Below are 253,893 nucleotides of genomic sequence, written 5' to 3'. Positions count from 1 at the left end.
CTGACCCAGACCCCTAGTACAGGGTGCTGTGGTCATCTTTGCCTGTGCTTCATGATCTGCGTATGAGCTTTCCCTTAGGAAAGGGCACCCAGAGCCAGCCCTCCAGGCTGCTCTTCTGTGGTGGAAGCCACATCCTTCCACCTTTTTGGACAACTGGCTGAGATATGGGAGGCTTTCATGGCCTGGAGAGTTGACAGTGCCAGGAGAAACTGGAGTGGTGGGTGATCCCCAGGCAGGGCAGACATGGTCTATGCTGCTTCTGTGCTCTCCCAGCAACTGCTCCCTGCAGCTTTTCCACTTGTGCTCCCTTTTGAAATGTGGTGCCCCAGTCTTGGGCTGTGCAGGGATGGTGCTGTGCTGAGTGAGGGCCAAGGCAGGGCAACATGGGGGATCCACAATTGGCTGCTCTGATGAGACCAGTCCTCTCAGGGCCATGCTTTATCCAGGGGGATGACCTGCACTCCTGGCAGTCACAGCCTAGGAAGCATCCTGATTGATTGTTGTGAATGCTGTGTAACATGGAATCGTCCAGAGCTCCTGAGCCCATTAATCTCTCTGCCATGGTCCCCAGGGAGATGAAACATTTCCTCCTAGTGCCCTGCTACTCGAGTCTGCCCCAGCAGGCTGCTCTGCACAGACCTCGCTGGATCCAGAACAGCTCCAGGCCATGGGCCCTCTTATCAGGCTCCATCTCCTGTCACTTTCAGGACCACTTCATTATCCTTTTATTAGCCCTCTTCTCCTGCTTATCGTTATTAATAATCACACTGGATCAGCTGGAGTGCTGACAGCTGCCCCTTGTCTATTCTTTCTGTCTATTTTAATCCTGCCTTCTTATCTGAAATAAACCTGATCCTTTTTCTTTTAATTAAAGAAATTTGGTGAGCCAGCCCCTCCTCCATGCAGAGATAGGACTGATCACACCAGTGATACGGAGGGAGCAGGAAAAGGGGCAGATTACTGGGTGACAGTGTTTTCCACAGCCCAAAGATATGGGATATCAGAGTAGAGGCTGGAAGAGATTAAGGCACATGTGTTGTGAGAAGAAACACAGCACTGGGTCACTGTGAGGTACTTGTTTTGGGGTGTCTGGTCCAGGGTAGTGATGCAGGGCTGTGTGACTACACTGCACCAGTGTGAGACAAAGAAGGGAGGTCTGCTCGCCTCTCTCTGCTTAACATGGGTGACAATAGCAATGCCAGGCTCAGAGCCGGTGTGAGTGGCCTGTGTGAGTGGCCAGGGCTGCTGGGATTGCTGCAGTTCCTACAGGCACTAGAGGAGTTTGTTTCTCAGTGCTTTATAGTGCTGCCAGTAGATGCAAGTGCTGGTCTTCACAGTGATGCTCCTGCTTTGTGCTCCCACAGGCATTGCTTCCTGGGGCCACAGATCTCGGTCTGGTCTCTTAAAAATGCCTCGCTGGGCAGTTTGCTTGAGCTGAAATATTTGTGTTGTCTGTAGGGACAGGTCACTCAAGGAAGGGCTGTGCAAATAGGCTGGGAGAAAATCGTTGTGCTAATTCACACTTTTATGAACCCATAAACTCAAATCTGCATTCTTGGCAATCTGCAAAGTGACTGGAGTGTGGGCTGAAATGCTTAGAAAGTGTTAATCAGGGGTCCGTAACAAAGCAGAATGCTCTGAAGTGCAGCAGCAGGAGCTTGGCCATAAGCAGCAGGAGTATTCAACCTTAGCGCTAAAAAGGCCAATTCTTTGGCTCCCAAATGCTTCATTTCAGATGCACAAGTTGCAGGTTGACTGAATGCGTATGTACCCTCTGCTACAGAATATGGCAACTGGCTCAGATTTGTAGGGCTGTTTCACCCGAGAGGCTGCAGGCCCAGGAACGGTATAGGGCAGAACTTCCTGATGCTCAAGTGAGAGTGTAGCTCTGAAATCCTGTCAAGCAGAGCCATGCTGGCGTCTGTCCCTGTGCTTCTGTTGCTTGTGAGTAGTGTAACTGACTGGGATGAACGTTAACCTGCAGTTCAGATGTTGGTGATGAAGCTGCCACAGTTACAAACCCATGTATGTGGCTTCACAGATCCTTGAAAAATATGTGATTCTCTAGCAATCACAGGCAAGAATTCTGTATGGTGACATTTATGCTTCCATGTAAAATGTCCTGCTGCTTACAGAGTATTTCTTCATCATTACTTAATGTTGAATAAAATGTTTCAAAGATAAGAAAATGCAGGATTCACTTGCCTAAACCGACATATTAGTAACTGATCAGCTTTTATTATCTGACCCTGCTCCTTCAGCAAAAATCATTCCTCTTTTGGACCCAAGTAAGGAAAATTCTCAGGATGGTTTTTGGCCCTGAAATGATGAGGGATGCTGGTTTTGGTGTTGTGGGACATTTTGAATCAGCCAAAGTTGATGGACTTGCTGTCCACGTAACAGGCTGAAGTCTTGCTCTGATCATTACCCTGATCAGCAGAACTACTCACGAAGCCAGGAAAATGCCTTGGGAAATTGCCAAAGAATTTGATCCAAGTCAAGCAACCTTCTCAGTGCCTGGAGTTGCAAAGCCAAAATGGAGCTAAGCTTGTGGCTCACCGTGGCCTGCGAGATTTTATGTACAGATACATCTGTATACAGGTTGTACGCTTGGTAAATCCACCTCACAAATAAATGGGCAGTAATAGTTCATGCTATGGTAGCTGTACCTGAGCTGGCTCACAGCTATTCCAGATAGCAAACCCCATCTAACCCAGAGGGATAAGAAGTAGCCTGCACTTGCCCTGCTTAGTGCTGTAAAACCTTTTCTTTAGGATCTGAGCTAGCTCCTTTAAAGCCTCTCTAGTATTGCCTCTCTGTATTGCTCTGTGCCCCACAGAGATACTAACTTCATGGCTTTCAAATGCATAGTCCCCAAGACTTAAGATCCTGTGTGTCTCTGCATAAAGGGGATTGGATGCTCCTCATCTCATACACAGGGACCAGAAATGTAGGCTGATAATTCAAGTTCTTCAGGGTCCCACAGGGAGACTGTGACACAGCTAGGAACCGAATCCAGCCCCTCTGAGCATCCATCCGGTTTATAACCACATTACTTCACTAGCTGAAATTATGCACAAGGTCAATATATTTGTTTATTTTGATTTTCAGCCAAAAGCTAGTTCCAGGCTACAGATCTCCTTCCAGATTTTAATAAACACTAAGTAAATCTTCATAGTCTCTGTACAAAACATCTTTTGTAGGAACAGCAAAGCACACTGCCCACCAGGTAGTATGCCTGCTAAGATAGGAAACTGTAATCATGTCCTGCAAAAACTGCTTTCTACCATAAGGCTGCTCCACTTGTCCCAGAAATAGCCAGGGAAAGGGATGAGTTGTGAATGTGCCCAACTATTTTCCAGTGCAAACTCTGGAAGTCTGAAACCAATAGGGCTCTTCAGCCTGCTGATGTCTCTCTCTACAGAGAGAATTCTTTTGCTGAGTTCAGCAGCAGATGACCTCAAAGTAGGGATGAAAAATCTCCATGCTGAGAGATGCACAGGCCATTCAGAAAGGCTTTGGTGAGTCACACTACCAGACTGCCTTAAGATTAAGTAAGCAAATGCGGTGGAGTTTTTTGTTCAGTTGTTTGGATGGTTTCTTAAGTCACATGGTGGTCAAGAGCCTTTAACAAAATTGTGGGGCCTACCTGTTCAGGGTCTCTAGGCTCTTGTCAGAGGGTATCCCAGCTCCAACATAGTTCTTAATCAAGTGGGGTTGGTTGTGGCACTGTCAGTAACAGCTTCTTGTGATATAAAGCATACAGACAGAGAGCTCTGTAAGATGCCTATGACTTGCATGACAAGCAACTGAATATAGAGTTTGGAGAATATTGTTCAGTAAAGGCAGTATCACGTTACACAAATGTACCTGGAATACTTGTGTGGTCTAAAACACCCATCCTTAACTTAGATAAATGGGTTTTTTGTTTACATAAAGTGGATATATATCTGTGTCATACTGGATAAAGGACTTTCCTTGTGTGGAGGTGTCTCTGTGCCATATAGAGCATACCTATATCTCACCAGCTGAGCAGGCTCTGTCTTGTTGGGCCCAGGGATCTGTTTGTCTATCAGTATAACATGCACACTCACCAGTGATGGCTGGGGTTGGAAGTATTTATGGCAATTAAAATGTTTTGCCTGGAAGCTGTTTTGGGGCTTTTTTGAAGTGAGGATTTTCAGACTTCAAGGTGTTAACAGCCCCTCTAAACGGTTTTGTTTTTTAATTGCAGCAAATGACTGTGGAACCATTAAACATTCGCCTCTCTGCAGTTGTTTCTAAGCCCTTTCAGTCCTCCTTCTATTTATTCTGTTTAATTCAGTCAGGTAGCTTCAGGGCAGTGAAGATCAATACTTTACTTTGATAGAAAAGAGTCAGGTTTGAAACATAGAGATAAAACTGACACATTTTGTATAAATTTAATTAAAAATGCACCTTTAGTGGCTTGTTGCAAGCACAAAGCCAGCCCTCCATCTAGCTATCACTCTGTCTCCCTCTCTGTCTTTCTCTTCCCTTTCTTGTTCCTAACAGGAAGATCTCTGAATCTGCCTCACCAACAAAGCACCTCGTTTTATGATTTTTGTCTTGAAAGTTTAGCACTGAGGGAGCAGGATAGAAGGGATGTGAAATTCTAAAGAGACCTTCTGCTCTCTCCCTCGTCCCAGTCCTTTTGGTGGTGGTGGCTGGGGGGACAGGGAAGGAGTCAGCTCCCCCGTGGAGGAAGGAGGGGGAAGAGGCAAAAAAAATTTTTTTTTTTTAAACCCAGCAGATTGGACACCCTGGGGCACTTTCTATTTGGATCTGTTGCTTTTCTCCATTCACACCCCCCCTCTTGCTTTGTTAAACTGAGAATTATTTTTCTGACTACATGTGCATCCCTGATCCCACTAGGACAGTGCTGGCCACAAGGCAGCGTCTTTATTCTCTCTTTCCTCCCCTGCTCCCCCTCATTTCTTCCCTCTCCCTCTCTCCCTAACCCTGCTGCCAGTGGGCATATTTGTCTTGTGTTTTATAATCTGGCCCCTTTCACCCCCTTCCCTTGCATCTCTCTCTCTCCCTCTCAATCCTGTTTGGCTCGGTTCATTTTTCACTTGAGTGCCTTTCCTCTCAGACTCCCCTCTGCTCCAGCCTCCCTCTGCTCAACACCAATAAAACACGCACAACACAGGTAAAACAAGGTGCCAGGGCTCAGTGTGACAAACGACTCACACACCACTCAATAACCATGGCTGTAAATTGCCCTCTTCTCACCCTCTGCCACCTTCTGGGGACAGCAGCTTGGCCGGGCCCTTGCAAAATGAGCTGTCCTGATACAGGGTGGGATCAGGAAGTCCAGAGGGAGTTGGACACCTGCCAGGACTGGGGCAGAGACCTTTCCACCACTGTCTTTTGGGGTTATGGGATTTAGTTTCTCTGATTCTCTCCCCCTGGGGCCATGCAGCCCAAGGGGCCCCAGGGACTTTTTGGAAAATGAGTGTTGTGCCACGAGGGGGTGCAAACCACCTGCCTGACCTACACACCGCCTATGTAAGTCATATTTTGTGGCGAAGAGTTTCAAGACTTGTTCTACCCATACAAGCTTTGGTAGGGTTTTAAAGGGGAAGGATGATTCCCTCTGTTCCCGGGCTCACAGCTCTGTCTGAGCACCATGTCACGTCTGAGAGCAGGGCCTCCATGGCTGGTGTTCCTGTGTCTGCACCAGCCCAGCTTAAGCACCTCAGACACCTACTCCCTGCTGCTGATCCACGGCACAGTCTCCCCTGGTACACAGCATCCAGCCCAGCTCACATTGCACATTGTGTTGCTGCCGTGCTTGGGCTTGGTGCTGTGCACTTGTGTTTGAGCAAACTTACAGGAGAGAGCAGTAAACCACTACCTGGGAAAAATAAACCACCTGTCAAGGAACAGGCGAGAGCAAAGTGGGTAACAAAATAAATGTGGACGGCACTTCTCACCAGCCATCAGCACCTGCAATTGGCTTCTGCTTGTGTCTATGGAAGTGGCATTTAAGAGCCCGTGGAAAATGCTTGGAACGTTATGGATGCTGTGGAGAAAGGGAGCGAGGGGACACAAAGCAGGTGTCATTCAGGGAGGCTGGACAGAAAGAAATGAAAGGGTCTAGAAGATGAGAGTAAGCTGAAGGCTTATGCACAGGCAAGGTGAGCTTGTGGAGAAGGCTGAAGGACAAAGAGGCACAGCTGCATATACTGAAGAAGCAGCAGCAAAAATTAACCTGGATGATGGGGCAAAGGAGAGGTGGTGTCTGCCTGTCTCTCCATAGGCTCGGGTGGTGTGGGGGCATAGGTGTGGCTGTCTGTGGGTCAGCATGCAAGCAGTGCCCAGCTTGAGGCAGAGCAGGGGCTTTCAGATTCAGCTGCAGGGAGAGACATGCAGCTGCTTCACAGAAATGTACTCTTTGAATTCCATTGTGTCTGACTTTAGCTGTCAAACTGCAGTTGCTGTCAATTTTGCTTGAGAATCAGAAGACTTTGTACAGGTGGTGCGGAGTTGTTCAACAAGATGCAGAGTGGGGCCCATACCCAATGCATTTCAGGTGCCAACCCCTCTTGTCTTAGGTAATTGCCAGCTCTGGCAGATGTGTGTGTTTCCTGTTACTGGTTTAATTTGGCTTTGGGATTCCTCACCACCTCTACCTGAGTTAATTTGTGGCAGTAATATATGAAGAAATTCTAGCCTCGTACTTGCACGAGGCTGCATTTCAGCTGTGAGTGAAGAGTTTATTTTGTAATTTTTTTGCTAGTGCTTTAACTTGTCAGTGTCAAAGGAAAATACTCATCTTTGCATCACCCTGTGCCCCAGCCTGTACTGGCATCTCTGCTCTGCAGCTCATGCTGCTCAGTTTTATCAGCAGTAAAAGCAAAGAGTTTCCTTGCTGAGCTGAAGCACGAGGGGTTAACTGTGTCAGTTTGTCTCCATAATATCGGCTGGAACACCAGTTAAAGTCCTCTTGAGTGATTCGTGGAGGTGAGTGCTGAGGGTTGGTTTCTCAGGGAGTGCGCCGGGAAGGAGTGTGCCACACAGTGCGCGTCTGCAGACAGACAACTCCCGCGTCTGCTGCCTTTAATCACGGCAAATGAAAGTTTCTAAACAGCAGAAGATGCCAGGCTTTGTGTTCTGCCACTGGAGCTGCCTCTGCACTGCCGTCAGTGCTGGTAATTGCAGACAGAAGCTGCTTTGTGTTAAAATGGCATCAGTAATTGAAACGGAATTCAGAATCAGGACCCTGCAGGCACCGCTCCGTGAAAGAAGAAATAAAGATCGTTTGGGTCACATCTTTTGTAATTTGCGTTTAATAATCGTACCAGGAGGTACATACAAAGGGAGAGGAGAGATGAGACACAGCCCACTCCCCCTCCTCACTCTGTCTTGCAGCCTTCCCACGGAATGGGGGAGCCTGGTGGGAACCCCCCACCCTCCCTACCCGGGCTGGGTGGTGGGAGGGCTGCCGGCTCCCTCCCACCGTGACTCGGGGCTGCTTGTGAGGCCAAGCCAGTACTGCTCGCTGGCAGCCAGGAGAGAACAGCTCCTTGGGTTTGTGTTAAACTGGATGCTCAAGTTCTGCTCTTATGGTTAGGCTGAGGATTTATGTGCCCAGGTGCTAGCTCTTGCTCAGTGGGTCTGGCTCAGCCCTGAGTGTCGGAGGGCACTCCACTGGTTTGCAGTTTCTGAGTTTCCCATTGAAATTGGATCGTTTTGGTGTCCTTCAATAGGCTTCTGCAGTTATTCCTATTCAAGTAAATGCAAGCTGTAGGATATGGCTCATGCTGAAATGCCCCAAACTTCTCCCACCAAAGCACAACAAGGCCTTCTCTGTTCTGCTTGTGGAATGGAATGTTGCTTGTGCTCCCCAACACAAATTTCAGCCAGGCTGTGCCTGAGAAGGCACAAGCTGGTGGGCACCAGCACCCTGCCAGGAGCCTGCCCTTGTTCAAAAAGCCCCAGTACTAGAGCCTGTGCCCTGGTAAATTCACTAGTGTGGATGCAGCCTTGTGGTTTCCTTCTTGACCTGTTTGGTGGGTGACTTTTGATCTCGGGATATTGGAGTTACCAAGGAAAAGCCATTTAGCAACAAAAAATGTTGTAGAGATGCTCAGGAGACAGCTGCAGTACAAGACACAAAGATTCTGTCAATGACTGTGAGGAAATGAGGGTGCATGATGAGTGCAGTAACTTCTGCTCTTTTTGGCTTCACGCTGTACTTACCTGATGCTTGTTTGGCCCTGGAAGAAGAGGGATGCCGTCTCTTTCCTGCATATTAAAGTGTACAACAGTGCTTGCACTGCAGTCAGAGTTGCCTGTTAGTGCAGGACAGTGGGTTGGATGGTGCTTTACCCTAGATTTCAAGTCCATTATAGGGAACAAACTCAGCTTTGCTTACCTTTGGTGGTATCCTGCTAATCTCAGTGGAAAGAGATTACTGCCAGGGTTTTTTCATACAGTGTGCGTTTTCTCTACCATTAGGCTTGAATCAGGGACAGGCTTCATTGTCACCTGTGAGGATACAAAGTAGACATCTTCGATGTCCAGCAGTTCCCCTATCTCTGTATTGGTGCTGTAACCTCATGGTTTCCCTTCACACAAACTTTGCATTTCTTCCTTAAGCTGCTCCTGGCAGCTCACCATTTCACAGTTCTTGCCTGTGGCCAGGAAGGGCATCATCTGTCAGCTACATCTGGAGCTGCCATCCTGCCTTCTCCCAGGGAGCCCAAGGGGTTCTTATCAGAGGGCCAGAGCAGCAGTTGTGACAGAAGAAATTTAGGTTGGGGAGAGGTACCTTGACTTCTAGTTTTAATTGCAAGGAAGAATCTTGTTAAATTTTATCCTGTTTTTTGTTTAGCCTACAGAAGGCTAAACGTGACTTGGCATCCCCCTGCTCAAATGTTGTCAGTAAGTACCCAGAAGTAAATAGCCAGACATCTGAAATCAGATGAGGGAGAGCATCTAACAGAGGTAAAGAGTTCCTCATCTTAGTGGAGAGTGTCCAAGCTCTGTGTAACTATATGCAGACACCCAAACTTTCCTTTCTGCCTGAGAAACTAAGGCTGTACTTGCCTTTGGGTGCAGCAGCAGAGCTGCTGGGGATGTCCCTAATTGGCGGAGGCAATCCATAAAAGGAAGTGTGGATGCTTTGGCCTTTTCTTTCCCAGCCGTCCTCTCACTTCATACATGATGAGGATCTAGCAAGCATCACCACATTAATCCTGTTCCTTGCCAGCACTTCAGGAAATGCCAGTGTCACAGCCCTGCAAAGGTACCCAGGTGAGCTGCACTGCTTGCATATGCATGGCCTTCTGGCTGGGCATGTATGTCCTACAGTGTCATCAGCCATGGTGAGGTGCGGTGGCAATACTCTCCTACTACTCTCTTTTCTCCTTGGTCCAGTCCCAAATCCTCAGGTCCAGTTTTGGCATCTCCACACTCTTTCTCGGTAGAGCACTAGAGATCTTAGGTGGGTGGTCACATGTTAGGTGATAGAAGACAGATATTGAAGAAGAAATGAGCCCTTCAGGCCTTGCGTACTTTAGTAATGCTCTAAGGGGCAGTTTTCATGGACATGCTCTTTGGGACTCTGACAGCTGTGTCTCCTTTATGTTGTTCTGTTAGAGCTTTTTTTGTGTGTTGTAGAAGATGTCTTTAGGAGGAGGTCACAAAACTCTCAAAACCATTTTTCCTGTACATCTTTCTCATCCACCCCTTCCATCACTACCCATCCCCTCACAGGGATTTCATTTGCTCTTCCCACGCGCTCACCTGGGAGCCCCATACACCCACACTTACACACACTGGCACAGATGCACCACATACTTATTTTCTGTGTTCCCCGACCTTCCTTTCCTCCTCCCATCTGTTTGTTGAATAATTCCTGGCTAAGTAACTTTCTCTGGGCAGCCCCTGGGCTGGGACACAGGGACTTGCCCCCTCTCCCCCCTGGCTGTCCAGGGGGCCTTTGAACATGTGTTTCTGGGAGGCAGACACCAGCTGGCTGGGTGACATTTGCATAGTCAGCTAAAAGCCCATGAGCTGAGCTGGGAATGTCTGGAGGAGCCCATGGCAGGATGGAGGGATGAGGGAAGCGCTGGTCAGCCCGAGGTCAGCTGGAACAGATTTCTCAACAAACAGACAGATGGTGAAAGGAGATGAGTGGTGGGGGGAGCATGCAAAGGCTCCTACATCAAATATATAAATCACTAAATGCAGTATAAGTGACCAACGTGCCTATGGGCATGGCAGCCACTGTGCTGCCTCCTTCCAATTCCATGGGGTGGATGCATGGGGCAAGCATAGGCTCTCATTGCTCTTGGTACCAGGAAGGGGAACAGGGTGGACCATGGAACAGGCACGGGGCAGGGAGAGGCATGGGGCTCTATGGGGTCCCCATGCTGTGAAGCAGCAGCAGGAGCTGGAGGCTCCACACAGCCTCCTGCAGTGAGCCAAAGCAGTCCCATTACTGGAGCTCCATCCAGGTGCCAGCAGGGCTGCCATGACTGTGAGGACTGACCCCCAGTTTGTCTGGCCACACTGAGCTCACAAAGCATCACCCAGCTCAGCAAGTTTGGGACTGGGGGTTGTGCAGTCCCAAGCACAGGGCACCCTCATGCTACAGACCCCCCATCCCTGTTATTCCTGCCTGCTGTTTGCCCCACTTCTCCCCCTACTCCAGCTAATTTCATTGGACCGATAATAATAAAGCAATCTGTATGGTTTTCCTCCTACAAGGACATGTCTTTGCTGTTCCAAAGTAACAGCAAAACATATTTACGAGCCCCTGTGCTGCCTTTGCCCTCTCTGCTGATCACTGTTCCCGGCTGCCTGCCTGTTTTCATGCTCTCTTCTGTCTGCACAGCCCATTCCTCAGGACAGAAAATACACTTTATTTTTTCATCCTGCAGCACCTTTTGGAGTGCTGGAGAGAAAAGCACTCCCTTAGTGTGGGAATTTCTCAAGCAGAGAGAACTGACTTTTGTCCCCAGTGCTCAGAACAGCCACAATTGAATACGTCAGGAAAAAAAGGCCAAGACATGCTATAATGGACAATTAGGTAATTAGGGGCTAAGCCACCCAGAGGTTACTGTTTTCCTCCTTCTGAGGTGTTTAGCAGTTGCCACGTGTCCTTGACCAGGAAGGTTCACAAATTACATGTTGTCTTTAAAATGCCAGGTATACATACATACATACATACATACATACATACATACATACATTCTTCCAGAGGAATGGAAATGCATTTGGTTGTTTTTTTGGTTTTTTTTAGTAATGCTGTTGCCTAGATGGTCCTCTCCGGAGGGATGTAAACACATGTTGCCCATCATGAGTGCAGGCAGACAGATGTTGCAGGAATGTGTAAGGAAGGCTGTCACTAAGGGCCAGCTAGAGCAGGGAAATTGCATGTAAACTCCTTGTGTGTATGATCCCATCCCATGTAAAGGGAGTCTGTGTGGTAAGCAAAACTGACAGGGTCCTGATGGCACCAATAAGCCTAGTTAAGGTCTCACCTGGGGCCCACACCCAGATCCATTTAAGCTCAGCCTGGGCCACTCATCACCTTCCTGAGCTGTGCTGTAGTTCTACCTCTCTCTAGCCCCATCTCTGGCTTCATCTCCTGACCTCAGGCCTATGCTGCAGCACTGTCTTCAGCCTCAGCTCTTGCTGCTCCTGATGGGACTCCCTGGATGAACCCTGGGCGTGCTTCATTACTTTGCCATGCTGGGGCTGGGTTTGTCCCTGCAACCAGCACTCAGCTTTGCCTCTGAGCACATTCTCCAGTGCTGCAGGACCATGCCTTGATCAGTGAGGACACTGTCTGGGCTGGGATCATCCTTGGCTGTGATCCCATGCCAGAACTTCATTGCAACTTTTACCTTGTCCTGGCTTAGCTTCATCAGCAGCCTCTTCATGATAATGAATTTTTTTTTTTTTGGAAGTCCGGGTAATGGTGTCTCTTTTCTCACAATTTTATTGAGAGATTTCTAGTAGGCTACAGATGGCTGGTTTTCTTTTTGGAAAAGCATTTCTGACTTGTCCTCAGTTTCCATTCCTTTTTGATCTTCCAGTCTGAGTTTGTTCCCTGTAGCCTGGAGATGCTGATGGGCAGAAGTCACTTACAGTCTAGGCTGTTGTGGTATAATGCTTTGCACTCTGAGCAGTAAACACAGAAATCCCCCCTGACTGTTCAGATCCTGCCTTCAGCTTCCCCAGTTAACTGCAGAGCTTTTTAATGTAAGGACACTCATCAGGAAGAAATGGATCTTACCTTTCAACAATGCTGCCTGAATATCTAACATATTGAGTGCTTTTATTAACCCATAGTTTATTAAATAATTGACTTCTCCAAAGTACCAGTTAGTCTTAACTCATCCCAGCTCCCTTTGCATTTGATCTAATTGTCTCTGTTCTGATATACTGGAAATGAGCAAGAGAGATGTCCTTCGCAGTCAGGAAGTGTCATGCATGCCTGCTACAAGAAAGAGATAGTAATTTTTATTAGAGCTCACTATATATGAAGCAAAAGGAAATGTACTATCATATTTTTTTCTCAAAAAGTCTTGAATTTGGTCCTCAGGGCCTTATTTATCACTTGGAAATATTCACATGCCTGCTGGGATTTCATCAAAACACAAATCCCCAAAGTTTCCTGAATTCTCACAGGGGAGGCTCTTCTGTCTCAGGCATAAGCTAATCTGTTGGTCTGTGCTTCATGTTTGTCCTCTAAACAGGGAAGAGAAATGTTCCGTGAAATGTCCCATGCAGCTGTCAGAAAGCTGCATTTGTGTTGTGTCGGGAAGCGTGGTGGGACACAGCAGGGCAGAGGAGGGGTCACCACCCAGGCTCTTCTCACCTGCCTCTTGTTTGGGTCAGATGTGCTCCTCAGTCTCAATGCACCTCTGGGTTCTGCTGCACTGAGTATCTGAATTACCACCAATCAAGTATGCAGGGGAAGTGGGCTTGTGCCAGCTCTCTCTGCATACACATGTGCACACATACCTGCACACCCTATCACAAACCATGCCAGCTCCCGGAAATCTGATTGTTTGTGTACCTCTGAACTAAAATGTGTGCTTCCCACTCTATGGGCAGCTCCTGCCAAATGCCCAGCTCATGTTTTGTTTTATGAATCCCTTGCTTCTATGAGGCTTTATTATTATTATTATTCTTTGAGCTAAAATGGATCCATAACCTTGTGGGACAAGGACATTGGCCTGGCTGGCAGTGTACATGCTTTCTCGTGCTGGTGCTCTCCCTCCCCTCCACAATTACTCTTCATGCAGGACAGAAAATAAAACATTCCAGCAAAATATGACTGCCCCTCTCTCAACAGGAGGTCACCAAGGCTTGGGCTAGCACAAGAAAAAGAAAGCCCAGGGAAAGTGCTGCTGCTTTTTGATTTATGTGCTGGCTGGCCAAAAGGAGAGACTGCTGAGCGAAAGGAAGGTACTACAGGAGCTGCTAATTGAGTAATCACAGCTCAGAGCTGCAGAGAAGGTAGCAGGAGCAGGCAAGAGAGGCCTTCTCTCCTGGCTGGCAGGAGCCTTTGATTTCTTTTCTTGCCATGGGTTTGAGAGCAACAGGACAGGTCTATGTATCTGTTTTTTGACATTACATAAAACAATCTCTGTGCCTCTGCCATAGCCAAGTCTGCCCCTGCATTTGCTTCTTCTCCTCATGTTGCCCTTCAAGCCTTTTTCCTACTTTAAAAGTTTTACGCACTAGTTGTATGTCTGAGTAAACAAACACTTTTCTTGGCTCTATGTCCAGCCCTTGGTACAAAGAGTTAGGAAGTTGAACAGCTTGCCTTCTTTCTGTGCTGGGCATGGGATGCTCATCATGAGCATGCCCTTATGCACACTCCATCATTCTTTCTGTTCACATCTGGACACTGGGGTTTTGAGGCTGAATTCAGCAAGAGCCAAAACCACTCCTTCTTCCTGCAGCTGAGTGCAAGATGCTGCAATTGCCAGGGTTGTGCAAGGGGGATATGACATCTCCTGGTATGGCTGGGATCAGACAGGGACCTGCTGTTCCTTGCTCCTGCCTCTCTCCAGACTGAGCTGGCAGCGCTGAACTCCCTGCCTGAATGTGAATTTCAGGCACATGTTCCACATTGCCACCGAGCTGAACATCATTTTCCAGCACTGGCAATAATCCTCTCCCCACATGCTGAATCATATGGCTGATTGCAAGACCATGCTGAAGATCAGACAGCTGCAACTGGAGAGCCAGGGTGTGGGCAAGACCTGAGCCCATGCCACTTGCCTCTGTCTGTTTTTCTGAACTCCTCCAATCTGGCATAATCATTACCCCGAATCTGAATACCACCCCTCCACCTCCTCCACGGATGAGCAGATATTCTTGTGATAAGCCCGTGTTTTTCTCCCACTCAGGAGGAAGGCTATTACTGTACTAGTCAGAGCAATCGAGACATTTGTTTCTGGCTGTGAGGGATGCTCAGAGGGGGAGGACAGGCAGAGTCCCTCCAGCATCACTAGAGGTCTCTCTTTATCTGTATGTGCTTGTCTGCAGGCCAACGGGAGAAAAATACACTTGCTCAGAATAATTTCTTTATTTGCCTCTTGACATGTCACAGCCCCGTAGAGCATGCAAGCCCATGGAAGTCATAGGGCTCAGTTCTCCTTGGTTCAGTTTCTCTGGAGAGTGTCTCTGTCTGGGATCAGTCTCCTGCTGATCAGCTCTTCCAAGCTCTCATCTTCTCCCAGCACCCTTCTCAGCACTCCAGGGCTCTTCAGCTGGGTGACATTTGCCCTCAGCCCTCAGTGCACCTAGGCTCAAGAAGTGATTCATCTGAGCTTTCTAGGATCTAGTGAAGAGCTGGTTCTCTGCTGATTCTTCATCCTCTGAACAGGCTGTCGGCAGAGTCCCAGCTTGCCCTTCTGTGCCCATGCCTCTGCAACTTCTGTGTGCTTGATGGGTGCTGCAAAGTCCTCCAGCATCGCAGCAAAAAGCACCACCAGCAAAATATTGATGTTTGGCGTTGACAGCAATGGAAGGAGAGAAATGATGCGACTGGTGCTAAGATTTTTGGATGATTGGTTGTCTGCTTTCCCAGGTCTCACTTCATCGGAGCACTGGTGAACCACATCCTCAAGCAAAATTTTGCTTTGCAGGCTCTCCGGAGCACAAGGCATGCTCAAGGAGCTGGAGTATCCACATTTACGAGAAACACTTTGCTCTGAACACTGTGTTTCTGTTTGGTGACAGAGCTGTTTGGTGACAGGCCATGAGCCACAGAGTGGAGACTTCAGAAATCAGCACTTCCCTTTGATGTGGGGGCCTGGGCCCAGCAAAGTGGTGAATGAAGCTTCAACTGCTTTCTCAACATAGGAAGGAAAGTTTGCTTCTATACTGTGATTTCTTTTCCATATGTAGTGTTATGCAGCAGCCATCAATACGGTGCAGGCAGTGCCACAGCATCAGGACCCCTCCAGCAGTTCTGCAGGGTGATTTTGTCAAGGGTAGGATTTACACAGCGTGTAACCAGACTCCTAGCAGCCAGTAGCTGGCCTGGCCTTGCAGGCACTGAACATGCCAAAAGCAGCCTTGGGAGTGGACAAGTAGACTTCATGTGGCTTCCATCTCAACCCTGCATGTTGAGCTTGCACGTCCCCTGAATCAAATTACTAGTAGCAGGAGTGAAGGATGTGCTGCAACTTTCCCTAGCTCTGCCCAGCTCTTATGCTCAGCTTCTTGTGCAAGGTTCTCCTTTATTTTCTTCTTTCTTTTTACTCTTTTATTTTTAAGGTGAGAAATGGATGAAATGCTTGTGCTTAAGTAAGACACTGACAGGATGAGGTAGACTGCAAAGCCAGGCTGTCCTTCAGAGCTCTGTCAGTGATCCCGCAGTCTCCTCTGAGCTGCTCCCTGCTGGTTTAGCCCTCTTCACTGACACAGGCTTGCAGCTCTGAGAGCCTAAACTAGCAGCACCCACTTCTTCATGGTGAGGTCCTGCCTACTGCTTCTCCTGGCTGCACGTAAATTGATTATTTTTATTCTACCCCTTGGGCAAATTTGCTGAATTGCCCACTGCTACCTTTGCGTCTTGCTGTGGGCTCTTCTGTGAGGAGATGGAGTTAGGTGTTCTGAATGCTGGAGTCCTGTGAGTGTGCGGGCTCTTTGAAGCTTGATGGTGACAGGGATGCAGAAACCTGCCTTAATGCACTGAAGAGGCAGAGAAATGATGCAATAGCTGAGCACTGCTCCTCTGTGCTTGCTCTGGAAGGGTGAGATGCAGTGGACCAGATTTGGTCTTGCTGGGTCTCTGCAGCACAGAGAATTACTCTGTGTTGGCAGCAGAGTGGATGTTGTGATGTGCTACTGTCATTTGTCTTTCTGATAGATTTTTCCCTTGGATAATCTCTGTTTGAGAGAGCTCAAAAGGAGGAAAATGCATCCCAGGGCAGCTTTTCTTCTGCATACATGTAGCCTCACTCAGGTCCACATTGAGCACATTTGCAGAAACAGCCAGCTTAATAAAAGCTAAAAAGATAAACTAGATCTGCAAAGGAGGGGTGTGCTTTGGTTTCCCAGGCAAGAATGCTTGCACAGAGACCACTGTGTAATAGCCAGTCCAAACATATCTCCAAAAGAACCTCTGGCAAAACATCACATCAGATGGTATCCTTCACTGTCTTTTGGATTCCAAACTTGGTGTTTGGCTACAGTCTGCACAGTGAAAGAGAGTCTGTGCTTGGGATACAGAGATCATCTGAATTTGTTGCTTGGGAAATGGACAGCTTCCCAAAGTGGAAGAAACCAGTACATTAACTGAGATCCAAAACCCAGAAAAGGTGGACACGAGGGATGTGCCACATCAGTTCTTTTTAATGTGTTGCACTGGTATATAAAACCTGAATACATTTATCCTGTGACCTCTCATCCACCAGGGAACTGGAAAAATTGAGCAAATATATTGTGAGCTGAGGAAAGAGAGGATTCTCACCCACTTGCCTTTCTTTACCTATTTTCAGTGCAGTGTGGTTTATGCACAGGTGTATTAATATACCTGTTATGCATGAGAGAAGCAGAAAGAGTGACACCAGCTGCTGCTGCTGGTTTCAGTGGGATTTAGGAAGCCTAAAATCCTGGCTGCGGATACATTTAACCCTGCTCTCCTGTGTCCTTGCATCTCAGCAATTACTGTACATGTTTGCAGGCATGCAGGCAATTATCTGCCTGCATTTCTCTGTGTGCTCATGTGTTGGTAGCATCTCCATACACTTGAGTCTCTGCCTTGGGGTACAGTACAGTGTTGTAACCAGGAATGTCCTGGAGCCGAAGCTGCTGTAGTAATTACAGCAGATAAACTGCTCTGCTTGAGGGTTGCTGTCCACACCAGTCTGCAAGGCAGGCAGCCTGGCTTCACCACTGAAGTCTATTCATTTTAATAAGAGGGACACCCTGTGTTATTAAGAAGAGTGTTTATTACTGTCGCAGCATGCTGACAGCAGCTTCCATCATCGTTAAAAGGCAGATGGGGGGGAGGAGGGTAGGGAGTGGTGTGCTCCTGTCTCAAAGGGTAGGACCCAGCTGGTGAGGAAGCTGGGGGCTTCAGGGCTTTCCCCTCAGCCCAAAAGGAGGTTACCAGTGGAGAAGAAACTTTCAGGGTGGATGGAGAGGGGAGTGTGGGGCCCTGTTCAGTCTCATCCTCAGGTCCCAGCCTAAATAAAGTCAATTCTGTGTGAGAGAGGACCTTACCTGCCTTGTGCTGTGCAGGGACTGGGAGGCTGCAGGCAGTGGTGGAAAAACTGAGGAGGGCAGCAGCACTGGTACTTGGTGGGAGAGGAGGGTATAGGATATGTGTAGGATGCTGATGTGGCTGCTTGGTCCAGGAGAAAGGTCTCAGCACCTCTCTTCAGCCTCTCATTTAGTGGTGGCAGCAGCACTGAGCTGTATGGTTTGTACAGCCCTGTCCAGGGTCCCTCACCTGGGACATGTGCGAGGACATCTTAGTGTACAGAAGCAGGCTCTGACTCAGGGAATGGCACAAACAAACCTTCACCCATCTCTGGACACACCTCTTATTTTAGCAATTGTCTTATAAATGAGATATCTGGCATAATGCTGGAGTTTGTAGGTCTCAGGGAAGGGTAGGAGGAGTTGGTCAAGAGGTGGTGCTTATGCACAGAGCCAGCATTAGCAGATGGCTTTGTTGATGTTTTCATTGTGCAAATGAGACCTGCAGTTTAGAGGAGCCACTGCCAGTGCAGGGCAGGGGCTGTGGCACAAGGGTAAAAGGTCTGCACACTGCCTTCTGACTCTGCCCCCAGTGCTTTCACATTTCTGAGCACCTAAGACATAGTACTTCCCAGAAATAGATGTTTATGGAGCCAAATCCCTCCTCGTTACTGGGATTCACCTTTCTTGAGTTCAGTCAGAAACAAATGCACCCAAAGCTGGAAAGGGACTTCATTACTGTGTTTCATGATGCACAAGGGAAAGTCATCAAAGTTTTTGGCTTTCAGATGAAGAGCTATAATTTCAGATGCCACTTTCATTTTTCAAACCAAAGAAAGAAAATGTACTTAAAATTTCCCTGTCTTCCTCCACGTGTTTCCCTCTCCCTAATTTCTTCTCCACTATATTTAAAACTGCCCCCAGTTCTTCTCTCTGGGCCTTCTCATTTCTACTCGTCATTTCTGCTCCTTCTGGGTTAAAGTTCATGGCTTCTCCTCTTTGAAGATTACGTACTAGAGGAGCTACTGCACTACTACAGACATGGGTAGTGACTGTCATAGAATGGAGTTGGTCATTCAGATGGATCTTTCTGGTGCCCTTTCTCCGCTCCTCCACCTTTCATAGCAGGTATTAGTGGAAGAACACACTCCCTCCTGTGCTCTGTATAAATGGTCTCTGCAGTTCCAAGAGGAGCAATTCTGTCCCAGCAGAGGTATGATGGCGGACCATTCCTTAGTGGAAACTCCAGATGTCCGCTAACTTTATAATGGAAGCAGCTGACTGATGTACCAGTGATTTCATCCTACCAAGCAACAGGTGAGTGCAGGAGTAAGTGGAAAAGAAATATATGGCAGGGCAGTCTGCAGGTGAGCAGAGGGCTGGTGGGAAGCTTGGAGGAATGTGCCAGTTAGGGAGAAGCTTGTGTCCTGGGCCAGTGGTGGGTGCTCTGATGTGCAAATCCTGCTGCAGCTGTGCTCAGTAGGGACAGAGGGGGTCCTTGTTCTGTGTGACTTAGTGCTTTGCTGACTGTGGAAGCTTTTGCTGGTCAGACGCCTCTGGTGGCTGGGGATAGCTCTGGCTGCTCCCCTGGCCCTCGCCCACCTCGTTGAGGCTCTCCAGCCATGTGTGACATTAAGGCTTCTCTAGGTCTCGGCAGGTTTCGCAAGGTTGATTGGGACCAGCGCGTGTCACTCTCGGCCACTTCCTCATCACCATAACTCTGGGCTGAATAACAAGAGGCCGAGAATCTGCTAACGCAGGCCCCGGCAGAGTGCCCCATCACTCTCTTTTATTCGTACTGGAGATTTATGCTGCCTATCTCCCTTCCCTTTGTCCACCAGCCGGGCGCTATAAGTCATGTCCCTGGGCTGACAGGTCACGTGTCCCGTGCCGCTGCCCTGTCATAGTGACTGATGCCAGGGGGTGATTAAAAGAGAGGAGGGGTGAGAGGTCAGCAGCAGGCAGCATGATGTGAGCGGGGGGATGTAATTATCACTCCTGTGACATACTGCTGGGGGCTTTCATGGATCGTCACCCGGGCTGGAGGTGGGGAGGGCGGTGCTGGAGCAAGGAGGGGGAGTGGATGGACGCAAGGCAAGAGTGGGCAGTAGGGTTATGGGTGGCAGGGGCTTTCTGGTTTTGAGAAAAACCAGAAAGTATAAAGCCCTGGCTGTTTCCCAAACTGAAAACTTGTGCCCTGCAGAAAGACGGAAAGGGTATTTGGAAAGCTGCCAGGATGAGGAAGCAGTCCTCTGTTTGGAGAGGCTTTTGGCCATTTAAAAATGTTCTAAATTCCCTCCACTGCTGCATCCCAACACACCATAGACCACAGTGGCTTCAGACATTCAGTGCCTTCAGACATTCAAAAATCAGATGCATGTGTGCTCTTCTGGGTATGATTTGATGGAGAAACTGGCAGCCTTGGTAACCCAGTGCCCTGTGCTGGCAATGCTCATTTCCTTCTGCAACTCCCCTGTCTGGAGTCTTTTGTGGACAAGATGAGGCTGCCTGGGTAAATAGTCTCCTAGATACACCATGCAGTCTACATCTTTCAATGTCCCCTTGGAGCCCCAAGGTAGAGATGAGGTCTTCAGCAGAGCAAAAAATGAGGAAAAGTAGATGAAGACAGACTCGAAGGTACATATCCCTGCCTGGAAAAGAGGAGTTTGAATGGAACAGGTGAACAGCTATCACAAAGCCATATAAATGAGACAATTTAGATTCTGACAATGAGAGGATTAGGAATGCTGGCTGGCAGATGGAGGCTGGAGAGGCTATGATGATGTTGAGAATTATCTCAGCAGTAAGCACAGTCCCAAGCATGGACTCCAAGGCTGGTGGGCTTTGGGGCAAAAAGTGAGAAGTTCACTGTTCTCTAGTCTGACTGAGGTAATTTCAGGATATTAAAATTTTGCCATGGATTCTATTTTTGCCTTTGAAGGTTCCATTGCTTAAACTTGAATTTCTAGTTTGGTCTTGTAACTGGGAACCACTTCATCAAGGTATTTCCTAGGCTAGGACTTAGATACTCCCAACTTCCAAGAGTATACATGAGGCCACTTCCATTTCCCATGGTTTCAGTGACTCAAATTGTCTTGGTGAGCTACAGAATTGCATGGGTATCTCTCACTCTAAGCCAGCCGGAAGTTTAGCATTAACCACTTGGACAGTGCCTGGGAAGATGGTGAAGAACATATAGTAATGTGCTGTCACACCCTCAGAACTGAGAGATGCAGGAATGCCTCTGCAGAGTAGGCAAGTGTGGTTCATCTAGGTCAATAGCCATCAAAAGGTCAAAAGGAGCTGTCAGCTGTGAGTCCCAGCAAGATTCGTGAGACTGGCAGATGTGCCCCATCACTAAGGTCTTCCCCTAAACTTGTGTGGTTGGATGATGGTGATGTGGACAGCTGTATCTGGTGCCATTTTGAGCCTTTGACTAGTACAGGGAATGACATCTCTTCATACTCAGGGGTGAATATGTACATCAGCACTGCTCTAGTTGTCTCTCAGAGGCAGAGCTGGAACTTCTTGGTGAAATTCCATTGGCCAGAAATAAGTTATGTTTAGAGAAAAAATATCATTGAATAAGCTAGGGTAAATATTATTCATGCAGTCTGAATTAAAAGATAAGTGTATTCTAAACACTGTCATTCTCACCAGCTCTGGACAGAATTACTGTCACACCTCATTGAAGCTCAGAATTTAATTTATCATTAAATTACCTAAACTGAGAAAGAAACTGAGAAAGAAACTCAGCAATAATTGCAGCAGGTAATTTTCAGGCTCCAAATTGCCAGGAATCTTTGCCTTTCATGCAGAGAAATGAACATTTCCTGAATTTCTTCTGACACATTCCTTCAGATTCTCAGCACCATCATGGTACATGTATACTGTCTCTTTTCTTCTCTGCTTTGTTTTGTCATAGCAATGCTGGGAGGCATAGACAGGACTTAGTTAATTCCTCATATTATTATCATTCATGCGCTAGTGTGGCTCCACTGTAGGATATCAGATAGGTGTTGATTTCTGGAAAGGACTATGGTTATGGGTAGTTTCTGTCACATTAGCAGAGTGTTGTCAATATATTTTCAGATTCAGAGAAAATACAGAAGGAAGGAATGCTAAACATTAATTTAATCCAGCCAAAATATACTTACATGATTCCTTCCAAATGCTTCTCTAAATTGATCTTTAAGAAAAATTACACATACTTCCTAAACAAATTATTTCTAGACCTTACTACATATACAACTAAAAAAAGTTCTTTGAGCTTTCTAAATTGCCCTTGATGCAGTTTCAGACTACAATTTCTCCTACTTTCCGAAGACCCTGCCTCTTCAAAGCAAGCCTGCTATGGACTTGAAGATTGCCATAAGGTCTCCTCCAGTTTTTTTCCTCTAGACTAAAAAAACCTAGTTACAGCCTTTTTCCTGCAGGCCAGGCATTCTAGATCTCTGATAATTCCTTTTTAACTTCTCTGTGGCCTTCTGGCTTGTCTGCTTTTCTTCTTGAACTTCAGTGTCCAGTGAGGAACAAGGAAGGGCCAAGAAATCCAACACAGACCTTAGTAACACTAAGGAGAGCACAACAGTTAGAGGAAAATATTATACCTTAGTGGAAATCAGCTCAGAAGATAATGCAAATTAGAAGGGCAGGAACTGGGAACTGAAAAGGATGAACCTAACAAATACAGTGTCCACTGAGTCATTTCCTATTTGATGATGCTGGAACAGTTGCCTTTTTTAGTGTGACTTAAAGAAATCTTGTCACTTAAAGTACTAGGGACTGAAACTGAATGGGCTTGGGAAATGAGAGACCAAGAATGATAGAGTAGAAAGTTACTTGGTTTAAAAAAAGCTGTGTGAATACATCCAAGACCTTTTGCAACTCTTTAATAAAAAGTGGGATTCCTTGTGTTCCTTTTTTAAAAGAGTTCTAGGTTGTGGCATTGGCAGGAAATGTTTGATGAACTTAAAGTTTTAAATCAAGGAGGAGTTCCAGGTGTGAAATCTGAGTATTTGTGTTGGAAACCTGGGTTGAAGGGTTGATCTAGGTTATTACAGCATATGGACTAGAAAGACCTCTTCCACACCAGACAAGTCAGTTGTAATCTTGCACACCAACTGCAAAATCCCTCTTTTATTTAGTATTCAAGTTCAGATTCATTCCTCAAAAACATTTGGTGAATTTCAAACAGCAAATACACTGGAGAGAATTCATCTGGAACAAACAAGCCACCAGTGGAGAAATGGGCTAAATTTGGCAAATAGAGTATTTGCTGGATATTACTCACTTCGCTTTACAGGGGACTGGAAAGGACATGCCAAAACAGCTGTTCCTAGTCTTTGCACAAAAGATGTTTCCTTGAAGAAGGCATTAGGAGTCTCTTATTCTGGAGCAGAAAAGACAGGTGAAAAGGAAAATCTACTGACAATGAGCTTTGGCAATAGTGATGGGAGGCAAAAGGATGTGGTGGTTAACAGAGGGACTGGATGATGATGGGCAGGGAGAATGAGAGCCACAGTTAGGAGTGGGAGACACCAGAGGGGTGGGAAGCATGGGGGAGGAGGTGAGGAAGTGAGCCAGGAGAAGACAGCGTGACTGTGTCTGATCTACACTGACGAGTACCAATGTTAACTGTCACCTCTCATCTCCAAACTAAATCACGCCTGGAATTGGAGGCAGCAAGGAGCTGATAGAGTCAGCCTTAGAGAGCCGACAAGTCAATCAGAGCGGAGATGCGTGGAGAGACACCAGCTTTGTAGGGCTCGGTGCCTTCATTCATCGCAGGATTTACACCTGTCAGGCTCCCGCGGGGGGAGCGCGCTGGGACTCACTTTGGCACCACTTAAAATGGGACAACAGACACGTTACTGCAATCACCCTCTGCTTTCCTGTCCTCTGGAGGGTGTGTTTTATATTACAGGGAGCTCAGCTGCCTTTGTGAGTTGAATTTGTAGCTGAACACACCTCTTGCTATGCAGGAAAGGAGGTGCCTGCATTTCAGCATCTAGAAGGCTATTCCCAGTGCAAACTTGAAATGCCCCAGACCAAAGAGGAAAGGAGGGCTTTGCAGGGCAGGAGGAGAGGATGGGGTAACTGTTCACTAACCAAAATGCTTCAGGAGCTATGTAAGTTGTGCAAACCTATCTCATCACCTGAGTCTGACATGATATCTATTAGAAGAGGTCAACAGAGGCCAGAACAAGAGATCAGCCTTCCTGTCTTCTTCCTGGCTCTTCTCAAATACCTGCAGTGCTCCATAAAGACTCTCCTCTCCTTTCAAAAGAGTGCCCAGATCAGAACTCTTCCCTGCTGGCTAAATCCTGGGTACCAAAGCTTGTGATACAGGCTTTGAGCTGCCTGATCTCTTAATCCAGCTGTGTGTATTCATTTGAAACTGAAAGCAGCTCCTTTTTGTCGTCTGCTTCTCAGCATTAACTTCTCTTTGATGTAATTCTTGCTTCCGATGCTCTCTCCCTTCATGGGGAAGATTAGTGTGAAATTGGCCTGCTTCTCCAGAGACTGCAGTGTTAAGCCTTCAACACTTGGTCCTTATTGGAAATCCTTAACCCACATCGAGAAGAGGGGGAGGGAAGGAAGTGAAAGAGTTCCAGATTTGACTCTGCCAGAGCTCTGTTCCCTTCAATGTTTTGGGAGTGGGGAGAAAGGATGTTGAAGGAGGTAGGGATGTTCTCTAAGTGATCCATAGTTTTGCAAGCAGGGACTAAGATGCTATCCTAGCTGCTAGGCATATATCCTCTTAGGTTAAGAAGTGAGGATGGCAATGTAGGGATATCCAGAGGGAGCTGTGAGCATGCAAACTGTATGCCCAGGTTGGTCAGAGTGACACGTTTTGGGAGTTAAGCCACAAAATTGATCATTGCTAATCTGCTTTGAGGAAGTACACCTGGAGATGGATTTCCTATGCCCACGTGATGGGGATGGAGTGTAGGAGAGCGAATTTCTCTCTTCTTGGACAGATGTGGCTGCAGGGTTGCCTAATACTTCATCTGGAGTTTTTTCCTCATGAGGAGACTGATGGGCTCAGTGGGGAGAGACTTCACTGAGCTCCAGTACTGCATTTCCTGAGTATCCACGCCTTAGACAAGTTGCTTGTTGAGGGTCGCCCTTCCCCACAGTGAAAGGACAAGATTCCTTGCTCTTCCTTCCACCCTGCTTCTTGCTCCTGCCTCCCCCCATAAGTCTGCTCTCTGCTTGTCTTCCATCATCCCACCATTACATGAATTTTTACTTCACCAACCACTTCCATCAGCCCTTGGACCTGTGCCTGCTCCTTCCTCCTCCATCAGTCTCTTCTGCACCCACTGTTTTTCCTGGTGGCTCTTCCCTACTCCTCACTCTCAGGTCCTCACATTTGCTGCATTCCAGCTCCACCATCCCCTCCTGCTTGGTCCTGCTCCATTGCCCTCCCCACAAACACATGGTGCCATTATCTAAGGAAGGGCCTTGAGCACCCCCCTTGGTTTAGCCTTGTGCTTGCTCTTGCTTGGTCACCCCCCTCCCCTACCTAGGTCTGCAAATCACTCCTTCCCATGTCAGCCAGCAAATTGGTTTATCCTCCCCCCATCCCAGCTTTCATTACCTTGCTGAAATGAAGCGATATCTCCTCGGCGGAGGCTTCCCGTCGCTGCAGCCAGTACCCAAATCATGAGAGCTGGCATAATAAATGAAGACAAAGTGCCGGCGGCCCGGGCCATCTCTCCCACTGCGCCACTAGCCGCTGCCAGCTTCATTATTCGCTTAAGTTGCCGGAGAAAATTACTTAACCCTGACCCGTGTATTAGGGCCCTGTATTAATGCTGCGACAGGCGTCTCTTACAGCAAAGAACAATTTATTAGAGCCGAAACAGGCTGCTTTTCTCTGTCATTTTTCCAATCTGAGCTTTGAACACACATCATTAAACTTGTCTGACTCTCTCCCCTTCTCCATCATTCCTTTTTTATTTTTTTAAACAGAAAGTGCTGTAGAGAATAGAGATTGTTCTGAACTCACTGAGTGCCTCAGACTTTGCCCCCTCCTCTCTCCTGTTATGCTCTTTCCTCCGAACGCAGTCCATTTCTCCATCTCTCTCTGTCTAATTCACTCTTACTCTTCTCTCTTTGTAGTCACTTTTCTGTGTTTCAAACTCTTCCTGAAATTCTCGCATATTCTCTGCTTGCTTACCTGTTCCTCTTTGTATGGGTGTCATACTCTTTCACTCCATAACTTCGGCTAATCTCACTTCTTTCTCTGAGCCAAACTGGAAGAAATATGCTAGAAAGTGCGTGTTCCCAGTGTCAGAATAGTGTCTGTCCCACTTTGCCCTGCTGCAGGGTTTCCTGGGATAGCAGAGATCATCAGAGCATGGAGTTGGCCTATGAACTCACTTTCAGTATGAAAATGTATTCCACCCACAACCCCTTCTCTCCAAGGGCTGCATCTAACTACTACGACTGCTCTACATTACCCAGCAGTCCCTAAGCAGTTGTGAGCACCAGGAAGGGTTTCAGAGGACTGGCTGTGTGTATAGGAGGGAGCTTTCTTCTTATGTGCTGAAATATTTCCAAATACTTTGGTGGCATTCAGTTATGCTCTCTTCTTTAAAGCTGACTCCAGTAATTAAATTGACAGTGCAGAGCCTTCAGCTGGGATGGAGTTTGCTGGAGGCTAACCATGCAATCTCTTCCCTTCTCTATTTTCTGATGGGCTACAGAGACAGAGAGAGACAGACAGACAGAGAGGCAGGATGAGAAGCAGCCATACAAGCTCTTCCTCAGACCTCATTGCTGAAGGCTTGCAAAGCTGGTGGCAAAATACTGTCTAGGGAAGAAAATAGCTTGTAGCAGAGGGTTTTTCAAATACCTGATAATTTTTTCTTTGGGATGCACTTGAAGAGAATCTAGGCAACGTGAGTGCAGAATGATAGCTCAGACTGGGTGTCCAAAGCTGGAGGCTACCAATTTATAGCAGTCACAGTGGAGTCTCAGCTGTTTAAGGCTTGGTGAGAGGGCATTTGTGTTCAACTGCCAGGACTGAGTGCTTAGCCCCTGGGTCAGACTGCCTATTGTGCTGTTGTAGTTCATCTCCAGAACCCCTCTGGCCAGATTAGCTGAGGGGCTGACGTGAAGCCTTATTATCAATTTTAACAGTCCAGAGCTACCTATTAATAAAGAGAAAGATTCTATATGAATTAGTTGACTGATGATACTAGAAATTTTAGGCTAAGTCTTCGGCATAGTTAGAAGAAGACAACATAAGTAACCCAGAATTTCAACACACTATTTATGAGAAACATTCTTCTCCATTTCCATTTTTTTCGTGATTTGCACAAGAAAACAGCAAGAAATGGACACTTTGTTAAAAAAGGCTAAATATACAGAATTTCACAAATCATTCTGGCTTCAAAGATTTCTAACTCTGGTTCTGGATTTCTAACTCTACTCTTAATTGTCAAGGATTTGCTCATTGCCAACAATTTTCTCATAGGAATAAGTGAATGAAGAGAGGTTGCTAAAGATTGAATGGATCTTGGTGACCACCATTCCCTCCAGCTAGCTTTCCAAGAGACCATATATTCCTGGATATGCCCTCTATTTGTCAGCAATGAAACTTGATGCTAAATGGGAGGCCTTGCCTTGTGTGGAGGGTCTGCTTCCTTCTGCTTCTGTCTGGATCTCCCTGAAGAGCTGGAGATTACTAGAACTCAACACATGGTCATGCATAGATGGGATTAAGCTAAGAAGGGGTAGGAGATCTGCCTCGTTTGGGAGCTGGGAGAGATTATTTGTGCTACTCTATGCAGAACCTTATACCCTGTGACAGCACTTCTGTCTGTTTTCATGGTCTCCTGTATGATCTAGATGAGAAATATTTCTGGTTTTACATTAGTTTATTGTGACTGTTATGCTGGATTGAGTTTCCTGCAGCCTATAGAGTGGGACAATCTGCCCCTCATCCCAAACCTAGAGGAATGGCTTTTGTCAGAGGAAGAGGAGAGTTCAGACCACATAGTTTTTTTCAATCTGCAGCTGCTTAGTCAACACTTTGACTTCTCTCTTGCAGCTTTTCTCTCCAATATGGACCTTGCCAAAGATCCCTTTGTCATCTCAAAACCAGATTTTTGACAGTCTCAAGTACATTATTTGCAATAGATTAACAACCAAAAAAAATCATAATAACTAAAGCATTAACTGATATTAACTATGAGACTAATAGGTTATGTTACTCTAATTTAGCAGAAACATTATTACCTTCCTGTCTACTCAAAATTTGTCTGGGATGCCAAAGTTTTATATTGAAAAGGGAATGAAAATAAAGTGATGGGGTTTTTTCACAGAATCGTTCACATGCAAGATGGGAGTTCAACCTTTTATCCTAGTCCCAACCCCTAGTGTTTATGTGGGCTGGATGAATTTTCAAGGCTGCTTACCTTCACAAAGAGGGAGAAAGTTATTTCTAGCAATGTCAGGAATCAAGGGGATTCTGTAGCTATTTGTCAGGGGAGTGATTGTGAGCTGAAGGACAGCAAATTCATGAAGACATAAACATGGTACATGAGATAGCTTGGGGGCTGCTGGGCTGTATCACAGCAGTGATACCTCTAAAATAGAGGAAATATCTCAGGAAACACACACAGAAAGGGTGGTACAAAAGCTGGATCACAGTACAGTCTGGGGTAGTTTTCCTCGCCTTGTACATAATTTCTGTGAGTGTGTCGGTCAGAGGTCCTAGTTTTTAGCTACCTGTTGAGGGATGAGCTAGTGAGAGACACTCTGAATAGCCACGCATGACCTCCTGATGTAGCTGGGAGGGAGGGAGCCAACACTTGTGCATCTTCTTCTTTGGCCATCAGGGAAAGGCATTTAGGACAAGCTGTCAGCTGGGCCATTAGGAGCTGAACAGCTCCAGTGGGCTTCTGTTTAGAGTGTGCAGGCTCTGCCACCACGTAAAGCATCTCTTCAGCCACTAAAACTGCTGATCTGTGGAAGTTCTTCATTGCTTTTTCCACAGATGTGAGTAGGGGGTCACTGGGGCTGACATGGAGAAGAGGGGTGGAGGGGATGGCAGTGAGGGTGAAAGGGGATGGTTGGTTGGTGCAGCTACCCTTCAGTTGGGAGTCCCTCCCGAATTCCCTGCCACTCTCCTGCTTAGCCTGATAGCTCCTCCAAGTTCTCTAATCACCTTCTTACTGTAATGAGCCTCTCATCTCACTGATGAAAATCAGGGTATTTGGTTATGAAAGGGACACTGTTAATAACACGATCTCTCTCTTCCCCACTCCATCCCCCACTCCCCCCATCAACCCCCCTTCCAGTTCTCCACACAATTCTCTCAATTAACGATAGGCAGAAATTAATTTTTCCCCTGGACTGAAACAATTGCTTGACGGAGGATTGCCAGCTCGGCTCCAGATAGGGACCTTTCCCAGCAGAGCCCACAGAAAGGAGGAGAGACCGAGGCGATAAGCAGGGCCCTATCAGCAGCCACAGGACACAGTAATACAAATGTTATCCTTAGAAATGTATTTAAAGAGGATATGTTTATAATTCGAAGGGGATTGTCAGGACTGCTCCCCTCCCCCTCCCCACAGATCCATGCTGCTGCATTCTTCCTTACCATTAAGTGCTCTCAACCCTCCAAAAGGCTTGACAATATCAGCACCCCAGGCTCCCCCAGCCACAGTATGAGATAGGAGGAGGGGGTGCCTGGGTGTCACACTGGGAATGGCTGTGGAATGGCACAGCACCCAGCAGGCAAAAGCTAGGAAAGACAGCCAGCAGGATCTTCCCTGACTGTGGACTCATGGCTGACACCCACCATGGTGGCAGGCATCAGCTCCTTTGTATCTCCTGGTACACCTGTTTATGGCCTTTCTTCACATGCTTAACAATGTTTCTTAGTACATTACAGTTAGTTAGCAAATTATTCACAGGTTCTTTCCTCAATCAGCTATACATGTCTGCATTCTCTGCTTCATTCTTTAACAAAGTTAGTTATCTCGCTTGTTTAGGGGCACAGCTGTAGCTTATTAAGGTCTAGGTTGCCTGCAGCCTTTTCCTATTCTCTACATTCTGCAGGGGCAGGGGTTTGCAGCAGTTCTACTTGTGTCTTGAGCAACAAGACACAAGGAGTCAACAAATCTGCTGTGCTGAAAGAAAGCAGTGGTAGAGGAATGAACAACTACATGGAGATAGGGGAGCAAAGCCCTAGTTGCAGGCTGGTCTAGAGGGCAGGGAGAGGTTAAGAAGTGCAACCAGCCTGCAACTAGATCATAGCCTGGGGCAGGGATCTAGTCCCTCTTGCACATGACTCAGAAAATGCTGTCCTCTTGGTTGCTTTCTAAAGCTACACATTGATGGATCCCATATGTGAAATAACTCAATTTAAAAATAAGCCATCTGGCCCAGCCCAACCCACAAATGCTGGCCAACAACTGTGCTACCGGCTGAAATGCCCAGCCCAGTTCACACACCCATCAAGCAGAGCACCTTCACCTTCCCCTCAAATAAGGGATGACAATGCACTCAATAAGGCCTTCTGGCAACCCCTGCATGCCCACTTCATGCAGACTTGTGACATGGCCCACAGCTCTGTATAAGACCTGCTGCTCTTCTTTTTGCCAGTTGATCTTGCTGCAACAAACAGACAGATAATCACAAGATGCAAGGACAACAGGAGAGGAACAAGAGAGTCCGTAGAGGACTTTCAGGAAGCAAAACCTGCAATCATTATAACTGCAAAAGACATAATTCCAGCCTCCTCGAGGCTTTACCTGCCTTTGTGGGTTATCCCTACACTTGGCTGTGCTGGGTTGCTTTGAGGCCTATAGATTTTGAAATACTGTTATAGGGCAAGCTAGCACTCAGTTCCTGCCCAAACACATTAACATCCACAATAATCCAGCCCTCACCAGCATCACTGGTACCTCTGCCTGCTCTCTGCTGCCATGGCAAATGTACTTCTTTTCTGGACATCAAAGCATCCTGAAGGGATTTAGTCAGGTCCCTGCAGCTGGCTGGTAGACTGCTAAGTGCACCTCTGAGTGTCTCTGAGGCCACTGTTTCTACACCAGCAATGGCAGGTAGGCACCCCAGTAAGAACCTAGATCATTCCAGTCCTACAGAAGTCCTTGATCAACTGGCAATTAAAGCAAAATTACAAGATAAGACATGCTAGATAAGAGATAAGTAGCTTCATGACCAGGCTTTCTGTTGCAAGATTAAGGGGAATCCTGTAATTTATTTAGTGGTTCTTTAGTTCCTGCCTTGCTTGCCCTCTGTTTCTCTTTTTATTTAGTTCTTGCTTTGAAGTTACAGCATTAACATCCTTCTTGCTGTCCTTTCCATGGAAGAATCCAAGTAAAGCTGATTATCTTTTATTAATTTCTTTCTGGAGGAACTCTGCATCTTGGCATCTTGTCTGTCACCTGTCACAGTAATAATCACATTTGTTTTATGTTGCCTCACACCTATATTTAGTGTACTCTTCACAGCAATGAGGAGTTTGACTTGGCCAAATCAGCAGGAGTGGCACCTTGTCACAAGTCCCAACACTGAATCCTGCACATGGTAATTGCTCAGCCAACTGCTAGCAGTGGTGGAGTCGCCATGAATCCTCACCGAGGTAGGATCTGCATCACTATTCAGTGCTCAGCACACAATACTGGAAGGAGGGTTCATATATATGAGGTTCCACAAACTTTCTGGCTCCCCTCACTTCAGCTCACTCTGTCTCCATTTTGTCCATCCACTGTCACATGTGTGAAGGCAGGCACGAGTCCCAGAAGGTCCAGAGCATCTAATGGGGCAGAGAGGGTGGAGGAGGATTTGGTAGACCCTGCTGGCCAGTACAGGGGAGCAGTGTTAGACCAGAGAAGGTCTGATTCAGTGAGTCTAAAAAAAAGATACAAAATCAATCTGTTGCTGTACAGTGTGAAAACCTCTTTCTTTTGCTTGGTGCAAGTGAAGTCTTTTGGACTCAAGTAGAGACGCTGTGGGAAAACAATAAAACCTTAAATCCAGATCACATTTAATGGGACTAGGCTGACTCACTGCAAGATTAAAATACAACTTTTACAGGCAAGCCAGCCCCACCTTCTCTATTACTTCATGTTCATAGCTAGAAAGTTCTTTTAGACATCTCCGTGTAGTGTATTTGGGACACTGGAAATCAAGCTCAGGTCTGTCACAGGACGTTGAAATACAGGTCATCCCTAATCATTGGGACTATCAGGAATCTTAAAGTCCACATTAAATGGATACCAAAGATGCTGGCAGCAGATTACTCAGAGGAACATAAATATAGGCCTGACTTTCATTGCACGCTCAAAGACATTTGGGAACCAGAGCGTATTAGGGAAACAGCACCTGATGCTTGTAGAACAGTAACCAGAAATAAAGTGACCCTGTCTGTCTCACAGCTTCTGGCAAGAGTCCTGATGTTGGGCTAAAAGCAAGAGCTTTGACTGTGGAGAAAAAAGCATTTACTGCCATGGTCTGTGAAAGAATGCAGACTGCATATTTGCCCTGCAAATGACACCAAAGAAGGGAAAACACCAAAATTCCTTTTTTTTTTTTCCCTACTGTCTCCACTCCTGCCCTGACTCCCTCAGTAGCTTGGTTTCTCCACCCCTTCCCAGTGCTGCCAAACAACAGCCTCAGATCAGCATACAGTGATATTGATGGTGTCGGGGTAACCTCTGTCACAGGAGCATGTGGTGACTCATTCTTCCAGGCCCATGGGGATCACTAATTTGAACTATTACTGGCTTTTTTGGCAACACCCACGGAATGACATGGGAATGTGAAGCTAGGATGGGACCCACTCTGTAAGGGAAGGACACAGAGCTGTCTCTGCAATCAACTGATTTGCTTGAGTTTCTGCATTGAAGTTCCTGGGTTCTCTACATGTCATTTGTTCCCTTCTCTCACTGTTGCCAAACTGATAACCTTCACTGAGGTTGTAAAGCCACCTATCCTGGTGACAGTGGCATTCCTCCCTTTATTCATCACATTTGGTAGTACTAAAATATTCTTAATTGGTAGTGGCATTCCCAGTTACTCAAAAAGGGCTACCATGAGATCCATCACTAAAGCTATCACTGGATCAGTTGCATGGCCTTTACTAGCAGTGGTTCCTGTGAACCCAGTGGTACGAAACGCTGGGAAAAGAAGCTGAGCTCTGTAAGTGTGTTTGGATTGTCCTCCCTAGCTATGTTCTTGGAGCTGGTATTCACTGATTGTTGCCTCACACATATAGCCAGAGCCTCCATAACAGCCTCCTCCTTGACATTTTCACCCAGCTTTTGTCACTGGGCAGTCCATGCTGAGTCAGCCTGGCATTGGTCACCTCACACAAATGTCCACGTTGGTGGACTGGCACCTCCAGGTGGAAGCAATCCAAGGCAGACTGTAACAGCTCCCAGGAAGAGGTTCCTAGGAGGGTCTTGACATGTGTAGAGCACCCCAGATGCCATTTCTGTCACTTTCAGGTGCTGTTTAAGCTTGGACTCGGGAAACTGGGCTTTGAAGGCATCTGAGGGAGTGTTCTTCCATGACAAGTAGACACAGCCAGTTAGTCACACCAAGACACTGGTCAGTGTTTGGCAGATGCACAGAGAAGGTCTCTCCCTCTGGCCAGTGTACACCTGTTTTGGGTAAGGACTGGATCTCTGAGAGAGGGTACATCCCACCACCTCCACACAGCTGGACCAAACCAACAGCCCAAGATTTTCCAGTGGGCAGCTCGCAACTTGACAGCCAAAGTCTTTAGAAAATCCTTCCGGGTGGTGGGGTGGGAGGGAAGCATGGCAGTACAGCCTTGTCCACCGTGCACTTCTCTCTCCCTCCCTCCCTCCCTCCTTTTCAGCCCTGTCCTTTCTCAATACCCAGGAAAGATTAACTCCTCTTCGCACACCAGAGAAAGTTATTATCATTAATGAAGAATTAAAAGAGAGTGATTAATAAAGGGCCCTTATCTGGCCATGAGGAGGAGGCTGGACAATGGAAAGAAGATGGAGAAAATGAAAAACAATAAATATGAAGCGTAAAAGGAGGCGAGCACTGCTCCCACTTGTTAGATCGCAGCTGCATCTCCTGAGGGGGGAAGGCTCCAAATTGCTAATTACTGCCTCTGAAAAGACCTCGCTCTGATATGTTTTCTGCTGAAAGGTTCCCATTAATGAAGCAGCGATGATGCCGTTTCCCTTTGACTTGCCTTCAATTCCCTCCCTGAGCTTCCTCCCAAGCCGGGAACAATGAGGCCCTGGGAGCTGGCGGCTCCCACAGGCCTCTCGGAGACTAGGCCGGGGGCAGCCGAGTGAGGGGAGCCGAGCCGGCTGTGAAATATGGAGGGGGGAGATAAGGCAAAGACAGAGGAAAGAGGCTCACTCCCAGGAGCCCAGGGAAAATTTGCAGTTATTATGAAGGAGATGAGACAGATTAAAAGCCCTTGTGTTCTGTGCTGCCCTTTTATTTAGTGGCTTCATCTCTGAGATGAAAGAAGTTGGAAATGACTTTCTCCGCATTTTGCTGCAAGAAGCTTCACGGCACATATTTTGACTTTATTCCTCCCTTTGTCTCTTGTCCCCTTTCTGTCTCTCTTTTTCCTTTTAACCCCTGGAAGGTTTCGCTGAGAAATGCCACGGGACTAGGCAGAGCATTTGCTGGGGTAGAGCAATGACCCTGCTGCTCTCCCCTTCCTACTGGGCTGTATGGCTCCCGCTGCCCGCTGGGGAGGGAGCTGGGCCAAGGCACTGCTGTGACAAGTGGAGAGCATCCAGCCAAGCTTCCTCTCCTGCTTGCCTCGGAAACATCCCTCACCACTAACTCACCCTCTCCTGTCTCCAGGCCCAGCAACAGTTCAGCACAGGTGACCGCAGCCTCTGGGCAGGAAAAAACCCCATCCTTACAAAGCCCAGTGACAGATAACAATCCATCTGGGATAAGAGTGCTGAACATTTTGTATCCCTGGAGCATCTAATGAGCAAAACTAGTGCTGAGAAGATGGGCCAGTTCCCATTCAGGCAACCTACAAAGTGCACAGAGAGTAAACAATTTGCCAGGGATGTGGGATAAAGTTGAGTGCAGGCAAGGATTCAAAATTTACTGTTGCTGACCCATGTCCAGGTGAACCTTGTAAGACTGGACAGAAAACTACTACCATAAACTGCTCAAAAACAGATTATCCCAACTGTCTCATTGTATTTCTTGAACTTGTATTCCAAATTTTCTGATTTTTCCCTATACACATCAGTGCTCCTTTACGGCACCCTTTTAGTTCTTGGGACTCTTGCAATTGCAAGAGAACTTTCATCCTGTCTCTTGCTTTTGCATTATCTCTCTCAGAAAAAAACCAGCCCGCATGCCAGGATGTTGTCTTTACTGAGGCCAAATGCTGACAACATCTGCTGAAATTTGGGTTTGAGTGTTGAATATGGAAAAAAATAAGGGACAGGTAAAGTACAATATATACCAGTTGCCAAAACATTTTGTTGACCTACAGAAACAGCAGAGAACTAGCTAGGAAATGAGGGGAAAATAAGAGAAATTAGAGTGGGCATCTGCTGCCATCTCCCCAGGACATCTGAACACAGGATTTCTTGTACACAATTGTTTGTCTGGTTTGTTATCCTGCCTGGAATGGCAGCCAGTATCGAGTGCTTGAAATGAAGAGGTAAGAAGCTCTGAAGTGGATGTTTACAGAATAACCTTCCCATCAGGGGAGTTTCTCTCTAACCCAGACATTTTGTAGCTGTTTTATATCCTGAAGCATGAAAAAGGATTGCAGCGGTGAAACAGGATTAGATTTTAGGAGGGATTTGCTCTCAGATCTGAGAGTAAAAAGAAAACCCCTGTATTGGAAATAGGAAACTGGCAGGGAAAACAAAATGCTGCCAGCAAATAAGGTGAGTTACTTCCCCAGAAAGAGTTAAAAAGACAAAAGGACAGATTTTTACAGGCAAATTGGTGCACATAAAGTAACTTCAATCAAGTCAGCTATTGGTAATGGGATAAAAAATATCTATTTAATGACTGCTTTTCTTCTTTTAATATTTCTTTTCTAAGGAAATAATAGAGAACTAAAAGGAAATGAAAATGTTAACGTGACAGCTCAGACTGACATAAAGGACAGGTAGATAAACATCATGTAGGAAGTTCAGCAAAGCTAAATGAAGCTTGTCCTATTGGGGTGTAAGAATCAATGGCAAACTCAAAGATTCAGTTATTTTTGAAGTATCTTGACAAACTAGGGAGGGTGCCAGAGGACTGAGGAAAAGCAAACACAGTGCCAGTCTTTCGCGGGTGGAAGCAGGGAGAAGGCAGTGATCTTGGCAAATATCATCCTTTTAGGGTAACTTCTCTTCCTGGAAATGTGATGGAATAAATGCAAGTGGGTGAAAAAAAAGGTAAAAGTACAAAGGATAAGAGATCTATGAGCAATAAGCAGCATACATTTGTAGAGAATAAATCACATCGAAATAAATCTGATCATTATCTTTCTCTTAATTAAATTTACAAAATTAGTGAAGAGAATACCTCAAACATAATATATATATGGACTTTGGCAAAACTTTTCATACGCTGCATCGTAAAATATTACTTGAAAAACAAACCAGTATTGGCTTGAATGTGAGTGCAGCTACCTTGGTTAAAAAAACCCCAAATACCCTTCTGAAAAAAAAAAGAAACCCAAAAAACCAAACCAAACCCAAACAAAAAAAACACCCTCACCCTGCTCCCAAAACCAAACCAAAAAAACAACCAACGAAAAGAAAACCCCGAACAAAAAACCCCAAAACCCCAAACCCAACCGACAACAAAACAAACACCCCCCCCCACCAAAACAAACAAACAAACAAACAAACAAACAAACCGATTAAAAAAAACCACTCAAAACCCCCGGAAGAAACATCATGGAAGTTGAGAAATAGAACGGAATATTAAGCAAGACTGGATGGTGGCAGGTTCACACATCGCTTTGACAGCTGCTGGTCAGGTGTAAAATGGCATGATAGGAAAAGAGATGCAAGCCTTAAGGAGAGGGGAGCAGCACTGTGAGGTTTAATTTAGGATATACACAATTAGCGTGGCAGCAACGAAATGGAGGAGTTTGGGTACCGAATTTATTTGTTGTCCATTCAAAATAAAATACGATAACCAAGCAACTAAAGGTTACGTATATACCAAGGGCTGCCCCGCCGGCAGGTGAGGGATTTGCACTGGCTGCACTGGCGACAGCAGCCCCAGCGCAAACCCCCCGAGGGGCAGGCAGCGCCGCGGCACTCGCAGGCGGGCGGGGCGCGGGGCTGGCCCGGCCGGGCTGCCGGCGCTCGGCGGCGCGGAGCCACGCCCGCAGGCGGGGCGGGCGGAGGAAGTGGCCCGGGGAGGCCGGAAGCGGCGCTGACGAGGGCTGGCGGAGCGGGGCGCTGGCCGGTGAGCGGGGTCGTGGGGAGGCCCGGCGGGAGGCGGCGCGGCCGGGGCGGTGAGGAGAGGTTCTCCCGGGTTTTCCCGTTGAAGCTCGGGGGTGTCGGGCAGAAATAGCGGCGTCTCCCCAGAGGAGGGAGTCGGTGCGGCCGGGTCGCTGAGGACTAATGGAGGCGGCCTGCGGCAGTGGGTAGTTCAGCGGGATGGAGGTGCGGATGTTTCTGAGCCCGGTGGGGAGAAAAATCCCACACCCGCAAGGCACGGGAAGGAAGAGGCGGGTTGCGAGGTGAGGGATTTAGCCAGGGCTTTGGAATTGGCACGTTGACGACCCTGAGGTGTAGGGGTGGTGTTTTTCGGCAGTAGAAGCTGGGGTTTGGTCTCATACACCCTGTTCTAAGGAGCACAGGGTCCCGCATGTTTTGCTGCTGAAGTGATGCTGGCTTGCAGACTATCTGTTTTACTCCCACCTTTGCTGCTTGTATACTTTTTTTGAAGAGTCAATCTGTCAAGCAGGCTAACCCTTCTCTGTGGCTTACTGATGCCTGGTAGCAAAAACTAGTTGCAGGCTTCCATACCCTTCGGGATGTGTAATTGAGCATGCTGCTAAAGCACAAAAGATGCAACCTTAAGGCCTTTTCAGACACAGAGCACTCGACCCAACTGCTGCAGTAGAGAGATCTGTGCCACCATGGCTAGAAGAGGGATTTAACCCTTGCAAAAAGAAGTGAGTGTTAACCCAGAAAGTGACAGTTGTCCTGTATTGGGACCTTCCAGGCAACTCCGAAGTAAGTGTCTAACTTGGTTAATGTTGCAAAGGCTATAGCGTACTACAGTCCAGTCCAGTTGGTAGCAGTATTTATATCTGGTGCTAATTGTTGTCATTTTTAGCAGGTGCTGCCAATGGATGAGCTGGTGCATGACTTGGCCTCAGCTTTAGAGCAGACTTCAGAGCAAAACAAACTGGATGAGCTATGGGAAGAGATGGCCCTAAGTCCACGGCAGCAGCGGCGTCAGCTTCGCAAGAGACGGGGTCGTAAACGACGCTCAGACTTCACACATCAGGCAGAGCATGCCTGCTGCTACAGTGAGGCCTCGGAGTCGAGCTTGGACGAAGCGGTCAAGGATTGCCGTGAGGTGCTGACAGCTAATTTCAGTGACTCTGATGACATGGCAATGGTCAAACGACACCCAGCTCTTAGTGCCACCCTGAGGAGCAAACAACACTTGTGGCATGAGTCAGACTCCTTTACAGAGAATGCACCCTGTCGACCTCTCAGACGCCGTCGGAAAGTCAAACGTGTGACATCAGAGGTGGCTGCCAGTCTCCAGCAAAAGCTCAGGGTGTCAGAGTGGAACTACGAGAGGGGCTGCAGGTTCAAGTCAGCCAAAAAACAGCGTCTTTCACGCTGGAAAGAAAACGCCCCTTGGACATCATCCAGTCATGGCCTTTGCGAGTCAGGAGAGAACAGGCCCTTCCTCAGCAAAGGGGGAAGGAAGGAGCGGATGGAGTGTGAAGCTGATGATCAGAAACAGGGCTCAGATGAAAACATGTCGGAATGGTGAGATCTCGGTTTCTTCCCTGTGCTAGTCAGATGGCCAGCTTGCTTGCAAATGCTGTGCCTTGCTTTTTGAAGTTCTTAAAATTATTCAGTGCTGTTCTCTTTTGGAAGAGGAGAAATATCTCAGCTGCTTCTAAACTGTAGATTTTTTCCAAGTCTTTTCTGTCAGTACTGTATGATGACCAGAACTCTTCCTTGAAATGCTGGCAAGCTGGTAGGTTTCTGGCTCCTTACACAAGGAGTCTTCTGAAGTGTCTGTGGCCTTGCAGCTATGAAGTGGCATGCTTTTGGCCTATGGTTTGGAGAGTAAACCCACAGTTACCACTTGTGTTGCGTGATTGATATGAACTAATCTCAGTTTCTTGTTTTCAGCATTTACTGTAAGTAGTAGTAGATGACAGATCAGATCTCCCATCATTACTGCTAGCCCTCTGTGCAGGTACTGTGTGAACCTCAGTCTAAGTACCTTGCTTGCAGTTCTACATCTCTGCTCTTGACCTGATCCTGAAAGCCTAGCTATGGGGGGGGGAATGTGGTGAGACGATGAAGAAGTTGAGGTGAACTTATGTTACTAGCAGGATAAGCCTGTGCAAACAGCAGAGTGATATCTTTGTCCAGTTTTGAAGAACTTTGATGAATTTGTGGCAGAATCACATACAAAGGATTAAAATGAGATATTTAAATGTCATGGTCTGAATTTGTTTTGCCCTTGGGAATTTTTTCCCCCAGCTGTGACTTTTATTCTCTCTGTTGAAGGTTTGGGAAACTGCTTCTCTTCAAAGAGATTTTTCAGGTTAGAAAAGAGGCAACTGCTAAGAATCAAATGGAGGAGATTTCTTAATGAATGCCATACAGAGAACAAATGTGATTGCTTATTTTCTAATTATCATTGTGTAAGAACAGCAGACATTAAGGAGACATTTAAAACTAACAAAAAGTATTCTTTTTCATGAAACATGAGTTTTGGAACTCCTCTGCAGGACATTTTAGAAGTCAAAATTTGAGTATGTTCAAAAGGGAGGTGTGGACCATAGGTTCATCAGGGGCTGTTAAACATTACCATCCAGATGAAAGATCTGGCTCAGGAAGTCCTTAAACTGCTGACTGCTAAAAGCTAGAGGAATATAGAGAGGAGTCTGCATTTGTCGTGTTCTCATGTTCTTTTCTCAAGCATTCACTGTAATAGTCACTGTCAGACAGAGGGTAGTGGGTTTGGAAAGTCTGTTTGATACGATATTATTGTTCATAGATAGATGTTCATTTAAGTGTTGTGACAGTCTAGCTCCTGCAGTTTGTCAGAGTAAGCATGTGGCACTTCATTATTATGGCCTTGTGGATAGTAGGTGGAAGTGCAAACTTCTCAATGGTATTTTCTGGGATACTGTGAAAAGCTCAAGTTCTAGTACATCTTCACTGTCCTGGTCCAGGGAATCACTGTTGCATTTTCACTCGGTCGGTTATGATTTGTAGCATGTAACTGTTACAGGGTTGTCGCTTTTTGCTTTTAAGAGTGGCTGTTGTTGCTGAAGAGTGGGTGTGAAGTGGGGCTTTAAAAGAAACATGTGGATAGAAACTTTTTGTTACTCGTTGTCAAAGCAGTTTTCTTTTCGGAGCTGTTTGCTCGTAGTCCAGGAAAAGAAGTGTACTACGTAGCTCCTGAACGTTGCATGTTGGTGGTGATGGGCTGAGAGGTACCCTTACTAGATGTGGCAGTGATGGACAGTGTTCCTTGAGCTGCTTTTTTTTCCACTAGTCAGAGTCTGTTCTATCATGTCAAACTTGAACTTAAACCAGCAGGCTTCCATCCAGCCTTTATTTGTGCCAGCCTTGGAGAGAGTAAATAAAGAGCTGTGTCCAGACTGTTACTTGAGGACCATGCTGGGAGATGGCTTTGTTCTGTCTCAGTTGTCCCTTGCTCTCAAACTAATTATTGTGCAAGTGTATGCATCAAATGACACTTACCATCTGCTGCCAAATCCTTGGGATTCTCTCTGGAAAGCTAGTGCTTGGAATATTTGACCTCTCCAACACCACATGTGTGATCTGTGCTATGACTCACTAGGGAGAGCCACAGTTGGAGGGAGGAATACACACAACCTTCTTCACTGCAGAGTATCCCTCACGGCTGTGAAGGATCATGCTTTGGTCTCTGCTGCTCTAAATATAACACTGCTGCTGGCTGCAGAGTGAAACTGGCTGTGCTTGCCTCACTCCCACTGTGCTCTAGCTGTTTTTCCTGGTACAGTAAGAGAAGTACTTTCCACAGATGTATGACGAGGGCATATTCTGAGGAAGGGAGAAGAAAATTGTTTGCCTTAGGAGAGTGAATGGTGTGGTTGTCGTCACAGGCCGATGGGAAGAAAGGTGACTGATGCTGCTTTTGGGACTTAGAAGCTATCTGGTGATCAGGTGATTTACAAAACTTTCATACTGAACTGGTTCCACTACTGTTCGCTCCTCTAGGAGTAGGGAATGTCAAAAAATTAGATGGGTTTTCAGGCAAGCTAAGTTGTATATTCAGCATGGATTTTTTTTTTTTTTTTTTTTTTACCTTTTACCTGCCCTCCACTGACACTTGCTTTAGTTTGTTATGCAGGAAAAAGTCTGTAAAGCTGAAATAGCCAGTATTTTCTCTGCTTTCTAGAAGGCTTCTTATCCTAAGTCAGGTCAAAAACCTACTGTATTCAGTTGATAAACTCCCAGTCGCTGAGAAAGTCTTGGATATGGATTCTTAATGAGGAGATAGTTTTTTTTTATAGTGAGACTATGCCCAGTCTTTTCCTGGAGGAAGATGAGCTGCAGTATCGTGATTCAAAGTGTGCATGAAATGAAATCTTTGAAATTGTTTGCCAAACTTGGCAAAAGGTGAACACAAATTGAGAGAAGGATGGATGTGCAGGAACACAATGAGGAAATGATGATGGTTTTGAATTGGGTAATGACATGACCCAATGCCTGATCTATAAATAATTGTGGAAACAGCAGAGGAAACAAGTGGTTTCAGTTTAAGCAGTTATTTGTATATTTGTAGAAAGGTGACAATGAATGTTAAGACTGTTAGAAGTAACATGCCTTTCTGTCCCTGAATGTTCTGAGATTCCCTGCAGCCATAATAAAACAAGGGCAAATTATATGTTGAGTGCTGAAGTTCTTTCTCTTGTTGGTCTAAGCTGAGTACTTCCAGAATGGTCTGGGTTTGGTTTGAGGACAGAACAAAGCATAGTACTAGAGCTGTCTGAAAAATGACTTTGAATGGTGTGTTTACTTGTGAAAGATATGCAGTTGGTCTCATCTGTTTTCAAGTACCAAAAGTCTTAATGTGACTTTTTCAAACTGGGGATTCTACTGACCCACCAATACCATGAGATTTCGCTGGTTTAATGCTGATGTGTTTGTTGTGGTTTAACCCAGAGGGGCAGCTCAGCTCCACACAGCCGCCTGCTCACTCCCCCGCAGCGGGATGAGGGAGGAAAATGGAAGAGTAAAAGTGAGAGAACTCTCTTCTTGAGGTAAATTTGGTTTAATAGATAAAGCAAAAGCTATGTGTTCAAGCAAAGCAAAACAAGGAATTCACCACTTCTTATCAGCCAGCAGGTGTTCAACCATCTCCAGGAATGCAGAACTCCATCATTTGTAACATTATTTGGGAAGACAAACACCATAATTCCAAATGTCCCTGGCTTCATTCTTCTTTATCCCAGCTTTTATTGCTAAGCATGACATTATATGATGTAGGATATCGCTGTGGTCAGTCAGGGTCAGCTATCCAGTTGTGTACCTTCCCAGCTTCTTGTGCATCCCCAGCCTGCTGACTGGCAGGGCAGTGTGAGAAACAGAGGCAGACCTGGCACTGTGAGTGCTGCTCAGCAATAACTAAAACTGTCTGTGTTAACAGCACTGGTTACAAATCCAAAACATAGGACCATAGTGCTACTATGAGAAAAATTTAACTCTATGCCAGCCAAAACCAGTAAGAAATATTCTGACCTGAGAATGTGACCATCACTCATCCTGAGTGTGCAGTTAAGTTGCCTTACCCTTTGGAAGGGAGCTGCTTTGATGATAGCCTGCAGTGGCACTTGTGAGTCTGGCTAAGCTGATGAATTGGAGGCCAGTCTCCCTATAAAAAAAAATAAATAAAATTCCTCTCTCTTGGAAGGCAAGTGACAAAGACAGAGTGTTCAGCTTCCCCTCCTTCTCCAGCCCAGCCTGACCTTCTGCAGCCCCTTGGTGCCTCTTGTTTTCTTATTTTTATAGAAAATCAATATCCCTCCTGACACAAACAATAGCTCAGGCAAAAGAATAAATGGGGGAAACCTGAGATCTCTGTCCATCACCTCTCACTTTAACTTCCCCAAACTATTTAATTATAAGCGCGCTTTGCTCCAGGTGTTTGCGACAGTGAAATTGCTAAATGAGGACCATTTTAACCAAAGATTGGGTGATCAATAACACTCTATAGCAGTAGCTTGTTGGATCAATAGCATTCATTATTTCATGGTTAAGGTAAGTAGCCTCCTTTGCAAGTGGAGGTCATTAATCAGTGCTTACTGGACCTGCAGAAGGGCCTGCACAGGAGTCTAGTTCGTGTTCAGCCCTGAAGTGTAAAAGGAGTGGTGAAGAGGGTAAGATCCCTAAAAGTTTGTTCCAGTAAAGCACTGGCAGTGATGCTTATCTATGAGGAACTAAAGACCTCTCAGTGCAACAGGATGCTTAAAGTACTGTTAAAATTAAATTTTGTCAGTGCTTTTTCCTTTCTCGGGCGTCTTTCCCAAGGGTGCTAAAACCCTTATGAAGTCTTCACATCTGCAACTTGTGAGGATTGTTAATCTGAGCTATCAAAAGGGAATGCAGGCACGCTAAGAGATTGGCCCAGGGTCATGCAGTGAGTTGGTAGGAGAGCTAGGGGTGAATTGCTGTGGTGTATATGTGGGAGGGTGAATGGATGGCCAAGCTTTGTAATGGATTAATTTGGAATTTGACATTAACTTACATGCTGAAATGTGAGAATGATGTACAGATTGTTCATCCTTTAAGTATAAATGGCCTTTATATAATGATGAAAATGCAGAGTTTTAGATATCCAGCATGATGAGTTGACTTGGCTGTACTTTAGAGTGCATTGTCTAAGAGCAATAATACGCTCACAAAATAGGGTTTTATTCTGTGCCTGCAATTCTTTGGAGCGACATATTTTGTGGTCCCTCATCATTCAGCCTTTTAATTCAGGGGGCTTCGAGCTGATATTGATTTCTAATATGATCCAATTTCCCTGGAAAAGAGGAATCCAGAGATATGTTCAAGCAGCCTTCCCTGATTGGAGACTGATTCTAGTGCTGACGTACGCCTGATTGGCATCTAACGTCTTAGTGCTGAGAGGGTTGGCCATAAGTAGTTTGTGCTTGTCCTGGTATCTCTCAGCTAAATCGGAGCAGGTTTTGCCTGAAGTGTCCAAGGAATGATTTAATGTCAGCACTAAAGCTTTCAGATGCTTGGGACTGACATGAGCTTGTACTTCTGCTACAAATACTCATCCAATTTTGCAGTCAATTAATGGCTTTCTACACATTAATTTCTAGATTTATTCTTTTGTTCAAGAATTAAATCTCCCCTAAATGCTTCAGCAAATGCAAAGCATGCTATAACAAGGTTGCATTCAGCAGCAGCAAGTCATGTTGTGCTAAGGTACTTAGCTGGGGATTGTAAATGTTGCAGCTGCGCAGCACTCCAGATAAAATAAAAGTTGCTCTTTGGGGGGGAGGGTGTGTCTTTGTGTGACAGTGCAACATTTTTGAGGAAAAGGAATATGAAGTAGAAACCTTCAGAGGGTTTTCAGTAGTTGTTATGTGACCTAAGGACAGTTTTTAACTGCGCTTAATTTCTTGGTGAGTATTCCAGACAATGTTATAGTTAGGTTATTAATTCTAGTACCTGAGGCAAATGCCATTTTATTAATTATGTCTTGATAACTTAGAACTAAACTAAATACAGGATTCTACTCATTTTCAAGCAATGCAGCATTGATAGGTTTTAACAGGAAGCAGTTACATTCTGTCCTAGAACGAGTCATGTATCTGAAATGCAGTTTTTGTGAGACATGTAAAGCATTTTGGTCTTGGAGAAGCTAGTAAAATGTAGTAGAGTGGGTTTTGTTTTGTGCCTGCTGCAATTGTAACCATGTTTTTTTTTTTTTTAATTTGTTTTTGTTCCAGTGAAACCAGCAGTGTATGCAGCAGCAGTGATACTGGCCTGTTTACCAATGATGAAGGCCGCCAAGGTAAAAAGTGTCCTGTGATTTTCCTCACGTGCTGCTGGGGAGTTTTTCTTACTTTCTTTACAAATGCATAGAAAGATCTATGTTTGAAGAGAGACAGAGAGGGAATTATGTGAGAAAAATCAGTGGCAGGGAGAGGCTAGAAATTAAGAAATGAGAGGAGGGTTACAAGTGTATGATTTTCATAACACTACACTACACTTTTCCTTCTGAAATACTTTGCATATCTGATCCATAATATTTGCAACATAATTGTGGGAAGGCACAGACATAGAAGAGAAGTTTGAGAGCTCTTTGTAAGGAAGAAGCACAGCTTATGATTTGTTTCTATAGGTGTTTCAAGTATTGTCTACATACCATTAGTGCCTGAATCTGTTAGTTGTTTTCTCTATTGGTAGGAAGAGAAAATGGGAAAAAAAATTTTCTTAGTACTGACAAGTCACCTGATAGACTGTGCTAAGAAGATGATGGTAATACATGATAGGTTTTATTTCTTTAAATATGTGCTCCTCCCTTGCAGTGCATTAGCTGAACTTGGGATTTTCAATGTCTGTTGTAGAAATGGTTTCTTAGGAGTTTTGAGTGTGAAGTGCATCTGGTTTTATTTATCAGTGACAGCACAGTGTCCATTTGACGGGGGATGTGGCAGAAGTAAGTGTGAAATAGGTTGTAGTAGGCACATAGGCATTGAGGACTATTATATTTGGAGCATGTGGAACGTGATCCTAGAGACCTGCAATTTTGTGCACTCTGATTCTGTCACATTTCACAAGCTAAGATTTGGATGAGCTCTCTACTGGGAATATATGAGTGCTAAAGGAAGTAGCACTGGTAGCTCAATAGGAAATGCTGCTTCCACTAGCTTATTATAGGCCCAGGTACCTGTGTGAGGCAACACAATGATAGCATTTGAGGCTGTAGGATCTATCTGTTGTGGTCTTAGGTGAGAATAATATTTTTCTTAAGAGTAGGGATTTCAAATATCAGTTTTGACCTTTGCTGGAAAATAACTGTTTCCAGTCCCTGGTTCTTCAAAAGCAGCACAAAGGTAGAATCTTTTGCTCTCTCTTTTTACTGATGAATGTTTGGGGGGAGCTGAAATTGGTGAGCACTTGTATCTCATCTGACAAAGCAGAGTGGTGACTGAAGTGTTTTACTTCATCACCCGAGACAAGATTGATGGAGTCTGGGTAGTGTGTATATATATACATGTCTATATGCTTGCCCTATATACTTGCCCTGATTTTATATCCTGTTTTAGGCAGTAATTTTTGGCTGCTACTAGAAGTAGGATGCTCAATATACAGGAACATGTAGAAATATGACTTAGGTAAATTAATAAAATCCAATTACAGCCTTCCCTGCCTAGGTATTAGAAGAGGTTTGACATCCTCGTCATCAGGTCTGTCTCTGTTCAAACAGTTTATACTATGATAGCTTTCTGGCCAAGATATTTTAGCTTACAGTTATGTTTAAAGGGTTAAAAATATTGTTGCACTTTCAGGCTAAATAAAACATATCTCATTTTCATTTTTTTTTTTTTTGACAAATTCTAGTCATAAAGTGAATAAAAAACATCTGCTCTCCATGTCAGTGAGACAGAGAGAACACAAATTTTTTTTTTGCCACAGATCCTCATCCTAGAAATAGTTTTCCAGCACAATTCCAAACTGAATAATGGGAAATTTAAGCTGTCAACGTTCATAAATAAATAATGAGGTTACCTCATGTAATATTTCTGCTGTTGCTAGTTAAATAAATTGTCTTTGCAATTGCACATACCAGCACACTTCTGTGAGCAGAGAATGATCCTAATTTGTAATTTGATTGTAAGGTGGAGTTTTTTTGGTTTTATACTTGCTATGCTCATTGGGATCTCTCACAGTGAAAATTACTGCAGCATTAGTATATGATTCTGATCATTAAAGTTTGTCTTGAGAAAACAGTGATTAGAGGTATGACAGGGCACTCTGCTCCTAGACCCAAATGTGTAGCAATAGTTTTGCACAAATTATGATTTTTTAGAAGAACTATCCAACATTACTTAGTTTAACTGGAGATGGGATATTTTTATTTTGAGATATAACTGGTAGGTCAACTTGATACATGACAGAAAGAAAAAACAGTGTCAGAGCTTTGAGGTCAAGTGTTCTGGCTGTCCTACCTGTTGCTGGTTGGAATTGGTTTTGTGAGTTGCTCTTTCTGTTATGTGTACGATTGCAACATTCTCACTAGGATGAGATTTTTTTTCTTTCTTGTACTCTTTTTCCTTTTTCTTTTTTTCATGGCAAGATGTGTGGGTAGGCATAATGGACTTTGGTCAGGAATAGTGTAACTCAGAGAGGAGAGGAGAGTAAGTGGGGGTGCTTGAGTTGAGACTTAACAGTAGGCAAATGAGAATTTTCCCTAAGGTAGGTATGTTAGTTTTTTAAGGCAAGATGAAGTACCTTGCAATTACATGGGGCTGTTTGTGAGTTGGGCTACTGAAAAGCTATATGTGTCAGGTTCTTTGCCCTTCTTCTGCTTGTTTTTCATACTCTGCTCATGTGCTACTGCTCTCAGGGAACTTTTGGCTAGACAGATGTACTATGAACAGTGTCTGATGCAATTCAGTTTTGGACTGCATTAACTACAGTGACCCAGCTTCATGGAGACTTTGGTCGTTACTGATGCATTCTAAGAAATTTTGATTGAGAGCAACTCTCAGCATGGTTAGTACTTAGAGTGGCCATTTCTCATAGTTACGTGTTTTCCTCTTAGTTGCTGTCTTAGGAGACCAGGGGTCTTTCTCATCATCGTTTGCTTACTCTGTGAGCCTTGTCTTGTGAAGTGAGCCTCCTACTTGTGAAGTCTCTCCTGTGACAGCTTATAACAAGTGCCAACTGATTGGCCTTTACCAGTGTTGCAGTAATTACTTCAGAGAAAGAGTTCTGCATAAGACATCACGCAACATTGAACTAAGGTTGATGAGATGCAGTAGCAACAGAGTGCTAAACCTGCCCTAGGCAGGTCTATAAAGAGGCTTTGTTCTATAGGGAAATTCTGTAGGCTGATGAGTTGGATAGTTTAAAGCATTTAGCGAGGCTCCATAGTTACTGAGGTTCATTGAAACAGAATACAAATATAAGGCTCTTCAAGAAGGAATTCCTAATGAGACTTCAGCTGTTTCACATTCAGAAATGCCTACTTGTGTTTTGAGGGACTGTTACAGGGCAAACTGATGCTATTTGTGACTAATTCCATCCTATTTCTTTAGGAGATGATGAGCAAAGTGATTGGTTTTATGAAGGAGAATGTGTTCCAGGATTCACTGTCCCCAACCTTCTTCCCAAGTGGGGAGCTGATCACCGATCTGAAGTGGAGAGGATTGACTCAGGCCTGGACAAGCTCTCAGTTTCCACCTTTCTTTTGCCCTCACGGCCAGCTCAGAGAGGTGAGGTCTATTAGGAATGCCATGTGTTTGAGAACTTTTGATGGCAAGAGTAGATTCTGTTCATAGGTGTTGCATTTAAGCTGGTATTGGTGATCTGTCTTCTTTTTTTTTTTTTTTTTAAGATCCAGTTAAGAAAAAGCTGTACTATTGGAGAGTTTTATGAAATGTTCATACCACCTGCTTGCACTCCTGAGTCTTCCTTTTTTAAAAAATAAGGATTTTATTTGATTTGTGAATAAAGTGACATATCTACATCTTTGAAATTGAAAAACAAGAGACACAGAATCTGATTTAATTACTGAACTAAGGGGTTTTCTTGGTGGCTTTGTCAGGAAGAATCTTATGTGTTTATTGCTCAGTTTTTCTGCATTTGGTTTTCAGGATTTCATGCTCGTCTGAATCGCCTTCCAGGAGCTGCTGCCCGTTGTCTCCGTAAAGGTCGGAGGAGGCTGGTTGGCAAGGTATGCCCTTTTGAAAGATGGCAGTTTTATATTTCCAATTCTGATCAGTCCTGAAGTACTATTGTAAGATATGTAAATTGTTTTCTGCAGAAAGTGGTCCTGTATATTTTTTGTTTCATGTATTGTTTGATTTGTTTAACTGCTTTGAGTGTCAGAAGGTGATTGAGTGACTAAGTGGATTTTAAGGCACATTTGGAATGGCAAAGACAGTTGATCAGCACTAAAGGCAGTATGAAAGGAAGCCTGAAGAAGAATGACAGGTAGCATAAATATCAAGAAGATTTAGACAGAATGTAGGGGAAAATGATGATGCCATGAGACTTCTGCATGCTCATCTGAGGCTGCAAAGGCAGAGAGGTGGCTCAAAGGTGAAGGAAGGCCAAATTTTAGATAGAGAAGCAGACTGATATGAATGGCAGCAGAGGAAGGTGGTTTTAGCAGTTACATTTTTAGAGGGAAGACAGGAGAATAAAAAGGTATATGCAATAAATGCAGACAAAGCTACCTAAAGCCATTGACTAGTTTTATTACATGTAGGGCAAACAACAAAGTATCAGTCCTATTTCCAACAGAACAAACAATTCTTTGCAGATGTCTGTCTGAAAGAGAGTGATATACCTGGTTGGGTTTATCATGGAGTGTTGAGTGCTGCTGTTTGTTGAAAAAGATGATTTTGGGAAGGAAGGTGTTGGTTGTGTTGGTTGTGATGTTCTCTGAGCTTTTGAAAACATTGGCTTAAGTTCTGAGCTGACTGGTTGTAGTCTGCTAACAAAGTGTGTTAGAGGGGCCTGAAGTCTGGAGGAGTGCGACAGCTGCCTTCTGTTCAGTCATACTTGAAAGATTCTTGTTTGCCCCTTCTTTCTTCCACTCACCTTGCTTAATTGTAACTGGCATTCAAAATATGAATTCTCAGCTGGCAGGAAACTGACTTTAGGTAGGGTTCCTCAGGCCACCTGCGAGTAACTGGGCCTGGCGGCACAGCTCTAATGATCCACATGAGAAGGATAATATTTACTTGTTTAATTCATCTTCATCACCTTAAAGGGATCTTTGTCATTTGCAGCGGAGGTCACTGCTTCCCCTTCCCCATCTCTCTCAAAATTGTAATCATAAATAATGAGTTTCATTCAGAGCTCCCCGCCAGCGAGCTGCTAATTACCAAAAGTATGGCTTGTAATTTACACAGTAATAAACTGTAACTTTAAACATTATGGCACTTTAAGTTAACAATTTTCCTGCTGTAACAAATAGTCCTCTTTCACCCCTGCTGCTACAGCTGCCCCCAAACTTTGAGTGTGTTTTGCCTGTGTATCTGGCACAAACATACCTTACCTGTAAAAGACTTTTACCCTCATCTTCAGCCCCTTCCTGCAAAGTCTGCTTCTTTCTTGGAGGGAGCTGCTATGCAGATATGAACAGCTGGTGCTTCAGGCTGTGTGTATGTGTGTGCCAGCATCGAGCACATACATAGCGCAGCATCTTGCAGGAAGTAACATCCTCCCAGAGCAAGTAGTTTCTCCTAGAACCTACTTTTTCTTTAGTTGCTGGAGGTCCTGCTGCTGAATTGCTGCTTTGAGAAAGGGCAAAAGCGTCATGCTTTTGCTCCTTATTTTATTCACTGGTGGTTGGTGAATCCTTACTGTTAGTGGAACAGTGTAGTGTCCTATCTCTCAGCCTGTTTCTGGCCCAACTGATCCCAGTAATGTGGAGAGAAGCACTTCCCAGCCATCTTCCCTGCTTTCATGCATCTTCGTGCTGCATACTTTGTATTAGTCCAGTCCCTGGTGTGCCCCCTGCAAGCAAATATCACTAAAAATAAAAACCAAGCCTCATAAATAAAATTGAATTATTTTCTGCCATTCTAATTAGTTAAATCGTCTCAGCTGAAGTTCTGAAAGGAAGGAGTGAGCATGTTTAGTTGAGAGCAGGCTGGTAAGAAAAGAATGTGACCCAGGGGAGTAAGATTTGTTCCTGCTGACAGCAGCAAGCAATTCTCTGCTCACTGTGTGAGAGTTTACAACCTTTTACCTGTCTTTGTGTTTCAGGAGACCTCCATGAGCACCCTGGGCACCGAGAGGCTAGGTCATATTGTTAGTGATCCACGCCAGAAAGAGTAAGGCCCTTAACAGCTGTTGTATAGAACTTTGGGAGGGGAGGAAGAACTGTAGGGTTCTCTTCCCTTCTGGGGTTGAAGGACATGAAGAGCTGGGTGAAAACTTCAGTATAACCTGTGGAATGGGAGACAGTATTCTGCTGATGGCTTCTCTGTTACTTGCAGTTGCTGACTTCCCCTTTGTTTTATATATTTGTTTTTATAAGGCTGCCCCAGTGTATGGACACTACTCAAATGCCTTTTTGTTTGCAGTCAGCTTTTGCTTTCATCCTCCCTTATAACATGCCATTGCAGTAACTGCAGATCTTTTGGACCTTAAGACTGAGCCCCATATGTTCGTTTTTTAAAATGCTTCTGTGTGGAGCCACACTATGGGTGCATGTCCTGACTGCAGAAATGATGCTGGCAATGCAGCTCTGAAATTGCTTTTTCCTTCTTTGGTGTTCTGTCTCCTTCCCCAGTTTTTGTATTTAAATTGTATTCAGCACTGGAAGTAGTCATGGTGCCTATCCTTTGGCATCTCCCTAATGTTATTCTGGGGAATGGGTAGGTAAGGATGGCACCTCTTGACTGTAATGCAGTGGGTCCAGCCTTCACCAGCTGTTGATACCTAATTTTTTTCCTTGGATCTGAAATTTGTTGTTTTTAATATGAGTCCTGATGATGTTTAATCTTTTTCCTTCTCCCTCCATCTTTGTTCTTCCCTTCCCCTTCTTCTTGCCCCCAACCCTCCTTTTTTTGTCCCCCATGCTCATTCTTTGGCATTGCTCCCACCTGTCCTTTCGACTCTGACTCCTTCCAGTTTTTGGTTACCATCCATGGGGAAGAGAGATCGCAACAAGGTAAGGTGACTCTGCTCTTCTTTTTTTATTTTCTTGGTTTCCTTTTCTCTAGAAAGAATACAATGCTGACTTCTGATTTCCCACACACTGTGGCCTGTGCACCTGAGGTAAGGCAGTCCTGTCCCTTCTCATTTTGTTAACTGATGTCTTCAGGGCTTTGAACACAACCCATTTTTCAGGCATTATATTGTCTATTTAAACTGAATAGCTCAGGAACTCCTTTTATTTATCTCCCTGTTTCAGGTTAGTGTAGGCCTTCCTTTCTGGCAGTGAGTGGGAGGGAAAATGCCTCTTGACAGGAGGAGCTTTGGCCTCTCAAAATTCCATAAGAATAGGAACAATTTTCTCTTTTGAAATGCTTTGTTTTTCCTTGTTTGGCTCAGGCTTCTACCTGATAGTCTCATCCACAGAAAAGGGAAAAAATGGTGAGCTTAACTGGTGTAGGTAAATAGCAGCTGTAACTGGAAAATGTAAGGGGTGATAAGCAAGAGAAATAGGCATTCTTGTAACTGAAACTCTTGTGCATGCACTTTTATGTTCTCCAGTAAGTCTTTCTTAGCTTCAGTGCTAGAGGTTTTTTTACTTAAGATATAAAAGCTCAGGTTCTTAATAGCAAAGAGCAAAAAAACCAATCTTCCATTTGAGCAGTCAAGTTGTAACAGTGCTCCTGGCCATGCACACTCCTTTCTATTCCTATGCAAGTTGTTTTATGGTTGGTGAGCAGTAGGACTGAAATTTGTTTTACCTTTCAGGTGACTAAAAATACCTGTATGGCAAGAAATAATTTTCAAGCATTTGTGCAATTGTGTATTTTCCATTAATAAAAACATTTTTCTGATTGCTTTTGTATTGCTAAAGATAAGAATAACTACATAAGCTTTAAAATGACCAAAAGTAAATAACTTTTGTTTTTATTAAATGAACTTGAATCAGCCATTCCAGTAACAGAGGGTTCCTGGTGATTCTCTCTACTGTGCAGTTGCAGTGCTACTTCACTGACAGTAAACTAGCAGTCCCACTTAAGGAGGAGCTCCCTGATAGCAGCAGCTTTGTGGTGCATCTTCTTTCTCAGAAAGGTGGAGGGTAAAAGCATAGCACTAAGTTCTGGAGTTGCAAATAGCTTGCATGATGAATCCTGCTACAGGTGTGGATTGTTCCTTTGTCTTTATTTAAAAATGCATCAGTAATCCTAGTAATACAAGAAAAGTGTTCTGGAGATTGGTGTAGCACATTGCAAAGCAGATGGAAATTAATTTCTTGCTTGTGGTGTGAATTATAAATACAGAGGAAATGCCAAATGGAGCTGTAGAGCAGGTACCCCAGAGAAACTGCCAGTCTAAGGCTTCTGTTTACATATTGAGCAAAGTTTGCCCCATATGTTGATTGACTAGATTATTCAATTTCTGTCCTGACCATTAAAAATCCTGACTGTTGCATCTGCAACAAGCTGTCCTGTGCAGGTTTGATGCCCTCAGGATTTGTCTAGTGTGTATCTAGCAGCAGAGCTTAGATTAGCCTGACCATGCATTGTTTTAGAAATATGTTTTAAGCAGTTTGCAATGACAGCTTGTGAGGTTGCTTGGGAGTGGAAGGAGCAACTCACTTGCTGTGGAATTAATTGGGAGCTCATTGTGAGCTTAACCTGGTGTATCTGAATCTTCTAAAGTCTGTTTCGGGAACTACTCTGTGGAAGGTTCTGTGCTTGCATGATTGTGTTATGTGACTTTTTTTCTTGAGTGGGAAGGTAGACAAGAGGCTTTCTGAAGGAGAAGCAGGCTTTTTTCTCATGGCATGCAGCAGTAGAGCACTTACGCTCTTAGTCAACCAGCGTTTTTAATAATGTGAGTTAGAAGAGGAGTGTGCTAAGGCTGTCTGTTGTGAGAAGGTGGTTATGAGATTTGCTGTTTCACCCTTTGTGCTAGCCTTTTGTCTGAAGTGAGAGTCTGTTCTCATCTAGTTTCACCCCTTGAAGTGCCAGAAAGGTCTCTTTATACTGTATGAACAGCTAAAAAAGTAGATCTGAGGAGCTGTATCTGGACCCTATTTCTTTTAATGCTCGGCTTAAATAAAATCTCTTGACTTTCCAGTTCAATCCATTATCTCCTCTGTACTCTCTGGATGTGCTTGCTGATGCTTCCCACCGAAGATGCTCACCAGCACACTGCACTGCCAGGTAACTCCCTTGCTCTGCTCTGTCGGGGTTGTCTCACTTCCCTCTCATGGATGTATTCAGTAGTACTGTGTGATCTGAACAATACTCATGGACCTGTAAGTTAACGCACTTTTCCTTAGGAAAAACATGTTAAAACTTAGTGTAAAATGCGGTAATGCAATAATTGAGAGTCTCAATAAACTAAGCACTTACAGTAAATGAAACAGTGTATGACAGACAGGCAGAACATACTGTTCCTCTAGAATTAACTGTAATCTGTTCTGAAATGTGCAGTGAGTTGCTGCAAGTCTGTTTTATAAGTACAAATGCATGTGGTATCATTGCCCACTATTAAAATCGGAACAAGATGAGAGGAAAAATGCTGACAAACTCATGTGGGTGACATGCTGAACCATTTTGGTATGCTAGGTGTCTAAAATAGACCCTCTGAGCAGATTAAGAATTCACCTGAGGTGACCTCTAATGGCTTGATATCTTTCTCTGTAGCAATAGCTGAAATTTAGATCTGGTCTGGCCAGATGTTAGGTATATTTGAGTCGGCATAGTCCAGGTTAATATACTATTCAGGCACCTTCTGCTGACTAATCCTAAATTAAATTCAAGTGTTGGCCTTAGAGGTGACTCCTGTTTTTGTGCTGCAGGTGACTATCTAAAGGTAAGGTGCCCTTGAGCTCTTTCCCTGTGCAAGTAGACAAAGCCTTGCTTTGGACACAATTCTGCTTATGTGCTTGTACCAGGGACCCAGTCTGAAAGAAATGTCTGGACTTTCAGCTTCATGGCTTTCTTTCCCTTGTTAATTAGCAAATAGAGCATGAAAAATGTACTAAGGTTGGATGTGTCTGAACAGAAGCTTGGCACTCACCCAGCAAAGCCTCTCTTCCCACTGGCTTCTGCAGGGAATTTTGCGATGTCGCACCATGACCTCATGCTGCTGTAGCCAGCATGTTAAAGCTGGAAAAGGGGAGGGAGGAAGAAATCAGCTCTTAAATGTTCAAGTGGACAAGAAGAAAAAAGAATTCAAAAGATTGTGCATCAGCAAATTGATTCCTTTCTGTGCTTTTGCCCCACTCTGGGGATGTTTTCTGCCTGTGAAGCAAGAAGATTGATTGGCTTCTTCATTTTGAGCTAGGATAACCTTTCTTGTGCCTCCAGTGTTTTACTTGGTGCATTACAGAAGTTTGTCTTCCAGGAAGGTGAGCTGGACAAATCCTGCTTGCAAATTCAAACTGGGCAAAATCTCTATGTTTATGATGGTCAGTGAAGGCCCTTTCCAAAGCCAAGCTCTCTGCAAGGAATTTCTAAACCTGGAGGGATTCTGTTTACTAGGTTTTGCTGGGTATATAGTCTAGTTAACCAATTAATATATATGTTTGGTTCCCTACTCTAATGAACAGGTGACTGGTGTCTTGACAAACATAATCACTGATGAATTGTTACTAAGTTGACAGAAAAATTTTACCATCCCAGACATGGTTGTGTTTTTAAATGCCTGGAAACTACTTTCTACTACTTGAGAAAGTAGTTCCTGTTTTAGTATAAAATGTGCTCAAGAACCTTTATAGGAGAAAGAAATACGAAAAGAATTAATGTGTTTTTTGGCCTCATGTATGTGGCAAGGATCGAACTCTTTGGTACAAGGAGCTTGCTTTATGTGAAGAGCTGCTAAGGGCACAGAAGGAAATTGTTCCTTCAGAGAAATGTTTTCTTGACAGTAGTTGTTCTTTAGCTTTTACATGTCAAGCCTACTAGTTAGTAGTCCATTTTCTTACAGGAGGTTCAGGTGATCTCTGTAAGCTCAGGTAAGCTATTGGCCCAGTTAACATGTCATGCCATGAAAAATTGCCTTTCTCTGTTTAGTTTCTACTATCACGGGGTGTGTCCAGTGGAGTATAGTTACTAAGTGGAGTCATTGCTGTGGAAATGTTTTCTTTGTCTCAATGGTGGATTTTGGTACAGTTCATCTGGAAAATTGGTAACCCAGTACTTTTGTTTAAGCAGAGCTGAAGGCCAGAATACTGAGCACAGCTGAGGGTTGAGAAAGAACCTCCTTGACACTGACAAGCCTATGTGGAAGGTTCCTTGGGAAGTCTTATTTGAAAGGCTGTATAAATCGTACACTACCTTTCTTGATTTATGTCTGTGATGAGAAGAGCTTTCATTCAAAGTGTATGCACAGCACTGGGAATTTCACACCCGTCATTAGAAGCAGTTTTGTGTGTGTGGTGACTGTTATCATTAGTGGTATAATTTTATTTTGTGAAACAAGGAGAGTTTTCTGCTTTCTTGCAGTCCTCCCAAGAGATGGCTGGTGTATTAATTTGCTGTATTGCCTTCTGGCTGTTCCCAGACTGTTTTTCCTCTTCATCATGGAATTTTTAATGGCCCTGTTGCCTCTTGGGAGGCATGCAAGGAAGAGTACCTCAGGGATCTCTTCTTTTTTCACATGCCTATAATTACTCTCCTTTAAGAGCACAAAGCGTTTGCTAATCATGTCTTGTCTGTTAAGGTTTTGACTTCACGATGCAGACTGCTAAAAGCGAGCAAGTAAGAGACTTGCATGGGCAACTCAAGGGATCCTTCCCCTCTTTCCCCTCTGCCCATTTACCTCTCTGGGAAGCGTGGTCTGAACAGAATTTTTTTCTTGAACTCCTTCTGCCTAAGAGGATTTTTTATAGGCTGAAGTTGAATATCTTATTAGATTTTGGTTATTCAGTGTTCTGTTGGTGAGAAGATGTAGGTTGTTGGTTGATGGAATGTTATTCCCTTGTGGCAGGGTAAGAGTTTCAGAAGAGCCTAGAACCAATATTCTCTTTAATTTGGGTGACAGGCAGAATAAGAGAGGAAGATAGAAGATAAATTGTCCCTAATGCCATATATTATTTGCCTAGCCTTGGCAAATGGGTGAAAAAACCAATTAAATGTTCCCACTGGAGGTCATAGGACAAGTGGACCTCAGATGGCAGGTAGATGTTGAAGGTGGAGACTTGAAGAATGGGTTAGACTGTTGAACAGTACAGATAAAGAAAATTGCTTTGCATGTACTCCGTTAATATTAACTGTAAATCTAGAGTTTAATCTGATTTAGAAGCAAGTCTGTCATCTTGCCTTGCACCTGGGATAAAGATGTAGAGGGGTGAGTGATCTCCTCATTTAGTCATTTGCCCCATACTCTGGGTTTGGTGGTGCTTATTAATTGAACAGACTTGAATGTCTCAAATTGTAGTTCCAGCTCTAGAAATACGCTCGTGAAAATAAATCTTATTCTGTACTTCTGTATCTGTATGCAGAGATCCTGATATTTCTGCCCTCTTATCCAAGCATATGGAAATACAGGGATTGCCTGCAATGTTAAGTCTTTTCTGAAGCAGCCAAAGGAGTGAGCAGATGTCCACAACTTCATACTTTCCTGCCTGACCAGGACAGTATCCAGTTCATTCTAGGCAACCTATCCACACATCTTTATCTTCCCGGAATGTGCTTTATGTAAAAATGCTTGCTGCCAACTGCCTTAGGCATCTTTCTCCTATTTTTTTAACTCTTTTTTCATTTAGCTGGAGCATTTTCATGTCTCCTTTGCTAAAGCCTGGCTAATATTCCAGTTGGGAATATAACTGAATTCTTCTGACAGGCATGCAATGAAAGCAGCTATCAACCTAGTGTCACATGCAGTTGACTGAGGTCTAATGTTCCCATTTTGATGAATCCTAATTCTCTGGAGTGAAAAATAAATTCTCCTTGGCTTCAGAATTTTTTTTACTTGCTATTTCAAATCTGTGTACTCAGCAGGTCTGACAAATAGCAGGAGTCTTTCTGGCACAGATATAGTTCAATTCACTGTGAAAATAGGGAATTCAATATATGGGATCACATTGTCTCTGCTTAGAGTGCTTACATGAAAAACAAGGAGAAAATTTGCTCACTTGCAATTGCCACACACAGACTTTTAGGAATGGAATTGCCACATCATTATAGTGCTTACTTGGGGAACAGACTGCTGCTGCTGCAGACCAATGAGACTCAGATGATTTAAGAAGTGAGCTGACCTATTAGTGATTTTGGAATCTGAAAATGTGTACTAGAAGCCTTCCCATGAGGCTCTGCAGGGCATAGGAGACTGCTGTGCATCGGGAATATCCACAGTGTGATGTGATGGCAATAACCACCTGCACGCGTGGGAGCTTTGCGTGCAGATAGGACGAGCAACTTGTATTGATTTGCACATGTTATGTGCAGATTAGACTGGAGCCCAGCTGGTTCTGTAGTCAAAGAGGAGGAAGAATTCCTCTTTTGCTATTAATTTTGTGAAGCCACCATCAACAGCCTCAGGTAACACCTCAGGGCTTAGAGAAAGAGGCTTTCATTTGGCTTGTGTTTGCTCTGAATACAGCATCACAACAGCAACAGCTGGGTTGTGTGGAGTTTTAGTAGCAGTATCTTTGTTAAAAGGCAGTCTCTATTAATATTCACTTTAACATGAGGAATAACATCCCTTGTTTGTATAGCAGTAGACTAATGACTGCCTCTCACTTTCACTGCATAATCCACGTGCTTTGCTTCCTCTAAGGATAGGGTTAGAATAGAGTGTAGGCAGACAAACTGGATGATGTGAGATTACAGCAAGAGGCATACACCCACAAGTGTGCAATGTGCCTCCTGCCTCCGAGAAGGCCACAGACTGTCACATTTAGCTCTGTGTGGCCTTTTCAGAGATGTTTGTTGTGAGACTGAGCTGGCTTTTACCCTGAATTTTAAAAGAGTGGACTTCATATGACAAGTTAGACTTCACAGTGAAGTTTTCAGGAGCCTGATGCTGTTCAGTAAGGTCCTTTGTGGGCTGGTGTCTGCTTGTGCTCTGTATTGTCTCCTACAGATTGTATTGCCAGTCCTAATTCTCTGTTAAAATACTGTGGTGTTTTATTTAGATGTAAAGTAGTTGTAAGCTCCAATGCACAGTCACCTCAAACTGTAGAAGTGAGATGGGAGTCCTGTGTGTGCAATTACAGTTCATTAAAAAGCATGTAAATAAAGTCATAGAACAAATATGTGGAAAAGAAATGAAAGGAAGCATTACTTCAGACACATTAGAAACTATCATGAATTTCATCTTTCTGCATAGGAAAGCCTGTTTTTTTTCCAGCATGACTTGCTTGCAGAGAACTGGGTACCATAAGTTCTACATTAAAGACAGATCCATATTTCCTGAATAATTCCTTTTGTTTGTGACTACAAAAAATATTACCACTGTCAAAAAGATGCCATGGACTTTTCATATTGTCAAAAGCCACTTTTCCTATACATGTGTAATTTTTCATTCACTAACTCCTGGCAGTGAGGGACTGCGGTGTGAGTTGAATATATTGCAGCCAACAAAACAGTCACATTTTGGATCCTGATATGTTTCTCTACGTGTGTTCTCCTTTTTCTCTTTCCAGGTTAGAATTTCAGTCTCTAGTTTACAATCTCTAGATTGTAAACTAGGTTTTCATGTTAGTCTCTGGTCACCTGTCAGATCCACCTGTGACTTAGGACTGTAACTTTGGTTCTTTTCTTATGATCAACCTGTCGTAGTCCAAAAGAATCCAGGGAATTATTTTGTCGTTACTGTTTATGCAACATTGAAGAAAGCATAGAGGCCTTGCAGAAGAGATTGAAGGCTAGTAAGGACAGTGTAAGTCCTATTCTAGTTTATCAGTTTAGCCCTACATCTTTAATCTCACGAAGTTCTGGTCTCAGACTTCTTCACAGAGTGGGAGTGACAATGCAAAAGTATGCATTTTCTGTCAGCCTTTCCTGTTCTAGTCTACTTCAGAGTAATTTTTAACTGTTCAGAAGAGTTGTTAAAATTTGGCTTTGGAAGAAGAACTGATTAATCATTGCAACGTGTCAGTGATATTTTCACATTTTATAGTTCAGCCTATCCACTGGTACGTTGGGTGCTGTGCATATCTACAACTTGACTTTCCTGGTGGTGGTGGTGTTTGTAGGAGTCTGTAGGAGTCTACTGTTAAACTGGGATTCACTAATTCTATTATCTCACTGATATAGACCTGTATGCAAGCTAGTGATTAGAAATTTACATTGAAAAATATATCTACCAAAAATGTGCGTATTTCATAAATTATACCTCAGACATCATTTTTGGCCATGCCTTAATGAGGACTATCATGCCTGCATGCAGTCCTCTTCTCTCTCCGAAGGTATCTACCACCTGGAGATTCCCTGCATGCAGATTTATGGTGCCTGTAAAGTGCACCAGCCACTTGAAATGACACTTTTACCACTGGGTCAGTCAGAGCCAGTGAGTAATCAATAGGTTCCTGATTTACTAACTGAAGTGTGGGTGATCAATAAAGGATAAACCTGAATGAAAAACATGTTACAGAGACAATTTATGACCTCTGAGCCTTTATGTCGTAGAGGCAGGGCTACTAGATACAGCATCCTTGCTAGTAGCCTTCAGCTGATGTATGATTTGCCTTTACTTTCACTACAGGAAGGGATTTTGAGATTCTTCTGTTTTCATTTTTCTTTTTTTTTGTTTCCCCTATGTAATTTCCAGGTAAGGGTAGATGTTTGAGTATATAGCTGAGAGCCAGGAGCACTTACTCAAAATCTAGGTGTAACATTTGTGAACTGGGAAAAATTGCATAAAGTCACTTGGAAATGATAGTGCATACTTCTTTCCTAGTCCATAGTGATTCTCCACCAAGAGTCAGCTGGCTAATGTTGGTGTAAGTTCATAAAAAAAGGGAGCATTTTAAAATTATTTTTGTTGTTACTGTTGTTATTATTTAAAATTAGTTGGATTATTATATATAATTATGTAGTCATGTAGTTAGTAATATAATGCTGTGTCACTGATGCAAAATAAAAACCTGAATCTTTTCCTCAGGCTATGCATGTTTAGATGTTTCAGAATACATGGTTACAGCTATGTTAAAACAGTATATAGCCACTATTTACAGTTATGTACAGAAGCAGTTTTTAGCATACGCAAAATTGCTTAAAGGTGAGTCACTTCAGTGTACAAACATGAGATTTGAATGTGCATTTTATAGGTTTACCAGTATTCTTGAAAGCATTTCACCCTCACGGATAGTTTCTCTAACCACCTCCCTGGGCAGTCCATTCCACTGTTTGACAACACTGTCCTTGAAGAAGGGCCTCCTGATATCCAACCTGAACCTCCCCTGGCATGTCTTGAGACTGTGTCCTCTCGTTGTTTTGCCAGTTGACTGGGAGATGAGACTAAGCCCCACCTGGCTACACCCTTCTTTCAGGTAGTTGTAGACAGCAATAAGGTCTTCCCTGAGCTTCCTTTTCCCCAGACTAAAAACCCCCAGCTCCCTCAGTTGTTCCTCATGGGACTTGTGCTCCACACCCTTCACCAGTTCCATTGCCGTTCTCTGGACACACTCCTGCACCTCAATTTTCTTCTTGTAGTGAAGGGCCCAAAACTGCACATAGAACTTGAGGTGTGACCTCACCAAGTACAGGGGACTGATCCCTTCTCTGATCCTGCTGGCCACAGTATTCTTGATCCAAGCCATGATGTCACTGGCCTTCTTGGCCACCTGGGCACATGTTAGCTCATGTTTAGCTGCTGTCAATCAGCACCCCCAGGCCCTTTTCCTCTGGGCTGCTTTCCAGCCACTCTTCCCCCAGCCTGTAGTGATGAATGGGGTTGTTGAGGCCAGAGTGAAGGACCTGGCACTTGGTCTTGGTGAGTTTACTGAAAGTACACTCAATGCCCTCAGGAGACTTCGTCTGGTTGTATTAATATGTGTTCCCAGATTTGAAAAACTGGCTGGCTGGGAAACTTAGCACAATTAAAAAAATTTTGAAACTCTTCTTCAATGTCAGATTTAGAGAACAGGTCTTGTAGACTTCTTGTAGAACTTCTGAAGTTTAGTCGAGAAGGTGGAACAGTAGGTATTTCCTTTATTTTGTGGTTGCACTTTTTTTACTGGTAAGTAGGTAGACACAGCACCATTCAGACTGGACTAGGATAGCAATTTTTTTGTGGTCCCTATACTGTTCTGTATAGATATAATAGCACAGTTTGGTTTTGCATAAATACAGCATCTAAAATTATACATATTGTAAATATGCTGGTTTAAGTTTGTTTTCTTTTAATTGATTTTTGTCATGGAAATAAAAACCCATGGACCTTTCCTTTTGTTTTATGTAAAAGGTTTTAGTACATGATAAAAATGTTTGTTAAACTTTCAGGATTTTAAAAAAATCATAATAACAAGCTTTGAAGACATAGAAGCTTTTCATTGCTTAATCATCAAAACTTACATGGTTCCAAATTTTACACCATGGAAGCACCTCACAATCTTTAACTGATTTTATTTGCACTGTAGTTCTGTATTTTGCTTATCAGATCTGATGCTAAGAGTGACCAAGGAACTTGCCAAAGCAAGTCTGTTATATCAGACAAGGGATTTGAACCCAATGTCATTGCTAAATTATGCATTTGTATTCATTATGGATGGTATTTGAGAAAGTTCTCTGATCTGCTGCAGAGACTGTTCCGAATTAAACTTCTCTACTTCCTTCAGGTATATAACTTGGAGAAATTCTCAGCTCACGTCAGTTCCAACAGTACAGATTTCTTCTTAACTGGCGAATGATTACTTCCTAACTGGCAAATGATTAAACTGAAATGGCGATCAGTAGGCTTCAGACTTAACGGTTGATACTAAGAGCAGATTATGCCTTTCAGCCAGTTTAGAGTTGCAGCAAGGCTGCCATAAGCCCGATTCAGCTGTTTGCACAGCACTTTGATAAGGAAGTAATGATTTAGAAAATGCATGAGATGGTTTTGCGTTCCCATTTATGAACTTAGTACTGTATTGGAAACAATATGCATGGACATTTGGCGTTGTAGGTACATTTTAAGATGACTCTACAGTTCCAAATAGACTGCAAAATAATTTCTGACTAAGGAGCAAACATTACACTGTTTATTTAAAGAGCAATCCTGCAGGCATTTGTTAGTCTTGTATTGAAGTAATTGTAGTACATATGTCATATCACTGCTTCATCACATCTTTAAGTATGCAAGGAGTTGTTTTAAAGTTAATACAAAACCCGATCCTTTAAAGGTTAAGAAATAATTATTCTTCTGAGCAGTTTATGTGTGAGCTCCTAAAAGAAATGGGAACATAATGTATTTTGACAAAGAATGTGAGCAAAACTTCCCTGAGAATCTTGTGGTTTGTGCTGCTTATTAGTTAAGAAGCTGATAGGAAGTTAAGAGTTGGAGGTGACTGGTCAGTCTTACAGAAACGTGATATTGGAATGGAGTTTAATTTGTTTTAATTTCTCCATAGGCAAACAAATGTCCACTTGGGACCACCATGCTCAAGGGACATCAAGAGGAAACGAAAGCCAGCTGCAGCCTCCATGTCTAGCCCATCATCAGGTAACCTGCCAGCATTTTTAAAGTCATTCCCCTTGAGCAAAGTGCCGTAGGCGAAAGTAGTATTACTTTGGTTTGAAACCAATGAAATGTTTGAGATAGCTTATAATGTGTTTTTGCATAGCATCAAAAGCTGCCTACTAAACAAATTTTTGGCAACGTAATGATATTAAGTTAATATAAATTACAGTGCTTCACTGTACAGTGAATAGTAATCTGTTTCTTTATAAGGTGTTACTTCCACTGTCCTAAATTATGCAGTCCATTGTAGTAGGGACTTGATCAGTATGCACAGTGAGTTCCTTGTGTGTTGGGCTGGCATTAGCTGGTGGCTTTGATGCCCTTTATGAGAAGGTATTTGTAGACACTTTCACAGGAGCGAAAATCTGGCAATTTTTGTATCATCACTGGGTGAGACCCCTTATTCCCTGGGGGTTGTCTTACTCTTCTGGCTGAAAATAGTTACTTTTTGTCTTTTTCTTGCTCTGGGGATGTAGTCATTAAAATGCTGGTCTATTTTCATGTGGCCAATTTCTGGAAAGTGATTGATTACTCATCAGAATATGAAAAAGTTTTAATCTGGAGAACACAGAGGGTTTTGGGATGCTTTTTTCTGGCCTCTCCCCATACCCTATCTTGTGACTATCTTCCAACACATGTTCTTCCAACTAGTTTATTAAAAAACGGTTCTTGTAATCTAGTAATAAGGTAGTAGGTAAGCTTATGGGAAAAATGGAGATGTGAAAACAGTGGGGAAGACTAAAGAAACTGATGATGAATAGGAAGAAGTTTGTGTTTCCTCCTTGGGCTTGTGGACAGTAGAATAATGAAGTAGGGAAGGAAGCTGAGCTTTCTCTCCAGGCTGCAGATCTGGATATCAAACTATCTGAAAGGTTCTGTATTAAAAAAGAAGATAAAAGAACATTAATGATCAGTTTCTCAGCAAAAGTCTCATCTATTATTGATTATTTATTTAAGTTATTCTTTCTTGGCTTTTGAATATTTCATTTTGGGTTATTCAAACTTCTGTAGTGAAAGGGTTAGTATCTGTAACCCCAGAATTTTAGCCCTGGAATACTAGGTTTTCTTGGTATGAGTGCTAGTGTCTCACCGTCCCCAGTTACCTATCCATTTATGTATTATTCAGAATGTAGTCTGTACTGCATTACTGGCCACTTCTATAGGCAGAGCTCCTGCTTCTATACCTACATGTTTCAAAATACTATTTAAGTTGTACTTACCTAATTAGGCAAATTGTATAGTGAATCCCTTTTTGAAGAGTTGCGAGTGCATCTGGAGTTTGAACTTAGCACAGGAGTTTGGGAAATATTCTTATTATGGATGAGGGAGAGAAGATTATTATGTATTACAAAATAAGGAAGGAGTGTTGTTATTAGTGTATGGACTGCATGTTTGTGCTGATCATCAAGAGAGAAGTGCTGCACATCAAGAGACAAGTCCTGCAAAGTCTTAAATGGTCAGAAATAGTAAAGATCTCTTCCTCAAACCCTGTTTAGAAATATCCTCAGCAAAGTGAACAGCTGTGGGGAGGGTTTGCTACAATACTGACTTGTGGAAAGAAACTTTTGTGATTGGGTAACTGAAGCTGTGTTCTAGATGACATTCTACAACAAACTCGCAATTATAGCTGAAGCACAACCTGAACATGTAACTTGGAAGGAAACTTCTGGAATCTGATGTTATTTCTGTCAAAGGGGATTTTGCTATGGAATTACTAATGCCTAAAAAGATACATAGTATTATTCTGCAATAGTGTAGAATTAATTGGGCACTCTTAAATTTGTTGGATATTGATGAGATAAAGATTTTTCTCCCTTTCCATGCGTCTACTCACCCCTATATAAATGCCTTACACTGGAGTTCCTGTGTGCCTGAGGAATCATGGCAGCCTCATTTTTTTACTTCTGAGGCTTTTTCTGTTTGTGGTGTTTTACTTCTGCAGAAGGTGAAGCACAGGTAAATCAGAATGCAGGCCTGTGGCTGTCATACAGGCACAGAGTGCTGGATTTCTTTGCCCTTAAATAGCTCCTTAGCTGAGTCCAACCGCTCTCGTCTCACTTGTTGACCAGGTCCTGCTTCAGTGATCTCCTTTTTTGCAACCTGAGTGCCCCATGGAGGTGAAGGACACAGCCTGAGCTGGCTTCATCAGTCAGCAGAACAAATGGGCTTGCTCTGCCGAACATCGGGCCATCTCGGATTCCACCTCTTTTATAGAGATGAGTGATGAAGAGGGGCTCGTTCCGCTTTGCCGCTGTATTAATACACATCAGGGGCCAGCTCCCGGCACTAAATCACGCTACTGCATACATCTGTTATCAGACTCCTCACCACTGTGATGAACAAGACTGCAGATAGAGGCTTCCTCGTGTCATTCTTTATAGGATTTTCCTAAAAGAATAAATAGCTCAGATCTCTGCCAACACTATCCCCTGTCATTGTGATGAATTTAGCTTCTTTCTTAAACACGCAGCTACAAATCTTCCCCTGTCGCCTCAGCCCCCCACCATCCACAGAAAGTTTTGAGTTGAATTTGGCTGAAATCAGAAGATGCTAATAAAAGCCACATGAGATGTGGATGCTATTTCCCTCCTCAGTGCAGGAATGAGAGAAGAGAGGTAGAGATAATGTTTATTTGGGAACCAAGCATTATTCCATGTCTTCTCACATGCTTTCATGAATGTGAGTATTAATGAGTTCTGGTAAAGTATCTTCTGCCAGAGACTCTTGTATGAACATAAAAAAATTGCATTACTGTAGAAGTGCCTAGGTTTCAATTGTATTGCTATAGCATTAAACTTGTGGTGTTAATCCTGCTCTTTGAGGCTAACTAGCTAAATACTATAACTGAGATAGCTGTTGAGAACAACAAAAAATCGGTAGAAAATTTAGAATTAATTTGCACTTCTGGAAGTGACTGTTATCAAAATTAAGTTGGGCAAACTTATGCAAATATTCAGAGAGATTGAAAATTAAAGTTAATGTTTTGCGTACTACACAGGCGAACAGCATGGGCCCTAAGGCTGAGGCTTTCACCAGATAAGAACAAAAATCTGACTGGTGTAGTTTGGCAGTAGAATAAGGAAATCTGGAGGAAGTTAAGGCTGGCTGTACTGGATTAGATCAGAGATTCATCCAACTCAGTGACCAACAGCAAATGCCTAGGGAGAAAGAAAGTGTGTGGTGGTAAAAGTCCTTTGACCTTCCAGTGATCTGAGGCTTCGAAGGCATGGATAGTGTCCTTGTGTTTAGTTACTTTCCACTGCAGTACAGTAGATTTGAAATAATGTCCCCAGTGGCACAGCAGAGCTTGTCTGAGAAATACTGCATAAAATGCTATTCTCATGGAAGTTCTTCTCTGGTTTGAAAGGAGTCTGATGAAGACTGTCATGTCTGTCTTCAGTTTGTCAGAATAGGCCACAAGTACACATGGTTGTGCAATAAATGGTGAACAACTATCAATCTTTCCACTGATGTTTTTAGTGTTTATGTGGTTCAATCCTCTGTGTATGTAGCAGTGCACATGGTAACTGGCATCCTATTCAGCTATTACAGTCAGTCTGGGGTAAAAATCGACGTAAATAGATTTTAGTCTGCCTTGGCATGTATTCACACTTAGCTTGTGAAAAAGGTGACAGTTAGCAGCCTGTGAAACTGCTTATCAGAGAACAGTCTGATGAGTAGTAGCTATTTGGTGAATTTTCCCTTTCCTATGTTTTGCTAATTATTCACTCTTTGTCATGGTGGTTTATCATACCCAGAAACAAGAAGCCAGTTTCAGTCCTTTGCTTTTTTTGTTTTTATGGGGAAAGATGGAGAGCCTGAATGGGGAGGCTGCTAGCAAGGGACACATAGTATAGTATTGGTGGCAACTGTGAGTTTAAGGACTTTGAATTAGTTGTTGGTGGTTTTTTGATGTTTCATATGGCCTTCAGATGGAGAAAGGTGATGGGCTAGACATAAAATTGCAGTGTACTTTTATCAGCTATGTTGTAGCTGTATGGGAATGACTCACCATTTTGGATATACAGAAGCAACTGTTGGGGTTCCAGATCTACTGACTGTGGAACCTCAAGCATTGAACCAACTTTTTATTTAAACTTCAAAGCAATCTGTCTTTTAGTTGAGGCTTGCTGAGGCCTCTTTATCCTTCATCCACTTCAGAGGAGCAGACACAACTTGTAATTAAAACACATAAACAACTATTATCTGTTGTGAGACTACAATGAAGAAATGTGTTTTGTATTGAAGCCGTTACTTGTTAAAAAAATTGTTTGCCCCAAAGACTCCTATGGCAATTACTCTTCTTTGCCCTGCTCTGTTCTGCTTGTGAGGATTGAGTGATTCGGGATACTGAGAATGGGAGTAAACTCTCATATCTCTAGGTTTTTGACAGTCCTTCTGGAAATTTGGGCAACTGTTGGGTTGAGCTATGGGTCTGCAAATCTCTCTGGTTATTATAGCCTGTCCCATTTTGAAGCAGTGGTTATACAGAGAAAATGAGAATGGATTTCAACCTAGCTTGGCAAGTAGCTTCTTGTCATAATATGCTGATTTACCATGTTGGATACAAGTGGAGTTTGATGGTACTGCCCTTACTGGGTGAGGAGACATGCTTTCCTCTTTAAATGAGCATAGCAACCTGAAATTTTCCATGCCTTCAGAGAAATTTTCCATGCCTTCATTTGAAAGTCTCAAATACAGAGTTAATTGAGTCTTTGCAATGAGTCCAAGTTATCTTCAGATGAATGATTTTGAATTGATTCAGTTTAAATATGGGATAGCTAAAACTTTCGATTTTCAACAGGAAGTCTGACTAAGGGAACTATTTAGTGGACTGGGAACTTACAGTTTTGAATGTGTGAATCATTAGAGCAAAGGTGTTAATGCTATGAAGAACCGCTGTTTCGAAGGAATTTGGATGGAGAACTTATAGGAAGTCATATTCGTAGGTATTCAATAAATAACATCTTCATAAATGAAATTATATATATGAGGGGTTTGCCATGAAGTGAGTTGTTCTAACTTCTTTTTATTGCCCTTTCCTACCCTCTTCCTCTGTTTCCCCTTTCCTGCAATTTTATATTCCAGCAACTTTATCTGTCCACATGGATGCTGCAGAATCTGAGCTACCAGCAACACCATCCTTGAGATCCCAGAACTCTGAGTGGGCTGGGAAAACACCAGCAGCTGAGAAATCTACTATTGCTGCCTCCAGCAACTTTTTTAAAATGCCACCAGAGAAGAGCCCTGGATACAGCTGAAAGGAAGCATTGCAACTGTAAAAGCTTGCTTGATTTTGGAAGTATTTGATTCTGGTGTGTGTCTGCACCAAACATCTTGTTTGGCAGTAGTGGTATCTTCAGTATTGGTGTGTGATACGTGCCATCATCCAGACTGGTCTGTGTGCCCCACATACCTAAGTCATGTTTGTGAATCTGTGTTTAAGAAAAGGTAATCAGTGTTGGGACCGCACTGGCTTTTAGAAATTTTCTTGCTATTGCTGTATTTATTATGAATTCATCTCTTTTCCTGATGCCAGCTCATATGTAATGGGTCATGTGCAGGTTCTTTTGGGTTTTCAGATCTTTATTCACCCTCTGGACATGTTTTTTGTTTGTGTATTTGGCATTTTTTGGGGTGAAAGTCCCACTGCCATTCAGGGAGGCCGAAGTCTCCCCCTGCTTTCTTCCAGGCCAGAAGGATTTCTTGGCTGGGCAATGAGGAGGGAATACTAACATGTGGAAACATGGAAACTGGATTCTGTGTTAGCAGAATGTTTTCAGGCCATGTGCTAATGAACTCAAATCATGTTGCTTCCGGCAAAGCAAATATGGTGCTTGTCTACATAGAAACTGCCATTAGCTCACTGGCAGTGTTGTCCATTAGGCCTTTTCCTTCTCCCTTGTTCTGAATGTCATCAGTCTTTATTGTATATTGCATGTTCATTCTTAAGCCCCCTACTGGACAAGGATTTGGGAGAACTACTTGGATATAAATGTGCAAGCTGGTGTCCTGGATAGAAACGTAGACCCTTGAATATTGTTGGAGTATGGTGGAAGATTATACAAAACGTCCATATCTCAGTGTATAAATTAAAAAATGTCTGTTAGTGTTTCTAAAAGCTGCTTGCTGTTGAAGTTAACATGCCATTCAACAAAAAAGCCATTTAAATGCTCTGAGTTCAGAGTATTATGTGTATAGATCATACTCCTTCTGTATCATGCTTTCCCTCCCTTCAAAAGTATTGTCTGCTAAACCCACTGGATGCGTCTCCACCTGCTGATGATTGCACATGACATTGCAGTGTACACTAAAGAAATTCTCTTCATAGAACTTCTACTTGGTCTGCTGTTACCTTCTGTGTTGCAGAATATATGGAAACGGATTTTTTCCCTCTCTTTAATTACTCTGGAGCTTTTATTTGACTGTGTTTTCCAAATATGTACCTGTATGGCATGTGCCAAGGGACAGGTGGCTTCACAGCTTTTAAAGTCCTTTTAAAATAGGATCTATTTGTATGAATAGAACTTTCTGCTTTCCTCATTGTGTGGAGCATTCAGACAGGACTACTTAAACTTGTAAAATTTCTTTTGATTGTGGAGGTGCATCTAGCACCCTTAAGCAGATAGCAAAATTTGCATGATTTTAGTGGTTTTGCAGTGTTCTGCTCTCTTATAAATCTAATGGCTGAGGCACAGATTTGATTGGGAGAATATGAAGCAGTGATTTATATTAAGTCTGTTTTAAAGTGTGAAATGGTCATAATATACACAAAACAGAAATTGAATGACGTGCTAAATCATAATTGACAAATATAGTTGGTTATATTACAGACACACTGTGTCTGATCCCCTAATACCTACTTATTCTTGGGGAGACTTCCAAATTGGATTTATATTTTGCAGCCCAAGCAAACTGTCAGATTTGTCACCATAAATCATTCTCAATACTTTTTTTTTTTGGGTAGTACATTTTAGAACTAATTAGGAACAGGGAAAGCCTTTTTACCTTAATGAATGTATACAGGGGTCCACTTGGATTACAGGACAAGCTGTAACAGTTTGTGAAGGAAGAAGTGTTCCTCTTTTAAAGTAGTCATGGGTTTGTCTTATTTGTAGCTGTTTTGAGCAATGGTGCCTAAAGGGTAGCACAGGAAGTTTGGCACTGGAGGTCCTGTAATCTAAAACGTGAAGAGAAGGTAAACCTGAATAGTAGTAGCTTGACTATGTAGTACTCATGAATACAGTGAATTGGAAAGGTGGTTCACATTCTCCTGAAAATTTGCAGATAAAATTTAGTATTTGAAGCCATATAATCTAACATGCTACTCCAGTGATAGAGAGTGGTTCCCTAAAAGAGCATTTGTGAAATTGCGTGGTTTTGATCTCGTGAAGTATCCTCTACAACTTCTCTTGGTTTGAGTCTATTCAACAGACTTAGATTACTAAAATGTTATATTTTAGCCATTGTATTCCCCTTTTTAAAACCAATTGTGATATACCTTGTTACATTCTGAGTATTGTCCAAATTAGTTTTTTCTCCTCTGGATGTCTGGATTCTTTAAAAACTTTTAAAAACAAGATGTTAGGGAATCTAGAGCCTTCATCTCGTTGTGGTGGTGGAGGGGTGGGTTGCAATGCTCCATGTGATTTTTCTCTGGAGGCAGGGGAAGATAATTTATCAGATTTTCCTATTGAGGTCAGTAGCATTGTTATCTGGTTAAGCCCTTACTTAGGTTGTAATCTCATAGGAGATTTCTCTAGTCTTTAAAAGCTGATTGTACCCATGGCAGTACTGAAGAGTAACTATGGCAGGTCTTGTCCTGACAAGCCATGCCTCCTGCCATGGCAGCTTTCTGGAAGTTCCAGGAGACTCCAATTATTGCAGCTGCCCTGTCTTTCCTATTTCTAGGTTAGAATGCATTTACAAGTCAGATTCTCAACCAAATTTGATTCTTCTGAGTGGTAGGCAAGCTAAATGAATCATGTATCTTGTTACTCCAGGGTATTTATCAAAATATATCTTCAGACTTCAGTAACTTGATACAGATTTTAATATCTGCAGCATTCCTAGATGAATAAAATAAGTCCATTGGTTTTGCCTCTTTTTTTTCTCTAAGGCAGATTTCTTAGAACTCATTCTGCTCACACAGTACTCAGTGTGAAGGATGCTGCTTCCCATGTGGATTACTTGAGTAGAAAAGAATAACATGCCTTGATTTGGTAGCTGTGCTTCTGTGAAGGTGATCCAGTATGTGATTATTGCTTCAAAGATACACAGCTCACTCATATTCCACTTCCTGTACATGCAGACTCCCCATCTTTTACAGTTTTTTCTTCAGTTGTCTTTCTTCTTGTCCTTATGGGAGACTTCAGCTTTGCCAGCATGACCTGGGAATGTCATGTACTGCTGTGACAAGCAAGTCTGGGAAATTCTTGAATTATGTTGAAGATAATTTGTACTAATACATTAGGAAATACTTCTATACAGAGAGGGTGGACATTTGGACAATGCCCTTAGTTTAACTTTTATTCAGTCCTAAAATGGCCAGTCTGTTGCAGTACTTACTCATTTTAGGTCACTTCCAATTGAACTATTCTATTTTAATCATCAACTTCATGATGTTTCTGTCTTTTCATTCCTCCAATCTGTCCAAGGCCCTCTTGGTGATACCCCCATCTTCCAGCATATCAGTGGCTCCCTTCCTCAACATGCCATTATTTCTGATCTTGTTCAGAGTATGTTCTGTGTTTTTCCACCAGTTTACTAATGATCTCTGAGCACTATCAATCCCAGTATTGTCTTCTGAGGCGTGCTTTTCATAAGTGGCCATCATGCAGATTTCGGACTATTGATTGTTTAACCTGGCCTGCTTCTCTCTGATCTTTCTTACTGCTAAACAGTCCATACCTTCCCCATCGGCCTGTAAGGGTGCTATGAGAGGCTGCATTAAGAAGCTTACTAAAGTCAAGGAAGACAGCATTTGCTGCCCTCTGTGCATCCTCAGAGCCTATTGTTTCATCATAGAAGACAGGTTCATAAGCTTGATTTTCCATCATTTAATGTCTGCCTGCTCCCAGTCACCTCTTTGTCCTTTGGGTGCCTAGAAATGGCTTCCAAAACTTGTTCCATAAAGCTACAAGGGACTGAGGTAGGGCTGACTAGCCTGCCACTCCACTGATACTCCTTCCTGTCCTTTTAGATAGGTGATGTATGTATACCCTTCTTGTCACGGGGACCTCATGCAGCTGCAACAGTTTTTCATAGATGACAGAGACCAATCTTAAAATGACATACTTTTGTGTACAGGGACAAGATGGACATTCAGTGAAAGAGAAATCAAGAGCTGAGAGAAGCATGTTTTCTAGCTGTTCTTTGCACATTTCCAGTAGTTCCAGTGAGCTCTAGTCAGGCTTAATGCCCAGTTTGGTAGGTACCGGACAAGACTGAATTAAAAGAATGTAGTTTCTGTCCTGATGGATTTATGATTTTAAGGTACAGTAATGAGTGAAGAAAGCAACTAAACAAAACTAGAGAGAAACTTGCTAGAGGCTGGGACTGGTGCTACTGAATGATAGATTAGCTTCATGATTGTGGTATGCAGAGGTGTGTCTTGCCAGCATCATTCTTGAATAATGACATTGAGTAAGTTAGTGCTGTCCTTCAAACTGTAGATGCTCTTGCTGTTATTTTGTGGATGCTGCAGGCGTTTGCTTAGTGGGCAGAGGATGAGAAAGGAAATTGTAGGAAGGGCAACAGGAAGGGTGATGGAGTGCCTCTTTTATTGTAACCCCTTCTGAAGAAGGAAGATGCTACAAAAAAACCAGTATGCGTGCCTAGGTATTGAAATGAAATTATGCCAAGCGGATAAGAACTGTGCTTTGTTGTCTTGAGGAACAGTTTGTAATCAGAGAACTTTTTAGTAAAGCAAAAGTGAAGGATGCTACATTTTTTCAGAACATGTATTTTAACAATCTGTTAGGAGACTATCAAAGGAAGATGAACTTCCATTCTCTTTGTGATACTTCATTTCTGTGCCTTTGTTTCCTGTATTCTGTTCCAGTTTGTGGTTTGTGATTGAGACTCCTCATTTTGTGCTATCAAATATGGGAAAAAGACTTCACAGCAATGCTTCTTAAGGCATAAAGCTTACGGGGACACTTGTTATACAGAAGGTAAAACAAGATTATCTTAGGACATTGACTTTTACCCAGTATAAGGCTTGAACTCAGCACAGAGAACGTAATGTCTTAATTATACCAAAGCATCTCTTTTAAGAAAGTGCATAGTGCCACAGGCAAGTGCAGGGAGACTAAACTGGCACCAGTGCCTGGAGACCCACGTGTGGCTGGCCCTCAGTATATGACATACAATACAGACTTACATTGTGGAGACAGAAGGAACCTTCAACATCCTTCTCAACTTGAATGTGGGTAAAATGCCTTCCCAACTGCAAACACAGCTGTCAGTGTGAGTGCAGTGAGTTGAAAAGATGTGCTCACTGAGATACTAGGTAAAGATTCTAGGTAAAGAGAATTCTCATACCAACTTAAAGAATTGGTAAAACTTGAAAATAGACTGGTACAGCCTGTTATATCAGAGAAAGATGCAAAATAAATACACTTGCAGACAATAATCAGGAAAAGTATTGCTGAGCCCTCTGTGTTACGACCTAGAGTATTCTATATCCTAAAGCAAAGATGCCAGTATTTATGAGGATAAGGGTTTTGCAAATCTGCCCTCTTGTCCTTGTAACCTCTGAAGGAAATGGGATAAAGAGCATGAAAAAGGCTGTACTGTGTCAGACCAAATGTGTGCCTGTCTTGGTAGTCTGTCTCTCTCAGTGACTGGATTTGGATACCTGGGGGGTACTGTAAGGATGAAGCAGTAATATAGTGACACTTCTTTTTAATGCTCTCTTAGCCCAGTGTCCTGTCTCAAAAAGATGTACAAACTTCCTCTGAGGCTGTAGAAAACTTTTTTTAACCTTTGGCTATAGTGTTTATCCTGCAATTGGATTTAATTATATTTTTACAAGGGCATGTCCTGATGTTTGAAAACATCAAGTAAGGATTAGCATATCTTTCTTTGTAATCAATTTTCTTATTAATTATCCTCTTTATAAGTAAACTTGCCTCTTCTCTTGGAATATTTTTTCCCTAATATCATCCTGACATTTGTTCTTACTATGCATCTTTTTCCAGTAAAGTTGAAAAGTCTTGTTCTTTACAATGAGGCTTTTTTGACCTGTATACCTATGCCCAGTCAACAAGTCCTGTGTAATCTACTAACCCACAGAAGTAATTTTTCATAAGCTTCATACAGTAAAACTTGTCATTTAGTCTTTAATTGTGCTCCTGCATGAAAATCCCCAGTATTCCACATCCATATGCATTCAGTTCTAGTGTCTACACTTGAAGTATTCTTTAGAATTACAGAGTAACTGTAAGAGTCACTTACGGTACTCCTTATAGAGTGTTCCTATATTGCTATTCAGGCTTCATATACTCACATATCCAAATATGCTGTTAGCCTTTGCTGCCCAAATGCTGCTGTAACACTACCATAGGAGGTGATATTCAGGCAGTTGAGTCTGAAACTAAAGTTTTTACCACTGCTTTTCAATATACAAGGTCCTAGAAAATCAGATTTTTTAAAAAAATTCTAAAATTTATTGCATTTCCTTTAGCAGTATTACAGTGCAATTTTGTACCAATCATATTTATAATTTGCAATACGTAAGAGCTCACTCTGTTTAATTTTATCAGAAGAGGATCAGAGATGTCATGCCTGTGTGGTGAAAACCCTTTATGGAGTTGGAAATACTAAGCAATAAACATCTTTTGTCTTGCAGATGGGCATAAAAATGAACTTGGAGCTAAAGCCTAGGTTGCTTAGATTTGTGCATGTGAGATTTCATTGCTGGAGTCATTTTTAAGAGGGCCATGGTCTGAGACTGGTCTGGCCTGACCCTTGGACAGAGCCCTTGGGCACTGCTGAAATCCTTGAATTTTCCCTCAAGTTTTGACATCACCAGACAGTAAGCTCAAGCACCATCACTTGCATTTTAGCTTCCTCCCTGAGTCAAAGAGAGCTCTCCCAGAGATAGCTCACAAACAAGTCTACTCAAAGTCTGTGAAGAGTTGCCTTGTGCGCGTCCCAAATGTTTTATGAGGTCGTAAGATTTAACTGTTTGATAGGGATTGGACTCTGGGTTCTTGGGACTCTATTTTAAGGGTAACATGTAAATAAGAAAGATTCCTGCTTGTATTCCTCTGTCTTAAATAAGATGTGTATTCTCTGAATGAGGCTCTTGCAGAATCTCTGTTCTGATTATAGAAACTGGAAATAAATCAATATATGAAAGAAGTGTTTTATCTGATATAAAGTGAACTGAGTTGAGAGTGGGGGAAGGGAGGTTTTGCTGACATCTGACTAGATTTACAGTATTGGGCTGTCCATTAATCTGCATGCTTCCTTGACCGTTTCCCTAAGTATAAAGTATAAACTGTAATCTGAAGGTCTGTAGGGAGTTGCTATGCTTTTCTTCCTTTGAATTGCAAACTTGAGTGAAGGATTTGAGGTAATTTATCATGTCCATTCTTTGGAGTTTTTTTGTAATGATTTTGTTTCCCAGTTTGTCAGGACATTGTCTCTAGACAAGTGAGATGCTCCCTGTTCAGAATTTGAAACAATTCCAGAGTTTCTTAAGTAGCCTTTCATTTCTAAGTCACTGCTTCAGATCTGCCCGGTCCCAAATGGGATGTTATTTAAATGAGCAGGTCAGTTTCAACTGATAGTTTAATGGATATCTATTCATTTTGCCAACACTAACATCCTTTTAAGATAGATTGGCATCATTCCTTTTTACCATGAAAACAGTGACTTCAAAGATCAAATGAGCAGAGGACTTTGAATTTTCTTTTGCCTGTGCTTGTGTCCCGGTATTAACAGCTATGCATATTTGTGGAAGGAACAACATAGGAATCCTTTTACCTTAACTGTTCTAATGAATAAATTGTAAAAAATTAGATCCCAAGTGGACTGAATATTTTTAAACAAAAAGATGAAGATCCTTCGGAAATGGCTTCAAGTTTTTAATGCTATATTGGGGGTAGAGGTTTGTCTGATTTCTAAACAATTATTTTCGTCTCTCATCTACAAGCTGCACCTGTGAGAATTGGGAAGCGTTCCCAATGAAATATGCTGATTTTTGTTATGTACAAAGTGTTGGAACAAGAAGCAGTAGATTGTCTTATGGGAAGGGCTCAGACTTGGCAACCTATTGCTAATGTCAAAAATTTCAGATACCTAAAAATTATTATTAGCTTGTTCAGTCTTACACCTACTTGCAATTTTGTAATTTTTTGAGTGTTGAAGAATTTCATTTGATAATTGGATTAATTTCTATTTAAAGAAGATTTCTTTAAATCTTCTATTTAAATAATTTCTATTTAAAGAAGAAAGGCTGAATGGTTCTTGTTTACATGTCCTTAATTTTACATCCCAGGGCTGAGAATTTTCTCAGTTCCGTTTGAATAACTGGTGGTAAGTTCGATAACAGGGCTGACTGTGACAGCATTTATCAATTTTGCTGTTTTTCAAACCATGCTTGCTTCATGCTTTTCCAGTTCATAAAATTCAACTGAAACTACAGATTAATACAAGTAGACTTGCTACATATTAATGGAGTGTTTCTCACATCTAAATAAAAGGGTATTTCAAATCGGGGTTACAAATTTTGTTCTCTGCTGGCATAGAACAATTTTCCAGTAAGAACAGATTCTTAGTAATAGTTTTTTGACAAAACATAATGTAGAGTTTCAAAATGGTAAGCTGCATTGATTTAATATGTTTTTTGTGGGGAAGTGACAGGTATCTGAATATGAGAATGTGAGCAGATCTTAGGAGTTGCTGCAATAGGGCAGATGTAGCACACAGATTTTGCAAAACACACTTTAAAAATTGTACCTGGAGACTGGAGAATTGTGCCTAAAGATTGGAGAAATCTTCCTCTGAGAAGTGTCATAGCTCACAGACTGCCTGCAGGTGCAGTGAAGGCAGACCAGTGGTTCTGATAAACGAATGCCAGCACTGATGCTGATGTTTTCCTAGTAATTTTGACACCAGCTTCCTGAGGGGTTCGCCAGTGTTGCCTTAGGGCTCTTCCTCCTGCTTCACAAAATAATTTGCAAGTGCTTGGACTCCCCTCCTCCATGGGGAAACACATGTTTGCATTTTGAGCCAGATACTCCTACTGCTGAATGTTATATGGTGAGTGAAAGAAGTCCTGTGTTTACTTTCTTGGCTGTCCAGTGAGCTGCAAGGGGAGCTTTCGTGAATCTTTTATCCCTTGCTGATCCTTTCAGATACTGTGGAGACAGGAAGGAGGGAATAAGAAGTGCAGGGTTTGATTCCTGGGTGGGGAGAGGGAGCCATGAAGTATGGCTGTTCTGCACTGAAACAGTGCAGGTGCTACCTGGGAAAGGTGGCATTTCACCCTCCTCACCACATTAATGGGCTGCATGACTAAACCACGGGCTTCATGTGCTTACGTATTTATTTCGACATTAAAACAGGAACCTTCTTCACCACCCCCATCCACCCCCCAAACAGCAAAGAAGACAAACCAGAGAATTTGTGCTCTGATTACAGAGCTGCAATTTGAGTGGCCCATGTTGCTGTAATCAGTGCCCTTCTGCATGTGCAGTACAATGCAGTCAGGCACTTGCATGATTTGCTGTTGGGTTTGAGGGTTGTGTGTCTCAGCCTGTCTATCTGCCCCCTTTCACACCATGTTCCTGCCTTATTTAGTGTAGGGCAGTTGAGACTCTCTGAATGTACAAATGCTGGCTTGTGGTTTTTTTTTCTTCCCCTCACTTAGAATGATTTCAAGCTTTATTTACTGCACAGCATCCAGACTCCACTCTGAAGAGGAAAGAAGTAATTTCCTTGTTAGTGTCTTCAGGGTACCTCCTGCTATGACAGCTTAGAATGTTAATGAATTAATGTGGTGAACATTTGAATGTTATTGTCACCCTTATTGTATAAGTGAGGAGTTTAAGGCTGGAGCAAAACTCAGGAGTTATCTCTGAATTTGAGGGGCCTAAGATGAGATACCTAGACACTGGCAATTTGCAAGAACTTACATTGTACCCTTTTGTAGGTTCAAATCACATTTCCTACAAATTTTCATAGCAGCTATGAGTGCTCAGAGCTTCTGCACATCCAGCTGCAGTTACTGATGAGGCGAAGAGCTCTGTCCTTACTGCTGAAGTCTCTCTAGCTTCTCAGCTAAGAGAGAGATGGCAGCAGGCAGGCATCTCTCCAGGGCTGGTGGTCAGTTGCTTTCATCAGGAGAACTTTGCCCTGACAGCCTTCTGCTTTGTCCTTTCTGTCATTGGGTCTGACTCATTTGCTATGAATCTCCTTCAGTTCTTGCCCCTCACCTCTCTGGAGGTATGCATTCTGTGCTCTATATAAACTTAGTGTCTCAAAGAAAATAATAAACTGTGTAATCATTTGATTTAGCATTATTGTAAAGTGTATGCGCCGAGGGACAACTTAGGATTGCAAGTAAGGGATTTCTTCCCTTTTGAGTATTTTTATCTGTAACCTGATATATGTATATGTGTGTGCATATATATTATTTATTTTTGAGCTAGGACTCTTTGGTATGTATTCACTTTGTATTGGAGTTTCCTTATAAAGGTATTTTAATTTCCCCAAATACGTTTTGTCTCTGGAAATACTATGATTCCTGGACTTCAAAGGATTGAAAGAGCAGCCCAAATGCATATCAGTATCACAGAGAATCTGCTGTGAAATAACTCGTCTATTACATCCCACGGAAGAGCAATAGGTAGGTGAAAACTTGCTGTTGAACAGTCACACTTTATATACTTTTACCTGAACATCATAGGATGATATGAATTTTGACTCATGTCTTGCAGTGATATTTCAAGTATTGTCTTCTTGATTATTTTCTCTAAACTACAAAGTAATGATTGTCTAGTGAAGTAAACCTGACTGTTGTTTAACAAATGATAGGCTGCCTGTAAGGCCCAATTCAGCAAAGTTTTAAAATATCAGGAGTCTTAGTGTATATTTCAGGAAGAATGTCCTTGAAACAGAGATCTGCTTTGGAACCAAAGAATAATTATCCAACTGAGATGTATCGGAAAGAAGGAGTAGGGTTTATTATGAGAAAATGGTACTATTGTCTTTATTATCTTAAGTTTTGTTCTGCTTTCTCCATGGACTCTCAGTCTACATCTGCTAGAGAAATTAGTGCATCTTTAAAAAAACCAGAAAGACAAACACAAACAACTTCCCTCTACAAGCTTTTTTAGTGTTTATTTGTTAGATGTGGGTTGGTGGGCTCTGTGTGCAGCTGAATACTCATTTTCCGATACAAACAGATTCCATTAACCTGAAAGATGAAAATCAGAATGTTTGAATTTCCATTAATACCACCTTGGATTGGTCAGGTAGCTGCAGTTGTGGTTTTCTTATCCTTGCAGTAAAATACTGTGGTCCACATCATTCCTTGCTCACGCATGACACCTCACACCTGTGCTAAGTGGGCATTTTCTGAGCAAAGTGCATTGGTTGCTCAACAGAAGCATAAAAGATGACACATGGTATGTTGCTGTATACCTTATCTTCTCTCTGCTAATCGCTGTGGATAAAGTGATGATGGTGCACTATCATATGACTCAGAAACAACTTTGCTGAAAACCACAATTTATTTTCGGTAAGTTACATCCCACCTGTATGTCTACTTAAATGTAACTGTGTATTTGTTCCTGGAAGAACCCAAATGCTAGTCAGAAATAACTGGCAGCTGGAAGCGTCAGAACTGGTATATTCAGAATGTGTCTACTCTCTGTCATTCTCCAAGTACCTCAAGTGTTTAGGATATGGATGAGTACAACTTCTACGGCTTGTCACTGAACTACTGCTGGTAATTGAAAATTGGAATACAGTGTTCCCTGGAGAGTTTGTCATGGAGCTCAAGAGGTTAATATGTAGTTATGTGATGATACTATAATTTTATATGCATCTGCAGATATTGCTAATAGACATTAAAGTGGTCATTTACATCCTTATTATGGGTCAGTACTTGATGTCATAATAAAAAAGTCACATCAGAAAAGTACAGGATAAAAATCTGATTATGCACATTTTGGAATGTAAATGGCTTTAAAATTCAAATTGTCACCTGGTGGGAGGATCAGGAAGGAGTCAGAACAAGGGCAAAGGGGCAAAGCTGTGAGACACAAGGGGCAAGATAAAGGAGGAAGAAGATACAGGAAGGAGTAGGCCTTTGCTCAGGTAGTTTATATCCATATGAATACTATACCTCATTACTTAAGCCCTTCATGTCATCACATTAAACATAAGCTTGAGTGAAAGGTGGGCTTTGTAATGGGGTGTGAAGGTCAGTAAACTCCAGATCTTCTGTCTTTCCACAGAGTTCAAACCAGCTCAGTGTTGTGAAGGCTAAAAGATCATGTGGGTTAGTGCAGGGTGTTAATTTGGAAAGCAACATCAAAGCTAATAAAGTTTCTAAAGCAAGACAACAGCTGAAACTCTCTCATAAGGCTGCCCTAAGTTAATATGCAAGTAACTCTGCAACTACTGGCTCCAGAACCTGAGGAGACAGGACTTTGAATTCTGAAGGGCTGTGTAACTTAAAATCAGTGGAGAAGTACCATGAAGACTAGAGCAGCATGTATGATGCATGTGCTGCTGCATGCATCAGGACAGCGAGTTCAGTTGCAGATGCACTCAAAGGGTTTCCAACATCACCTTGAGTGTCTGTGGGAACTGAAACCCTATAGCATGTAGAAATTAGGATAGTGCTGACTTTCTATTTTTATACTTCTTTTTCACTGAAATACATCCTAAAGCTCTCTAAAAAGTCTTTGCAGTTAACTGAAATTTTAGGGATGTTTTCTTTGTTGGAAATACAGGGTGCAAGGCCATAAAGTGAGGTAAACGATTCACGATGGCTGAAAGGAAAAGCCTTGTCCTTCCATCTCCACTTCATGATTTCTTCATGGTTGGCTGTAATCTCCTGCTGCTTACCTTTAACTCCTTTGACTCCTCTGAGTCATATCAGCCACTTTAACTGCAAAAAATTACTTGATTTCTGCTGGTTTAGTCAGTTGACTTGGCTCAATTAATGTATGCGAGGAGGGCTAGAGAAAGCCCAACTCATGATGGCAGGACTAGGAATGGGGAATTGGGTGGGCTGGGAGAAAATCCTGGGAATAATTGTTTGAATGAGGGAGACTCACACAACTGGGAAGCACCAAAGTTTTAACTTTGGCTCAATCATTTACAGATCTGTGCCCACCACCCCATGGTCTCCAGGGATTCAGCAGCTCATAGGAAATCCACACAGTGCAAGGCTGCAAGAGGTGATTTGAGGGGGTTTTAAAGTCACAAGGAGCTACGTTGCCGAGAACTGCGTGCACCTCTTCTCCCAGGTGCTCCTTAAGGGTTTGACTGAGGTGAGAAGGGACATTTCCTGTGAGATAACTACATATGCTTCCTAAATAGGGAAATGATTTTGACTGAAAGGGACTTGCCTGCTCTAGAGAACCCTAAGTGTCTTTTACATGGGTGTCTTCTCTTTAGGGGTCTGATTTGTTTATCTATGAAGCACTATGAACAATGGGGCAAAATTATTGAAATACTTATTCTCTCTACACCATGTTGCAAGTGATGAGAACCAGCCTTTCTGGTGAATGAGAATGTTATTAAAAAAGCCATCTGTCTTTTGCAACAGCTTTCAGTAAAAGTACTGAAAGGTCGAGGCCCACAAACAGCCTGCTCTGCAGGTTTCTGGAATCTGATATAAGACAATTTTCTCAGGAAAACAAGAGACACAGAGAGAAGTTAAAATTTTGCAAGGATTATAGGGCAAATCTGTAGCAGGCCTGAAAGGCTTTTGAGATTGCATCGCTAGAGGCCTTATATTTTTGTGTCCCTACACTAATGAGGTGCAAATAAAACTCCAAGATGCATTCCATTCAGTGGATCAGTCAGACACTAAGCACGCTGGTGGCAATCAGTCGGATACTGAATCATTCAGTGATTAATGGATCCTAGTTTGTGAATGGACACATCCCTTGGCTCGGATTGCTTTTGGCTGCTGAGAGAAGGGATGGAGAAGTCCATCCCCCTGTTTGCAATTAGTGTTTGTTATTAAATGCTGACAGTGTGTTCTCTCCTCTCATGTATCTCATCTTTGTTTATGCGCTGGATGTTGGCACAGGCTGCTGTGCTGTAATGTCTTGAATTAGCTGCTGTTGAAAGGAGTCCAAGGAGCAGTGTGCTCAGAGGAGGACAGAAGGGTGGGAGAGTGGCTTGGCACCAAAAGAGCAGGAGCAATTCTGAGGGAAGGATGAAAATGGGTTTTGTTAAGTGGGAGGCTGGCAAGGAGCAAGAAGCAATGAGTGTGCGCACATCTCTGCTCTCATATGCGATGCCAAACACCTTGATGGGAGTTAAGGAGCTAGATAGGAAGTGTAACTGATGGCAGGAAGGTGACAGCCTTGGAAATGGTTTGGTAGAAGGTGATTCTAGCAGACATTATATCTTCAGGTGGATAGATGGTGCTTTAGTTAGGGAAGTGTGGGACCTTAGAGGAGACTGCAATCGCTGGGGATCACCATAGGGGTTAAAATGCACAGAGAAGGGATAACAGAACTCAAGCTGTGGAGGATGAGGACGAGATTAAAAGCAGAGAGAAGAATGGAAGAAAAAAACCCTTGTAATCTCTGGACCCCCAGCTAATTTGAAGGGCATCAGTAGGAGTTTAGGACAAGAGAGTGGCATCAGCCCTCCCATCAGGAGAGCAGACTTATTCCACTCTCTGGGGTTTACCCAGCACCTAAGAGGTTAAGATGCAACATCTGGGCTAAATACTAAGGCAGGCACAATGGCTGCAGCTCTCTGCTCCTCTCTGTGATGCTGCAGCAATGTGTGGCACAACCAGCAGTCCGAGTTATCCATTTTTTAGGTCAGGTCTTGCATCTGTTTGTGTAATGAGAGAAAACGTGCCAGGATCTACAAGGAACAGTATAGTATAGTTATGGGTATAGTTTGGTTATAAGATGGCAGCACTTTGAGCTCTGTCTCCTGCAGCCCATCTGCTTGGAATGGCTACAACAGCTTATTTTATGATGAGAAGTATAGCCAAAGTGAGTTGATTTTTTTTTTCTCTAAGAGCTAGATACCATATCTGCCACTCCTCTCCTGCTTTCTTCAATAAGGGGATGAAATGTTAAGTAGGAATAAACAATTCATTTTCTTGGCGTGCTACTTGAGTATAATGTTTATCGTGTTTCTTCATGCAGTGGGAATAGACAGGGAAGGGTGGCATGAGGCCAGGTTTGCTTCTGTTGGATGCACTCATTCACTGTATCAGCCTGTGGCCTGACTGGTCACAGACTTGTTTTGTCCATCTGAGTCACATTCCTAAAATACAAGTAGCTTTGGCAGTTGCACCAACTAGAGCCTTGATGTTCACTGGTCACTCTGAGTGGAGTGGGATGAACAGCATTATCAGGTACTGTTTATTGATCAGCAGGTGATCTGTGTGTAACTGCCCCTCTGTGTTTTGCTGTTTTGTCCTGTGAATATTTTGCTCTAGTCTCTGCAGACTTTGCTCCAGAGTATCTTTGACAGCGCAACTGACAACTTCTAGTTACTTCAGATATTTTGGATGCATAGCTCTGTTAATCTAGAGCTCATTTGTTGGAGCAAATTGAGGTCCACATCACCAGAAGGATATTTTGCTCCAGTCACTGCTCATCTAGCCCAGTTAGAGTGAGCATCTTTATATTTTTTCCATCTCTTAGTTTTTCCTGGTCTTCACATCCCTCTGATGCTGCTCTGCCAGTTTCTCCCCGATAGCCCACATTCAGATGTGGCTCTTTAAAAGCAATCTCTGTCAATATTTGTCATTAATCTGTTTCCATTTTTATTTATAAAAGAAAGAGAGAGAGAGAGAGAACAGAACAGCAGCAGTAGTAGGGCAATTGCAGATGAATAATGAAAGGATTCATCACAGCCATACCAGGATATATATATTTTTTGCAGCCAAGCGAGACGGATTCCCATCACAGCTCGGGGACTCGTTCCACACAACCACTCATCTTTCATGCTGGGGGAAGGGAAAGGTGGAGACAGTATCATTATGGATGTAACAGGGCTCTGAAGTGACTGGTCAAGGTTGCTGCTTCAGTCACAAGGAATCTCCTTACAGGAATTTTCTTTCCAGCAGGTGTTTTTGCCTGGTAAAGTGGCCTTCTACAGCAGTCTGCCACTTGTGAAAGGGAGGCTTAGGGTTTGCTGCTGGGGATGCTTGCAAAGCATTCGAGTCACCAAGGAAGAACGGAATGTCCAAGTGAGGATTTCACAGGAGTGACAAACTTATCTGAGATGGAATGAGGGGCACACTGGGCAATGCAAGTGTCACTCTTTCTCACCTTTTTGTCACTTGAGCGCACTCTCAAGTTCTCTATCATATCAACAAACAACTCTCAGCTTGCCCTGCACCATCTAACTTTACAAATCCATCTGTCCTGTTGAACATATATGTTTGGTTTTGGTTTTTTTTTTTTCTTCTTGTTCCCTTTTAGTAGGTTAGGTAGATGAAAATTTGTCAGACGGCAATGTTGAAGCATTCTGGCGGATGGAAGGACTCTCTGAAGCCAGAAGGGAAAGAACTACCTTTTATAAATGATGAAAAAACCCCAACAAAAACCAACCAACCAAACCCAAAAAACTACCCCACAAAAAACTCAAACACAAACAAACAACAAATTCCTGAAATATGTCTGATTAATTGGGGTGCGCACTCAAATCCAAAAGGGTCTCTGTCTTCTCCTGTCTTCCACGTTCAGGGTAGCTGTGTTGGTGCTTCAGTGCTGTTTGACCTCTGCATGCCTGGCTGCACACCGATGTAGTGGTTACATTCCTCCACAGCTGAAGGGATAGTCTGACTCTCCAGCCCTCTTGTGCTTGTAGTGCCTGGGGCTTGGAGGGTCTGGGTTTAAGGAAAGAGCGTAACATTTTTCCATCTAGGAAAGCACAAAGCAGGTTGATTTAAAAAACAGGATGACCTTATTTTCAGGTGCTGCAATGACCTGCATTGCTGGTTATCAGTTCCACTTCCACTTCTGGAGACTGCATCAACCCATAAAAAGCTCAAAAGACCTTGTCCCAGGCAACTGTATATTTGTCAGGCCTCTTCACATCCTGGAGTACTTCATGCACCTCTGGAAGGTGTTAACATCAGGCTATTTCTGTATTAAATTCTTCTTCGTCTCAATTAAAGCTACTGGAGGCAATCCCAGTTGGATGGGAGGCTGCAGAACAATGCTACAGCTGAAATGATCATTTGAAAGAGTAAGACAAGCAAATCTATTGCTTTGTTGGGTCCTTAGGACTGTCACCTTGGCAGGGAGAAAAAGAGTTGTGACCCTTCCTATTCCAGACCCTGCTAGTGCTCAGTTTTTCCTGCATAAAATCACAGCTTTGCCAGCAGTAGAGGGATCAAGGAAAAGTGGCATGTTTCTCAAGCAGGCCTTCCCTTTCCCTTTTGTACCCAGAGAATGCAATGCTGTGCTTAGAAGCTTAGAAAAAGTCTCTAATATTTTTTACCATTCCTGCTCTAACATGTATCTCCCTTTGGGAAACCATTGGGTCCATTTCTCCCTGTTTTGGCACAGATTTATGACATGTCATTATGAACAGGATGTCATTCAATTTGGCTACATGATCCAGCTCCATTTACATGTCCTAGCAAGTCTCCATACCCATGCCTAGATAAGGACTCTTGGTTGCTCAGCATCCAGAAGGGTTTTCTGTTGAATATGGAAATTCTTGGGTTATACAAAAGGAGGAAACTTCTATATGGGGCACTTGCTTATTAGAGAAAAAAAAAAGTGCTTCAGCCATGACAGGTTTCATTGTTGTACAGCTGCAGAAGTTGATTCTTATATTGTCTGTGGTTAGTGGCTTCTTACTCTTTTCCTGAAAGAACCTTTGTTTTTGTACCCCATAGGATCAGGTGCCTGAAGGTGGTTAAGAAACTGTTATTGCTAATGGTCATCTCCTGACCTTGGTTGGATATAGCCGAGTCTTTGGACTTAAGGGGAAATAAAAAACCAAAACATCAGCTTACTTGTGCTTACAAAACTGGGCTGCATGGGCAGGTGAGAATCCTGAGCAGTTCTGAAAATGCTATGTGCCTTCTGTTTTCCTTGGTGGCATTATGGATTATTTATGGAAAGCTTGCTTTGTCACAGCCTGGGAGATTGCCTTGTTTCTAATGGGTGCTTTCCAGGTAGATATAAACTTGATGCGTAAAAAAAGTGTAGTAACATGTTAGTGGAGGAGAAAGTTCTCTTTTGACTCTGGCCACGGGATGGTTTATGAGATCTCATCCCTCTGGTCACCTTTGTCCCAGTGATATGCTGACTGAATTCTTTTGTTTCAAGCTTTTTGTGGCTCCATGCAGTGACTAACTTAGGGCGTTCATTATTTAGTCTCCATGTCTATTCTGTCTGGACCCCTTCTCTTCCTACAAACACTTCCAACCAAACCAGTAGCCTGTGGCTGCATTCTGTGGAGGTCCTAGTTTCTAGGGTTTCTTGCTGTGTACCCACTCATACAGGCAGTAGCACCATGGCACAAGGTGATGACCAATTCTCTATCACAGGGTACCACTGAGATATTTTGCATTTGAGTAACAAAGGTGCATTTTCTTTAGCCTTGAAAAATCTGGGAAATGTTGAAAGTAAGAAAATCATTGCTCATGCCGAAGGCTTGTGATGCAGCAGCATACAGTTTTTCACTGGAGATATCTCCTCCCAGACATGTAGGCTCTTTTCAATTGGAAATATTTAACACCCTGTTAGTTTCTGATGTGTGCTTTAATATATTGGTGATCTCGATGTTCCCTGAGAGGCTTCGAATTATGAGGATATAACCAGGTGCAGGTTTGCATAACCTTCTTTGAAATGCTTCACTCCATCTGGTACAAACTTGGGTTATTTTAGTGTCAGTGTGCTGAAAAATCTGCACAGTATCAAGTGAACGGTGGAAGAAGAGCTCTAAACTCTTCCAACAAACGTTGTATAAAGAAAAGTGATTGGGTGGCCTTCTGGAAAAGTAGTACTTTTATGAGGGAGATGTAAGAAGTGCTCTTTCATCAAAGAATCTGAGGACCAAAGTGCCCTGAGCTGTTGCTGTAGCCTGTGGGATCATTGTAAACTCAGTCTTTCCTCACTTTCTATACTACTACAGAATGTTTCCCTAGAAGGTTTTGGTCAATATTGATGTTCATCTGACCCTGACACTCTACAGACTTTGAACAGGAGCATTTACTGTTCAGAGAACGTCCTGTCCAAGCAGAGAAGGATGTGGGTGTAGGCTACAAGTAGAAAAGGTGAGGAAGGACAGGATACATGATCTGTTATGACATCAGTGTGAAATAAAATGGCAAAAAAGAGGTACTGCTAAACTGTTGATTGCTGAATTTATTGTCCTTTTTGGACCTGAGGCAGGACATCTCAGGATACTTGCTGAAACACATTTAAAATCATCAGGGAAGATACGTGTATGAAGGTATGCACAGGCAGGAAGAAGAACCAAGATAAGAAGTAGATGTATTTTGAGTAGAGATATCGCTGGAGATCAGACCTCATATTTTGGAGATGTTAATAGAGAAATATGATTTGGGTTGAAAGATGAGCAGTTTTTCATTCCTTATATCTTAGCCTATTGTCCACCTTCATTGGGTTTTTTCATTTTGAAATCCAGACTGCCCTGCTGATGGTGTGTATGCATTTCATTCTATGTATGGCCTACCAAAGCAGTGAGAGCCAGCTAGAGAATGCTGTTTGCCTGTGCTCAGACTGCCTCCCTTTCTTTCTTTCTGGTGTTTTTTCTTTCTGGTGAAGGAGGAACAAGAGGAGATCTAGGCTCAGTATAGGTGCACTTTAGATTTGAGGCCTGAGTTGGGGAGACAGTGACAGCTGGGGAGACAGTTGGGGAGACAGTGCTGGTGACAGTGGCATGGTGGTACATGTAGCTCTGCTTTCTGCAGTCTCCATTATTTGCTCTTCAAAACTCTGCTTTCAATGAAAAAATCTCTCTTTCTAAGAGTGATGTAAGAGGCCAAATTATTACCTGTGGGAACAGTATATTCTGAGCCAATGCTACTGAGTGGCAGCAGTTCAACAGTGTCTTCCCTGAACAGGTCATTCCCCCCAGCTGTTGCTTACCCAGGGTCGCTCTCAGCTGACTTCTTCCTGTGTCTGATGGCATGAATGAAAAGTGGATCTTGCCTTGCTGATTCCTGCAGCAGTGAGAACAACTGAGGAGCTGTAATAATCTCAGCCAGTTCCTGCTGTACATTTCTGGTTAAGCACCTAAAGGCAGTGCTGGCATCAGGGGCATGGAGCTGTTGACCCCTGGGTCTAAAAAGTTGCAAAACAATGAAAAGGGCTGGTCCAGCTATTCTTGTCTGCAATAGTTATGATGGCTGGTGGGCTTGGCTTAGCTAGGGCAGAGACTTTGGGTTCTGTCTGAGGAAACATTTGAAATAAAGAAGACTTACAATGACTGAAAGTCTGGCAAATGTGCCAGGCCCTCCATGTATGTTTTGTTCAAGAGCAGATGTCCCAGGTGCAGAGACAGTTTTTTCAAACAAGTTATCAAGAAAACAGAGACACATTTTCTAATACTTTTAATGTGAATACACAACATCAAAGCAGTGTTAGCACCTCAATTCACAAAGTGAAGGAGAGATCAAAAGCTATTGGCCCCCAATTGCTATTAATGGAAGTTACCCTCCTGTGTTACTCTTTTCCTCTTGCAAATCACTGGAGTAGAGAAGATGATTCTATGGTGGGGCTCTGGATGTCTCATCAAAGCCAAGGCATGACTGGGACAGTGAAACTGGCTCATCCTAGCACAAGATGAAGATCTACTTAAAGGTGTCTGATCTTTGTCCCTTTTGAGGGTAGGTAGAGTTTCATCCTTTGTATTTGGAATTTTTCAGCGGTGCTGAATTTCTGTGGAAATTTCAGGGAACACGGGTGTCTTCTATAGGCTCAACTGGGTCTTACCAAATATTCCAGCTCTCCTAAATAAGGTTGCTGTCTTGCTGATCTGTACCCAGAACCAGAGGCTGCAAGAAGCATGTGTAAACAAGGTGTCCTAATGTGTTATCAGTCCCTGAATTTCTACATTTGCCTCAGGAGAGGGGTGAGGAGAAGCTGGGCGGCTTAGTTTGACCTTGTTTTTTAATTTTTCCCGTTTTTTGGTTTGTTTGGGGGGTGGGTGTGTGTGTGTGTGTGTGTGGCTGTGCTTTTTGTTGTTTTTCTCTTTGCACGTGCCTCTAATTGATCTTGAAAAGAAGGGACAGTTAAAGAAGACGTTAAGGTGAAATGAAGCCATAACTGTGACTGGAGACTTTTATTAAGTGTGGCAAAGTTCCCTGGGCTGCGTATAAATTGTTTATTGATTTTGGTATGGCTGGGTGCTCTGGAGTAATTGCCCGCAGAACCACTAGAGAGAAGGCAGAGAGGAGAGGGCTTTGCCAGGTCTCTGCTGCTTCCTGCCCCTGTCTGTTCTTCCTCCTGCCTGTGCTGGTGGTCTCCTCTTTAACCTGTAAATGAGCAGCTGCAGCTGGCTGACTCCTGTGGCCAGCTCCTGCAGCCCAGAGTGGGGCTGTGCCCTGCTGTTCCAGAAATGGCCAGTGAAAGAATGTGGTAAGGGAAGAGATGGCTTTGGAGCATGTATCATACAAGGAATGGCATTGCTGAGACTTAAACTGCCATTTGGCTCTTCCACCTGTTGGTTGTTACACACAGAAACCTGTCTGTGATGGTCAGCCAGGTAAGTAACCTCTGAGCCTGCCTAACCATGGGGCAGGTCAATTTTGTGACAGGGCAGAGATGAACATGTTCATGTTTCTCAACAGTGTCTGTGCTGTGAAGTTTTGCCTCAGTATCCCCTGCTTACCCTCACAGGCATTTCTCCTCTGCCAAAATTGCAGGATGCTGTGTGCAGTGAGCCAGCCTGCCTCCCCTGTGCCTGTCTGTAAACCCAGGAAAACTTCAGCCCCTTCTGATTTTTCCTTTGCTTTTTGTTACAACATTAGATTTTTCTCATCCCATCTTGGGAGCTGTCCTGGCAGAACTGGGGTTTCTGTTTTGTTCACTTCCCATGGAGGTGCTGCACACTTTCCATGCTATTTTTGACCAAGGGCAGTGCATTCCTTAATTATTTCTTATCCAGAGTGATACAACTTATGTATCAGTTTATTTTATCCTAAAATAAACTGTCCCTTCAGGTCCGAGGAGGATATAGAAAGGGAAGCAATAGTGTTTTGACATTTGATTGGAAAAGTGAGTGAATTTTCTGACATATGTTGCACAGTTCATGATACCCCTCTGTCTTCTACAGGTGAGGTGCTGGTAATCAGTGGGAGGTTTTATTCTCTGTCTGTCTTTGTTTTTAAGAGTCCTATTTCTGTCACCTAGTAGCACAGATTGGTTTAATTTCCTTTCTTCTTCAGAGGACTTCCAAGGCTTGTAGTAGTGTGGCCATTAAGTGAATGATACTCAGATGTGAATCTCTGTGTGGAGAGAAAAAGGACTTGTTCACCTCTTAGGCCCCTTAAAGTCTGCTGAGGTTTAGTACAAGTGCCAGAAATTCTGTTTTTGGAAGATGCAGTAACAAACTGTGGTCCTTACTTAATCATCTAATCTATATATGAGAGTGGGAATATGAAGCCAGAGTAAAGCCAAAATCCTCTTTTGCATTACGGAGCAAAATTTTCAGGAGATCATGTGGATTCTATAAAGAAATATTTTCTGCGTTGCATGTACATAATGTTTCTTTAATGAAAAAGAGGGGTAAATGTGTATTAGCTTAAAATTTCATTTCCTGGAGGGCATAATGTTAATGGAAGGCAAAATATCTCTAAAGTGTTTGCAATTTAACTCCAAGGTTTTGAAATGGGATAAAATAATCTAAATAAAAATTTGCATCTACCTAGAGAGTTCTCTGACAAAAATGGCACGTGAACATTAGTGCTAGGAACAGCAATAATTGCTTCAACTCTGATTTTTTTTTTTTTAACCCCTGTAATAAAGTTCAAAATTTTAACTTGCTGTGGAATAAGGACAGAGAATTATGCTGATTTTGGTCAGTGTACTTTGGCTGGGAGATGTGAATGCTGTAACAGCATCTGCATTAATCTACACTGGTACTTCAAAGCACTTACTGTGTATGTATATCACGTAAACTTTTGTAATGCTTAGTTGCTCGAATGAACTAAGATGACTGATTTATTCCCTCTCACCCCCCCACAAAAAAAAAAAAAAAAAGAAATCTCCCAGTTAAAGCTGCAAAACTTTCTGCCATGGCTTGAGTTCCCTGACTACAAGGTCTTGCTCACAACTGCTGTAGATTTCTGATTCTGTTGCTTGTCTTGGTGATTTTTGAACCCCCACCCTTGGGAAGAACAGCCTGGCTTTAAATTCCTCAGTCCTGCACCTCAGACTGAAGGAGTTGTTTTTAACCTGTCTTGACCTTTGTCTGAGCAAGAATAAAATAGGGATTGGGCAGAATATGACACAAATCAATAGGTTATCCCAACAGATATGATCTTTGGCACGGTTTTGCCTTGGACACTTGCTGCAGTAACAAAGATAAATGGTGATTTGTTAACATTGTGATCTAGGGACTAGGTGGCTCAGTGGATCGTGTGGTGGCCTCTGACCTCTGGGTCTCCAAGCTCTGAACATCAAGATGAAATCTCATTCTGATAGCAGGAAGGGAAAAAAGGTCCACAAGGGTTGGGCAATTTTGGTTCGGAGCTGATCATAGTGTTCCATCAAGGACTGAATAGACAATACCTCCTGACAAAAGGGAGTATGGGGAAATAGGATGGGAACAGTTGCAATAGAGAGCTAGTGGTCTAGCAGGCTAAGACTTTTATTGCTTTTATGGAGTGATACTACAGCACTAAGGGCTACTTTGACTCTTTGTCTGCCTATCAAAGAGGACTTTCACCAGGGACAATTTGTGGTGGCTCCAAGTGAAAATGAAATTTGTTTTATGACACAGCTTTCGTTTCATTTTCTGGGAGGGTATCTGCATATCCTTCAATTACTGAAAGAGAGTGATGAGGGGTCTTTTGAGGAGCTGAAATAATGGAAAAACAGCAGATACAGTTGTGATCCAGTCATGTCTCTACTAACCTTGTGTGATCTGTTTCATATCTCCAGAGTTCTGTTGCAGGTCCTCTGTAGATAGATGACTATCTGTTCTCAGATGCACACTGTCTTGTTTCAGCAGTCCAAGAGGGTGTATTCTTATCAGGTGAAAAGAGATTCCTGCAACAGAATTTCTTCCAGGATGTCTGCAAGGATTGGTAAGTAGTGTTTGAAGACAATTCCACATTGTAACTTATCTCATGTAAACAGGCATAGGCCACAGTGAGTTATTTTCTCCCTTGGCTGGTGTATAATTCTCCCTGCCATGAGGAGGCAGTATGGCAGTATTTCGTCCTGAACTGAATCCATCAACTTCAACTTTTTGGCTCTGTATCTCTTTACAGTTCTTTCCACAAGACTGGCACTGTGCTCTCAGGTGCTTTACCAAGGTAAGCACATTCTCTCAGTCTTGACTAGTTAAGTGGACAAACAGCTTGCACCTGCGGGGCACAAGGGCTCTAGCAACTGCCTCATTGATGTATGCAAGATGCCTACATAGTGCTTCTTATCTTTCCCATGTTGTAGATCCAAGGGTTACATGAGAGCTCATGTTGTGCTTGGGACCCCCAAATTTGTCTCTGTGATATTCCCCTGCAGCATCTGTCCCTCCGACTTTGTACTTTGCACTGGGCTGTGCATTGCTAGGTTATAAAGAATGATGTGAGTCTTGTCATTGAGAGCAGCCTCTTTTCCATATTTTAACTCATTCCACCCATCTGTATGTTATAACAATACCAACAATGAGTTGGAATTGCAGTAGGTCAGTGCAGACTTCTCCTAGTGTTTGTGTGTAATGTCATCTTACCATTGATAATTGCTCTTGAATCTCAAATGGGGAGTCTGTTTTTAATCCATGGATTACATACCCTATGGTTGCTCACAGGATACATGCATTACTTGAGATGTCACAGAAGGAAGTTTGAGCCAAAGAATGTTGTCCTACATGTTCCTCTCCTCATGAGGTTCCTAAAAACTCTACCTAGTGTCTTCCTCGCCTCAGAACAAGACACACTTCGTATCCTGCCCAGGTGCCTGTTCTGGATCACATCGCCCCAAGTTCATCATGACAATTGTTTCTCCAGAGACAGGGGCTGCAGCCTGTCCATAACCAGAAACTTCCAGCTCTATCCCTTTCCTTCCATGGGAACATAGATTGCCCTGCAATTCTTGTGTGTCAGTCCTTTGACAGAAGGCTGTGTTCCTCCCTCCTGCAGCCCAGCCCAGAGCTTGCCCTGGCTCCAGGATGGGCAGACTGGGTGAAAGCAGCACATCCAGCTTTCTTTCCCCCTGCAGCCAGCATGCCACTGTCATCAGACTGCCACTACTGCCTTCCTGTCTGTCTACAGAGGGGAAGATTTGGGGCTGAGCTTGGTGCCTGCATTGAACAGGGACAGTAGGGTGGTTTCTGGGCCAGGAATGTGTTAGGACCTGCACAAAGGATGTGAAATGAAACTTAAACTGGCTATGGCTGTAGCCTTGCTATGGATGTTCAGGTATGCTGCATTAGCACAGCTGTCTTTACCTACCAGGCCTGCATTCATGTTTAAAAAAAAAAAAAGACGTGGAAAAAAAAACCAAAACCCCAACCAACAAAAAAAGGAAGGACTGGAAAGAGAAGGTAGCAGTGTAGCAAGACCTACTTTTCATTATATTTTTAGCCTCTGATTTGATTTTTCCAAGTATAATTCTGGATTAACTGTTTCATTGTTTGTTCAGGTTGAGATCCAGTTTAACTGATCTAGAATTCCCTGCAAACATCCCTTTAGTCCTTTTCAAACTACAGGGTTTTCACTACCATTACTTTAGTCATGTTTCATGTTGGGTTGTTTTTTTGTTTTTAAAACGGTGTTGAGTGACATCACTGGTGAGCTCTTTGGAGTTCTTTGATCCAACTGAAAGTTTTTACTTTTGCAAGATATTTCCTCATGTCTTGAATGTAAAAAACAAAGCATCTCCTCCATCATAAGATATATGTTATGAACAATTCTATGTGCTATGTGTTTCAGAGAAAACTAGTAGCTACAGATTTCTGCCATCTCTCCAACTATGTAGGCCTAGGCAAGGATATTCTTTCTTTCACAATATTGAGTTTTTTAGGAGACAGCTCTATGTTTGTGTTACTGTGGAATAACATTTCTTTAAAGATGCAAAGAAAAGAAATAAAGGCATTTAAAAATATGAAGATAAGAAATAAACTCCAACTTCTTTGTGATGCAGCTCTGCCCAAGGCCCAGTTTGCTTTGTTCCCATGGAGAGACCTTTGCATATTTGTTGGTACAAATAGCTTTTCAGGGGTTTTCTTTGGAAGGGTTTGTATTCTTATGGAGAGAAATACTGAAGAAGTTGATACTTGTGGAGCATGGAGCATTTAGAACAGTGATGTTTCTGGCAGAATGGTCAGTGGTACCTCTGAGAAGGCATGAGCCATTCCCTTGCTGGTAATAGAAAAAATGGCTGTAGTTTGATGCGTGTGACAGTGGCCAGGGTCAGGTCTTCCTCTCAGAGTTGCTGTTTTTCTCTCTGGTCCTGGCCCATCTATTCATAGGTGCCATGAGGAGAGCTGTTGTGCAGAGGCAGTAATTGCAGAGCTGGTGGGAAGTAGCAGGCAGGTCATGTCACTTCCTCACCTGCTCCTTCTACTCCAGAAACACCTCTGCAACAAATTAATGTGTTCTGCAATCTGTAGAATTGCTGAATTACAAAATAATTCAGGTTAGAAGGGATGTCAGGAGGTTTCTGGTACAGTCCCTTGCTTAAGGCAGGGTCAACACTGAATTCAGACTTGGTTGCTCAGGGTTTTATTGAGTTGGATCATGAAAGCCTACAAAAATGAAGGTTGTACATCCTGTCTGTGCAGCTCATTTCAGTGCTTGGTTGACCTCACGTTGGAAAAGCTTTTTCTTCTATCCAGTTTGAACCTCTCTTGTTTCCATTTCTATCTGTTGTGTATGACCCAATGTAAAGAGCCTGTCTTTGTGTTCTTGATAAGGTGCTCATTGAAGGCCTGCTGTTAGGTCCCTCTAAAACCTTCTCCAGGCTAAACAAACCTGGATCCCTCAGTCTCTCATCACAGGGCAAATGCTCCAAACTGCTGATCACCTCGCTCATCCTCCATTTGCTTGCACCAGTTTATCAATCTCTCTCTTGTACCAGGGCCTCAAATCTAAACAACATTTTCTAGATGGATTTGACAAGTGCCAGCTGAAGTGGAATAACTACATCCCTTGAACCTGTGTGGCTATGGTCCCATGAATACCACGCAGGGCACTGTTGGCCATTTTTGCTGCCTGGGCACACCAGTGGCTCACATTCAGCTTAAGACCCATCAGGCCCCCAGGTCCTCTTCAGTAGAGCTGCTACCCAGGCAGGCAGACCTAGTACATCCTGTCACAGTGGATTACGTCTTCCAAGGTATAGGACTTTGCATTTGTCCTTGCTGAATTTTGTAAGGTTCATGTTAGCCCTACAGCCTTTCTAGGGCACTTTGGATGGCAGCCCTGCCTTAAGCATATCAACTGGTCTCCCCAGTTTGGTGTCAAGTACGAACTTGATAAGAGTGTGCTTTGTTGCGTCCTCTAGGTCATGGACTCAGATGTGAAACAGGACAGGTCCCCTGCATGTATCTGGTTACTGGCCTACAGGTAGTGTATAAACATGGCCCTCTGAGCTTCATCATCCAACCTGTTTTTAACTCATCTGATAGTCCACTCATAATGGTTTACTATCAGTCTTGAGGCATTCTGGGAAACAGCATTGATTGTTTTGCTGAAGTCAAGGTAAATGCCTTCCATGCCTCTCCCCTCGTCCGCAAGTGCTATCATTTTATTGTAGAAGAGAATCAGGTTGGTCAGGCATGATTTATTCTTGGAATATCCACACTGACTGTTCCTAATCACCTTATTCTCCTTTGGGTGCCCAAAATACATTCTAAGGGCACTAACTATGTGATTTTTCCAAGGACACAGGTGAGGGTGATTGGCTCTAATTTATTGGAATTTTGATCTCTTAAAAATTATCGGAAGGAAATTATAGATCAGAGAGAAACCCATAGTCTGTAAAGCCATCTACTTTCAGCTGCTTTTTCTTTAGTTAGCTCACAGCCAGCACAGAGCTGCTGGTAGGGTGTACAGAGGGGATAAGAGAGTTTTCTGGCTGCCTCAGGTTGGTTACTAAAGGCCATGAGAAGCCAGGAAGGAAGGGTAAATTGCAGGTTGGAGCGTGTGGTGGGTCTTCTCATGAGTTGGACTTTAAGCAGCAACTAATGAAGCTGAGTGTTTGCTGCTTGAGCAAACCTAATCACAGGCTCTGGGCATTTATTTCATAGAAATTAAGATCTCTGAGGGATTCAATTTAGGGGCCTTAAAGGCCTTTCCCTGCAACTCCATGCAGTGTCACTCTGCCTCTCACTGAGGGAGGTCTGCTTTCATGTTTGGGCATCTGCCTTCATGCTGGCTGTTCTGTACCTCTCCCCTTCCTTGCTGAGGAAAATGGAGCTCTACTCCAACCCCAGAAAATGTCATGCACATTGAGACACAGTTGCCCTGCTCTCTTCCTTGAGAGAAGTTCAGATAAAAATAAATGCATGGTTTTGTTGCAAGCCTCAGATTGAGACGGTCAGAGCATTGGTGTAATTTCTCTCAAGGCTTACCTGTTGGCATTGTTCCACAGCACCATGATCAAAGTATTATGATGGTTGTAAAAGAATTATACACACTTGAGATAGAAAGATCTGGTCTTTGCCATTGCAAAGCTGGTTGTTTCATAGCCTGAATGGCCAGTGAGGTGGGACAAGGATCACCATTCAAGCTGGTATGATTAATCCTTTTCATTAGATATATGGAAGAGGTGGTAAACAGACCATTAATTAAATGTGCAAAGGATACTAAATTTGGAGCACTGTAACCAATGCCTGCAGTGTGGAGATACTAAGGGATTTGAAATTGAGAGCAAAAGTAAGAAGGAAAAGACCCTGCTGCCAGGGCATGTGCAATTAAAAGAAAACCACGGTGAACATGGTATGTGTAGATGAGAAACCTGAAAAACCATGGTGCCTGAAGAAGATGCAGCCATGCCAGAGTATTCATTTGGTGTCTGGAAGCTGGTAAGTTACTGTCAATTGGAGGAAATCTGAGACTGTGCTCCATGGAGAGAAAAATGAGGCTGCCTTATTATTTGAGAAAATCAATGGAAAACATCCCAGAGGCTTCCCAGAGGTTTGGTTATGGCCTGTAGACTTTGTCTGAGTGCTGATGAATGAGCCAGTGAGAGAGGGGTCAGAAGCACTATGTGCACCCAGCTGAGTCAGTGCTCGTGCTTTGCATCAGGGGACCCATGTCCTTTGTAAAGAGGTTCACCTTTAGGGTCCCCACAGGACAAAGTAGCTAATCACAGTGTCAGAAGGGATCTGAATGGGTAGGAGCAGAAGGATTTTGCTACAATGCAGAAGCAGAATGACAAGGAAGAAAATGAGCGAGATCAATAGCCAAGCACACTATAACCAGCTTGTCTGGCCTTCTCCCATGCTCCCCTTCCAGCATGTCCAGAGAGCTGTGCAAGCATGGCCTCCTGGTCAACACTATTCCCAGGATAACCTTTGGTGGAGAACAGAGGAACAGGGAAGTAATGAGATCAATACCAGAGAGCTGTTAATGTGACTGAGGCAGACTCAAGCCTGGGAGCCCTGTAGAGGTTTATGTCTCCAAGTTGCCAACCAGAGGGCCGGCCGTGGGGGCAGGGACAGCCTGTGCTGTTTCAGTCATGGTGACAAGAAGATCAGCCCATGAGCCCCTGCGGCAATGTATGCGCCAGCAAAGAAGATCATTGGCCCAGATGCCTCCCCCGCCCCTTTTCCATATATAGGTGGTTTCTAGACTGTTCCCCTTTGTTCCCCTCTTAAGTTGTACAGCATTGGTTGGTTTGAATTATGTATCCTCCCCTCCTTTGTAATCATTGGTTGATACCCCTGTCCCTCTTCCCTATGGCTTTCCCGGTTGGCCTGCGTGCCAAACCACTCTCTCTCTCCCTCCCCTTAAAACCCCATGCCACTGGTGGTCCGTGCTTCCGAGACCAACTGCTGCCAACAGCTTGCAGCCTCCGGAGCTCCAGACCCCGCGCCCGTCCCCGCTTCTCCGCCCCGTCTCTCCTTCCCAGACCTTCCCGGATGCGCCTCTCAATAAACCTCTGGAGAACTGCAGACTGCTGGCTGTGCGTCCTTTTGCTGCCGCGCCTCCCTGCCCCCCCGCCTGCGTCTCTTCTACAACAGAGCCCCAGGCTTTTGTTGTGGCATTTGAGTATCATTTTCTGTGTTTTGTCCATTTAGCATGTGAGAGACAAAAGAGAGCAGCAGAGCTCCTGGAGGTTAACTTTCACCCTTTATGTTGTTGGGGAATCTGCCTCATTTTCAGCCTAGACTGCTTTGAGCCATTGCTGCAGGATGTTCTCCGTTATGCCCCTGACATTCCTGTTCAGCTGGGACATATGGTAAACATACTCCTACATCTCCCACCACCTGTAGGTGGCAGCTCTGGTCAGTGAGGCAGGTGATGCAAGAGGACTCTGAAAATCCACCCCTTGAAGAATAATTCTGCATGTCTCTCTCTCATGACTGGGTGCCTTGAGTGCTGTGCTTTCCTGCGAGCAGGGTCATGGATGCTTCCAGAGGTGCTTAGGATACAGCCTCTATAAAGCAGTGATAAAGTCTCTACATAGCCTTTGTAGTGTTCAGACGAGGCTGATAGAAGCTGAGGGAAAGCAAATGAGCTTTCCTTGGGATGCTTTGTACCATGCACCTCACCAGTCTTGAGAGGTTCTGCTGTGGGGCAGGAAGCAGTCAAAGATTAAATTGTGTGTGTGTATATATATATATATAAACTGTTTTGTAGAGTAGCATTGATCCTGACAGACTCAGGAATCACTTTTACAAAAAGGTTTAAATGAATTATTGCCTCAGTTCAGATGCTGGAACGGGTTGGTCCTGGACTGTTGCAGTATGTGGGAAATGCTGTCTGCAAGAGGGGAATTTCAGCCGTGGTGGGTTGCCAGTCTGTAAAGGTCATGGAAGGGTGAGGCAGAAATGGGAAATGTAACGAGGGAAGGAAGCTTATAAATTTTTGTTTTCTGGCGCTTTCTACCCTGCAGTGCTTTCCAGCCTGACCTCTGCAAGCTGGTTTTAGTGGCCAGTACAGTTGTTCAGCCTCTGGGTAACAAGGCAGACTTACCTTCCCACACTTTTCTCCTAATCTAGAGAGACAAAGGAGGGAGGTCTAGATATAAGAAGGTGCAGGGGAGCTACACAGAAAGGAGCCATCCAGCACTTGATGTAAAATTAGGTGGGGTGACATGGATAAGTATAGAAGTTATCATGCCAATTTACACCAATTATCTCCCTGCTCCTGGGTCCTGTTTCCCAGCATGGTTGAGGCTTCAGAAGAGTCTAGTTTGGGTGAAACGTGTTTTCCTTTGTCTGCTGGTCTGAAGTTGACTTCAGCCTCCAATTTTGGATCTTCTTTGGCTTTTCTCCAAGAAGGTAGGTCCAGCTGGTAGTACATTGGCAAGCTCAGGGGACAGCTTTGTATGTTCTCATATCTTTACAAAGAAACTTAGATATAGAAACAGCTAATGTCAGTACACAAAGCCTAAAGACAAATCACCACTTAAGATGAGGAGTTGCCACCCAATTTATCTATAAATGTTATGGAATATTCCCTCATCTGGTGTCCAGTCACTGATGGGGGCTTGGGTGCACTGCTATTCATTAATGTTCAGAGTTTTACCAGCTTATGAGTTTTAACTGAATCTCTGACTGTCATGATGACAATTTTATGTGGGGAGGCAGATTGTTCTAAACTACTATGATATTCTTGGAGCAAGTTTTGGCTGATGTCAGTGAGGAGGACTGAAGAGTCTGTATAGATCACACCATAATTCACATACCTATCTGATAGTATTTTTAATCCTGCTTAAGTTGTGCTACTTAACTCAATGCTACTCGGTGGGGTAAGTCCCATGGGTTAATGTGGCTTCATATATTCTATATTCTCCAGAAACTTTTCTCTCTCAGCTTTGCACTCCTGTTTCTGCTCTCTTCCAGAAGATACTCAGTGCTAACCAACTATTATAGATCTCTCCAAGGGCATGATTTCCTTTTGCTCTTTATGGTGGTGTGTAAGGAAGGAAAAAGACTGAGAGCAGGAATGTTTCTCCTAAGAAATTTCCATGGCATACTACTGGAGACTGTGTTACTGTAGAGCACAGAACATAGGAAGAGAAATTCCTATCTATTATCACTTACTATTTCCTTCCTGATGTATCTGAATAAGTGGTGGGGTTTTTTTCCCCTTGCTCTTTTTTTCCCTCTTGCCACCACTGTAGAGTGAAAGGTCATTTCCATTCAACTGTCTACGTTTCCTGTATTAATTTGGAAATTCCAAGCATATTGAAATGCTCTCTGAGGGCAGTCTGTATTGCCTGGCTTTGGCTGATGCTGGATTTCACCCACAATTTTCTGCTTTTCTATCCAGCTTTGTCACTCTGAAGTTCTTCTCCATCTGCTTTTATCTTGATTAATTTAAATGAGGCTGTCATCTGCATTTCTCTACCACCTGTCCTCAGTTTCCAGGTCACTCATAATATACCTCAGCAGCCCAAGCATAGACCCTGGTGTGACTAAGTTTTTGAGCTGTACTTACGCTGAAGACTAGCTGTTCATTCTTTACTTACATTTTCAGTTTCATCCGGTTTCTCATTTGTGACGGAACTTTTACTCCACAAATGCTGTTTTTCCAAGCATGTCTCTGAAAAAAGTGTTACTTGAAGCTCTAAATTGTCAGCTGGTCACCTCACAAAGCTGTTGCAGAGGTACTTTGAAAGAAGTCCACTAAACAAAGGATCAACTCTTGTTCAAGAGTGAGAGCACTGACTAAATTAGTACTGTAAGGTAATTATTTGTGTATTGTTGTGTATAGTTTATACAGTTTTAATTCTTTAAGCTCATAATTCTAGCTCAAAGTTCCATGGACATAGGGATCAGACCACTGAGTCTGGGAACTGAGAAACTTCCCTTCAGTGTGGTTTTATTCTTCCCTCACATCCTTCATGGGTGAAGTCAGTCATTTGCAGTAGGGAGTATTCAGGCACTCACTGGAAAAGGTATGACGCACAGAGAGAAGGCAAATTCTTCTTGAGCATTAAGTCATGTTTAGATGCTCTGACACCAGTCATAGGGAAGTCAGAGGCTGATACAGTCCTCACCCATGGGAAGTGAAAAATGACACTGAGTGGTTATTGAAGAGAATTACCTTTGTAGTCTTTCCCTTTGAAGAGTCTCCTTTAGGCTAATTTCTTAGAGAGGGAAATGGGCACTTAGGAGTTAGTAGGAGGCTCGTTTTGTGGGACACTTCACCCCTGAGAAGTCATTGGGGAACTGAGGTTTTTTCAGGACTTGTGGATAGATGTTGTTGGTCTATCCCATTGTCCAATGCCTAACTCTTCCCTCATTCTGGTGTTCCTGGTTCCCTGCAGTACTGAGCCTTACAATACTGCGGCTATTCTCTGCTCACTGGCATGTGCTTCCCAGGTGCTCATACCCTCCTGCTTCTGAGGCTGACCCTGTGATGACAGCTGCCTGGCTGCCTATCAAAGGCTCCATTTAGAGTTAGCCCAAGAGCAGACAGAAGGCTGCAGTGTTACACCCCGAAATCTGACACAGTGTGGCTTGCCTGCTTTTCAGTGGGTCCTTGACAGTCTTTCAGCTCATGTCTATCAGACCCCTGCCAGGCACACAAGTTCACTTCCATCTTGGAAGAGGAGAGAGAAGTGACATTTCACCGAGCAGTGGGCACGCCGGGGGATGTAGGGAGATAAGGCAGGATCACAGAAGCAACTGAAATCCCCAGCGGATATTGCGTTGCTGGTTGGATTGACAGGTTAAATGTATTGCTGGGACAAGTATCCCTGCTCTCTCTGTCCCAGAGGACTGTGCAGTGAGAACAGCACTCAGTCCTAATGAATCTTGTCCTACACTGGGACCAGTTCTGCTGTAGCCTGGCAGGAGGGTGTTCATGGGGAATTTGTTTCCAACTTTCAACAGGAACTACCAATAGAATGTCTTTTTAAATAAGTAAGTTCACCTAGCAAACAGCAGCAGTAAATGAACAGAAACACTGCCGTGGCCAAGGATGAAATATTAGCATTTTTCAAATCCGTTTAGTGAAGACAGCCCCTGGGCACTGATTCAGGTCCTTGTGTTAGGGGGCCGTTTGCAAAACACTAAGCTAACTTACAGCCAAAACTTGTCAGCTTCTTCCTGGAGCTCAGGAGGGCAAAACTTGTCTGACTTGTTGACAAACTAAGTCTGGTCTAAAAACTTAATAGCTTTGCATTTCTTTCATCTCAAGGTTCTTAGGATACACCAGTCGAGTACAAGCTTCAGGTAGTCTTTTGGCTGCTCCAGACTACAGGCAAGGAAAGGGAAACAGTTTTCTTCAAGAGCAAACTGAGGTGACTTGTTGGAAGTGCACCACTTCAGTAACTACAGATGACCATGATGCACTACAAGGGCTCTCTGTTGCATCACAGCAGTAAGCAGCAGGTTCAAACAGTCCTGGCTTGGAGAACCCTCCTGCACAGTTATGAACCCCTTCTGCCCATTGCTGAATTTTCTGGGGAAGTAATTTGTTCAAATGCTAATCTAGCCTTGACTAGTTCACCAGCTCTGATGAATTGTAGCACAGGATGGCATGGCTGGACCTCTCCACATCATTCTTCATCCCTGCCCACTCCTACACTTGGTAGATGGAGGCACTGCCTTTGTTTTATGCTCTGATCTGTGTCCTTTCTTCCAGGTACTGTGATTCTGCAGTACCTCCTGCCTGTTGTTAATGCCCAAACTATTCACCCCCGTATTTAGGGTGTATTTTCCACTTCCTTTCTTCCTTCCCTCATTTCGCAACCACAGTCCCATTCTGCAGCTCTATTGCTCAGACTGCTCAGTTCTGTGTGCAGCAGTGCCCCTTGCAATGCCTACCAAGAATTTAATAAAGATCTACTGCCTGATTTACCTTTAGCTTTTATAAACCAAAATATGCAAACAGCATGTAAGCAGCATTCATTACCTTGCATACCTTCAGCTGCTTATTGGGTACACATCCCCCTCCCTCCAGCATCTCTCTCTTTTTTTAATATGTTTTTTTTTAATTTGTTTTGATGAATGAGTGACAACCCTGACACCCGATTCGCTGAGATTAATAGAAACGACACAATATTTACGTCGCGCCGACGAGCAATTATCCTGCCATCTATCTTTGAGATTATCTTTCTGATTGAAAACTACTCATCCGTGTAATCGGAATTATTTGGAATTAGAAGGGAATTTATGGCCCCTCTCACTCTCCCTCCTATTTGCCTCTGTCTCCATCCTTCTTCCCTCTTCTTTAAGAGGGATCCTTTCTTCCTTCATTCCTTCCATCCTTCCTTCTTTCAGCCTTGTGGATGGAAACATGATTTGCTGTACAAGGATGGTTGTTTCTGGAGGGCCACAGTGTGGCCATGCAGGCACTGGGGACAGTGGGAATGCACTGAGGCTTGGACAGCAGACGAGGGGTGAAAGGTTCTTCAGAAGAAGGCTGGCATGGGAAGTGGACACATGGAGGATGTGATGCTGTGAAGGCTGAGCAGGCAGCACTGCTGTGACAGAATAACTGGGGGCACCTCACTTATCTTCATTTTTTCTGTTTTACTCTTCCTTAATACTCTGTTTTGAGGATGCTTTTCATCAGCCCACTGCTTTATAAATGGGCTCCTTGTGCATTTATTTTATCTAAATATTTTTTCTGGAAGTATTTTTCCAGGTCACTATGCAGGAGAAGGACCTGTGCTTGTGGGCATCTTCCTGCCTACTGTGAACCTTTCTGTAGCTGTTGCCAGTGTTTCTGCTTCTTCAACAGTCCCTGGAGACAGCTTGCTCTCCTCCAGGCTATGTGATGGAGAAAGGCAGTCTTGCTTCAATGCTGGTTTCCCCTAACACAATGCTGTCTGTATACGGCTTCTAGGAAATTCTCTTGCTTATTTGTCATAGCTTTAAGGAGCTGACAGATGGTATAGGACCTGTACTGTTTTTTCTTACTGGGAAGAGCTCTGTATTTTGCATTTTTTTCAGAAGCACTGGTGTTTTTCACACTTTATTTGCTTTTCATTTTTTTGCTGGCCAGTGATGTAGAAGAAGCAAGTAGTCCTGTTGTGTCAAGTCACCTCTAGAGTCAGAAGACACAACTCTCCCTTGCTGGTGATTCCAACACAGGACAGCAAAATTCTCATATGATTCTCTTCTCTGGAAGCCCATCTCTGAGCACAGTCCTTAATAAAGCATTTAGTACCTTTCCTCTCTCCTGGGTGAAGACAGGAGTGGGACTATCCTACTACATCTTGAAAAAAAAATCTGTACTGTAGATTAGTCAGCACTGAGAACTACTCCTTCTCTGTAGAATACTTCAAAAATCAAGCTTGACTTTTTTTATTTTTCCTTTTTGCAAGTGGTTGTGGCAGAAACAGAGAGAAGGAAGCAGATGTCAGGGGAATTCAAGCAGCAGAGACATTTTAAATGGATCTAGTAGCATCCGTGTCCTTTGAGAACCACAGCATGCAAAGGTTCTTGGCTTGTGTGAATCCTTACGGAGAATAGAGAAGGGAAGCAATGTAGGTTTCTGAACAAGTGCCATGTGATAAATGAGAGACACAGTCTGAGTGCTGAAGGAATTCAGCCTGAACTCAATTGCAGAGATACCAGTTAACATAGAAGCCAGGTTGCAAAGATGTTTGATACAGAGAACAGTGTAAACAGTTAATGACACAAGGATTTGGAAAAGGAAATGTGCTCTGAGGTACAGTTGCTCCATCAGCTCAAGAGATCTAGGCCCAGATGGGAATCCCAGATCCTTCCGCCCAGAAATACCCGATGTTTTTATTAATTAGTATGGAAATCTTTTCCTTTCTTGAGAGAGGGCTGTTGAATTGCCAGCGGGATACTGGGGGGATGGGTGTGTGCATGTGTGGGGTAGCCTATCAAGAAACTATTAATTAGGTTACTTCCCACTGCTGTTGACATGCTGGGGAAGAGAGTTGTTTGTGGGCCAAAATAAAAAGGAAAGAGAAACTGAAAGACTGGGATTGAGAATGGAAAGCATGAGGAAAAAAAAGGACATGAGTAGGACAAAGCACACAGGCAGAAAGAGATATATGTAAAAAGACATTCCTAAGATTCCCAAAGTAGAAGATAAGAAAAATGAGAAACCAGGATATGGTTAGAATCAAAAGGGAAACTCCTTTGACACAGCAACAGCATGGGTTGGACACAGCCACAAACAAGACTTTTGTCTTGTTACTGGTTTTGTTGTTCATACTTCCACAAACTTGGCACCAAGGCTTCCTCATATCAGAGCAGTGATGTTTTGTGCCAACAAAACACTATGAAACAGGAGAGAATTTAGATGAGAAACTTTTTTGCTTATCAGTTACCTTCCTTTGCTGGCTGAGTCTTTTGCCCCCCCTTCGTTTGGAATGGGATCTGTATCAGCTTTGATGAATAATCATAAAAATATTAATTGGAATTTTTGCTTGTCTTTCTATGTAATATTCAACCACACTGCTTTTATCAAGGTATTTTTGCAGTCATTAGCTCTGTGCTTCTGGTCATGTACTTCTGGTTCAGCCCTGGGAGAGGGCTGAACACAAGAAAACCCCAGCATAAAGCGATAGTGTGCCCCTGTATGTAAGCAGTAGATGCTGCATTTACAGTTCTGAGAGAGTGCCAGACCAAGAAAGAGACAAGAAATACATGTGAGATTATGGGTTAGAATAAGTCAAGGATCTATTCACAGAGGGGAAAGAAAACAGAGCAAGTGGGTTACCTAAAAATATCGGTGCAGGCTCCTGCCTCCCTTGCAGAGGGAAGAAATCAGTGCAGTTGTGATTATTCAGAGAAAGTGTTTTGGGTTTGTGAAGCGGGAGGAATAGAGTGATAGGACATAGAATTGATACCTCATATGGGACCAACACAATCCAGATCTATTTATCTTGTGGTCTGCCTCTAGAGAATGTAGCTGTCTGCTGCATTTTCTTCCAAGAAACCTGTCTAGTAGGAAGTTGGATTTGGAACATGCAGAGGATCTACCCACCCTCCCTGGAGTAATACCACATAGAAGAATAAAAGCTATCCACATTACAGCCTACCATCACCACTTCAAATGCTCAGGCTCTCTAAGAGATCTAGAGTGAACAGGGGTAGTTTGAAACAGAGAAACTGATAAAAAGAGGCACAAAATCTGGAGGAATAATTTGGATTTCAATTCCAGAGGTTTGTGCACAATAGTGACAATTTATCAGCATCCGAAAAACATGTTGTTAGTCCATGCACATCTCGGGGGCCAAGGAAACTGTTAGCCCTAAATTTACCAACAATTACAGAATCCAGGAGCACTAATGAAACCCTTGCCTACCCTCTTCCTGTGCTTCATGTAGGGCAGAGAAGGGTTGAGGCGTGATGCTCAATAAGCAAGGAGGGATATGGCAGCACAAGAAGAGTGAAGTAGGAAGAAGCTGAGCACTGCACAGGTGAGGGCTTCTGATTCCATATCCAGCCCTTTTTGACCTTGTTTGGTTGTGGGTGTTTGTCTGTTTGGTTTGGTTTTGTTTTTAAAGAAAATTAAATACAGATAATTGTGTTAGTTAGAGAAATGTCAGTTTAACTTGAATTTATTGTTAGGCCTGCTTTTCTATGGGAATATTGAGTATGTGATTGCACTGGGTAAGTCTGTGTAGCTTTTGAATCTGTTATCTAATTTCTAATGCATTTTGCACCCAGTCAGACTCTAAAAGGTATTAAGTTCACACAAGTTCCATGAAATAGGTGACAGATAGAGACCTTATTGTTATACCTTAGGGAAAGACTGCAGAATGAGCTCATGCTTATTAGAGTCCAGGAAATCCACATGGGACAGGGACTGTCCAAATGCCCCAATTACAGGAGAGTTCAGTTGAGGCTCACATCTTACTGTGAGTGCATCAGAGGATCCATTGGTTGGCCAGTGTCTCGCAGATTCTCTAGTGAATAGTAAGGCATGAACTTCCTTTTTTCTGGACATTCATAATGCTGCTAATTCATGTGGATTCCCTGGAATTTAGTAAGAGGTGAGTAACAGTGCAGCCTCAGTAGAATGCAGTTGAAAAGCCAGTCACACACAACAGAGAAAGCTACTGGAAACAAGGCATCTTTTTTTCAGATAGAAGATTCTTAAATGAGTAAATTTTAAGTGCAGGTATAAAATTGCTGATGTCTGTACTGACTGTATCTTCTCAGTCAGTACAGTATGATGAAGACTGTGTGCCTCAGTCTTCATCAGACTCTTTGAGTACTGGTTTCACTGTGACTTTGATTCCAGTATAGACAACCTGGTACAGTTCTGGCATTAGTATTCCTTTGATACAGCATACTTAGTTCAGCACAGGTTCTTCAGGGGTGTAAGATAGACTAACATAAATGTGGTTATAGTTACATAACTTGTTCAGTGAAATATTCTTGTAAAATCATTAATGTGAAGTGGGATACTTACATTCGCACAAAAATGATGCAGACCAGGCCTCAAATTACAAAGTATTTGCAGTAAAGACCATATTTGCATACTTACATATGCGTGGTGTTTAGTGTCAAAGGACCACAGGTTCTGAATGCTGCTTATAATAATAATAATAATAAGACCAATAACCTAAAAGTCTGTCTGGGGAGTCACCACAGCGTGTCTGTAATTAGTTGAAGTAAAAATTATCATTTATGAGGCATCTGGAAACATTAAGCCTCAGAGATGAACAGTACCGATGTAGTCATCTCTGTCATGGCACAACCTTAATGACATTTGTGTCCATGAACTTCCTTACTTTTTGCTTGCTCTGAACCCCTAAATAAAGGTAATGGCTGAAGAGCTTTTGTTTGCAATCTTGCCATTACATAGACCACTGAGGCTGTCCATGACTCACTTAACAATGGTTGCAAGGATAACAGGTAGCATTTTGCAAACAGAATGCAGCAATACAGAAGGAGTTTCTCTGCATAGTCTCACACATTCTGAAGGAGCTGAATAAGACTGCAAAGTAATCCTTTGCATTTATGGAGAATCTGGCTGAAGAAATCACCTTTGAAGGAGGGAATCAATGAGCAGTTCAGGGCAAGGGACTACTTCCTCGTGGCTTTGGGTGTCAAGTCTTGTTTGCTTGTTCACTTTTTGATTAAACTTTCCAAAGTGACTAACAATTTCTCCAAATTACTGCCACCACTCAGAACAACAGTAGATAACATAGAAGACTTGAAAATATTTTTTTCAAAAACTGAATGTTTTGTTAAATTTCATAAGAGAGCCACAGGGATTTAGGAGAGTATTTTCTTGGGGAATTCGCTAATACAGTTGAGAAATATTAAATGCCCCATGATTACAAAGAGTCCACCTGACTCTAAAGTAGAGTTTTGTTTTCTGCCTAATGACCAGTGAGAAAGTGAAAAATAAATTAATTTTTTTTTTAAACATGAACTGTTTTCTTTGAAAACTTAAGAAGACATGAAAACATTCCCACAGGCTGTATGTTTTCTAACATCCCATTTGTACAAATTTAAAAATGTGACTTGTGTCGTCTGACAAAGTGGCAAAAAGTAATTTCTTTGGGAGAATGACAGATATGTAGCACAAAACCTCTGGAGAACAGGCTTCTAAAGAGAAGAAGGTAGTCTGTCCTTCAAGTTTCCACGGGGTTTCACCAGGCAAATGAATCCCAGGATCTTGTGGCAAGGCACATAATGTATTCAAGAAAGAGAGGGTCTGTTCTTGTTTATATTACTTAAGGTGCATTAACTCAGTGATAATTCAGCTTAGATACAATCTCATGGTGTTTTGCACTTGAATTAATATAGCCAGAACCTCATCTGGCTATAAAGTCCACATGAATGAGGCCGTCTTTCTGCTGAAATCCAAACCAGCTTGTTCAGACCACGCTCAAGTAGCCCTGCATAGCTTTGTTTTGCTAATGTAACCTTATTTGTTGTGTGGCTTAAAAATGGGACTTCTGCTGGAGCTCCTGTTATCTGACTGCAAAGTGATCCTTCTGCCCAGCCTTGCGAACACACAGGGTGCTGAATCAAACACTTCGGGCTCAGAGATTATCATTGCATAGAGGTGATAAAGGAAGGTTGTGATTTCATGGTGGTTTTTTTTTTCCCAAGGTTGTAAGCACAGGAGAGTTGTGTGGTACATGATGTGTCAGGGAAGAAGCTACTGTGAATGCTTTAGATCTTCCTCTCTGTACTCAATGGGGAGTCACAGCAAAGCGGTGTATGAGTGTGTGAGGCCATGCCTGTGACACATTCCTTAAGGGAGGGAACAGAAGAGGAGCTGGGCCTCACCTCCCAACAGCAGCAGGCCCCTAGGCAGAGGCGATGGAAGGGACTGGTTATTCCAGGTGAGGACAGGTCCAGGTGTGGCAAGAACAGAGACTAAAGCAGCAGCAGGGGACTGTGCAACCAAATGTCTGCATCTGGAACACGGGCTCAACAGAAACCTTCCTCAAGCAGCTGTTTCCAAAGGGCTTTGGGTAAATCCACTTGAGGTTAAGAATTTGACAGATGTTTTTTCCCCCTTCTCACTGTTAAGCCTTGGTGAATATGTCTTGTTACAGGGGGTAGGTGGGAGTGGGGAGGAGGAGTGGAGTATGGAGGGCAATATATCTTGCTGTAGACTGTGCTATACCTGATCTCCAGCTCAGGCTGCAGCAGCTTTGAATATCTGTGATGAACTGCAGGACTTGTTTGTGCCCAGAAGTGGCCCATTGCACTTCCAGGAGCACAGAAGTAGAGGAGGAGGGGGGAGAAGGGTTCAGAGGCATTACAAAGGGGATGTTCTCCATGGCACATTCCAAGATTGTTGGCAGAGAAACTGTTGGGGTTTTGTCTCTTTCTCAGCCTTGCCTTCTGTTGGCTGGCAGCACATGGCTCCATCGGGCTGTGGGGACAGTGCTGGTGCACTTGTCTGAGCACCTGGCACCTTATCCTGGTACTCCCTGGCACTGCCACCTCTCTGCTGGGCCCATTCATGTGTCCCTTCCTTCATGTTCTCTCAGTGCAAATCGTCTTCAGACCAAATCCTGAGTGACTTAAAGAAGCAGTAAAGCTCTGCAGCTGCACGGACTTCCCCTGCTGCTTGTCCCCACTGTGTGCTGTAGCCTTGCTCCATCTGGGATGAGCTCAGTGCTGGGGAGCTGAGTTTCTGGCTGCCTGGAGAGCAGAGGAAGGGAACGCTAAATCCTATTGTGAAACCCTTCTTTCTTGCGTGTGTGGGTAACTATATTTAAAGAAAAGTCTCTTGCCATTTTTCCCTTCCCTCTCTCCACTCTCTTAATGAGGAAATGCTCTGAGTTTTGAGGTCCTCCAGGCTGCAGAGCAGGAAGGGTCTAGGCTGAGAGAGCTTTCAGAGGTGACTGACAACACTTACATGAAGAAGGACTTGAGGTGATGGAATGAGGAAGCTATGGAGAATGCAACAGAAGTGCAGTGAAGAGGAAGAAACCACCTCACTTATTGCTAAGATGATGCTGAGCCAAAGTTCAGAAGAACTTGCTATGGTTAGCCTAAAGAAAGAAAGAGAGACAAGGGAGAGAAGGATACTAACTGGGTCTGTACCTGTACCTGTTCAACATTTTACAAGGGTTTCGAGCTCTCTGCCAAAGGCCTGGCAGCAATGCAGTGGGCTCAGAAGTGGTTTTACATGGCACAGAGCTGAGAGGCTTTAGCTTGAAACACAGATTCCTACTCCCCTAGAGGTGCAAGAGAACCTTGTTGTAGCTTTATGTACTAGGGAGAGTTTTGTGGGAGTAATGCTTAGCCAGCCATTTTGTGTTTGATTTACTCACAGTGAGGGAGTTTATTATGGTGGCAGAACTTCACTGCCAGCAAGGGAGTTGAGACAGGCATCTGAATACACTTTGCTGTGTCTGTGGAAGTCATGCATGCCCTCAAGTGCCTCCCAAATACAATGGTTTCATCTCCTGAACAGTCAGGAGTTGTAGGTAGGGGTTTGGTGTGATCTGTGTGGGAGAAAATTCTCTCCCCATAATATCAAGATAGTTTCTAGTACTGTTCAGGGTTATTTTTGATTGCCTTTCTTCTCCTACCTGTCCCTGTGGCATATCCAGCCTGGCACAGATCCCCCAGCAACATCAGCCAGAGATCACCTGGCCAGGAGCGCTTGCTTGCCCAGGTCTTGGGTACAGAAGGAGAGCTACTGAACGAAGCAGATTTTTTTCTATCTATTGTGAGACACTGTGGTGGGCTGACCTTGGCCAGCTGCGAGCTGCAGTTCCTTCAGGAAATATCCACCTGCTGCACTGCGGCCTCAGCAGGGTCATGAGGGGACTGTCTGCTTCAGCACCTGGAGTGCCTCCTCCCCTCCTGCTCTGAGCTGAGTACCTGTGGGGCCATTTCTCACTCCTCGCTGCCTGTGCAGTATTTTCTGGCCTCTCTTACACATATTTTCCCCCAGGCACCACCATCTTGGCCAAGGGGCTCAGCGGTGCCCTATGGTAAGTGGGTTGGAGCCATTTGGAACAGGGTGTATCAGGCCCAGGATAGGCCCAGCCTCTCCTCACAAAGGCTGCCCTGCAGCCACCCCACAGCCAGCATCTGGCCACAGACACCTGGATATGTTGAGTGACACTGGGCTGATAATATTTTGACAGGGGTAAGAGCTGCATCTTCTCCTTCATCTGGTGAGAGTCCCACCCCCCAAGCAGAGATGAGAGCTCTTTCAGACACAATTAATGTGGCTGGGAGGTCAGGCAGGACTGAGATCAATGGTGTTGCTTTGGAGGGGACTCATGTAGGAACCACTGCAGAATGAGTCTTTCCTCACTTCAAAAGCTGCAGAATTTGCATGGGACCTCACTTTATTTTGAGAGCTGTGCTGGGTTGTGCCAGCCTGCCGGCATGCCCTCAGTGGGAATGGAGGCAGATGAAACACCTCAGCTTGCATGCAGAGGGCTTCTCCTGGAAAAGCCTACTCCTCATCTGGGTGCCTGCAGGCAGAACATCTCCTTCCTCTGAGAAGGAGGAGTTATTTCACCAGTTATTTCCCTTCATTTTTATTTTTTAATTTTTTTTTAAATGAAGTAAGGTGCACAAAGAATATAGAGCCTTTCCCTGGAGAGGAGAAGAGAGAGTGCTACTAGCCCCCTCAACACACAAATTTGGAAAACGGTGATGCTTTTTCAGGGGAGCTGAGCTAACAATCTGACTGTAAGGAGTTTAGATCTGGAGCCAGACATCACGGTTAGGCCTGTCTGTGGTTATAATGTAGTTGTTTGGGTTTTGTAGAAGTTGTCTGGAGGAATCTGAACTAAGAGCAAAACAAAAACCCAAGGGGAAGCTGTTTCTGGCAATCCTGGTCTCTATTTGATCTGGCACCAGAGCTGGCTTAAATCTCACGTTGTCCTCCTTCTCCTGATATTAAAATTGCTACCAGCTCTATTATGACAGTTACCATGCTCCCTCTCCCTCCCCACCACGTCAAGGTCACTGAGAACATGAAATAGTATCTCTTGCCTGAAGCCGGCCGTGGTAGGCTGCCGGGCTGCTTTGAGATCTGTCTGAGTGCACAGCTAATGCCCTGCCAGCACAGGTGTGGACTTGCTGGTGCTAAACAAGGTCCTGAGCAAGTGGTACAATAACAGTGATGAGTTTCTGCAAAGCATCTGCAGCAGATGGAAAGTGCAGAAGGTGCTTGCCCCAAATGATGCAATTGGTAGCCCAGTGCTGGAGGAATGCACTGCAGTGTGCAATTGGAAGAGTGTGGTGGTGGTTTCCAGTGAGTGAATATCGTGGTTACATAATTTAGGCAGGAGTACATCCAAGAATCTTTATTCTGGCTTTTTTTTTTTTTTAAATTTTTCATGGGTGTAAACACAGAAGCCCTTTTAGGCAAAGGCTATGTAGTAGTAATGAAAGTTTAGTATGGATCTAAGTGAGGTATGGGTAGAAGAGACTGTATTATCATACTGGATGTGATCGACTGACAAAAGCTGTGTATTTCAATGTAATGCAGCATATGTGGCTTGCAGGCTTTAGCGAAATCCTTACAGATTTTATTTCTGTGTATACGTGTAGAACAGAGTGCTTGCTTTGGATAGTCTCTGAATGCACTCTGGTATATGTTTTGTTACTCAGGCCAAGCTATTTTTCATTAGTGCATTGTTATTACTGCTGGACTCAGAAAAACAAGGGAGAGGAGCATTCTTCTGTGCTTGCTCTTGTTCTTAAAGCAAATGGCATAACCTCTGCTTGAGCAGCCACAGATGGTGCCTCTCCACAGTCTAATTCTGCAAATAGCTATGCCAGGTGAGGACTTTTCTCTGCTCACAGGTCTGAAAATGAAAGAATATATTTGGGTGCTGCCTAATCCAGGAAAGTTCCTTAGTGCTAGCCTGGCATGCTTTACTTGTAGCTATTCAGGACGTTTGCAGGTTCCCTCTTGCCAAAGAACTGTTAGAGTCTTAATGTCCAGCTGGCCAGGAGCTGGACGGTGCTAAAATCTTTAGCTGGAATGGCAAAATCTGGTAAGGAACTTGTGTTAAAATCAAGTCGTTTTCATGTTCCTAAAAAAGAGCAAAATATACAGGAACTAAAAAAGGAGTGAAGTTTACAAGAGTATTATAACCAAGCAGTGTGACTTTCCCTACTGATGACACAGACTTGAGATGGCAACATGGCATGCACCATTCTGGAAGATACATGAAAAAATTGGATGCAAGCATGTGAACTATGTGTGCAAGAAAAATATTGAAGCAACAGGTAGTGTAAAAGGTCTTACAGCTCTCAGTATTCAATGTGTGCAAGAAAAATATTGAAGCAATATGAAGTTTGTAGCACGAAAATCAAACAAGAAATTAAAACAACTAAACTCCTTGCAATAATATCAGCATTTCCCTCTTGAGCAACTGTTGTTTTTCAGACTACCTACTTTGTATAAAATGCATAGTATATTTAACTACATATTAGATCTAGGAGTCATAGTATGTCTGCCAAGCATCCAGAAGAGAGTTGCTACTCTAATTTTTTCATTCTTTTATCTTTTACTTCTCATATTGTAATTTTCACAATCTTGGAAAAGGTTTGTTTGGGTTTTTTATGTTAATTTCTTTTCTGTAAAAAAATAAAATTACCATTTTAGATAATCCTGTTTGGTGTGTAAGTAGTTCCTGTTTGAAATCTGTGCATTTCACACCTCACTAAATCCAGCAGGGCTCTAATGCAGCTGCTCAGAAATTTTGGGTTTGTGAGGCTCTTTCAAAGTAGTGTGACTCTGATGAAGAAACTTTTTATTGTGTGTTATTATTCTATACCACTATTATTCTATAGCCACTATTATTCTTCACAGTTTGTGGCTAGCCTTGGAAAGCTGACTTTCAGTTTAACTTTTAATACTTATATTCATACCTGCATTTCCTGGTATAAAAGCAGCAGTGACTCTGAGCTCTAAACTTACAACACATAAATCAGATTTGCACCAAAGCATCTTGAGGTTTGCAGGAGAAGGAACAAAGATTATCTGTGTGGTTTAATGTACAGGCAGAGGGAACTGGAAGATTCCATTGATTGGACCAGTATTTTCAAGCTTCAATGGTTTTTGCTTTGGCCCTATCTAAAACAAGTATCTGTGAATTTTTGTTTGTTTTTGTCATTAAAAGGAAAGTATATTTTGCATTCCTCTATAATGGCTTGTGTGCAGCTAAGTGAATTCTGCACAGATTTATATGTGCAAGACTCATGGTCTGTGTCTGAAGAAAATTAAGCACTGAAATTTTACCTCCATCATAGACTTGAGGATCTGAGACTGAAATACGGGTGCATGATCAAAGTGGCACTAGCAAGAAGCATTTAAAAAAAAATACCTTCCCAAGCAACAAGTAGAAAATACTGTAAAACTGCATTGACACTTTACAATGGCTTGTACTTGGGTGCCTCAAGGAAGCAGATAAGCGTTTATAGAGTCTACAAGTCACTGATGTTGATTTTTAATTTTTTTAAAATTTTGAATGTATCTGAGGGTGCTTTTGAAATCTTCTGGCTTTCTTTTTGCAGTGTTTTGAGTGGGCATTCAGTCTTATGGCGTCTACTCTTGGATTCTTTCCCTGCCTTGCCCTGAGTCTGGAGTCTGGAATTAAGTGGTGTTTTTGCACAAAGGTGCTGGCAGTGGGGGTGGGGAATTTGTGTTTGAAGTTTTATCTAAAGCAGATCTTCTCTGGGTTGCTGGGTACCCCACTGGGGAGCAATTAAAGTCACACATCCTGCTGTCTAAAGACAGAGGGGAAGGATGGAGGAATGCTGACTCCATTCAAGGTTCATTCATACTAGCTGGCTGTGACGTTGTCAAGTCCTCCTCCCTTCATCCTTCAAGCAGAAAGTGGAAGCATGGGGTGCTAGTGTATGCCCAGGACTTCCTCAGCTGTGTAGATACGAGATGCCAATGATAAGCACTGGACGTGGATCTAAGAACAGAACAGACCTTCCCAGCTACCTGCTTGAGACGTGCCCAAGGAGCCCTTGTGATTTAGGCTACATCATGGGTTTTCTCACCAGAGCATCAGTTTGGCCCATGACAATGTCAGGGAGCAGGGATGATGCTTTTCTATACAACACGAGGCTTGACAGAGTAGTATTTGAAGAACTCTAGATGTCAGCAATATATAACAGCAAAGAACAGTCTGATAGTTAAAGCTGAGTTTTTCCAAAGTGACTTTTGGATTTAGGTTTTGGGACCTTGATCTACCTTGGTCTGCCTTGATCTGCCATGCCTCAGCCTGATTATTCTGTGTACTGAGTGTCTAAAATTCCTTCTGATGGCAACGGGTAGTGTAAAAGGTCTTACAGCTCTCAGTATTAAAGCCCAAAACACCTTGTACTAGCCAGCCCAAACGAGAGGGCAGAAATAAAATTTTTCTTTGCTTATCAGGTAATTTTTGATCTGAGATCTGATTCAACTAGGTGAAGGACCAGAATCCAGCAGGTAATTGAGGGCGTGTTTCCATGCTGGAGCTCAGCCTGTCAGACACTTTTTTCCCCCTCTTCATTTGTGGGTCTTCATCTGTAGACATCAAAGTGCTCTAAAGCACAGTGTTAAGTATTGTTATCTCTGTTTTTTAAAGCTGAAGGATATGCAGCTGTGGTAAAGTGACAAGCCAGGCTTCACACAGGACGGTAGCTCAACTGAGGAAAATGGCTAAACATCATGAGTCTTTGCCCAATGCTTCTTCAGGCTCCTGTCTAGCAAAAAGAGCATTTTTTTAAAAACTTCTTGACTAAATCCTACCAGCTTAGACACAAAGGACATTGACATGAAGTGAATTAAGTATGCAGACGGATTTGTCCCAAAAAGAGGAAATTACTGTGTCTTCCTATGTAATCCATAGCTGAAGTTGAATGAGACTTTGGCTATGATGTGGTGGGTCCTTGCCTTTATTTGGGATAGGTGCTCTTGTTGAACTTACTTTCTTTACTCCAGCAACAGCAGCAGCTGCAGTGCAATGTAGACATGCCTAAACTAGCTTAAATAGTTCAGGTACTGTTAGCCACTGAGCCAAAGAACCATGGAGTTCAGCATGGGCTTGTGCCTGAGGATTTTATCCTGCTCTTTATGAGTTCAGCATTTCTTTACCATCTCAGCTCAAGCAAGCCTAGCAATATGTTGAAAAGAAGGCTGGTGGGTCTGGTACCCTGCCTGCACTAGTAGTTTTGCCAGCAGAGCTAAGCGTGGTGCTAGGGTTGATTGTAGGAAATGTTGCCAAAGACAGCAGTGTCGTGAAAGCTGTTTTGCCTCTCCCTGCCTTCTATTCTCCCTCTTCTTCCCTATTCTTCCACTGGTCTTCATCAGGAGCTGTCTTGTCTTTGAGTCTGTTTGCTATGAAGTTGCCTAGTCACTATGGTTCTACTGGAGATCATTAATATCTAGGAGCTGGAGAAGGCTTGGAGAACCAGCTGCCTGCTGGAAAAGTTACTGGTCTTGCCTGACTGTGGCTCTAACAGGAGAACCTGTAGGGATTAAATATGGAAAAATCCAGGACCATTATCCCTGTGTCTGGTAATGAGGACCAGGGCAGAAGCATTTGTGATGTTTTCTCTCAAGTCACTGTCCAGATGGTGGGCTCCCAGCTCAGCCTCTGTAAGGGAGCTTTGCTGATATCTGTAACTCGTCATTTTCTCCTGGCAGCCAAGGACATAAGCAGAAATTAAGGTTCAGGTCCTTGAGAGAGCTAAGTAACTTCTGCTGAGTCAATAGGGAGGTACCATCACTGCCCTCAGTTCTGTTTGCAGGAACAGCCTCATCAAACACTGTTTGTGGGCAGAGACCCTAAGTAGACTGCCGAGCTGTTAAATTGCTAACCTACCGACCAGTTTATTCTGCAGCAGAAATACAAGCATGCCTGGACCAACCCCCAGAACTCTGAGCTCCTCTCTCATTCTGTCAGAATTCCCAAATTATTTTTATAAATGGCATTTATTTTTGTTAAATTGCAAAAGAGTTGGATGCAGTCTGCTAGTTGTGCTTTCCCTCTCCTTCTTTGTGCAGTGAATTTTGTTCATTCGCTTTACATGCCTCAAGTTGCTGTAATGCTGCTGGGAAAGTAATTGCCTTGCACTTTCTCTTTCTGATGCCCACGGGTGACTGTGGGGGACTCCTCCCTGGGCACAGTGCAGAGTTATAAGCCCAGCTTTTGCTGCCTTGCTTAAGACCTGGTTATTTCTTTTCTCTTTTTTTTTTCCTTTCCTTTTTTTTTTTTTTTTTTTTTTTTTTTTTTGTCAGCTGCCTGTTATATCAATCACAGAGCTGGGATCTATTTATAGGTTGGGACTCGGAGTACTGTGTCCTAGTCACAAAGAGAGGCAGAGACGCAGAGGGGACTGTCGGCTGGTGCAGGCAGAACCAAAAGATATTTAATCAGCAATTAGAAACACCTGAGGGCAAGGGAAATTCTACTCCAGCCTCGAGCCTCATCTCTCAGCCTGCAGCATGTAAGTAGTGAACTTCTACCTTTTATTGCATTTCTCGGCTTGTGTTTTGTTCAGATTTTTTTTTTTGTTTTTTATTTTTTTTTAATCCAAATGTTGCTCTGCATGAATCCTTTTATCTGGTCTAAAAATTATGGCAGCATCTCGACATAGTTAAAGGTAGTATTTTTTTATATTTTCACTCTGTCAAAGGAAGGTCAGTGCGACCCACAAGGAGAGGAGTTGGTTCAGAACTTTGTAGAAATCGGGTGGTTTCTCTATTTGAGTGTGGCTTTTTCCTCTGGAAATAAGTAAATGAAAGTTTGAGTGGAACAGTTTTGTTTTGGGAATAGAAACAGTCAGGTTTGCTGGCATTCCAAAAAGGTCAATGTATAACGTAACTCTGCTTAAGGGCTTACCAAGGACAGGTGCTATTTATCCCATGCTGGTAAAGGCAAACCTGAAAACTTTAGCAGTCTTGTCTTAAAAGTGACACCCTTTCCTCTATTAAAAAAACCCAAACCCCAACACCCCCCCAGCTGCATATCAAATCTTCTCTTATCAAACACATGCAATGAAATTTTGCTTTTACTGAAGGTGTTTATCATTGAGCAGTTGATTTTTCTTTAATTTTAAAAGTCCCAAAGCAACTGAAGTATCTTCAATGAGAAAAGAGGGGTGCAAGTCTTTGCAAAGTTGGCACAGTGATAATCAAAGAAGGAACTTACTCTCTCAACGAGATGTTTGCTTTAAAGCAGCCAAGATGCAAAATGTTTGAACAATGACATATTTTTGGAGTATTTTTGTTAACAGAAATATGAAGAGAGTGAGACCAATAATCAGTCAGAAATTGTTTTTTATTAATAGCTTTTAGTATAATATTTTTTAACAAAATATAAGAGGTTTTTCTTGTTTCATATTTTTGCGTCAGAGGTTTGTGTTACATCTTTTCACACAATTTAGGGTTTATATTTCTAAGTGTAGGAAAATAACCTTGTTGTGTCTATCCCCCAAAACCTTAATATTACAATTTAAATTTTGGGATGTCAAGTTTTTTAGCATAAATTTCTCACTAAATATATGTTCTATAAAACTTCTCCCCCCCCCCCCATTTACCATTTTTGACAGAAACAACAAATAAAATGAAGCTAAACTTAAAATAATTTAGAGGAACAAGTGTCTAATAAAAATAGAATAATAAAACCAGAGCTGCCTCACAGTTAAAATATCAGGTTGTGAGAAATACATGATAGATGAATTGCTTGGAAAGGGTGTGGAAGGGTGACAAATAGGCTTCTTCTTTAGGTCTTTATTTTGCATCTCTTTGAAGTCCATTTTATAATATTTAAAGCATTTAGCTTAAGTCCTAGGAATAAAAAATACTACTACATATTAATGCTTTCTAAGTTTTTAGCCATTGATATGAATACTCCACCATTCAGCTAGAATTCTGATGTAAAGAAGGCTTTTAGGAGAATATGGATAAACCAGGCGAATTAATATGCCCAAATAATGCCCCAAAAATCAGTAACATACATTGCCTTCTATGAAACTATTTTCTCCCAAATAAAACAAAACTGTGAGACTGATTATTCTCATCATATGAAGCTTCATTTAGTAAGGCTTCATTTATTAAGGCTTCTTGCTTTACTTAAAAATGAACATATTTAAATTATTTAAGTCCTTTTCTGTTTGTTTTGCCATAATATTAATTTATTGCTTCTCTGTGATAATGCAATGTTGTTTTGTAATAAAAGGGGAGCAGATTTTTCTGAAAAGCATTAAAGGACTAAAATTGCTGAGTCTGTAACTAACAAAGAATCTATCATATAGCTAGTCTGAGGTCCCACTAAAAACTGAAAGCCAAGAGACATTGCTGAAAAAAAAAGTTGAATTATTTTCTTCCTTACACAAAAGTAATATTAGCATGACTATCCTTAGGAATTGCTGCAAAAAACCTGCCTCATTTACCATACATTTTTTTGCAGAAATCTGAGCATTCCCAAAGAAGTCCTTCAAGTGTAAAGCTATAAAAGATTCAGTCTTACGAATTTGTTTGGACTATTCTATAGTTGTGTCCAATTGCTGGATTTCATCCTTCTCTTTCAACCATATGTGAGTCTTTTGCCCTGTTAAACCTGCCGTATCTTTTTATTACTACTTTGGAAAAAAAGAATAACCAAGCACCTACTGTCCTGTGGCATAACAATCAGTGGTTTATAGGACCACTTTTATTTGGAGGGAAGGAGTTACCTGTGGTTAGAGGGAAGACAGATGCATTATGTAGTAGAAAGTGTTTGTTATTTAGTTTCTGCTTCACTAATGATTCAGATTTTGTGGACTAAGCACCTATCAACCTCCAAACTGACTTACTGTACATATGCCACTGCATGATTTTTTTCATGCCTTAAAAAAACCAAAACAAACAAAAAATCTTTTGTTTCATCCCAGTTTATTTGTTTCTTTGACTGCTAAGTAATGATTGACAAGCAGATGCTCTTTTCCACGCCTCTCCTTTCATTGCTGAGTATGACATCTCTTGGGAATTATATATAAAACCTGTGCCAAATCTGCTGCACAGGTGTCTGGAGTACAGCATGCTCAGGTGTCTCACTGTAAATCCCTGAGAATATGAAGTAAACACAAGCAGGATAAAAATACTCTTCTTGAAACAATTCTGTGTTTTGAGGGGCCTTCTGCATAAACCCCCCAAAGCCAGCAGCCAGTTATTAAAGGCTGTGTAGCTATCTCTCTCTCTTACCTTTTTTATCGCTTCACCTGTACATCTGTCCATCTATTTCTCATCTATTTTTACATTTCATTATGCTATGCTTGCTCTCCAGCTCTCTTCTTTTCCTTTCCTGAAGACACATTTCTATCTGGCACAGAAAATAAACTCAGATTGCGGGTAGTTATGTTAATCTAATTCAATCCTCTGTGGGCTAGGAGTGAAATTCTAATAGTGGAGCTGTTGAGGGCTTTTTTGTTAATGGCTTGGGGATTACATTGAGTTAAAGGCTCATTTCCTAATCAAACAGAGAGGGAGAGAGTGACTCCGAATATTTATGAGTCTCCCAGCGCGAGTTAAACATTGAACTCCAAAAGCAGGATTTCAGTGCTGCAAGAAAGAGTTAAAACCCCTCAGGGCTGCTGTGGAGAGGGAAAAAAAAAAGGAAACCAGTTAAGCCATCAGCATTTTCAACTGCTGTATAACTTCAGTTTGAGAGAAAATAATCATCTCACAGAGCTAAAATGGAAACTGTAGCAAGATATTTAAAACAAAGTCAAGTGATGCTTCAAAAAGGCTCTTCTTCAGTGAAGCAGGATGCATGCAGTGCGTGCAGCCGCCTAATAGAAACTCCAAATAAATATTCTTCTAAATGAGAAGGATTGGAGGGTGGGTTGCCTTTTTATTATTAATGCCTGGAAGACACGATTTAATTTTTTAATGCTTTTTATTTTTGTTTCTAATTAACTCTTGGGTAACCTTTTCTGTAAAAATATAAAAAAATATTAAGAAGAAGTATGGATGGGTCAGAATCTAAATTGTCCCACTTCTGTGCTCTAGACTGGTACATTTTGAGGCATTTTTACTGTCCTTCAGTTTAGCTGGAGTCTTGCATCAAATAGCCTAGTTGAAAAACTGTATTCACTGTGACAGGAATGATTGACCAAATTAATGCCTGATTGCTTTTGTGATGAGTTCATCATACATGTGTGGGCAGCTTGAGTAGACCTTGCTGTTGCTGAAAAAGAGCAGCCAGCCTGCCTGCAGCAAGCCCAGAACCTCTGTGTTGCTAGGGCCTGGTGTGGTGTGAACTGGTCAGCAGTAAGTTTTTTGCCCCAAGATGGGCCTTAGAAAATCTGTCTGCAGCAGGTGAACTGCACAAAATCAAGACTGTGCTGTGATCCTGCCTCTTTTTCAAAAAGAAGTCTTGGAAAGGAATGGGCATAGAAACCTGTTGCCTTCTGACACATGGCCAAGTCATAGCTCTGTGTTCCTCAGTTTCCCTGTCTGTAAAATGATATGTGACTGCCATCAAAATAACTCCAAGATCTACAGAGAACAATCTTCTATAAATCACAAGTGGCTGATTTGCCCATGGGAAAAACTGCAAATCACTGACATAGGTGCATAGTGGAAAACTAGGGGTTTGTGCTGGGAACAAGAGTTGCCCCAGTTCACTTTATTTGTTGTTGTTTGGTTGGGGTTTTGGTTTGTTGTATTTTTTTAAAATACATTTTGTACAAGCCACCAATAGGGTTTTCTGATTTTGGCATGACAAGCAAATAGAAGTCTAACTTACTTCTCGTGTAACATTCAATGGTGCTGAAGACTAAGGTCTGAGTTCACTAGGTCTGAGTTTAGTCTTAGTGACCCTTGCTGAGATGAAGCTCCAAGTTTATTACTCAAAAATGGTAAACTCTGGCTAAAAAGGAATGTTACTGTTTCATCTGGAGCCATGTGTATCAATGGTCATCCTGAATACACTGAATTTGGAATTTTTGCTGACATGTCTATCTGGATGTAGCACCTTGAGGTAAGATTTGGCACCTTGCCCTGGTTTTACAATTATTTAAAACTGCGACCTGATGTGAATGCCTGAGGCCCCTTTCTCTTTGTGCTCTGTGCCTGGGCCTGCTGAGGAGAGCACCATCAGCTAGAGTGTACTTTATTAAATGCATTTGAAATACATAATAATTGTGTTCTTTCTCTCTAATGACTGGAATCTACAGCAGATCACTTTGAAACAGGAGCCTTCTGTGGCTTAGCAGAAAAACGTGCAACGTTTTTTTTCTGCCTTCTTCTCCTTCCTATCACAATTTCCTTTCTTTTTGCCCCAACCTTTTCCTCTGCTGTGGCCAGTTTATACTTAGATAACCAGTTTATACTTAGAGTTCCCCTGCTGACTTGTCAGGCAAAATACACTTCCTTCTCTTTTTGTCCTTTCCAGTGCTATGCTGAATCCTATGAATGACTTGCTGCTCTTTACCCTGAAGGTGGCTGCATTTCAGTGAAGCTTTGCCTGGCATATATACAGTTTATGAAGAACTGGGGAACTGAAAAGTGTTCTTCAACTTTCCCAAGAAAACTACTATGTTCTTGCATGCTACAAGTACTTTAAAAAATATAGCAGTGTAGGAATTCAAGGAAGGAAATACTGCAGCTCTAAAATTTTAAAGCACATAGTTTAGTTGACACAATGTCTTCAAAGTAACAACAGTTTTGAAGTCTCTTGGAAGGCTCTTGAAAGTCCTGAGAAAAAGAGATGCTGCACCTCTAGGGGAAATTACTTTTTTTAGAGGGATAAATCTTGCAACTAAACCTTGCTGTTTGGATACTGGAGAGCATGTGCCCAGCATATATGAGAAGGAATCATAAGTGGCTATTTTTATTCATTAAGGAGTTGCTGCCCTTTCCTTTCCCTCAACCATGTGAGATGTGAATGATCTGCTCACAAGAGTTTCACGCTGCTCTCAGAATGGATTCTCTTTTTCTTCATAATTGTGTTTGCTGGATCAGCAGGAAATATAGTCCACAAGTTCTTCCCCCAGCCTTCTGCGATCACCTCTTTGTAGCAGGCCTGAACAAATGACTAGTAGCCATGTACTAAACCAGACATTTAATCAACTTCCCCCTAAAACTCGCAGGAGGGTAACTTTCTGGATGAGAAGAGAGTATGTCTGCCACCAGGCTTGCCTTTCTTTTTGTTTGCTTTATTATTAATCCTTAGACCTCTTTTTCCCCACAGGCTTCCTGGACTTTTAAAAATTGCAGTTACAGTCATTGGCAGATTTTTCTACTACTTCGCTATAAAAAAGAAATTCTTCCTTGTGGCATCACGTCCCCATGGCCTAGTACAGGGTGTTTCAACCTTTCCCTGTTGGTGAAGTGAACTCAGGTAGATTGGTGAAGAGCTCATGTGAACAGGATTTTTTCAGTTATACTTTTTGGATGCACAGTCTGTAGCACTGAGAGTGTGGCAACACACGAGTTATAAACATTGGTGAGTGCTATCTTTTCATGGGAGAGGGAGGCAAGGATTTTCTGAGTGAAACATTGGCTAGGAAGAGATTACTTGCATCAGCATCCTCTCTAATGCTCACCCAAAAGACATTCTAGGAGCTTATCTCAAGTCCTACTGCTTTTTAGGTGGAAACTTCCACGTAAAGCTTTAAATATGTTCACACCAATCTTTAGACCAAACTGTTTGTATTGCTGTCATTCTTCAATTCTAGCTCTAACAGACTCCCTGTTCAGTTCAAGATGAGCCTCTTCACTGATGAGATGTGTTTTGCCCATCTCTTAATTGGGTTCCTGCTTCCCCATTCTTGATAATCTATGGAGAATTGCAGAATCCCAGCAAAATGCTTTGTGTTATTGCAGACTTTGAGTACAGTCCTGTTTTGCCCCCAGGAACCTCTATTCATTTTTTCACATTGCAAATATTCACATGATTCTTCCATTCTTCCTGAGCTTTCCTCCCATCCTTCTTACTCTCTTTTTGCTACATAGGATTGAACCTCACTTTTGTGTGTCTCTAAATAGGCTCTACTCTTTTGACTTTCTGTAATGATTGTTCATACTGTCTACTGCCTATGCAGCCCTTTCTATGAGTGTCAGCTGGTGCTCTGGGACTGCCTTATACTCCCTGCACAGAGAAGTCATGGGGGATAAAGAGCTACAATTTCTTTGGGCCATCTGTCCTGTACAAAGAAATCAGGTGTGAGGATGCCTCCATGTGCTCCAAGTATATATAGATGGCTCACTACTGTGCTGAAGTAATGGGTCAGACCTCTTGGTAATACCATGTTCACCTGGATACAGCACTTCTAGCTCTGTAATCTCTCATGGCACATGGGTTTGGGAAATGTGAGTTTAAGGAGGACAGAATTAATGGGGCTGCTGCTATGTTTGTGAAAGGGTTAAGTGACGGGGGATGAGAGTCACAGCTTGTCCTGGGGAATAAGGACTAGCCAGAAGAATTGATTGTCTTGGCTTATTGATCCTTCAAGAAACAGTACTGAAGTGATAATGCTGTTCCTGCCACTTTGAGGCACTTTGTACCAGCAACAACCTCTGTTTACCTAGAGTAGTGCAAAGGAAGAGCTGTACTGTTGCTAACTCGTTCCAGAAAAACCCTATGCTAGACATGTTGAGTTTGCCACTTGTCTGTCTGCTCCCAGAGAGAGGTGCCTGAGAAGAGGTAGCTCAGAAAGTGTTTGTGTTTTATAGTGCTTAATGGAGATTGGCCGCAAATTGTAGCTTGTGAGTTCCTATGCTGACCTTTTGCTGGCAGTGTCTTGGTCTGTAGCATTGGTTGGACTAGATGATCTTTAAGGTCCCTTCCAATCCAAACCATTCTGTGATTCTACAAAGTCTCAGGCTGTCATGTCACAGGATATCCATCTCTCCCATCCCTTTCCTTCCCTTTCCCTTTCTGGTCAATTGGCAGTCACCACCCAGTTGGTTTTGCTTGTAAATTGAACTAGAGTGATCCCAATGCCAACTCCTAACCAGCCACTTGTGTGGGCTGATGGGAACTGAATGACAAAACATCCCACCTCCTTTGCACTGAAGTGCCAAACCTGCCCTGCAAAGTCAGATATTTCTTTCTGGCCCCAGGGTGACAAAAGGAGAAACACCCACCTGCTGCAGGGGCTACTGGAGGAGCAGTGCTTTTTGTCACTCGGTTACACCACCCCATGGGTGCACGAAACTTGTTCGAAGAACACCGCAATGCAGACTGGCAGCTCTGAGGATCTGTTCTACAGCCATGGGCTTGCAAGAGGTGGAGGCTCTGTCTGTCTCTGGGCTCTCAGTTGTCCTTATAGCACAGTGGCTGGGGAAGCCCTTACACTGTTGCCCCTGAGGCACCAGCTGCAAGCAGCTGATGAACTGGGCTTGGCTCACAGCATTAGCTGGACCGCTGCTGATGACTACAAGCTGTGTACGTTCACCTGCAGAAATAAATTAGCAGATTGCTCATGATTCTCCCTATTTCCTTTTGTCTCTGCTTTGTATTTGAACATGCTTTGCACCATTTCTCTCTTTGAATGTGTTGTGTTTTGAGGAATCTCAGGCAGGCCTCTGCAGCTTCCCATAGCAAGGTCAGAAGACCAAGAAATCTTGGGACCATTTGGAGCATATTGCAAAATCTTGCACAAAGCCAGGAGGGCCAAAAAGCTATTGAGAAATGCTTCTTTTTAAATCAGGCCAGCTTGTATATAGAGATATGCAAACAAAATACAGAGCCATTCAATTACCCTACATATAATTTCTATACTTAATCCTCTTTGATGTTTCCAACAACTTTATTGCAGCACTTGATGTTTGACTTTACATCTTGACCATGTGAAACAAAATGATGAGAAAAATTTCAGTTTTTTTTTTAAAGAAGAAAAGTGTCTATACCACAAGGTTTCAAGGAACAACTAAAAAGCAAAGCCAACTATATCTTTTTTTTTTTTTAAAAAAAAGAGGTGATATGAATAACCATCAATGCATAATAGAATATATAATTATGTTTATTTTGGGACTTGATCAGTGGTTGAACATTAGAGGCTCACAATAATGAATTTAATATACTATGCAACAGCATATATTATGTAATGTAAAATTATTATCTACTGCTTAATAAATCTCATGCTGTGGCTGTTCTACTTCTTCTTAACTAGCTCTCAGATTATAGCTATGAGTTGTACTGACAGCTTTGGATGTTGCTTCTATTTTGCTCTTGTTGTTTGTACCATAACACATTCCCTGCTGCTGGGGCTGCTGCATTTAGCCATGAGACAGCTTCTGTCTGAAAGAGCTTCCAATCTGATTCAAAACAAGAGACTACTGGGAGTAGAGTCAGTCTTGAAGTCTGTGGCTAGAAGAAAGATCAGGGTAGCTGAGATAGGAATTTGTGGTAATGTATTGCTGAAAGTGTGGCTTCTTGGGAGTACAGGTGGCTTTGCTTGATACAGACTTGACTAAAAGATACCAAAAAGAGCATAGGCTTATATTTTCCCATATAACACTTGCCTAATTGTTTGCTTTGCAAAATTAGCACCTTCACTTTCTTAGCTGAGAAGGAGGCTCTGCTACATGTTCTCAGTATCTTTACATACATGAATATGTGTTTTCCTAACTTTTTTTGGTGTGGTAGTCATCTTTCTCTTTTAAAAAAGTGCTTTAAATAAAAGAGATGAAGTGTCCTGTCACACAAAATTAGTCTTGAGGTTTTTTCTCTGTCATTCAGTGACAGAGTTATGCATGGATTCAAGACGATATCCCCATAAAGGCATTTATTGGACATGTGGAGTCATTAGTGGCAAGTCCATGCTATGGTCCAGAGGCAACTGCCTAAGCCACAGGCTGCCAAGATACTGATTATGAGGTCTGCAAATGTCCAGCAATGTTAAGAACAGGGGGAAGACTCTCCTTTCTTGTAGTCTTTTCCTGAGCGCATGTTAGTTTGATATCAGAGGCAGAATATGGGACTAAGTGACATCTTAACTTGACCTGGTGTAGCTTTCCTAATAACTTTTCTTGCAATTGGATTCAGTGTTGTCACTTTTTGGAGTTAGTTGTTTACATGGTACTCTGTGATAGACATGTAGAATCTGTATTTTGAGGTACCAATCTTGCTCACCATGAATGTTTTTCCCCTGTTGTAGGCAGCATTTCTAAAGCTGTGAAAGTCCCTAGAATAGATAAGCTATGGCACTCTGAAAGTAGCAGTGAAGATAAGATTGCAGCCATGGATCAAGACTGAGCTAAGCAGAAATGATTCTTCCTGAATTTACCCTTTCTGTATGGTACTGTGATCCTTCCCACTGACTGGGTGGTTCTTGAGGTAACATTTTCAGGGCAGAAGTTAGGCCTGAAGGGAAAGAGGCAGTGGGTTAGAGGACACTTTCAGGTATTTATGTTTAAGACCACATTATGCAGCAGCTGGGAGTTTGTTTCAATGTATAACATCCTTTGCTCTGTAAGGCATAGCTCTGAAGAAGGTTTAATCACCTGATGGATTTTGGTTTGGTGGCGTGTTGAGGCAGACGAGCATTGCATTGCTGTACCATCAGCTGGGGAAGGTTTCTTGAAGTAAATGGTCACTACATTAGAACACCCAACAGGCCTTTGTCTTGCTGGTACTTGTTCCCTGTAACTTTGACAATGGCTTCTGGCTTTGACTTTCCCATCTGTGAGTGAGAGGGAGTTATGTGCTTGCTGTACCCTCTATCTGCAGTGCAGCATGCAGGAACACTTTGCTAGGTTTTACCTGACAGAGGAGGAATTTGGACAAGAAGAAGATATTATACTTTTAAGGTGAGAGTACACTGTGTGAAAGAGGAAGGACCACAAACATCTTGTACTCAGTGGTCATATGGTGGAGCCTGATTCTTGTACAACATGTATCCTGTGAGCCCGGAGCACTGAAGAAGTGCCCAGATATCTGCTGAAAACTGTAGCTGGTGTTTTGTATTTTTTTTTCCCCAGGATTTCTTGGGCCTTTACCAATGCAGCCATCTGTAAACTTGTAATTGTAAACCTGCGTAAACTTGGAAGCTCATGTAGTTTCATGTAGTTTTGCTGCTTAGTGTATGTCCTCAGTAAAACATGAATGCCTTGGGGCTTCTGAGCCCATTTACTTTCATGGCCAAGAATTCACCGCTGTGGTGAGAGGACAGCTTTGCATTACTTTTTGGGAGATATAAGAGACCAGGGAAGGGGCAATGGTACCTCCTATCCTGCTCCGCATGCAGATTGTAATCTTTTGCATATTTCAGTACTTTGCATTGGTAGATACTGACGTACATGGGAATCAACCCAAAATCTTTTACACTGAAGTCTTGATAAGCCTTCAGACCTGAAAAACTTGTGACAGGCCTGAAGTGTTGGGGAACCATGCTAGGTTTAGCTCTCCATCCCACTCAGAAATATTCCCAATTTCCTTTCTTGTTTTGAGCCCATCAATAATGTGGAGCAATTATGTGACTATGAAGACGGATTTGATATTGTACAAACATCTTTTTGTACCATTTTCTATTTAAAAGTGGAGCTAAGCAGGAATTCATGCTGCTGGTTTCCCATTCATCTGGGAAATGCTGCAACTTTAGTGAAGGCACATTTCTGTGGAGAGGACTCGAGCTGCTAATTTGACTGTAGGAGTTTATTTCTGGAATGCAGCAGTGTTTCACCAACGGAGCAGCTGTCCTGGAAACACTTACCACATGGGGTCATTTTCCTCTCTGTGTGTAATCAACAAAGCCACCCCAGTTAATATGAATCCTTTTAAGTCTCCTAAACTAGACCATAGGGAATGCACAGGGATCTACAGGACTCTGACCCCCTTCACTTCCTTCTCCTATCATTAGGGAAGAAAAAATAGTCCCATACTTAAATGTCCCTTGAAGGGGAAGCCTATAACGTCTTCTGAGCATGGAAAACTGTTTCTTAACAGTAATATACCACTGATTTTGGGGGGTGGTGTCAGTCCTCCATTTTCTATGTATATTTTGTGATGGTAGCTACAAATCTCCTAAGTTTTCAACATCTTTCAGGTAGTGAAATCACAACAGTCAGAGGGTAAAAAGCTTCTTGGGTTATTCCACTCTTTTTCTTCTCTTTGATTTGCTTGTCTTGTACAGCTTTCTTCCACCCCTGTTCAATTCTGGAATGACAGTTCTGCAGGGAAATTCCTTCTACTACAAGAGAAATTTTCATAGTTATTTAGTTTAAATGATTTCTTAATTTTTTTTCTTTTCCCTGGTTCTCTCTCATGTTGCCCAGTTCCCTCCTCCCTGTTTACACTCTTCAATACTTTTTGGATTTAAGTCCTGTGTCCGAATACTCCTTGCCTCTAGTAGACTCTATGGGGTTGTTTTTTGCCCCCTACTACAACCTTGCATCAGCCTTTTGAACTGCTGTACAATCTTTATTGTGGTTCTGCTAAGAATGTTTTACTTCTTGAGCTTAGTGACTCCTTTCTTTGTTCTAAACCTGTCTTCAAGGCCAGTCAAAGGTATCAGTTCTTTGTGTGTAGAAGGACATTCTCTTTCAAGCCTGGACAAGGCCTTTTTCAAGATGCTACCAACTGGCAAGTCCTACACCTGTGATCTGGGCCAGCCTTGCTGCAGCCCTCATGGGTACATCACTGGAGCTCTGTAAGGGAAGCCTGCATCTGCCAGGATTCAGGCATTGCTTCTTCAGTCAGGTACTTGAAACTGAGAACACAAATTACTTTGATGGTTGCTCTCTTCTCTTTCCCCAGGCTGTGCTAGTGTAGCTTTCCAGATGAGTATGTATGACTTGGGCTTCCTAAAAATTAACAATGCCATCAAGAACTCTTGCCCCTACAATCAGATGTTACAGAAAGTGATTTCAAAATACACTTCACTGAATTCAGCTAGAATATTTAACAGTTTCATTTCAGAGTAAAGAAAACGCTAAAAAAAAATCAGTATATGTACAATTTCTTTTTCTAAGTTTTCTGCCTTTCCTGATGAGTGATGAGGTGAACATAATTTGTCCTGGGTCATTCTTATGGAAAGATAGAATCCAGAAGGATGAAAAGGCTAGTGTGATCCCTTTAGAGAAAATGTAATATAGCTTTTCCTTGCCGAGAGCCAAGGGGCAGTAAGGTGTAGTAGGAAAGTGAAGTTGATGTTTGAGAGATGTTGCAGAGGGAAGAGGTGATAATTTTTTGAGCACAGCCTGCAATGATGCAGAGGGGGGTTGGAGGGGGTTGGAGAACAGCAGTGTGTTTCTTCAAGAAGCCTTCAGTAGTCAATAAAGTACTAAATGAACATGTAATGGAAAAGAATAGAACAATATTTTCCCCAATATTATGAGAGAGTCTGAATTAAATTATGGATTTGTTTTATCTGTTAAAACTAGAGCCGTGTTTGGTTAGCCAAAATGTGTGTGAAACTGGAAGAACTGTTTTTCCTCTCTTGTTTATGAGCATGTGTTACAGCAGAGTTCTCAGCTTGACTTCAGGCTTCCAGCACACCCATACTGAAAATGAATACTGTACTAGTGTAGGAAAACCTTGATAGATAAGCAAACATATTGGGCTTGACTGATTGACAAGCAGTTCTCTTCACTCTTTTGTACAATGATGTAATCAATTTATACTATTTGTTCTCACTGGCAACTTGCTCTGTGAAGGTTGAACTAAATTTCAAGACAGTAAAGGAGATTCTAAAAACATTAAATCTCATTTTCCTCACCTCTATCAACCCAAAGATTATTGAATTCAAGACGTGGGCAGATTTAACTGACCACTTTTCCTGTTTAAGATTTGTGCACTTTACAACATTTACCAAAAGACTTTATACATTCTTTGTATATGCTTTATACTTTCTGGTAGATAAGGTATACGTCCTCTGGCAAAAAGGCTTAGTTTTTCATAGCAGGATTACCATAATGTATAAGAAATTGCCTTATGAAAGCCACGTATGACTCCTCTTACTTATTTGATCCCAATAAGCTTCAATTATTGGATAGTAGATACCGCACAAACACTTAGTGAACAGTTTCAGCAAAGCAGATGCCATGCTTGAACACTTGTCTTGCTTTCTACAACTCTTAAACAACTACGAGGACTCTAAATAGCTTTTAAGGCAGACCCATGCTATTCAAGCTTTAGGCCTAACTGCATTAAAATCTATAATCCACCTAGTAATTCCTGCACTTTTCTGGGCAGCTTCTCAACATCAGCACCTTCTAGGAAGACATACAACCTTGATTTAGAGACACTGTGATAGAATAACCAGCATGCCTCATGACAAGTGTCCCAATGGCCAGTTCTTGCTGTTTAAAAATGTCTTTATTGCTAAGTGAAATTTGTCTAGTTTTGGATACCAAGAATAGTCTTGTCTTATATTCTTTTAAAGCTAGATTAAAAAACTTTCCACTATTAAATTTTCCCCCACTTACAATTAGATCAGGTCATCCCTTAGCCTATTCTTGGAATTAAATTTGTTATGCTTCTCAGATCTCTCGCTGGATAGGTTTTGTTTCAAGCAGGTATTAGTTTGACAGCACCATGCTTTTCAGTTCAGTAACTTATGTCTTTCAATCTCATTCTGTCTCAACCATGTCATCATTTATCTACACAAATGGGGACATTTTCAAAGAAAAATACCCCAGATATGAATGCTTTTAAGAAACCCTTTGACACTGCTAATGGTTTCACAACTTTCACAACTGCTGCAAAGTATGGGCCATATGCCATGTACAGGTATTTGTGTACAGCTGGACTTACAGTAATCCTGCATGTAGTCAGTTTGAATTTAGCTAACATGTGTTAACACAAGGGAGGAGGCAGGACAAATGTGGCTCAGTTGAGAAGGTTGGTAGGACCTCTACTTTCTGCAGCAGAGGTGCATTAAAGAGCCTGTGTAGAGGGACTTTTCCTACAATTGAATTTGTAAAAGTTAAATTCTTAAAGGAAACAAATAGGCAGGAACAATGTAGTTTTATGCTCTCTGAATGCAACATGTATTTGTGTCAATTAAAGGAAAATCTACACTTCTGCAGAGGGCAGGAAGAGACGTGATTCTTTCATTGGTAATTTAAAATACAAAATCTTACACTTAAATCCACTGGAGAAAGAGATTCAATACACTGTAAAAGCGGCGTGCCCATACTTCATGTGGCAGAATGTGGTTGTGTTGCTCCAGTAAAAATTTGGGAAGAAATCCTGGTTTAGGTGCTTTTATGTTCATACTTTCCTAGTTTTGCATGGGAATGAATATTAAGAACAGAGTTACTTCAAGGAAGTTTGCCTCTGATAGTGAGTTTTAGATGAGGACAAAACTAGTAGTCTGTTACCAAGGGCATGATAGAATCAATCTGAGAGGGAATGGGCTTTCTTCTGTCTTCCAGGACTTTAGAACATTTGATTATTTCTTCTGACATGTCCCCCTCCCCTGCCTGCTATATTGCCATGAGAAGGCCACTTTCTTTCATCCCCCTTTGCTAGGATATCAAGACTAGCCAAAATCAGACCCTGTGAATGGATGTAGTAATGAGACCCATTCATCAGTCTCAAATACATGTGGCCTGTACATCCATAATTTTACCATGAGTTTTATTCCGCTTCTGTTAAATTAGAATTTAATTATCAAGAGTGCAATGATAAGTGCTTTACCAAAGAATTCCTGAACCAATTGGTAGGTATGTTGAATTGCTTGTATATTCCGTATAGCTGTATTTCTACAATGAAAATACTTGGATTATGAAATCAAGGTAAAGAGGCTTCATATATCGGAGTAACAGCTGCTGCAGTGAAATATAGCCTTCTCTGTACTTTCTCTGACTGTGATTGTTTGAGATATGGGCAACCCAAGACTTATGGAAATAGCTTCTCGGTGTAAACTGGTACAGCTGCAGTGAAAGCAAACGAGCTCTGCCGCTGTACACCACATTACAATTTGGCTCCTGGTGTCACTAGGCAGATATTTCCTTGCTTTTAAGTGGTCAGGTTTTATATGTGCAGTAGGTAACTACAGGCTTGTCAGCAACTTAAAACAACCCTAAGCATGTTTTTAGCAGAGGGTTTTACTTTCCAACTGTACCTACATAAGGGGAAATACTCCCATCAGGTAAGTGGAACACAGGTGAGAACTGAATGAGAGAGTATGGGGGAATGGTAGTGACAGACAAGTCTCATCTGTGTTGGCATTGTAGCATGACAGGCCGAGGGAGCAGAGTGGGCAGGCTGCAAACGTTGGCCTTTGTATGAGACTTGGCTGTGTCGTGTGCAGGCAGGACACCAGGAAGCAGTGAGGGAGTGCTCTTGCTTGGTACTGTTCTGGAGAGATGTTCAGCTCTGGGCAATAGCAGCAAAAAATGCAGAGGAAACTTGGAAGGTAGTAAGAGAAGAACAACAAAAATGATAACAGAGCTGGAGGGATTGTTTTTATGAGGGAAGATCAAAAGAACTAAATATGTGAAGCTTGGCTAAGTGATGACTAAGAAGGGAATGTGAAAACTACCTACAACTGTTTGAAGGATATAAACACTAGAGGTGAGCAAACAGCAGGGACAAACAGTCTGTGAATTTGAAAGTCATTTTCAGTTCAGCTGTGTTTCTGCCCTTTAGTGATCACTTTCTGTTAAGATTTGTGCTTTACTGAAAATATTTTCAGGGAATATTATGCTTGTATATTCAAATGCTTAAGTATCTGCAAGGGAATTCTGAAATGTAAATTCAATCTTCAAATTTGAAATTTGCTTCAGCTTACATAAATCACTTAGTGTATAGTACACTGCGCTAATCAACAGCATGCAAATTTTTTGCATGGCAAGTCAAATATGTGGTTGAAAACTGTATTTTCAGTTTCAATGTGGCATTTGTATGCTTCCCTGATGAAATTATTTAGTTACCCAAGTAATGCAGTGTAGGTTCCAGCTGCTTTCTATCAGCTTTGCACAAAAAGGTGAGGCATTTGCTTTGGTCGACAGGCTGCATTTTATAAATGGTAATATTTGCATGTTGGGCTGTTGAGGGAGATATTTTTTTCTTTGACGAGAGTTAAGAGTCACTAGAGCCCAAAACCAGAGCACACTATGTGTATAGGAGCTATTGGTGCAGTTTTATGAAGTTGTCCAGGTGTGCTTGTGCACTGGGAGGGAGATCTTTTCTAATTCTTTGGTGCACAATTTGTCAGATGAGAAAGGTGAATTTAGCTCTTGTGACTCTCCATGGACATTTAGAACAATTGAATTAAGAAGAAATTTCAGGATGAGTATAAGAAAACATTGTGTTAATGGTGAAATTTTCTCCTCCTGGAGGTCCACTTGTCATTTAAAGCTCTTGGGGAAAGCAGTGGAAGCAGTTACTGGGCAAGCCTCAGGTGAACTGACTAATTTGGTAAGTCATTTTCAACTTTGGTGATTTGTGAATTCAGGCATTAAAGGTCTATGTTAATACTCATCAACAGATTTTTCTAAGTATCTTTCCCTGTTAATGCAGGATTGATGCGTGCTGCCCAGTGAATGACAAGAAATACACGGTCAGCTGTGTAGATACCCACAGTTCTTTCCAGAGGCATTTTCTTCAGGAGTGTATGTATGCACGCATGCGTCAATCCATACTGTACACAAAAACTACAGGCTTTGACCTATGCAAACACACACCGAATTATTGCTTTCTGTAAACAAATTAGCATGCTTTAAAAGGTGAAAAGCTCTATAAAATTGTCTGCCCTGTTGTTTATGGTGTGAGTCGAGGATGCACTATATTACAGAGGGGCTCACATTTCTCTCTTCTCCCCCCCTCTCTAAATGGACGTGTGCTCCGTCCGTTTCACCATTGTTCCTGCCAGCCCGATCCCAGCAGGGGTTCCCTAATTAGCAATCTCTTCATTTCCAATCAAAGCACAAAGCGGCCCCAAAAGCCTCTCTTTATGAGGGAGCTGAGCGGTGGCTGGGGACGTGGAGTGGGATAATTGCCTTCGCCACTGGCAGCAGTAAGCAGCCTGGCTAATTCATTATTGTAATAACTTTGCTTGTCCTTGGGGAGGGGGGGCTAGGGTGAGGAGGACTGAGCCTGGCAGTGCTAGCTGAGGACAGGGGGAAGGGGGAATCCAGCCAGAACTAAGGTAAAAGATGGGAACAATTGGCAGGAAAGAAGAAATCGTTCAAGATTTTTCTTCCTGCCCCCCCTAAATAAATTGAGGATTAAGTTAATTTGTGGCATGGTAGCCAGTGCTCCCTGAGCAAGACTGCCATGAGCACGCTCTGCACTGTTCTTGTCATGCTCACAGAGAGGGATGTCTTGAAAGGTGTGTAACTTGGCCCCAGGAATGCTGGGGAAGCTAGGGCTTGGTGGATTAGGAAAACTCAGGGATTGCCTCTCAGTTCAGGTAGGAAAAGCTGACACTCAAGCACTGATAGAAGGCTAAATGACTCAGGTACCCACAGTTTGTGGCTTTCAGTGATACCCAAGAAATCACCAGTCCCTGTATGGAGATTGCATGTTGCATAGCTTCGAAGTAGTCAGGAGCTGACAAATCCCATAGCAGAGTTTTGTTCTTATCTATTGTCTCTTTAAAATCCATTTAATGTATGTAAGACTTGCCTGTCTTCCTGTGGGCTGCAAATTTGCATTTTTTGGAGCTCTGTTGGCTTTCAGGAACCACCAAGGCTCTGCCTTTGTGAAGAGACCGCTAAGCTGAGATGCCAGCGACTGCCTGAGCTGCTAAAGGGAACAGGCAGTGGTGGTGGCTACTTCCTTCTACTTGAAGGGAGATGTCTGTGGTTTGGCGCAGTAGGTTTATTAGGTTTTGAAAAGTCTACATATTTTAAGTAGGTAAGGCCAGTCATATAATTCCAGACCCCCTGGTTCTTCTTTTATTTCTTTGTGCTTATCTCAAATTGGTGTGGCAGAGTTTTGTGTATTCCAGCTGACTGATGGGACAGCTCTTTTTCTGAATTCCTTTGAGCTGATACTGCTCAAAGATGGTCACTTTGAGATGGTCACCGTTCATGTTTCTGCACTGAGGTGGCTGGTAATGCAGCTATGTGTTTTACTGTTCAAGTTTTTTCACCAAAAATTATTATTTCTGACATAAAATAAAACTAGAGAAAGAGTGACATCAAAATCCAAACATGCAAATTTGTGGGTGGCAGGAGCAGTTTAAAATTAAATTATGCTCTTGTGATAATTAGTGAACACTTAATTCTGGAGATATTAGTATTGTGTTTGTGTTATGGAGAGGCACACGGAGCAATTCTTCAGCCTGAGGGGCATTCAGTGATATGTAACAGATCTTTTGAGTCCCAAAGAGTTTATCCACCTAAGATGCAAAATGTTTACTGGGGAGAGATGTTTTTGAGGTAATTGAATAAGGCAATGGGGAATTAATAGACATTTGGAGCAGAATTTACAGTTGGTGTTGTCCAGATCCTTGTGATCAGTGATGTTTTCCTGGCTACCTTATGCCAGTTGCTGGCTAGCCGGTTTCTCCACTTCTCAAGTAGATATTCAACCTCTTGGACCCTGTGCTGCCTACAAGCCAAAGGAATTTCAGCTCAGTAAGTTGACAAGCAAGAACAAACTTCCTCTACCTGGAGCCAATGTGCATGAGTAGTCCACAGAGATGATGCTACAGTCCCAAGAGAAAATATGCCTTATCATTTTTATTTTTCCATGATCAGTGCTGTAGTCCTGGATCGTGTTGAGCTTCTGGCTGTCTGATGTAAACACCATACGGGAAGGAAGGTTCAAACAGGCCAGTGAGCTCACACAATGACACTTAGGTGGGATTTCAATCACTTGCTGTGTGTCCTGAGCCATTTCTATGCTTCTGGGTCCTTTTAGTCAAAGGATCATTGTAGCAGTGGTGGGGGATTTGACATCTCTCCCAGCTTACTCAGTTAGTAAGTTGCAGCAGTAACAGCATATAGGGTTGATGTGAGCTTGTGTAGATAACTCTGCTAGATAACAAAATATCCCCCTTTGTGCATTTGTGGGATTTTCCATCATGTGGCATGTCCTATCCTTGGTTTGCATTTATCCCTCCAACCCATGTAGATTACTTTAACTGTGGGAAAAGGGTGGTGACCAAGAGTTAGAAAAATGAGTGGATAGATTCTTTGAATTAATTGTTTTCTTTCCTTGTGTTTCCATCTGCTCAGGAATGAGGATAATCTTGAATCCTGTTTCTGATGGTTTAAGATGATATGGATCTGAAGAGCTTTGGTACATTAGCTGGGGAAAGGCAGTTCAAAGGGATGAAAGACATCTGACATGCAGCACACTGGCATAAGTTTGATGGGATGCCAGGGTATGGACAAGGGCTGATAAACTGGAGTAACAATGGGTGGTTTAGTCTCAACTTCACTTTTAGTCTGAGGCCCTAAATTGTTGCATTGTTAGCAATTGCTTGTGGAGAGGTAAGAAATTGTGGCAATGGGCATGAGAAGGAATATTAATGATCCAATTTCCAGCTGAGTTCCACTCCAAGGCCTCCCTGGGTGATGTGCATTTTTAATCATAACAAACCAGAACAAGAAGGAGCTGCTTGCAGCAAGGCAGGCCTGTGTGTGGAGCCACAGTGTGTGACAACATCTCAGACTTCTGCCTGCTGCTCAGGGGAGGCACAAGGCTTGCTTGAGTGCCACCACAAAATAGATTGGACTATGACAGGAAAACCTGGATCATCACTAGAAGTTGATTCAGGGAAGGAGTGTAGTAACTGTCTTGAATAGCCTAAAGCTCCTGACCAGAAAAAAAATCACTGAATTCAGCTGGAACTTTGGGCCAAAATTGGCCCTGACTCAAAAAGGGCAGAAGTATAATTTCTGGATGCTAGAGAGCATTGTGCTATAGCCATGCTAAATTTCCTGCTCGCTGTTTTTTGCAGTCTTGATGGTTTCAGTGATTGGGTCTTCTTACTTGTTTGTTTTTCTGGAAAGTGATTGTCTGACTTTTGAGGGCATGCAGTCTGGCTGTGCTATACCCAACAGCAAGACTGGTTTGACATTTCAGTCTTAGAGACACAAAATCTGGGACAACCCTGGAGGTTTTCTTTTGTTTGGAGGTGCTTTTCATTCTGAACTTTCAGCTACAGAGAGCTTTGCTCCAAAGTACTGTTTTGGGAGTCCATCATCACATGGTTCAAGAAGCCAGCAGGAATTGCTGTTGAGGGATGTGCAGGCCTCTTACCTGGGGAAAAGTATTCTATGGTCATTTACCAGTGGGACATGCAGATTTCTGCTTGATACATGTTTGGGAATGGGCCAGCCACGTACCTTAACTTACCAGATAAGCCTCAAGCTCCATGTCTCAGGACAGCTCCCTCTTTACTTGTCCTTAATGTTTTGCTCTGTCTTGATGACAATGTAACTGCTTTGTCTCTAGGCCAAATGGCTGGCAGTCACTTGCCCTGGTGTTTCAGTTCCACAGCTGTCTGGAATATGTTAGAATATGGTGTAGAAGCGCAGCCTTTCTGTGGCAGAGCTGTCTGATACCTCTCAGGGAGAGAAGAAGCAGCAGCCTAGCTGTCTCAATACAGGGGTGTATTGTTTTAGTGCACACTAAGCAGGACAGTCATTCCATCTAGTAGAAGGCAGGGGTGCCACACTCTCTCATTATAGTGCAGGAGTTCTGGGAGGAAGAACCAGTTGTGTCACATCCCCTCAAGTGTATATTAAAACCAGAAATTAGAACTGACTTTTGTCTTAGAGTTTTCAGCAGCCATTCCGTTGCTTCTTTGTATGTTAGTACTAATCCAAACTAGGGAAACAGGCTGAAGTACTGCATGCCCAGCCTTTGTAGTATCATGTTTTGTGTATCTGGCAGAGAAAGGGTGTCTGGTGTTTGGTATCCCAGTGCTCTTGCTCATTATTTTCAAGTGAATCTCAAAGAAATATGGGGAAACTCCTGTCCTGTTTTTTATGCCATTAAACTGGGAGCTAGCATTCTCTGGGATGCTCCGTGCTGGTGCAGCCATCTGTATTGTGCAAGTAAGTGTTAGAGCATCACCACAGAAAGATGGGATGCTTTCTTTCATAGAGGGAGCTTCTAAAAGAGCCCACACACCCCGCTGCAAAATCAGAACCAGCCAGGCCACTAGAGTCTGCCACACTGCCAGAGAAAATGCCAGCAGCTTAAACACTTCTGTTTTGCTACGGAATAAATGTTACACGGTTCGTGCACAAGGAAGGGAATTCACTGAAGTGGTTGAGGAGGGAGTGGAGAGGGGATGGGAGGAGTTGCCTTTCACCACACAGTAGGTGCTGCCTCTGGCGTAAGTGCAGGAGAGCGAGCAGTTTATACATGTTGTGTTCATGCAGCAAGTCTGGCCCAGGCACCTTTCCACTTGGCAAAGCTGCCTCGTTGCTGCTGCTTGATACCCAAGCAGCTAATATGCCTCCTTCACAAAAGGCTGTGGCTTGAAATGTTGAAACCTTCAATTCTGTTGGGCAGTGCCCTCCTGGCAGAGGGAGGGGGCTGCCAAATGGATATAGCTTACTGATTTTAGATTTTAAAAAAGCTTTTGGAGGGGAGATGGATACCATTTGCTGAGATAGGTGTTTGTTGCCCAGGCAGAACTCCTGGTGTATTTACAGCAGCTCTGCTAGGTCTGTGTGTGTGCTGTAGGTGTGTGTGCGTGCATGTACATGCTTGTGTATGCCTTTATTTCCAAGCTCCGGCTGCCTGCTTCTGATTTAAGGGCAGGTTTTATTCCCCAGCTGCCTCAGGGCTCCTCTTTTCTGATTGCATTAAAGTCTCCGTAATTCTCCCCTCATTAATGATTGGCATATTTTTACCTCTCACTAAAGGAGCTTGGAGGCAACTCCCGTGGGGCCCTGCTCGCCAAATGAAACAATTTCATCCTGCTCTAGAAACGCATTAAAAAGGGTTTGTCAGGATCTTATCGCTAGTTAGGGAAAGCTAATCAAATTACTTCTATTTATTAGCTGCCGCAGCAATGTGTCATTCCATCAAGTACAGGTAGTGGGACTGGCAAGGATTGCATGGTGAGCTCTGTGCATCCAGCACTGCTGCCTTGATCTGCACAACAGCGTCTCTTGCCACGGGAGGCTGAGGGCCAAGAGAATCTGTGAACTTCCCAGTGACAGTGTTTCTGTCACCATTGCCATGGACCTCTCGTCTGCTGCCCCTCTTCATTTGTTTTTTCCAGAGGACTCTCCAAAAACCCTTTGCAGTAGCATTCCTGAGCTTTTAACACTGAATCCACTGCTACTGTATTTGGCTGACCACTTCTTGCTGTTGCTGATTGTATTTTGCTAAAGACTATTTGTTTTGAGATGGTTTGGGTTTTTGGCAAGTTTAACTCAATATTAAGCCAGTACAGGAATGACTTGTTCCTTTTCCTAGAACCTGGCATGACAAAGAGGACAGTGGGTAGAGATTATGGCAATTGGAACTGAAATATTTTTTTACTTTGAGAGAATTTTATGAAATATATTTTTCTCAAGCTTTTTTTTTTCCCCCCCAGCCCATGCTGTCCTTAAAAGTAATTGCAATTGAGGGAGTGGGAAAGAAAGCAACTGAGTCTGTTGAATAACCTGGGTCCAAGGACTTAGATGAGATTCTGAAAAGAGAACCAACTATTGCTGGACTGTTGCTGATTCTGTGAGTAGTAGTGGTTTGTGATGCAGGAGGTGTGAAGTCAAACAGATAAAAGCTCACTTTTTTATTGATTTCACATGTGGAATGTGCATGTCCTTCATGCACATACACTGTACACTTCTATTTGCAACCATGTATGCACTCCCACTCTTGTACATGGTCTTAATTCCCAGAGTGCTGTACCTGCTGTGGGCTTGCTCAGAAGGGAAACGGAGGCAGGTCCCTGACATGTTCTTTCAAACTTTAGAAAGTACAGATCTGCTTCCATTTTTTTGCTATTTTTTTCATCTTGAAACGAAGAGCAAGGAAATCTCTGGTGTTTCAGATAAACATGAATTGGACAGTGAAAATGGGCATGTTTCCAGGTAAAGCTGATTTCACATTTAAAAACTCCTACAAGAATAAAACCATGTAGTGGATGTATTTGCATGAAGTGTGTCTAAATATAGAGATTCACAATGACGATATTGCTGTGCACATCATGTAAAGCTTTGTATTTCATTTTGTGCATACCAACATTTTCACCCTAGCACAAAATCCTGGAACAGCAGTGAAAACACACGGTCCTCATGAAAAAGCACCCATTTAAACACACCAGTGTGCACATGGTGTGTGGCGTTGATTTTGCTTCGGGAAGGTTTGTGCTGGCCCTCAGGATTTTGCAGTTGTATGTTCACAGATGCACAGTCTGTGTTTGCACAGAACTGGTGGAGTGGTTAGAGGTTGGACAGTGTTCTGGCCCTACAAGCAATGATTCCTGGATTGGTGGGGGGTGGGTAAATGCCCCAGCTATTATAACTGTGTGGATTCACTGTATGGTGAGAGTGGCTGCCAAGCTGTGGGGGCCCTGAGTGTGTTGCTGGGAGCAGCAGTGTAGCAGGACTGGTAGGGGAGTCCAGCCCCATCAGCCCCATGCAGTGAGCCACGCTCCGGCATCCTCATTATCCACACAGTTCAAAAAGCACTCCTAAGCGGACCATCACGTCCCACAAAAGGCTGTATCGATTGGTCTGTCGGAGCATTTCCCGGGGTCCTTTATATCTCTCTGCCTCCTCGTCAGTAATGAAGAGGCCGAGCGTGGAGAGAGTCAGCAGACTCCCAGCTGCTGGGATTTCTTCATCTTCTCATCAGGATTTTAATTAGACACGTCCGAGAGGGCAGCACCGTGTGAGGGCAGGCGGGAGCTTTATCAAGCAGGCCACTTCTTTAATTACTGTTTACTGACAGATAACAAGGGAGGGGAGGTGGCAGTAGAGATTGTTGTAGGGGGAGGCGGGGAAAGGACGGCAGTCCCCAGAGTGTGTACTCAGCAAAGAAGGCCTTTGCTAGGGATTGAGTGGAAATTGTTCTGCTCTCCCCACCCTGACACGCTGTTTACCTGTTGCCAGAGTGGGAAAGGTTCCCTTTGCCTCATTCCTAGAGGGCAGAAGGTAGATCTGAAAGGTGTTAAGTGGTAAGGGCCAGAGACACAAGGAATGAAAAGTATACATTTGGTTAGAGAGAAAGGAGAGAACTGGGTCTTCTAAGCTACCAGGATCCTCAGCTGAGTTGTCCTGTGCCTTCTCTGCCCTGCGCTTCCCTGTGGATTTTCTGACACTGTACAGTAGGAAGCAAAATTATTTCCTTCTCCTTCTGTCTGGAGCTGTCAGCCCTCCTCCCTCCCACTACCACCATGGCTGTTTTGTCTGAAAGAAACCTTCTTCTATCTTTCCATGTGTCCTCAGCCCTGGTGGTATGAGGGCAGTCTGCTCTGTGGCTGCTACTGTCTCAGACTTCATCCCTGCTGTCTTGCAGGCCAATTCTGCACCTGGTGTGAATACTATCCTCAGCCAATCCTCTTCTGTCTGACCCTGGAATAAACATACCCCTCCCATCTTTTGTCTCCTTCCCCTTACGGTGTTTTTGGGTCATCAATTGTATCCCAACTGCTGTGTTCTGCTGAATCATAGCGCTGTTTTTAGTTTTGTGGAGCTACATGTTGATTGTTTTGTGTTCTGACGGGGGAATGGTGTTCACAGTCACCCCCAAAGCAAGAGGCTGGGTAGATCACTGCTCCCTGGCTTAACCAGCCCCTTGGGAGAGACAATGCCTGTAGTGGAGTGCAGCAATTGGTGTCCATGTGAACAGTCCTTTGGTGAACTAAGCTCAGCAGCCAGTTGCTCTCCAGAAACTTTCTCTGGAGATCATGCCACAGTCTTGGCTGCATTTTATCTGATGCTTCCAAAATACTGTTGCCGTCCCAGAATGGAAGACAGCGTGTGCCAGAGCTTGGTTTCCATTGTTGCCAGTAAACTCCCACTGCTCTGAGCAGAACAAGATCTGGAGGATGTGCTTGGGATCAGCAAGGACTTGGTAATTGGACTGTTGTTCTTTCATTTTGCTACGCAGTAGCGAGCAGATTATAGAGCCCACACATTATAGATTTCCTGTCATCCCTCATGAATCAAGCTCCACCGTCTTATTTACTGTCGGCCAAGGCCTGTGAATAACATCACCAAGGGATACGCTCTCAAGCAGTTGTGCAAACACAGTGTACCGAGCAGTTGCTTGTGCCTTTGAGCTGCCAGCTCACCTTCCCCCATCACACCACCTATGGCAGAGAAGGGTCCTCTCTTTCCTATCTTCGTGCAATGGCTTCTGGCTTCCCTGGGAGCTCACAGTTAGTAACACTGGAGGCATATCTGTGTTATCTAATTAATATTAAAACCCACATGTTTAAGTTTGTGCCATTTCTAGTCACAATTCTAGCTGTTGTGTACATCCATACCTATATGCACCAAGGATGCAGGCATCCAGTTCCAGGGAGCTGTTTCATATTAAATCTGGCTGGTTTGTACTCAAGGCACAGCACGGGAAGTAAGTACCATGAGAGCAGCTCTCAGCCTCATCATGGGCTACTAAGAAATTCTGCTGTTCTACACAGTTAATGTAACACATGATAGACTTGATTTATCAGAATGTATTTTCTCAAATTTCCCAAAATTCCAGATCAAGATTTTGAAAGGGTTTGAGAAATTGAATCCAGGTGGGAGATTTGCTTCAGTGAAGGGCTAACACTCCCGGCTCTGGACCCCCCCCCCCTTTTTTTTTTTAAACTCCAGTGAGTTTGCCTGAAAATGAGGGGAAATTTGGCTAGTCTGCAAGCCAGCATGCTAGTTGCAACCTTGTTCCTTATTCTGGATGTTTGTATAAACTCTCTGGCCTTTCAAGTGATAAACTTGAAGTTTAAGGGACTGAAGTGTTAATTTGTTCCTGTTAGACAGGTTGATATTTCTGTCTAGGAAATCTAGATATTAGGCAAGGTCTGGGGAATGTATTTTCAAAGAGTAAGAGGCTTTGTCCAAGAGGAAGTAATTAAAGCCACTTGCAATGTCTGATGTTGATAGAACTGGAAGTAAATGGGTTTTGATTGTAATGTGAGAGATTTCAGGTTGGTGTTACAAACTCGTACTGATACAGGAGCATTAGAGCAGACTGTCTGAGAGGGGCTAACAATTTTGACAGATATTTTTCCAGCCTGTTTTGAAAATGCTGCCATAGCATAATCCATTGGGATGGAAGGATGCACCAAACACCTGACCTGGTCCTAGTCTTTTTTGTGACTGTGAAATGTAAAGACACGTATGTCTGGCTGATGCAAGCTTGAGATGTGAGCAGGTACCTATATCAAATAAACACTAGCATCTAGTAGCCACCAGGACAGCTTACAAAGGAGTACAAGTGTTCCACATTCCTTCGAAGGCCTGCCATCCAAATCCTAGTATACCCAACCATGGTAAGTCTTAAAAAGAGAAGGCAGCAGTACTCTTTCTTGCTTAACCAACTTCCTCAATTTTTATCTTCATTTTCACTGCCACATACAGCAAACAGATTTGTAGCACCATGGTTTTGTTTTTTTTCACTAGTGCATCCTGTAGACTTTGATTTCAGTTATTCATACCACTGCCAAGATTTAATCATTGCTATAAACACATTCTAAGCCTCTGTTTTGTTTATGGAAAAATTTGTGGAAATTCTTATCAAAGCCAGCATTTTTATTTTTTAAAGAAAATTGCTGAATTATGCCTTCCTTCCATTTAAAAACAAATCAAGACGATTCCTCTTTGCTAAGCTCTAAATCAGCTAGTATCAGTAAGAGGGGCCACCAAACAGGAATGGAGAAGCAGGGCAAGGGAGGCTGCGCAAAAAGGAAAGGAGGGGAAGCAAATAGTTATAAGCAGTTGATGAACAAGAAGATTAAGGCTGTGGAGTGTGGGGGAATAGTGTTTGCAGGGGTGAGATGAGGGCAAAGGAAAGTATTAGCATGGGAAGCCAGAGACAGTGAAGAGAAGAAAGGGGGCTGGGGTGGTCTGGAGACGAGAGAGGTATGACTTGGATTGAATGTTTGGAAGAGCATCTGAATCATTATTTCTCAGCTGTTGCCAGTGTCTGAAATTCACTTGGGCTTTCATGCTCTCATGACAGTTTTCACAAAGGAGGATGAGCTACCTTTGCAGCCCGTTTACTCTATTAACTTGGTTGTAGTGGCTCATGTGATGGATACATCCCTTCTGATAATCCACAAAAGTGTCATTGTGGTGCCTCATGAGGGAGTTTCTTTGCTGCGAAAGTAACAACAAACTCTAAAAATGGCATTTCAAATGGTATTAATGCAAAAACTGGAGGATGGAGAAAGACCAGTTATCCTCTTCAAGTACTTCTGTCTACCTGACTGTGTCTCATACAATTCATGTTTTAGCTACATCACTGTGTGCTGCTTATTTCACAGGACCCCTGCCTCATTCACTGCATGTCATGGGCCTGCTCTGAGGTAAATCAGAGTTGCACAGTGAAAGAGACCATCTGTAGGACCCCTGCCTCATTTGTCAGGTGTGTACTGAGTGAGACAAGCGACTGCAGGAGAGAAAGAGAAGCTTTTATAGCTGAGGCAGTGAAATTCTGACCTGCCAGTTGACTTCTTTTCTGTATGTGACTATTTCTATATGATAGTTTTCAGGTTTTTTTTTTTAAGCAGCTGCTATGCCAGTGGTTGTTTAATTGTGTGTTCCTTGTTTTATAGGGGACCTTTTGGTCCCAAAGGGCCTACTTTACAGAAACACTGAGTGCTTACAGCTGCAAATTAAGTGAATGAGAATCCACTGAACCCAAGGTGCTATACAAGCACAGATCAGTCAGGCTGTTGGTCCCTCAGAGTAAGCACCCAGAATTAGCAAATGTGTTTTAACATCATCTTCAGTCATTCATCCATAAAATGGGAACAAAAATACCCTCTCCTCTCATAGTGGTATGTAGAAATAAATGATCTTGGGGTAGTGAAGCTCTTGGACAGTGTAATGACAAGCCCATAGAAAAACACATAAGGAAATGAATAAATCTCTAGAGCTAGGTTTGAATAATGTGCGGTAAATAAGGCCTGGGGCCACACACTGAACAATGAGCAGAAACCAGCATCTCAAGCAGCAGCTCATTACATAGGAAGAATCCCTTCTGAGTGCCCTCTGAGATGGGGTCCTGTGAAAAAAACATGATCCTGTAATTATGGACTATAAAATAATGCATATGTACATAAGGGCTAAGAGTATTTTTCAGAAGTAAACACAATTGTGGTATTTCCTAACTCTTGATTTCACTTGTAGTCTGCTCTATTTAACACACAATTTTAGTTTGTCTTTTTTTCATGAGTCCTGTCAAGTTTTGCAGATTTATGTGCTTAAGATGGTTTTGTCCCAGCCTCTCCTTTTGGACTAAGTGTTGCCATTTCATGTAGTTGCCGATGAGCTAAATGCAGGTAGTCAAAACCTTCTCATTTATGTATTATGTATTCCACATGTTGTAATCTCCACTGAGGTGTAGATTAGTGTGAGTGAGAAAGGCAGATCTGACCCTGTAATTTACCATCATGGGAAAAGCTGACACCCATATGCTGTTGTTCTTAACAATGAAGGGATTTAGGATATTTGAGAACTTACAGAGTGCTAACAGTAATTAAAACAATAACCCCCCTGGCAGCAATATGCAAGAGGACAGTGCCACTAGGGCTATGAAATTTCTTCGGAAGTCTTTGCTGTAATGTGTGGAGGAAGAATGGCAAAGCTTAAGCTCATAGTGAAAGTATGCAGAAATATAATGTTCAAAATAAGCAATTTTAAATGACCACACTTTTGATGACTACTTATGTGCTTGTTTAGGAATAAATATAAGAGGGACATTTTACAAAGGTATGTTGCAATAGGACAAGGGGGAATGGCTTCAAACTGAAGGAGGGTAGATTTACATTAGATTTTAGGAAGAAATTCTTTACTGTGAAGGTGGTGAGGCACTGGAACAGGTTGCCCAGAGAAGTTGCAGCTGCCTTATCCTTGGAAGTGTACATGGCCAGGCTGGATGGGGCTTGAAGCAACCTTGTCTAATGGAGAGTGTTCCTGCCCATGGCAGGGGGTTGGAATTAGGTGATCTTCAAGGTCCTTTCTAACCCAAACCATTCTCTGATTCTATGAAGTATGTAGCAAGCATAGTAATACAGAAGTGTTAAACTCTATCAATTTAAGATGTAGAAGTTTAATGGTGTTGGGATGATCAGTGTACAAACCTAATGCTTGCTAACCTTTCTATACCATGTCTGATTTTCACTATAATTTGAAGAGAGAATGTTGTGAATAGTAGAAGAAGTAGAGCTGTGTCATTTATCCCTGACATTCTGTTTGTAGGAATTAGTTGTCTATTGCATATGTCCAAGATGTCTAAGAAATGTGCCATAAAATATTTTTCTCTTATATTTTTCCCTTTTTTCCCCCTTATTCACTATCTCAAATACTAGAAGTAGAATTTGTTGGCCTATTTAGGCTGTAGAATGTGATGCTTCTCTCAAGGATGACTTGTATTACTGTTGGCTAGCTGATGACTTGGAAAGCACCGGTTCCCACAGGTGCTGCAGATAATGGTTCTTTCAGGAAATTAAGTAAGCCAAACCTATCAGACATATTTTAACCTGTGTAAGAGACTGAATGAGTGTCCTTTGTGCAGTGTCTTAACTGCTCAGTTTTAACAATTTCATCAGATAAATGTATTGTGTGGTCTGAAGAGGACATAAGAAAAAGTGATGCCAGGGTACCCAAGAAACTCTCACAAAAATCCCCTTAGGCAGGGCCTGGCATTAGTGGCAAAAGGAGAGGAAAGGACAATTGAAAAAACACAACAATCTGTTCTTGTAGGGGTCAGACAGCAAGAGGTGACACATGTGCTGGGTGGGAGCCATCAATGAGAGCTGGTTTCCCCATGGGATGTACAGACCTGGAGTATCAAAGTAAGCTGGGGCTAAGACAAACAGATGTTATGCCAGACACGTCAGCAGAGCTAGTCTGTTTTGCATAGGTGTCTGATCTTACTTGGCATGCTTTAAGCTCTCTTCTGAATCTCAGGGTGGAATATAACCATTATGATTTCATCCTAACTGCTCTGTTCCCCACATATGATGCAACTCTTGGGTATTACTTCTAACCTACGCAAGCAGGAAGCTGAGGCACAGGGTGGTGTGTTGCCAGGTGCTCAGCTCCTGAGTGTACAACCCCAGTCACACACCTTCGCTTCCCTTCGGTGAGAGAAGGAAGGGAGGCTGTGGGTCACTGCATTACCAAGGTGAACAGACTTTCCCTACAGGTGTGTTATTGATAGAATTAGGTAATGTTAGTGCCCTCAAACTGATGTTTTGAAAACAGCATCCCCAAGCATCCTTGCAAAACAGGCACTCTGCTCTCTGGAAAACCAGCTTAGGACAGAGTGGGGTAAATGAACCTGAACACAAGGATTAGTGGCTCTCACACCATTGTGGCAGTGCAGGGGTAAGGTCAGGCCTTCATTTGTGAAAACTGCATCTGACCAGAGGGTATGACCCTAACTTTGTTCAGGGGCAGGCAAGCTGGAGTCTCACTCTTACAGACCTGCCCAGCAGAAAGTGTTTATTTCCTGCTCTGGATGCACGATCCAGGAGGAATGAATAAAAGTGATTTAATCTTCAGTGTGAGGAAAATCACCTGACTGAGCAGGACACAGAGGACAAATGGGACAGGGGGCCTTGCCTTGCCTGGCCAGGAAGGATGGGAAAACAGAAGTGAGGCACAGGATCAGAATTGCTAATTGTTATTTATTATTAATTTTCTAATTTTTCCCCTGCTCGGATTACATGATTGCTGGAAATCAGGGCTCCTCTGGCTGGCTGGGTACATCTGTGACATTGACTCTGTCTTTGAGATGGGGAGCACCCTCTGGTGGTTAAGGATAATCTGACATTTCCCGGGATTGGCACCCATCATCCCTACAAGCCGCCTGTTAAGGTGGTCAGGAGGCAACGCTGGCTTTCTGTCACTGTTGGGAAGGGTATTCGGGACACAAATATTCACTTTGACTTTCTAACCCAGGAATCTGATTCTTGGGAGCCTTTTTGGCCTGGTGAGAAGGGTATAAGTTGTGTTTGTTCTCCTTGCCCTCCTGTTGTGTAAAAGATCACTTACATGCCCTTCTTGCTTTCTCCCAATGAGAGGGCAAGTAAAGCTCAATTTACTTCATTAGCTCCCAGTGGACACAAAATCCTTCCCTTGCTCTCTCCCTGGGGATTGCAGTTTCCTGCCTCAGCTCTTGCTCCTGTCTCCCAAAAGCACTAGTCTTGCACTGAGAGCTTTCTCTGGTCCATCTCTGGCTGGATTTGCTCTGCCTAGAGTGCTAAAGCAAGCACAGTACAGTGCCTTGCAGGGAACACAGGAATTCAGCTCAGGTTTCCCTTCTCCTTCCCTAAGTGGATTAACAGGCTGAAGGGATAGTCTCTGCCTGCCTGCCTCAATCTTCATTAGCTAACATGTTTTGCCAGCCACAGTCACATCCTGGTCCGGAGAGCTATTTGACAGGAGTGGATTCTGGCCCCAGCCTCCCACAAAGTCCATTGCATCTTTGGAGAGGTTTTTCTTCATAACAAGGCTCTGTGGGCTGCCCTGGTTGGCAGGGATGTAGGGCAGGAGTGCCGCAAGATGTACATTATTGCTCTGTGCAGTGCTCACTTCACAAGAACTAATCTGCATCCTCTGCTGACACACCTGCACACCCTGCATGTGCTGTATGAGTGGCAGAAAAGATTCTGAAGGTGCACCCACAAGTGCTTGTTATTCTTTTCCCCTCATATTTCCCAGGCAAGGGAGGATCCTGAATATATTGGGATGACTCTGAAACTTTTGTTATCTGACTGTCACTTCTGGATGCCCTTTCTTGTGTGCTTGTAGGCAGTCAATTTGAATGCAGTATTTCCTAACAGGCTGTGTGCAAGCAAGTGACCCTGCCTCCTCAGCCGCTTCTCGCTGTTGCTTTGTGGTAGTCATTAATGGGTGTTGCACCCTTGCACAGGCAGTCATTTATTCCACAAGTGCTGCTGTTTCCTCAGCTCAGAGAAGATCTTTTCTACACAAGTGAGATGTACACTTTAAATTGCATTGATTTTGGAGTAATCCATTTAAACTACTGAAAATCCAAATCGTGGATGCTCTCCTGCCAGTTTGAGGATGCTTCATTTTTGCTCATTAGTTGTCTAAACAGATTAAGTTTCAATAGTAATGAGTGCCTCTTGCACCACCTTAAGTTAATCTATTTCAAATTGTACCTTGAATTATACTGTGGTAAGATTCTCATGCAAAAAAAGCCTGCAAGGAGAGGAGGTGAATGCTGGGCATCACTAATACCATCAGGGGCTGCCTATGCCCAGCAGTAGGGAGGCAAATGTTCTTATTTTGATTTTGTAATCTGATCATTGTGGCAGGGAAGTTGGTGTGCCACACTCTGAAAGCAAGGTCAAGTGGCCAGGAACAGAACCAAAATGGATTTTTTTTTCTTTTAGCAAGTTGGAAGGGAAAATAAAATTGGCAAGTGAGCATGAAGGGGCAAAGGACACTACAGACTGAAGGGTTTTAGAACCTAAAGCTGTATTTAGCAAATTAAGGGATGAATTTAATTTCCCCAACAATATATGTTAAAGCACACAAATGAATAACCTCAGCACTTATGAACTAGCAGGGTACTTGGTTTGCCCCTGTAAAGCCACAAGTCAATGGTCAAAGCAGAACAGCTCCCTGGAGAGCCCTGGCTTGCAGGTTCTAGCTCCCTGGGGGATGCAGCCATCTCTGGAGCAGTTCCCTCTCAGGACTATGTAGCTGTCAGTGCTTAATAGCGTTCCTCCCAGAGTGGGAAATAAAGGTTGCACAACTCTAAAAATGTAACCTGTCTCTGAATGGGCAGCAAAAGAATTTTCATTTGAGAGGCCAAGTAGGACCTGTTTTATTGAATGGAAAATGGATCCCTTTTTTTACTGCCCTTTGTTTGGAGGAATATAAACTGGGAGAACAAATCTGGTTTTATGTATTTACAAGTAGAAGAAATCACTTTATATGTGTGGGGAGGAGCAGACTGGGGAGGAGGCAGTCTGAGTTAGGACTTGCTGAAACACCCTCACAGTTAGATTTTGTGCCTTTTTGATGTTGAGGTTACCTTGGATTGCTGATCTTGACAAAGATGATACTCTCTTGTTCTTCAGTCCTTTCTTTTTCAAAGGTTTTCCAAAGCACTTTATGCATAATGAGTTATTTTGCTACCACAACTGCCTTTGCAGTAGCTTTAATGGCACAAAACCGTGTACTGATTTGAGATCAGAACTAAGGAAGAACATTAATGCTGTGGAGTAATGCAAGATATACTAGGCGAGGTGGAGCAGAAATAAACCGGGATAGTTGAATGAGATGTGTCTAAAGCAGTAGTTCGCCAAAAGGCTCCTGCCCTTTTCATCTCAATCTCTGGCATTTCATCAGTAATGAACTGCAGGCAAACACAAATTGACACAGTGCAGGCTGTACCACTCACATAATCTTTTCAGTCCCCATCAGTAACCCTCTTGTAACACTACTCTTCTGCAACATCTTGCAGTGAAAAATTTTGGTAGAGGTTGATAGTTTCCATGCCCTCGTACCTCTCTCTGGCCCTCTGACCAAAGCCAGAACAAGAAGCTAACTGCCAGATCTGGCTGACAGATCTCTCTGTCTGTCTCTACAGCTTTTTTTAGTTAGTGATGAAGGGTCAGCTCTGAATACAGAAGGGTGTTCTTTTAGAGAACAGTTGACAGAAGACTATCGACTGTGATTTTAGGGAAGAACTCTTCTTCCTCCAATTTTGTGAAACAGTAAGAAATTTCATTGAGAAAAACAGTGCTGTATCTTGAAAAGGAATTCTTGTGACCATATCAATAATTCTGTATTTCCATGCTGATCTTTTAACTTCATTTATTTCTTCATGTTTAATCTGCTAGTCCTTCTCTCTCCTTAAGTTTAAAATGTTTAGGTAAGCTTTGGATACAGACTAGACTGACGTGCTTTCTGTGCAGTTAGGATCTGGTTGCATGTAACTTCAGGGTTGCTTTCTCAGATGTGGATTGAATTGAGGATGTCTACTGGGAGTTTCAGGTCTTGGTTTTCTCATTGGAGGTCCTTCCATCAGGCAGGTCTGTTAAATGCTTGCTGAGTCCCTAGAGACACTTGATCTGTGTTTAAAGGGAAGCAGATGAACCACGAGCAGAGAGAAACGGCTGTGCACTCAAGCACCATTGCTCTGAAGGGATCTTGCTGAAAGCTGTGCAAAGTTTGCATGGCAGTCTGGGTGCCTGGGGCTCTCCATGTGCTTCATCCCAGCAGAGATCTCTGTGATGCTCTTGCTTGCCTTTCCTGCTCTGAGAAAGATCAGTTGCTGTCTCCAGGATGCTTTGAGCACAAACTGTATTTAAGTCTCCTGAGGCTCAGTCCAGGAAACCCTCTGGAGGATTCCAAGCAGCACCTGCCTCCTGCTCTCTACTCCTCTTAAAGCTTCCCCAGTAGAGACATCCGCTCAGGGAGAGCAGGAAGTCCATAAATAAATAATTCCCTCTGTCTCTCCTGATCAGCCCAAGCAGCTGTGATTGCTCCTGAATGCCCAGGTTGCTTTCTTCTTAATGGCTTTTAAACCAATTTCACCCTCATCTGATGACCCAGCTTCCCATTCTAGTTTTAGAGGAACAATTTCTTCTTTTAGAGAGAGGTTTGGGAGATATTTATATTGTGTCAAGAGTTTTGGCTGGGTGAAATAGTATAGCAGTGCCAGTGAAATCACAGTTCTCTGGTTCTCCTAGGCTGCCCCATATCTTATTTTGACAAATATCTACAGGACAGCTCCATGGGTATTGCAGATAGCATTGACCCTTGCTTGAGAGCACTGGACACATGTGATGCTCATGGTCTTCCCACAAACATTTAATAACTCTTACACCACTCTATGACACTGTATTTTTTGGATGTGTTTTAATGCTGGAAGAGCTAATCACTGAGACATCTGAATGCTTGTCCTTTGCTCCACAGAGTGTAGGTAAAAGTCTAGGTACATAAAATAGGAGTGTAGGCTCTCACTTTTCTGTACAGCTGACTTACAGCATCTCATTAATGGGCATTTGACAGCTTGACAAATATCTAGACCTCATACTGTTGCTTTAGTACTTTGTATATATTAACAGTAGTTCATATATACAGTAGATTTTAAAAAAAGGTGCTCCTTAAATAGCAAGTGTATAGTCAAATCTAAATGTTCTTGGTTTGTATCCTAGTGCAACCCGTGGAGATATTTATTGCTTATCTGATGGGTGTCATCTAGGTTTGTCTATGGAGAAGTATTAGCACTACCTCCTCCAGCAGAAAAACTACCTGCCTGGCAACAGAACATGCAAGGCATGTTCTGCACATCCTTGCAGTGCTGGTCAGGTATCCAGTGGGATGTGTACTAGCACAGCCTTGTGTTCTGTTGCAGGCTGATGACCACTGCCCCACAGTACATCTGGAAGAGGCCCTAGTCTGTCTGGCTGGAATGCAGCTGCCATGCCTATGGTTACAATGCCAAATGGGCTGATTCAGCCCAAATGGTTGCTGGCTAATGACCTATGGGGTTGTTTTGTTTTGTTTTGTTTTGTTTTAGCCATCCCCCTTGACCAGCCACTTTAATGAGACTCCTCATGAAATGAGACCCTAGAAACAAAGTAGCATCTCAAGAAGGTCCTGTTGCCTGCTACCTTCCATCTCACAGGCAAGATACCTCCTGGGTGTTAGGAGCCAACATTGTTGGCTGTTAGGGAGACCTCTGTATCTGAAGCAGTGACATTATTTCTTTCCCACTGTCTTTCTTCTGTACTCTTTCTGTCTAATTTCTTGGTACTCTGGAAAAGCAATGGGTTTAACAAGGAGAAGTGCTGTCCCCAAACTGTATGGTTCCAAGGACAAACCTGGTAGCAAAAACTTCTGGAAGTTATGTCACAAAAGCTTACCCTTTACTGGGTTGCTGACTGCAGGAGTTATGAAATACTGCCAAATGTTGAGGGGCAAGGTCTAAAAGATGAGTTGAGTACTACTGAGTTCAGCTGACTAGAAATATTTAATGGAAGATTGGTATGTTCAACAGAGGAAAAGAGAGGAAAGGCACTGGTAGTCTTTGATTACCACTAAAATAAAGGTATTCAAGAGATTAACAAAAGACCAATACTGGATTTTCTTTCACAAGCAATGTGGAGACCAAGGGGACCTGTTGCTAGGAGGCTGCAGCACCAAAGTCACCCTCCGACCACGTGGGACTGAGATTTGAGTTTTCCTTAACAATGATACTGAAAAGTAATCCTTTCTAATGCTGCCATAGGAACGGTGAAGCTGGCAACACATGCATTTTTGTTGAAAACCAGTGACACTTGTTCTGGTCTATCAGGAGAAGACTTTACTGCTGCCCATAACTGCCTCTGTGCAGGGATCTCTGAGAAATTTTAAGACTTGTGACTCATTCAATAAGACCTTTTCAAAGACATCCAGGAGCTTGTATTTCCACACATGAGAGAAATCGCTGTCTTTTGGAGTACACAGAGCCACACAACAGATGCAGAACTGAGCTGGTGAAACTTCTCCTTTCCTTTGCATGGAAGAGCTGCTTTTTCTGGTAACCAGCACCTGTCTCTTCATGACTGGCTACTCTCTTGACACTGTATGTTCATATATTGTATAGCTAAAGCAGACATGTTTATATGGTCCTGAGTTGCTCTGCCTCTTCTAAGAGATGTTTTGTGGTATAAGCAAGGATTAGTTTTCTTGTTATTTTTTCTCTTTGTTTTTTGAAAATGTATTGAAAAAACTTGATCATTCACATGGTGTGTAAGCATAGTATTTGAATGTTAATGACTTGTAGACAGAACAGTGATTTCCTAATGCATTTTACTTGAAGGTGTCTGAATGTGATGCAGACATGTATCTCATGATGGTACTCAAAAGCTATAAGTATGTTAAGATGCTTGGGATGGGGTTTGTTGGCAAAGCTGTCTAATCAAATAATCTGTCGCAGCAATTTGCTCTTGTCCAACAAGTGAAATAAATGTTGTTCGAGTAATAAATAAACTCAAGAGGGAGCAGTGAAAAAAATCTGCATTGTTCTTCAAACACTCAAGTTAGTACAGAACAAATCTTGAAAAAGGTCATATACTTAACTGAGCTGTTTGGAGATTCAGAGCTGAGGAGAGTTGAGGTTGTTGTGCTGCTGATAGAGCATATCAAAATGAAGCTGGCCTATCATGTGTGGTTCTCGCCAAAACCTGTAATCCATTATTATTATAAATTGGAGTGTTCTGAGGCAGGAGAATGTGACCAGAAGGGCAGTCCCAAGCATCTAATATCTCTGCTTTTTCCAGACAGAAACTATCTCAAGTTTGCTAATGTCACTTGGGACCTGCAGGTTCATCTCACTGTTAAATACTTTTGTATAGATCAGCTGTTGGTGGGCTCCTCTGTATTTGGCCTGACTGACCCGGTGAAGTCAATAGTCTTCTATCAACGGTGCCCAGATGAGGCCAGGTGGAGGTTCTTGCAGGGAAAGGAAGGTCTTTCATCCTTGCTTTCTTCATCCCTTAAACCCTGGGAAGAAAAGTCCTTTCACTGCTTTTCTTCTTTATAACTGCCTAACTCATTTTCCAATAGAACTCTGTTATCTACTCAGAGAACACAGCTAAAAGGAGCCTGCACACTTACTGAGTGGTTTTTGTTACATTATTGTATTCAGACTGCAGCCACCTCGTTGTTGCTGGGAAATAAGTAATCTTGCACGTATTTCCAACACAGATTTGGAAAAACTACCCTTTGCTCTCACTGCCTAACACTCAGTAGGCATACTTTCTTAACAGTAGTAACTCTGAAGCATTTTGGCTCTTTAAGCCCCACTCCTTTTCTGGGCTGAGACACTTGACATTATCAATGCATGTGCCAAAACTGTTTTCATTTTTGGCATGCAGCATAAGAGTAAGTAACTGTTATTTCTCCTGACAAGACAGATATTTCTTTTGATCAGTTCAGTGAGTAAGCTGATGCTGTGAATATTAGGGTCCTAGGGTGATTAGAATGGATGGGCTTGGAGTCTGTGGGCTTGAAGAGGGAACCAGCTGATCATCACCCCAAATCAGAGCAATAAACAAGCATCCCCTGTTCTCCTGACCGTCCTCCTTGGCCTTTTGCAATACAAGACTTGAAGCTAGTGTACTTGAAGCTAGTGTCATTTTAGGAAAGCTAAAGTTGAAAAGATGCTGTTTGACTTTGTCCCATCTGACAGGATGAACTGCCACACTAGGAAGGCCATGCTTGTGGCCTAAGTAGAGGTAAAGATTCCTTGATGCCTTGTGTTCCCTCCTTCCTCCTGGTAGCTGAGCAAATAGCCCAGCTGCTGCCCTGTGGACACCTAGGATTCATGCATGGGGAAGGATTAATTTCGGCTTTGCTGCAATTGGAAGAGAATAGGAAATAGTAGTTATCATGCTGGTAAATTATGTGTAGCTGTGAGTGTGAATAAAAATCACTTTCCAGTCAAGGTCCTGGCCACGTTCTCCCAGACTAGCCCAGATGAGGGTTAGTGTAATACATCATGCAAAAAACATCACCAACAGGTCCAAATTTGGCACTGGATCACAGCTCTCCATTGAAGTCTTCTAAGCATACAAGATCAACGTACCTCTCTAGTTAGCTGCTATTTTTTTTGTTTGTTTGTTTGTTTTTTGAGGAAGGCAAAGACTGACTAAGGAGTAGGCTGCAAAACATGGAAGAAGATACATTGCTGTATTTCTGGGCAAGTGAGATAGAAGTCCTTGTCAAACACCCCAGCTAACTGATGATGCAAGAGAGAACAGAAGGCATAATCCCAGCTATATAATTTCCTCTCCTGCTTCTCTTATGTTTCTTGCTACAAATTCTTCCACAGTCTGGAAAGAAATGTCTCTCTTCTGATTGTCTTTATTCTTTCCCATTTGGTAAAATACTCTGCACCTGCCTCTTACTCTGATTCTGTTTTAATTTCTCAAAAGTTAGATTTTCTTTGGCTGGTTTGTCTTTGTGCATGTGTCTCTGCAGTGCACTTTCATTTAAGATGTCAGCAGGAACATGCTCTGCACTAGAACTGAGTCCTGCTATTAACACTGCAAAACCAAAAATGGGTAAAAAACCACACAAAACAGCATTGGCCCTATACACACATACACACAAAAAAAAGGACTTATTAAAGTAAAGCCTTGACTTTTCATTGGCGGTGTAGGGACTATGTCTGTCTTACCTCAGGGCTCCTACCACTGTTGTATCCAAGCACAGAATTTAAGGAAAGGTCACAGTTTTGTGACAGAGAATTCTCATTTAAAGCAAGACAGTAAGGGTTAAGACACTTGTATTCAGACTCTTGTGCTACAGACCTGCTCAGAGTGATCTGGGGCAAGCCACATAACCTCTTTATGGTAGGATTTGGCAGTCTATAAGTTGTGAATTATAACATGTTGTGGAGACTAGGTAATGTTTGAAGTATATGTAAGGATGTTTAGATGGGTGTTCATTGTTTAAAAATCACAATGTGAAAACTATTTGCTGTTTAAATAGATGTTGAACCTCATCATGGTACCTTTAGATGGAAGCATATTGTTTGCAAGGCAAATTTGTTTTGGGGGAAAAATCTATTGGAGTTTGGTAGAAAAGACGACATTGACTTTGGTGAGAGAACAAACTTTTTTTTGTTTGAGTGTAGCAAGAGAAAATAGAATAGAACCCAAAATAAAGAAGGCTGGTCTGTGAAAGCCTGCCAGGCATCAGAGACCTGTGTTCAGTGTACCTAAGTTTCTGTCCAGGGCTACAATTCTTGCAAAGCAGAGGGATCAGGCCATGCAACACTGTGACTTGTGTGAAGTCAAACACTTCTGTTGGTGTCAAAGATGTGAAGGTGTTGTCTTCTGAATTCAACCCAGTGACCTCTCTGTAACTTATATGAGACCGAGGTTAAAGTTAAAAAAGTGTATACACAAAACTGCTCTGCCAAGTTTAGGTCTCTTAATTATTATCTTTTTTTTTACCCTGTGCAGACAGCATTTCACTCACCTGCTTGTGAGAATACTATCATAGAGCATTCATAAAAGGGAAAAAAAACATTCCAAACCCCAAAAGTAACTAGCTTTCTTCCTCTTCTGCATTTTCCTTAAAAAAAAAAAAAAAAAAAGCAGCACCTTATCAACAAGTGAAATAAAATTTGATTGGCATGATTTCCAGGTTACTCCTATATTAGATCAAATGAAATTTCTGTCAACCAATCAATCAACTTGCTGGAAACTTGATCATTATTCCTTGATAAAAGTTTTTTTAAAAGTAAAAAATTAATTTTTCAAAACCAGATTGGCCATTGAAGGCTGGGGGAAAGTCTTCAAAGAAAGTCTCTATCCATAACATTTTGGAAGAGCCAGCAAAATAGAGGCATGTCTCACAATTCTTCTCTTCTCTTCTCTTCTCTTCTCTTCTCTTCTCTTCTCTTCTCTTCTCTTCTCTTCTCTTCTCTTCTTCTCTCTTTCTCTTCTTTTCTCCTTTTCATACTGCATGTCTCAAAGAACTGATACTGCCTACCACTCTGATTGTGCTCTGTCCAAGCCTTACATTGATGGAACATCATTGCTCTGCATTGGGACAAGCTATGAGGAGAACTCGTGACCTCAAAAGCCAGAGGCTGCCTTATGAAAGTCATCCCAATGGGGAGCACTTACCAGCGTACCTGTGGGTAGGCTCTGTTCAGAGGCCACAGACTGAGCTGGCTGGGACTGCTCCCTGTCTATCCTGAAGTGAGAGAGCAGTAGTTCCACGGGAGGATTTGGTCAGAGCAGCAAACAAAGGCTGTGCTCACGACCCAAGCCTAGTGCTGCATGTGGAGTTCTGCCTTGGATTTACCCTAACAGAGTTCTTTTGCTTCCAGGTCTATCGGCTGAATCTTACAGTCTTTTCTAACCTTTTCCTGGAACTGTTTTTAAAACCACACATATCTGAAGGATAGCCATGTTGAGATCAGTGTGTTCTTCTTTATTCTTTGGGGGAACAGAAATTGGCTAAAGCTGTGGGAAGAGCTCAGCTGTGTGTGGAGAGGTTTGCAAAGCATGAAGCCTTCTGAAGTTCCAAAATCAGCTTGCAGGACTCCTGTTCTCTCTTTTGGGGAATTCAGGCTGGCAGATCAAGCCCAGCCAGCAGAGATTATTCCTTTCTATCCTTCTCAGAAAGGAAGGGTCAGACCTCTGCACAGCTTACTCTCAAGGCAGGGGAAGCTCAATTTGTCCATTTGCACTGGGTCAGAGGAGATTATTACTATGTTTCTGCACCACTCTGCAAATGCCCACCTCATCCAGTCAGCCTCTGTCAGCAACAGCCCATTTCCAGAGTACAAACCCCCTATTGTACTGTTTATATCAGTTAATTCAGCCCTGTGGACCTTGTGCCAGGCAATCTCATGGCTCCCTGTTTGCCTCACCTCAACCTGGATAAAAGTTAAAGTGCAAAATTAAAAAATCAGCTATTGGGAGAGCAGGACCTGCCTGCCAAGCCATTCCCACCCTGGTCTCCCATTCACTGAGAACCTACACCAGACCTAATCTCGGCACAGTCAGGATCGAGCCAGGGTGCACCTTTCTGAAGAAAATGGTTTCCTGTCAAAATCAGCTCACTGCAAACACCCTGACTGCTCTTGAACTGTAGTCTGCCCAGACCCTGACCCTATGTGCCTTCTCCTGCCTCTCTTGCTACTGTGTGACAGAAATCCTCTTTATGGGGCAACTGAGTCACCAATTAGTCTCTCTTTGGCTTCAGATTTCTGTTTGAAACACAATGGTGCTGGTTTTGTCCTTGCCTCTACTTGGTCAGCTGCTCTCCAATGTGGTTAGTGACATTCCTCACAACCTTGGGCCCTACTAATGTTAATGCCTTGCTAAAGTTTGTCTCTCGTCTCTTTGAGATATAAAGTGGCTTAGAGTTTATGCTGTGATGATATATCACGTAAGTGTACAAAGGTATAGGTATATATGTTTCATTTGTATTAATTCTGCTTCATGGGAAAATGTATAATCTGAATTGTGCCACCTGCAACACTCAGGCAATCAGATTCTGCTGTATTCTTAAAACTGGGTAAGTTTTCTGTCTCCATTTTTTAAACTAACCTGTTTTCTGTGCTGTCTTCATGTGTACCTTTTACCATAAAAGACCTCTGTCTTGACATCCTTTAACAACAGGTGATCAGAATCACTTAAGTTGTCCTCATATGGCCTGGAACACATTAGGGTACACTATTAGTTTATCTTCATTTGTTAAGATCTCTGGTAGAGGAGGTAGTTACAGTGGCTTTGAATTTGGCTGTTCCTCTTTTCTGAAGATTCCCAAGTTTCTACAAATACTGACTGTATGAAAAATTGTAGTCTAATTTATTCTGTGTTTATTGCTTATAGCTGAGCCACATTGCATCTTCTTTTTTTGCTGTATTACCCCCATCATCCAAAAAGCTTGTCTGCCCTTTGCTTCTCCTGGTGTTGTACGTCTTTGCCTTAGATTGGATTCTGGGTTTTATATTTAGAAATACCCTCTTAATTTCTACTTTTTAATTTTTGTTTGCCTGGCATAAGACAATGAAGCTTTTATCCAGGCGTGGTTGTATGTGTTTTTGTTTTAATAAGGCCTCCAGTATTTTCTATCTGTTAAGGACATTTTTGCATATTTGAGCAGCGAACAGCAAAACATGAAGTAGAAGCATAGGAGAGATACAAGTGAGCTTTGTGAGTGCAATTTGAAATGTAGAGAGCAGGTAGCAAGGGGCAAACAGACCCTTCAGTGCAGCTTTGTGTGAGTCAGGCGTTCAGTGCAAGACTGCGTGTAGTAGGCATATGCCCGAGAGGTTCGCGTGCTTTTATGGAGAGGGACCTTCAGACAGGTGTTGCTGTGTTGCCGTAAATAAGCAGCGCAATTGTATGAGTGTGAAAACGTGTGTGGGAACTGTGATATCACAGACTCTAGCAGCAGTCGGTACATACACAGAGCTTTGAAAATGTGTCCTTCATAAAATTAGTTGTGTGTGCTAGTTTTGATGTTTGTGAAGATTTTTGAGGATCTGGAACTATGTTTTTTGTGCCTGGGAATGTATGCCAGGACTTAATTCCGGTGTGGTTTCATAAACGGCACTGAAGTGACATCTGAATTACACTGATTTGAAATGGGATTCGGGTACTCTTCTGCACACGTTTGTGGGAATGGATATAGTTATGGGAAAACAGATTTCCTAGTGCACCGATTAGGCTGCGCCGCGCGGAGACGCGGGTCTGGCATGTGCATGAAGTGTGTGTTCGTGGAGTCGTGTGTTTGCCTGTAACAGCGCCTGGGACACGCTTGCTCCAGCGGCACGCCGGTGCCTTGTGCTGTGCATGTGGGCTGCTGTGTGGGCGCACAGCCGCCCGCCGGCACGCCCGTGTGAACGGTCCACGGGGCACCTTTCATCTCAAGTTTCTGCATAAACCTAAACTCTACAGCCGCTGTCCCCGAGACACAGACCGGCGGGTAAGAGGGAAGGGACGCGTGCGCTTCCGCTGCGACCGCTCCGGTGGCGGTGGCGGTGGCGGGACCGAGCCCGAGCTGCGATCCCGAGTCCCCCGTGCCGCCCCAGCCGCCGTGCCAGGGGCAGCCCGGCTGCCGGCCCGCACTGCGCCCCGACTCCTCTGGCCCCGCACCGGGACGGCCCTCCCCGTCCCGGCGGAGCTCAGCGGTGCCGGGCAGGGGCTCCGCGGTGCCGCCGGCCGCGCTGCGGTGCCGGGTCCGGCGGCCCCCCCGGCCGTGCCTCCCCCAGCCGCCCTCCAAGCCCAGCCCCTGCGCGGGAGCCAATAGCCGCCCTGCCGTCTCCATCCGTCTCCCGGCGTTAAAGCTACAGCGGGGCTCGGGGCGGCGAAATCCCCCGTGGCCGTGTCCTGCGCGCCGCCCGCCTCCTGCCGCTGCCAGTGTGTCCGCACGCGGGAGCGGAGCGGAGCGGAGCGGCGCTGCCTCCTGTCGCCCGCCCCGCCGCCCCTGCCCCGCAGCCGGGCTCGGGCCGGCTCCTCTTCCCGGCCCTCCCCGCCTTCCCAACCCGCTGCAGTATAGTTGTTATCTTGTTTTTTTTTTTCCTTTCTTTCTTCTTTTTTTTTTTCCCCTTTCTTCTTGGTTTTTTGTTTTTTTTTCTCCTCCAACCGGGAATGCTCAAACTGGACTGATGGACATTTCCGAGCTGTGCATCTCCGACCCGCTCGGCTACCACAACCAGTGAGTTTGCCGTGCCGGGACCGGGCGGGCCGGGGGCGGGCTGAGACCGTTGCGTCCCGCTGCGGGTGGGATGGGGCAGCGACCCCGCAGTCCCGCTGCCTCCGTGCCGCAGAGCCGCCGCCTGCCGCCCCCGCGGGGCTCCGCGTGTGCAGGGTGTCTCGGAGCGGCCGGCCGCGGGCAGGGCTGGGCAGGGCGCACCTCCTCGCCGGCAGGTGCAGCGGAGTCCGCGGAGCAGCACTGGGGGTGGCGGCGTGTTGGTGTGTTTCTTTCTTGCCGTGTAACTTCTCCCTCTAATGTTTCATCTCCTAGGAACAGGCAGCTAACATGTGAGCGCTGACAGTCTTTTCTGCGCAGTTTTACTTTCCGCCTGTGCTAGGATTTTTATTAGATGAATTACTAGGTGCCTACAAAGAGATGTGCATATAAAATTATACGAAGCAGATCCATTAAAGCACTGTCTTTTATTTTAAAAGTCTGTTTTTCATCTGAAATGCATTATGGAAATTCAGTTTCCCACAGACTACTGTTTTGGATAGCCTGCCCGGGGAAAGAGTGGAGTGAGTCGGAGGGCTGGCAATCAGACATCCCAAGCTGAGACTGGTGCCTGACACCTTAGTACCTGCTACTGCTCTTTGTATTCCGAAGTGGGCTGTGCATGGTAATGCTGTGTTCAAAATCACTTTAGCGTGTTAACTTTGGTTTGATCCTGTTGGGGAAGTTAGAAAACAAGGCAAAACATTCTCAGCGTTTACATCCAGCTGACTGGAATAATTAATTTTAAATGCATTTCTCCTCTCTGATAAATCTCACCGTGAGCAGAGTCCCCTTTTGTGTGTTTGCATATTAATCCGTGTGTCACCTATGCAGGTTTTGTGGTGTCATCAGAGGTGGCAATGAAGTAATTTTGCCTGTTTCATTGCTTTTGTCTTAAGTACACATTGTATTTAGTAAAATTAAGATTACTAAGTCAAACAAATCATCCACAAATACTCCTCTTTCCATATTTCAGCTCATTTGTCTTTCTGTATCTTGTTTTCTGATATTCCGTCTTTACACTCATCTCTCCTTCCTTAATTCCCAGCTTCCAGCAGTTTCATTAAAATGAGACTAAGTATTGTTAATAGAAATTAATAATCTAATCTATGTGATTTTCTTTTCCCCACTGGTGCTTCACTTGTGGCTGCTCCATTTTGAATTAAAAATAAATAAACAGTTTCTTAAGGGAAATGTATTCTGTATGTTGGTGGGAGTCTTAATATTAAGGCAAAAATAGAAGATACATTTACCTTCATAAATAAAAGGACAAAATGTCACAATGAAAAGCTAGATCTTCATCACTTATTATATTATGTCTTAACTTTTTCATTTTATTTTTTGTACTTTTGGTATTGAGAAAAAGAAACTCAACATGAAAATAGTAAGAAGTAATCTGCATGTTATATTGTCATTCACCTTTTTTTTCATGGGCTCTGAGCTCTCAAAAATGTCAAGTGCACCTTACCCATATGCACAACTCCTTGGCTGCTGAGTAGACAGATGAAGGTGGCCCTGGGGGAAGTGCTACTGAGCCCCTGTGGCTTTACAGCAGACAGAAAGGGCTGCTTTTTGAGATGAGAAACTGTTGGAGAGCTCTTTGTTTAAAGAGGTGCTTGGTTCTGTGCACCAACTGACCTTCTCTTTAACGTTGTTGAGGTTTGGGAAAACAGAGAAATATAATTTAAAACATTTCAATCTCTTTTTTTTTCTTTTTCTTTTTTTTAATGTAAAGGAGTACAATGATGCAGGAAAGTCTGAAAAAAGTTACTGAGAGCAGTAAGATGTGAGCAGCTTTAAAAATGCTATATATATAAAGGCATATGTATAGCGTGTCAGATACTGATTTGATTTACATTCTGGTTTTATTAAAGTTGGATTTCACATTACATTCCTGTAGATGAGGATGAGTTGGCCCAGTCTATATCTGTTTAACCACCTTTTTCTCCCACTGTAACAAAATTACATTGTGAACATACAATGTAATTACAGGTGTTGCATTTGTGTCTGTATTCCTAATAACTAGCTGTGTGAGCATATTATTCTTACTAGTACGGATTTACTCTTTTGACTGCTAGCTACTGAAATTATTTTATTTTCTTTTTTAATACCAATTTTAATTATTTGGATAGCAATTTTTGTCGAATTAAATCTTAAATTGGAAGTATATTAAAAATATTGCAAGCTGCTTCTTCTTGTTTAGCTGCTTGTTAAGGTATAGAAAAAAAATACGAGGAAGACTAAAATGTTGGAAGAGAAGTGGATGTGGTCACTCAGTATATGATCCACAGAGTTCCTGGGAAACTGTTTCACCTCATAATTATTGAAACAGAGAGAGAATGAACAAGGCAGAGGAGAGGAGAGGTGACTTCTTTCACCTTGGAGTTTGATGAGATCTTAATTTTTGTAACAGTCATACCCAAAAGGAGTCTGAACAAAAACTAAGCAAAGGAATTCCTTGTTCCTAATCCATTCTTCGGGTTTTGCATTTGCCTTCCTCAAGCAGTGAAAGTTCCCTTTCCATTGCCTGTGTGTGTTGATCTGAGCAATTACACCAGGAACCTGTGGAAGTTTTGGTTAGCAGGTTGTGTGATTTCTCTTGGTGCAGGATCTTTCAGGGAGAGTAAGAAGATACTTCTTCCTAATCTGGACTCTCTTTGCACGTATTCTAAGGCCACGTATGTATTTATTTTCTTGCACAGAAATCCACTCCTTAGCAACCACTTACTACATTTTGGTACTGACCTCTGGGAGAATTGTTCCTGGGGTAGGTGATGCACCTCTAAGGAAGAAGCTTTTGTATGAATTGGAATTTGTATAAAGCATTTTCGATTTGGGACATTAACAAAGACAATGATTTGTACCTGCAGTTTGTCTCTCAGGTGAGGGCATATGGTGAGAATACATTAGTTAAACTGTACTGACAGCGTCTGTCTGCGGTGCGGCGGGAAGGGAATGTGTGTGCAGACACCACAAATGCACACCCTGCCATATAAAAGATGTCATTATAGTCACACACAAACGCCTGTGTGCCTCTGTAAATATTTATGTGTAGGTATACACACATGCATATGTATGGTCATATGGAGTATTGGTGTTGCATCTGTCTCATGTGCAAACCTAAGGCTGTTTTAGAGGAGAGTAGAGTATGACATTTTTACTTTTCCGTATTAACTTGCACATCTCAGACAATTTTTTTTCGGCCTCCTTATAGTTGCCACTAGAAATGTTGATAGGACTACAAAATTGCCATTTCTGTCTCTAATTAATATTCTAAATGACAGACAGAAACTGACCAAGGAGCCATTATGAAGGTAAAATAAAAATCATTGGCAAATGAGAGCATCCTGCCAGATGCTATGTCTCTTACACTTTTTCCTCTGATGTACAAGAAAGACACATGAGTCGTTGATGTAATAAAAATAAAAATTATTTTATACAGAGAAGCAAAAAGTTGAAAGGAATAAATTACATATTTGATAGAGAGATGTAAAGGTATAATGCTGGAATTTTAAGGCAATGAAGGAGCAAATTCCAGACTCTGTGGCAGAGAATTAACTAAGTTGCTCTCACTGACCCTAATGCATAGACTGAAGTAATGTGACTTGATTTCAGAGATTACTAGAAATCTCCATATTCTGTGAATATGAAGAGGAAATTCTGTGTCAGAGAATCTGAATGCAACTCTCTGCTCTGAATATACCTCAGAGGCTGAGATTGGGAGGAGTTGTTAACTGGGGAGAATAGGACAGAGTTGTTCGTTTTGTCGACAGAATAAATTGAAAAACCTCTGAAAGGAATTGACATAGTTACTGGGTTTCTGACAAGGTTCCCATCATAAAATGGGGTCTCAGTACACTAAGCGTAGTGAGCGCAAGGCTGATGAGGAAATCAGTACCTTTAAAATATTTGTATTAACTTTTCCCTCCTCTTCTAATTCCACTTGTAAAAGTAAACATGATCTAATCATTATCAATTATTGAGAAATATGGAAAGATCAATATATTTAAAAAATAGGATTTTTTTCATTGTATTGATTTGAAGTAATCAATAAATATTGCATTTAGCCTGAGAGGGGAAAGACTTTGGAGAGATTGCATCAGAGAAAGTTGCTGTGATACAGATTTCACATCCCGTTTTCTTCCTCTATAAGAGAACATTGCTCTACTCGCTGTGCCCTTTCCGCTGTTATTTCCCAGCTGTGTTTCTGCGCTGTCACTTCTGCTCTGAATTTCACGTTGTTTGAAAATACCTGTATTCTTTAAGTGATTTCAGTTCAGTAAGAAGTTTTGTGAGTTGTGTCAGTGGGTCCCTTTACAAAATTTTTCAGGGCTTGAAGGATACAAATTCTGTTAGAGAACAGCAAAAGAGAGAAGGTAAAAGGTTTAAACCAGAATGTAGATGAACTTTACGGATTCTGTTGGAAGTACGGTAGAATTTCTCCAAAGAGTGTAAAACGTCTAAGAGAGGTTTAATTAAGGAAAGAAGTTGTAAAAGTAGAAAAAAGTGGTGACAAAGCTTGGATATAAAAGCCAAAATCCTTTCCCCGACTTCTTATTCCAACTTGTGCTCTTTGGTTTAAGAGTTGGGGATCATAGTGCTGCACATCAACAATTCCGGCGTAGACCACAGAGACTAGGAAATTCTTCCCAGTCAGACCTGTTTTTTATTCTGGGGAGCTATTGATGGTAACATTACAGCCAGGGAGCACAACAGAATTTTTAGTCTGTGCAGTGTGAGCAAGTAAATACAGCATCTGTCCAGAACCCAGCAGTGAGCTTCCTTGGTAATGCTGCTGTAGAAACCGAGGGGGTAAAAAGGGAAAAGATCAGAGTTTCCATGACAAACTATGAATAAGGATGGTTGTTTGTTTAGTGAAGGGACTTACTATAGTAGATATTAGCAGTACATTGTTATGGTGACCTTGCCAAAAAACAAAGGCAAAACTTGATTTATTTCTGTCTTCACTGTATTAGCTGCATTTGAGTTTTCAATGTAGTCATTTCTATGTAGCTTGCATGTATGAAGTGCTTTGTGCCTGTCATTGGGAACAGAACACAATTTAGTATTATTTGTAAGTAATAGCTATTTACCTGGCTAGTTTTACTTCTCAGGAATTAAGTTGTAATAACTTATTCTTTGCATTTGTTTCCATCCTTGCTATGCTGCCTCTCTCTAAAGCTTTGCCCTGTCTCTTCAGAGTGATAGAGATTCCCACAAAAATATACTTGCAGCTGGAGCACAGTGCACTTTGATTCTTCCAGTGCTTGAGAGTCTGGCTGCTGGCAGTGACTGTCCGTGAGGAGAAACATGTCTGCTCAAGGTGGAACACACTGTATAATAATATATTTGTCATGTTTGTAATTGCAAATGTAATTAGCAAACAAGCTCTGGGGGATTGAGGACTTGAGACTTTCATTGCACATCATTTGACCCTATCTTGACTGGACCTGAGCTTATATGTCACTGTTAACCCTTGCTGTTCTTTCAGAGAAATGCTCCTTCTAATGTGATTGCTGCTAAGTTTCCTGTCTTCTTCCTCTCCCTGCCCCACCACATTTCCCCCCAGCCCCTTTATTTTTGGCTGTGAGCAGCATTGTACCTGTATTTCCTTATACCTTCTTTTATTGTGATAGCAAATGCTTACGTTCCTCCAGTGACACATGCACTAATATTTCCTCTCCTCGCACTTCTGACACAGTCTGGAAAGCATTCTGCAATGCCCTTTGTGAAGAGCACTGTGTACCAGTAAGTGCTTTTGCATACTGAGCTGTTCAGTGCATTCCTATCACCACAGGCAACGTTACTACTCAGTGCCCCTTGCACTTCGCAGAGACAACTTGTGAAAAGCAGGTGGCAAGCTGTTATCACACAACCTGCGATGGCTCTCTGTCCCTGCTGAGCTGGAATTTTCTTGCACTCCCTTTCTGAATGGGGGAGGAATAAATATCTAACAAATCCTATTCATTTTGTGGAATCCTGGCAAATCTCGGTCTAGTCACCCTTAGGATGACTTTTTTGTCCTACAAAAGATATTCCTGATCCACGTGGATTTAGTGAACAACACAGAGTCAGTTCATAAAGTCACAAACTTACGTGTGCGTAGGGAGCAAAAATGGGCTACTTTGCTTTTTCATATTAATATTGTCTCTTTTTTCTTTTTTGTTTTCAAGATAAGACTTAAATTGCAATAAAATTTGTGATAGGACTGTTCTCGTTTTGGACAGAGTTCTCTTATTGCATTTTTGTGTACATGAAAGGAAACCAGTTAAATGTAGAGAGGGGTGGCTGTTTTTCTACAATTTTTTGTTGTGATTCTAAGGACATCTCACAAATATTGCATCTTATTGAAGGCTTGGAAGCAAAAAGAAACCTATTCTAGTTTCTTCTTGGTAGGGTAAGAGCGTTTGATGAGAACCCCTTCTTTCTGTCCAAATTTTCCTTTTCCGTTCCTGGAAATCGTTTGATTTACCATGTATTTTAAGGGTAATATATGTTTCTTAAATTAGCATAGCCTATAATGTGGGTGATGGAAGTGGGACCTCCAGCTTAGGGCATCCTGCATGACAGGAGAAAATTTCTTACAGCACCTTTTGTTTTGAATTGGTTGTCTGTGTTTTACTGCAGATCTTTTAACATAAGATTTCTTCTTGCTGTATGTCTGCTGGTCTGAAAGGCTGTTTGTAGATACGGCATATTAAGAAGTGTTATTTTCTAGGTTTTTTCCCCCCTTTTTTTCATGTCACTTTAAAGTTCCCTTTCGTAATAATGGCCCTCAATCTCCGGTGATGGAGCCGTCACTGTGAACAATGCTGGTGAGTGTATTGTCTCGCTGTCCTTTCACTTAAGACAAAGGTCAAAAGAACAGCTTTAAAAAAATGTTCAATTCTCCTGTTATGACTTTGCATGTGAAGATGATATTTTTAAGAATGTGTAAGCACTTGGGTGAAAATAAAACAGAAATATGATTTTCGGTCAGTTTCCGCAAGTACTTTTTTTTTAAAGTACTGACATGAGTGATTACAAACCAAATTTCTCACTGAGATTTACATTATTTTACGTATTAAAAAATTAAAGAGCTGAAGGACACTAAAGAATTACTCTTCAACAGATTTTATTTTTCCAAATTCTTCTGTATTGTTTTTATTTTTATTTTGTCAAACTGACAAGTTTTTATTTCTCAAACATATTTTTTTCATGATTTAAGAAATTACACTTATTTAGATGAGTTTGTGACAAATGTGGCAACATAGCAGTAGATAACATAGGATGTTACTGATTTCAGAGATTTGGTTTGAAATTTATTTTTAGGGCACATAGCCAGAATTAATCGATACACACTTTCAATGTGTACATTTTCTAAATGCTTCACTTTTAAATTTTAAAACAATTTTGTTATTTATACATTAATTTTAAGGAGTTGCTGTTTTGTTTTTTTCTTGTTTCTGGACCTCGTATGGCATGTGATTATTACCTAGTTTTAACAGTTCAGAAAGTGCTGTAGAGGAAGAGCGATTTAATTCTTTAGAACACATAAATTCAGTCCTGCTTCAGCTCCTTTTCAGACACATATCATGTTGCTTCTACTTTTATCCTTAAGAGTTTAATTCAGTCTCTTTGGAATTTTTGTATTTCTGTTGATGAGGGCTTTTTATTTTTTGTCATTTTTTTAGGCTAAGGGGGTAATGGTACAGGGAGACACTGAAAAAATTCTAAAAGCATTGGTGCCTATTGCCCAACACTCTGTAGTAGGCAGTTTTTGTTATTAGATTCACCAGTAGTGCAAAGGTATGTGGCTGGATCAGGACTCTTCATACCCCTGTGCTAAACAGCGACTTGGAGCAATGATGTGCAGCCTGACCAGGGACTGCAATAGGGAGGAGGCCACAGCTGTCTGATACAATCGAAACTCACCCTCAAAGCCAAGAAAATCCCGACATGGGAACTCACATTTTGGTGCTTGGGCATCGTGAAGGATGATGACTTTACCCTCTGTCGGTTCTCTTTGCCTTACTAGGTGGTAGCAAATATGACCTTCTGAAAATGATGTTTAAGTGTATCATGCATTCATAGGTTTTATTTTGCATATGTGATGCCAGATGCCTCTCTTTTAGAATAATTTACACAAGTTGAGTAGGGGCATGGAGCATGCTGTAGGGGACTAGAATGAGCCAAAGTAGGACAGAAAAGAGTTTTCTTGCATACAGAGATCCGTGAATGCATGGATGGATGTCTGTCAGGGCTGTGTGTACACATTTAGTTTTACATAATCATGCACTATAATTTAACAGAACACACGTGTATAAACTATATATTTTTATATATAATCAAGTGTCCATTTGGTGTTGCATAGTGTACTATTTCACTTATCTGTCCAATGTGTCTGTATATATACGCAAGCCTTTCTGCATGTGGTTACATATTTCTGTGTGTATTAATGTATAAATGTATACAAAGAAATAAGGATAGGTGTGTCTGTCTTCATCATAAGGTTTTTCCCAGTCTTTATTAATCCAAGTTTGAAAATCTGTTCATAGCCTTCCATAGAAGGTGTTTTGTAAATGTAAAATGCTGTACAAATATATAATATAGAATATTTGTGCTGAAAAATTGGATGTTTCTCTTGGAATATATATTATTATGGATTATATAGGATTAGGTGCTACTAAATAACTGCAGTTAGGTCCTCTGTTTATAAATTGATGAACTGGTGTTTTTTAAAGAGGAACTGAGATTTTCTTTAAATAAAGTATCAGAGAGTAATTTGAAAAACAGTATTCAGAACATAGATCCAGCTATAACATTGTCAAGACAAAGATGGGCTCAAGTGCCACAGCCATAAAAGTCAGTAATTTGAAATTTCTTTTATCTGTTTATTTAATTTTTGGTGGTTTTGGAAATTTTAGCTTTTTTTTCTTTATGTGATTTTGGTTTGACGATACCCAAAATATAGTGCGCTTCCCTTTATGGAATAGCTTAAAAGATTATTTGATTATGAAATATTTTGAAGGTTTTTATATTTCATCACCTACCGTGTTTCCGACCATTGTTTTTTTATTCTTTTTTTAAAATGTTTTTTATTTTTCCAACAGAGCAGTTTCTTTTTTCCTACCAATTACAGTTAGGGGATTGTCATTACAGAGTAACTATAAGCCCTAATCACTGCCCATGATCACTACTTCTCTAATAATATGGACTGTCTCTCTTGAAATTTCCCTTCTTGATTTCCTAGTCTAACATGGACTTGTTTTTTAAAATACTAACAAACTTAATTTCACAGCCTTTTCAAAATAATATAATTATGAAACAAAACCAAAAGCTCTCACAGTACAATGATGTGGTTTCTCTACATGTTTTAATATGCTAATTTTCCTTAGAATTTTCCCTGGGGTGTTTAGGGAAAAACAGATTCAGCCCTCATAATTGTTGGTTGAAAGAAGGAAAAATACCTACTTTTGGATGGTTTACTTTTTCAACATACTGTTACTTTGCTTCGGTCTCTGCAAAATGTTATAGATTCAATTCCCCTGTTGGACCAAGAGTTAAAAATTAATTCATGAATAATAAAAGCCAATCAGTCTTGTTGTGTTTAAGAAGGATTAGAAGAAAGGTTTTTGTACAGAAGCAGTTATATATCTTGGTTGTGATATTGTTGGACTAATAGATATTGTACTAGGTCCCACTGGTTATCTGATAAAGGTAGCTGATTTGCAAATTGGATTGTTATCCTGATGACTAAAGAGTCTAATATTGGATGGATTAAAAGAGGATGGGCAGCTGGCGTCTATTATAAGTTCCTGACTACCTCTTAGAAGACAATTACTTGATTCAGATGGATAGATTGGAAAGGGACCAGGTAAATATATACTACGAAGAAATGGTTCCCACTCTCGGCCTGCAGCTGGAATTTTCAAGGAAAGTGATCTGACTTGGGCACTGGGAATTCCTCTGAGTGTCAGTGTGCCTGTGGTGGGGAGCTGTCCGTAATTGCTGAGAGACCTGCACAGACATCAGGCTACCCCATTCCCAAAGCATATAACTCATATAAGGTGGACACAGAAAAACTCATTAATCCCTTGTGATAGAGGATTTGCACACAAAATTCTGTGATGCAAAGCCCCCTGCTCCTACACAGATCTGCTATGTAACACCGGAGAGGGGAGAAGAAAGTAGGAGACATGGCTTTGGGGGAAGGAGGGCATCCCAAGTGATGGAGATTGCAATTTTATTTTTATTTTAAAGGATTCAGTGCTAAAGGTAGAGTTTAAGGGAAAGACAGTGAACAAAGTTGGCTTGTTTTAGCAACAGTGCTTGAACCTGACATGAGAAGAAGGCTGCCAGCCCTTCAGCACAGTTAGGTGGAGATCTGGATAAGGGAAAAAGGATGTGGCTGCCATGGGCAAGAGGAGGAAGGGATACATCTTTTCAAATATCTCATCAATAAGAGCTTCTTGGGACTACAGACCTTTGTTGAGAAAAGCATCTTGAGTGACAAATTGTCCTCATGTATGAGGAGTTCACTGTCACATTCAAGAGCTGCAGCATCTCTGTATTTCAGCTGTCGCCGTGGGAAAACTTGTAAACGGAGGATCTTTGTGAGGTTAAAGTGATATTCAGCCTGCAGGCGACTGGCTGTTGCATTTGGATAAAAATAAAGGCAGCATAGAGAGAAGTGTCCATCTTTTGGAAGGAGAACAATTTTGTTTCCTTCAGTGCGGGACTGCCTAGTGTCCTTGCCTCCAAGTGCCCATTGCTGTAGTGCAGGTGGGAGCTGGAAGAGCTCTGCAGCCATCTGCAGGGCTCAGCTGACAGTGCGCCGGGCTGCACGGGGGGCTGCGGGCCGGCCTGGACAGCAGCCGGCGCATCTTTGTTCTCAGAGGCCAGCTCTTTGAAAATGTTTAAATTACTTTGTCCTCCTCTGAAAGTACTAGCGGGTTTCTCCTGGGCATCTTGGCGGTGCTGTCATTATTGCATTAAGAGAGCGTTTCCATGTTCGCAGACCTCATGGAGGCTCCACGGAGACTCCATGTCATCCCTGCTGTGCACTCCCGTCAGCACCATACTAGTATAAGTATGGATGCCTGAAGGGCAATTCCACAGTCTGTGAAGATCTCATGGTAAGGAAGCTTGGTGGGGAAAGAGAAACCTCAGTGTTTTGCATATGAGTTTCACTCAGTCTTTGAGGAGTACATTAATCTTTACGACTGCATCATTTGTGTTTATGTACGCTGTTTCCAAAGTGGAGTGATCTCTTGGTTTTTCACAGAATGGTTGAGGTTGGTCCCTCCAAAGGGACCTTTGGAGGTCATCTGGTCCAACCCCTTGTTCAAGCAGGACCATCTAGGTCTGGTTGCTCAGGACCAGGTCCAGAGAGCTTTTAAATATCTCCAAGATGGGGGACACCACAACCTCTCTGGGCAACCTGTGCGAGCATTTGGTCACCCACTGCAGTGAAAAAGTGTTGGCTTACGTTCAGAAAGACCCTACTATTTTTCAATTCATGGCCTTGCGTTGTGTCCTTTGAGGGTTTTTACCTCATACTTGAGTTTGCCCAATCATTTTATGGTGTCTCAAAGCTACCTCTAGTTTGTCAGTCACTTCCTAATGAAGTGACACACAGAAATTTTGGATCCATTTAAGCTAAACATATGGGAAAGGGAAATATCCCCTACCTGGTTCCTTGGGAATATAACTACCATTGAGATCATTGAGACCTGAATTGTTGGGCTCTGGCAGTCTTGAGTTAAGAATGACAGGTATGTTGTCTTAAATTTACAATTGGTTCATTGTGTCTCATTAGGATATACAGGAATTTCTCATCTAGTTTGGAGTATAGCTTATCCACATCACAATGTGATGAGTTTCTAGGGGTATTTGTTTTAAATATCCTCTACTTTTTCTTAGTCAGTAGCTGGTTTATCTTCTTGTTTATCAGCTGCCCCATCTTGTCTCAACAGTGTGAATGAATAGCAATGAGCAACAATTAAATGCAGATTTAACCAGGAACAGTCCATTCATTTGGGGGTTGCCTGTTACTTTGACTGCTGTTCTCAATCCTTATAGTCTCTGGTTTCTTCTGGAAAAATGACATCCGAGTGGTCTTGCTGTAGCTTTGGTACATCACTAATGGGAGAGTTGGGACAAGGATGTAGTCCACTGTTCATGATGTGGACTACTGAACCAGGGAAAAAGCCTTTAATAGCCATAGAGAAAAATCTTTGAGGAGAATGCCATATTAAAATGACTTCTACCATGATAGAAAACCGTCTGCCTGTAATAATGTAGTCAGTACTTGCAGCCTTCTAGAAGTGACTACTGTGCTAACAGGTTCTGTTTCACTTGCAGCAATAGGTAATTTATATCAGGTTACTTCATCTTCTGAAGGCAGCTAACAACCATGAAATGCTGTCACTGCTGTTGAAGAAAGAGGCTGGTGTTGAGAATTTATATGGGAAACTAGATAAGCAGAAACCACAAGATGAAGTAGCCATCTACAAGCTTTGAGCCTGCTTGGGAACTTTTTTTAAAACTGTCTTCTAATGTACTTTGAATATGAATCTGTTGTCATTTTTGCTACTGTAAATTATAAGGAACTGTGAAAATCAGATTGGTTACACCAATGTAAAATTGGTACAAGATTAATATTAGGCCATTCAGTTCAACATCACAATAGAAGAAGAAATACCTGGAACCCATATAAAAAGTCATATTGAAGTGAGGGAGCAGGAATCAACTAAAGCTTTGTATGGGAATGGCAGAAACAAATTATTTTCTTTCCATAAAACTCTGTCAGGTGCTATTAGTGCCTCAGATCACTGGCTGATTCTTTCAGAGTTCAGGTTTCATGCTTTTAATGCATGAAATGATTCTTTCACCCCTTCGGGAATAATTTGGAGTATGTTGGAGAAGGCTGCATAGTGGTAATTGGGGAGCAGTTTGATGCATTGCTAAAATGCACAGAGGACAAAATGCCAAATGAGGTGTGAGAGCAAGTGAAGTGTGAACTCGCTGAAGTTGCAAAGAATATTATCGGGATAAAAACACACCAGAGGTGAGTAAAGCGGGACTCCAAAGAAGTATTCCAACATGTGGAGAATTCCAGAGATCTCCAGAGGAGAATGCCCTTTGCCAAATTTATGAAGATTAAACCCATGGAATGTGGATGAAATCCATCTCTTGTACAAAGGAGAAAGAAGACTGGAACAGGATAGCTAGGAAGAAGAGACCCAACTCTGCTTTTAAGCTTCTTTTAAGGTATCTATCTATATAATACCATCAAGCTGAGTAGCAATTGCATCTTCATAGCAATAGATAAAATCAAGAAAAAGAAGGCGACAAATTGTAACAAATTGTACCTTAAGCAAAACCTCCCTGATAATCCCCTGTGGGTAGGAAATCTGTGTTTAGCACCATCTGATTCTGTACTATCCTGAGACTCCGATGCTGCAGGGAAATGCAAGACACAATGTCAGACAATATTCTTCTGCTCTATACAAGCGATTCAAAGGAGAGTTGATGACTCAGAATGATCTTGAGCATTTTGGATTGTAAACTGTATACTTCCACTGGATACTGTTGGAGCTGCATTTGATTGGAGATGGTGCACTGAGGGAAGGACAAACAAAGGTAGATCCTGTGTCACGGAGGTTGAGGTCAGACTGGGACAGAGAAATGGTGACTGAAGAGCCAACAGCAAAGTCCAGTCAATGTGGCTGCATTTTGATGTGTGACTAAGGTTTTTGTCTGAGGTGTGCTAGAAAACATCAATTTCTCACACCTTTTCTTTAACTTTAATAAAGATCCTCTGAAAACAGCCACTACTTCCTTCAAAAAGCTGGAATTTTAATACAACAGCTTTAGGAGAAGGAGAGATCACAGCGGAGGAAGAAAGATTCTGCTACCATGTGCGCACGTTTCTGTTGCTAAAATTGAATGAGAATTGGCTTAAAAATTGGGGTCAAACCTTGCAAAACTACCACTTTGTTTCTCTCTGAGCTTTTTAATTCAGTAGACATCATATGGCTGTTGCACTGGAAATGGACTTTCCGTCACATTTGCAGACTCTCTTGTTTTGTCTTTCTGCTGCAAGGTAAAGGTTGTGATCAGCATCCTTGTGAGGTGAGGAGGAGGCACGTATGAAGAGTTTGCCCACAGAAACACACAGGTCCCTTCTGCCTGCCAGGCCTGCCGTGGCCCCTGTCATGGGCTGGAAGCACAGCCTGCCTCCTGCCCCGTGCTGGGGAACATGAACGCCGAGTGGTGCTGGGAGCAAATTGCCCTGGGGAGAGGTGGTGAGACATAAAGCAGCATGACGTTTCAGAGGGAAGAGGAGCACTGAAATGGAGCTTTTGACATTGGGAAGAGCTGCTGTGTATAATATCATGAGGCCTGAAGAAAGAGAACTGTTCCCTTGGGATGAGGAGATTTACTGCAGTGTGTTTAGCATCCCTGCAACTAGAGAAGAAAGATACACATTGGCAGCTGGTAGGAGGCCTGTGGTGCACTTCTGCTCCAATGGAGAAGGCAGGAATGACACACTGCCCTGAGGTGGGATGGGAGTGGAGCCCTGTACATCGGCTGGGACAACTAAGAGGAATACTGACTCGGTGTGGAAGAAGGAAAATCTTAACTGATGTTTTTCATGGGATTAGAGATACTACAGGATATCCCACAGAGACAAAGCTCAGTCAGTGAGCTGCAAAAGGAGAGAACTGGGAACCACCAGCCAATTCTAAAAAAATTTCTGGCATGCTCTACTGGCCACTGCTGGCTATTAATATGGTTTCCAGTCTTTGTGCTGTGTTGCAAGATTACAGGTTGCTTACCTTTTGGCTCTTGCAGTACAGTATAAAGATGATTTTCACTTTTCCCCAACTTTTACTTTTATCTGAAATCCTTCCTGGTGAGTGGGTTAGAAGGAACCGAGACCAGCACATGGCAAACCTCTTCTGCTTGAGAAGTTCATAGGCAGATGGAATTGCTTTGTACTTCTTGTTTTGGTGGCTCTTTACAGTTGTGGATTGCTTGCTCTAGAAATTGTACTCAGGGATGGGGAAGGAAAGGAAGATTCTGTGTTTTACCTGGGTTTAAGGAATACTTTACATTGATATTCATATAAATGCTTCATATGCCAATGAACATAAGGAAAGTAACATGGTGTCTGTCTTCTACTTCTTGGAGTGAATTAATTTGCTACCTCGCCTATGTGCCTTATGCATGCACCCTTTACACACCTCTTGTGCATCTCCAGCTGTGCTAAAGCAAGCAAGGATATCTTCTGTGAAGCTCTGCATCTCTTGCAGGAGATGCTTCTGGCTGAACTAGGTCTCAGAGCATCTCCTTGGCTTGAGGAAGGTGCTCTTAGAATGACTTCTGTAAAGGTAGTACATAAAATAATGTAACAGGAGTGTGAACATATTAAATTCATGAGAGAATTTCAGGAGGAGCTGGAGTTTTGGGACTGGGGTTTTTGAGCCAACACGTATTTAAAGTGTCATCAGGAGTAAAAGGTACTTTGTAGATGTCAGTTGAACAGTATTTGTTCTGAGAAGCTACAGTTTTAATGACAGGGAGCAATAGAGTGCTGGACAGGAGAGTCTTCCACCTCAAAAATTAGTTTTGAAAAAGTCAGTTGTAAAATCTTGCTTAAAGAGTGTTGTTGCCTATCCCCTGCTTTCTGGAAGGATTTAAAGGGGCAAAGTGAAAGAACTTCAGAGGAGTAGGAAGTAGAGCTGAGCTGTGTTTCCATGTAGTGGTGCTGAGTCTCTGTAAGACACGTCCTTTTCATGATGTGCATTCTGACATTTTCTTATCACTTGGGGAGCAAGGATGCATCTTTTGCCTCCAGTAGCCCAGCTGTCAGGATGGAGTAAATATTGCTTTGTGGCCAAAGGAGCCTGTTAGCCTCCAGGAGACACAAAACAGCAGCACTCAGAAAAATTAACAGCAGTAAAAGTACATTATACAATTCATCAATCTTTTGTTTTCAACACTGAAGCAACGCTACTTAGGGCACACAGGTTACACCAGGGTCAGCACTTTCATTAGGAGACCCCTGATCCTCCACCCTCATCCCAGCACCCTGGATGGGTGCCTGCAGTGGGAGCAGGCACTTGCCTGGCATGGATGGGTGAGGCTGGGAGCAGCCACTCAGTCCTAGGCAGCGTGAAAAATCAGAGGCAGTTAGGTACGAGTGAAAATATTATAAGTTTCCCTGGTGTCAGCACAGGCCAGTTCAGATTTTAAAAATGAAATATGGCAGCTAATTAATCTAGATCACAGCTTAATCGCCTGTGGTGGGTTTTTAAAAAAACATTTTTGTGTGAATTTAGCACTCATGAAAGTGAGAGGCTGGGATCACTGCACAGACCAAAGCACAGCATGGATAAGCTGTCTCCTGCTGGCTCTGTTCATGCTCCCCTGTGGTGGGCTGCAGTAGCCACTTCTATTTCCTACAGAGCTTGCCTTTCAAACCCTCCTCTGCAGAAGCATCCATGCACCCAGTGTGACACACACCTCCCCTGTGCCTCCTTCTGGGAGCAGTCACAGAGGTTCAGAGGCACAGGGCAGCTGACCTGCAAGTTCAGTCCAGGATGATGTGAGGAATGCATCTTTCCAGGGTGCAGACTGCAGTGCACTCTCAGTATTAGAGGTGTGGTGAAACACCGTACTGCCCTGGGAAGTGTGGTGTGAATAGGGAAAGGAATCAGCAGAGAAGGCACTGAGGCAGAGGTCCGAAAGCTCAGAAGCTGAAGGATTTGACAGCTCTGTTCTTTCCCTCAAACCAGCAGCAGGCCAGCACTGGGGAAATAAAAAACAATCTGTCCAATTTTGTAGATTGAGTGCATTTATGTTTTGTACAGATTTCAGAAAGACAAAGCTCGAATCCTTCATTGCACATCTCACCCATCATTAGGGAGTTGCTTTCTGCCAGTGTTTTCAGTGGATGTAGGTCTTGCAGAGGGAGGCATCGCAGGCACTGTCTGTGAGACGTCAGCCAATTGGTTGAGTGAAGTGAGGGGTAGCATGGAGGAAGGCAGGTGCATGTTTGAGAGACGAGCAAAACAGATGGACCAAGCTGAGTGCATGTGATGGATCACAGAAAGGACCAGGACAATGTGAGACATGACTGTCTCTTAAATTTTGTGGAATGACTAAAATAATCTGTCAGCAAAAGGACAGTTTTCTACTCTGTTCAGTCAACTTTTTAAGTAAGTAACAGTTAGGGGCAAAACATTTCCTTTTCCCTTCCTCTTTCATTCACACATATGTTAAATTGTGGTTCTGACTGTTCTTGCAGGTTAGCAAAGCTGAGCAGGAGCCGAGAAAGCAAATGTGGAAGGCAGGGCAAGAGCTAATGTCGCTGATCAAAAATTCTTTGCTCTGAGAGCTGGCACCTCAACCTGGAATCAGGGTTGTCTCTGGCACCCATCTTGGCATTGCAGTTTTGGTTATTTGGTGGATTCCAATGTTCTGATTAAATTTCAGCTTGGACATTTGCATTTTTCCTTATTTTCCCTTATAGTTTTAATGGGACAAGCAATTATCTTTTTTTGCTTCAGAAGCTCTGGCTTTATGCAGCAGAAGAACTGCTGGGTTGGGCTTCAGAGATGAGATGAGTGAAATGGTCTCTTAACATGCATACAATTTTGAGTAGCCTTGTGGGTGAAACATACTGCATGTTGCTTCTTATTCACTGTAAATCATCATTTCTAATGTATCTTTTTACAGTGATCTGAGTGGACAGAAAAGGAACTCTTCCATTTTGTGAGGTAATAACTGTAACCTAGATGAAATAAAATACAAAGCCAAAAGCTTTAAACAAAAAATGGATTGTTAGTGTTAATAAAATACAATAGTACTGTTTTATATCTGTAACCTTCAGCAATTTTACTGACCTAAGTAGGAGCAAATACTTGATAAGTAATTTGAATAAAAATATTATTTCTTATTTTGGCACTTAGATGACTTGAGAAGATGAAGCAGTCATATTTACTGATGGCACGGGAATAGTGAGGCCAGAGGACAAGAGAGATCTGGAGAATACAGTACCCATTCACTCAGTGTTATGACCAGCAAAAAAAGTCCTGTTTTAGCGTAGTAACTAGGGAACTTGATTTTCAGCTTGAAAATGCAATGTTAGTGGATTGTTTTTTGTTGTGTAATATTTGATCCATGAGGGCCCTGTGGCTGGAAGCCTGTAAAGCAATTTGAAAAATGTAAGAAATGTGTAACAAGGTAAGAAGTAAGAGAAGAGACAAAGAATTTACATCAATGTGGAATGGTTTGTAGTGGTAAATAAAGGGAGAATTTCATATATCAGAAAGCACTTTAAAATTATTCAGGATATGCACATGTCCAGTAGGTCAGAAACAGTGAGAATCTGATTTGTCCTCTTCAATTTACCATGGTTATTACACAGTACGTATCCTCACAACATTTCAAATCTTGCTGTATTGTCTGAGGAAGAATAACAGATACATGAGGTTTTTGAATACCTGTGATTTGTTCTTGCAAAACAGGACTTTGAGAAGCCTGTGGGCACACAATTAACTCATTTTAATTCAGCCCTTGTGGGAAAGGGTCGGGGTCTCTCACTCTGTCTCTTTGAAATTGCTTTGTAGAAGAGATGGTTAGTTAGCATCGACTGAGCATCTGCCATCCAGGCTCAGTGAATAATCCCACTCTGCATTAGAAGAGGAGAGAGAAATCAGACAGGGCGAAACAGCAATGATTAGTTAGCTTTAGTGCAGCCTGGGGATGCATGTGGTCTAGGAAGGATTTATTTGGCTTTCCCAATTTTAATTTCTGTGTTTCTCTGCGAGCTAGTCAAGACCAGGCAATCAGCAGTCCCAGAGGTAAAAGAGCAGAGCTGATATCTCATTTTTCTCATCCTTATTTTTTAGTGGAAATTTTCCCTTTTTTTGTTTTCCTTCATTTGTGATTTTGGGTCACAGACAGGTGAGAGCATCCCTGAAGATGGCAGCACAGGCTCCCCAAACCCTGCGGTGCTCACAGAGTGCGGAGTTAATGCTTTCTGGCCTGGCAGAGGGAACCTTTCCTGTTTCCTTCCTTCCTTCTCTTGTAGACACTCACGTGGATGTTTCTCCTGTCCAGGACTTCCTTCTGCTCTCTGGTTCGTGTTCCCAGTGACTGGAGATTATCTCTACGGCTTCCCCCCTGCCAACTTCCTAAGGCAGTACTAAAATTTTGGCCTGAGAAAATTGATTTTTTTTCCCTAGCTGTGCTGAAGTGAAACTATATCTTTGCATTGTTGTCATTTCTGAGTGAAAATTATTTTTCTCTTAAAATAATTGAAGAAAAATCAAACATACATTATGAAGGAAAAGAAATCCTGAAAACTGGTCAAATGTATGTATAATGAAAGTTTTGGAGCAACTAAAAAAGGTTTTGCAGGTTTTGTTGTTGTTAAAAAGATTTTTTTTTTACCTTCTGGTATTATGCCCCTACCAGTAAAGGAAGTACATAGTTCTTGGAAGACCACAAAGTAACCCCTGCGATTAAGCAGTTTTCCCACTTTCTGTTTCTTAAGGAGGCTGAATGCTCTAAAGCTGGAATAAGGATTGAAGCCCAGTTCCCAGTTCTTCTATAAATTCCCTAGATGAACTGGGCAAACACTTCAAGTCTCTGATTCTCTCCTCATCTGTAAATGTTGCATCAAAACATTCTCTATCTTTTATTTTGTCTCTGGAATGCAGGTTTTTATGGACAAAGGCAGCTCTTTAATACACAGTACACTGCCTAACACTTTGGTTCAGTGAAGTGCTTTTACAATTAAAATAATATCTTTAATCATACAACCTGTCCTGTCCCAGTCATCATCCCACAAATTAGCTTGTTTTCCAGTTTTGCTTTGGTGGGAAAGAAGTTCCTGGAGATGGGTGCCTTGTCCTGGACCGTTTAGCTTGAATTTCTGTAGTAAAGGTTTAAGCTTATGCGCTGTGCAAATACATCAGTGCTACCTTGACATAGATTTTTGGGCAAGTACTACACTTCCTCTTTCCAAGCATGTTCCTGTATGTGGATGTATAAACTTACGTTGCACATGCCAGTCCAGATTTGCACACTCAGATACTGGAGATAAGCACATTTTGTAGTTCTGCAAAAACATCCTCCTTGGTGAGGTGATCTCTGTGTGTTGCAGTGTGTGCGTAAGCACTAATTTCAGAGACCTTTTAATCTTGGCAGCATCAGTATCACACTGTCTGTGTCCTGCGTCTATTCATACTCTGTGCCAAAGTCATAAATGACAAAGTGTTTTTCTTGCTTCTCCTGCTTACCTGTTGGCTTTCTCTCTTTGAGGCATATCTGCTTCAGCCTGATCCAGATTGTCCGTGATTTACAGTTATTGGAATTTATTTTTCTGTTTTCTGCCATCTTTTAGAGTTTTCAGAGTTAATTTCTCTTCTACATCCTCTTCCCCCTATGGTTCTCATCTTCTGATTGTCTGTGTCTCACTAGTGAAATTGGCTTCCCAAGACTTCATCACATGCCTATTAGAGCCACTCAAGGTTCACTTCTCCTCTCACCTCAGCCAGGCCTCCCCCCTAATCTGCAGTGTTGCTTTGCCCCAGCCTGGATGAGTTACAGTGTTTGAATTCTACCAGTGCAAATGCTGTATGCCTCTGCTATTCTGGGAAGCTCTGTAACCTGAAGAAACCAATACTGATGGTTTAATTACTTCCCAGGTCAGTTAGGAGGGCAAAACTACTACTCAGGTTTATCTCCTGGGCAGTTCTGCAGTATCATCCTTTACTTGTCAAATTTAGGACTCCCATGGCCAAAGGCTCTTTAAAAAGAAATTTCTAATAAGGAAATGATCCTTGGTACCAGCACCAGAGAAGGTGGCCTGTGGATGGCTGACACTGTTAGGCTTCACCAAGTCTCTGTTCACCATCTATTTGCCTGCTGTGCCCTGCAACTGTACGGCTCTCTTCAGATCCAAGCAAAGTGTAATGGTCTCTGCAACAGAAATGTTCCTTCCTAGTTCCTTCCTTCCCCACCTAATGGCTGTGATTTAAACACTAACATCGCATCTTCACCTGTCTGGAGACTGCCACCTCAGCAGCACTTACCTTTTTGTGACAAGGCACTATTCAGCAGTCTACCCTCATGGGACCACACATCACTGACCCTGAAGTATAGCAGTGAAAGTATGATGTTTGTTTGGGATTGTAGGAGATCCTTTTCCCTATGCTGGATTCAGTTCTAGCTGTCCTGAAATAGCAACTAGAGCTAAAATGTGACAGACTGTTTCTGTAATGACAGAGGAGGAAATTGCTCTTTAGGAGCTGAGACTTCACTGAACATGCCAGGTATGAGAATTTTTGTTGTCCCTTCACGTGCAGAAGTCTAGGTTTCCTCAACTTGTCTTTCCTGTAGCCAAAAGTTAAAAAAACCTCAATGATTTCTATCCAAAGATTGTCATCTTGTATAATAGTAGGCTCCAGACTGACCTCCAGGTGAAGCAGGTATTACCAGATGTCACACAGAATGTGTATAGCCCTACATTGTTTAAGATGTTCACAATAATTAAATTTTTTCAAAATTTATTTCCATATGCATGCTCTGTCTACTGCACTGTTTCCTCTGCCTTTGAATACTGATGTACTGTGAGAAGTCTATACTGTTCCCTGAGGTCTACACACAAAGCAAGAAACCTCCCTGTGTAAGGTGCAGATGGACAACACATCTCAAAGCTCCTAAGGCCGGCTGGTTGGCTCCTCTTCTTTCCTTTCTTTCTTTGCCGATGAGTGAGTGTACAAAATGGAACTAGAGTTTCATGTAGGACATGAAGCCAAGTCCTGAATATGCCCTTGCTATATATTTATCACACTGGAACATTGAAAAATACACTGCTTGTTTAAAAAATATAGCAACAATTTGTAAAAGACAGTGAGGAAGGTGTGTGAAAATAATTATGGTTTTGTTTCTTATTGCAAGTTTTTTTCCTCAGCGTGACAGAAGGAAGTTTGATATCATGGCTTGAGAGCATGAAAAAGACACAGAAGACAATTTTGTTTTTAAATTTGCATTATTTTCTGGGTTTAATGCCATTTAAATAATTTTATAATTTAGATTTTAGTATTTTGGGTGCTTAAGTTTGGTGACACCTCTGTGGCAGGTTTGAAATTAATGAAGTATGATGGACTGAGCACTGCAGGGTAAATATCAATAGAGCCTACTAAAGTCATAGGTGAATGTGGGTCTGACTTGCAGTTCTCTGGAACTCCAAGACTGAAATCCCCGTGGGCTGTGTTGGCAGGACAGCTGATGCAAGAGTCACAGGTACCCATTTTTCCTTCCCTCCACATGCAGTGTGTATTTGTGGCCATATCCCGTAATATCAGATTTGCATCCCACCCCTTTGCCCCCCTCACCACTTGTCAAAGTTCAACAGCTAGAAAGTAAGAAAGTGACTCCAAAGAGTCAGCCCTTGGGGTACAGCAGTTGTCACCCACTCTTGGGAGAGCTGTTGCACCTGTCTTTTCTCAGCTGGAGAATAAAACAGCACAAAAGCTTGAGGCTCCCAGATCTGGTTCTTTCTATGTCACAAGGTAGTGTCAACCCTAGCGTAGTCTAAATGCTTTCCCATCTGAGGAACTTTCCTTTCTCCCAGTTGTGTGCTTCTGCTGCCCAGGGTATGTTCCTGGAAGAGCACTGCCTGTGACACAGCAGATCAATGGGCACAGACCCAAGTCCCTGCTCCCAAGGATCAATATGATGTTGGAGTACAACACTGGGGCTGGCATTGCCTACTCCTTTCAGGTCTGGCATCAATTAGCTGCAGCCTGCAAATAGAAGTGGAGCAGTAACACTCTGCAACCTCGATAACCTGTCCTGAGGAGCCTGCCAGAGTCAAGGGACTCCTTGCTGCCACGGCAGCCAATGGGCCCATTTCATTAGGCTGGAAAGGTTAATTGCATTGAAAACCAGCGTCATCCTCAGCACATGATCATTGTAGAACTCCACAATGGTGTGAGTCCTGAAGCTGTCTCAGGGAAGCCCCTCTGAGCTCTAGGAAAATTGCTCAGCAAGGCTTCTGTGCAGAGCAGTCAGACCCCATATCTGTCACAGTTCTCTTGCTGAGGTCCCTTTACTTTGAGAAAGCTGGTGAATTTCAATTTTTTCAGTGGTTTTTGTTGAAATACAGACTTTCTGTCATGTTTGCAAGCATCTTCTTGCACTTTTGTTAGAAACGGCATCCTAGAAAGCAAGTAAAGACTAATGTTGGGGTCTGAGATTTGGCTTTCTAATTAATTTGAAACGTTTTGAGGTATTTTTTACTGAAAATATTAAAGCAGAGCAGAAGATTATTCTGTGATCTGACACAGAAAACCTGGCAAAACCAGAGTATTCAGAGATAGCATTCTTCTCTGGTTAGTGGTGACTGAGCAATAGCTGGTCTCTTAAATACTCAGTTGCAGCTTCTTTTATAAACCTTTCTGTCTCCCCTTCATTGTCACCATCTGTGGTGACAATAATCTTCTTACTTAAAATTGTTTGTCATGTCAGAATGTTGGTTTCAGAGAAGGAAACCTGCTGCCACAGATGAGAACTTCCACTGCTAAACAGGGAGATGAGGACAGAAGAATGTGAAGATGCTGGGCATGTAGACCAGCTGCTTTCTAAAAGGACTCCTTTAGTATACTGTTAGTCACATCTCTGTCAGGATGTGGCTGTTGTGGTATGCCAGCCATGTGTGCCCAGCACCAGGTCAGTGCCTAGCATCTTGTGTGTAACTGCAGGGCACCTGTGTTAAGTAGGAACTTGCCTTGAAACTGGTCAGCTGATTTTTCACCTTGCCCACTTGTTACAGATTCATGTGACAGGCCTAAAAGGGTTCACGTGTTCTCATTATGTCTAATTCCTAACACGTATCACAGCTCTGTAGCTCCTCTGTCTCCCCTGCCCTCTGTGCTGGGGACCTTCTGCTGCAGTTTGACAGGAAGTGAATGAAAGAAGGAATTTAAAGGTCTGAAATAGGAAGTGGAGAGGAAGATGTACAGGAACATTTCAGGCTTGGCAGAGCTGGTTTGTATTTTGAGGTGCTCTTCCAATGTGCGCAGGGTTCTTGGTGGGAAGGGCACAGTGAAGAGCTTTCTCTTTAATACAGTGTGTGTTTTATCTCCGCAGACTTCTTGCAGACTTAGTTTAAAGATCTTAGCTCAATACCATTAGTGTATCTCTGCTGAAGGCCCTTTATAAAATTGATTAGAAAGTGGGCTTTTGCATGTGTGTGTGTGGGCTCTAATCTGATTTGAGTCCGAGATGGTATCTTTAATTCAGTGCATCGCGGCAACTAACTCACGAACTTCACCGAGAGTCAGAGCCCCTAATTTGGTTTGAGAATACATTAGCAAAACGAGCTCAGAAGGCCCCTTTTCGGGGAGAGGAGGAGGGGGTGTCTTGAGGGGGCCCTTGGGGGGAGGATTGGAAGAATTGGCTTGACAGAGAAGAGTCATGGATTTAAACAAGATCCTGGACACGACATTCCTGCAGTGGGTCCTGGGGAAAAAAAAAAAAAAAAGGAGGAAAAAGAGAAGATTGATTGATTGATGGCCTTGCACAAACCATGGAGAACAAAGTGAACCTCAAAGCAGGCTTAACCCCTTCTTCCCATGCAAACAGAGAGAACTTGACGTGCTCTTTATCCAGAGCTGTTTTTTCTCTTCTAATTCCTTCATCCTGTTCTGTGGGCTGGTGCATAAAGCAGACACTAACGTTGCAGAAGAAATAGTATGCTTTTGGTCTGACAGATGATCCACGCTATCAGACCTTTTCAGGACCAATCCAACTTGAAGTAAAATGTTAAACCACATGTGTCTCATTCCTTATTTCCTGAAATAAGAAAAAAGCCAGAAAGAAATAAACAGCTCAACACAGCTGGTCTTTGCAGTGGGACAGTGAAACAGTGTTTTGCTCCAGGTGATATGTAAAAGCCAACTCTGGGGATTGTCAGAGTAAGCGGAGTAGATACATACATCCATTGACAGCTTTATAGCTAATCTTCATTCTTCAGATCCCATATTCCTGTATGATATGTAGTGGGGGTTGTGTAGCAACCAGTTGGAAGAGGGACATGGAGGGGAAGAAACTCTCCAGATTCTCCCTGATATTTTTTAAATAAAGAATTATTTTAATTTAAGAAATTGTTAAAATAAATGGGAAAGGAACTCATCTTAGATTCTGTTGGGTGCTATAAAAATACTCAAGATAGGAGTAAATATTTAATTTGAAAATGTAATTAGTAAGCTGTTAAAATGTTTGCTGTGTTAATTCAGTTTTATGGCTGAAGTCTTGCACACACAGATGTCAGAAAACTTCAAGTTCTACCTCCTTCGGTAGCAGTATTGTATTCCCCTTGCAACTGGATAGTATTTCTTCTTGCCAGGAATATAGCATTCTAGGACTTGCTGCCTAAAATTTTTTAACTGGTACAGTTCCATTTATTAAGAGGGAACATTACTGGGTTATGCCCAGTCTGAGCATTAATATCATGTCTGCCTTATATTTTCAGATGGAGGCTCTTAAATTGTATTTGCAAAATATTTACAAGATGTCCATTTGATTGGATAGGCAAGGCACTCCTGGACACAAATGGCTAATATAAATGCACCTATGAGTTTATGAGTGAAGTTGACTGAGCCATTGGTTTTGCAGTAAAAGTGCATGTTTTGTAGTTACAATTCAGTATTTGTGTTTCTGAATATGACCCTCTGTGCAACGGCATATTATGGTTGGTTTAGGCAGAGTAACACTAAATCTCCTGACTTCAGTATATTGCAAAATATTCTATAGAGTGGTCCTTTATGATTTATGTTTCAATTGCATTGCTTGAGTATAAAATCAGCCTCAACCACAGCTACACAGAGGCCACAATATATTCAGAGAAGGTTGACGCCCTTCCTCTTAAGCAGTGAATTTTTGAGAGGGAGCTGACTGTGTTTTCAGGAATGGGGAATCACAAAACCAGATACCTCAGAAATGGAAGACTTTGGCAGTAGGTCTTGCTGGTCTTATTTTGATAAACAACTTGATTGATTCAAAGCCTGAGCTCAGCCATTGAGCCACCTTCAACTAATTATTTTAGTTAGCCTTCATGCTCTGTAGATAGTATGCCATATGCTTAGTTGAGGTTCCTTTTTCCACCTTCTCTAATGAACTGCTGAGGTCAGCAATTTTATTTCAGTAGCTTGCTCTGATGAACTTTATTTCTATACCAGCCTTTCCATCCAAACAACACTGCAGTGCAGAGAAATAATCCAATTTTACTTGATTATTAATAATTACTCTCAGCTGCTATTTTTTTCAGTTGATTGATTAGAATAAACAGTGCTCTGATGGGATACACCAGAATCCATAACTCCTCTTCCTTTTTTACTGTTACTTTAGCTCAGGCTTCTCCAGGCATAATGTGAAGCAGGCAATTGTAACGCAAAGTGGCATTTTAAATGCACCTTCTTGCTGTTTTTTTAACTAGGTGTGACCAAAATTCATTTATCTGGATTGGTGGAAGACTACAGGCCCTTAATAATGGCTCTGGTTTGCAAGCCAGTGCTTTTGCTAAACACATTTTCCACTGTTCAATGTTGAAGCTGGACAAAACAACTTGTATTTTTGTTTTAGTCTTCTAAACTGATCAAAGACTATAGGTTTGCAGGAAATGTGCTTCATACTTACGACCTTGTCCCTTATCTGATTAGTTGTGTATCACTCCAGGAGGGTTTCAGGCCATAAGTTTCTTTGGAGGGATCTCACCTTGCAGTTGAGTGAGGTTTTTGCTGTACCAAATTTGACAGTTTATTTTTTTTTTATTTGGAAGGAGCATATTACAAGGCACTCTTTCAACAACTCGTGGCCTGAAACCCTATCCAGCAGCTCTGCAGGGACAGAGGAACTTTAAGTGTTTGCAGATTTGTCAAGAACTTAAACACCTCAGCTAAATTATGCACAAAAAAATAGGAAGACAAACATTGAAGTTCATGTTTTCACCAGCTTAGTGCACAGTCAGGAGCAACCTCTCCCAGCACTGCAATCCAGTTGCTGTAACTCCCTTGCTGATTCAGCCTGTTTTGTACCATATGCTGTGAATGCCAAGGGGTGATCAGCACTGCAGCCAATACCTCAGAAAGTCACAACAGGCAGCTCAGGTGTAGCTGAGGAGAGCAGTGATTTTCCTACAGAGTAACTGCTGTTAACTCTGTGGAGTGGAATTCTTTCTGGGAAGGTGGTTGGTACAGCATGGAAGACAGTTCAGCTACTTGTAACTGTTTTGATTTGCATCCTGGATTCGTTGAATTCATCCTGGTTGAGAATAATGCTATTTCAAGGCTGGGAAAGTGGGAAGGGAGAAGATTGCTTCAACATGAACAGGATTTGCCTCCCCTTTTGCAAGCAGGAAAGTTGTAAGAGGCATTTGGAGTTTTGATTTAGCTGTTTAGGATTAATCCAAGGAAATGAACAAATCCCTATTAAATGTTTTTAAGGAGCCTGTTGTTGCTGAATTTCCTCTCTGGAGTGAACTGAACAGAGTGGACAAGCCTGTTAGAGCTGGCAGCACATGACTTCCGAGAGATGCTCAGGCCAGTGAATGTCACCCAGAGACAGAGCTGTGTGAATGGATGCACTCTGCCCTATGATTTGCAATGTGTGGGTAGGGCCATCAATCTGTGCCATGTGACTGGCAGGAGAAGAGTGTTTATTAGTGTAAGTGGGAATTTCTGAGAAAGTCCTCTGCTGGGAAAAGTTCACCTTCTTTTCCTTCCCAGGAACATTTGAAATAAAAGTGTGTTTGGAGTAGTTAAACACTAGAAGACAAGTCTCCAGAAATCCAGTAAAGGGCATGGGGTAGCTGCAGTGTTCAACATACAGATAATTTTTCAGATTCTGAGGTCCAGTTCATGTTCAGGTCAATAGAAATCACAATTTGATTTCAATAGGAGTTGGATCAAGGCTTAAATAAAGAGCCAGGATACTGTACCAACTACTTCTGATCTATTTCCCCTGTAGCTACAAAATTCTGGGTAAGGTTCAGGTGTCAGGTAAGATACTCAATTCCAAATATTTTTTCCTCAGCAAGCTGTGAAATGAAGCATTTTTTATGGCTCACAGAGGTGCTAAAGAAGTAGCACTCCTTACAATGAGTGAATGAGAAAGAAGTTTCATTCAGGCTCTCATCAAAGTGGATAGAATGTCCAGGTCAATTTTTGTAAACTGATAGGCAGCCAGGGTTTCAGATCTTCTGATCACATGCCAGCGGTGATTTCATTGTGATGTAGAAGGAGTGGGGTAAAGCTTAAATGGCACCAGATAGAAAAGTGGAACTGTGTTTCTCCAACAGCACTCAGCTTTCAAATCAGAGAGATTGATTTTTGGCTACAGGATGCTCCTTGACACATGGTTAATCTCTGAGTAATAGAGGATAACCATTTTATATTAGTTGATGGCACAGATTATGTGGTACTCTTAAATATCTAGAACTTTTATGTAGATTTCCACTTTTTCAGATGATTTAGCTGCAGTTTGTTTCCCAGTCTCAATTTCTCTATGCTGTCTTGCTAAAGAAGATAGAATGAAGTGTCAAAACGTTTCTGTGTACATTTGAACATATATATTTCTGAATGCATAGAAGTAGAGAAAATAGACTTGCTGAATGAAGCACAAGCAGAGGGCTGTGTAGAAGACACAGGGAGGGGAGCTGCATGGAAATTAGAATCTTGGTTCACAGAATATTTGTTGTTTGAAAATGTTATTTCATCACAAATCTGACTGCAACCTGAAATTTAAGGCAAAGTAAAAGTTCCAATAAAATTTATTTTGACAAAAGTTGCAATATTTTGTTTCATTATGTTCTTGAAACAGTGCATGATTAGTTTGTCAAACAACATGAGGCAACTCATGACAGGCTAAACAAAGTGCTAGGAACAAAGCAAAGTTAAACATCTAATTTTTTTTAGAGTTGTTTTGAAAATTCTACAGCAAATAACATTGCCAAAATTGACTTAGTTCTACAATGAAACAGAATAGTATTTTTAAACAAAAATTGTTTTTTATTAAAAATTCAGAGTGAAGTATAATTGCAAAGGAGGATGGAAAAATGGGTTGTATTGAGGTGTGATCAGGAGGCAGCTGGTGTGTGAAATAGCATGTGGGGAGATAGGATTAGGCAGTATTAGAGATTAGGTTATTGTGTTGACTGGGTCACAGGGGACTGGGCTTAAAGTACAGTGAGGTGTAGGAAGAGGTCAGAACTGGTGTATATTATTTGGACAGATTTGTGAAGCCAGTGTTTTCTTCCTCTGGTTACTTTGCATGCAGGAGAACACTAGCTACTCGCCCTCTCAGGCAAACCTGAGAGCTGTGGTGCTGAAGGAGGAGGTTCAAATTCTGCTGATAATCTGAAGCAGGGGACATCATGTGAGCATGGAATTTATGTGTCCATCATTCTGGTTACCACACTCATCTGCACGCTCCATTCTTTCAGTCATAGCTGCTGTTTGACTCTCAGGGTGTTCCTGAGAGATAAGTCCTTCAGGACCACATCAGCTGGGGGAAGCAGTGTCCTGGAGAGCTGCAGTGACTTGCTGAAGTTTGTAAGATCAGCATCGAGGCTGGAATTAGACTTTGAGACATTTTGGCTGCATTTAAAGGGCTCAGTGCTTCACTGCCGCACATTGTAAGCATGGAGCCAGTGACTAGGAGTCATAACATGTATATGGGTCCTTAGGCATGGATACCTAGTGGTGATCAAGGTGTAGAATGATTCCCAAAACTCTGCTCCCGAGAGTGGGCTTAGAGAAAGGTTGGGCACAGAGGCAGATCTGGGAGGCTAAGGTCTGCAGTATAGACTGGTTAGAGAGAGGTGGGTGTGGGACACCAGCTTAGTTTGCCAAGGGCAGAGGGAACTGGAAGGCTGGGCACACAGAGCAGATGAAGTGTGAGTGTGTGGAGTTATAGATCCTGTCTTTATGCATTACATTGATCTCATTCAGTGTGTTATACTTAGCATTTTGTTTATATAATCTCAGGGTATTACAGGGATTTGTTTATTTTTAACTCCTGCATGACTGGCAGTTTCAGTCTGAATGCTGTCTGGTTATAAATGGGAGAAATTTGTCCAAGTCCAGCAAGAGATCTTTGTAAAAGACTTTCTGGAAATTGAGAGAAATGCATTTACTTGACTACTTATTTTGTCAGCTGGGAGCAAAGTCCAGACAGGCAAACTATGCATGGGGTGGTGAAAGCACTGAGCACAATTTGAATGCATTGGTAAATGGTTGTGTCACTTTGTACCACATGTTACATGTTACATTTCATTTAGGAGTTTAGGTGGGAAAAAGAAAGAGGGATAAGGTACATTCTGCATCATGCAGGAGTCTGGTGCAAAACCAGCCACCTGGTGAAGCATGTCACATGACTAGAAAAGTTTGGGACTAGAAGCTGTCTCATTCCTGACCTCACTGCTGGTGGCTGCTCACTGACTTTGTATTGTGTTTCCTACTGTAGACAGGGTTTGAGTGAAACCAGTTTTGTACACAGTTTGTGGATTTGGCAAATAATTCCCTAATGTAAACAGAGTGCTGAATTAGTAGAGGTCAACACCTGCCAGAGATTTTAGCAACACCTCTCGAAGCCCCTTTCTTCCTGTATCACCATCAGATTCTCCAGAGGCAGTTGCATTTCCCAGAAGACTCCAGCAAGGACTAAGAGGATTTTTTCCTGCAGGTTTAGGTACAGAATGCTGTGTGTATCTCTAGGGTCTGCTGAACCCTGGTGGAGCTAGGCTCCAGAGCTTGCTTTAGAATTGACCCTGTTTGCCCTGATGGGTTTGCAGTGCTCACTGCTGGCTGGTCACCAGACATTGATTTCTATTTCCCATTGCTCTGAACTCTTGCATGGCTCACAAACAGTGAGCTCTGTCTATCTGCTGTGAGCTGTCGGGTTTGTTCACTGGAGGGAAGGTCTTTAGCTTCCAAGACCTCTCACCATCAAAATATCTGGTAAAGCTGCCTTGTTGCCTCTCCCTACCCCTTGTCCAGGTTGCTCACACCTTCTCTTCTGCATATGTCTGTTCCCCCTCAGCCTGCTACTGTGTGTCCATTGTCTTCTCTCTCCGTGCATCTAATGGAGGTTGGTAATCCCGTTAGGTGCTTGCAGCGGGTGCTGCCGAATTTGCTTGCGAACGCCTGTGCCAGGTCGAGTGTCATTGCCAGCAGCGCTCTTGGCGGGATGAAGGTTGCATTAGCGAACAGTAATTGAAATGCAAAATAACATTTTGATCGAGCGAGCAGGCTGTTTATTTATCAGATCAATAGCCAAAATGCCCCATCTGGAGAAGTCAGCGTGATAACAAGTGATAGCATTCCAAGGGCAATGGGAACAAGCACAGCGGGGAGGACATGCCGTCAGGGTGGGCTGGTTTCGGTTGGGTCACACCAGGCTGTCAGTTGCTGAAATTTGCTTCCTTTTGGGTCCATACTTTGAAGAGAGCAGGCCTCCTCCTAGTTGCTTCAGCAAAGGGTTCCAGACCTTTGGAGAGAGAACAAGCTGTTCTTAAACACGGGATAGGACAGATTGCAGACATATGTAAAATCATGTGAGGTCTTCTTCCTCCCATGCTCTGACAGACACAAGACTGCACCTCAAGGTGCAGACTGCGGATGATATGGCTCAGGCAGTGATTTTTGATTGTTTGTTTTTGCTTTGCTGCATTATGTTTGCTATAAAGGTCTGAACACTCACAGTGATGATCAGAAAGTATGAAGTCATAGTTTGGCTTCTATAGCAAAGCTGCTGGAATGGTATCGAGGTTCATCCACATGATGAGGAAAGGAGAGATGTGAGAGAAGGGGGTTGTGTGTATTTTCACAATAAATTTATTGTATGCATGCGTACCTTCTATACACAGATACGCTAAAGAATGAAGCTATGTAACATTTAAACCGATCTCAGAAAGGAACTACATAAAAGTGTAGAAGCAGCTGTATAGCTTCTTTGCAGGTGCCTGTCTGCCTGTCTGTCTGCTTTGCTATATCTGCCTGTGAGCTTCTGCTTAGCCATTAGTAGGGATGCTAAGGAATGGAAGAGGAACTGAGAATTAAGAGCTTGCAAGCTTTTGTTCCTTTCTTGCATGTCCAAAAACAGTGACAGAGGAAAGTGAAAACTTTGTGGGATGAGAAAATAATCTATTCATGATGACAAAAAAGAGTATTTTTGTAGGGTTCTTGTAATCACATTTAATTAAATTTTCCTACAGTGGTGCCAATTTGTGAGGCACCACTGAGTTTTTTAGGGGGGGTTCTGTTTAGTTGGTGTTTTTTTTTTTTTTAATCCAGAAAAAGCAATGTGCAAATTTTGCAGAGTATTGGGGAAAATGATGTATTTGTCCTGCTATCCAGTTTCTGTCCAAGGAGCAGTTTGTTGATCTCATCTCTTGGTTCAGGCAAATAAGAATGCAAGACACTGTGAGGCCTCAGGCAGACTTGGACTTGAGTGGACAGGAAGCTGCTTTATCAGTCAAAGGAAATGGGGACAGTCAGGAAGATGCATGAATGAAATGGATTTGCAGTAATTTATGGGGGTTAGAGGCTGGAATTTGGGTCAGATACAGCTGCCTACTTAATACATGCTGTGTGTGCTAAGAGGTCTGCTAAATACCTGCTGAAGGTGAGAGTGTAGAGACTCAGCAAAACTGAATCTTGAGGTTATTCCAAATAGGTAGCTAAAGATAATCCTATGTGTGACAGCAGTGTGAGGTGTGCAGAAGGAAATCACTGTTTCTATGTGTGACCTATTCTTATACCTGTGGTATTCATTAGCTGGAAAGGAACCTGGTCCACAGTTACCTCTGTCATGCACTCCCTTTCTTTGCCATTTTAAGTGCTATATCTCAGCCTCGCTGTATAGCACAGGTTTCCTTGACCCCATGTAGTTCTCTTGTGCTTCTGTCTGCACTGACAGCCCCACTCACTCCCACTTGCACACTTTTTCAGTGATTCTGGGTCATCTTCCGTACGTCATATCCAGTGTTTGCACTCAACATTTTGCACTTGCTTTGATACTGCATCATCTTAGAAATCCTTTCCGGAGAGTCAAGGTTTAAAAAAAAAAACCAATTTGAAAAGTACTAATTTCCCTTTGTTATTTTCCATACTGTAATTTATGGGGAACTAATTGCAGTTCGTTTTTCAAGATCTGTCAGGTTTTGAGCAATGTTTCTCATGATGAGGCACTTAGTTATAGATTTCTCTGAGTGCTACAAGTGGAATCTAGGCAAACCCCATCTAACCTGTCTGGATTATTTTGGCAAGGGTGGGAGCAGGAGGCAGAATCCCACTACAACTGTGTTGTTGAAGTGTAAGAAAGAGAAACCTTCCCAAGAAAATATTACCAGCTCAAACTCAGAGAATTTCTAAATGCATCCAAGCTGAATAACATTAAAATTCAGATTTTGTCTCAATAAACCCAAAATCCTCCTTTTCAGTAAGCTAGCATGCCTAAAGAAATGACAAGTGCTAAGTCTCTTTGCACATTTGTTTCTAGGTTGATGTCTTTGGTATGTATCTCCCATCCTAACTCCTTCCTCAGACGCTTAGAAAAATTAAGCAATACCTCTGGGTCTCTCTTTTTTCATGCCATTGTTCACCATGAACTGTAGGCAAGGTTGAAGCAGGATGTCTTCAATGGATATCTTGAAATGCAAGGAAGTGCAGACTGAAGAATTTGCACTGGTGGCAGTTTTCTCTCAGAAATGCTGAGAGGATACTGAGTCAAAGGTCTATGAGAGATGAGATGTTGGATCAGGCTGGGATGCAAAATTAAGCATTATATGAATGGCAGTGCTGGAGGTTTTCCTTTCCTTGCTCATCTGAAAAGGTGGAAGCAAAATTCTGATGTATAAGTGTTTGATATGTGCTTTACTGAGCCTCCTTTTGTATGGGTCTCATTCACAGGTGTCTGAAGGACACTGAAGGTGCTTAGAGAGATACAGATTATAAGTGCTCTAGATAGGCAGAGTATAAAGAAAGACACTCAAGAAGAAATGAAGGTCTAGCTGAGCATTTCAACACGGATTGAGTTGCAGCTTTGCTGTGTGCAGGCAAAATTGTTGAACTGCTGTGAATGTAGAAATAGTGGGGTAAGAAGTGGAAATGTGAAACATAGGATAATAACGTGTGGGGGAAAAGGGTGGTGGTAGAACTTGGATAAATAGTGAACAACAAGTCAACCCTGGTCCTGGTTTTGCTGTGGTATCAACAGTAAGTATAAGCAATAGGCATTTGCTCAAGTGCTAAAGCAATTCACTTTGGAGGGAGTGGCATTAAGTACACCAGAGGGCAAGGTACCTTCAAAAGGCAGTGTGTTAATAAGAGAGTGAACTGATAATACGTGTCACACCTCCAGATTAATTGTCAATTCATCTGTGTAATACTTTTTACCATTTACTAACAAGACCATTGTTGTAAGGGTGAAGAGAAATTACGGTAATGAGGAGAGGGATGAAGGCTAGTAGGAAATCCATAATGTCTTCTGCCCATGAAAGCCTTTTTCATTTATTAAGCAGCCTCCAGACAGTTTGCTGTGGCAGCTTTTTTCAGCATGAGCTAACCTGGGCTAGAGAAGATCTACTGATATGTAACTGGGCTCTGGTTATGCAATGGGTCAAAGGGATAAAATATCTACTCAGCATTAGACAAGCAAGTACTGTTTGTGTAAGAGCCAGAATGTGAACACTAGCTTGTCCAAAGACAGGTATGTAGTATTGGGGGGGGCACATTATGGACAAATGCCTTGAAAACTGTCTGTTTGGGGTTTGCGACACTCTACAGAAGAGGAGCATAACCCATGCAAGCCAAAAGGGGCCATCATAAGGAAACATGGCAAAACTCTTAGAAATCAGATCTGCACTCCAGCGAAAAATATTGAAATTGAGCTGAGGTTCTGACTCCTGTCCTTTATAGCAATACAAAATACTGTAATTGAAACAAAAAATCTCTAAAGCCCATGCACTGGTACCTTGGTGATTTATGTTTATGATCATGCCCATCATGCTTGTACTACCCAAGCTCTTGCCTATTCTCAGAGAGAAATTAGGTTTGTCCTGGAACAGGATATGTTCCTGTAAGATAGAATAAGCCCAGAAAAGATTCTTGTTATAAGTGAGTTACCCACAGTTATCCACTGCACAGGAGTAAAGTGGCATATTGGCAGATCCCATTATTCTTGGACTGTTGAATGGAGAAGAGCTGTCAGTATAGATAAAGTCTCTACATGATGGCTCTCTCATTTGAAATCCATATGGAGTAGAAGAGCAGGAGAAACCAGTGTGGATGCTGATCCCTTTCCTCCCTAGCACTTTGGTGGGCGTTCTCTGTGAGGCCGGGATGAGAGTGCGTTTGTGAGCTGTCCATGGTAAGAGTAGGTCGACCAACAGGTGTGGCTCAGCTCTATGACCTTAACTCTTTGCATAAGTGACCTAAAATTACACTGGCTGTTATTGCAGCTGTCACATCTAGCCGGCTACTTGGAAAACATTATTTATTTCTGGCTCCTGTATCTAAAAAAAACACCTGACAAAATTTGGCTTGTTGGAGTTGCAGACAGTGTTTGACAGGCCGACCTACATTGTTTGTCAGTCCACTGTGGGTTGCAAAGCATTCTCATGTGGCCCACAAAAGACACAGAATCTGTGTTGCCCGTGATATACATGTCCTGTTTACACATGCAGTGCAGGTTTATGTCATCTGAACTGACAAATAACCATAGCAGAAATAGGCCTGTACCAGAGAAGAAGTTGGACGTTTTATCTCTCTTATTATTGGTGTTTCTGCAGATTAAAGCTACTTTGGTCTTCCATGAATGGTTTAAAAATTTCTGTGCAATCCAAAGTGTATTTTTGTCACAAGCTGGTGCCTGAAGTAAGCAGCTTTATACTGATAGACTTCTCAAGTTTTCTTGGTATAACTTAAATCTACTGTAAGGACTTCAGGACTGAAGTGCAGTTCCACAAGCACAGCCATATGGCTCCCGGAAGTTACAAGCTGTACAGGCATCTTACCTGCAGGGTTTTCAGTTTCATGGAACTTTAGAAAAATCAAGATTTCATTCTATCTGGAATCCATATCCACTATGAGAGACACGCCCCAAAAAAAGGCCATTTCCAACCTTTTATATTTCTCCTTGTGCCCAGAATAGGGATGTTTTTTCCTGAGGAGGCCTTGAATGTTTTCTGTGTCTCCCCATCCATCAGCTGATACTAGTTCTACAGCTGTATTTCAGTACCCATTTTAATGATAATTTCAGTCTTGCTGTTAGAAGTCTCCAACATGCTGAGTTGGCAACTTTGTGACTAAATCAGAAAATACTGGTGAAGGGACTTGACTACGTGGCAGAACTTCTGATGCCCACTCCTTACCTTTCTTCAGGAAACTGGAGTGTAGAACTGAGCTGTCCTTGCATTTCCTGTTGAAGATGAGGTTTCAGTGACTAAGGAAGCTCAGCAGTGTTGTCACTAAACTTTTTTTGATCTAGTTTTGGAAGAATAAGTGCTACTTGGAGAATGTAGAGAGTCAAATACTTAGGTTTGCGTGAGCCGTTTGATGCTCACATGGTATTAAGTTACTGAATTGTGTATACCTTTAGCTAATAAAAGGTTCCTCCGGTGGGGAGAAGTTATCTTCTCTTACAAAGCTGGGTGTTCTGGCTGTCTTGCTAAGCAGGTGGGAGTTGTGGAAATTTTTTTTTGTTGAGTCATGTGAAGGCTTGAACATAAAGACTACTGAATTCTTGTAATTTCCAAATCCAGAAGTGGGGTGAAGAGGTGAATGTAGCTACAAATTACTATTTCTGGCAAAAATAACCTCAAAGGATGTGCAATAAAACAGCCTTACCTGCCTCAATCCCAAACTTGTAATCCTTGCATTTTAAAAGAACAAAACTTGGAGGCAGTGTTTACTGCCTTAGTTTTATAACTCTAGTCTTCTGTCTTTTTCTGGTCCTCTCCATTTAGCAATCTTTTCCTCTCTTATTATTGCTGTTGTTCTCAAAAGAGCGTTAAACTCATAAGCCTTTAATGGCTAAATATCAGCAATTGCAGAGAAATAGTAAAAGATGAAAGGCTGGAGAAGAAATGGGGAAAGTTGTAACATTAACCAACATCACTGCCCAAGGGAGAGAACACTAATGGATAAAAACCTCAAGCACAGCCTTGATTTGGTCTAAACCTGTGTATTTACATCTAGAATCACTGAGGTCACAGCATGATTGTCTGAGGGCACTTACAAGCACATAAAGGCTAACAACATTGTTAGCGATAAACAGCAGTGGGTTTATGAAACAGAAGTACAGCAGACAATAACCTTTCTTGATACAATTAGATAATTAGTGGGCAAAAGGAATGCAGTGAATAGACTGACTCTGGAACATGCATGGGCTTTTGACACAAAGCTGTGCAAAATCTTATTAGGGAAATTAGATCAAATTGGTTTTGATACAAATCCTGTGAAATGAATCATGGATTAAATGACAGAATGTAAACAGAAGGGTTAGAGATATTCCTTATCCTTCTGCAAAGGTGATGTCCAAAAGGGCAGTGCTTTGACTGTAAATATTCATTAGTGACCTGGGAGAAAATGTAAAAGTGATCACTCTCAAATTTACAGTTGACAGGACTAAAAGATACTAGAAAAACTCAGAGTAGAAAAAAGAAGAGCTAGGCTGAAAAAATAAGCATTATTAACAGGCTTTGGTAAAATTAAGTGATGATTAGCACTGAGTAGTTCAAAGATGATACTGAATCTACTGTAAAACAAGGAGAATCTCCAAAGTTCATGTTTTGCAGAGCACGGTGGCAAAAGCAGCTTATGTTCAGAAAGGTCCCAATGAGACAGGCTATCAAATTGTGTGAGCTGATGTCTGGCAAAGCTACCAATCCGTTGGTCCATATGTCTTCCTGGCTGTGTGCTTTCCAGAGTGACTCTCCCCTGTAGTGCTGCAGCATTGCACTGTGCAGTTCGGGGCACCTTGCTGCAACAGAGACCCGAGGAAGTTGGAACAAATCCAGAGAAGGACCACAAAGATGTTAAAGGGATTAGAAGGAATGACCTATGATGAGGAAAGGTGAAAAGAACGAAATGTTTAGAACCTCTAAGCCTGTTACATGGGCACAGAAATAGTAACGGAGTTTCCTGTGCCAGCACAGAGGAGAGTTGGATCAAGTCTCTCTCCTTTTACATTCCTATTAAGGTAACTAGAGCCAAGCAAAATGGCTGTTCATCACTTTGAACTCTTTGCAAAAAACATTTAGCTGTTCTTCTTGAAGTTCAAGATGTTGTATCTCATTACCAGGGGACACTCTGACTGTTTAAAAATTAGCACGGGATCTCCATGAGACTTGCAAAAAGTCAGAGGCCAGAAAAGAAAAACACATGCTCAGGAATGGCTGGAGTCACCTTAGCTGTAATCTTTGATCTATCTTGGTGTTAAGGACTTTTGCTCTAAAGCATGCATTGACATCTAACCAGAACTCGCTATGTATTGCTCCCTGCTGGAAGGGAGAGGGAGGGTCCTCAGCTGTAGGGATGTAGGGGGCATGTTTCTTGATTCACCATCAGCCACTGTTTGCATGCCTTGGGGAAGGCAAGCTCTTTATTTCCCCAGGTTCTTTTTTTTTTGTTCTTTTGTTGTTGTTGTTTTGGGGTTTTGTTTATTTGTTGGGGGGGTTTTGATTTGTGGTTTTTTGGGGTTTTTTGGTTTTGTTTTGGTTTTTTGTTTGTTTGTTTGTTTGTTGGAGTTTTTTTGTTTGGGGCTTTTTGTTGTTGTTGTTTTGGTTTTGGTTTTTTGTCCTTTTTTTTTTTTTTGTTTTCTCTCTAGTGGAGGAAAATACCTCAGGAATTCCTATTGAGGTCCTCTGTGAATGTTGGGCTTCTTAAGAAACAGAAATTGGGATTTTGACTCCACTAATGGAATCTGCCAGTAAAGCTCATCTCCTTGTCATTCCTTTTGCATAGTATTTTCCTCTGTCTGCCTTTAAAATTACAATTCCCACTCCTCTGTGGAGTTCCTCAATGCAGAAGTTTTATGGTTGTTTTGCCTTCCATTTTAACCTTAATCTCGTGTTGCTCTGTCCAGTGATCTTCATATTTTTACCACAGATGCAATTCTCAGATAGGCAGAGGTCCCAGGAACTGGCCAGCACAGCTTTGCTGTGAGATGCTAGGATGTAGTCTCAGCTAGCAAAGCTTCCTCTGCTTCACACGGTCAGCTGGCATTGTACCAGAAGATCTGCAATCTGTCTAGGTTCCCTGTGGGAATAGAGATGAATGCACCTGCAGCGATTTCTCTAACTGCTCCATGACCTCTAGCTCATTGTGGCCCCTGGGCAGAGCATGGGCATTTATCAACTCATCACGCTGTCTCTGAGAGGGACCAAACCCTGGATTCCTCTCAAGTAACACCGGGCAAAGCAGCTGAGGAACGTGAGATGCCTGCCCATACTCTCAAGGTCAACAGTCTTTGCCAAATAACAAACTTGGCTGATCGATCCCAGAGATAGGAGATGAGGTCAAACATTGAGGATGAAACAGAGAAGGGAAAATTAGGAGATACTTAGGTCAAATGAGATCATAGGGATGCAGGACTGTGAATTTGCTGCATATCAAACATCTATATTCCTATCAACAGACCCATAGATGTGATATATAAAAGTGTGCACTCCAGCCTTGCTGATTCACAGAATGTTTTGTCCTGTCTCCTGATGAATTTGACCTCTTGGGAGGAGTTGCCACAAATACCAGGTAAATAGGCTGAAAGTGAAATAGAAATAGAAATTGCTTGCATGACCACGGTACAGTAATGTTAACAAGCAGAGCTTCCAAGAAGAAAAGTCAAACCTTCCCAGTCAGTCAGAATTCTTTGGCCATGTCATCAGGAAAATGCATGTTTAGTTTTTCTTAAAACTTTTGACAAATTGTCTTGCTGAAGGGAAAATTTAACCTCTCAGGTTAATACTATTATCAATTAAAAAGTGTCACAGACAGAAAGAAAGGGTAGACATACCCTACTCAAAAAAGAAAGAGAAGTCAATTTTCAGCAGATAAAGGTTAACATGAATGACCCACAAAGATCAGTGTTGTGGTGTTTGATCCATGTGGTAAAGATCTGGGAAGTGGGTGAACAGTGAGACTGCAGATGAAGTCAAATTATCAAGGAAGACTAAAGAACTCCAGAAGATCCTAATAAAGGATTAGGGCTCCACAGCACAGTGGCAGATGAAATACACCATTGACTTTTGCAAAACATTGCACACCAGAAGGCATTAATTTGATTTTTCATACATCTTAATGGATTCAAAATTAATTGTAGCAACTCAGGAATAAGATCAAGCATTGCAGTAAGTAACTTCCTAATATTCTTTGTTGAAGAAATAGTAAAGGTTTAGATTTTCATTTAAAGAGGGAAAAAAGCAAACAGTGCAAGGAGTTACATAATACATAGACAGAAAATAACATTGAAAATATTGTAATGTCACTAGGTAATTGATTGCGTGGCTTTGTCTTGACTACTGTCCAGACCTTCAGCTGGAGAAGTGATGGAGCAGTGCCAGTTTCATGCTGCTGAGGAGCTGGCTCATTGAACTCTGTTCTGGACTGAACAGAAATAGCCAGACCAGAGGAAGTTCAGAGATGGATGATGAAGCAGATAAGAGATCTGCAAAAACTTCTGCGTGAAGAGCAGTCATATAGATAATGAAGAGCTGAACGAGGAGAACATGGCAAAATTGCATTTCCTGAGGAGGAGAGTCAGGAGATGTTCAGGGAGTCTGACAGGCTGCAAATACATTATAGGCAAATAAAAGTGGGGTTTGTTTGTTTGTTCATACACTGCACAAGTGATCCCTGGAACCCATTGCTGTAAATATCATTAAATTTAGCAATGTTCCAAAAAAAGGACAACATTTATATAAGGAATAAGACTGTGACTAAAATAAATAAGAAGAGCTTGAAAACTTGGTAAAGTTCTTTCCATAAACTTAAGAGTGTAAGGTCTCTTTAAAAAGTGGGAATTTGTGTGTCTGTGCAAAAGCCCAACAGTAGTAAATAGAAGAAAGATTAAGATTTAAGATTGAGACACAAGAAAATTTTGATCAGATGACTTTCCTTCAGTTTCTAAGCTCCTTTTTTAGTGATGATAGTGCAGCAGGGTTGTGTGAAGGGTAAGGTGGGATGAGAGGAGCAGTCAAACTTGAAAATTAATCAAAAACTTCTGTATCACAAATGAAAAAATGAAAATACAGTCTGAGCAAGTCCTTTCTGCAGGGTCTGCCACTGAACCTTTTGCTTAAAGCCAGGGTGGCACCTTCTGTATTAAGCAAACATCTTTTTCACCTGGTTTGCCATAGGCAAACTTGTTTCTTTCTACTGTCTTGGGGTAGATGGTGCTCTGGGTACATTGTGCTTCATCAGCACTCATGCCCCCTCCCAGCACCACAGCCTGAAATTATGATCTACATGGTGAGCCTTGACTTTAGCGTGAGTCTGTGAGGAGCAGGCAGGCGGGTCTTAGTCAATTGTACCGATATTCCTGAAGAAGAACCTGCACAGGGCTGAACTGCCTGAGCCAACTGGAGTTGGACTGACATGGCAAAAGGGACATGGCAAATGGAGGGCTCTCTTTTGACTAAACCTGGAACTGGGTTTGGCCAGGAGGTTGCTGAGTGCCTTTACTCTTTCCTTGCAGGCTGCTCGGCAGAATGGCCACGGAGGAGCGGCACCTCTCCTCCAGTTGTGGGTCCTTCATCAAGACCGAGCCCTCCAGCCCATCTTCTGGCATCGACGCCATCAGCCACCACAGCCCGAGCGGCTCCTCCGACGCTAGCGGTGGCTACGGCATCGCCATGGGTGGCCACCCCAACGGCCTAGACTCGCCACCCATGTTCAATGGCACGGGGATTGGCGGCGCGTCCTGCCGTAAGCGTTACGATGACTGCGCCAGCGCCATCATGGAGGACTCACCCACCAAGTGCGAGTACATGCTCAATGCAATCCCCAAGCGGCTGTGCCTGGTGTGTGGGGACATTGCTTCTGGGTACCACTACGGCGTGGCTTCCTGTGAGGCATGTAAAGCTTTCTTCAAGCGGACTATTCAAGGTATGGTGGGAAGGAATGGAAACTGAGGCATCCACTCCATAGAAATAATGGGACATGGCCCCAGACATTGCTGAGGCTGCAGTGTCATATAAAAGGGGGAAAGGGAGAATGAATGTAATGCACCTAATGCTCCATCCTTTTGTATGCTTCCTCTCTCCTCCTGCTCTGCTCTTGTCCTTCCAAATCAACATGGACATGAAGTTAGGCTATGTGATGGTAGGAACTTTTGCCAAGTTCCTAGTCTGACTGACTACCAGATCTGGGTATCTGGACTAGTGGATCTTCCTGCCTCTGCTAGTGGAACTGATACTCTGAGAATGTGGCAGCTAGTGGAATAAGGCCTGGAAATGAAATGCTTTGCATTCTAACCGTGTTTGAAGGCCCATTTGAAGAGTAGATGCCTCTGCCAATAGATGGCATTCCTGTAGATGTAGACATGTCTGCACCTTGAGGTGAAAGCTCCAGCATTACAAGCGTAGAGAGATTCTAACTTTGTCCTACAAGTCCTAATATATAGCCATGAACTCCATACAAACCTCAGCAAAAATCTGAACAGAGAACTTGTATGAAGGTCAGTCTTTTTCTCCTTTTCCAGTTTCGCCAACCTTTTTCATTAAGATGCAGCTTCTCTGAAGATAAAAAAACTAGGCACTGAAGAAGATGAAGTTTTTGTTAGTCTTACTAAGGATGAGCAATTCCTCAGGTGGTTTTGAAAACCTCAATCCATGCATGTACAGATGAATTGCAGGGCATTGCTCCTCCACATACAATTCACATATGAGGGGTATGTCTGTGTCCTGACAGCCACAGGTGTGCTTGCAGATGTGCACATATGCAGCTACAACAATATACTCAAAAGCAGGAGTACACCCAGGCAATCTCCAATATCTGTGGATGCTTGGGTGTACTTACATACACGTGCCCCATGTGAGCAGACATGCCTAGACATACAGATGCTCCCTTTATGTCCTATACCAACTGGAAAAAGGACAGGATCATTCATCTTCCAGTGGGAAGTGTGTTGGGTTTGCCCAAGTAAGGTGTGCTGACTGGAGACAGGTGTCCAGTGAGCACGCAGCTGTGCAGACTTGGCTGTTGGCTGGGGTCAATCCACCACATCAATACTTCCTTGTCTTCTGAAATGAAGGAAATGCACATGTGGAGAGCACTCACTTTGTTAATTGAATGGATCTGATTACACATTGGTGCTGGGGATGTTCAATGCTGGAACAGTACAGGGTGCAATTTGTCCCAGGTCTCTGCAAAAGTCACTATATCTGTCTTGTTCTCTTAGATTTTAGATGTCTCTCCTTACCGTGGAAATCCAGCTGTGTAAATCATTACTCTGCCCCACTGACACTTCCTTCTTTATTATGCTATGGCCATCTCTAGGGCATTGGCCTGTTCCCTGCAATGGTTTCTATTATTTGTCGTTGCTGAATCTTTGTGATTGAATGTGAACTTTTACTTGCACTTCTAACTGTCAGCACTGACTCCATCCCTCCTCCAGCACTTGGACTCTTCCTAGTGTTTCTTTTAGGCACATCCAGGTGCTAAAGCAGAGCCAGGGTAGCACTCTGAAGCAAAGTCCTAGCATTTCCTAATACAGGAAGAGACCAGATAACTAACTCATCTTGGGAGTGATACTGGAACACCTCACTAGCAGAGCAGACGAGACCTGGAGAAGGAGAAAAAGACACAGGAACTTTTGAAGAGTTTTCAGAGAGAATTGAAATAAAATGATGCATGGTAGCAGTACCTGGAGCCTGTGTGAGCCAGGTGATATGTCAGCTGACTGAATCTGAAGAGGGGAGAGTGCTTCCCTCCAGCTTCCTCTCCCCAGCACAGCCATATACTTTCTCCCTGTGGTTCTCTAATTTATTGCCTGTTAACATGTAACAGACGGGGGAAAAGAGTAAGTGGAAATTTCTCTCATCTTGTCATCAGCTTGGGCTGGCAACTGAGGTACCAAAATGCTTTTATTCCCAAGAGTGTGAGAGTCAAGTGTGCTGTGCCTGAGGGTGAGCAATTTCAGCTATGCAGCTGAAGGCTGAGCCCGGGGAAGCGGGCAGCAAATAGGGCTGCAGAGTTTGGTTGAGTCAAGAAAATGCGCTGCTCCCAGGGCTCTGCTGCAATGGGCATGATATCTAAGTATAGCCCTGGGTGTGCAGGGGAAGAGGATTTAAGGATCACATAAAAGAGGAGGCGACTGGCAAGAGCATTTCCAAAAGGTGTTTATCCTGCAACTCTATTATATTCTGTAGCTGTGTTAAGCATCTAACAGACAAAGTGAAAACATCTTCATCCAGACTGCCTAACACTGATGTAGGCTTTGCAGAAAGCATGCAGATGTATATGTTATGTAACTGCATTCCCAGTATCCTAGTATCAAAAAGCTTGCCATGATTCAGTGTGTGGGAATAGTTGACTCAATGGTTTGAGCACTGAGATGGAGCAGTGACCCCAGGATTTCCCAGATGCTCAATAGGTAAATTCATCATCAGGCTTTTGTGGTCTCGGACAAGCCATTTCACTTCTCTGTGCTTGAGTATTGGCAGTCGAAAAACTAGAGAATACTAGGACAGTACTTACTTTGCTGGCCTTACATGCATGTGCTTCCATAAAATGGGTCTAAATCTGTGCTGAATTACTAGACTACTACAGCCCTATGTAGATACCCCTGATCATGAAACAGAGCTTCACATGAAGTCCTCCTTCCAACTAGCCCCCGCACTACAAATTACCCCAGTCTGCCTATTGGGTTTTTTTAAGCTGCATTAACTTGTGTAAAACCTGCATATCTTGAGGCAGGAGTACCTTGCAATAGCCTTTTGATTCCCTCTGCTGCTGTAGCAGGCATCAGCAAGAATGAACATCTAACCTACAGACCTTCTTTAAGCATGACAGTTCTGTAACACACATTCCTACTTGGCCAGGTGAGGCCAGTCTGTCATGGACTACACAAGGGCTATTGCTTTTCCAGTGTAAGGGAGAAGATAGGCTGAGAGCCAACATGGACATGGTTAGTTGTTGCTGAGGTCACTAATATTGCTATGTGGGAGCTTTCTGTCAGTAGGATTTTTCCAAAGAAAAGCGGAGTTTTTACCAACTCAGATTTCCCCAAGAAAAATTTTGGTGATAGGAGAAAAAAAAGAAGGCAGGAAAATCCAAACCATTGGTTCCCTTCTAGCTGAAATGGAGTGTTTGGTTTTCCTGAGCTAAGACAGGATCACATAACACACCTTAACCTCTCCCACAAATTATGGGGGAGTGTCACACCCCTGTCCTTTCTCATGTTGTGTTATACGGCCCAAGGATCAAGGCCTGGAAAGCTGCGTGTCATTTCCACTTCGCAGCTCTGGCAGTGCTTGAGATAGAAAAGTGAGAACCTGAGGTGAGATGAGAGAACACACCTCTGGGCTGCAGGCCTTTCTCTCTGAACACATTATTTTGAACCCCAGGGTTGGACTTCCCATGCTTTGAGGCAGAATCAGAAATTCTTAACTGACCTGAAGCATTTTTGGTCAGCTAGGCTGTCTGACAGAATTTTAATCCTGTTTCTCTATCATAGTACCGTTTCATGGGGTTATATTCTAGTGGCAGTCTGCATTTACCTCACCTGGCTGTGAATATTTTGGAATGTGCAATCTAGTGCAGATAGGAGAGAATTATGTATTTCAGACATTATGTATAAGTGTGCTGCTATTGGTGCTCAAGAGAGGTCTGATTTGAAACAAAACTTTTCATATTAGATGAATGTAAAGGAATGGGTCTCCTACACAAAAGATAGTTTGGGATGTTTATAACTTAAAGCTTCTTTAATTTCTGTTCCATGGAAATCCTAACTGATCCTTTCATCCAAATTTAAGACAAAGGCAAATTCTGGATTTTTTACAGGATACAAATTCTCAATCAAACTCTATTCCTTGTCTTAATAGTTTGCTGTAGTTTGATAGAGCATTATTTATCAGTCAAATATATTGTCATTCTCTTTTGTTGATTAATCATTACAACTAGTAGGTAGTTTTGCTTATTTTGAATAATAACTAATAACAGTGCTGTGTAACCATATGAGTCCTTTATTATTCAATGTACTCATGTCTATGACTACCCTGCATAGTCATCTTCAAATGGTGAAAATTAAGGCTATTTCTAAAATGACGCATTAACATATAATAAAAGCTTAAAGTTCAGCAAAACATTGGAGATTCAGAGAAAAGAGACACATTTACCATCATCTTCTGGATAGGCAAGTTGTGTCTTAGGCAAAGTGCCTGCATCCGTGGATCTCCTGCTTGAGTCTTGCAAGCTTCAAACTCAATGAGTCTAGGAACAGAACTGCTGTGTTGGGATCCCTTTACACCAATAAGGGGCTTAAAGTGTGGATAATGCAGCTCAGTAGACTTGTAGGGATTTATAACAGGCTTGTAATAAAGTCTTCTAGGGCTTTCTGGTTGTTGTTGTGGTGCTTAGAGAGAGTTTTCCTGAGAAGAAGACCATTACAATCCACACACACAAAGGAGGTTTTTTGTCCCCACAGGAGCAGCCTCATCAGCCCAGCACTGTCCTATCCTTCTGTCCTTCTCAGAAATGTTCCTGCTACTTTTCAGGTGGGAGTTCACAGCTTTCCAAAAACTGGTAAAGCTTAACCAGGGAAAGTGCAGTATTTCATGATCTAGTACTTGACTGCTGCCTACTATTCACAGATCTATCACTTGAATTTAAAAAACCATCTCCAGTGCATCCTCGGCTCTATTAGTCAAGTGTCTTCTGTTTGCCTCAGTACATCTGTACAGAGAGCTTTGTGCAGAAGGATCTTTTCTGTAGAAGTTCTGTAAAATGTTTCTGTGTTTGAAACCTTATAGACAAACTTGTTGCCAGTAGGGAGCCCCAGGGCCCATATCCTGCATCCTTGTGCAAGCAGGAGGCTGATTTGAGTGAGGTTTTGTGAAATGTCCAAGTGCTCTTTTGTGAACAGGAGCCAGGTGTGCCACCCTGAGGAGGCAAACGGTGCTGGTGTTACACCTATATGTATCCCTTCTTCCTCTCTTAGCATCAAGATTCCTGAAGCCTTGGTGATCACATTACTGTAATATCCACATGAAGTAAAACTTTGGTTATGCCAAGCACTAGGGCTTATATCACCTGATTTTTCAAACTGTCATTTTTCTGCAAGTGATAAACTTGCATGGGGAGTTCTGAGGTTTGGTTTTGTTGGGGTATTTGTTTGGGGGGGTTTGGTGGGGTTTTTTGGGTTGATTTTTTTCCTTTCCACAGATAAGAGCCTCTTTTATTTTTTATTCCACAGATAAGAGCCTACATATTTTTATGTACTCAGGCACCTAGATCAGAGATGTCTCTAGGAGCATAGACAGCCCTGCTGAAAATCAGATCACTTACTCAAGTTCCAAAATGCAGCTTTACAGGCTCAATATTTGAATCTTTTTCTTTGAAAGCTGAGGCTTAAAAAATAACCCTTCTTACCTCATGAAGAAATCTCTTAAATAATTGAGAGATTTTACTCTGATTTTCACAAAGTACCTCACATCACACCAGGACTCAGGCTATGATGCCTCAGTGAGGACTAATTTAAGTGAATAGCAGTGAAGAAGAAACCAGAAAAAGCAAGATGGGATTTTTTCAGCAAACAGAAGGTTCTTGTTGTTTTTTTAATCTAGTTTTTCCTGAGTTTCCTTGTAGAAAGGTAGAGTCGGTAAGCAGGGAGCAGCTTGTGTCCTCAATGCTGTACTAATTTGAAGCTCAGCTTGCCTAAGGACCCTATCCAGAATTTAAGCAGGAGATGGGTGGGACTTCACTGTGCTACCCAAGCTCAGGGAGACATTCTTGTCTTCCCAGTCCATCCTGTTCCAGAGAGGTAGGGTGAATATAGGATCTCTTGAATGACCAAGTATTCGTGTGCAATTTTCAGGTGCTCCTATTACGCGTGCTCTAGAAATTACACCAAATTGTTTAACAGTCAGAGGTCTAATTTTGCAGAAAATAGGGTAATTTTGCAGTTCTCCAGCATAAAAACCCATGATCTATCACTTTAATACTCCTTTGCTGTTTTGTAGCATCTCTCATCTAAAGGCTTTAAAGTACAGTTAAACCGTAATGAATAAAGACTCACAATCTCCCCAGAAGGTAGGTTTGGTGTTCATTTCATTTTGCAGACGAGCAAACTAGGAGACAGAGAGGAAGTATTTGCCCTCCAAGGTGATATATGAAAGCTTAGAAGAAATCGAGACTCGGATCTGTTCACCTACGACTTGATTTTTTGGAGCCATTATTTAGGTAAATCTTGTGCCATGGCATCAGTGAGGTTCTGCCATTTTTTCCAGATCATATGTAAATATTTTCTAAGTAAAGGAAATCTCTCTAATAAGTAATGGCTCAAAACAAGGCCTTGTCTATTAAATTATCCCTTTTTTTGTCCTTTCCTTTTGGGTCGCGTAATCTACAGTTCATGACACACAGAGACTTGACTCAAATTCTGTTGTTGCTTACAGAGTTGTCCGTGTCTGTGTGCACCCTTGTGTGCTGATGCTCTTCTGCAGGACTTTGCAGCACCCCCCGCTGCTGCAGTGAAGGGAAGCTCTCTCTGAGGCCCCCGTGCTGGCAGCTGGGCTGGTGGTGTGACCGCCAGCCACTGGGAGGCTGTTGGAATTTCGATGAGTTAATCTCATCACTTTATCACAGGGCACTTACAGAAATTACACGGAGCTGTGAGCAACTCACTGTGCTGGCAGCCAGCCCCAGGACCCATAAAAGAAATTGAGAGACAGATTAAAAAAAAAAATCAGAGAACTTTGTTAAACTTTTGGAGATGACAGTTTTTCCTGGTCGAGTTCTGCTTGGGTAATGCCTACTGTGCCTTCCCTGGTGGTACCCCTGTTTTCTGCAGTAATGGCAGGCATTGCCCCCAGCTGGGCCTCTCAGTCTATGCAGTGCACAGCATGTTTTTGGGCTTGATATAAAACTCCATTTCCTATGGCAGCATTGTCTTGTGTGAAGAGGGCACAGTGAGCCTCAGCTGTAGCATTTGTACCTGCAGAGAGGGCTGTAAGACACAGCTGCAGGTGCTTGCTTCCTTTGGGCTAGGCACATGAGCCTGTGTTCAATAGGAAGGCAACAAAGATCCTGAATGGGATGTCCCACCGGGCTGGGTGTATTTTTTCATCCATGCTAACCAGCAACCTACAGGGCTGCTGCACTACATAGTGGCCACTGCTTTACTGTCCAGGAATGGGAGTTTGCCCAGTGCTCAGCCTCCTCTGAGGCTCCTTTAGCAATCATGACTCTAGTACAGATGTGTTTTTGAGAACTCCTTATTCAAGCTGTACTTGTGTGTGTATATGGTAACTTGTACCTACACACACTCTGACACTATCACAGTTGTGATATAGGTTTTGTAGGCTCTCTCCAGTACATTGCTTGTTAAGGGATTCAGGGACTAGAGGCATGGGGAAGGTTGGGGATCTGCTTGGTACTGTGAAGGGACTTTGAGCTTCCAGATGAGAGCTGTCAGTGTCTCCCACTGCTATAAAGGCTCAGTGCCCGTACTGTAATGACTCTGTAATGACTCTGCGGGCAAATTTTGGGCTTTTGGACCACAAAACATGAAATCTCACATCTCTCCAGGGCTCTGATCCTGGCTTTAGTGAGAAAGGTTGGCATTCAAACAAAGGCAAAACCTTCCAAAGTGAGACTGTGTCTGAGTTTTTTTCCCAGGTTTGTTCCTGCTCTGTTCCTTCCTGTGTGGGGCACAGCAAGTATCCGATCATGAGATCAGGGCCACTGTACTCATGGGTCTGTAATGTGCTGGAGCTCTGTGTCTAGAACAGGAATTTGTTTATTACTTTGAGATCAAGCTTGAATCTCAATTTCCAGCTCTCTGAGAATGTTGATACATGGCTGGCTATTGAAATTCAGATGCTGCACAATGACGAAATACAGCCTGAATGGAATCAACTTGTGCAGCGCACTCTGCTCCTGCAGACAAACTGTATTTGAGGGCAGATGAGCAATGGTAAGAGGAATGGGGGGGCTGGGCTGAAACTTAGGAGTAAGTTGCAAGTCTTGTGACAAAACAAGAAACAAGAGGCAGAATGTTTATAGGTAGCAGGCTGATCACCTTTAGGCTTTTGGGGTTGTGTGTTCCTGGGGTTTCACTCAGCATGGGCTAAGAATAATGAGATAAATCAAATGGTGCTTTCTTTCTTTTGATTCTGTGCTCAGTTTTTCCACTCAGAAATCCAGGGGGCTTTCCAACAGCTTAGTGGCCCCCAAAGTCTAGTTACCACCCCCAGAGATTGGTATGTATCACACTGTTGATCTTTATTTATAGGAGGAAATGGTCTGTGCAGAGGGATGAGAGGCAGGTGCACAAGGACTAATAAAGTAAAACTGTAAAGATTTGCACGGAGAACCCACGTTTGTTTTACAGGATGTCTTATCCACCTTTCTCAGTGCAGACCTATTGCTTTCCTGCTACCTGTAGTATGCCAGCTGGCAGGAGGGAGCAAAGGAGGAGATACTGTTTCTGAGTTCCCTGGTTCCACAACCAAGGCAAGAAAGGATGGGTGACATCCATCCCACAGACACGGAGCAAGACTGGCAGTAATGGAAATGCTACTAATGTCTGAACTGCTCCCACTCTCAGCCCTGGACTTCAGGGAACAGGCCAGGTTACAAGGGGTGCAGCACGAGGGATGATGACATGCCTGGAGGACACATGCCCAAAAGCCCAGCACTGCAGTCATCCCTTTGGCTCAGTCAGCTGGGTATAGTCTTGGAGGATGTGTGTGCAAATGAGTGAGCAAACGTGCAACATATGCATATGCAACATCCCACACTGATGGTGGTGGGAATATTTGGGCACTACAGCTGTCCCTGGATCCATGGGGAGAACGTGATTCCTGGGTGACCATCTCTGTGTTTTATTACAGGGAATATTGAATACAGCTGCCCAGCCACCAATGAATGTGAGATCACGAAACGGCGGCGCAAGTCCTGTCAGGCCTGTCGCTTCATGAAATGCCTCAAAGTGGGGATGCTAAAGGAAGGTAAGACAGAGTCAGAATGAGAATTTTTCTCTGTCACGACAGTGCCTGGTATTCCAGACCTTGCAGAATCTCCCAGGCTAACTACATTCTTGGCCTCTTTGTCTTTCTGAATGTATCTTTCTACAGGCTTTGTAAAAGAGTCAGGATGGGCAGTGACCAAGGGGGAAGTCCAGAGAAGAGAGTGGTTCTAGTCAGTGCTCTCATGCTCTGATATCATTTCTAGTACTCGCAAATTTGACAAATAACTGGAAACTGGTGGTGCCAGACTGTTTCCTTTCCCAAAGGAACTCTGGGCTGGAGGGTGTTGCTATTCTTTCCCCCAGTTAATTTTTCAGTGTCGGGGAAGAGAGGCTCTTTCATGATCATGACTGGTTTGGGTGTACTTCATAAGGGAAAGATGGAGTTAATGCAGAGCTCTGATACAGTGTGCCGTGAAGGTCTGCCTGTGTTACCACTCAGGAGACTCTCTGAAGATGGTTGGTAGCACAGGTTTGTCTGGGAGCTATGGGCCCCCTGCCCTGCATACTCAGCCTGTGTTATGCTCAGCCTATCGATCTGTTCAGCACTCTTTGAGCAGCATTCAGCTTCCCTCCTGTGCTGTTTTTCCTCCCACACCCCCTTTCTCAATCCTTGTCCGTTCAAAATGAACCATAGGGAATTCAGTGGCAATTAAACACATTCTTATGGATTGACTTTAAAGCTTTGTTTCCCTTGGGTCCCTCTGGGAAAGGCAGTGAGGGGAGGAAGGGAAAGGAAGGAGAAGCATTGCATGCAACCCTCCGCATCATTATACCGGCAGAGCAAGGTCCACTCAGCTTAACCACAAGGAAGAACCACTGGCTGTGGTCTGCACAAGTCCTGTATGCTGGAGCCAAGATGCCAGCATACAACTTTCTTCCAGGTCATAACATCACAGCAGCTGGTGATAAATTGTACAATGTCACTTGAGTGCATATTGCTTCTCACTAGAGCTCTCTCATTTCTTGAGAGGCAGGTTGATGGCAGCCAGTGTTGTTAAGAATGTAGATTAGACATTAAACTCATTTTGTTCTTTGATGGATGTGTAGTTTCTGTGGTTAAATATCTTCCTTCTAGGGCACACCAGTTACCAGGGGGAGGAGATGCAGACTTCTGTAGTTTGGCCTTTCCTGACCTATGTGTAGAGGTGGTAGACTCAGAGGATCTTGATCTCCTACTGGGAGGGAGGCCCCTACTTTGTAGTTAGAGAGAGACCACTGGAAACCTGCTTCTCTTCATGTGGTAGTTCAGGGAGGGGATGTATCCCCTCACCCACTAAAGCCAATATACACTAGTGACACTGGATTTAGTGGGAGTGCAAGTTGTTAATGCATTGTAGCCTATTCATATGAATCCCATAAAACAACCTTAAAAGCCTGTGGTGGCTGAAATCCTTCTGCAGAGCAGCAGCATGGGTTCAGGCTTGCCACTGTCTGTGCTGCCCTGCATCCAAGCAGTTGAGCCTCTTAGAGCTGGCAGATGCAGGAACAGCCACAGGAGCTGTGCTGATATGCTGTGTGGTCAGGGCATCCTCTGCTTCCAGTTCTGGGAGTTCAACACTGTTCAGAGCAGGGTCCTGTGAAAGGGTTTTGTGTCTTAGCGTCCAAGTTCTGTGAAAACAGTTAACTCCTTCCAGACCAGGGTCAGGCTGGAAAGTGGTATAAATTCACTCACACCATGCTGTCCCTGAACTCCTGAACCCTGTGGGATACTACTCATGACAAACTGAAATTTGACTCTATGGCTGCTTTTGTGCTGAAATGTATTTAGTTATTCATATAGGAATTGATCAGCTATCATTAAAGTCACTGGGGAAGCTTGGTTTGCTATTGATGTTAGTGTGTCTATGATCCTGCCCATAATATTTAGAGCTGTGGAATATACAGCATAAAGATTTATTGATAGCAATGGGATGCAAGAGCACCTGATAATATCAAGAACAGCAGGGGACACTACCTTGGCAATCTGCAAATAGGGCTCCTGTGTCCTAACACAGAGTGGGCAGGTGATGTTGGGCTTGCATCGTTTTTTCTCTTTCTTTTGCTCAGTTTCCCTGATTGAGAAATAAGGGTCATACTGCTTTGCTTTGCAAAAGGGTAGTGAGGACCAATTAGTTAACTTTATGTGAAGCTTGGTGGAAGCATGAAGTATTAGTATACAGAATTCAATCAATACACATCTTTAAAAGCCAAATCCAAGAAGGGAGAAAAATGGTTTTACACTATTTGGTCTCCACAGAGCCAGGAGTTTCTAGAAAGAACAAATCTATAATTGTTTGACTTGCTCAAAATGCAGAATTGACAAGGGATTTCAGATTAGAAAAGGTTCATTTGGTCTTTTCCATCTCTGATCTGTCATCATATTAGTTTATCCATCCCTTTTCTCTGCCAAGGCACGAGTGTTCCCAACTGTACCTTTTGAGTAGTTTAACTTGAAAAAACCCTGAAGTTTTTTTTAAATCCCTGATGTTTTGGTTTCCCCAGAGAGCCTGTTCTGCAGTCTCCAAACTCTCATTAGGACAAGATGTCTCTTGATATTTGGGCTATGATTATTTTTCCTTTCAGTAGTTCCTCTTCCTACTCTGCCTTGCTGTATTTCTCTCTTCATCCCTGGGTTCATGCATGGCAGAAGGTTACTAAACCATGTTCTTTGTCCTTGATTATCACAAGTTTGGAGAAAAACAGTTTGGTTAAAGACAAGATCTAGAAATCAGTTCTTCTCTTCACAGGTTTCTCCTTGATGCCCTTGGGAAAGCCACTGGGCTTGCAACTTAGTTTGGGTAAAGAAATTATCCTTTTGCTCAAGAATAATGTGATATTCCATTAGTTACTAATTAAGGACTTCATAATTTCTTCTCATTTTCCTGGTTATTTTTGCCATACATGATGTACATACCTCCTCCTGCCTGGTGGGCATGTGGCCTGTTCTTCAAGCAGAAGGCATCAGTACTCAAAGATGTCAAAAACAAATAACCATGACTTCAAGGTCTGCTTTACTCTTGAAATTCTCAGCTTGATGCTGCAGGAAAGACTTAGGCCCTCCCCTTGGGGACTGTGTATAAGGGTCACCAGACATCTTTCCTCCCCACACAGGCTGCAGCTCAACAAAAAGCTGTGAATGTAGCCCTTTAAGATCTGGGGAGACTGGCCCTAACACAGAAGTGCAGGTTATTCAGGCAATGCCGAGTGAATGAGGATCAGGGCAGGAAGAGAGCCAATGGAGCAATCAATAGGTGTCTCAGATATCCAGGCCACTTTCTTTAAGAGAGCTCTGATCAATGTACTGCAACAAGGGAACTGCACGGACACTAGAGCTTCGCTGTCTCAGGTTCTCCTGGCGTGACGCTGCAGGGCAGGCAAGACTCACTGGGGAAAGTGGCAAGCAGAAAGCTCTGCCCACGGAGCCCAAGTGGCTCAGATGTCTGACGTGTTGGCCTGTCTGGCTGCCTGTCTCTCACTTTCCCCTTCCATCTGGAGAGTGTCCCCAGGGAGCATTAATTAGACCTAGCAGGCTTATATAGGAACCTGCTCAATCTGAAGTCCAGCATTGCAGTAGACTCCAGTCCTTCATGTAGAGAGACGCTGTCCCCAGAAAACCTGTGCTCTGCTGCTTTTCACCTTGCTGAACCACCAGCCTGCAGGCAGTGGCAGATGGGCATTTTCACAGCTTTGTCCACTAGAATTGCATGCCCCTCCACTCTGCAAAAATCAGGGAAACCTGAGAAACCTGTGACACTGCTCACCCCAAATGGAGAAGATGATACCTGCATGCATGTCTGGCATGGGGGGATGGCCAGTGAAGGAAAGTGTGCCCTGCAACTTGCAAAGGAGAGGCATTGTTCAGAGCTGGGAATCCCTGGGTTTGTACCCCATTGCCTCTCTTTTCTCCCATCACTCTCTATATTGTGCCTACAATGACCAAGTGTAGTTCTTCAACTCTGGGCTCTACAGAGTAGATCTAGATCTTCCTGGCTTTCTGGAATGACAGAGAAATTTCACTAGTTTGGCAGGTCTCCTTTAAAAACTCAATATACCTTGTCAGTTTTAGGAAGAATATACCTTTGCCATTCACACTCTAGCCTCCCATAGCCTTTGTGTTCTACAGCAATTTGTCTTCAAGAGGCTGATGTAATTTCAGATGATACATGGCTCAGTATGTGGGCTCAGAGGTTTTATTTTGGACATTGGTTGGCCTCCACACTTCTGCTGCCTCTCTGAAGTTGCAGTCCTGTGTGTCACCTTGCAGAGTGGCATCATGACAAGGACAGTGGTGTCAGTTCTCCTCTGTATGTCAGTTCAGAGAGTTGACCTTGGGTGTCCACTGGATGCCCACCAAGTTGCTCTTTTACTCTCCATCCTCAGCAGGAGAAAGGGAGAAAATATGTTGAAAAAGCTTGTGGGTTGAGATAGTGACAGGGAGATCATCGAGCAATTACTGTCATGGGCAAAACTCAACATAGGGAAAATTAATTTAATTTATTGCCATTTAATAAGAGAGTATGATATTGAGAAATTAAAAACAAAACCAAGACCACTTTCCTCCCACTTCTGTTTCTTCCATGGCTTAACTCACTGGTGACATCTACTTCCTCTGCCTCAAGGAGCACAGGTGAATAGGGACTGGGGGTTTGTGGTCAGTGCAAAATGCTTCATCTCTGCTGCTCTTTCCTCCTCACATTGTTCTCCCACTCCAGTGTGGTGCCCCTCTCATGGAATACAGTCTTTCATGAACTTCTTAAATACAAGTCCTTCCTGTAGACTCCAGTGGGGGTCCTTTCCATGAGGTACAGTCCTTCAGGAACAAACTGCTCCAGTGTAGGTCCCCCACAGTTCCTGCCAGAAAACCTGGCATGGCCTCCTCTCCTTGGGCTGCAGCTCCTACCAGGAGCTTGCTTCAGCACAGACTTTCCACAAGCTGTGACCTCTTCAGGGCATGTTCACAGTGTGGGTTCCTGCATGCCTGCAGGGTGGATATCTGCACTACTGTAGTCCTCCATGGGCTGCAGGAGGACAATTTGCTTCACCATGGTCTTCAACATGGACTGCAGAGAGGCATCATCTGGCACATGGAGCACCTCATCTTCTCTGACCTTGGTATCTGTGGGCTGTTTCTCCTGTATTTTCTCATGCCTCTCCCAGCTGCATTTGCCCTTTGTTGAATGTGTTATCACAGAGGCACCACCAGCATTGCTGATGGGCTGAGCTTTGTTTTGGAGCTGTCTGGAGCAACATAGGGGCAATTTCTGGTGTTTTCTCACAGAAGCCATCCCTGCAATCTCTTACTACCAAAATCATGTCACATAAATGCAGTACAGCCCTTGAAAGGGAAATATTCTGAGATCATCAGAAGAGGAATGGGGATAACAGGTGAGGTGCAATGAGACATCAAGGCCTCTCATTACAGAACTCATCTTTGGCTGAAAATGACAGACAGGCAAGTGGAGGAGAGGCAATATCAGACATATCAAACCATAACATACCAAATAGAGCAGACTGGCTGTTTTCTGGGTATTTGGTCCTTTACTGTTCCAGAAGCCTTGCAGAACTTTTTCTTCAAAGAATTGTATTGTTCCTAAAGCTGTGTTGTTCCCTGTTCTGTGCTGGCACATCTGCAAAGACCCAAATGGAGCATAAACAGTTCTGAAAAGGAAGCAAAGCTGGGTCACTAAATGTTTTCATGATGTGTTTGCACATGCAATCGTGTCATATCACACAGTGGAAAACCATACAGCAAAGAAAATACCTGTTAAAAAAAATCTCATCCAGGCATTGAAATGTCATTGATTATTTCACCAGCCTTTGAGTCTTGTTTTCCCTCTTAATAGGAGTAATATGTATTATGTTGCTGAAGTTCTGTTGTCTTCTACTCCCTGCCAGTGCTGAGACTTGTCTTCTCAGAGTCTTGCTCATGACTGAGTCCTAAGAGCAACTTTCTGAGATGTATGAGTGACTTCTGCCCAGTTTCAAGATGTCACTTGTTGGCTTCCAAGAAAGAGGGCAAAGACTGAAAGGACCCTGGGGATGTGTCCTGTGATAGACCAGGTATACCTTATTTCGGAAAATAGAAGATAGGACTCCCCAGGAGTACATGCATTGGAGTACAGTCATTCCTGCTAAGAGCAGGAATGGGGATTCCTGGGATAGGAGAACTGCCCTGTATGAGATGTTTTGTCCTACTCTGAATGTCTTTGAAGGTAAGTTGTCCTCAGGCCTAGCCTTCTGCCTCTCAGGAATCACCCTTGTGTGGTGAGGTTGAAGTCTACAAATGCAAGGAAGAAAGGTAGGAGAATATAGTCTTGATCTGGATGCAGAAAAGGGAAGCTTTTAAACATTGAGAGGGAAGTCAGGGAATTATCCAGTAAAGACATGTGATTTGTCTTATCTGCATGACTCTCTTTCTTCCCAAAACTGTATCTGTTGGGCTGTAGTAATCCCAGGTACAACCATTCCTTTCCCAGGTTTTTTCCTTTGCGCCTAATGCATTTCTGTAAGAAATTCTAGAGAACATATTAAAATTCAACAAGGAACCCAAATTCTTTGCTACGAATCTCTCAAGCTCTTGGACTCCTATCTGTCTAATATTATTTCTGATGTAATGTTTGCTGGAATGTGTGGATACTCACACTGCAATACCAGGCAGTGACAAAGGAAAGAGAAGTCTACAGGAGAGAACCCAAAGTTCATTCAGCTCATCTTCCTGTTAATTGTTCCACTTCCCTTCTCCCTGTCTTTAGGAATACCCTGCCTCCCAGAACCTTGCAATAGCCTGGTAACCTTTGTCTTACCTAGGTGCCTGCATCTCTGTGAATGCTGGAGGTGGTCCCCACTTCTGAGAGGGTGAGACTGTAATCTCCTAATTTCAGGAGTAGTTATGTCTTAAATCCATCTCCTCTTCAAGACCCTGGATGATTAGGAAACCCTGTACTCAGTGGAATTGCCCTGGTGTTTATTTCTAACTCTTCAGTTTCCCTTACCAGCTGCTGATGTCATAAATATTTTGCAAGGAATCAAATCTGTCATCCTGGACAGACTTGGCTCTGTGATGCTGTAAATTTGGTGCAGTCATCCAGTATCTGAGCAAGGAATTCCAAGCATTGGTGATTTCAAACTGCCTCCACTTACAGCTTTGCCTTCATCCTCTACTAAAATCCAGATAACTGAATCAACAGCAGAGTTCTTTTTCAGCAGCATAACCAAATGGAGGGTGTTTAATTTCTGGTTTCAAGTGAAAGAATCTCTCAATGGAGCAAAGTGTTTCCAGCAGCCTCTCCCTCCTGCCCCCATCCCTGCTTCCAGACCATGTGTTCTCAAAAAGATATTTGATTTCAGTGAAAGCTCAGCTGACATCCCTGCAATATGCTTGGGTTCTTGCTTTGTGCTTCCTGGGAAGGATGAGGGCTCCTCCGGGGACCCTGGGTAATTGGGTTAGTGGCCAGCTCATGTCAGGAAATTAAAAGGTAGCCCTGATCAGGTTGCTGCTGTGTGCAATTTAATGGCTTTGTATTTATAGAGTATTCTGCCTCCAGCCGCTGCCAGAAATATCGCTATTGGAGATATCCAAATGAAAAAAAGAGAAAGAAAAAAAGATTTTTCTTTTTGAAAATATCCTTATGTTTAAAAACAGACTGGCAACTCCCTGTTCTTTGAAACAGGATCTCTAGGAGCAGTGAGAGGTGTCTTGATGACTATATCTTCCACACCCAACTATTTTCCAAGGCATAAATTGAGCATTTGCAATGTGGCCGGAGCTGAGGTGTGACAGAGAGCCTGTGCTGCCTTTGGCAGGTTGGTGGTAATTCTCTGAGGAGGAGGCTTCCAGCAGATGGACTATCCACAAAGTGCACATTGGGTTGAGGGCACTTGGTATCTGTTTTCTGGACATAAGAATGGCACATCCAGGACCATCCCTACACCTTCTCCCTTATCTAATGAATTATGAGTCTGTTTAATTTTGTTCCTCTCTTTCATTTTGAATTTTGTGGTTCTTACCACACCTAACTAAATCTTCATTCTTTCAAACATCTTCCAAACATCTTTCAAACGAAGTCCAGGCTCCATTGATATACATCTAGGTGGGTTCAGAGAGGCATCACCTCTAAACAGTTTTATAATGAATACTTTGTGTATTTTGTCACCAAAAATTGTGCTTAGTGCTCTTATAACACACACAGAAAAGAGGAAGCAGATAAAAACTGCAACAACCATCCTGGGATTTTTAGAACCCCGCCATTGTCCTACAAGTTTTTAGGCAGTTCTGACAACACAGCAGGTAAGATTCTTCAAGGTAAGCAAGAATGGGATGGGACTGCGTAGATGCTCCATTGCTCTACAGCAATTTAAGGCATGTGCCTCTGATGACCTGTGTGTACCAGTGACTCAGCTCTGCCAAGATTCTCCATCCTTTCCCCTGACTCACCTTTGTAGACTGTGCCAGCCCTTGGCCTGCAGGGTATCCTGAGAGGGTCTTTGCTCAGAATTTCCTGGCATAGCTGTTGCAATTTAAGAATTAAATAAGAAGCGGACAGTAGTTCTCAGCATTAGAAACGTCACTCCTGAGGTGAGGACTTGAAGAGATGCTTCAAGACTTGAGCAGAGTTGCTGTGAGAGGCTGGCCAAAGCAGAGCATGCTGTGTTGGTGTGTCTAACTCCCTCACCTCTGTGGATCTCCATCACAAGTTGACCTCTCTCTGAGCTCTACCTCTTGGAAAGTCAGTGGAGCCGAGGCTTTGTCATCTTTTAGGTCTGTTGTTAGGAAAGGCAACCTTGGTCTTTTCCTAGCAGGCATGTGCCTACATCAGTTCCTTTCACACAGTGGCCCTCAGCCTACTCCTGTGCAGGCATTGTGGCCATGGGTGGCATAACCAATAGAACTGCTGACCTGCTTCAGACTGTTTGGAGGGCTGGGAGGGCAAGCAATCAAAGGAGAACATTTGCAGGGACCATGGGCACAGGGTGAATATATGTGCGTGTGACTTATTACAGAGAGTTGTTGCAGAGAACAAGGTACTGAGGTATTTTTTATTTCCATTCGCCCTTGAAGCTCTTGTTAATTTCTGAGTTTCAAGAGTTACTGTGGGAGCAAAGTGAGACTGGCTCAGCATGGGAAGAAAGATATACATTTGAGAGACAGCAGTGGCTAGTGCTACAGACAGCCCTGCAGAGCTGGCAGCCATGCAGCTGGCATTGGGAGAGGAGGAGGAGTGGTTTGCAAGCTATGTCAGTTACACCTGACTCTGTATGCTTTGGAACATACATTTGGACCATCCATTGGCACATGCTGTGTGTGAGGAGCTGACACCTTGGGTCACTGCTGCAAGGCATGTGAGACCCTCTGGGACTAGTTATCATCAGGCATCACAGGGCTAACCTGTCTCTCTGAGTTCAGGGACTCTTCAGTCAGCCCAACAGTGAAGCAACTTCCCTACCTGACTAACATAACCCTGAAAACATCAAAGGTGGAAGAGGCTGCAGCATCCTACTTGAACTGATCTAATCTCTCTGTAGGCTTTTGTAACACAGGAGATGGATTTTCATTTCCACTGCCCCTCATCCCCAGAACAGTTCTCCACCCTTTCTTTCCAAGTGTAATTTCCAGACTTGTTCACCTGCACCCGGCTAGTCACTGGGTTCTTCTGGCTGTGCTGATTTGTGACCCTCAAGTTGCTTTTTTGTAGTTCAAATTAGTTGGGTAATTGCATCAGACACCTACCAGAAGACTCTCTAGGGACTGGCCTCTTTTTGCCACAGCACTAGAGCCTAATAGTATAAAGGGATCTTTTCTTATTCCCAAAATGGAATCTGAGTAACAAAAGAGTGCCTCTTCAGTTTGCAGACTCTCCATTCCTGTTAGGCAGAAATGCTTTTCCCTATAGTCTATTTCTTTCTCCATCCTGGCAGGCCTGACTTTTATGGTCATCACTGCTCTCTGTTTCCTTGATAGGCTTCCTCCTGGCTCACTCATCCCATTGCCACATCCTGTTGTCTCTCCTGAAGTTCAGAGCAGAAAGGAAGATGGAAATTTTGTAGGAGACACCTTGCATACAATCATTCTCTCTTTCTTTCTTCTCTGCTCTTAGCCCATATGTTCCAGCTTCCTTGACCAGGGCCAATCCATGCACTTTAGACTTCAACTCCTTGGGACAGGTGCATCTGTTAGCTACAGAGCACCACCTCAGCTCACACCCTGGGAGAGCAAGCAGGCTGTATTGGTGTGGAAATTGCAGCTCAAGGATTCCGTGGGCAGTGGACAGAGGACCTGGCTACTGTATCAGGGAAGCTCAGCAAAAGCAGCCCTTTTGCCATTGCTTCCCTGTGTTTTCTTTGGTTGTGTCCTTCTCGGCCTAGACACATATTGTACCCTGCAAACCCTGTAGCTTGGCTCCTCTGTTAGCTCTTTCAGCCAGATAGATCTTTCTGTTCCTATCAATCCATGGGCATGTGATAGGACTCGATGGAAAGTGAGGTGAGGCTGGTAATTTGACACGACAGCTGATATTGGGCCTTGACTGCTTTTCCCACTGGCCAGGGCTTAGCTTCACAGAGCTTTTAAGAATATTTTTAGTCCCCAGAAAATAAAAGAGAAACTAAACCTGACTATGTGTGCTGTCGCCTCTGCATACTCGGCTATTTTTACTTCCGACAGTCTCGGCCTGGGTCCAGCTTTTAAAAAAAGCTGGAATTATTTTACTTCCATTAAGAAAAAAGCCCCAAGGCCTGATGTTATCAAGTCAGTAAGGGGACATCTGATCCCAAAGTTGTCGGGCAGACGTCTCTCCAAGGGGCATGTCAGAGAAATGCAGGGAGCTTGAACGATCAGCAGATCAGCTCTCCCACTGCAGAGGCTTGGTGCTGGCACAGACCTCTCTGCAAGAGTGCCTGGAACACGAGTGGCACCCACAGGACACTTGGAAAACTGACATCCCTGCCCCAGGCAGGATGCTGAGCTGAGAAGTCCTGCACAAGTCCTGGTCCTGCCCTCCTCCCTGCAAGGTCAGAGGGGCTTGGGCAGGCAGGGGAGCTGAGAATAAGCTGCCAGGGAGCTGGAACTCAACCCCTGTGGCATACACCAGGGTCAGCTCCATAGCTAGATCAGATGAGTTGCCAGGACTCTTATGCAGGGTCTCTCAAAAGATAACAAAATTCAATGAACAGCAGCACTTTCTTGCAAGACAGGGGAGTGGGAGGAAAGGGGATGTTTCCAGAACAGATGGCCTTCCTTTGAAGGAACTACCAGCAAGAGAAGTTATCAAGGGGTGGTACTTTCCAAACTTTGCCCCATACTGCTGCATCTCACCTCCTTGCTGACACAAAGCAGGGTCCAGGAGTGCCTGTGGTGGTGACATTTTTGCAGGACGAGTGCCTTCTCTCCTTTGAACTAGCAGTTGTGATTCATGTGAGAATAGGGTTTGTGCAGGAGCTGGAAGGCACCAGCTTTATTTTGCTTGTCTTCTTGTGAGGCTGCAGTGCCAAAGCCTATGTAAGTCTTCAGTATGGACCAGCTGCATCTCAAATGTGGCTGCTGCACCTTGCAGCTCAGGCTCAGGTGGCTGCATGCAGTGTGAAGTCTGCCTTGTGATTGCAGCATATGTGCCACTCAGCCTTGCTCCATCTCTCTCTCTTTCATCTCCCTTCTCCTTACACTCTCTCACTTCCATTCATCCCAGTTTACATCCCCCTCCATTTCTTCTCTGCTCAGTGTTTTCCTTCATGCTGCTTCTCTGAGCTCACCCACCACACCTCCCCACTCTATTTTAATGTCTGTCCTTTAGTGTCTCTCTCAGACCTGCACTGCAACTAGCTTTCCTGTCTTAAAATTAACCGCAGAGGAAATCAAGTAGAGCAGCAGGCATTCACTTGGGTACCTAAGTACCACAGGTACTGATTTTTAGCTATGCCCTTTCCTTCCATCTAGATATGACCCATTAGACTGTCAGATCCTTAGGAAAAGGTTTTTACCATGATGTAAACTTATGTCTGCAGTGTCACAGTCAGGGGCTCAGGGGTTGAAATTTTTTATTTATTTATTTAGTTTATTGTAGTACCAGTGGGTCACTGCACTCAGCTGCTGGAGCTGGGATGTGCTATGTGGGGCTCAGCCTGTCCACCAGGCTCTGCAGCTGGAGTGATGATGACAGGGTAGAATGGCAGCTCTGCAAATGCTGATTGAAAACATTTGCCTCAAGGAGTGTTGCACAGGAAGGGGAACAAGATGAGGACAAACAGTTGCTCAAAATTAACAAGCTGAAGTCCTTGGGCAAACAGACCTCTATCTGCTCAGTGAGGAAAGGAGGGATGGAGGGTAAATCTCTCTGCGTCTTCCTTATCTTTTTTAATGCACTTAAGTCCCTTGTGTCCTTATAATCTGATTGAGGGTCCCTAATACTGCAGCAACCTGTGCAGCCAGCCCTCTGCCAAGCACTGGAGGATGGCATGCCTCTCCTTGGGAGGAGGAAACAGGCTCCTTCCCCCATTTCCTCCCTACTCGTCCTAGTTCCCCCTCCCTGCTGCTCATCAAACTGCACAGTGAAAGCATCCTGGAGGGCTGTGTGTTGGTTTCTGCTGGGCCAAAAATGGTCTTGCTCCCTCTCTCCCCCTAACCACTGGTGTGAGGGAATGCACCCACTTATGAGTCTTATCTGGGAGGGTTCTGGGAAGCTCTGATTCAGTCCTGAAGTCTTGCAGCCTGTTCAGGATTCCTCTATAATCTTTCATAATCATCTTTTAATTTTCATACCCAGTTGCTTGATTTACTGGTGCTTCCTGAAATTTGTGTCTCTCCCTTCTTTCCTGGCTTATAGGTAGGTATCATTCATTTAGCAAAGGATGGAATAGAGGTCTTCTTTCTTAAGAAACCAGGGCTCATTTATACAGGGAAAGAAATCATGGATATAAATTAAAATTTCCGGCTTCATCCAGGACTGTATCAGTGCTGTTCCTCAGGGGTCTCCCTAGATAACCTCAGGTCTGGGATTCCCTGGCTGTCCTTTTTGAAATTGCTCTCTGGACTGTGTTTGGGCTCCTGGGAAAGAGTCTTGCCCACAGGTTACCTGCCATTGGAAATGGAGGCAAAAGAAGCAATAGGCATCATTTTCAGAAACAATACCATGTAACGGAGGAGAAAGGTGGTACTTATGCTTAGGGGTATCAGTGAATTCTCCATACAGAGTCAGAAATAGAAAATGGGCCAGGGGAAAGAAATTACTAAGTGTGACCTGAGCTCATCTATATCACTTCATGGCTTTCTCTCCATCTTCAATATCTGCTGTCCTCCCATAGCAGCCACCTGCAGTAGCAGTTCCCTTGCTCTGCAGAGGTCCATGCCTGTTCATTCCTGCTTCTCCTGCTCAGTGAGAGATACTGCTGCCAGACTCAGTGTTGTTGGCCTGGTTCTTGCTGCTTTGGGGAGGCCAACAGTTGGTACTGTCTGTCAGTCAAATTGTTTTGGTGCTCTAGCCATGAAAACTGTCGGGATCTAGATGTTGCAAGTAGCAGTTTCAGGTGGTGCAGGTGTGGCTGGTGTGAGCATTACAGTAAAAGCTTCCTCTTTTCCCTGACAAAGCAAGCAAACGTGGCATTAAATGCAGTGTGACAGACATGCCTCCTTCTAGGGTAGAGTATTTGCCAGCAGACTGCAGGTTTTTTCAGGCGTACAAGTTGTTCAAAAAGTGTCACTTCAAAACTGATGTGGAGTGTTTGCTTTTAGTTGTTTGTGTTTATGTAGTGGTATGATTGCAAAATATTAATGGCTTAATGTGATTAGTAAGTGTATCACATAATTGGTTCCCATGATCAGACTGGATAAACTCCTGTGTGTTTCTAAGGAAGTACTTGTATAGCGTAAATTCAAAATTTTATTCTAAACAAATGTTCTTACATTTACCTTGAAAGACTTGGTTTTTTTCCTAAAGCTGTTTCTACCAGCAAGACTGAGTTACTCCAATTTCACAGACTGATTATCAGAGACCATATGGCCAGCCAGAAATAACAGACAACTGCACAAATATCTATGGGGGTTTTTTTCACAGTTTCTTTTTAACATTGTAGTTTGTACTAATAGCACGATTTAGTTGCTGTTCCTAGTCTATTGTTGCTGCTATGGTTTTTTGCATGGTGACAATCACTGGCACTTCCCAGTCACTTGGAATTGTTTTCAATGTGCAAGTTCCAATTTGATTCACTGTATTTTGAGAGAGTTGCAACAAATTCTTCAGTGTCTCCCTACTTTATCTTTATCATTGCTCTATTGTAGTTGAGGTTGTTTCTATTTATTTGAATTCTACTTTTATTACAGTTGCCTTACTTGATCAAGACTGAAACATCTTTTTTGAATTCGTAGTTCATTATCTGTTTGCTATAGGTCATTTTTTTCAAATATAAACACTGAGAGGTCACAGGACATTTAACTTCTCGTTTTTAAGAACAATCTAGAAGCTTATTTTTAAAACTGCAGGTTTGAGTGACACTTAAAGTCTTTCTTTTTAAAAACAGTATCATCTAGAGGGCACTGAAGTCTGAAGCTTTTCATTTGCCCGTCAGATTGATAGTGAATCAGTAGTTTGAATGGGTTAATTTCTGTCTTCATTAATGTTATGAATAAAAGTAAAGCTCAGAACAGCATGCTTAGAGCTGGAGGCAGTCTAGCTGGTATTGAGATTGCTGGGTTCAGCTGAGATCTCAAGTGTTTGGGAGAAAGAACCTCCCTGGTGTGTGGAGAACCTCTTACTTAGCAAATTTAAGCATCTGCATGTCAAGGTTCCATAAGGCACTAAGGAATCATGAGGACTTTTTTGGTTTCACCTGCAGGTGTTCGTCTGGATCGAGTCCGTGGAGGTCGTCAGAAATACAAAAGGAGACTGGATTCTGAGAGCAGCACTTACCTGAGCTTACAGATCCCTCCCCCAGCTAAAAAGCCATGTACGTATTGGTCTTGAACTGTGGTCCTCTGAGCAGCCACTATATTTCTTTTCACTTGTCTCCCAAAAGGTACAGTGTAGCCGTTGTCACTTCTGATTCCTGTATCAGTCAATAGCACTGGAAATTTTTTCTTATGGTCATAGTGTAGAGGTACATTAGACAGGCCTAGGTAAAGCTCAGGTGCTGTATTCATTGTACCTAAGGTTAAATACCAGACCTTTTCTAGGAGATTATGTAAATCCATTAAGTGATATTCTGATATTTTCCTTTACCCAAGCTATGTTAACAAAACCAGTCCCATGCTGAGCTGTCTCTTCAGTACTACCCATAGTTCTTTAAACGTTTCCACATGTCACCAACTGACTGCTTATGGCTCCTTCTCCCCTCACTGGACCTGCGTGAGACAATGGCTGATAACATTACAGCAGCTTCCTGCTTTTGTCATCCCTGTGCAGAGCTGGTTTGGCATAGGCAGATCACTACAGCTTGTGCAGCTGCAGTGTGGTTTTCTGTTGTGACCAAAACCATTACTGAGGTCCTATGGGCTCTATAGTCATGTCTCATCCCAGGAGGGTCCACCTAATGTCATGAGAGATACAACAACTTCTCCTTTGAAATGTGCAGTGACTAAGATCGTCTCCCACTTGCTGGTGGCTGAGCCAGAGAAGATTTATGCCATGCCTGATCCAACCATGCCGGAGAGTGACATCAAAGCCCTGACAACCCTCTGTGACCTGGCAGACAGGGAACTGGTGGTGATCATTGGCTGGGCAAAGCACATCCCAGGTAAATGGGGAATTACAAGGGTGTAAGCATGAACAGCAAAGGGGGCTGTTATTTATCTCTGTGCTTATCAGTTTTAGCCCCAACCAGGACTTTTTCCTACAGTGATGGGTGGAAAGTACTGTCACAAAAAACTGCTAGAGATGGGCTGTCACTGGTAACAAACTCCAATGCAGCCTATGATAAGGTGCATAAATTGATCACAGTATGTGTGTGTGCCCTGGGATTATGCAGAAGGCTTTGATATGATACAATGAAGGTCTGTCTGGTATCTAACACTGAGTGACCCAGTGAAAGCATTTGGGATGGTATGGTGGACTTCTGGGATCTTGCACTGTATCAACCTGACTTAGGTCTGTTGTGTTTATAGACGAATAAATATTATGGCAGTGACTGGACTTCAGAGCTAAAAACAAGGCAGATCCACACCCGCTCTGTAGTGGGCATTCTTGTCCAGACTCAGGAAAGCTTGTCATAATGGATTTGTCACAGAACAAATCCTATTGCAATAGAAAACATGCTATTGAGAGTGAATCTCAAGGCTTCTTTGTTGACAAGTAATGGGGACAACTTATCAGCAGTGTGACTGACCTTGGAAGGCTCACACACTGACTATACCCAGTGTGTGTCTGTGTGATTGAGTGACATAACAAGTGTCCCAAACCTGCAGGTAGGGTGGACCGAGGCTGAAGGAGCAGATATGGCCCTCAATGGAGTTCTGAGTACAAAGATGTAGGCTGGGAAGGGAAAATATTTCCCCCTCTCTAATCCCTTTCTGACCTCACCAGAAACAGGTAGGTTGGATTTGTGTGTGGAGAAGGCTAGCCTAGGAACTTAGGGGATATCCTTGGGATTTACAAGGCTGCTTTTCCAAGATTGCTTCAGACATTCACTATGAACAGCTTACTGAAGCTATAAACAGCTCCCTACAGCTATCTCCTGCCTTCTGTCTCCCTTCCTTGTGTCAGGAGAATATATGAAGCTCTGATACAGGATCACAGGATTTATTGCATGCTGTCTATGGCTTCCACTGCATGGGTCTCTGTTCTTTTGTTTGCTTCTTGGCTATAAGTTCTTCATTGTTTGATGAAGCATCTTAATGTGAGTGATCAGACAGTTAGTTCTCCCATGTATTTTGTTTCTTTCTGTTGCTCCCCTTTTGGCTTTTTGGTAACTGCTCCTCTTTTTCCAGAGAGAGTATTTCTCCTGGGACTCAAGGGTTAGTGGTTTTCTGGGCTACATGGAATATGGATTGTTATGAGATGGGACTACGAAGGCTGAAGAAACTTTTTCAGGATCGTATTTCTGACTAGAGGTTAATCTTGGTGGTGCCCTTCTTACATGAGATCTGCCATATCTGCAGGGATTATACCCATCACTAGTGCTGGAATCCATCTGGGCCTGATTCATCACAAGTGGGGTTACAGTGGTGATTAGGGAACTCAGCCTGGATTGCTCTACTAACCCAATACTTGAGGTGTTAACAGGAATGGTTTTAATGCCATGCAGTTAGTTGCTGTGGCTGTCCAGTGGGGTGCAGCTGTACACCCCTCTAACCCTGGATATTTCTGTTCACACAGAGTGCCCTGCTGTAGTTCCCTACCTTGTGGCTGTGGGATGAGCAGAGTTCCAGCCTGGAATACTATCATTTTCATGTACAGCATTTTCCAGCCTGGCAATACTATCCCACAACAGGAGTATAGCAGAGATTGCTCCTGCACTGTGAAAGGGGCTCTTCCTCTCCTTTCTGAAATCAGGACATACCTGCCATCATCTCAAATTTCTCTGTGTATTTTCCTCTCCTATCAAAGGCCCTGCAACACAGTAACAACCACACTGTTACTGGCACAGCTCAGACCAGCAGCAGTATTTTGTAACAGGACTGTGCATAGGCAAGAGCTCAAGGATCCTTACCTAAGAGAAAAAAAGATAATATAAGACAGTTCATAACCATGGAACAAAATGCTCTGTAGTTCTGCGACAAGTATGAAACATACTGAGTTATGCAGCAAGGGGGCAGAGCAGGGCAGGGCCAGGAGCCTGCCAGGTGTCTAAATTATCCATGCCCTATATTTCTGCCTGCCAAGGATTTTGAGAAAAACATGACATTGCTTTCTGCATGGATAAACTCTTGGTCAGAGAAGGGTGGAGAAAGGAGCAAAAGTCACATATTCCTGCCTTGTATTCACTGGAATTAGTAAAGAAAGGTGTGACATTAAAATCACACCAACCCTGAAGTATCCCAGGTGTCAACATAAACTCCTACCCCACAGTATTAGCAACTAAAATCAGTAAAACTGAAACACACTCTCCTGTGATAACAATAAAGCAAGATTTAATCGTGTTTAGCAAATGTTATTAGCTCAATAGCCCTATTAGCCACGAGCTCAAAAGCCACAGCCAATGTGGAGTTGTTCCCTTCTGTGTGAGGCCTCCTCCCCACTGCTCACCCTCCCCCATGCAAATTGTCTTGGAACAACATCCACCTTTTCCTCTTGCTTTGATGCAGGGTGACAAGACTTCTCTTGAGGGGTGACGATGAAGGCTCTCCCAGGGTAGCTGTTGTACTATTCTCACCAGGAAGACGTTAGTACTAGCACAGAATGAAATATGGCAAGTGGAGTGACAGCAGCTGTGTCTGGAGTGGCCTCAGATCCTATAATTACATCTCCTTTTATTACCTCTGCTAATGGCCCTCCAGGATGACAGAAATGATAATAAATTAACAGATTATGAACTTCACTTGCCACAAATTATGTGACTTTTTTTTTTTTTAAATTCTGGGAGCTCCCACTGCCAAACCACTGAAATAATAATAACAATAATAATAATAATAATTTAAAAAAAAAAAAATTAAAAACCCAACCTGAATGTCACATCAGCTATTGCAAATAAAGCAGCTTTTCTCAAGCTACACCTGGGAAGGAGGGAAACCTGCATGCAGCTCTGTGCTAGATCCAGAGGCAGTGGTTCATTAGGCACCTTTCAGGGCCAGACTTAAGAAAAGCAGCAAGAAACAAATCACTAAGGACATTTTCTTGATGCTGGGCCACCAACAGCTCAAGAATGCAAAACAATGGGATTCTAGCAATTCCTGGGAGCTGTAAGATGACAGAAAATATGACAACTGGAGGTTCCCCAGTGTTATAAGAGCAAGCCTGTGATTTCGGCCAGGTGAAATTAACAATTTTCCTGATCACAGCTCTCATAGCATGAGAAAATTATATTATCTTCCCTTTACTGTAGTGATTCAGGGACAGTCCTTTAACCCTTGCACTCCATAAGTGTGAGCACTGGAGGAAAAGGGTCCCAATTCTGTCATACATTTCAAGTCCAGGCTTGACACCATAGCACTCCCTCTTCCCAGTTGCCTGCTGGAGCTGAACTTGTTGGCTACCTGGGAGTGCTTCTGGCCAGGGGCTTTCCCAGGTGGGTGGGGCATTTGCAGCTGGCTCTTCTGTTCTTGGCAAAGGGTAAAGTATGGCATCTCCTGTTCTCACTTGCCGCAACAGCCTCTGGGAAAGAGCAATTAATAGAGATGCTGGGTGTACAGGCTACTGCTAGGGTTAAATCAGGTTTTCTATTTCATTCAGTAGTAGGAAAGTATGAGCCATGCCTGTCCTGGATCCTCTCACTCTACTACATGAGGAATTGACTGTTTCTCAGTCTTTGAGAAATTTTGTTGGCACATTGTAGTCATGCAGGAGCGTGACCCCTTTTGTAATCCATATGGGGAATGACGATGCAGAAAGGCCACATGACTGATCCAGAAAATGGACTTAAGGCAGCAGCCTAAATGCTGGACTGATCTCCATGGTCAGAGCTAGGAGAAGGGTGACCAAAGGAGGGATCTCAGGTTCTAAAGAGTGAAACAGTGTCTGTGCATCTTCATCCCCATCTCGGGGCTAATCTCATCAGTTCCCTGTGCAGCAGGCAGAGTTGGGGGGACAGGATTCCAGGCATTGGAGCTGCAGCAGGCTGCACTTGGATTGGGTCAGGAGGGCTACATTCCAGAGCAGCACAGTTCTGAGTGCAGGGCAGAAGGGTCAGGTAAAGGCAACCACCTCCCAGCCTGAGCATGAGGTGGGATTCATCAGGGCTATGTGGAGCACAGGCTGCGCTGTACAGGAATGAGTCTCACAGTCATGGGGCTGGATTTGCAGCTCTTCTCCCCAGTAGCCTGGACTCCTCTTTAACTGTTCCCTCTGGCACTCCTCCCCAATGGTTTATTGATTCGTCCCTCCCACCCACTGCTCCCCTCAGACCTTGCACACACAGCACGTGACAGCTGATTGGTATCTGTTAATTAATGTGGCCTGGGGCCTCTTTTCTATTCAGTGGCCTGATAAGGGAAATTGGATGTCCAAGGGCTGCCAGGCCATTATCACCCTTTGCTTCCCCTGGCAACACAAACACAAAACATGGCGTAGAGATAAATAAATACCACTAACCCACCCTTCTGCCTTCCCTTCCCTGGCTGAGATAGTGCAGATAGAAAAAGAGATCCCACAGTCAGTCAATATAGCAATCATCAGCTCTTTTGTTAATTGCCAACTTGATAACAAGAGAAATCAAATGATCATCATGGTGGCTGGCTACATAGGCCCCGACGTGGGGCCAAGAGCTGTGAGCAGGGAGGGATGTGGGATAAAGGAATCCAGCTGAGCCTTGCATGCAGCCAGAGGAGCTGGGAGGCTTCTGCACAGAGATTCATAAGTTCACAGGTCTCTTGGTGATCCCCAAGGCTTCATATGCATCTAGGAGAAAACTGGTCGGGGAGGCTGATGGAGCATCACCCTCCCGTGCCTGGGTGTCCCATTCTCTCACAGCCCTAGGAACATTCAGAAGCAAGGGGCTGCCAAAAAAGTACAATTTCTGCATTTCCATGGTGGACAAAAACTGCCTAGAGAGGACCAACACACTGTTCTTGACATTCCTGTTTGTAATGACTGTTAGAGTGCCCATCTCCCAGGATCCTGCATGGTCTGGCCTTCAATGATACCTGGTATGGAGGGCATAACAGACAGTTTTCCTTCCCATGCACTTTTTTCCCCCACCTTGAGGTGGACATTGCCTCTGTGTTTCGTCTTCTGCACTTTCTCAAGTGGACTCTAGGGCCGTCAGGGTCTATCTCTGGAAGGAGCTTGCTCTTTCTGTATTTGGCAACAATATTTGGTTCACTGCTGGGTGCTGATTCCATTGCTACCAGTTTTGGCTATGATTTAGGTACTTGTATGGTATATGGTATGTATGGTATGTACCTATAGAGGTATTTTCATCACTGGGTAGGGTTGTAGGCAGAGCTGCTGGTATGGAGACCAGAATGTGATGAGGAATAGAAGAGGATTCTGTCCATAAATGTGTTCATTTTTGAGCACATTTTATTGCTTTGTTGTGGCAGGACTTTTTCTCATGTTGGCCGAAATGTGAGATTGTAGTATACTTGTAATTCAGGCCTGTGTCATTCTGTCCTATCCCATTAGAAGCCTTCTTTTCTGCCATCTGGAGTTCTTTACTCTTTTTTCTGCTGGGACAGACTAAATGGGCTGCAATGCAGACCTGCAGAGGAAGAGTGAGCACAGTGATGTGATACAAAACAGTTGCTGCTGTGTAAGAAGCAGTGGTCATTGAAAAGAGGTTGTGACCAACCTTGGACTGCCATAAATGCAGTCAGAGCATCAGAACTCCTGTTTGAAGCTGGGCTGTGGGTGGGCATAGGAGCAAAGAGAACGGTAAGGTCCGTGTGTGCTGATTGCTACAGAGACAGGGCCACTTCAGTGAGCTTTTTTTTTTTTTTAAAGCAGCAGGTCAGTAGCAAGAGTGCATGGCTGGAATCCTAGGGAAACTGAGGACCCTAGTGTCCTAGAGCCTTTTCTGCACACCCATTTGACCTTGCTTGTCTTTTGCCCTGCTAGGGTTCTCCAACCTCTCCCTTGGAGACCAGATGAGCCTTCTGCAGAGTGCCTGGATGGAAATTCTCATCCTGGGCATTGTGTACCGCTCCCTGCCATATGAGGACAAGCTGGTCTATGCTGAGGACTACATAATGGATGAAGAGCACTCTCGTCTGACAGGGCTGCTGGAGCTCTACCTGGCCATCCTACAACTGGTGCGCCGCTATAAGAAGCTCAAGGTGGAAAAGGAGGAGTTTGTCACGCTCAAAGCTCTGGCCCTTGCCAACTCAGGTACAGCCCTGGCCCAGCCAGTCTTGCAACCAAGGAGTCAAGGCTCATGCTGGTATTTGACCTGGGAGGAGACTAGAGCCTACTGCCTGAGTGTCTCTGCCTGTGTCATGCAATATTCTCAAAGCTCCCCTCTGTCCACAGAGCAGGGTCTAAGCTGCAAAGCAGAGAGAAATGAGGCTTCCTGCTGCTAGAACCCCACCTGTGCTCTGACTCTGTAGTAGGGAGTGGAACCAGACAGGGATGGACTAGTTGCTGGTTTCTGGCAGTAAAAAAGGCTGTGAAGGCCTTTTCCACCAGCAAGCCAACTCTAATGCCATGAGTTCAGAAAAGGGATGTAAGCCACGCTTGCATACTCCTCAGTAGTGTTGGTCAGATACAGCAAACAGGGATACTGTTTGGACCCAATTTCAAAAGGTTTTGGGGTTGAGGCTGCCTGACCCTGTTCTGGAGATGTTCAGTGACCAGAGACACTGAATCCCCCTTTAACTCCGAGACAGTGTGGATGTAGATTGCAGCCCTCAATCCAGCAGGCTGCATTGTACCAAAGCCAGCCAGGCACATATTTGCTCAGGAGTCCCATCTGAAAGGGAAACTGCTAAAGCTACTGTGTGACAAGGGCTCCCTCTACATCCCCTGAGTCTCATTGTCTCACATCAGATCTCTGCCAAACTTGCATCATGCAGGTCACAGAATTCACCCTTGCAGCCCAGCTCTGAAACCAGTATTGTGTTTGGCTAAAGCTGTTTTACAGAAAAACACCGAGCATGAAGCTGGAAGGATTAAAAAAAGGGAATCTGCACCTTGCTCTGTAGCTGATTCTAATAATTAATTATTCTCTCAGTTTAAAAAAACAAGGCACCATATTGTTAATGTCTGTTTGCCTGAGCTCAGCCTCAAAAGACTGGTCTTTGTTGAGCTGGATCCCATGACTCCAGGTCTTTCTATACCTGACAGCTTGATGTGATAAACCTCCTGTTCTGTAGTTGTGTTCCTTGGCTATGGATATACTACTTCAAGGGTAAAGACATGGTCCACGATTCTGTGAGGCTGCCCTGTCCTCACCATTTTACACCATTCCGTTCCTCTTTGCCATCCATCCACTTCTTAGCAGTAGCAATTTAAAAGAAAAAAATTCCTTACAGCTCATTGATAAAAAATTTGAGTAGCAGCTGGTTTTTTTACTGATCCCTGTGGATTTCCGCTAGAAAACTCCTTCTTCAGGGATGATTCACCACTGATAGCTACTGTGAGATCTGTCATCTAGCCAGTTACTAATCAATTGAAAGTGTTCTTTATTGATATTGCATAGTGCTAATTTTTTAATGAGAATGTCCTGTGGTCTTAAGCCAAGTGCCTTATAAAAACCTAAGTCTATTATATCTGTGTAGCTAACTTTATCAACCAAATTTGTAATCTCATCAGAGAATGAAATCAAGTTTGTTTGACAAGACCTGTTTTCCCAAGTATCATGTTGACTGGCAGTAAAATCACAGAATCGTTTATGTTGGAAAAACCTTTAACCAATTCCGACTGTTAACCCAGCACTGCCAAGTCCACCACAAAATCATGTCCCTAAGTGTCACATTTATGTGTCTTATAAATGCCATCTTATTAGTCTTAATTGAATGTCACCTTTATATTTTCCTTTATTTTTGCTCTGGTTCACTAGCTATCAGGCTAGCATAGAAATTGTCAGATAAGACCTAGGAAAATATGTGCATCATTAGAACTTTTCCAGTCATCTTGAATTTCTTAAAAATACCAAGATTTATTAAACATTAGTCTGCCCTGGATGGCCCTCAGCCAGCAATTTTAGAGCTCTTATAGCCAAGTTATCCAGCTCTGCTGATTTCTGTGAAGTTTGTCCTAATAGTTCTAATATTGTCTTGCATAAACAACAGTCTATGACATTTTCATCATCTTCATATAACACAGGTATAAAGCTTCTCTTTTCTAAATAAGTCAGAAATACTCACTGAGAATTTCTGCCTACTCTGCACTGCTATTAATAGTTTAATCATCTACAGGTGAAAAGACCCCCCCTACAAATGGTCATTTTTCTTCTATTTCTTAAATATTTATAAAACTTCTTTACTGCCCTTAGCCCTTCCAGCCATGGCTTTTTCTTTTATGCCTTTCATTTCCCTTATCAATTTTCTGCACTTCATAACTTTGTTCCCTTTTTCGATGTCTCATATATTGCTTCTTTAGTTTTAATTGCTGCCTTCACTTTGCCACTGAACCAGGATGGGCAGATGTCCAAGCCTAGCCTCTCTCGTCTGTGCAATGGTGGCTTTTGGTGATGCAATCAACTTGTTAAAAGAACCTGTCTAACAGAAGGGTGCAAAAATTAAACAGGAAGAAGAGCTCCTCAGAGAGGCTGAAGTGCTAAGGTAGCACTTGTGACAGAAGTGCCACCCCGGGACATTTACCTGGCCCATGCTGTGGACACTGCTGTCAAGTTCTTCACAGTGCAACAGAAGCACTCTGCTGCTGCTGCTCACTGTGCTTTTAGGACTAGGCCCAGAGTAATCCTTATGGGACAGTTTCTATCAGGAGTGGAGTACCACTGAACAAACACAGCTTTGGGGCTCCATTACCAGAGCTCTGGAGTAAAGAAACCAAGGTAAGGGTCAGGAGGCACAGGCAAAAGCATGTTCTCAGATAGATGAAAAAAACCACTCTGACTTCACGGGTTTCTCCTAGTGCAGCTAGAAGTGTAGCTATGTAGGAGCATAATCCACAAAAATCCTGCTTTGTTATTTGTATTGAAACATATGAAAGTAAAGCATATGCTTTTGTTTTCCATGTAATTAAAGCTTCTCATGACACACACAGAAGGAAGCTGGAACAGGGCAAGTGTATTTTTCTAATGTAACTTAACATCAAATCTTCACATTCTTTTCATGCCAGTTATTTTTCTTAGTGTATTTTTGACATACCTACATACAAACTTACAGAGCCTGCATGTGTGTGCTTACATGCAAAGAGCTTATTCCTAGAATGGTAGGAAAGCAGTTTGGGCCAGGCTTCAGCTCCCTTGGATCAGAGATAGAGCCTAAAAATGAACACCTAGATTAGCACCTGTGCTGCCTAAACCTGCTTTCTGCCTTCCTTCCCATATAGATTAATTCTGGGTGTAATTGCTCATGCAACCCAAGTTCTAGACACTTACGCAGCTCTATGTATACTGACCTTTTGGTTCTAGGAATTCAAACAAATGAAAGTAGAAATGGGAGCTCACTCACTCTTTGCTAGAGAAGAAGCTGACGGTAGGTTGATCTCTGAGTCCTTGGTGTGACACACCAGCAATACACCTGCTGGGATTGGCAAAGATAATTCAAGGGATCTCTGTCTTTTAGAGAGCTGAGAAATGAATTCTTAATTCCCAGAGCAGCAGCCAAGTCCCAGACAATATGGTTGCCCATTTTTTTGACAGAGTAGAGGTACTGTAGACCTAATTTGCTACCCTTCAGAGTGAGCAGTCCATTTTTAAGCATTCCTAGGTCCTCTTTCCTTAGGAATAAAAATAGATTGACCTATGTATTGAGGAGCCCTCCAGGTTAGCTTACAGCACATGTTCATTTTAGGACATGCCAGACTGGCCAAAATGTATTTCCCCTTTTTTCCTGCAATGTATTTTAAGATGGAGTGAGCAAGGTCTGGATCTGGCAAGGGGATGTGTGGTTCCTGCTCTTGTCAGAAGCTGTAAGAGAGTTAAATAAGGAAGCAGTGGGCTTTGTCCATTCTCACACCTGCCCATGTCATGCCAGCAGTGCTGCAGAAGGGCTTCTGCTATGAAGCCTGGCTTCTAGGCCAGCTGACCCTCAGGGACAGGGTCAGGCAGCCTGCCCTCACCTCAGTGCTCTGGTAGCTGTAAAAATTCATAGCTATTGATTTCATAATTAACAGTTTATCAATGCCATCGACACCAGTTCACTGATGGATTGCAAGGAAATTAATCCTGCAATGTTGTTTTATTTTTTGCAGTCAGCTGCCAATTTTGAGCTTCTTTCAGCAGAGAGTGGTGGGGGTGGGGCAGGCTTTGATCTTTATTTCCCCATTTCCTCTCACTGTATGGATTTAGTTATTTAGTGCTGTTAAGTCCTGTCACCTTACAGAAGCCAGGTGGCAGAAGGGCAGTTTTGGGATTCTGTCGAGTGTACAGCAGCATCAGTACCCAAAAGCAGAGCACCCACTTTGCCCTGAGCATGGCTCATTGCATGGTAATCCTAGCATCCACTGGGATCTACAAAGTCTGACAGACTGTGATTACTTCTCCCCCTTGTGCCCCTAACCAGAAGGACATTAAACAGAAAGGCTAGAGGACATTCCAGCTTTTGATACTTCCAGTCTTCAAAATGACCTCTGTGACTTGGCAGGAAACAGATCCCTCTCACTTCTCTTTGACTGTGTATGGAAATTTTTCAGAGGTGCTACCTGGCTGGGAGAAGTTGCCAGACTGACTTGGCAATATGCTTCTTCCTCCCTCCTTTTCAGAATCAGCCTCTGTGTCTAGCTCAGGTCACTGTGATGACCTAGCAGCACTCTTCTGAGCTTCTTTGCCTGGTCTTTTGAAAAAAAAAGTGCAAATGCATCAAGAATCCTTCTTTAGTAGGCTTCTTGGGAATACTTCCCTTTAATATCTTCTTAATTAGTACATTCCTTCTAAACAGCTTCTTAAACAGCTTTCTTGCTAGACATAATATTTTCCCAACTGTTATAATACTTTATAAGTCATGCATCATAAATAGCATTTTTACCATAAACGTATCTTACAAAATTCACAGTCTCTAATTTGTGTTGTGCTCTCCATAAAGATGACACATGTTTCTAGAGAGATTTTGGCACTTCAGTCAGCTTTCCTCCCCTTCACTGCTGTCACTCTGGGGAACCCATGTCCTCACATTTTTGTTTGTGTGTAGGCTGAGGCAGAGCACTGCCATACTGCAAAGCCAGGCTGTGATGGCAGGTGGTGCAATCACGTGTGTGCATGTGTGCTTGCCATACTCTCTCTTTGCTGTTGCTTCTGTTGCCTTGTGGCAGGAATCTTTATCAATACGTTCAGTATTGATTAAAAGTCTCTGAACAATGGAGACAAGGTAACAGTGTCTCCAGCTCTGTCATGTTTATAAGAAAGAAGATATCGGCAAGATAAAAAAGGAGAAAACCTTTGGTGATGCTCAGTGCGCTTTGGTGCTGCCCTCTGGCACCATGACTTACCCACAAGTGTAGCAGTTTGTGTTCAAAACGGTTCCCTACCTAGACCCTGGACTGAGTCCTTTGCCACCTGGCTACCTTCACTTCACAAACACACCAAGGAGCCTCACAAACACTCCTAGCCCCTCCAACAGCTTGTACAAATCTAACTGGCACCCTAAGGGAAGAGGCCTTGCAGGAGGTGTGGGTTTCCTCTATTTCAGCAGGAAGCTCCTTGAGCAGCTGCTGGCAGTCTCTGAAAACAGGGGCATATGCACAAAGGTGGGTCTGGCTACACCCCTGGGCGCACTGGTTGTGACCTACTGGGGCTTTTCTGTCTTGCTGACACCCTGAGCAGCTGCACGGCAATTAGGCAGTTTAGACAGATGAAGCGCTATTGCAGTGTTAATTATTCTTAATGAGATTGCTCCCAAGCGGCAGCACAGCAGCTGCTGCCCCTTGCAGGGTGACTCTACCCATAAGGAGCACGGAGGGCAAATGAAAGTGCAAATCACAAAGGCCCCTGCCCGACCCCTGCACAGCATTGGGGTGGCTGGCAAAATGGGCAGCACACAGGGCACAAGTGCCACCCCTCCACGTTATTGTCCCTGCACTGTTAGGGTCAACACATTGGGCTGCTGCCAAACTTCAGAGCAGCAGCACCACGCCTGCCAGCAAGCTGGTTTTTTCCCCTTAGGAAACATACCAAACCAACTCTGACAACACCCCTCACTCCCGGGCCAGGGGGGGTGGGGAAAAACCAAAATAAACCAAAAAAAAAAAAAAAAAAATCCCACAACAGATATGAAAGAAAACATCTTGAGCTTCAGGGCCATAAAGGATTGCCTTTCTCATGTCTGACTTGTCTGTTTGCTGTCTTTTCTTCCTCACCCCAGACTCCATGCACATAGAGGACATGGATGCAGTGCAGAAACTCCAAGACCTTCTCCACGAAGCCCTGCAGGACTACGAGCTGAGTCAGCGCAATGAGGAGCCCCGGCGAGCAGGCAAGCTGCTCCTGACCTTGCCCCTTCTGCGGCAGACGGCTGCCAAAGCTGTGCAGCACTTCTACAGCATCAAACTGCAGGGCAAGGTTCCCATGCATAAACTCTTCCTAGAAATGCTAGAGGCAAAGGTCTGACAGCCCCAGCGCCAGCCAACAGTGGCCGGGGAACAAACTAGAAACAAAGATGCAGACAACGGAGCAATCCAAACAGCAGCAGCAGCCACCGCCGGCTTTTATCTCCAATCATTTATTATGGAAGAATTATTTAATGTCTATCTGTCGGCGTGACTGCAGAATCTTGTGTACAGGAGGGGGGAAACTTTTAATCAGTCACCTGTTTCTCTTTTTTTCATTGTTTTCTCTGGGGGAAATACCAGATTATGCTCTTGCACTTGTTGAGACATCATCGGGGCTCAGCCCCTCTGATCAGTGATGCTCTCAGCGCTGTCCAGGCTGCCTGCTCCCCAGCTCCCTCTGCCAGTTCTGGAGGGGAAGTGGGGACAGAAGCAGGAAGAGAGGAAGAATAGAGTCAATATAAACTTTATCTGCTGGTGTTATGAGGGGTCAGTTAGAAAGGGAAGCAGCCATGGTCCTTCTTTTTGTCACCTTTCTGCCTCTTACCATAGAGTAGATGCTCCTTTGGAGAACAACACTGCTGGACCTCTCCTGAACAAAAAGGCTGCCTCCCAGACTTCTGTAACACTTGTACATACAGGCCCCACCTCTTACTGGGAAAGATGCTCCTAACTGTGTAAGATATTCTGCGACCTTGTACAGTGTGTCATTACGCCTGGCTAGTCCCTCCCATGTACAATCCCCCCAGGCCCCTGAAGAGGTAGGATGTATGTCCCTGAGAAAATGCAAGTCTTTCCCAAATGGCAAGAGAAAAGAGCCTGATGTTATGCTTCAGTGCTGGGTTGACTTGATAATCTCTGCATCCTCTCCTATGTGGTGCTAACTACAATTCTTCCACACTTTTCACCCCATAGTGTATCACACCTGCCTCTTCAGCTCAGCTGAGTACCATTCCCCACCTGTTCCTTGTGGCAGAGAACACAAGGCTTTGTCTGCATGGTTACTGCCCAAGTATAAATACACCCCAAAACAGATCTTTCCTAGACTTCATTAAAGCTCTTTGGCTCCACAGAGACTTTAGGCTTATTGCCAAATTCTAGTTAGGAATCAAGGGCACTGCTTTTCAGAGGAGGCAGCTCTAGAGCCTGAGAGATTGCTTTTTTGTGGCAGCCTAGGGAAATAAATTAGAGGATGGCATGAAACCCCTGATACTCCAACTGCTGTCTTCCCCTGCCTCATCCCATTATCCTCAACAGCAGGAAAAGAGCTACCATAGATTATACCTGGGGCTGGTAAGAGGATCTCTTGCTGATCAGAAAGCAAACACCTGACCTTGTGGTGGTGGGAGAAGAACAGAGGGAATGTTTATTTACTCCTCTTACATAACCAGGTTCCTGCTGTCTCCAAGCCCTGGTTTAGATCTGCTGCCTAAGCCATAGCTGCTGCATTCCCAGTAGCCAGAGGGGAATGTAAGTGACTGACAAAACTTGACTGTTGGTGTTCTCTGAAACTTTATTTTCTAGGTCACTAAGTTTTAAGCCATCCTGAGCTGACGAAACCTGAGTGTATTGTCTTTTTTTGTGGTCAGCAGCATGGTAGTAGAGGTAAGAAAAAACCTCTGATCTACATTCGAGACACCACTAACTCTATTGCCTCTATTCTTCTCAAGCTTCCATCCCTTCCTGGTTTGCCCAGGAGAGAGGTGGTGTGGCAGAGGAGTAACTTGCCCCAGAAGGAAGTCTTCCAAATCAGGGTTGAGGTGTGTGATCAGAGACATTGGGTGCTCGTTTTCTGCTGGAGCAGAATGTGTCCCAGCAGAGCTGTCAGTACTGCAGAACCCAGCCCTGGCAGGCTCAGACACAGGGATGCTGACTGATGGTGACCTCTCAGCTCTCGTAGCCAGCCCACACCTTGTACTTTGGTTAGTTCCATTCCATCTGCTTTGAGTTCTTCCTGTGCTACACAGTCACTCATTTTGGACTGGATAAAGGAATTGTCTTGCTTCAGGCATTTTAGTAAACCAGCAGAGACCTAAGGGGCAGAAAGCACTTGGGAACTGGGACTCCTTCCATGCTCACAGCAGTATAGATTACACAGTGGCCTTGTGCTTTGAGTGGATACTTGTGCTTCTCTCCCCAGCTCCCTCCCAGAGGCAGCTGGGGAGAAAATGAGAGGCTTTTGGTTGCACTTATGATCCCTGTACCCATCTGTGACCGAGGGACCAAAGTGAAATGCATGCCACCACTATAGAGCCAGCTTGCCATGGGCTGCACTCCAGCACCTCTTTCTGGCTGTGGCATTATGCTTTCACAGATGTGCTGAGTTGCACTGTCACCTGTAAGTCTGACACACTTGACCACTGCTGCAATCCTACCAAGTCCCACCCAGCTCAGCCCCAGCACATTGTCCCAGCCTCCTGTGCAAACGTGGCTGTCCCAAAATGGGTTGAAAACATCCTAAGAAGCAATTCTTACTCTGTTGGACCATCCTGTAAAGGTCACTTACACACACACAAACACACACCCCAACCCCAGAAAAACCAAACCAAATAATAAAAAAATACACCCAAAACCAACCCCAAACGGCTCTTCTAGCTTTGTTGCATTTGGACTCAGGTCTGCTTTCTGTAACAGCAAACTATCTACAAAACATGATTTTGGAGAGCTGCCTAGTTAGCTTCTAGTTCACAGAGACTGCTGGCTATTTAGATTAGGGCTATGGGATGGAGACAACTCCTGCCTTGGCAGAGCAATATAAAGATGCCAAATGCATTTTTTCCAGGAACTTTCTCCATTAGAGCTGCATGACCTTGGAGCCCATCTGAATACTCTCCATTGCTTGAAGATAATATAGAGGGAAATGTTTGCATATCTTCTGAAATAGAATGGGAAGTGAACCAGACAGTACTTAGGGTATTACTAAACTCTCTAAGCAAGGAATGCAAACTCTTCCCCAGGAACTGGGACAGAAACACCTGTCTAGATTTAACCCTTAATAGGCTTGTACCATCCTAAATTGGGAAGCAGGTCAGGTCTCTTGGGCCCTTCAAACAAGTTCAGGAATCACAATCATCTCTTCCCAGTTACTCTGATCTGCTGTGCATCACTAGTACTAGCACACTGACAAAACTGAGGAGCATTTCCAGCTATGCAATGAGCTGGGATTGCAGAGGAGGGTAACATAGTGTAGTCCTCCCAATGCACTTTGAAGTAGGAAATGAAGCTTCAGCAACTGCTTAGGTCTTTGAGTGCTCACAGTCTCTTACAAAAAGGTCTGGGGATGTGGAAGGTGAGACATGAACTAGGAAATGGATTCTGGGTCAGTGCTCTTTATGCTGCTCATTTGTAATACAGGAGTCACAAAGTCCATGTCATACAGCTGTCCTTCTTCAGGGGCAAAAGATGATGGAGCTTGAGCCTCGGGACACAGATGGGCTCTATGACTTAAAGAAAAGAGAAGTAGAGGTAAGTGTATCAGTGACAGTGAATAAACCCACACCAGCAACTATGGTAAAAGCAGCTCCAGCCCCTGATTTGCATGTGTGGATAACAGAAACCACGTACCTGTCAGCTACTACAAAAGACAATTCTTCCCAAGTGACCAGCTCTTCTGTTTTGGGCACATTCTTCTCTGGGAACAGCAGTGTCTGACCTGTAATGCAAAACAAATTTCATGGGGATCAATTAAAAGGTAAATTACCACTCTGAATTTAGGTTTCTGGGGAAATTTGGGCATTACACCTCGCAGCAAAACTGTGAAGCTACAAGAAACATCCCCACAACAATCAGAACCTTGCAGTGTTGCTCATGCTAAGGGGGCATTATTTTTCTCTTTGTACGCTATGTCATCTTTTTTTTTTTAAACTATTATAAATATATAAAATAAAACATGCTTCACCAGAAACATGTAAGCAGCTATTAGAGGGGCAAGTATTTGAGGAAAGCCCTAGAATGTAACATGTTGAGCTTTTATTACCAATTTGGAGCTAAGAAAACAGAGCTTCCACTTTGTATCCACAAGCTATAATCAATCGTATGGCCAAAGGCTGCTCTGTTGTTCTTGTGGCTGGGTTACCTGGAGAAGCCAGAGAGAGACAGAGGCTGTGAGAATGATGCAGGGAGTCATAGACAGTCAGTGAAATAAACGGTATCTACTTAACTATTATCTGCTCCTAAAAAAAATACCAACCTGTTAAATAAATTGTATTCCTGTGGTACAGGTCATTTCAAACAAAACAAGAAATAAAACACAGAAATGTGAAAACTAACGCAGACAGAGTAATGTTTATTGTGTTTAGGAACTGCTCTGTTCTGTCCCTTGGGATGCACATGGCTCCACAGAAAAGTCCAGTGTGGGACAGGGCATGATCTGTCTGTGTTTGCTCCAGAAGGGCAGGAAACCCCCAGCTGTCTCACTTAGAAATGCTCATTTCGTGTTTTCCCATAGGAAAAAAAACTTCTCAGCAAGCTTCTGAGTTTTTGTGAGATGAGCTTTGCTGAGGACTTTTAAAACAGGCACTGTTGCCAGTCTCTGCCGCGGACCAGTCTGTTTCTCCTACTCACTCATTTTCTTTCCATGTTCTACATTTCAGTGGTGCAAGGAATAAACAGGAGCTAGTGATGAAAAAGCCTTGAAGTTGTTCCAGTGAAAAACAAAACCTCTAATCATAAAATAGACCACTGGCTTAAACCCAGCAGTGACATCATGAATGTTGCAAGCATTACAGCAGCTGCCCAGTGCTTATGAAGTTGATGTAAGTGCTAAAGTCATGGCATTTGCATTGATCTGGTGGTCAGGCAGTGCAAGAGGAAAAGTTCATAGCTGCTTGAGAAAGCAGAAGGAAATGCACTCTGGTAATTGGGGCAGAGATGTGAGAAACAAGGACTCCAGATTTTTGTTCTACCTCTTATTCTATTGAACACAGACACAATCCCACCCTGTTTAAGCACCTCCATCTCCAAAACACCTCAACCAACACTGCTGAGTTCCTTCTTTCAGGTTATGCCACTCACTGGGATGATGCATCTAAACCAGGTAATCAAGAGGCCACTCAGCCTGCCTTCTGAGGAGGAGGTTATGGCTGAATTAGTGGTGACAAGTAGGAAGGGCCACAGGCTAGAAATGAGCCTGAATGAAAAAACAAGATGAGCACAGAGCTGAAGAGGGAGGTGAAGCATGACAAGCTTTTTCTGCACTTGAAACAGCTACCCCCAGCCCCACCATCAGCAGCACTATGACTGTGATGGACTCAGATTTGGAACCAAGACAATCCCCTTCCTTTGTGTGATGGCAGCTCACAGTCACACAAAGCCCACCTACACTGTGTGCATAAGTCCTCTGAATGTTGTATCTGTTCACAGAAGAGTTGTATTTGGCCACCTCGGTAGGACTTTAAAATGGATCCTACTTCAGATTAAATATAGCAAAGGGATGTTGATCTGTGGCTTTTGGGGTTCTGAAAAGTTCATGTGGCACTGGAGCTGACAGTGTCAAGAGGTTGGTAAGGGTAGCCAGGGGAATACAGGGAGCCCCGGTCCCACTCTTCAAACACCATTTGAGGGCTGTTAGCATTTTTCAGTCCCTTACTTCAAGTTGTGTCTGCCTCACTGACATTTCCTGGGCATCCTTCTTTTTCTAAGTGTTTTGAGGCTTTCCTTACTTTGCTTACTAGTGTTCACTCACACTGGAATTTAAAAAAAGAAGATAAGGGGGTTGTATTCATAGTAAGCACAAGTAGCACTGGGAGAAACTGAGGCCAGCGCTGATACTTCCTCTTACAGATGAGCGTCACAGGAAATACTAGGAAAATATTCTATTTTCTCTAATTAGCTGGAGAGGGAAACAGGCTTCTTTATTAATCAGTGTTGAGTTCTCCAAATACATTTCTCTCACCAACATTAAGGGCATGTTTAACTGCTGGGATATGTTCTTAAATTCCAAATGTTAGAACATGAGTGCAGTAGTTTTTGTGCCTACCAATACACAAAATAAAAGGAAAACCAGCAAGGGAACTGTCCCTTCCAACTCAGGCCATTTTATGATTTTATGATGATTTTTCTTTTTCAGGCCAAGGTGTTACACAGGGAACCAAAGCAAACATTGGCTGAAGTACAGAAAACTTTAGTGTTCAACTTCCAGTAACAGAAAGCTGGAGAGCTTGCACTGTGTGCTTAGTTTTCTTTACAAAGACATTTTCTCCCACTGCAGTCTTTTTGAAATGACACTATGGGAGAAGCAGGCACCTGTGCCTGGGGAGCAGGGGGACTGACCTAGCAGTGTGCTGGGGTGGCTGGGGCAGAGTCACTGATAAGTGACTGCTGTGACTTGGGTTTGGAAAGCACAAGGATGGTGTAGCAAAACACAACCTCTGACCCAAAACACTGCTGCCAGCTGGCCAAGAACAACAGCCTTGCTCCAAAAGAACTGCATCCAGCGAGTCTTTTTACCTTAGAGCTAATCAGCTGTGAGAGGCCTGTCATGCTCCTGGTCTTTGTGTGCTTCCTTGCACAGGGCTTGGGCAAGGCTAGGAACACTTCAACTCAGAGTAGCAGCATCCAAATAATTATGAGTGAAGTCACAGGAAAGATCAGAACTGGCCAGAGGCTCAAAGAATCTTTTGCAAGAAAAGCAGAAGACAGACAACAGCTACCAATGACACATCACAGATTTGCTAAAGACATCAGTGCTTTACAGAGCCCTTCCTAAATATAAATGAGTCACCATGCACCTACTGCAACCATCTCTTGGCAGCATACACAGCACAAGCAGAAACATCTGTGTTGGTTTACACCACAGACCCATTTAGCCCAGCACCTCTCTCTGCTAACATGGCCAGAAGCAGCTGACCAGAGAAGAATGTAAAAACATGGCAAGGAGGTATAATTAAGTCTCCCAGCAATTTAAAGATAGAAGGTCCCACTCAGTTTTCCTTACCATTCACAATCTTCTAGGTCTCTTGATTTCACCCACAGTAATTTCTTTTCAGGGAGGAAGTGCAGTTGCCCCCCTTGCCCGTTCCCTTGGTACACTCAGCACCAATTAGGTTAGGAAAATGTGACAATGAGAAAGGCAAATGGCTGCCTTCCACCATTTGATCTTGATGCTTTAAAGACAAGTACAAAAATTTAATCCCTATCTGAGATACAAAGACATATAGAGACCCCTCTTTCTGTAGCTAGCTACACACAAATGTGCACACCTGTTGCATTATTTAGTTATGTTTTCATTCAGAAGCATTACTGGAGCTCACAATTGCCTTCAAAGTAACTTAGAAACAAGATTAGCCTATTTAAACCACATTTTTTTCCTAATAATACTAACAACAATAACACATTGGAATCCTTCCTCCTTTACATGGACACAGTCTTTCCCTCAATCTTTTTCTCTTTTTTATCCACCTGAAAAACAGAGGAAACTAATAAGGCGCCTGGGCCTTTCTCTGATGTAATTCTTTTATTAGAATACAAATGAATGTTTTAAAACCAGGATATTTTAATGCATTCCTTGACATATTGAACAAAATAATTTTAATATATTTCTTCGTATTGCACAGTAAGAAGCTGATTTCTGTTTAGAAGTCCCAGCTTGCTTACTTCAGAAATACCAAAATCTTACTTCTTTAAGTGCTTAAAATCAGCCCATTGACCATTCTGTAAAAAGGCTCAGAAAGAAGTTCATTATTTTGATGAGTGAAATTATTATACATTTTTTCTCTGATTTCAAGAAACTGACATTATATTTGCAATAAGCTTTATCACACATCCTTGATGTAACTGCAATTGTTAGCTTATAAAAAGAAGGGCAGTGATCAGATAAGGAGAAGCCAAGACAGTGTAAACTCAAATCACTTTACCTAAATTGGCAAGTATCAACACAAAACAGGTCTGCATTTAATCAATTAGAACAAAGCACATAAATCATGTTTTTGAAAGGGGTTAATTTACACCATATGCCAATTAATTCAAGTGCGATACATAACTTATAAATAATCTCACTGGAGTGGAGAGTGTTATATTTTGAATGAATATTATTTAACTGAAGCCAAAATTATAATCACCTTCAATAATTTCATTTCCAGCATTGCAAATTCTGTTCCATCGCAACACTGAAAGCAGTCGATGCTGCAAATAATTTTCTATTACCATTTACATTATTAAACTCCAAACACATCAACCAAACTCTTGTTTATATTTTTGCCAGTAGTTAATGCTACTACAAATCAATGATCCTATGTGTCAGTCTTAGGAAGTATGGTTTCACCAGATATTTTTCAATGTAATGAACCCTTGTAACCAAGACTTGGGTAATCACTTATGTCCCCCATTGGTTTTGTTATTACACCATAAAAATTCAGCAGTGTCCCAAGGGAGTGATGCTTTCAGCATTAGCACAGACATCAGCTTTTAGGGGTGCTATTCCCCAGCTCTTCTGCTGTCTTGAGCTCTTCTAGCTCAGACTTACCTTTTCTAGCTGCAGAAAACCGTAAATAACTCCTTCTGCACATTTCTTCTTTTCATCCCATCTCTATGATTTCTCATTATGAGGTTCCTGCTCTGATCCAGCCTGTTTCCCTGGCTAGCTTGGATATATTTTTGCTTTTTTACTACTGGATAGTCCCTTTTTCTCCTAGCTCTCTCCTCCTGTCCTGTTTTGGGCATGCTGCCAGAAACACGTGGATGAGGAGGCCACAAGTGAATCTCCCATCCCCTGCTGCAGCCAATCACGCTGAACTTCTCCAGACGTCTGGTGGGCTAGACTGATCAGCTTCTTTAAAAACAAGGCCCCTGTGGCTAGCAGCCAGCTCACTGTTCTGGATGCCCTCCACTTGGAAGGAGGGCAACCCCAGCTAACAATGTTTATTGTTCCCCCTTGCTGAGGCTTTGCTCAGATGTCCTGGATTGCCAGTACTGCAAGAAATGCAATGACACCCAAAGGACATTCTCCAAACCAAAGGAAGGGCTCCAAGAGGATATTTGTAAAATTACACTGTTGATGCCCTTTAAATCAGATTATCCTTTCGTATTATTATCAAATTTATGTCCACAGCTGGCTTAGATCTCAGCAGCTTCTGCAGCAGCTCTAGATAATTAGACAAGCTATGCCAAACCAGAGAAACAGCATGTTCACTTCAGGCTCCACTGTAAAACTTGAGAGAACCCCAAAATCCTGCCCCATAAGCCAGTGAGGCCTTGCAGCAGGACAGCACACAGCCTCTTACAGTGTTGCCAGTGGTTTAACTAGAACAGCTGCACCTCCACAATGCTGTGTTTGCTTTGCAAATAGTTATTAATCCAAAGTGAGTTACAGCAATTATAGAAACACTACCAAATTCACACTAAATGATCACAGAAAATAAAAACCTTTTACAAATAAATCACAGGCACCTTCTAAATGTGCCTAGGAATGTAAACATGAGAGAAACAACCAGTAAAAAAGAACAAAGCCTGCCTGGACATACATTGAGCTCTGTTTCTCAATTTGCTTGAATCAAGAGACCACTCTGCCTTTTTGAATGAAAAAGAAAATGCCTGGATGGCCTACCTTAGGACTGGGTACTGCCATCTGTAAACGAGAAAAAACTCAGTGGACAGGCAAATAAAATTATTTGTGCTTACAAAAAGGGTAAGGTTATTATCATAATTATAAAAATACTATGATAAACTGTAATTGACAGATAAATGTGACACAATTTTGCAGAGCTCCTCTGAGCCCACCAGCCTATGCTGCAAGCAGAGTAAAACTGTGTGAGAGGAATACATTCTGAGTGTATTCTGAACTCTGTAAGAGAGATTGCAGCTGGATAACACCTCTGCCCAGCACACTGAGCATTACAGCTTAGCACTTCTTTCTGCCATCCATTGCATATTGCAAGCATTTTGGGCAGGGTGCTCTTTTTCATTCCATATCTGCTCACTGCACACACAGCAGGCCCCTGGCTCACCTCTTCTTCCCTGGGGAATGGGGCTTGCAAATAAGCATATCATAAAACGTGGCTGAAACTTAATATAAAAGATACCTGGGACCTCTCAGATTCTGGGAGACTTAATCACTTCATTGGCTGAATTAGCTTGGACTCGGACTTGACAACTGTGTTTGGTTTTGCTTTTCACATGGAACATATTCACAAAAGGGTGCATCAATGACTCATTCTGGAGTTTGTGACTGCCGTGTGTCCTAGAGTACATTGCTAAGTTGCTCCTGTCAATCCTCTGGACATTCTCACAAGCAAAGATATATCCATGAGCACGCTACCTACAGCTGCCTGCAGTGTGTGTTATTTGTTCCAACACAAGGATTAAATAACTTACCCCCAAGCTGTCAGTGGTGTACCATGCTAAGCACCAATGCTGTCACCTCCTTGGTACCAGGTTCCATATTCTGCTGGTTACATTAATTCTCACGCAGGTTATCACAGGAAATGCCCTTTGAGTCTGGCCCTGTACCCTCCAGGGCACAAATTGTTCGTCTGGCAGACTCAAAAGAGTCAAAGAACAAAAACTGTCCAGGCTATGTCTATGAATAGCTGCAATTCAACTGTGATATGTTGAGAGAGAGCAATTAATCTGCACTGGGACAATGCTTCACAAGGTGAGCAGAGCTGGATAGATGTCCTTCACAAAAGTATCCTGGTGACTTCCTGGCCATGATGGAGAAATGAAATAATCATCTCTTCCATGAACACTCATCATGTAACTAGCAACTCAGCAAGTCAGGAACACATAGTACCTCTGAAACAAACAGGAGAGAGAGAAGGGAACATTAAGCAGTACTGCAGCATCTCTGTGCTTCAGACTTTGCTGAAGAATCAATCACCCTTTGCAGATAGCTTTATGCTTCACAGTTCCTGCTGCT

General features: G+C 43.1%; 2 protein-coding genes across 15 annotated transcripts; both read left to right on the top strand.

Moving 5' to 3' along the window:
* The first annotated feature begins 37,063 nt into the window (after positions 1-37,063).
* GPATCH2L (G-patch domain containing 2 like) lies at positions 37,064-76,474 on the top strand. Of its 11 annotated transcripts, XM_085061727.1 has the most exons (11): positions 37,106-37,146; positions 37,651-37,922; positions 38,026-38,696; positions 44,909-44,973; positions 48,227-48,403; positions 48,785-48,864; positions 50,910-50,977; positions 51,872-51,926; positions 53,907-53,992; positions 63,334-63,425; positions 68,532-76,474. In XM_085061727.1, exons 3-11 carry the CDS (start codon positions 38,038-38,040, stop codon positions 68,702-68,704), a joined length of 1,455 nt encoding a protein of 484 aa, XP_084917853.1. In that variant the 5' UTR covers positions 37,106-37,146; positions 37,651-37,922; positions 38,026-38,037; the 3' UTR covers positions 68,705-76,474. The 11 variants fall into 11 exon arrangements, with proteins under 11 accessions (XP_084917852.1, XP_084917854.1, XP_084917853.1 ...); XM_085061726.1 differs by lacking the exon at positions 37,651-37,922 and having other exon boundaries at positions 37,064-37,146; XM_085061728.1 differs by lacking the exon at positions 37,651-37,922 and having other exon boundaries at positions 37,075-37,146; positions 38,029-38,696.
* Positions 76,475-104,514: 28,040 nt separating this feature from the next.
* ESRRB (estrogen related receptor beta) lies at positions 104,515-247,309 on the top strand. Of its 4 annotated transcripts, XM_085061738.1 has the most exons (10): positions 104,515-107,362; positions 118,680-118,847; positions 135,619-135,697; positions 135,800-135,891; positions 205,390-205,799; positions 214,748-214,864; positions 229,684-229,794; positions 230,419-230,580; positions 236,493-236,762; positions 242,858-247,309. In XM_085061738.1, the coding sequence occupies exons 5-10, from the start codon at positions 205,403-205,405 to the stop codon at positions 243,100-243,102; spliced, it is 1,302 nt and encodes a 433-aa protein (XP_084917864.1). In that variant the 5' UTR covers positions 104,515-107,362; positions 118,680-118,847; positions 135,619-135,697; positions 135,800-135,891; positions 205,390-205,402; the 3' UTR covers positions 243,103-247,309. The 4 variants fall into 4 exon arrangements, with proteins under 4 accessions (XP_084917864.1, XP_084917862.1, XP_084917863.1 ...); XM_085061736.1 differs by lacking the exons at positions 135,619-135,697; positions 135,800-135,891 and having other exon boundaries at positions 104,518-107,362; XM_085061737.1 differs by lacking the exons at positions 104,515-107,362; positions 135,619-135,697; positions 135,800-135,891 and having other exon boundaries at positions 118,582-118,847.
* Positions 247,310-253,893: the final 6,584 nt, after the last annotated feature.

The sequence above is a fragment of the Lichenostomus cassidix genome, chromosome 5, assembly GCF_008360975.1.
Source record: "Lichenostomus cassidix isolate B80296 chromosome 5, HeHo_3.0, whole genome shotgun sequence".
Taxonomy (NCBI): domain Eukaryota; kingdom Metazoa; phylum Chordata; class Aves; order Passeriformes; family Meliphagidae; genus Lichenostomus; species Lichenostomus cassidix.
The sequence above is the reverse complement of the archived record's forward strand: the minus strand, read 5'-3'. Positions and strand labels throughout refer to the sequence as shown.

What these genes read in the sequence shown, in the direction of transcription:
- GPATCH2L (XM_085061723.1), top strand. An exon ending in AGTGATCCACGCCAGAAAGA is followed by an intron (nt 50,978 to 51,871) that starts GTAAGGCCCTTA and finishes CCTTTTCTCTAG; the next exon opens with AAAGAATACAATGCTGACTT. An exon ending in CTGTGGCCTGTGCACCTGAG is followed by an intron (nt 51,927 to 53,906) that starts GTAAGGCAGTCC and finishes TTGACTTTCCAG; the next exon opens with TTCAATCCATTATCTCCTCT.
- ESRRB (XM_085061735.1), top strand. Translation starts at nt 163,550, where the DNA reads ATGGACATTTCCGAGCTGTGCATCTCCGACCCGCTCGGCTACCACAAC. An exon ending in CTTCAAGCGGACTATTCAAG is followed by an intron (nt 205,800 to 214,747) that starts GTATGGTGGGAA and finishes GTTTTATTACAG; the next exon opens with GGAATATTGAATACAGCTGC. An exon ending in TCCCCCAGCTAAAAAGCCAT is followed by an intron (nt 229,795 to 230,418) that starts GTACGTATTGGT and finishes TGAAATGTGCAG; the next exon opens with TGACTAAGATCGTCTCCCAC.